The 287,286-nt window shown below is 40.9% G+C and overlaps 3 protein-coding genes and 2 pseudogenes across 22 annotated transcripts; 2 read left to right on the top strand and 3 right to left on the bottom strand.

The window, feature by feature from the left end:
- The first annotated feature begins 169,243 nt into the window (after window positions 1-169,243).
- Window positions 169,244-177,851, top strand: SFRP2 (secreted frizzled related protein 2). The gene is made up of 3 exons (XM_036078638.2): window positions 169,244-170,138; window positions 172,560-172,640; window positions 176,689-177,851. Exons 1-3 carry the CDS (start codon window positions 169,640-169,642, stop codon window positions 176,991-176,993), a joined length of 885 nt encoding a protein of 294 aa, XP_035934531.1. The 5' UTR covers window positions 169,244-169,639; the 3' UTR covers window positions 176,994-177,851.
- Window positions 172,681-262,581, bottom strand: LOC118527051 (toll-like receptor 2). 9 transcript variants are annotated; one of them, XR_013446522.1, is made up of 5 exons: window positions 261,895-262,124; window positions 210,378-210,553; window positions 196,520-196,656; window positions 191,144-191,274; window positions 172,681-176,362 (listed from the first exon to the last, which is right to left on the bottom strand). XR_013446522.1 is itself a non-coding variant. In XM_078069329.1 (2 exons), exon 2 carries the CDS (start codon window positions 252,572-252,574, stop codon window positions 250,217-250,219), a length of 2,358 nt encoding a protein of 785 aa, XP_077925455.1. In that variant the 5' UTR covers window positions 252,575-252,590; window positions 262,489-262,581; the 3' UTR covers window positions 245,384-250,216. The 9 variants fall into 9 exon arrangements, 3 of the variants coding, with proteins under 3 accessions (XP_077925455.1, XP_035934521.1, XP_035934520.1); XR_013446523.1 differs by lacking the exons at window positions 172,681-176,362; window positions 261,895-262,124 and adding exons at window positions 189,478-190,956; window positions 262,137-262,344 and having other exon boundaries at window positions 191,066-191,274; XR_013446521.1 differs by lacking the exon at window positions 172,681-176,362 and adding an exon at window positions 189,478-190,956 and having other exon boundaries at window positions 191,066-191,274.
- Window positions 197,501-284,290, top strand: RNF175 (ring finger protein 175). Of its 12 annotated transcripts, none has more exons than XM_078069334.1 (10): window positions 197,501-197,667; window positions 206,964-207,001; window positions 209,756-209,897; window positions 227,419-227,573; window positions 231,984-232,091; window positions 235,377-235,500; window positions 239,304-239,437; window positions 242,698-242,799; window positions 268,417-268,542; window positions 284,083-284,219. In XM_078069334.1, exons 1-9 carry the CDS (start codon window positions 197,602-197,604, stop codon window positions 268,526-268,528), a joined length of 981 nt encoding a protein of 326 aa, XP_077925460.1. In that variant the 5' UTR covers window positions 197,501-197,601; the 3' UTR covers window positions 268,529-268,542; window positions 284,083-284,219. The 12 variants fall into 12 exon arrangements, with proteins under 12 accessions (XP_077925460.1, XP_077925461.1, XP_077925459.1 ...); XM_078069335.1 differs by lacking the exon at window positions 284,083-284,219 and adding an exon at window positions 269,590-270,142; XM_078069333.1 differs by lacking the exon at window positions 284,083-284,219 and adding an exon at window positions 269,578-270,142.
- On the bottom strand, window positions 221,829-222,346 carry LOC118527050 (large ribosomal subunit protein uL15 pseudogene; annotated as a pseudogene).
- Window positions 258,816-267,596, bottom strand: LOC118527046 (toll-like receptor 2; annotated as a pseudogene).
- Window positions 284,291-287,286: the final 2,996 nt, after the last annotated feature.

The raw sequence follows: 287,286 nt of genomic DNA, 5'->3' as shown, positions 1-287,286 counted from the left end.
CATTCGCTCTTAGCATGGGCATCTCTCGTTTTAACATCAGAAGGGAAACTATTGGATATGAGGGCCAACATATCCCAGGGAAAGGCATGTTGCGAGACTGAATTGCATATCCTTACCTTCAGGAATATCGTCCAATCATCTTTGCTCCAGGAATCCTTGAAACCCTGCAGTATTTCCTAAGGAGCTCCATTTCCTCCTGACCCAAATGCACATTGGTGTAGCCATCCCATGTTAGGGCAGAAACGCAGGCTTTCCAACATGATGGGTCTTACCATCTTTTTTTTTTTTTAAACATTTTATTTATTTATTTGACAGAGACACAGTGAGAGAGGGAACACAAGCAGGGGGAGTGGGAGAGGGAGAAGCAAGCTTCCCGCCGAGCAGGGAGCCCGATGTGGGGCTCGATCCCAGGACCCTGGGATCATGACCTGAGCCGAAGGCAGACGCTCAACGACTGCGCCACCCAGGTGCCCCGAATCTTACCATCTTTTTGCCCAGTGGTTGGAAGAGGCATTGTTGCTCTGCTGCTTGGCTTCTGGCTCTGCCACTGCTCTGCAAATCAGTAATCCCGAAGTGCACTCATGCTTCAAATCAAAATGGTCTCCATCACATTCTCACCACCACCCAAACATTTTATGTGCTGCTGAGTATATGTCACTTTTCTTGGGTGCTCTTCAGTTTCAGTAAATGAAATCCTGCTCTCTGCCTCCAGAGTCTTTCTATATATAAAACACAAGCCTTACAATAAATGTTGCCTCGACTTTGATAGTGGGATCAAAATCAGTACAACTACTCTGCTGCTGTGTATTATAATAAAACCCCCAACATGCACACAAAGTCATACTTCATTTCCAACAATTTATCTGTGGTTATACTTAAGGGTGTTCCTAAAGATGTTTGTGCCAGTCATTTTTATGATTCAAAAAAGGTTGAAATTAGTCTGAAAGTCCATTAATAAAGCATTGTTTCGATTAATTATTGTGCATCCATTCACCATACAAAGATCTATTGTGTGCCACCAATAAGAATAAGGTCATGAGGTCTATGTACTGATAGAAAAAAATCACACAAAATAAATAGAATGCTAAAGTGGCCCACAAAACAATGTACAGCGTGATAAAGTTTATAACATATATATGGATGCAGAGGATGTCCATTCATTCACCCATTCACCAAACACACATAGAGCACTTGTATGTTCTTACTGTTCCAGGCACTATTCCAAGCACTGGGGAGACACCAGTGAACAAAACATCCCACTCTTACACAATTTACAATCTAGAAGGGTGGAGAAAGAGTCAATAAATAAACAAATACAAATATAATGTCAGAAAGGGTAAGTGCTATGAATAAAAATAAGGTAGGGTAAAGAATTAAAGTGTAGAGGAGGGGACTATTTTTTTTTTCATTTAAATTCAATTAGCCAACATATAGTTCATGATTTGTTTCAGATGTAGAGTTCAATAATTCATCAGTTGCATATAACACCCAGCGCTCATCACATCACAGGAGAGGACTATTTTAAATAGGGTGATCAGAGAAAAATTCTCTGAGAGATGACATTTGCATAGAATTCTGTAATAAGAGAGAGAGCAAAGCTCTTCCTGGGTGATACCAAGTTCAAGTGCTGGGAATAAAGCATGGTAGACACATCTAAGGCATAGCAAGATGACCCATGGCTGGCTGCTAGTGGGAGGCAAGGTGAGCTTAGCAAGGGTCAGTGTCTTTTGGAAACCATTGGAGGGTTTTGAGCAGGAAAGTGACAGAGGATTTTGGCTGCTGTGGGGAAAGTCTGTAAGGAGACAAGAGTGGAAGCAGAAAGACCAGTGCAAAGGTCACTGAAGCAGTTTAGGCAGAAGATGCCAATGACTTGAATAAGGGTAGTAGTCATGGAGTTGGTGAGAAGTAGTTAAATTCTAAAGGTATAATCACCAGGTTTATCTGTTATATTGGATTTGGCACAAGGTAGAAGGAAGAGTGAGAGAGACAGCACTGAAGTTTTTGGCCTGAATACATTTTTAAAAAACGAGACTGCTATTATGCTGAGTTAGGAAATACTAAAGGAGAAACAGTTGGGAGGGGAAATCAAAAGGATATCTACCAAAGTCTACGATACTGATCACAGCTAATACTCACATTCAGGCTTACTCTGGGCCAGGCTTTGTCACTGCTTTATATTTACAGCCACTCATTTAATTATCACAATAACTCTTCGAGATAGGTTACAATTACTGCATTTGGGAGTACAGTTTACTTCTATATTTATCTAAATATGCTCATCTTATTTGTAACAACATGTGAATGTTACATAATAAAGGAAATTGTGTGAGTGCATGTGTGTGTGTGCAATAATCCCAGTGAGAAAAAAATTATATATTTATAAATTTTCATTCTTGGCAAATCCCCGGTGATTGCTTAATGTAGGTTGATGTGAGAATGTGTCACACACAGTCTTTTAGCTCGACAGATTTTCAACTTTTTTTCCTGCCAGGTCAGATAAGTTCATATGCAAGACCCAGTCTCATCGACACTCCCAGAATAACACACAGATCCCTGTACCCTAATTTTAATCCAATCCCTTTCACCCTTGACTTTTAAAAACACTGGAATGCAGTGAGAGAGAAATAAATATTAAAGGAATAACCTTGAATCTGTTTTCATTTTTTATGTGAAATTTTGTAAATGGATTACTTTAAACTATTACACTTAATACAACCTCACATACAAATCCCAAATGGATAGAGACTCACCAGTGGGTCCCCACACCAAGGCTGAGAGCCTCTGGTTTAGAGGATCATATGAATCAGATTGCTGGAGGGCATTGATTTTTTTTTTATTTCAACATTTCATAAATGAGAGCTCTCATTTAGTTTTGTCTTTCTTTTTAATCCCTAGTATTTAACCACAAATTTTGTTTTCTCCAACAATTTCCATTGATGTGAATGTATTCACTGAAGTATAGAGAGTGGGGTGATTGTAGCTCTGTCCACTGGATGAACAGGGGGACATTTGGGGCAGGGGTCCCTGTGGTTACCATAGTGACACTCTCTGGAGAATTGTGCAACACTACCTGCTGTGGGAATAACTGATTTCCATGGAATTCTGACAGTACTTTGTTGTTATCTGATCCGTTCAGGGAACATAAGTACCTCAAAGATGAACCAATCATCTCCAATTTAAAATGAAAAGTCAGATTAGGCCCTGAGCTCATTCTGCTCCTCCATTAATGCTTAGTAAACTCCCTGATGCTGGAATTACACCAAGAGCAGTCACATTTAATACTGTAACTCCAAAATAAATATCTATTTTTATTTTCTTTTGAGAATGTAGAGACGAATCCCATCACAACATGAGTCTTATTAAATGAAGCTGGATATGCCTTGGATCAAATTTAGTCTCCTGAATCATGAACATTGGAACTGGAAAGGAATTAGAGATTGCATGGTCCAACCTTGTCACTTAATAGATAAGGAAAAAGATGCTCAGAGAACTTAAATGATCTTCCCAGGACCACACAGAAAGGAGGACCAGAACCTGGTTGACCTTGTCCTGAGCACAGTGTTCTTTCCACCCACTAGACCATGCGGTCTTTCTTGTACACAAGCACCTGCCAAAGCCACTGCTGGTGGTCTCAGTAGGACTCCCGCCCCCCACCCCCCACCCCCGCCTCCATGGTTCCAGGATAGGATTCAGGAACTGCTTCCCACAACCGCACCACACGCCTCATGTCTCCTAGAGCAGCAGAGATGGGCCATCCAGGAAAGTGGGAAACCCACTCGGGCAGCAGAACTGATACTATAGCGCCTCAGGGTTGGAAGCCCTGGGAGCATTTGGCCCTACCCTGAATTCCAACCTAGAGACTGTAAAAGGAAATTTGGAAGGACTAAAGAAAAGAGAAAAGGAGATAAGGATGGAAAGAAATCAAAGAATACTCATGGATATGTAGAAAAATAAGGAAACATAGTTTAGAAGCATTTAAGAATCAAGCCTTTACCTTTTAAAAGCCAGTTCCAATAATAACTATTATCAGAGCACTTCTACTTTCCTCATGAATATTTACTCAAGTTCTGAACAAGATAAGATTCAGATCACAATTATTTTCTTGCACCTTCTCTTTCACCTCAGCTGCATTTCCTTTAGCATACCAGCCGGTAACAAGATCCCAGCTTGCGCTGTGGTCAAGAGCCAAAAGCTTATGATAGGAATAGTTTTAAAGATTAAAAGTTGGCAGCTCTATAAGTTCTGCAGCAATCATGAGCAACATACTGTTAGCTTTGAGAATACATTTAGGTGTTGAAATATGATCTAGACTTGATGCCAACTGTATAAATAGCATTTTCCTGCCTATAACTATTTGTCACAAGTGAGTAACCAACCACTGACTTTTATGTACACTGCAGGGTACTAGAAAAAGGCTGGGTTTACCTAATGAAATAATTTACCCTCTGTTCTGATGACAAGCGTGACAATTCCCAGTTAGCCATTCTTTGCAAAGATTTCCTCACAGTAGTGACAAGGCAGACTGCCATGTCAGTTATGTAGCTGGCATTGTAGGGTCAGGTCCAAAGGAGCAGGTCTGTCCTGGAGTTGTACTGTTGAATTGTCCCTGCTGGCTCAAATTCCTGGTTAGCTGTCCCTTCCATTTACTGATTTAGTGGAACCTGCAAATAATGCTATCATATCACATGCAAATCAATTCACAGAGAAAAACTGTCTCTCTGCTTTAATATTAATAATGATTGGGAGGAAAAACAATGATTGGCAATCTTTCAGGACACAGTCTAGATCCTCAACCTGATCCTGCTGTTGGCCGCACCACCTTGGACAGGTTCTTGCCTTCTGGGCCTCTGTTCTCTGATCTATAAAATAAAGCCGAGGTGACGAGGATCCCTGCAGTCACCTCAGGCTCGAGCATTCTGTGATTTGGCTTTGGAAGAAAGCATCTATCTATATAGGGTCAGAACCAGAGAAACGTCTCTTGTAGCTGAAAACGACCCACCTTGGAAAGTTGCAAGAGAGCCAAGATGTCCATTGACAGATGAATGGATAAAGATGTGGTATATATACACAATGGAATATTATGCAGCCATCAAAAGGAATGAACTCTTGCCATTTGCAACAACGTGGATGGAACTGGAGGGTATTATGCTGAGTGAAATAAGTCAATCAGAGAAAGACATGTATCATATGATCTCACTGATATGAGGAATTCTTTTTTTTTTTTTTTTAAAGATTTTATTTATTTATTTGAGAGAGACACAGCGAGAGAGGGAACACAAGCAGGGGGAGTGGGAGGAGAAGCAGGCTTCCCACGGAGCAGGGAGCCCCATGCGGGGCTCGATCCCAGGACCCTGGGATCACAACCCGAGCCAGAGGCAGACGCCCAACGACTGAGCCACCCAGGCGCCCCGATATGAGGAATTCTTAATCTCAGGAAACAAACTGAGGGTTGCTGGAGTGGTGGGGGGTGGGAGGGATGGGGTACCTGGGTGATAGACATTGGGGAGGGTATGTGCTATGGTGAGCACTGTGAATTGTGTAAGACTGTTGAATCACAGACCTGTACCTCTGAAACAAATAATACATTATATGTTAAAAAAAAAAAGAAGAAGATAGCAGGAAGGGAAAAATGAAGGGGGGGAAATTGGAGGGGACATGAACCATGAGAGACTATGGACTCTGAGAAACAAACTGAGGGTTCTAGAGGGGAAGGGGGTGGGGGGATGGGTTAGCCTGGTGATGGGTATTAAAGAGGGCATGTACTGAATGGAGCACTGGGTGTTATACACAAACAATGAATCATGGAACACTACATCAAAAACTAATGATGTATGGTGATTAACATAACATAATAAAAAAAAAAGTCTTGTGGGCCAAGGCAATCCTTTCTTCATGATAAGGCAGGTACCAGCCTGGCCTAGAGGCGAGACACTGCTCATTTGGATGTTTAGGTGAAGGTCTGCAAAAGCATTAACATCTAAATATGCATTTCTGTTCTACCTTTCCCTTGGAGAGTACCAAGAACTTTACACATATGTAACCAAGAGCTGGTGTTCCTTCACAAAACTTTTCCAGATCATGATTAATTCTAGGACATAGCCACAGTCAACATCATCCTCCAAGGAATTCAGAAAGTGTCCGTTGTTCAGATACAGATTTCATTAATGTCACCTAATTCTTAATACCTGCTCACTAGGGTCTAGCTCTTTCACTCATTTGGAATCCTGATACTTCATGATTTCTGAAGCTCTGCTGACTGTCCCCAGAGTCAGCTGTCTTCGTGAATCTAAGGCAACAGGCCTGCCCTGGTTAAGGTACCACGTATGGTACATAATTAACACTTCTGAGCCCCAACTTTTCCAATAATAGTCTCCAGAAAATATTACTGAGAGACAAGGTAATAGCAGTGATAGAGTAGGCAGTCGGCAAAAGCTACATCCCATGCTAGTACTGGATTTATGTGGAGAATTCTATAGCAAATAACTATCAGAGAAACTGCCATATTTTAATTCTGTGTAGATTTACCTCGTTTGAAGCAATCTTAGTCTACAACTGTGTGGTGAACTATAGAGTAGTTGCTTTACAAAATGTTTATTAACTTTTCCATGAACAGAGGAGTCAAATTAATTCAAACATCTGTACCTGAAACACGAAAAGAAAAAAATCTTAGTGATTTATAAAAGGATCCAGAATAGCACTACATACACCTAGGAAGTACCTGCTATGGGCTAAGCATTGTTTTAGGTGCTTTACCAATATTAACTCTTTTACTGAACCTCAGAATACTTCTGTGAGGTAAGTTTATTAGTATCTCTCTGAGACTGACAGATTAAGTTTGCAAAAATCATATGCTAAGTGAAGGACCCAGATTTGGGCACTCCAAATCCATACTCCATGCTTCCAACCTCTGTTATGCTGACATTATAAAATGCTAATTTTTTTAGTACATATACAATGATTTAATTTTATATCTTTTTTAATCTTAGTTTTAAAACCAAAGTACTTTGACAGCTCAGAATCACAGCCAGGTCTATGAACACTGCTTCTCATGGATTTTGAAGGAGAGACATATATTTGTCACACATCTCTCAGTTGCAATGACAGAAACCCACCTCAAGTTTAAGCAGAAGAAAGACTTATTTTAGATCTAAAACTGACATAGTCAGGGTAGAGTTGGCCTCAAGGACCCCAAAGGACTCAAGATATGGCATCAAAGCTCATTCTCTCACTCTATTTCTCAATTCAGACTTCTTCTGTTTATTGGCCATATTCTCTTCTGTTCTTTTATTGAAGATGGGCCTTTTCGCAATCTCTCAATCTCCAGAGTATTAGAAACTGACTTTGTAAGCTGGACATACCCCAACCTTTCTTGTAGCTAGGAGTGATCATGTGCCTAAGTTCTGGACAATGAGTAGTAAGATGAAAGTCTTTTTATGTTTTGTGAAAAGAGAGTAGGGAAAGGTCTTTGCCCATTTTTTCCTTTATTCCTCCTTCATTTCTGTTAGCCAGAATGGAGACATGATAGCTGGAGCTAAAGCAGCCATCATGGATCATGAAGTAACTTGGAAAGAAAGACACATGATGGAGGAACAAAAGGAAGTTTCCCTCAGTCCCTGAGGAGTCATGAACAGAACAGCCATCTGCACTGTTTATCTTCAGATGTCTACAACGGAGAAATAAATTCCAACCTTGTTTAAGGTGCCACTATTTTGGGCCTCTATTACTTACAGCCAAACCAAATCTTAACTGAACCTAGAAATAAAGGAATATTTAAGCATGCCATGACATAGGAACCTAGACAGACAAATGGGACTACTGAAAGGTTAGGGGATGCTCACTTGGTTAGCATATGGAGAGAGAAGAGTTAGCTGTTGGTCTCCATGAAGAAGACCTCCCTGGATCCAGGAACCACACCAGGCTTCTGACCCATGTTACCTCATTTAATCAACCAGCATCAACCCTCTGAATTCTCTGTAGTTATCTTCATTTACCAGCTGAGGAAATAGACAGTCAGCTAAGTTCAATCTTTTCCCTAGGTTCACAGTGCTAGTAAGTGAGGAAGGACCAATTTGTGCCCACATGGAACTGTCTCCATAGCATCTGGTGTCTCGACTATTTGGACCCCTGTCTCTTTGCTCCCTGGTCTGGGGGCTTCACTGTGGTAAACCCAACGTATGGAAACATAACACAAAAGTTAGTCAAGTTTGCCAATATATTCAAAACCTAGTTCAGTTTTGCAGTGGAATATTATTCAGCCATAAATAGAAGGAAATCCTGCCATTGTCAACAACATGGATGACCTTGAGGGCATGATGCTGAGTGAAATGGGCCAGACAGAGAAAACAAATACCACCTGATTTCATTTGTATATGGAATCTAAAAAAACCCAAGCTTAGAAATAGAGAATAGAATGATGGTTGCCAGGGATTGGGGTGTGGGGTAAATGGGGGAGATGTTGATCAGAGTTATAAGATGAATAAGTTCTGGGGATGTGATGTACAGCATGTTCATGGTAGTTAACAATACTCTAATATATATATACTTGAAAGTTGCTAAAAGAGCAGATCTTAAATGTTCTCACCACACACACACACCCACGCGTGTGCGCACACACACATACACACACACACACAAAAGGTAACTGTGTGAGGTGATGGGTGTATTAACAAACCTTCTTGTGGTAATCACTTCACAATATACATATATTAAATCATCACATTATACACCTTGAACTTACACAATGTCATATGTCAATCATATCTCAATAAAGCGAGGAGGAAAAAGGCTTCCTTCAATTTTTAAAGTTAACTTACACCCAACTTTCAGGAACACCCATCATTCAAACTACTCCACTGAGGGCATTCTCATGGTGAGATAAGCCCCATCTCCCCTGAGAGGGGGAGACAGCAGTTTTGCTTTGTAAAATATCCTAACCAAGAAATGAAGTGCAGAGATGAACCATTTCTTCCCTGACTGCAGAGCACATTAGCAGCACTAGTCAGACTTAGATCTTTTTGCACCAGAGTTGCTTCCTTATAAGACCCTCCTCCTCTCTGAAAGTCCTCTGACTCTGTAGAAATCGTGCCAGAGTTCAAAGCCAGAGCTTGGTCCACCACTTTTATGGAGCTGATAGATTCTTGGCTCTTCCATATTTTCTCTTCTTCTTTTTCTTCTTTTATTTTATTTATTTATTTTTTTGAGTGCATAAGTAGATCTAGTTAGGTTTATTACAGGAACAAAAGTTCTTCTGGAAAGCTAATTCTTTTGAAAGGTTGAAATGAAAAATAATACTCCCTCCCCACCCTTCAGAGCCCACTCTGATTTAAGCAGATGAAAACGCTAGCATTTCTAAACCCAAGGCTTTATTTGGGATGTAGAATATAAAGTGTCTTTTCTAGCCATTGTGACAGAAAAGGAATGCACAGGTTTCTCAAGAGCAGAGCCCATGCTGATCTAATTTATGTATCTTCCTGCCAGGAATAAAACCTCATGGTTGTGGCACTTATTCAATGATTATTTGATATTTTAGGTATTCGATGAATATATGGAAATATTTTTAAATTGGGTTTTTAAACTATTAAAAAAAAGTAGTTTTCCTCTTAAACTTCTGGACAGCCACATTGAAAAGTATTCCTTACATGAAGAAGGAGATTAATGGTTATAGGTCAACACATGAAAATGTGACAATGATTAAGCCCAGACAGATTAAAACATTAGTCAATGAGAGACTTGAGGTACTGAGCCTGGTATTGGTTTTTGACGTTGGCAACAATCATTTGGAGTATCTTTCTTAGCAAGCCAGTCTCCTCTTATTTTTGCCCTTTCTTTATCTTAGGTGGGAGAGGAACAATGAAAAGTCAAACTGGAGTGTATGCACACATACAAGCAGATGTGTGTTCACTACGAAAGAGGGAAGACTATATGACAATAACCAAGGCACTAGTAAAGAAAAAAAGCCCTAAATGCCAAAACAATCTGTTTTTTAGATAGTTTTTAAAAGTCAGCTGAGGGACGCCTGGGTGGCTCAGTCGATTAAGCATCTGCCTTCAGCTCAGGTCATGATCTCAGGGTCCTGGGATGGGGTGCCACAGAGCCGGGCTTCTCCCTCTCCCTCTGCCCCTCCCCTCCACTCATGCACACTCTCTCTTGCTCATAAATACATTTTTAAAAAAATCTAAAAAAAAAAGTCTTTCAGTTGAGTTGCTCATTTTCTCAAATGGTAGCCCATTTAAAAGACACATTATTAGCAGGACTTTAGGGGGAAAAAACTATAAGAAAAAATATTTAAAATATTTTTTAAATGTTTCATCAGTTCTAAAGATGTGTTTTCTTTATCTTGACATCACATTGTTGTGTCAGTTTCCTAGGGCTCCTGTAAAAAAACTACCACAAACTGGGTGGCTTAAAACAACAGGTATTTATTCTCCCACAGTTCTGGAAGCCAGGAGTCTGAAATTAAAGTGTCAGCAGGGTTGTTCCTTCTGGAGGCTCTGAGCAAGAATCTGTTCCATGCCTCTCTCTTCACTCCTGGTGGCTGCCCACAACCCCTGGTGTTTCTTGGCTGGTACAAGCGTCACTAGAATTCCTGCCTCCTGCACGTGGCCTTCCTCTGTGCGTCTTCATCTCTGCATCTCTTATAAGGACACCCTCACTGGACTTATAGCCCACTCTGATCCGGAATGATCTCATCTCAAGAGTCTTACCATAATTACATTAGTAAAGGTCACATTCACAGGTTCTGGGTGCACATGTTTTTTTGGGGGGCCATTATTCAACACATTGCAGCAGTAATGGTTCCTCTCCTGGTAATCCTCGAGATTCATAATCTTACTTTCATCTCTAATCTCTTTCCTTTTCTCTTCATTTTGTTCCACTTTCTACTTCCCTTCTCCTGTAATACACGAAACAAAGTTTGTAACTTGATGACTCCTACTCCATCACAGTGTTGGACGAACTGGAGGAAGGTATAGAAACCTATAAAATAAAAGACTCCCAGTGTTGAAGTTAACTATTTTTAATCTTATTTAAACGTGCAAAACACAGAACTAGGTTCTAAGTTCCTTGGCATAAGGTTCTCAGTCAATCATGAAACAAGAACAAATTTACAAATTAATACAACAAAAGTACAAAACCAATAACATTTAAATGTAATCATTCCAAAAGGTTTTTATTGAGTGTCCGTCATGTGTCAGGCACTGTAAGAGGGGCTGGAGACACAGCAATAAACCAAACTGGCAACAATATCTGCCCTGGTGGATTACATTTCAGTTATATTAGCAACTGAATGAAGAACCAGATATTAGTCATATGCCAAAACCAAACTCTATTCACAACTGACTATATGTGACTAATTGTTACAGGGTGACATCATTTGAGTCCAGCATCTCTGCTACTGTTTACCATGTGATGACCCAATTCTGCAATCTCTTTCCTCTATTTTAACAATTATGAACATTTCCTCCATATAGTGAACTCCAACATCATTTGGCAGAATTGCATCATCTACATATTAAACCTACCTTTTTCTTTTCTCATTAGCCACAACAATTAAACAGTACATTATTCTGCCGCACCATTCCTCTTTCTTGTGTACCAAATCAACATGTCAATATATTAAACAATTTAAGAAACCAAAATCTTGCCCTATGGAAGCTCCTTTCAAGTGCAAATTTCACTGCAAACAAGTAATTTTGTCTTTGGAATGGATTAAAATAATTTGAGATTCATAGTCTGGGATGGTTTTTTGTTTTTTTGTTTTGTTTTGTTTTTTGTTTTGGGGAAGGGGGTTTGGTATGTCCAAACATATAGCTTGATTAAGATTCCCTATATTTCTAGAGCCTTAAATCCAAAAGCATGGAGAAACACTTGCTCCACCCCAGTGTTTCATGAATGCATCCTCTTGTTCTTTCTTTCCAGTATTTAGATTAAGAAATGGGATACATAAAACATATTTGTCCAAGTTCAACTTAATACTTTAAATTTAACACTTTAGCACAGTTGTTTCCTGCCAAAACATGAGCAACCCAGAACCACCACAACTCCATCTTATTAGCAAGGGGGAGAGAGAGAAAGAAGGAAGGAGGGAAGGAGGAAGAACACAATGATCCCACAGTGACCATTTATGGCCATTCACATATCCTTTTTGCCCCATGCTACCTGGGCCTCTGAATTCTCAAGGCCATTCACTAGAGCAAACACACTAGAGCTAATCATTCTTTATTGCCATAGAGATTTTTTTTTTTTTTACCATTATTTTAAAATCATTTAGGACAATTTTGTTCTTTGGGCACTTCCAGTGTTTAGAATCCTGGATAAACAAAACTTCTACTGAATAGCAGTAAGTGAGGAATGGTTATTATGATTTTCACATTAGAAGTTGCCAACCTAAGAGCAGCCAGACATGCTTACCAGCATATTTAAAAGTTAAATGCTATCATTTTGGTAATTATGTGGTGCCAACATTCAACCACAAATGCAAAGAAAACACAACACCTAAATCACACGGCAAGGTTCAGTTATAATGTGGTCATCCAGATGATCAAAAAGGCAGAATTTTTAAATTTTTAGTGAGAGCTTGCTGACCCTAAGAATATGTCTATAGACCCTGATTGCAAAACAGAGATCTGCAACATGGCTGAGACTTTTCTTTGTCCATTCCCATTGCCCCTGTCATGCCCACTCTACTCATGGCCACATCTTCCCTCCTGTTTTTGTTCTCATCCATTCCAACCTACCCCCTACATGGCAGCCTGACTGGTTGCCCTCAGTTCAACCAATATTTTTGAGACCTACTATGTGCCAGGTGCTATGCAAAGTCTTAGGGTTACAAAAGTGAAAGACACATGATTTCTATATGCAAGAAACTCACAAAATCACAACTTATATCCTCCCAAAGGATTCCTCTTTTCCAACAAGTATGTTAGGAACAAGGTAAACAGAATGTTTACTTTGCTCATTTCTTCCCAGACTCATCCCTCCAGATCCCACTTCCAATAACATGTTCAATAGCTCTTCTAGCCATGAGATAGACTTCTAACCCTCAGAGTTCACATGTAAGTTTATAGTTATATCTATATCTGTATCTACATATACTTGTATACACACACACACACACACACACACACACACATATTAGAGTTTGTGCTCTCTTTTCTTTAGACTGCGAGCTCCTCAGAAGTCAAGACTTTGGGCCCTAGAGTCATTTTTTAAATAAATATTCCTGGTGCCCATCACTATTTCCCAGGAGGCAAACATTTTCTCCTCTGCTCTTAAAATGAGCTCTTTGCTACCCAATTCAATCTGAAAATCAACCCAAGACTATCTCAAAGGACAAAGGTCTTTGCTTCTGGAACATATAACATTTGAGACAAGCCCAGGGGGACTGAGACCAGAGTCTGGAATTTTAGAAGCCAGCAGTCTAAGAGAGCTAGGCTGGGCCTTCAGTGCACCTGAAACCCCATGCTGCTAGATCAAGGTCACCCCACAGAAGGCTTTGTTCTTCCCAGAGTCTGAATCTAGGACTCCAGGCACAGTGGTCTGTGTGCTCTCTTTTACATTTGGTCAACCTTGGGGCTCCAACCTGAATCTCATCCTCCATTAGCTCTGCTTGGCTCCTTCTGTTCTGTTTATATTTTATCATCTAATAGTAAAACAGACCAAGTTTTACACCATGGCTGCCTGGGGTGATTCGAAGGCTTTGTAACTCCCATAATGTCCAGAACACAACAAAGTCAAAACCATCTGGACTGTCTAACAAAGCAATGCATAAAATAACCCATGACTCCAAGCAAGGCAATTTGTAATGATAGAGAACAAATGAGCTGTAGAAGCACTCACTTTAGTTCATTACATTCCAGAAATCATTCCCAAGATTCTAGCCATGGCAGAGGAGCATTGCACTCACGTTCATGTACCCACAAACACAATAATAGCAGCAAAAGCTCTCCTAAGACCCCTCCATATAATAACTCACTTAATCCTCATAACATCCTTATGAGGTAGGTACTATTATTACTCACATCTTCATGGACATGGAGATGTATTGCCAAGATCCTTCAACCACGGGGAAGAGTGGTCTGCAGTATCCATCAGCTGCAGAGCTGCCCTGTCTATGGTCCTGCTCTTCTCCCAGGCAGCCTATGTCAGGGGTGAGTCGGAGAAAAAAGGCCAGCCACATCACTCTGCCGTGGGATAACTCTGGAGGACACTATTCCCTCCATGGCTCCCCACTGGGTCAGCCTCCACATTGTCAGGCTTGCATCACTGTTTGAGCTCTCCCTTTGCCCAGTACACTTCTTCCCTCTTCTTTTTATAGGTGCTGCCCTCTAACCAATGCCCTGCACTTCAAACTATTCTTCCTCTGCTTCTGCAGATCCCAACCCAGGACAGGCCCCCCGGGGATTCCCTTCTCTCCACTTCTCTAAGTTAAACCTTCAACACTCAGCCCACATCTTCCCTCCTCCAAGAAGCTTTTTCCAATTCTACTGACCTTGAGCAACCTGTCCTCTGAAGTCCCACCAACCTTACATGCCACAGTCCTAAATTACACCCTGTCTTATTGGTCTCCTCTTTATCTGTATGTCCTGACTCCTAGCTAAAATGAAGGCACCTTTAGCATAGGAATCAGTGTCTTCCATAAATATCCTTTTTTATCATATTTTTAGAAATTTTAAAAATGCAAAAAATACAAAATGTTATGGTCATATCACTCAGAATGAACAGATGTCCCCATTTCAAGAAATTGCTTCCAGACTCTTACCACCACCCCATCCCATCACCCTCACCATGGACCAGGAAGCTTCATTCGCATGAGGCTAATATGTCTCTTACATACATGCAACATCGTATAAATGTTATATGGCATTTTATGTCTGAATAATTACATTTCACATAGGGAGTGTCATATTCTCTTATTGTTCTGGATCTTGCTTTTTCTACTCACCATTTGGATTTTTCCACTGCTAATTAACTGCGTTCCTAATACACATATAGAACACCCGAAAATGTTATTGATAATAGTGATGACGGTGAAAGACACACTGCATCAGGAAAGTAACTAGAAATTCATGACCTTAAATTTTTCATGACCTTAAGAACTGAGAGCTAAATGGATACTGTATCTATCCCATGTTCTTAACTTACTGGCTGTGTAATCTAAGGCAAGTTACTCAACTGATCTATGGCTCAGTTTTCTCATCTTTGAAATGAAAATGCCAATATCTACTTCACATAGTGATAAGTAATTTAGTTAATGCATTTCAGGTTCTTAGAAAAGTGTGTGGCACATAGTAGGCATTCAAAACATTGTATTTTAGAGTAATCTTAACTAATGATATTATCATAGCAGACCAAGGGTTTTGGCTCAAGAAATTTGAATGATCCAGATTTTGAACCTTAGGAAAATAGAGAAGAGAAAAAGTCATTAAGAAGTTTATTATATTATAAATTGTCATTAATTCTATCATTAATATTTGCCCAAAAAGCCCAACTCTTAAAAGTCTAGGCATTTTGCTTCTTTTACCCAGTTAGCTTCAGGCTTACGGCCAGTTGGTTGTCAATTATTTTAACCTCTTAACCTAACTCCACAGAACAGAATATTCTCAGAGAAATCTGAAAAGTGAATTTGTTGGCTGCATCTTTGCCCTCGGTTTTTCAGCTTGCACTTTAAAGAAATCTTAGTTGGTAAGGAGAAATCCCCTCTAAAGCCACTGTGACTAAGTTATTCTAGAGCTTCAGTAGTTTTTCTTTCTTTTAACCAGGTTTTTTAAAAAAATACTGTTACCCTTACACTCTCTCTATTTATTTATTTTGGCCTTGGTGGACTAGACCACAGCTAAAACTTTATGGACCTCATAAAATTCCCAACATTCTCAGACACGGGTCGTGATGTTTGTGCACTGCGCAGAAAACAAAGGTGCATTTATGAGGAGAATGGACACGCTCAGAGATTAATGAACTGAGGTCAGGCATATAGGCTTAGGCTGCAGCTACACTGCTTCACAGGCAACATATGGCTTGAGTGTGTCCCTCTCTTTCCCCACTCCCTCGGCTGTCCTCTGTTCCCTACGAGTGACACGGGGCCCTGGTGCTGGTGCTATTCCTCGATTACCAAGACCTCCCACCATGATGCTGCCCGTGACACTAACGAGGGCTTGTCCTGCCCGAAAAGAACTATGTCTGGAACTTTCCATCCTGCCCTCACATATTCACCTTCAAAAATTATTTGTCCTGTGTCTGCTTTCCTCACAGCTTGGCTTTCTTGTAGGTGAAAGTTGGTTAATCTGATAAAATAAATTAGTTACCCTATCATGTAGGGAAGGTCTTTCAGCCGAAGTTTTCTAGAGCCAGTATCTCAGTCCAAAGCAGTGGGTTCCATTGTTGAGGAAGCAGATAGAGCTTGCAGCACTTTTGAAATTACACCACACCAGTTGTTGCCTCATTACCCACTACTATGGCTGAATGTATATTTCCCTTAAAAATTTATATGTTGAAATTCCATCCCCAAGGTGATGGTATTTGGAGGTGGGGAGGTAATGAAGGTTAGGTGAGGTCATGAGGGTGGGGACTTCATGATGGGATTGGTGTCCTTATAAAAAGAGGAGGAGAGGGCGCCTAGGTGGCTCAGATGGTTAAGCGTCTGCCTTCCGCTCAGGTCATGATCCCGAGATCCTGGGATTGAGTCCTGCATTGGGCTCCCTGCTCCTTGGGGAGCCTGCTTCTCCCTCTGTCTCTGCCTCTCTCTCTCTCTGTCTCTCATGAATAAATGAATAAAATCTTTAAAAAAAAATAGAGGAGGATCTCTCGCTCTCTGAAATGAAGCTTCTCATACAGAGAGAGATCCCGTGGAAGGCCATGTGAGGATATATCCAGGATGAGGGTCCTCACCAGAAACTGACCATGCCAGCACCCTGATCCCACTTCCGGCCTCCAGAACTGTGAGATATAAATGTTTGCTGTTTAAGCCACCCAGTCTATGGTACCTTGTTTTGGTAACCAGAACAAACTAAGACACCCACCCACAGCCCTGGCCCCCAAAACTTGCAGGAGTGGGCAATACTGTATCTCACTGAACTTTTGCACAGTTAATCAGACATAATTTCACCTTGTACTTTATATGCTTTATAATTTTCAATACACTTTTATATTGCTTGATCTTCAGAACACCTCTCCCTTGCTAGGTAAAATAACTTTTTTTTTTAAAGATTTTTATTTATTTATTTGACAGAGAGAGACACAGAGAGTGAGGGAACACAAGCAGGGGGACTGGGAGAGGGAGAAGCAGGCTTCCCGTGGAGCAGGGAGCCCGATGCGGGGCTCCATCCCAGGACCCTGGGATCATGACGTGAGCCGAAGGCAGAAGCTTAACGACTGAGCCACCCAGGCGCCCCACTAGGTAACATAACTCTTGACCAATTAGTTTTCTCTTACCCATACCAAACAGAATTTCTCTTACCAAAAGGATTGCATGATACTGATTACTTAGGAGATTATATCAGCTCAAAAACACAAAACTTCCCTTAAGTGATTCATATTGAAAAGAAATAAGAAGTAGTTCTTAGTCCCTTGTAAGGATTAATGATTTATTATTTAGGTAAGAGTTTCTGTTCCTGAAAGAAAGTATAAATCCTCAGATAGTCAGTGCATATGGCCTTTCCATCTTTTAAGACCTGAAACCTCAGTGGGAATATATTACAAGATTCATTATGCCCAGAGCAAATAAGCATTGCTGTCAATCTTCAGATAAGATTAGGGTTTTTGTTTGGTTTTGGTTTTTGCTCAAAATAATTTCATCTATGCACTTTCTATCATGCGTGATGTTTTTAAAAACTGCTTTTAGCATTAACATCTTGCCATACTTCCTGTCCCTATATTTTCTCCCTTGTTCCTTATGTCTGCACAAGTTTTCAATTTAGATTATATTTCCAGCAGATGTTGTATCTTCTAGAGTGTTTGCTTTCTCTTCATTAAAAAGGACGTGTAATACATTTTATTATTTTGAAAGAAAATAGCCTGAATAAAGATGTTCAGAAATCCTGAATTATTGCTTCTTAATTGTGTGTGTGTGTGTGTGCGCGCACGTGCGCGCATGCATGTGGATGCATGCACACTGTTTCTGGGACTAGGAAAGCTACAGAGAAGAACGCTTGTGTTCACAAACACCGAAGGAGAAGAAGACTATCTTCCAATAGTTCCTAAAATTGTAATATAGACAAGCACTTAAAAACACAATAAAAACTTCTACTGAAGAGTATTTTCAATATTCAAAACCATGTATGTGTAAGATAAGATGTTTGTATTTTCTAAAGCACTCCCTTGATATAAATATTATGAATATTAGTTCACGATGTTAATAAACAATGCTCTGGGGATTTTAAACGTGTAAAAATCTGCATGTAGCTATATTAACACAAGTTTAACTACAATTCATTTTAATAGGCTGCTGCTCTTGAATGAAACTGGCTGCATTGAAAATTTTCTTTTTCCCTTCTGAGTAGAAACTTTCACCCAAATATTAGTGCCCTCCAGCCCCTCTCTTCCCTCTCTTTTCTAAAAAGGGAAATATTTCAGTTATTAACACCTTTTTTAGATTTGACTCTATGCTATCTCTCTGGAGTAATTTGGATTTTCAAACATCCCTAAAATACGTAATGACCTCGATTTCTATTAGCAAGATTCTAGACATCAGTAAGCAAGGATGGGGTGAATTTGGAGAGGCAGGAAAAGGGCACTTTCCCTCAGCTCCTGAGATCACCTGGGTTGCTTATTCTTTTCCCAGCAAGATTGACCTTGTTAACTGTAACACAAATAGCAAAAAGCACTAAACGACAACAGAATCTCATGGCGCTTGGAGACTATAAAAGTCTCTTAGTCTGTGAAGTTGGCACACAGAGTTATTCTTGGTTTCTCACCTCTCTTGAGCAGGGAAACCATTTTCCATACATTATGGGGTATGTTATCCTGATTATCTTGCTTTTGACTAGGTGACCACTAAGGTTGCCAACAATTATGAAATTCTGGGATTTCACTCAGCTTAGTAAAGCTGACACCAAATAAATATTGAATACTTGACTGAATGAATGAATGGGTGAAAGAATGTCCATATCTAAGATTAAGCTAGGACTGAAGTTCCAGGAGACAAGAGCAGGATTAACAGATCACTGCAAATACCTGAAAGAACATTTTGAAGACTGATATAATTTGATAGCCTATTATCAAATTAGCACTCTTTGGAATGGTGAGTCAGCCTTAATCAATAAACATTCTTTGAAAATGGCATTAAGGGATTGAATTTCCTTAGCAAACTATTGATGCAGCTTCTGAGCAAGGAGTATCTAGTCTATTATAGGAATAAGACAAACTGTTAATTAGGAAATGCTGTAATGAGATTTTCTGTTCTGCATAGGAAAATTCCAATTAATCACCAACTCAGCTCATCCAGCACTTCAGTTGGAATTCCAGCACCTCAGAAAACCATATTTTAGGGATTTACAACTTACACTAAACTTTTTAGATTACAGACACAGTCTAAAGTCTGCCAAAATAGACAAAAGAAGCCTCCTCTTCCCCCCAAATACCTCTTACTTGGTTTGGTTAGTAACAAACATTTTTATTTCACAATGAGATCTAAGTCTTAAAATAGATCTACCACCTCCCCCTCTAACAAAAATAAATAAATAAATATTTGATATTAGGTTCCTTCCTGGGATTCCATAGATAGAGCAAGAAGGAGAGGACCTGAGGACTAGGAGCTGAGAAAGAAGTGTTAAAAGGAGGCTGGAACAGATAAAAAAGTGAGAGACCTGGAGTGCAAAGAAAGGGGCCTGCTTACCCCTGAGTAGCCAGGGCAGTTAAATAGGACACCTCGACATCTGAGCACTCTTCCTTTCCTGAAGTTTTAGCAAACAACAGTCACAAGTTACAGCCAGGGGACTGGTGAGAACCACTGACTGGAGACTCACAAGGATATCCACCATCAAGGATATCAGCATCAAGACGCCAGCCCTAGTGTTGCCCACAACAACACATATCTCCTGCTCCCTACTTCAGGCCTATAAGAAGTCAGAAGAGCTAAAGCTGTGAGAGATCTCAAGAAAGCCAAAACACTCTCCATAAAATCCCAGGGGACCTAAATTCTTCTCTTGTTGGCCCCACTTCACCACACCCAGCTTCAGAGGCCAGCACTCCAAGGAATGGGAAAGAGATCTACTACCCAGGGCTGAGCACCATCTCAAGAGTTCCACGACCCTTCTTGCAGGTTTTAATGTCAATGAGATGGCCATGTTCCATGGGCTTCCCTGCCCCTCATATGCTTTCATTTGCCCACAAGTAAAGCAACAAATGAAAGATCAATAATTATTCTCAAAGCAGAGAGGAAAATGTATTTTTCAAAGGAGTTTGATGGTTGGCTTGATTTGAGAAAAACTGTTCCTGATTAGTTTATTTAGAAATTCTTAAGTTTAAATTAAGCATTCACGAATTAGGGGTTGAGGACAGATTTATTTGTTTATATGCTATAACCAATTTATTCTACTAAATTAAAAATTAATATTTTTACCAAAAAAAATCAAAAATTTATATGAGACATTTTCCCCTGAGATACATGCCTTTGTGTATGTGAGTGCTTCTTGCTAACCCTATGTGGAATGTATGCTTATATGTGAGTACTGTTAGAGAGTTATTCAAATATTGTCTTCAAATATTTTAAAGCCCTGATACACTGCCTTCAACCAAACACACATTAATAGACCCATAATGACAAAATATGATTTATAAATTTTTAACATAAGAGAAAAACTATGAGGATTACTTAAAAATAATGAAATAAAGAAATACCAACTACATATCTTCTAATTATGCAGTTACATTTAAATAAAACCCTGAGACAACAAAATCTTTGACTTCCATAAAAAAATCTGATAATCTTTCAATATTATTTTTATTTTTCTGTTCTAAGTAACAAAACTAGAATCCCCTACTTTATCTACTTTATCTTCCCCATGAAAAAGTATATCTCAATGTAAACAAGTAGGAGGAGGAGGAGGAAAGAACTCACAAATAAATGTTGTACTAGTAGGTATCTCCATAAGATGGAAACCAGAATTTCTTCCCCTAATTTCTCTGGTAGTCAAAAAAATCATTTACACTCTCACAGAGCACACAGAATTGTGGCTTACATATCATATTTTATAAAATTGATGCTATTAGTTGCATGTTAGTTCATGTTTTTTTTTCAGTTACAATAAATATCATCTCTGGGAAACTAGAACATTCAACAAATATGCTGAGAAATCCCCTCTTCATATGTCTACATGCCATTTTCCTTGTTGCTATACTTACATGTCTATTCATCCTCCAGCATACATCTTGTTTCCCATTTGTAATTGAAAGTGTACTTTCCTCAAGTATTTCCTGGATTCCTAACCCAACTCACACAGAGAAGAGGACGAAAAATTAAGGACAAAAAAAAAAAAAAAGAGAGAGAGAGAGAGAGTCTCAAGAACTGGTTACATAATATCAAGTGGTAGAGCATGCATGTAATTAGAATCCAATATGGAGAAAGAATAGGAAAAAGTGGAGAGAAAACTATTTGAAGTAATGACCACACTTTTTCTCATTTTTTTTTTAAAGATTTTATTTATTTATTTGACAGAGAGAGGGAGAGAGAGAGAACACAAGCAGGGGGAGTTGGAGATGGGGAAGCAGGCTTCCCGCCAAGCAGGGAGTCTGATGTGAGGCTCGACCCCAGGACCCTGGGATCATGACCTGAGCCGAGGGCAGATGCTTAATGAATGAGCCACCCAGGCGCCCCCACTTTTTCTAATTTGATGAAAGATACAAATTTACAGATTCAAGCTGCTCTATGAACATCAACAAGGATAACTACACTTCAAAGTCAGACTCAGAAGTCAGAAATCAGAAGCCAAATATAAAAAATAAATCTGGAAATCAGTAAGAGAAACATGGCACATTGTACACAGGGAACAGCAATTCAATAATTGACTGACTGTGGCTTCTCATCAGAAACTATGGATGTCAGAAGAGTGGCACATTTCTAAAGTGATGAAAGGAAAACTTGTCAATCCAGAATTCGATATCCAGCAAAAATATCCATCAATAATGAAGACAAAATAAAGATATTTGTCGTGAAAAGAAAACTAGGAGAATTTGTCACTGTAAGACTCATACTACCATGAATTCTAAAGAAAGTTTCTACTCAAACTTGAAATCTCCAAAACACAAAATTTTATATTCAGTATGATCTCTGCTAATACAAATATTATGTAGAGAAAAAAAGATAAAAAGGGATATGACAGAATGCTAAGAAATAATGATCCAAAGGTGGTGCAATTGCAGCTGATTTTATTTCTATTCTCTGTATTTTTAATCTTTCCTATCTTCTGTAATATATGTAAGTTATTTTATAGTCATAAAAATAAAGTAGTATTGATATTAAACATTATTTATAAACAAAAGTAAAGTTTAAAAAATAATGTATTGGGGCAGCTGGGTGACTCAGTTGGTTAAGCGTCTGACTCTTGATTTCGGCTCAGGTCATGATCTCAGGGTCATGATCTCAGTGTCATGAGATCAAGCACCACCTTCCTCTCCTTCTACCTGCCCCCCTAGCTCATGTGCTGTCTCTCTCTCAAAAAAAATAACAAAAATTTTTAAGTTTATTAATAGGGAGATACTGGTGCTTAACATTTTAGAGGACACAAAGATGTAGAAAAGAGAGTCCTTGTCATGAAGGATTCTGGGCTCTGGTAAAGCAAATTAAGACAAGTAAACAACATTTTTAATATAAGGAAAGTGTGGGAATGCACTAAACCTCAAACCTTGTGCTATGAGATTATAGAGCAGGACCTGCACATTCATTTAGGAGGATGAGGAAGAGTTTATACTGAGAGGATCATCATAGGTTTTGACTTAAAAATATGATGAGAGGGAGGAAGGAGGGATCAGTGGGAGAAACAGTCTAGTGATTGTTCTAGATTAGCACAAGGCATGGAGACAGAAAGGCCCAGAATATGTTTAGTGAGTAGTGATTGTCCAGTTCTACTTGAGGGTGAGTCCAATATAGGGAGGTGAGGCTAGAAAGAGGGATGTTGTCGCAGTCCTGAGTGCCAGACTGAGTAATCTCAGTTATTAGTAATGGGAAGTCCTTGGTGCATTTCTGAGCAGAAATAAACTTTAAAAGTGTTGCACTTTGGGAAGATTAATCTAGAGGGTAAGCAACAAGACTATTAAAGACTCTGTAGCAATGATTCAGATAAGAGGTAAGAATAGTGTCAGTGAAAATAAAAGAAGATATCCATTCATTAAATACATATTTATTAAGCATCTATTATCTATTTTGTTTCAGGTCTTGTGCTAAGTGCTGGGTCTATAGTGGTGAATTGAAAAAGCACAATCTCTGCTTGTTACATTGTGGAAAATAGACAAGTAAACAATTACCCCAAAAAATGGCACTCGAAATAAAAATAACTAGGTGATGTATGAGAAAATATGAAGCTGTGCTGGAGCAGGGAATATGATCTAGGAAAGGTATCGCTAAAGGGGTGACATTTAAGCTGAGCTGTAAAGATGAGGACTTAGCTATACAAAGAATGGGAGAGGAAGCAGAAGAGCCGACACAGGAAAACCCTACAAGAGGAAAAGCCTAGTTTATTTGAGAAGCTAAAAGGAGGCCTACAGTGCTGACACATTGATTGGTGGTGGTGTGAGATGGGGTTGGACACATAGGGAGAAGTTCGGTCATATAGGGCCTTGTAAGCCAAATTCAGTATTATGAGATGATACTCTAAGGAACCGCCTAGGCTGAACAGGAGTACAAGAAGCTCAAATGAACAAAGGAATGGTTAGGAAATGCTGGTATAATTTTGGATTCTCCAGGAAGCAGATGCCATGATGCAATCAGAAATGCAAGAGCTTTGTTTCAGGGAACTCCCTGGGCTAAGTAAAGGGGAGAGGAAGAGGGAGGAGTCGGGGAAATCCTTCAATCTCACACCTGGGACAGGAGAGGGGAAGTGAAAAAGGATTGGGAAGGAGGAGTCTGAGACGGCTGTGCATCTCTGAGAAATTCTCTGGTCAGCAGGGAACTCAGAGCCAAGGCAGCCCATGTCAGGCAGAAATACCTGGCTCTAGTGCTCCTCCTGAGTTTAACCACTGGCTGGGGAGCAGGGTTCAGTGTGCCATGGTGGATACTGAAGGCGCAGCAAACGGAGGCTCTCAGCTGACGACCCTCCGTGCAGTAAGTTCTCACTGAAGGGACATCTGAGCGGGGCAACTCCATGGCTCCCACACTTGGTAACTTGAAATAATCTATTATTTTAGGGAGTTATAAACCTATACTTTGCCAAAATATCAAAAAACAATCACATCGAAGATGGGAAGATGGAGTTTGGGTTAAAGTGTTTTATGATTCTACCTTCTTTAGAAGAGGATAGAGACATTGATTAATGCTAGGTGGCTGGCAGTATGCATATTAACATTTTAAGGGTCACCACTGAAAAGAATATAAAGTCTAGGTAATTACTCTTCAAATCAGTAGAGGGACCTGAGGAAGAGAGAAAATTTGATCATTCTAAAGAAGGCAGGAAGAAAAGAGGGAAAGAATGAAAGGGAAAGCAAGAAGAGTAGAAAGCAATGCAGAGCTCAGAGAAGTGAACTGGAGGGGATAAAATGGAGAGAGTATGGGCGTGATCACCTCCATGTCTGTCGTATCATCTACAGTTGCTGACCTATCTCTGAGGGTGAGGGTTAAGGATTTTATAAAGGCAAGCACTAGAAAAACTACAAATAATATAACAAGAAAATTTGGAGGGAGGTATAAATAAGCTAATTCCTCTTCTTTCATAGTGAGGAAAAACAGATGTTATCTAAAGGTAAGAAATCAATTCATAGAGGTATAAATAGAGTACTGAGGTAAAACAAAAGAGTTAAAAAATAAAAATGGTTAAAAATAATTGAGTCTAAGGAACTCCTGAGGATGTGGGAGTAAGGTAAACTTTCACATCTCAGTCAAGTGAATGCATTACCTTCTTAATAAAATAATAACTACCTGAGAATGGATGAGAGCACCTAGAAAAGGTAGACAAGGGAGCCGAGTTCTGCCCATTAGAGGGTTGGGCAGAGGTGGCAAATCAGCAAAGGAGACCAAGAGGTGTGGTCTGTGGGGAAGGGATGAGTCAAGAGAAGGTGGAACCATGGTAACCGAGGGATGAGGGTGTCTCAGAGACAGGGACCTTCAACACCAGTGTTAAATCAGGCTGAGAGAGGGCTAAGGTTGAAACCAAACTATGGATTTCAGCAGCATGAGGCCATCAGTCACCTTGACAAAAGCAATTGCAGAAGAGTGAAATATTGGTATGAATGATGGGGACATTAGGAAGTGGAAATAAAGTAAGTAGAGCAGGAAAAAAGATATCTTGGCAGTAGAATATAAAAAAAATTGGAAACCATGGATGTTAAAAGCCAACAGAGGAGAATTCACAGATGACTCCATGCCAAGGGACCAAAGAATGAGAAGTACTTTCAACAAAAACAGAAAAGCCAGGAGGAGTGGGTGTGGATTGTGGAAGGAGATAGTTCTGTCCTACCTGTTCAATCGCTTAGTCCAGTTTCTGTTTACAAATGCGTTCAGCGAAGAGTTCTTAAACTCACAGAAAGCAGAAGCACAAGTTCAAAGGCAGGCTAAGAGAGATGGAAGCTACAGAAAGTTCGTTTGATTTCTATTCCATTTGCTTTGACAAAATATTTGTTAAAAGGTACTGGACTCCCAGCCCTCGCTGGCAGGATCACTCACACTTAGTTATGCCTTTAGTTCTGAGACCCAAGAAATTTCCAGAAGGAAGATTTAGAAATCTGCTTTGAATTACAGTGCAGCTATGCAATATTCTTCTTAGTCAGTGGGATTTTTCTCTTTATTGTGCTTCAGAACACATTGGAAGAGAAAGACATTGGAACACTGGAAGGGCAGGAGGTCTCAAATTCTCTTTTCCAAGTTTAATAACTTGAATATATTCTGGTTAAGTCATCTTTAATAACCTGTATCCATTTAACTGTGATTTTTATTTTCTGTAAAGCCATTTTCCAAATTTTAAACTCCTCATAATAGTGTGATCCTCAGAACAACAAATTTAGAGTTTGTTATTGTCAGTGAGCCTTCATCATCTCCAGGTTCCAACATCCCTAAATTGGAAACACAGATTGAAAAGTGTATTCCATGGAGCGCAGAAACCTTAGGAAGGTTACTTTGACCTTTGTCTTCAGTGATGATGGAAGATGTTTACTCAGAAGTACTGAGTCCTACACTGTAAATAAATAAATGGATGGAAAGGTTTAAAAAAATGAATGAACATAGGAAACCATCAATCATATAGGAGTGAACAGTGATGTGAAAGAGGCCAGTGATCCAATGAAAAATATATGTGACAGAAAACACACACTGTCCGCTTAGACCGAGTCTTAGAATGTGAGCTGCATGAGAACAGATATCTCTTCTGTCTTCTTACCTCTCTGTCCCCCAAACCTAAAACATTACCTAGAGTTGGGACTCAAAAAACTAAAAAGCAAAATGGAAATGACCATCATTTGACACTTTAGGAGGGAAATGTGAAGGAACAAACAAAAACAAAAATCTGCCCTAACTCACAAAATGCTATTTTCCCATAAATCCAGAATCTGGAACTTTTTAAAAAATGGTTTTTTTTAAACTGTAAGAGTAAGTTCTGTGAATAGAGAGCAATAATTCATCTCTTTAGCACTTTTCCTGCTCTGGGATTTACAGTCACTATTTTATACCCAGTTCACACCACACTTCACTGAGAAAGCCCCTTTGACTATCACATCTGTCAAGGGCACACTATGAAGGTGCACACACGAGTTGTGTCTTTCCACAATGGCAGCTTTATTCAATCATAAAGCAAAGTTAAATCACAATTATAAAGCAGGTTCAAGATTCCAGACTCAATGACATTTCCCCATGTGATTAAACTTGGCTTCTTACACGGCACACAGGGCAGGACAGAAGACAAGCCACACAACAAACAAGCTAACAGAAGGGTGTAGGAAGTTAACGAACCAAACGCAAAGTCAGTCTGTGGGCATGCAGTTGAGATAAGGCCTCCATCTGGTCCAGGTCAGTTCTCAGCACTTAATTCTTCTGATGTTCAAGCAGCGAAGGATCTGGGTTCTGTACGTAGATGAATCGGGCAAAGCCTTCGGCGGCAGTCGCCTTTTTTAAGTGGTCAGAAGAGGCTGACAGTTTGCTGCTAAAATCCTCCCCTTTTTAAAGGCACTGAATTGGTTTCAGGTCCCCACAGACCTCCTCTGGTCCTGCTTGTTATTGTTCTGGGGTGTCAGCTGATGTTGGTCCCGGTGATCTCTCCTAGCTGCAGTACCTTAACTGCTTGTGTCATTGCTTGACACGGGCCCCTGCTTGACATGACAGACTCCATTTTGCTCTACAACATCCCTGACTCCTCCAGTCAGAAGGGTTACAAGACCCTGGAACACATTACCCGGGGCTTTTGAGATCTGCTTTTGCCAAGTTCTATGAAAAGTCATTCTGAGAGATGTTGAATTTCAAGTTGTATGCATTTCTCACTTTATAACACAACAAACCAGGGTGACCACACTCCTCCAAAGGGGAAAGGATAAAATTAAAACTCCTTTGCAACAGGAATTCGCATTAATCTTAAGCCTTGGACTCTGAAAATGTTCAAAGCAGGGAAATCTGAAAGTGTTTGTATCTCTCTGGTGGATTCCACATGTCAATATACATATTTTCCATACAACTATGAAGATATCTGCCAAAGTATGCTTCAAATCTAGCACTATTTCTGTTGCCCGAGAAAACCAGAAGATATTTACCCTCAAGTGATAATGACTTTAGGATATGGGAGGAGCTGGTTATGACCTGCAAATCAAACACACAAAAAACTCCACTGACACCCCTCGCCAAGCCAGCACTGATATTTCCCAGGGAGCCCTCCAATACACCAATTGACAACAGCCTCAGGCTTTCATATGGAAAGTTCATCGTAGCTGCCATTAGTTTTTATCATCCCATTGTTTCTTCCTGCGTAATAATAAAACAGGGGGCTATGCCGAGACAAATAGTACCAGATGGCCCATCAAACCTACACTTATCAAGTCCAAGAAATACAGATCAGCCCGAATTCGTCCATCTAACTTCGCAAATCCAGCCAGTGGCTATATATATCTCTGAATTTCTGCACATTGCTCTTCATTGCTGAAACCCGGGCACTTTTCCCCATTGTTTAAATATTAGTATTAGTATTTTTTTTAAAGATTTGATAAAATTTCTTTGCATTGAGTCTGATTTGCATTTCATCCTATATATCTAAAATATCTTGCTTCATGAACTTGCTTTTTAAGGGACACGAAAAGAAAAGCATTTATTGAGTATCTACTATTTCTAGGCACTTTATAAATGTTATCATATTTATATTTTTAAGAAGTCTACATAATAGATATCATTGTCTCTGTTATATGGATGAAGAGAATGGAAGTAATAGAAGTTAAATGACTTGCTCAAAATATTACATAATTGGTAAGTGGTGATTCAGGGATATGAACAGAGATCTATCTGGCACCAAAGCCAAAGGTTTTTCCACTCCTGCCATACTGCCTCATCACAGATCTGGTTACGTGGAGAGTAAAAGAAACATAACAAGCCTGCAAAGTGATCCATATGCTAAATATCATCATTAAAGTGGGATTCCAGGGCACCTGGGTGGCTCAGTTGGTTAAGCGTCCAACTCTTAATCTCGGCTCAGGTCACGATCTCAGGGTTGAGAGATCCAGCCCCATGTCAGGCTCAGTGCTGGGCGTGGAGCCTGCTTAAGATTTTCTCTCTCTCCCTCTGCCCCTCCCCTCCCCTCAAAAAAAATTAAATAAAGTGGGATTCCACATAATATTTATAACAAGAAGAATCAGGGTCTTCCCTTATATTTTTTCCCCCAAATTGTGCAAATACCATTGTCTCAATGTCTTAAGGATTAAATGAGAGATTATTTAAATTAACAAACTAGCTACATTTTTAAATTATGTAGACAGATACCATTGTGTAAATTCATGGGAATTGGGGTCAAATGACCTGAGTAAAAATCCAGCTTCTCCATTTAATAACTGTGTGGATTTGTACAAGTTACTAATTACTAAGATCTTCATATTTATGAAATTGTGTATGGCAGAGAATCGTAGAGCTCTCTGGAAACACTTCCCAACCTCCCTGCTATTAGGTTGAGGCCATGTGACTAATTCAAGCCAATGAAACATGAAAGCACGTGACCTGGGTCACCCTAGTTCAAGGCGGGTATAAACCAATGTACCTCCTCCATCTCTTTCTCTTTTAGCTGAAGCAACGTCTGAGACCATATGTTCCAGATGTTCAATCTGGTGTAGCGGCAAGACTGAGAGACAGGGGTGGCCCTGTTGCCATCAGACTTTTCTTAAGTGAGAAAGAAATTTGTGTTACGTTAAGCCACTGAGATTTTAGAGTTTACTTGCTATGGCAACTAAAGTTCATTAACCTCAATGAGCACAGGCAGATACAGGCCTACCTCATCTTGTTGCCCTTCACTTTATTGTGCTTCACGGATACTGCGTTTTGTTTTTTTTTTTACAAACTGAAGGTCTGTGGCTAGCATGCACCAAGCAAGTCTACTGCCACCCTTTTTCCTACAGCATTTGCTCACTTTGTGGCTCTGTGTCACAGTTTGGTAATTCAGGCAATATTTCAGACCTTTTCATTATTATTATATTTGAATTGCTACAATCTCATAATAAAACTTTAACAGATGAGGAGTGCCTCTTATGTGTGAGCAAAGAAAGTGGTTTCTTGAGATGGCATCTCGTCCTGGTGAGGATGCTGTGAAGATTTGTTAAAATGAAAACAAAGAAGTTAGAATATTCCATAAACTTAGTCGATAAGGCAGCAGCAGGGTTTGAGAGGAATGACTCCTATTTTGAAAGAAGTTCTACTGTGGGTAAAATGCCATCAAACAGCATCAGAGGCTACAGAGAAGTCATTCATGAAAGGAAGAGTCAATCGATGCGGCTAACTTCATTGTTGTCTTGTTTTAACAAACTGCCACAGTCACCCCAACCTTCAGCAACCACCACCCTGGCATCAAATATCAAGCATCAGCATCAAGACCACACCATCCACCGGAAAAAAAAAAAAAAATTACAACTCACTGAAAGCTCAGGTGATAGTTAGCATTTTTTAGCAATAAAGTATTTTTTAATCAAGGTATATACATTGTGGTTTAGACATAATGCCATTGCACACTTAGTAGACTATATTATAGTGTAAGCATAACTTTATATGCACTAGGAAGCCAATAAATTCATTTGACTTGCTTCACTTTATCGCGATGGTCTGAAACTGAACCAAAATACGAGATATGTCTAATAACTTCTGCCATACCACTTGAGAGTATTGTGAGGCTCAAATAAGAATATTGAAATAAATATTTGTTAGCCCTATGCTTACAAAGATGTAAGGCTTATTATCCTTATTATTCATATTTTTTAAGAAATCTGATTTTACTACTCCAAAGTTTTTATAGTGTCACAATTTTGTAAAAATTGTAGTTATCATGACAATTACTTACAAGAGAAAGGATGCTTCGGATATGCTTAAAATGTTGTTTTAAGTAAAAATGAATGTTTCACCTTGGATACACTATTTATTTTGTTCAACAAGTTTCCATAGATAGTAAAAAGATAACCTTAACTGAATTCTAATTTAACTAATGCAAATCTCTAACTACTCCTTTCCTAAAGAGGCTTTACTGGCTTTTACTTTCTAGGAAATGTCTCTTTTTTCTGATCATGTACACAGTAGAAGAGAGAAAAACTGGTATGAACATTGGCTTTCATCCCCATCCACACTAACATGGTAGCATGCCTGGCTTTCAACACCCGCTAACTATTGGCCTTGCTTGAACAAACCCAACTCATTTACTAGGTACCAGAAAAATCAGCATTCCAGGAAGGGCAAATGAACATTGTCATGGCCCCTTTCTCTCCATCCCCAGATGCTTGTAAACATGAATTCAGAAGACAGAGTAGAACTAGAGTCAGAGACCAAAGTATGACAATGATCTAAATTCACACACAAAAAGATGCTACTTAGAGCTATAAAATGGGTTGGTCTGGAGGCATGGTGGGGAGGGAGAGAGAGAGAGAGAATGTGTGTTTTGAGAGTGAAGATAGGATACACAAAAATGTGTTTAAAAGTGTCCATCGATGGATGAATGGATAAAGAAAATGTGGTAAATATATACAATGGAATATTAGCCATTTAAAAAAAAGAAAAAGAAAATCCTGCCATTTGGAACAACACAGATGGACCTTGAGGGTATCATGCTAAGTGAAATAAATCAGACAAATACTGTATGATCTCACTTATATGTGGAATTAAAAAGAAAAAAAAACTAAACTCCTAGATACAAAGAACAGATTGGCTGTCACCAGAGGCAGGGTGTTGGGGGGTAAAATGGGTAAAGGTGGTCAAAATGTATAAACTTCCAGTTATAGAATGAATAAGTTCTGGTGATGTAAAAAAATATATATATATATGTGTGTATCAAATATCCCTTATGAAACTTCTCTTAAAGGCTGCCTTGTTTCATTCTGTGGAGGAGGATTCCAATCTCAAGCAATGAAACCACCTATCAGAGATGAAATTTGTTTCTTTCTCATATTTCAGTTATTAGTTCATAGAAATGGTCAAGTGAAAGAGGGAACACACTTAGGAGACTATGAAGTTATTCACACACACACAGACACACACACACACAGAATACAAATTAAAAGCTTGTTTTCAGTCAAACTGTAAGTTTGGTTAATGTTTAGTATTATTGGGGCACCTGGGTGGCTCAGAAGTTTAAGCATCTGCCTTCCCACTCAGGTCGTGATCCCAGTGTCCTGGGATGGAGTCCCACATGGGGCTCCCTTCTCAGTGAGGAGCCTGCTTCTCCTTCTCCCTCTGCCTGCAGCTCCCCCTGCTTGCGCTCTCTCTCTCTGTCTGTCAAATAAATAAATATTTTTTTAAAAAGCTTTAGTATTATCAAGAACCATGCTAAGTCACAACGAAAAGCGGCAGAACTTTTGAGAACTGAATCAGAGAAAGGGCAGTGGGGATGGGAGGAGGAGGGCAAAAGGAAGGAGGAAGGGAAGGGGAGCAGGGGAGGGAAAGGGAAATTGCACCAAACACAGGCTAGGCTTCTGCCCTCACCGGGGGCTTCAGACCTCTGCAGTCAAACCACAGCCTCACTGCGTATACAGTTAATGGGAAGGTAAGAAGGTAAAAGGTTATCTGGGAAACCATGTATTCCCTTAAAAAGAATATATGAATTAGGAACAAAAACATTCTCCACTTCCCAGCATATTTTACAATTAAGAAAAGGCTTTTATAAGTCTGCCGGTAATCTAGCTGAAGAAGATCCAAAACATCAAGGTTTGGGGGTTTTTTTCCCTGAATTATTATGTGCACATAGTTTTTTTTTTAGAAAAATAAGGCAATCGTTAAAAGGATTTTTAAATGTTGGCAGGAGAAACGTTTCATCGTTACAAGAAAACTCTGTTGAGAAATGCTTTACAAAGTGGGAGCTAAGGCAGCCTAAAATTGATTTTCAAAGTGGTTTGGTTTTGTTCTAACTCACAAGCCGACTCTCACATCCCCAGGCCTTCCTGCTTTCCAGTGTCCAAGCCTGGCCAAAGAAGCTGTCCCGGGGAGACAGGGTCCCTGGGGTCCCACAGGGTCACTCTCGGCAGTGACAGAGAGAGACTGGTGCAAGACAGAGGTTAAAAATTCTGCTTCTCCCGGCGATTAGTGAGTGAACGACCAGCAGAGAAGCAAGCAGCCAGCAGATACCAATAAGGACTTACGTCTGAATCAATCACCTTTCCTGCTGGCCCAGTGCTGATCACTCACATCTATAAGCAGCTAATGTCCCCCAGCAGCAACTAAATAAGACCTCTGGAAAAATTGTCACAGAAAATTCAGACACAGGAAAAGATAGAGCATCTTCACTTGGATTGTAAAACTCACTGCTGTCTTCAGTTAGCTAACAGAGTGGGGAGCTTCCCTGATGGAGCCCTCTTTGGCTACCTAATTCTTGAAGAATCCGTCTGGTTTTCCCTCTGCCACCCACAGATCCTTAGGTTGTATCCAAACCTTGAATCTGCAAGGAAGACTATAAGCAGTACTCGGAGACCTTTTCCTTACTAGTAGGTCTGATTTCTCAGGATACACGCAACCACTAAAGCTGGCCTTCTGCTCCAGCCCTCTATATTGCCAAGTGGAGTGTGCTTGACTGGTCTCTGACCAGTCCTATTTTGGACATAAAGTAGTGACGGCAAATAGGTTTCCTCATGTGGGGCCATTCTGATCAGTTTTTGTGCCTAAAAATCTGTGTTAAGAAGGATTCTGAGGATATGTCTGCATTCAGGGAGAGCATGAAAAATAGGGAGAAATATATCACTTCACTTAAAAGCCTGCAGCTGCAATTTTGTAAAGAAGTATCAAGTCAAAAGGGAAAAGCAGGTGAACGAGCTGGAGATCAAATAAAGGAAAGGCCAGGGTTATGTGGCTGGTGGAGATGTGACTTTGTGTAGTTTTTTCTGGAAGTCAATTTGAAAATATACAGAAAAAATCTTAGCAGTGTTCATATTCTCTGGCTCAACATTTTTACTTCTAGAAACTTACACTAAGGAAATCAATATGGATGTACTCAAAGACTTGTCTGTAAATGTTCATAGAAGCATTGTTTTTAATAGCTGAAACTAGAATCTATATAAATGTCTAAAAAGTATTTTCTGAATTATGTAACTTACATAAATAAAATATGCAGTCTTTAAAATTATATGGAAGATATGGAAAAATGTCCACGATATGCTATCATATGAAAAATCTTCCAAAATAGTATGCATAGTACCATCCAAATTCATTTTAAAATACAGAATACAGGGGTACCTGGGTGGCTCAGTTGGTTGAATGCATTCAGCTCTTGATTCCGGCTCAAGTCACGACCTCAGGATCATGGATCAAGCCCCGTGTCAGGCTCCACGCTCAATGCAGAGTCTGCTTGAGATTCTCTCTCTCCCTTTCCCTCTGCCCCTCCCCCCACTCATGCTTGCTCTCTCTTTCAAATAAATAATCTTTTAAAAAATAAAATAAAATATAGACTATAAAGATATATATATGTATGTATATGTGCTTTAACATATTAACTCTGAATATTCTAAATCCTCTACAATGACTAGGTGTCACTTTTGTGATAATAATTTTAAAAACTTACTTGTTTTTAAAGACAATAATGGACTATCTAAAGAAGTCCTGCATGTGACCATCCAATTTCATTGCCCAAAAATTGTAACTTGGGTGAAAATGTAACTTAGGATAGAAAGTGAAAAATGTTATACAAAATAGCTAAACTTGTGGTGAGCACAGCATAATGTACAGAACTGTTGAGTCACTATGCTGCATACCTGAAACTAATGTAACATTGTGTGTCGACTATACTCAAAAACAAACAAAGAAACAAACAAAAGCACTTCAGTAGTCGCTCCCCATAAAAAAATAAATAAGGAAAAAAAGGTAAGTTATTTAACATATAAATAGAAAAGTATTGAAGTCTCCCAGAGGTATATTCACCGTCCAAATGGTTATGTCAGGATTTGTGAGCAATTGAGTAGACCGAGACTAGCCTCACCCTGCATTAGCAGTATGAGTCTTTTTTTTCTGTTTGGTGCTGAAATGTCTGATACAACCACCATAACGCACTTAGAATTATGGCTTTATCAGGACCACCACTAAGTGACTTAATAAAAAATAAATTGGCCATAATGCCAAGGGACTCTGAGCACATGTTGCTTGGAAATGGTCACACAATCACCCAAATGTGAACCACAAGGTTTTTTGAGAAGAATGTGTCCTGCTTTTTTTTGAAGCAAGTGAAAGGACAACTCACAGGTCAACAGACGTGCAGCATGGCTCACCATATAAGCCCAAGATGGGGAATTTGCATCCTATTTTGAGCACCACTGCACCCCAAGATGTTTGGTTGCATGCTGTCTCTCCCTCAGCTCTAGTCTTTCTATCCTGAAAGTAGGGTGAATAATCCTTGGTCATCAACTCATTTTGCCCCCAGAGAATGAATATCGTTGAGAGCATGTCTAGAAAGACGCTCTTTGGAAGTCTGTAAACAGTGGCTGTCTCTTTGTGAGTCAGAAAATTCTCTTTTCCTCCTGTTGTCATTTGTACAAAAGTCCAATGAAGGAAATTCTTGTTCTAATTTACTCATTTCCAGAAAAACCTAATCCTTAAATAACTGATGTAAGTACATTGGTACACACTGATTCAAAGTTGTATTCAGTCTGTTTAATCCTTACTTTCCCAAGTGGAGAGAAAAAAAGCAGCCACCTTGTTAGTTTGTGATCAGATTCCCCCTAGACTGTTTCCAAATGAAAGATCCAGTACAAGCATTTGCACTTGTGGTTAAAACAAACAATCATTAAAAAGAAAAGAAAAGAAAAGATCCAGATATCCAAAATGAAGAAAGGTAAATTAAAGAGGAAGAAGGCTTCTGTTTCCCAGAATCCCAATTAGCAGAAGAAAAATTAAATTTCCAATTTTAAAGAAATACAAAGACCTAAATCCTGAGAATGGAGAACTTGAAGATTAAATAAATGAAGTTAGATTTGCTGGCTTGCAAATCATTCTCTATAAAGTAAAATGTCTTGAGTGACCCATCCATAATAGACTTTTTAAAGGTAACATTTTATTTGAAAAGAATTTTCTAGAGAAGAGGAGGGAACTGAAGCCCCAAAGCTAAAATTGGGGTCTAAAATTAGATATCATGCACCCTGACAGGAAAGAACCTTCAATGACCAACGAGTGCTTATTTCTCCTTCCAGTGACCCTGAACCCACTTCGCTAAGTGTCTCTAAGATGAGGCTCCCACAGCCCTGCCCATATATTCACTTCCACAGTCTTTACTGGAGGAGGTTCTTCTGGCCCCAAGTTTGTTGGATACATGGAATGAGGTTGTTTGTGCTTGATACCAAACTGCTTGGAATCAACAGCTTAATGCTACAAGAGGGAATAGTCCATAATATTTGGCAACAGAGGTGCTATCTAGGATTCAAGCTACACATAACATTTTACTTCTGTATCTGGCACCAGCTTATACCATTCAAATATTTAAAAGCTTCTTTTCTCTAATAATACGTAGTATGGGATTTTCATGCTTATACCCACATACACATATATTGTGATTTTATAGATTCACGGCATTGGTCACCTTGCTATCATGCTTTTGTTTTGTTTTAAAACAGCACTGATCATTTTTAAATACCTGACATTTGCTTCTTCCAAAACTATTTCCCCTAACCTTCCTTTAAAAATATGAAATACAAGTGTAACAGGCAAAAGTTAACAGAATGTATGTGCAACAAAGAACCACATATGTGTGTATTTTTGTAAGTTGATGGGTGGGGGGATGTGAATGAGAGAGACCTACAGTACAGAGAATTACACTTCAGATAGGTATCTAAGCACAGGGCTTGCTCTGAAGGAGCTCCATTGGGAAACTTAGACAATAGTTTGTTATTTGTCTCCACATGTTGACAGTGGAATTCTATTGCTGTTATGGAAAAACAGCTAAGTCCATGTTGCTTGGTCTTCGTGCAAAATAATAAGAATGGCCACTACTCAGAAGAATTCGAAGAGAACATTAAGAGACATTCAATTCTCCTTTTGAGAGACAAATCTCATGAAAGCCATATTGTCGTTTGCCGATGCCGCTGCTTACCCTGATGGAGAAACTGCCATTACCTCCGAGGAGAGCCAGCCATCCCTAAAAGTGAATAAATCAGAAGGCACAGGTCTTTTCTCTTCTGGCAGCCTGACCCTTGACCCCCTTTCCTTCTCCCAGGCAGAAGCCTTTTAAAATTTCTTTTCATTTTTGTTCTGGATCACTGCTTCCATTTCTTCTGACTCCGGAGTGGCTGAGCTTGTCGCCAAATCCAACAGCTCCAGGAAAAAGCCCGAAGCTTCTCTAGACTCAGAGGGTTTCACCACAGCCTTCTCTTTGTGAGGCAACAGGCTCTTCAAAATCTTTTCTCATAGAGGTGTTTTATAACCTATTGTTTTATTTGGAAACAATAAAAATTCTTCTAAGAATCCCAAAGAAACAGCTCATAAGAGTGGCAAATACAGTCCAATCATAGAAGAAAACACAAATTTTTCCTAAACTGAAAAAAATCCCCGCACACACACACACTCACACATGTATCATAACAGATGTATCTGTTTTCATCAAAATGCTAGCAGAAGCTTCTTAATCTGATAGAATTTGGGAGATCAATGCATTTTAATTTAATTTGAAATTATCGTTATTTTCACTATTTTCTCCCTGAAACTTAGTATTTCCTTTCATTATTTACAGTTCCTTTGGCTTGGTCACACACACACACAAAAAAAAATCCCACAGGTATTTTCATATTTCCCAAAATTTACCTTCTGCTCATCTCTACTTCAAAATTATGCTAATTGTTAGACCGATTGCTGAATACTGCTATCTGATGCCTTTAACAAAGAAGTAAAAATGTTAGCATAACCCAAATTTGTTTTTCTTAATACTTTGATAATTTCCTTTCAGTACAATTTGTTTCTTCTTAAATTTATGTATTTTATAGTATGCATTTTTAAATGTCATTCTGAGAAGCCATAGGCTTCACCAGACTGCCAAAAGCGTCCATGGTTCTTTTTTTAAAAAGCAAGGAACCCTGGCAGTAAAGGCTTTAGACTAGAGTTTGTTCACCATTTAAATGGAAGCTGATATGGTTGGGACAGCCCATTACTTTCACTTTACCTCTTTTTCTTTAAGTGGTGTTCAGTATTGTCAAATTAATGTTGCATTTTCTATTCAAACCTGCATTTTCTATCTTTTTCTGGTGAGCTACAGAAACAAAAGTAAAACCGTGTTTCTTGGGTTTGGAGTGAGAAATAGTTTCCTTAAAGCAAATGCTTCTCAAAGATTCACCTGAAAAACTTTGCCCCAGCCCTCACTGTCCCTTTAAACAATGCCTCTTTCCCTGTGCCTCTCTGTTAAGGACAAAACTCATGGGTCTTCATGGTCGGTTTGAGCTCTCCTGGCCCAGGGTCATGTTAAGAGGCTTTCTTCTGCACAGTGTCACACAAAGATGGCTAGATTAGCCCTCAAAGAGGGAAACAGATCTTGTCTTTATTTACATGGTCAGGCTTCACAGTGAGCACCTCGCCTGACCTGTGCTCCTATACCTCAGGGTAACTTCCGGGTTACACTCACCGTTACCACTTTCCTTTACAGGCTCATCTATGTGATAGGCATGGATTTCCTTCCACAATACTTGGAGACAGGAAATGTCAGATTCATTTACTTCTCTAAATCATTAATTCTCTCCCCCAGTGAAGCCAGTGGCAAACTGTGGTCAGTACCGAGAATCCCTCCCTACCCTCAAAGGAATCCCACTCAAATCCAGGGCTCTCCCAGGGCCAGGAAACTAAGTGAGGTATCAGTTTTGGAACTGTTACCGTTTCTCCTAATTGATGCCTCTTGGTTCCCAGGAAACGCAGAGATGTCCTCTCAGTGGGCAGTGGTCCTCGGAGAGCCTCACTGCAGTTTTTAAGGCTGAAGAGCACAGTCCACCCTTTACAGGTCTCCCAATTCCCTGCGGGGGGGCTCCTGCCCCGAACTCAAACAGCCTCCAGCCCAACCCTATCCTTGCTCAGCTCAGCGAGTCTAACCTCCCCCTGGTTTGCCTGCAATGGCTTCCTCCTCTTGAAATACTCTCCTCTGTCTTCTCCTCACTGAGGATCCAACATCATTTCTTTCAATAAGCCCAGGCTTTCAGAAGCCAAAGAGGAGACAGGCAGTTTCCTTGTGGATGCCTGGCAATTTCTCCTCTTGACGTGTAACCCCAAAGTCCCTGAGCTAAGGGAACATAAATGCCTGACTACATTATGATGATAAAAGCAAAACCCTACAGCAACAGAAATAAAACACAAATTAGTATTTTTTAAGATTTATTTATTTATTTGAGAGAGAGAGCCTACAAAGCACAAGTGGGGGAAGGGGCAAAGGGAAAGAATCCTCAAGCAGACTCCCTGCTGAGCACGGAGCCCATCACGGGGCTGGGTCTTGTGACTCACGAGATCATGACCTGAGCTGAAACCAAGAGTCAGACCATCAAGCGACTGAGCCACCCAGGTGCCCCAACACAAATTAATATTCCAATCAAATATCCTGCATATAAAAGTAAGCATATCTGCTAGAGATACATTTCTAAAGAAAATAGATTAGTTTAGGTATTAATGTATATTTATAGAAATGGAGTTGTTTTATGTGGCAACTATAAATGACATTTTTGGAGTTACTTGATTCATCATGAGTTAACTGCCCCTCTCTCCCCCTGCCATAATGCACTTTAGCCTTCACCAATCTCAGAGTAGAAAACAAATGAGAGCCACTTATCAGGCAAAGGTTACCACCATTTTCAGCGAAGCATGCTGGAGGTTCTACATAACTTGTGACACCCCACCTGCTTTAAAGATAATAGCAATGACAAGCATCATCGAGCCACATGACCTGTTCCACGGGTCTCTGCTATTCTGGCAAGGCCACGCTGAACGTCTAACTGCATTCCCACTCACAGAGGAAAAATATCCCAATTCTTATGGTCATTACTCACTCTTAAAAGATTAATTTAACAAAAATGAATACCCACCACAGTAATGAATGTAATTCACTGGGAGAGTGGTTTGAGAAAGCTAGCCACACTGGAAAACATTACTTCTTAAATTAATGACAGAACTGAAGATTATTTTCAGGTTTGGTCAGCATTTTTAAAAAGTAATGATTAACCAGGGTGGGAAAAATCCCGATTAGTATTAAGTGTTTGCATGTTATGAGGCAGAATAAGCTAAATCCAAGGCTGGGACTTGTTATTCAGCCTCTCACCAACCACTTTACTAGCCAAGAGGGACAAAGGAGGTCAGACTGTGCTGTAAAATTTGGGGAACTAATAGAGCTGGTACATGAAGGCGTCAGTTCTATGGAACCATCATAACAAGAGCTAATAATAATAACTAACATTCATTAAGTGCTTACTATGCCAAGCCACTGGGAAAAGCACTTTATATGGACTATTGCATTTATGCCACAAAACTACACAACAGGGGAAGCATTACTATTATTATTATTATCCTCCCTTTACAAATAAGTGAGGATATTTAGGAACAGAGAGGTTGAGTAATTTGCCAGTGGTCACACAGATGGTACATATGGATCCAGAATTTGATGCCAGACAAGATAGCTACAGAGCCCATACCTTCAACCACTGTTCAGTGCTGTGGCAAGGACAAAAAATGCACACACCACACATACACACTTAAAACTTCCCCTACATTTGTGCAATGTGATAAATCACTTTCACAGGCGTTATCATGGTTAATCCTGATTTAATAATAATAATAGCCAAACTTTACAGAGCCCTGGTGATGTTTCAGCCTCTGTTCTTGCACTTTACATCTATTCACTTACTCAATTCTTAACTCTACAGGCTAATTATTATCACCCCATTTTTCATACGAGGAAACTGAGGCACAGAGAGGCTGCTATTTGTCCAAAGTCCCATAGCTAGAAAGTAGCAGAGCCAGAATTTGAACCCACTAGGCCAGACTGACTCTTCTACCAACCTGATGAAGAAGGTATTATTATGCTTATTTTATAGATGAGGAAAATTTCAGTAAAACTGGATGTGATTTGTCCTGGAAAGGTGTTGTTAATCTATTGTTAGTTTTCTTTAATTCCAGGATAGTTAACATACAGTGTTATATTAGTTTCAGGTGTACACTATTGTGATTCAACAATCCTATACATTAACCAGTGCTGATCATGATAAATGTACTCTTAATCCCCTTCACCTATTTAACCCATTCCCCACCCCCCCCTCTGGTAACCATCAGTTTGTTCTCTATAGCTAAGAGTCTGTTTTCTGGTTTGTCTTTTTTTTTCTTTGTTCATTTGTTTTGTTTCTTAAATTCCACATATGAGTGAAAACATATGGTATTTGTCTTTCTCTGACTGACTTATTTCACTAGCATTCATAATACCCTCTAGATCCATCCATATTGTTGCAAATGGCAAGATTTCATTCTTTTTTATGACTGAGTAATATTCCATTATTTATAAATTTCATGAAATAGATATGTTTATAAAAATATATTTATAAAAATAAACAAATATAAATATATATTTATATATAAATAAATATAAATTTATTTTATATATTTAAAGTTATTTATAAATTTATATATTATAAATAAATATTTGTTTATATTCATGTTATTTACATTATAAATATTTATATTTATTTATAAATATTTATATTTATATATTTACTATATATAAATTTATTTATACATTATATATTTACATTTATTTATAAATTTATATATTTATAAATATTTATAAAAATATATAAATATATATGAAATATCATATATATTTTATGTATTCATATATATGTGTATATACATATATACACACAAACACACACACACACACACACACACACATTATCTCTTCTTTATTCATTCATCTATCAGTGAGCACTTGGGCTGCTTCCATAGTTTGCCTATTGTAAATAATGCTGCTATAAACATCAGGGTGCATTTATCCCTTTGAATTAGTATTTTTCTATTCTTTGGGTAAGTACCCAGTAGTGGAATTACTGGATCATATGGTAGTTCTCCTTTTAATTTTTTGAGAACCTCCATACTGTTTTCCGCAGTGGCCACACCAGTTTGCTTTCCCACAAACAGTGCACTAAGTCTCCTTTTTCTCCACATCCTCGCAGACACTTATTGTTTCTTATGTTTTTTATTTTAGCCATTCTGACAGGTGTGAGGTGATATCTCATTGTGGTTTTGATCTGCCTTTCCCCCATGATTAGTGATGCTGAGCATCTTTTCATGTGTCTGTTGGCCATCTATATGTCTTTTTTAGAGAAATGTCTGTTCATGTCTTCTGCCCATTTTTAATTGGATTATTTGTTTTTCTGTATGTTGAGTTGTGTAAGTTCTTTATGTATTTTAGATACTAACCCTTTATCAGATATGTCATTTGCAAATATCTTCTCCTATTCCACAGGTTGTCTTTTAGTTTTGTTGATTAATTCCTTTGCTGTGCAGAAGCTTTTTATTTTAATGTAGTCCCAATAGTTTATTTTTGTTTTTGTTTCCCTTGCCTCAGGAGACATATCTAGAAAAATGTCACTACTGGCCAATGTCAGAGAAATTACTGCCTATGCTCTCTTCTAGGATTTTGATGGTTTCAGGTCTCACATTTAGGTCCTTAATCCATTTTGAGTTTATTTTTGTGTATGGTGTAAGAAAATGGTTCAGTTTCATTCTTTTGCATACAGCTGTCCAGTTTTCCCACCACCATTTGTTGAAGAGACTGTATTTTTCCCATTGTATATTCTTGCCTCCTCTGTTGAAGATTAATTGACCATATAATCATGGGTTTATTTCTAGGCTTTCTATTCTGTTCCATTGGTCTATGTACCTATTTTTGCACCAGTACCATACTGTGTGGGTTAGTAAAGCTTTGTAGCATATCTTGAAATTTGGGTTTGTAACACCTCCTGCTTTGTTCTTCTTTTTCAAGACTGCTTTGTTTAATCGGGGTCTTTTGTGTTTCATAAAAATTTTAAATTTGTTCTAGTTCTGTGAAAAATGTTGTTGGTGTTTTTATAGGGATTGCATTAAATCTGTAGATTGTTTTGGGTAGTATGGACATTTTAACAATATTTGTTCTTCCAAACCATGAGCATGGGATATCTTTCCATTTGTTTGTGTTGTCTTCAATTTCTTTCATCAATGTTTTATAGTTTTCAAAGTGCAGCTTTCACCTCCTTGGTTAAGTTTATTCCTAGATATTTTATTCTTTTTGGTACAATTGTAAATGGGATTGTTTTCTTAATTTCTCTTTCTGCTGCTTCATTATTAGTGTACAGAAGTGCAACAGATTTCTGTATATTGATTTTGTATCCTGGAATCTTGCTGAATTCATTTATCAGTTCTAGTAGTTTTTTGGTAGAGTATACAGTTTTTTATATATAGTATCAGGTCATATGCAAATAGTGAAAATTTCACTTTATCCTTACCAATTTGGATGCCTTTTATTTCCTTTTCCTCTCTGATTGCTGTGGCTAAGACTTCCAATACTATGTTAAATAAAAGTGAAAGAATAGACATCCTTGTCTTGTTCCTGATCTTAGGGGAAAACCTCTCCATTTTTCACCATTGAGTATGATGTTTACTGTGTGTTTTTCATATATAGCCTTTATTATTTGAGGTATATTCCCTCTAAACCTACTTTGTTGAGGGTTTTTATCATGAATGGATGTTGTGCTTTGTCAATGCTTTTTGCATCTATTTAAATGATCTTTGGTTCTTATCCTTTCTCTTATTGATGTGATGTATCACATTGATTGGTTTGTGAATATTGAACCACTCTTGCATCCTAGGAATAAAGCCCACTTGACTGTGGTGAATGATTTTTTTAATGTGCCGTTGGATTCGATTTGCTAATATTTGGGGGATTTTTTGTTTGTTTGTTTGTTTGTTTGTTTTGCATCTATGTTCATCAGAGATATTGGCTTGTAGTTCTCTTCTTCTGTAGTATCTCTACCTGGATTTTGTATTGGGGTAATGCTGGCCTCATAGAATGAATTTGGAAGATTACCTTCCTCTTCTATTTTTGGTATAGTTTGAGAAGAATAGGTATTAACTCTTTTTTAAATGTGTGGTAGAATTCACCTGTGAAGCCACCAGGTACTGGACTTTTGTTTGTTGATAGTTGATTACTGATTCAATTTCACTGCTGGTAATCAGTCTGTTCAAATTTTATATTACTTCCTGATTCAGTTTTGAGATGTTATACATTTCTAGGAATTTATCCATTTTTTCTAAGTTGTCAAGTTTGTTGGCATATAATTTTTCATAATATTATCTTATAATCCTTTGTATTTCTGTGGTGTCAGTTGTTCTTTCTCCTCTTTTTTTCTGATTTTGCTTAATTGAGTTCTCTCTCTCTCTCTCTCTTTATGAATCTGGCTAAAGATTTATCAATTTGGGGAATCTTTCCAACAAACTATCTCCTGGTTTCATTGATATGTTCCTACTGGTTTTTTTTTTTTAAATATTTTTCCAGGTTTATTGAGCTATAATTGACAAATAACATTGTATTGAAGTGTAGAACATAATTATTTGACACATGTATGTATAGTGAAATGATGACCACAATAAGTTTAGTTGACATCCGTCACCTCACATATGTTTTGTCTTTAATATTTACTTTTCTATTCCCTTCAGACATGGAAATATCTCAATTAAATGTTTTTAATTTGTGAAAATTGCTTGTGTTTTCTAGAAATTTTGCCTAATGACTATTTTTTTGTACTACTGTGTGCTTTTTCAGGCACCTGCATATCATTTTGTATTGTATTTAATTGTCCTATTGGGTTTTTTTAGTTCCTATTTCATTTCTTTATGCTTTACTCTTTATTATTTCCTTCTTTCTACTGGTTTGGGTTTTTTTTAAAGATTTTATTTATTTATTTGAGAGAGAGAGAGCACAAGCAGGGGGAGGGGAAGAGGGGCAGGGAGAAGCAGACTCCCCACTGAGCAGGGAGCCTGACATGGGGTTCGATCCCAGAACCCTGGGATCATGACCTGAACTGAAGGCAGACGCTGAACCAACTGAGCCACCCAGGCACCCCTGGTTTGAGGTTTTGTTTGTTCTTCTTTTTCTAGCTCCTTTAGGTATAAGGATAGGTTGTTTATTTGAGATTTTTCATGTTTCTTGGGGTAGTCCTGTATTGTTATAAACTTTCCTCTTAGAACAGCTTGCTGCATCCCAAAGATTTTGGACCATTATGTTTTCATTTTCATTTATCTCCATATATTTTTTTATTTCCTCTTTGATTTTATGGTTTACCCATTTGTTGTTTAGTAGCATGTTATTTAACCTCCATGTATTTGTGCTCCTCCCAGATTTTTTCTTGTGATTGATTTCTAGTTTCATAGTGTTGTGGTTGGAAAAGATGCATGGTATGACTTCAATCTTTTTGAATTTCTTGAGACTTGTTTTGTGGCCTAATATCTGATCTGGGGAATGTTCCATGTGCACTTGAAAAGAATATGTATTCTGCTATTTTAGGATGGAATGTTTTGAATATATCTGTTAGATCTCTCTGGTCCAATATATCTATCAAAGCCTTTGTTTCCTTGTTGATTTTCTATTTGGATGATATAACCATAGATGAAAGAGGGATGTTAAAGTCCCCTACTATTTTTGTATTGCTATTAGTTATTTCCTTTATGTTTGTTATTAGCTGCTTTATGTATTTGAGTATTCCCAAATGTTGGGTGCATAAATATTTGCAATTGTTATAGTTTCTTGTTGGATTGTTCCCTTTATGATTATATAATGTCCCTTTCTGTCTCTTGTTACAGTCTTTGTTTTAAAGTCTATTTTGTCAGATATAAGTATTGCTACTCAGGCTTTCTTTTCACTGCCATTTACATGATAAATACTTTTCCATCCCTTCATTTTTAAAAAAAAAAAAAATTTTTTTTAAGATTTATTTATTTATTTGACAGAGAGACACAGCCAGAGAGGGAAGGAACACAGTGGGGTGGTGGGAGAGGGAGAAGCAGGCTTCCCACTGAGCAGGGAGCCCGATGTGGGGCTCGATCCCAGGACCCTGGGATCATGACCTGAGCCGAAGGCAGATGCTTAATGACTGAGCCACCCAGGCGCCCCTCCATCCCTTCATTTTCAATCTATATGTGTCTTTAGGTCTGAAATGAGTCTCTTATAGGCAGCATATAGTTGGGTCTTGCTTTTTTATCTATTCCATCACCCTATGTCTTTTGATTGGAGCCTTTAGTCTATTTAATTCAAAGTAATTATTCATAGATATGTACTTAATTGCCATTTTGTTACTGTTTTATGGTTGGTTTTGTAGCTCCTCTCTGTTCCTTTCTTCTCTCACAGTTTGTTGGCTTTCTTTAGTGATATACTTGGATTCCTTTCTCTTCATTTTTTGCATATATATCTATCACCAGTTTTTGATTGTGGTCATGATTACATTTATATATAATATCTTAGGCATATAGCAGTTCATATTAAGTGGATGGTCACTTAAGTTTGAACCCATTCTTTACTCCTCTCTTCCCTACATGTTAGGTATATGGTGTAATACTTTACAGCCTCTTATTTTGTGAATCCCTTGACTGATTTTTATAGATATACCTAATTTTACTGCTTTTGTCCTTCCTACTTTTCTTACTCCTACTTATGGTGTTTCCTTTCCACTCAAAGAGTCCCCTCTAACCTTTCTCCTAGGGCTGGTTTAGTAGTCATGAATTCCTTTAACGTTTGTTTGTCTGGGAAAACCCTTTATCTCTCTTTCTATTCTGAATGATAGCCTTGCTGGATGGGGTATTCCTGGTTGCAGGTTGTTTTTTTCTTTTAGTACTTTGAATATATCATGCCGCTTTATTCTGGCCTGCAAGGTTTCTGCTGAAAAATCAGCTTATAGCCTTATTGGGCTTCCCTTGTATGTAACTATTTTCTTTTCTCTTGCTTCTTTTAAAATTGCCTTTATCGTTACATTTTGACATTTTAATTACTATGTGTATTACTATGTGTCTTGGTGTGAACCTCCTTGGGTTGACTGGGGGGTCCTCTGCCTCCTGGATCTGGATTCCTGTTTCCTTCCCCAGATTTGGGAGGTTTTCAACTATTATTCAAATAATATTATTCAAATAAATTATCTGCCCCCTTTTCTCTTTCTTCTCTTTCTGGAATCCCTATAATGCAAATGTTATTATGCTTGATGGCATTGCTAAGTTACCTTAGTCTATTTTCATTTTTTATTATTTTCTCAGTTTGATTACTTTCCATTACTCTGTCCTCCAGTTCACTGTCCATTCTTCTACTTCTCCTAGTCTACTGTTTATTTCCTCTAGTGTATTTTTAATTTCAGTTATTGAGTTCTTCATCTCTGATTCATTCTTTTTTATGTTTTCTCTCTTTTCCTTGAGGGTCTCACTGAGGTCCTCCACTCTTCCCAAGTACAGTGAGTATCTTTATGACAATTACTTTAAATTCTCTATCAGATATATTACTTATCTCCATTTTGTTTCACTGTCTTGCTGTGATTTTGTGCTGTTCTTTCATATGGGACATATTCCTCTGTCTCTTCATTTTGTCTGTCTCTCTATTTCTATGTGTTAGGAAACTCATTATATCTCTTACACATGAAAGTAATGGTCTTATGAAGAAGAGGTCCTATTTTGCCCTGCAGTGCAATGTCTGGTGCTTCAGAGGTTCCTCCTATGTGTGTTGTGTGTACCCTAGTATTGTGGCTGGGCCACATTTGCCTTCAGTCCAGTCATCTACAATGGCTCTCTTTGCCTGTTGTGGGCAGGGTTCGGTCCCTGTGTTGTAAATGAGCCAGTCTGGGGCTGTTTGGGGCTAGTGTTGAGTCAGACCAGGCATTAGCCAGAGATGCAGTTGAACCAAACTGTAGGGTGCAGTTGTCCCCTGAGAAGCTTTTGTTGGTGGGTGGGACCTGTAGTCACACCAGATGTCTGTCTCCAGCCCACTGCTGGGGCCACAGTTGGACTGATGTGTGTGGTTACCTTCCCCTCTCTCTGAGGCAGAAGTCACTTGGAGTGGTGCTGGTCCCTGTCAGGGTTGCTTGCACACTGCCAGGCTTGTGACACCTCTTTGGATGAGTTCTGGCCAAGGGCATATTGGAGGGGGCAGGTCCAAAGGAGAAAGCAGGGACAAGGCACCTGGTGCCAGCAAAGTCTGAGCCAGTCCACTGTGGGAGGGGACCTGCAGCTACCTGGGAAAATGCCTTCCCAAGCCAGAATGGACAGGAAGAGTCCTCAGGAGAACATGGGAGCAGGGCACACTGTGAGCAAGGTCCCCACTGGTCTGCTGCAGGAAGGGAGCTACAGCTGCCTGGGAAAACTGCTGAGGAGAGGGCGTGTCTGCAGGAGAATGCAGGGGCAGGGTGCAAGGTGCCGGCAAGCTAGGTGGAGAGTGTTAATGCTATGCTGGTTCCCACAGGTGACTGTGTATCTAGGGTGGGGTGTAAGGGAGGGAAATGGTGCCCACCAGCTCTTTTGTTCTTGGAGAAGTCTCACAATGATCCCTGCCCCTCCAGTACATGCTCTGAGATTAGTAAATAAATCTCCTTCCCATACACCCCATGCCTTTCTCAAACTGCGGCTTCTCTGCTGTATTTCAGCAGGGCTGTTTGTTGTGCTGTCTCTTTAAGGGCAGGGACTCTGCCCTCCCAGAGCAGAGCCTGCTGATTTTTAAAGTTCCAGGTGTTAAGCCTCACCAATTATTAGGCCCCTCTGGTTTTCAAAGTCAAATGGTATGTGGATTCATTTTCCCAAGTAGGTTGCCCTGATATGGGGGTCCAGTCCTCTCCCCTCTCCATGTCCACCAGTCCTTCCTTCCCACAGACAGTCCCACAGGTTTGTTTGGCTCCTGACCACATCTCTGGCCTTCCTACCCTCTTCAATGTGGCCTCTTCTCTATATTTAGCTGTAGAGAATCTCTTCTGCCAGTCTTGGAGTTGTTTTCTGGGTTATTTGCCCTGATGTGAGTGTTATCTAGTTGTATCTGTGGGACAAGGTGAGCTTAGTATCCACCATCTTCCCTGGAAATCTATTGTTAGTTTTTAAAAGTTATAAAACATTGAATAAACTAATATGCTATTTTGTAAATATGCATATGTGTGTATTCTTTATCTTTGTGGTAAGGCCAAGCAGTGGTTAAATGTATATAGGAATACAACTCAAACATTTAAATAGGTATGTTCTTGAAACCTTGGCCTCCTTCCCACCACTATGCCACTGCTAACATTTTGCCTCTATCACATCCTTCAAGACCTGAATCAAAATGTTCTTCCTTGCAGAAGCTGTGCCTGATTGTGTGAGCTTTCCAGGATATAGCCTTAACTCCACCCACCAAAATCATTGTTACGTGTATTAGAATTGTTTTACCAGCCTAACAAAAAATTCTTTAAGAGGAGTGACTTAAATGTTTTTTGAAACCTCCTCCTATCTTCTCTATACTCCCAGAAGCTGGCAGGCACATCCAATGCTTGGTCCACAGAAGAGTCAGAAGCCCTTGGGTTACAGATTTCAAGGTGGTTTATAAGTAGCATCAAGTGTAAAATTCATCAATCAGTCAGTCTGTTATTCAACAAGCAGTGAGTGAACAGATAAAGTCCCTGACTGCATGAAATTTATAATAATCACGGTGAGGAAAAACATATAATAAGAAAACAAACAAGTAAATATATCTCATGACTGATAATAATAACAGCTATGGGTAAAAACATAGTTAAGAGGATAGGGAGATGGGGCACCTGGGTTGTGCAGTCGGTAAAGCGTCCAACTCTTGGTTTTGACTCAGTCATGATCTCAGGATCATGAGATGGAGTCTGTTGTTGGGCTGCATGCTCAGGGCAGAGCGCAGAGTCCACTTGAGAATTTCTCTACCTCTCCCTCTACCCCTCCTGCTTATTCTCTCTCTCTCTCTCCCTCAAATAAATAAATAAATAAATTTTAAAAAAGAAGTTAGGGAGATGTAGGAAGCAGATAAGGAGGGGACTGCTCTTTTGTATAAGGAGTCAGAAAGGACCTTTCTGGCAAGAAGAAGATTGAGCAGAGATCTGAAAGAAGAACATGCAGATAAAATGCATTCATATCTGCAAAGCACTTAGAATACACTTTGCCCACTGTGAGCACAGTATAAGTGCTATCTCTTTTTATGGGAAGAGCATTCCCAACACAGGAGTTAGCAGGTGCAAAGACCCCAAGGTAGGAATGTGCCCAGCATCGTTAAGAAACTACAAGGAAATCTGAATGGCTGGAGTTGAGTGACTGAAGACAAAGTAAGAAAAGTGATGTGTTCAGAGAAGTAATGGGTCAGGGAGTAGGGGAGCAGATTATAGAACCTAAAAGCCTATAGTAAGAACTCTGGCTTTTATTCTAAATGAGGGAGTTGTTGGAGAGATCAAAGACAAGCAGTTAAACGATTGACATATTTTCAATGGATCACTGTACTTGTTGTATTGAGGTTAAAATGAAGGGGGTGGGTAGTGGCAAATGCCACCAGATAGAAGCAGGAAAGTTAGGTGGCAACTGCAATAATCTGATGAGAGAAGATGGAGGATTTAGACCAGAGAGGAGATGGTGGAGGTGGTGGTAAGAAGTGGTCAGATTCTGAATATATTTGGAAGGTGAATTCAACAGGATTTGCTTATAGATTAGATGAGCACAATGAGAGGATTCAAGAATTACTCTAAAGTTTTTTGTTTCATTTTATTTGTTTGTCATTTGCATGGACAATTGGAAGGATGGAGTAGCTTTCTATGAGAGCAGAAGACAGTGGGAGAGCAAGATTTGGGTTTTTAGGGGGCGGAAGTTGGAAATCAGGAGTTCAATTTGGGTCATATTAAGTTCAAAGTGGCTACTAGACTTCTTTTTTTTTTTTTTTTTTAAAGATTTTTTTTTTAAAGATTTTTTTTATATATTTATTTATTCATGAGAGACAGAGAGAGAGAGAAGCAGAGGGAGAAGCAGGCTCCCAAGGAGCAGGGAGCCCGATGCGGGACTCGATCCCAGGACCCTGGGATCATGACCTGAGCCGAAGGCAGACGCTTAACCGTCTGAGCCACCCAGGCGCCCAAAGTGGCTACTAGACTTCTAAGTAGAGGTACTGAGTGTACAATGGGATACTCAGTTAAGGATGGACAAGCAGTTTCCCCCTTTTTATGATGTCATGATGTACAGGGAGAGATCCAAGCAGGAGAGATGAATTGAGTTATTGCTAGCTTGTGGATTGTGTTTAAAAGCCATGAGGCTAAATTAATTCACATAGGGAATTCACATAATTCCATAAGTATGGAGAGAAAAGCAAAGAAGTTAAAGGACTAAGTCCTGGGATACTCTAGTGCTTAGGGGTCAGAAAATGAGGTAAAAGAGAAACTAGGAGAACATGAAGTGGAGAGCCAGTAAAAAACTCAAAGTTTTTCTGTAAAGAAACAGGAAAGAAGAAGCAACTACTGGGAAATGAGGAATCAAGAAAGGGTCAGGTTGCTTAAGGTGAGAGAAATTACAGTATGTGTATGGGCTTGTATTGGTTTGCTAGGGCTACCATAATAAAGTACTATAGACTAGAAGGCTTAAACAACAGAAATGTATGTTCTCACAGTTCCGGGGGATAGAGTTCCAAGGTATCAGCAGGGTTGGTTTCCTCTAAGGCTTCTCTACTTGGTTTGTAGATGGCCATTTTCTCCTTGTGTCTTCACACAGTCTTTCCTCTGTGTGTGTCGGTGTCCTGATCTTCTCTTACTATAAGGACACCAGTCATATTGGATTAGGGCCCACCTAATCACCTTGTTTTAACTTGATTACCTCTTTATTGGTCCTATCTCTAAACACAGTCACATACTGAAATACTAGGGGTTAGGACTTCACATATGAATTTGGGGGAGACATAAACCAGCCTATAAAAAGGTTGTTGAGAAAGATTCCAGAGTGAATCACTGAAACAAAGTCCTTAAATAGGCGAGCAGGGACGGGATCAGGTCCACAAAAGGAGGGGCAGAATGAAGACAAAATAAAGACAGAACGTGGATGGTTCATTCCATCAGAATCAGAATACCTTAACACACTTATAGGAGGATGGGTACATGTGGTGGGAAGCATACAGTTCTCTTCTAATTTCTTTCATTTTCTTTGTGAGCTAGGCAGCACGGTCATCACCAGATCATATCATTGGAAGGGAAGTGTTAGAAGTTGAAAAGATAACAGAAGGTCTATAGTGGTCATTTCAGATAGTAGAAGCATGAATGGACTCTAGGAAGATGTGGTATGGTAGCTGGGCATCACCATAGGCCCACTTGAGGTTAGCCAACCTGGATTATAACTGAGACCAATAGGCATGGATGTATTTTGCTCTCATGGTGTTCTGCTGCAAAAGTTCAGGTCCAGAGTAGACAAAGAATTAGATTAAACCAGTATGGCAAGGAAGAGGTGGTCTGCCAGACAAGTATGAGAAACATAAACTGGAATAAGGGCTTTGTGGGGCAATAATGATGACAATGGCATCTCTGCTAGTAGGGAGATACATTAGTTTTCTGGGGCTGTTGTAACAAAGTACCACAAACTGGGTGGTTTAAACAACAGAAATTTATTGTGTCACAGTTCTGGAGGCCAGAAGTTCAAAATCAAGGTGGCAGAGTTGGTTCTTTCTGAGAGATATGAGAAAAGAGTCTGTTCCAGGCCTCTCTCCTTAGTTTTTAGATGGTTATCTTCATGTTAACATGGCATTCTCCCTGTGGGTGTCTGTCCCTAACATGTCCCTTTCTATAAGGATGTCAATCATATTGGATTAGAACCCATACTGATGACCTTACTTTAATTTGATTTTATCTATAAATGTCCAATTAAGGTATAATTCTGAGGTACTAGGAAGACTTCAACATATGAATTTGGATGGGACACAATTCAATTCATAACAGAAAGAAAACCAAGACATAGGTCAGTCATAGGAGAAAGACACCTTAAAAATGGTAGATCACCCACCTTAGGAACAGAAAAAGAAAGGGAAAATTACAGCCAAAGTAAGCAGAAGAAAAGAAATAATAAGAATTACCGAAATCAATGACATAAAAAACAGGAAATCAACAGAGATAATCAATAAAATGGAATGTGCTATTTGAAGAGATCAATAAAATTGATAAACCACTCACAAGGCTAATTAACAGAAAAAGAGAGAAGACACAAATTGCCAATATCAGAAATGAGAAAAATAGACATCATTACAGATTATGGATGTTAAACAGATAAATAAAGGAATACTGTGAACAATTCTATGCCCACAAATGTGATAACTTAGATGAAATTGTCCAATTCCTTCAAAGATACAATTTGCCAACTCACACAAGAAGAAACAGACCATCAGAATAGGTTTATGTCTGTTAAGAAACTGAATCAATAATTAATAACCTTCCAAAACAGAAAGTGCCAGCCCCAGATGGGTTCACTGGTGAATTCTACCAAATATTAATGGAATAAAGAGGGGATACTTTCTAGTTTATTCTATGAGGCCAGTATTACCCTTATACCAAAGCCAGACAGACATTATGAGAAAACGAAACTACAGAGTAATATCTCTCATGAACATAGATGCAAAAATCCTCCACAAAAAATGAGCAAATCAAATCCAACAAAAGAATTATACACAATGACCAAGTGGGATTGGTCCCAGGTATGCAAGACTGGTTCAACATTCAAAAATCAATTAACATAACATTACATCAACAGGCTAAGAGAGAAAAATCACATGGTCATATCAACAGATGCAGAAAAAGCATTTGACAAAATCAAACACCTATTTATGATAAAAATTCTCAGTCAACTAGAAATAGAAGGAAACTTCCTCAACTTGATAAAGATTATTTACCAAAAAACCTACAGCTAACATCATACTTAATCATGAGAAACTCAAAGCCTCACTAAGATTAGGTACAAGGCAAGAATATCCCCTCAACCTCTCTTTTTCAACATCATACTGTGAATTTTAGCTAACACAATCAGAGAAGAAAAAGTAAATATAATGAATGCAGATTGGGAAAGAAAAATAAAACTGTTTTTGTTCACAGGTGACATTATAATCTATGTAGAAATCTGAACAAATCAACAAAAAAACTCTGGGAACTAATAAGCAATTATAGCAAGGTTGCAAGATACAAAGTAAATATATAAAAATCAATTGCTTTCCTATACACCAGCAATGAACAAGTGGAATTTAAAATTAAAAACATAATACTATTTACATTAGCACCTCAAAAAATTATATACTTAGGTATAAATCACTACAAGGAAACTATAAAAATCTGATGAATGAAATCAAAGAACTAAATAAATGGAGAGATATTTCACGTTTGTGGATAAAAAGACTCAATATTGTCAAGATATCAATTTTTCCCAACTTGATCTATAGAGTCAATGCAATACCAACCAAAATACTAGCAAATTATTTTGTGAATATTGACAAATTGATTCTGAAGTTTATATGGAGAGTCAAGAGATCCAGAATAGAAAACACAATATTGAAGGAGAATGAAGTTGAGGGACTGACACTACCTGATTTTGAGACTTATTATAAGGCTACAGTAATTAAAACACTCTGATATTGGCAAAAGAACAGGCAAATAGATCAATAGAACAAAACAGAGAGCCCAGAAATAAACCCACATAAATATAATCAATTACTATTTGATGAAGGAGCAAAGGTAATACAATGCAAAGTCTTTACAGCAAATGGTGCTGGAATAATTGGACATCCACATGTAAAAAATGAATCTAGACACAGACCTTACACACTTCACAAAAATTAACTCAAAATTAACCAAAATTTTATAAAGAGGACTGAACTAACTCGAAGAAGATTATAAAAATTCCTATCCTAGAAGATAACAGAAGAAAACCTAGATGACCTTGGGTGTGGAAATGACTTTTAAGATACAACACTAAATGCACAATCCATGAAAAAATTATTGATAAGCTGGACTTCACTAAAATTTAAAACTTCTACTCTGCAAAAAACCAATGTCAAGAGAATGAGAAGATAACCCACAGAGTGGGAGAAAATGTTTACAAAAGACACATCTAGTAAAGGACTGTTATCCAACATTTACAAAGAACTCTTAAAACTCAACAATAAGAAAACAAACAACCTGATTAAAAAACAGGCCAAAGACTTTAACAGACACCTCACCAAAGAACATATACAGATGGCAAGCATATGAAAAGATGCTCCACATCATTTGTCATCAGGGAAATGCAAATTAAAACAACAAGATAACACTACATATCTATCAGAATGGTCAAAATCTAACACACTGACAACACCAAATGTTTGTGAAGATGTGGAGCAACAGGAACTCTCATTCATTGATGATGGGAATGATGACAGGATTGGAACATAGTTCAAAATTTTTTTATAAATTTAAACATATAATTCAGTAATCATGCTCATTGGTATTTACCAAAAGGAGTTTAAAACAAACCTGCCCACACAAAAACTTGCACACAGATGTTTACAGCAGCTTTATTTATAATTGCTAAAACTTGGAATCAACCAAGATACCTTTCAGAAGATGAATAAATTAGTAAACTGTGGTACATCTAAACAGTGGAATATTGTTCAGCACTAAAAAGAAATGAGCTATCAAGCCATGAAAAGATGTGGAGGAAACTTAAATGTGTATTATTAAGTAAAAGAAGCAAATCTCAAAAAACTGCATACTGCATGATTTCAACTATATATGCCATTCTGTAAAAGGCAAAACTAAGGAGACAGTAAAAGATTAGTGATTGCCAGGGGCTGGAAGTAGGGAGGTGAATAGGCAGAGAAGAGAGAAATTTTAGGGCAAGCTACTATGTATAATACCATAATGATGGATACATGTCATTATACATTTGTCCAAACACACAGAATGTACAACAACAAGATTGAACCCCAATGTATACTATGGACTTTGGGTAATCATGATATATTAGTGTAGATCCATCAATTGTAACAAACATTTCCAACCACTCTGGAAATGTTGATAACGGGGAAACATTGATAATGTGGAAGGCTATGTACATGTGGGGGCTGAGGGTATATGGGAAATGTACTTACCTTCCTCTTGATTTTACTATGAATCTAAAACTGCTCTTAAGAAAAATAAGTCTTTTTTAAAAAGAATCAATGGATTATTGGTCCTAGCAGGGGTTTGAAGAATTTTTGGAGTTAAGGACTAGAAGGAGGGAGATGAGAAGATATGAAGAGAAGAGGAAGAGTGAAATGCTTATAAAATTTTGCTTAATATTAGCACTATGCTGGGAACATTTGTATACAACTCAGTCAATAGCTCACATCAGTAGGTACCTCTCATCAACCCAGAATTTCCTGTTTTCTCTGCTCTGTTTTTCTCAAGTGGACCTCTGTGGTGTTTACTTTCCAATCAGCCTGATTTTTTACTAGATGAAGTCCCAGTAAAATCTCAACAGACAACTCTAAAGATTTCTTTGACCACTCAGCAGAAAAAAAAAGTCACTGTACAGAGACATGGAGAAATCTAAGATGTCAACTCTGTGCCAGGTGGTGCATGATACATTGAAGAAGCCCTTCCAGAAGCATCAGGAAATCAGACAACTCTCCTTTCCATACACAAATTTCCTTCTCTCTGTGTCAGACATCCCACTAGCACTGCTGTGGTTCAACAAATAGTCATTGAGTTCCTACCGTTTCAGGCACTGTCCCAGGTGCTGGGGAGGAGTAGGTACCAAGGTAAGTTAAACATAGTGCCTGCCTATGGAAGTTTTAATTTCACTAAAAGAAAGCAAAGAAACTAAGGTAAGTTAACAAAAATTATAACAACATAGAGTAGGAAAAGTGGCATAACATAGACACAAAATAGCATGAGGATGATGGAAAACTATTGGGACCAAGGGTGGGATTGGGAATTAAGAAAGGCTTTTGTGAATGAGTTAATATTTGAGGCATAACTTCAAGAATAAAGAGAATTTCAATGGCAGAAGTCTGTGTGTCTGCACGAGTCAAGACACAGAAGCTGAAATCTGTAGGAACATGTTTGAGGAATGACAAGTAGTTTAATTAGCTTGGTGTCAGAAGAGCTTAGATGCACATGCACATAACCCAGAGTATAATTAGAAACATCTGGTGGTTTTGAGAAGGTAGAAGACATGATCAGAAGATAATCACATGAAGAATATTCTGACAAAAGAACCTAAAATGGACTGGAATGGAAAGTTCAAGGGGCAGAAGGAAGAGTTGAAAGGTGTCCTTATGATTTAGGCAAGGGTGGGTGTAGGGGATGGACAAGAGAGTAATGACTGCAGAATATTGCAGAACTGGACTCCATGTGACCTGATAATTTACTGGATGTGGGGGACAGTAAATGAGGAATTGGAGAAGACACCAAGTTTCTGAACCTGAGGACTCAGGGAACATAGAGCTATTCACAGATATAGGAAGGCCAAAGGGAGAAGCTGGTTTCAGTTCATTGTTTTGAACTTGCTGAATTAAAGATGACTGAGGACAGCCAAGTGAAGTTAACTAGCAATCAGAGTTGGAAATATGAGATCAGAGATTGGAAAAGTAGATAGGGCTAAAGAGGCAGAAATTTGGGTCTTTTTCACAGAGGAGCTGGTTAATATGGATAAAGTATGATAACAGAACTTTAGTTAGAAAAGACTTATGGAGAAAGAGATGGAAGAATTGGTTATAAAAGTCAGAGAGAAGGTTAAAGAAGGGAAGCGAGTGAGGGAGGGGTGCTCAACAACGTCAAATGCTGAAAAGTTACAGATGCAAATGAGAACAGAAAACAAAGTGCTGGATTTGGCAGTTAGTGGAACAATGAGAAAACCTCAAGATGCCAAGGAAACAGACAATCCTGCACCATCAACTGGAGCCTGTCTTGCTATATTTCAATGAAAAGCTATCAAGAGCATGGTATCTGATTAAGAGCATGGAATCTGATTAAGAGCATGGTTGTGTGAGTTGAAATTCCTGCTTGGCCACTTAAAAGCTCTTGGCCAAGCAAGTCAAGCTTTCTTCTTTATAAAAGGAAGCCTTATATAAGACAAACTTCATCTTTGTCATCTGTAAGAAATGCGGGATTTCTTCAGTGATCTTAGGTATTATTATTGATAATGTTCATTGCTCTGAATGGGCTGGACACTTAGATATTCTATATAGTTCATTATACCATGATGATTATAATATAATCATAGAGAAGAACTATATAATACAAAGGGAACTCATATATATTTCTTCTAAGTTAGACATACATTCTAGTCAATGTGTGTGACATCCGCTCATTCCTCCACTTGCTTTCATTCCCAAACCAAAAATTACCAAACAAAACCGAGCAAAACCAAACAAAACCCCCCACAGAGTAGAAAGGCAAGAAATTCTTAGTCAATGGGAAAAAAATAGATCACCTTTTTAAAAAACTATAGGGTCGGGGTGCCTGGGTGGTTCAGTCAGTTAAGCATGTGCCTTCAGCTTAGGTCATGATCCCAGGGTCCTAGGATCAAGCCCCAGGTCCAGCTCCCTGCTCAGCGGGGAGCCTGCTTCTCCCTCTCCTCCCGGCTAGTGCTCTCTCTTATTATCTCTGTCTCTCTCTCAAATAAATTTTTTTAAAAATTTAAGTTATACAGACACATGGTTACTATGGAAACAAGTACAGTGCAGACCTATGAAGATGGTACTAACATAACTACAAATGAACATTTCAGAATATGGCAGGGAGACAAATATATCTGTTCCTTTTCTATTCAAATATGTGGGAAAGGGCAAAAAGGCTCCAATTATCAGCCAAACCTGGACAATGTATAACTTAATAAATCAGATAAAGATATTTGACATTCCTCTTCTATAGTAAACTAAAGTGGTCATAAAATGCAAAATACTTTATCCCAAATGTACTACAGTTTTATAGGCTTAAGACAAGGAGGAGAATGGAGTCTGTTTCCCTCTCATTCTTGCTTAATTGTGTTTAATGTCTAAAAGGCAAGTGATAGTCCAGGCTGAATCTAATATATTTATGGGGGGTAAGAGAAGGGATCAGACATTTTATTTTGCTTTTTAAGTAATTCTTATGTCACATTTTTTGCAGTTGCATAGTGTACACAATTTCAATGTTTGTAAAATGCTGGTAGGGATTCAAAATATCCTTGCAGGAGGATATTTTGAAGTCAGGAGGAGACAGAGGATTTGCCTAGCACTACCCTCTCTGATCTGTGAAACTGTACTTCAAAAAATGTTGAAAAGATGCGCTTAGCATGTGCTGGGCTTCGGCCACGTTGTGGTATATAAATAAGGGTTAGCTTGCCACCACGAATCACACAAACTGTTAAAATACTAAGAAAGAAGAAAGTATGATAACTAGTTTCTCAACCTCAGAAATGTTGACATTTGGGCTGATAAATGTTATCCTGTGGAAAGGGGAAAGAAGTTATACTGTGCATATTAAGTTGTTTAGCAGCATCCTTGGCTTCTATCCACTAGATGCCAGTAGCACACTTTTCCCCACCCCAAATCATGACAACCAAAAATGCCTCTTGACATTGCCAAATGTCCCCTGAGGGGAAAATTTGCTCCTGGTTAAGAACCACTATAATACAGAAATAAAATCACAAATGATCCCTTGAAATTTTCCTTTGTTCACAGTACTGTGCAAAAAATAATCACTTTTTTTTACAATGAAGTTTCATAAACTGAAAATCCAAATTTCTCAATATTTGCCATATTGGAGAAAAGCTTTCTATGTTTAGTCACCAAGTAGAAGCAATAATCCTGGAAGATTTCCCATTCCCAGTATCATCAAGAGATTCACACAGATCATTCCATAACAAAACCCAGACATTCTGTTAAGTTTTGAAATACCCTCCCTTAATGTCAGATGCCTACGATCAAAAGAACCCAAACAATACACACTTAAGGTCTAAACTGTGGGACAAGAGTTACGGGGCAAGGGTTATAAAGAGGAATCTTATTAAGTTTACCTAATTCTACAGAGTAATTGCTGAAGAAATAACCTTGCACAATTCTTTCCAAGGAACAGAACAAGTATATTAAGTAGATAATCATTCTGCATTATTAGCCTTGAGATGCTGTTAAATGTGTGTGTGGGATAATAGGGTTCCCAGAGATTATGAATTAAGTGTCAATTTTTTCTGTCTCAGAGTAATCAGCCTTTGGATTCATTCATAAAACAAAACAAAACAAAAAAGACAAATCAAAAAACCCTAATCAAACATAGAAACTAAAAGAATTTGTAAAAGAAGCCATGGGACTTCCTGGTTCTAGACTCCCTTTATCTGGACCTCAGTTTCTCATCATTAACTGTTGGAGGTTAGATTACCTTATCTCTACAGCCCCTTCCCAAATGAACATTGCATATATTTTGTGTTTAAAATCCAAGTCACCTAACAGAAAATACTGGGAATGGTAAGAATTGATGAGACCATATGTTCCACTTTGGTACTCATATTCATATTCAGATGTGTATAGGTTTGTTTCAGACAAGACAATGAAAATCTCTATCTGGAAGACTTAGGTTACATAGTGCTTGTCTTCTACCATAGTACAGAGAGAATACTTCTTCCATTATGACAAGGCCGAGTTTGTTACTCTGGGAAGAAAGAGCTTAGTGTAGAGAATGGGAAATCCCAAACCTCTGGCCTAAGGAACTGTGGAAAGAAGATGTGAGCTAGAGAAAGTTCAGTTTTTCCAAAGACCTTCTATTCCTCCAAGAAACTTCATTTGTGGTTTTTTATTGTTGTCATTACATATATAAGAATATAATACACAACTGAATTTTTGAAGGAGAGAGGAAAAAAAATACATACCTGATAATTCAACTTGGAACATGAGTTGGCACATAGAAAATTCTGACTCAGTAAGGAGGAAGTCTCCCAAACCAGAAAAACTAGAAGACTCCACCCAGATTCCTTCTCAAGATGGTAAGTCTTTAGCAGGTTGTGCCAGGACCATTAGAACTGCTCAGAATATGGCTATATTCAAACACAGGTCCACAATATCACTTTGGCCATAATATTGGCTAAAACCATTAGCTGCTGTCTTATTTTTTACAATGAAATGATTTTATAAAATTAAAAAAATTTATTATTCAGAATTTTTTCTCCTTGGAAACAGACCAGCTGAATTGCAGACAAATCTCTGCTGAAAAGAATGAAAATGCATCCCAAGCTTTAAAAAGGCAAAAACTATGCTCTTCACTACAAGGCATTGCCCAAACTTCATTTTGATTTCCCCGTACAGAATTTCATATACACTTTACAATTAGGTCTACCAGCCCTTTATCTGTTATGTCATTTGCAATTATCTTCTCCTGTTCCATAGGTTGCCTTTTAGTTTTGTTGACTGTACCTTTGCCATGCAGAAGGTTTTTATCTTGATGAAGTCCCAGTAGTTCATTTTTGCTTTTGTTTCCCTCGCCTTTAGAGACATGTCTTGCAAGAAGTTGCTGAGGCCAAGGTCAAAGAGATTACTGCCTGTGTTCTCCTCCAGGATTTTGATGGATTCCTGTCTCACATTTAGGTCTTTCATCCATTTTGAGTTTATCTTTGTGTATGGTGTTAGAGAATGGTCCAGTTTCATTCTTCTGCATGTGGCTTTCCAGTTTTCCCAGCACCATTTATTGAAGATGGTGATATTCACCATCTTCCATTGGATATTCTTTTTTCCATTGGATATTCTTTCCTGCTTTGTCAAAATTTAGTTGCCCACAGAGTTGAGGATCCATTTCTGGGCTCTCTATTCTGTTCCATTGATCTATGTACTGTTTTTTGTGCCAATATCATGCTGTCTTGATGATCACAGCTTTGTAATATAGCTTGAAGTCAGTCATTGTGATGCCCCCAGTTTTTGTTTTCTTTCTCAACATTCCTCTGGCTATTCAGGGTCTTTTCTGGTTCCATACAAATTTTAGGACTGTTTGTTCCAGCTCTGTGGAAAATGTCAATGGTATTTTGATAGGGATTGCATTGAATGTGTAGATTGCTCTGGGCAGCATAGACATTTTAACAATGTTTATTCTTCCAATCCATGAGCATGGAATATTTTTCCATTTCTTTGTGTATTTCTCAATTTCTTTCATAAGTGTTCTGTAGTTTCTAGAGTACAGATCCTTTTCCTCTTTGATTAGGTTTATTCCTAGGTATCTTATGGTTTTAGGTGCAGTTGTAAATGGGATCAACTCCTTAATTTCTCTTTCTTCTGTCTTATTGTTAGTGTATAGAAATGCAACTGATTTCTGTGCATTGATTTTGTATCCTGCCACATTGCTGAATTGCTATATGAGTTCTAGCAATTTGGGGGTGGAGTCTTTTGGGTTTTCCACATGAAGTATCATGTTATCTCTGAAGAGAGAGAGTTTGACTTCTTCTTTGCCAATTTGAATGCCTTTTATTTCTTCTTGTTGTCTGATTGCTGAGGCTAGGACTTCTAGTACTATGTTGAACAACAGTAATGAGAGTGGGCATCTCTGTTGTGTTCCTGACCTTAAGGGGAAAGCTCTCAGCTTTTCCCCATTAAGAATGATATTCACTGTGGGCTTTTCATAGATGGCTTTTATGATATTGAGGTATGTTCCCTCTATCCCTATACTTTGAAGAGTTTTAATCAAGAAAGGATGTTGTATTTTGTCAAATGCTTTTTCCCATCAATTAAGAAGATCATATGGTTCTTGTCTTTTCTTTTATTAATGTGCTCTAACACGTTGATTGATTTGTGAATGTTGAACCACCCTTGCATCCCAGGAATAAATCCCACCTGGTGGTGGTGAATAATCCTTTTTATGTACTGTTGGATCTTACTGGCTAGTATCTAGGTGAGTATTTTGGTATCCATGCCCATCAGGGATATTGGTCTGTCTTTGTCTGGTTTGGGGACGAGGTAATGCTGGCTTCATAGAATGAGATTGGAAGTTTTCCTTCCATTTCTATTTTTTGAAACAGCTTCAGTAGAATAGGTATAATTTCTTCTTTAAATGTTTGGTAGAGGGGCACCTGGGTGGCTCAGTCATTAAGTGTCTACCTTTGGCTCAGGTCATGGTCCCAGGATCCTGGGATCGAGCCCCGCATCAGGCTCCCTGCTCAGCGGGAAGCCTGCTTCTCCCTCTCCCACTCCTCCTGCTTGTGATCAATCTCTCACTGTGTCTCTCTCTGTCAAATAAATAAATAAAATTTTTAAAAATAAATAAATAAATAAATAAAAATAAATGTTCGATAGAATTCCCTTGGGCCCTGGATTCTTGTTTTTTGGGAAGTTTTTGATTACTGCTTTCATTTTCTTGCTGGTTATTGGTCTGTTCAGATTTTCTACCTCTTCCTGTTTTAGATTTGGTAGTTTATAAGTTTCCAAGAATGCATCCATTTCTTCCAGATTGCCTAATTTGTTGGCATATAGTTGCTCATAATATGTTCTTAAAATTGTCTCTCCCCTTTCATTCATGATTTTATTATTTTGGGTCCTTTTTCTTTTCTTTTGGATAAGTCTGGCCAGAGATCTTATTAATTCTTTCAAAGAATCACTTTCTGGTTTCGTTGATCTGTTCTACTATTCTTCTGGTTTCTATTTCATTGATTTCTGCTCTAATCTTTAATATTTCTCTTCTCCTGCTTGATTTAGGCTTTATTTGCTGTTCTTTCTCCAGGTCCTTTAGGTGTAAGGTTAGTGTGTGTATTCGGGATTTTTCTAATTTTTTTTGAGAAAGGCTTGTATTGTTACATACTTCCCTCTTAGAACTGCCTTTGCTGTATCCCAGAGGTTTTGAACGGATATGTTTTCATTCTCATTAGTTTCCATGAATTTTTTAAGCTCTTCTTTAATTTCCTGGTCGACCCATCCATTCTTTAGCAGGATGCTCTTTAACCTCCAAGTGTTTGAGTTCCTTCTGAACTTCCTCTTGTGAATGAGTTCCAGTTTCAAAGCATTGTGGTCTGAAAATATGCAGGGAATAATCTCAATCTTTTGATATTGGTTGAGACCTGATTTGTGACCCAGTGATCTATTCTGGAGAAAGTTCCATGTGTACTCAAGTAGAATGAGTATTCCATTGTTTTAGGATGGAATCTGGTCCAGTATGTCATTCAAAGCCCTTGTTTCTTTGTTGATCTTCTGCTTAGATGTTCTGTCCATTCCTAGTATCCAAGATCTATAAAGAACTTATCAAACTCAACACCAAAAAGACAAATAATCCAGTCAATAAATGGGCAGAAGGCATGAACAGACACTTCTCCAAAGAAGACATACAACAGACACATGGAAAAAATGCTCCACATCACTTGCCATCGGGGAAATACAAATCAAAACCACAGTGAGATACAACTTCACACCAGTTAGAATGGCTAAAATTAACAAGACAGGGAACAATAAATGTTGACAAGGATGTGGAGAAAGGGGAACCCTCTTACACTGTTGGTAGGAATGCAAGCTGGTACAGCCACTCTGGAAAACAGTATAGAGGTTCCTCAAGGTGTTAAAAATAGAGCTACCTTATGACCCAGCAATTGCACTACTGGGTATTTACCCCAAAGATACAGATGTAGTGAAAAGAAGGGGTACATGCACTCCAATGTTCATAGCAGCAATGTCCACAATAGCCAAACTGTGGAAGCAGCTGAGATGTCCTTCAACAGATGAATGGATAAAGAAGATGTGGCTCATATATACAATGGAATATTACTCAGCCATCAGAAAGGATGAATACCTCCCATTTACATCGACATGTATGGAATGAAGGGTATTATGCTAAGTGAAATAAGTCAATCAGAGAAAGACAATTATCATGTGGTTTCACTCATATATAGAATATAAGCACCATTTATTGAAGAGACTGTCTTTTTTCCATTGCATGTTTTTTCCTGCTTTGTCAAAGATTATTTGACCATAGAGTTGAAGGTCTATATCTGGGCTCTCCATTCTGTTCCACTGGCCTATATGTCTGTTTTTGTGCCAGTACCATGCTGTCTTTGTGACCACTGTTTTGTAATATAGCTTGAAATCAGGCAACGTGATGCCCCCAGCTTTGTTTTTCTTTTTCAACATTTCGTTGGCGATTCGGAGTCTTTTCTGATTCCATACAAATTTTAGGATTGTTTGTTCCAGCACTTTGAAAAGTGTCATTGGAATTTTGATCGGGATGGTGTTGAAGGTATAGATTGCTCTGAGTAGCATAGACATTTTAACAATGTTTATTCTTCTGATCCATGAGCATGGAATGTTTTCCCATCTTTTTGTGTCTTCTTCAATTTCTTTCATGAGTGTTCTGTAGTTCCTAGAGTATAGATCCTTTACCTCTTTGGTTAGTTTATTTTATTTTTAAATATTTTTATTTATACTTTATTTTAAGGTATCTTATGGTTTTTGGTGCTATTATAAATGGAATCATTTCTCTAATTTCTCTTTCTACAGTTGCACTGTTAGTGTATAAGAAAGCAACTGATTTCTGTGGATTGATTTTGTATCCTACCACATTACTGAATTGCTGTAGGAGTTCTAGCAATTTAGGGGTGGAGTGTTTTAGGTTTTCCACATAAAGTATCATGTCATCTGCAAAGAGAGAGAGTTTGACTTCTTTGCCAATTTGAGTGCCTTTTATTTCTTTTTGTTGTCTGACTGCTGTTGCTAGGACTTCTAGTATTATGTTGAACAATAGTGATGAGAATGGGCATCCTCGACATGTTCCTGATCTTAAGGGAAAGGCTCTCATCTTTTCCCCATTGAAGATGATATTTTCTGTGGGTTTTACATAGATGGATTTTATGAACTTGAGGAATGTTCCCTCTATCCCTATACTCTGAAGAGTTTTAATCAGGAAAGGATGCTGTATTTTGTCAAATGCTCTTTCTGCATCAATTGATAGGAGCATATGGTTCTTCTCTCGCCTCTTATTAATATGTTCTATCACACTGATTGATTTGCAAATGTTGAACCACCCCTGCATCCTGGGGATAAATCCCACTTGGTCATGGTGGATGATCCTTTTAATGTATTGTTGGATCCTATTAGCTAGGATTTTTTTTGAGAATTTTGGAATCCATATTCATCAGGGATGTCAGTCTGAAATTCTTTTTGATGGGGTCTTCACCTGGTTTGGGGATTAAGGTTATGCTGGCCTCATAGAATGAGTCTGGAAGCTTTCCTTCTGTTTCTATTTTTTGAAACAGCTTCAGGAGAATAGGTATTACTTCTTCTTTGAATGTTTGGTAGAATTCCCCAGGGAATCCATCAGGCCCTGGACTCTTGTTTTTTGGGAGGTTTTTGATCACTGCTTCAATCTCGTTACTGATTATTGGCCTATTCAGGTTGTCGATTTCTTCCTGTTTCAGTCTTGGCAGTTTATAGGTTTCCCCGGAAGGCATCTACTTCTTCTAGGTTGCTTAATTTATTGGCATATAGTTGTTGATAATAATTTTTAATAATTGTTTTTATTTCCTTGGTGTTAGCTGTGATCTCTCCCTTTTCATTCATAATTTTATTAATTTGGGTCCTTTCTCTTTTCTTTGGGATAAGTCTGGCCAGTGGTTTATCTTTCAAGGAACTAGCTTCTAGTTCATTGATCTGGTCTACTGTGTTTCTGGTTTCTAATTCATTGATCTCTGCTCTAATCTTAATTATTTCTCTTCTAATGCATGGCTTAAGCATCATTTGTTGCTTTTTCTCTAGTTCTTTAAGGTGTAAAGTTAGTTGGTGAATTCGGGATTTTTCTATTTTTTTGAGTGAGGCTTGGATGGCTATGTATTTCCCCCTTAGGACCGCCTTTGCAGTATCCCATAGGTTTTGGACCAATGTGTTTTCATTCTCATTGGTTTCCATGAATTGTTTAAGTTCTTCTTTGATTTCCTGGTTGACCCAAACATTCTTGAGCAGATTGGTCTTTAGCTTCCAAGTGTTTGAATTTCTTCCAAATTTTTTCTTGTGATTGAGTTCCAGTTTTAAAGCATTATGGTCTGAGAATATGCAGGGAATAATCTCAGTCTTTTGGTATCGGTTGAGATCTGATTTGTGACCCAGTGGTCTATTCTGGAGAAAGTTCCGTGTGCACTCGAGAAGAATGAGTATTCTGTTGTTTTAGGGTGGAATGTTCTATATATATCTATGAGGTCCATCTGGTCCAGTGTGTCATTCAAAACTCTTGTTTCTTTGTTGATTTTCTGCTTAGATGATCTGTCTATTGCTGAGAGTGGAGTATTGAGGTCTCCTACAATTAATATATTATTATCAATATGACTCTTTATTTTGGTTAACAGTTGGCTTATGTAGTTGGCTGCTCCCATGTTGGGGGCATAGATATTTACAATTGTTAGATCTTCTTGTTGGATAGACCCGTTAAGAATGATATAGTGTCCTTCTGTGTCTCTAACTACAGTCTTTAGCTTAAAATTGAATTTGTCTGATATAAGAATTGCCACCCCAGCTTTCTTTTGAGGTCAGTTGGCATGGAAGATGGATCTCCCTCCATCCCTTCACTTTCAGTCTGGATGTATCCTTGGGTTCAAAATGAGTCTCTTGTAGACAGCATATGGATGGGTCTTGTCTTTTTATCCAATCTGCAACCCTGTGCCGTTTTATGGGAGCATTTAGGCTGTTCACATTGAGAGTGATTATTGAAAGATATGAATTGATTGTCATCATGTTGCCTGTGAAGTCCTTGTTTCTATAGATTGTCTCTGTAAATTTCTGTTCTATATCACTCTTGGGGTCTTTCTCCTTTTATAGAACCCCCCTTAATATTTCTTGCAGGGCCGGCTTAGTGGTCACATATTCTTTCAGTTTCTGCCAATCTTGGAAGCTCTGCATCTTTCCATCCATTCTAAATGACAGTCTTGCAGGATAAAGTATTTTTGGCTGCATGCTCTTCTAGTTTAGTACCCTGAATATGTCTTGCCAGGCCTTTCTGGCTTGCCAGGTCTCTGTGGATAAGTCTGACATTATTCTGATGTTCTTCCCTCTGTACATACGGAATTTCTTCCCCCTAACTGCCCTTAAGATGGTTTCCTTGGTTCTAAGATTTGCGAGTTTTACTATTACATGCTGGGGCATTGGCCTGTTTTCCTTGATCTTGGGAGGGATCCTCTCTGCCTCTAAGACACGAATGTTTGTTTCATTCCCCAGATTAGGGAAGTTCAAATATATCTTCTAGCCCTCTCTCTCTCTGCACCCCCTCAGGGATCCCAATAATTCTGACATTGGAACGTTTCATGGTGTCACTTATTTCTCTGATTCTGTTTTCACGATTTTGAGTTGTTTCTCCCTGGCCTCTTCTTTTTCCTTCTTTTCTATCAATTGGTCTTCTAGATCACTAATTCATCCTTCTGCCTCACTTACCCCAGCTGTTAGATTATCTAGATTAGATTGGATCTCATTGATAGCATTTTTAAGTTCTGCCAGTTCAGCTTTCATTTCTGCCCTTAGAGACTCTATGTTGCCATTAGTCTATTTCTCCATTCTAGCTATTGTCTTCATAACTGTTGCCCTGAAGTCCATTTCCGACATCTTGGCTTTATCTGTATCCATCTGTAAATGTGTGGCAGAAGTCACAGTCTCTGAGTCTTTCTTATTTTGGGGGTTCTTCCTCCTAGTCATTCTGTTGAGGGGTGGTTGAGGGAATGTACAGAGTCCAAATTATTGACCCCAACCCAAGGAAGATGCACCTGTTTTATAGAGACCTTAGGGTTGTCAGCCTTTTGTTCTCCCAGCCTGTCTTCTGGGGGAGGGGCCTGCTGTGCTGTTACTCAGGCAACCTTGTTTGGGTAGAGTGCTTTGCCCCCTGTGGGGGGGGCATGAGTTCAGTGAAAATCAGCTTTTTGGGGCTTCTGTTCTCTGGCGGCTTTCCCTGGCAGGTTTCTACGTCTCTTCCGAGAGTCAGAGCAGAAGAGATCATTTCCAACCCTCTGCCTCAGAGCAGAGAGATTGCAGTCTGTTCTTCAGGGAGCTCTCCAGGCCACACTATGTCCGTTTCTGTCTGTGCTGCTATAAACTGCAGTCCTGGGTTGTGCACCCCTCTGCAGTGCTCCCAGTCCTTGCCTCCAGGTTGGGGTATGTCTCTGCCCTTTGTGCTTCTAAAACCGCCAGCTGCCCCCAGTTCACACGTGGGGGCCCACCGCTCCAGGTTTCAGTCTGGGGGACTGCCCTAAAGTCCTTTCCCCGCTGCTACCAGTCTGCTTGTCTGTGCCCTGTCCCCAGTTCCAGAGGCTATCGCTCACCGGCGGTGCAGGATCCCCATGGCTCCCTCCCCCGTGTTTATCTTCCAATATCTGCCTGCAGAATCATGGCTCCCCGCTTCATACCTCGAAACCAACTGATATTCTGTGATATTGTTTGCAGAGATCCAGATATATCTTCTTACAGCTCAGGCTAATTTCATGGGTGTTCAGAGTGGTCTGGTGGATATCCAGCTCAATTCAGGGGACTGGTTGGAATAAGGTCCCCTACTCCTCTGCCATATTTTCCTCCTCCTAAAATAGGCTAATCAAATTTAAATAAATAAAATAAATAAAACAAAATAAAATAAAATTAGGTCTTAGTGTGTAGCAGACTCAGATGAGCCTCAAAAGTAAAAAACCAAAATTGGCAAAAATATTTTACTATATGGAGTAGAACTCAGAGGCCCTGCCCTGAAGGTTTTTTCCAGAGGCTTTGAAAACTCCCTATTATTACCACAGAACCTTACTTTTTCTACCTTTTTATACCCTACTCCCACCCCTTGCCAGATGTCCCACAGCTTTCAAAACATCCTGACAATTTTTTTATATAGTACTACATATTTTTATTGGGATCTTTCAGTGTACTAGGTTTTGTTTAGAGCTCTTGGGTTTTCATTGTTTGGGTTGGGATTTTACTTTTATGAGGTGTTAGGGCAGAAAAGGGGGTGTGTTTTGTTTTTATTTTGATTGCTGCACACTCTTCTAACCCTTCCCCTGGTGTTGACCCTTCTGAAAAGATGATAATCTCATTTCCTGTATCTTGGAGAGAAATTCTTAACAGGTCAAGAATGTTATCAGGTTTAGACAGTTATTTTAGCCTTCCTTTTCCTTCCCACTGACATTAAACACAAGATGAGTCAAAATGTGATTTGTTCCATGATTTCTTTTCAAATATGCTTGAAATAGGCACATGGTTTCAGTTCTGTTCTGAAATAGTCTGTTCCAAAGAAGTGCAGCTTTCTGCTCCTCCTTACTTGTCAGCATTGTATTTCTAGAAAGTATACTAAAGAAAGCTTTTTACTGGACATAAACTCAAAAAACTAAACTTAAACTGAAAGTAGATGACCTGAATTATGTATAAGAAACCGTAAAATCTTCCTCCCAAGACCCATGGGGAAAGAAAGGGACAAAGAAAAATATAATAAAAAGTATTGTCAAAGGCATTTGCTTCCATACCCAAAATAGGAATCTACTTCTTTTCTGACTCTGAAGCTGGAAAAAAAGGATGGATTTAACTGTGTAATCTTCTACCCTACCCTTCTGGTTGGACCTGAACCAGTGTGACATGTAAGAAGTCTCACAGGAGAGTAGAACAGTAGTTTTCTGTATTCTTGGAACACCTGTTAAGAGGTTATAGGGGGTTTTATATACAGCAAGTAGAACTCCAGTCTTCTCTCACTCTCGGTGTAAAAAAAAAAAAGCTTCATTAAAACATATCCTTTGCCAAAGTTTCATTGCTCAAAAGAGTCAATGTAACTTTCAAACCTTAGGCATTCTGCAAATTGTGCTTTAAACCCTTCAAAGAGCTTTCTTGTAAATTCTGAGCTTAAATATATTTCTCATCATTTTCTAGGCTACAGCGATTTCTGAATTAATATCTATTTAACTAAAACAGTGATTAAATACATTATTTTTTAATGAGCCAGCATATTATACACATACTTTGCTATCACCATATATAAAATAGCCATCTCATAAGTGCAACTGAGAGGTTAGCATAACAAAGTGTTCAGGAAAGACAACGGATAGCTAGAACATTTAAAATAAAATAAAGATATTACATATTCAGTATGTAATAGTAGACTGAGTTGACACCCAGGATATTTCCATTCTACTATAAACACATAGAAATGTTGAATTAAAAAATTATATTAAGAACGAAAGAAAATTAAGCTGAGAGTGAAAACAGGAAAGAGAAAGTTCCATATGTTGGGAAAAAAAGAGAGAACTCAAAACCATAGTGATGAGCTGAAGACAAATGACCCACACAGTCTTAGTCTCAGATACAGGTCAGGGCTTATGGTATTCAGGGAGGCACATTATAAGAACTGAGGCCCAGGAAAAATGGGGGGATTGAACTGTGTTTTCTGAATAAAGCTGGGAGCATGAAGGGCTGCCCCACATGTGAGATAAAGGAATGAGGGTATAAAATACCTCAGTGCACTAACTTCAGCTAGCTTCAAGAATCCTATCTTCTTCCTAAGGCAGCAGATAAAAGAAGAGTTATTTGTGAGTCATCAAAGCCTTAATCCCAACTCATGCTCAAGTACAGAGTCTAAATTCCACTCCCAAGTGGCACAGAAACCCAAGAGTAACACATCAACATAAATAATGGTCTGAAACATTGAAATCTGTAAAGTCCTGACTGATACCAATCCCAAAACACTCTATTAGGATACAAAGGCCCAGGGCACATAGGGCTCCAGAAGCAACCTCTGCTGCATATGAGCTAACAATAAATACGACAAATCATGAAAGGAACAAACCACCAAACAATGGGATAATTGGCACCTCAAGAATTAGAGAAAATAGACCCATGTGAAAAAGTATTTAAAATAAATGCTTACAATATTCAAAAATACAAAGAGAAGAAAAGAAACCATAGGCAGCACCAATGTCTTCAGATTTTGAGCATGATTTTGTCCATCAAAGGACAGAGGAGAGCACAGAGTCCAGCTTCGAGCAAAGTGAATTACATGGTACTTGAGAAGAGCTCATTTGTCTGGCCTGAATAAGTAGTTTGCTTTCAAAGGTGAGAATACCCACTTCAGGAAATGCTGTTAGTTCATACAAGTGACATCACGACTTATGTGGTTCAATAGTCTTTTTCCTTGCGCTAGAGAAATTGCACTGACAAGAGCAAAAAGACAATGCAATCCTTTTTTGACTTTTTGGCAAACTTCATGCTGGTCGTTTCATTTGCTACGTACCAGCTTTCATCCTCTTCCAAAGGTGGGTTGAGGGGCCTTGGGAAGAGTTTTGATTCTCTGCTCTTCTTGTCCAGTAAAATTACTCATTTGTTGTAATTTTTTCCAGTACTAATAAACTCTATAAAAAAATTTTGTTTTCACAGCATCATGACCAAGAAGTTTCCTCATTCCCTTGTTTCTATATCTTCAAAGTAGAAAGAAATTCCCCAAGTACAGCCAGGATTGCTATGCTTGTATAAGTCATCCCATAAACCCAAATTACAATCTTAGTCTTGTTCCTAACTAGTTGCCTGATCTTGGGCAAATTATCATCTGTTTATTCAATGGTGACATAGAAAAAAATAGCCTTTTACCTAAAAAGATTGTTGGAAGATTAAATGATACAATACAGTAGGAGATACATTCTAAGATCCCCGGTGGATGAAACCATGGATAGTATCGAACCCTGTATATACTATCTTTTTTTTCCTGTACATACATACTTATGATAAAGTTTAATTTACAAATTAGGCACAGTAAGAGATTAACAACAATAACTAATAATTATAACATTATACTGTAATAAAAGTTATGTTTATATGGTTTCTCGCTGTGTGTCTGTCTCTCAAAATATCTTGTACCATACTCACCCTTCTTCCAATGATGATGTGAGATGATAAAAAGCCTGTGTGATGAGATGAAGTGAGGGGAATGACATAGGCATTGTGACTTAGGGTTAGGCTACTAATGAGCTTCGAACAATACATCAGAAGGAGGATTGTCTGCTTCCAGCCTCAGTTGACAGCAAGTAACTGAAACTACGGATAGCAAAACTACAGATAAGGTGGGACTACTGTAATCTCTGCAAATGTTGTTTTCCTGGCTGCCTGCCAGCTTTCAATCAATAATCTTGAATTACATTAGCTTGGTTCATCTATGAATAATAAACACTTTTCATCTAAAAAATCATCAAAAATATATGATAGAGCACTTGAGTTTGCACAATCTCTTTGGACTACCTCAATCCTCAATTAATTTATTTTATTGACTGTTATTAAAATCTGGGTAATTTGTGGGGCACCTGGGTGGCTCATCATTAAGTGTCTGCCTTCAGCTCAGGTCACGATCCCAAGGTCCTGGGATCAAGCCCCACATCGGGGTCTCTGCTCAGTGGGAAACCTGCTTTCCCTCTCCCACTCTCACTGCTTGTGTTCCTGCTCTCGCTATCTCTCGGTCAAATAAATAAAAACTTAAAAAAAAAATCTGGGTAATTTGTAGTTCAGCTATTGTTTAACCAGATATGCAGGGAGAATGGGTTTCCAGAAAAATCTTAGGGACCACAATATTAACTACTTCTGGAATAAAAGTGGAATATTTCCAGATGGTGGTTGATTTTCCTTTCTCACAGATAAAATACAAATACATAACTGAGAATTAAATTGTACTGACTACCTAAGAGAGTATCCATCCAACAAAAGTTTCTGTCCCTGTCATTATGAATCTAATCATTTTCTGGAATACAGAAGAGAATCTGACCCAGAATACAGAGCCAAATATGAAACCTAGGTGGTAGTGATTAATATAAAGTCAGTATTTAGTGTAACAGGTAATGTTGATAGAGAACAGTAAATTAAGTAACTATGATGATATTAGGTTATAAAGACAAATTTCCATTTAGGAAAAAACTTTGAGACAAGACGAAGCCTAATCATCATTATGAACTTATAAATAGGAATAATTAGAAGTTAAGAACCATGCATATTCGGTTGAAACTCAAAAAACTTGAGAAATAACAGTGCTTCAGATTTCAACCTAAAAAAACTTCAGAAAATCACAGAGGAATCCTGGAATTAACAATCAAAACAGAACAAGGAAACAATGGCATTATCATTGAAAGAAACTGTCCCTACTCACCTCTTTCAGGATTTAATACAAATTTCACCTCTGCATAAAAAAATAATTTTATATATGTAAAATAAACATTTCTGTATTATTTCACTGGGAGATACATTGTATCATGTCATATATTTACCATGTCATATATCATGCCAAATCACTCCTAACACCAGAGGTCTAAAGTAATGACATATCTACAGAAATTATTGAAGAAAATTCAGCCAAATTTCTATTACTGTACTTGCTTGAATAGTCATGCTATCTTGACAGACCCTCAAATCTTTCTTTGAAACTTTACTGAGAAAATAACAAAGAAATTCCATGCTCTTCTATGACACTAAGTAAGATTGATCAAAAGATTTATTGACTATATAAAGATCCCAGGAAAACTAGGCCTAAAATTTCTTCTGCTCAAAACTCTGAGAAGGCAGTGGAGACAACACCAACAACAAGAAACCAAAAGAAGAAGAAGAAACTCATCAAAACTACTCACAAAAATGTCTACACCAATAGTTCTTAAATGATCAAGCTTTACCATCTGGAATCAATTGCCCTGTGATGGAGAAACAGATCTTCTATCAAGGTTGCTTTGTGATCATGTGGGCCAAGAAAAAAATGTAGGGTCAACTCCCGAAACATGTAGAGCTCGGTACAGAGATGAGAAAAGGTAAGGCAGATAAAGTAGATTATCTTTGACCAAAAATAAAATGAGCAAGATTAGAAATTATATTTTGACCCACTCATAAACCATCAATCCTGTGGCAGGCCTAGAAATTAGTCCTTAGATGTCTGATATATAAAAGAAAGATAAGCATATTATTACTGTATATAATCCCAATAGAATATATGTTCCATGAGGGCAGTGGCTTTCATCTGTTTTGTACCTTGCATGAAGTAGTTACTTAGCTATCTATTGCATATATGCATGGATAAAGTTGCTTCCATTGAACTGCTCCCCTAATTTGGATGCCTCTCCCATCCCCTTTTAGGTTGACGCCAGCCACATCCAAAACCTCTCAGATTTCAGAATCTTGATTTGGACAGGTGAGGTGGAGGCTCACCTCCTGCGGGCTGAGGATCTATGACACATGGAAAGCACAACTCTGTGGGCACACACAATATAGATATGAAATTTATTGCTGACCCAAGCTGAGGTCTAATTTACCCCTAAAATGTGAGTTATTAGGACTTTTATAAATTTTATTGTTAAGAAAATCAAGTCTGTTCTTCATGGGCAAAGAACCTTAAACAGAGTTTTTAAGTTATGGAGCTTGCCTTTATTTTCTGTTCTCTTCCTTTTTTTTTTTTTTTTAATAAAGAAACATAAATTCAAATGTATATAAAGAAAAGCAAAAGACTGATTTTGCATCTATTGATCATTTTTCTTTTTTATTTTGATAAAAAGCTGAAACATTGGTTTTAAAGAATTAAAGTAACCTTGCATTTCTGGGATAACTACCACTTTGTTTTTATGTAATATCTTCTTATATGTGATTGGATTTAATATGCTGAAATTTTATTAAGGATTTGGTATTTATGTTCATGAGGGATATTGGTCTGCAATTTTCTTTGTTTTGCTTTTTTTGGTAATATTTTTGACAAGTTTTAGTATTAGGGTAGTGTTGGCCTCATAAAACAGGTTGGGAAGTATTCCTATCCTCTCCATTTTCTGAAAGAGCTTGTGAAAGATTGGCATTTCTTCTTTAAATATTTGCTAGAATTCCCCACTGAAACCATCTGAACCTGGAGTTTTCTCAGCGACAAAGACCAGTTTTAGTAACACATTTTATTCTGCTCCAATCCACCTGAAAGAATGTACAATAAATACCTTCTCCTGGCATCTCATTTAAGATGTTTGAGCCACTGTTATTCAATAGACAATGATAGTGACCATGAATAATAACTGATGAATTATCAAGATCAAAAATTGACATGATGTTCATAGAAAAAAAATGCTCAATTTCCTATTTTGGATGAAAGATGACCTGACTATACCAGAGAATTAGAAGTCTGGTTAGGTAATCCATACCCAAATCCAGCAAGTCAAAGCTTGGGGACCAATACTTCCAATGCTTTCCAGAGCATACTCAGTATAATTTGTCTTTTCTGTTCTTGGCACTCATGATTACCGCCCATGTTCCTAATTTCCAGCAAAAATAAAACATCAATGAGCCTGCCAAGGCATTAAAATTTTACTTCAATGAAGTAAAAACTGCCAATAGAAGCCATATCTAGATTATTATAAACATATGTAATTTTTGTTTTTAATCCCCCATTCCCAAATCCCAATCCCTGTTAAATTTTCAGGACTTTATTTCACCCGTGTACATAACCAATATATGCAGGTAACTCCATTAAGAAAAGATATATATCTCTTCATTTGTCATTTTGTATTTTTCCATTCTCTATTATAAGTCTCAATAAAGAATACATATATTCTACCTTAAGGACTATAAAAAGTTTTAGACTGAATGTATCAAAAAACATTCAAATGTGTTTCTGTCAAAAGACAAGACATGTCCATGAAAAAATAAGTCTGAATTGTAATGAATGAACTAAAACACTATTCATTTCCTCTGTTGGCTGCATACTTATTCTAGTGAGTTTACATACTCCATTTATGTAAGGGATGCTTCTCTTAGAATTGCCTTCAGAAGCTACCCCATCCTCCTGACAGTCCTCAGTGGAGTGATTTGGATTACTGTTAACAGATGAAAGTCATTAATGGCTGTGCTGGATATTCTCCATTAGCTCCTCCAGAACTATTCTCCATGCCTCTCCACTCTGCTCTGTGTCCTGGGAGATTGATCTGTATGGGTCTATTAAGGTTCCCTGGCTCTCTGGCTTTCTCTCAAGTTTGGCCAAAGGGAAGCACCGTCAGAAATTTGAAAGCAAAGAGGAGAATGAGCTCAGAAATGTGGCCGTCTTCCTCCTCTAAGGTCCCCAGGTCTAGTGCGAGAGCTCTCACCTACATCTCTTTCTGCATTCTAATAGCAAACCCCTCCTTTTATCCCTTTCAGGCCCAGGAAGCAAAAGGAGTCCCCCATTCCTTGTTGGTTTCCCATTTCCTATTCACACCTTCTGTAAATAGATCCTTTATTAAAGACTCCTCAATCTCTCTCTCTCTCTCTCTCTCTCTCTCTCTCTCTCTCTCTCTCACACACACACACACACACACATTATGTGAACCAGCAATAAGCTTCTTGCCTAACCCTGACTAATAAAGGGGTCCAGTCTGCCAAACAAGATGGATGATCAAGCTGGGTAACATGTATTTTTAGTACAAAAGAAAGACTGTATAATCATGATAGTAATTTTTTGGCATTTCTCATTCATTGGTTCTGCAGTACTTTCCAAAAGAAAAGTTCCAAAATTATTTAGAGCAGGGACATCATATTCTAAACATCTAATCTCCAAAGGTGACTACTTCGATGAAAGCACTATTCATTTTGCTGTTCAAGTTCTGGGTGCTTGTTGTTTTTAAACATCTGATGACATTATCATCACATTTTATATCTTTTCATCCCTTCACACACACACACACACATGCACGCACCTTGGCATTGCTGAGTGTGTAATCAAATTTGGGGGCTATACAGGTCCAGATAGTAAAAACAGGAAATAGCTTATTATTAGAAAGAGAAAGAGAGAGAGATTGAGATAGAGAGATCTTGACGCTAGACTGGACATCATGAGGTACTGAGAAAGAAATAAGATTGTTTCCAAAAAAACATATTTCATTAAGTAGACATATGCAAAATTATTTTCATGTTGTGAGGGGCAAGTTGTTTATGTAAAACAAGCATACGTTGGAAGAATCATTGGTTTCCTCGGACTCTTTCAGAATCGGTTTTCTTTTTTAGAATATTAATATTTAAGACAAAAACTTGAAACCTGACCAGGTGGCTAGTTCTCTATTTGGAACCAGTTAATTTCATAGAGCTGGTGTTAAGCTATTCTTTTTCTTTTCTCTGTACTTAATGTACTACATTGAGTTGTTACTGTGGCTTAAAAATACATGACAAACATATTGAATGTTCCCAATGTTTTTAATTTAGATTTGCACAATCATAGAAATTAGAGATGGAAAAACTAGGATTCTTCCTCTTAATATGAACCGTAGTCCTCGGTCCAGGCTTGATTCTCTTTTTCTGATTAACAAAGCTAAGGCCAGAGGAGGTGGGGGGATGAAAAAAGCCCTCTGGGCAATTGCTCCCATTATTTCAGGATTTCTGGTCTAGCTTATCTCTTTAATGGAGCACCGTTACTTTAGTGATTTACCCTGGGGGCCAAACAAATAATGACCCTTTCTCTTGGCATTACACTTTAAACTTATTGGTTGACAGAAGTAGTGTCTCTGTCCCCTGCAATATATTTGAACAAAGATGTCATCACGGCAATTTACTATAGGATCAAGATTGGCTTAGAAAATGTAGCAACGTGAAACTCTCTAGTCCCCTCTCTTTGGGGCCATGAAAACAACCAAATTCAGTCTGCCTTTTAGTCATATTTAATTCATATGATGGAATACTGGCACACATAGAATCCTATGTCAGTTATTCTGTTAACAGTGATCTATATATTTAACTCTAATATGCCCCATAACATGTTTTGTTTTTTTTTTTTCACTCAAGAGGCAAAATGGTCTTTTAAATCCTATATTACTTTGGAGATTCTCCTAGTTTTGCTTTTCTCTCTCAAGCACAACTCAATATTAGACTGATACAGCTAGCTAAAAGGAACTTCATAAATTATCTAGTTGCTTACCTCATTTCGCACATGAGGTAACTAAACCTAAGGAGTGACTCGCCATTATCCCATTCAAGTTTTCTCCTGATATTCACTAACAAGACATAATATACTGTACTTTTAAGAATAACATTTAAAGAAGAATATGACTTACTTTCCAAGAGTTTAAGCCAAATATTTTTTAAATCAATTTGAAATTCCACTAAAATGTCTTATTTGTTTTAAATCAATTATTTCAAAACCAAACTCATTTGATGAAACTGTCCCATTCCAGTGTAAGTAAACTGAGAGTAAATCAAGACTAATCTGGCCCTTATTGGATGCTATGTTAGCTAGCTATATTTTCATACATCTCTCTTATCCTCCTTATCAGATTTTAAGACTTTTACTCTTTCCTTCTCCCAATATGCCTTGCCCTGTCCTTTCTAAGTAATCAAGTAGACTGAGTGATAGAAGATACTGACAACCCCAAATCCACAGCTCTTTATTCCAATTCATATAGTGATAATGCCAACATCAGTCTTGGGGATAATAAATTCTAATTTATTTTGCTTTAAAAATACACAGAGCAATGAGTTTAGAATTCTTAGCAGGAAGAACACAACACGTATCTGATCAAAATGTAACAGAGCCTAAAAGTAAACACAGCTTTGAACACTGGCATGGGAAAAACTCTAGTGATTCCCAACCATCCTCTTTGATTGGTTAGAATTGTCCTGTTGAGTGTCCAGCCTGAGACTAGCACTTACGACCAATCAGTACAATAAAGCAGGTAAAATGCTTCCACTTCAACTTAACCTGTAAATTCACAAGGATGACCTATTTGCTCTCTTTGGGCTAGAAAAACTACAAAAGGCTCGTTCTAATGGAATAGAATTTTTGTTCATTATAAATGTATCCTATATTCTATAGAGTTCATTTGGTACTTACTTTTCTGCTTCTTTGTTTAAATAAATAGTGATCTCCATCCTAAAAACTTCGATTTGTCTAAAATATTAATTAGTTAAACCTAAAAAATGTCTCCTTTTTATTATTTGTCTGACATCCTTTGGAAAGAATTTTTAACCAATAGGAAAAAATTAAAGTTTATACTGGAGAACATTTTCCTAAGTCCATTTGGCCAGGTCAGCAGCTTTGGAATTTGGCGGTGCCTGTAAATTTTATTTAATTTACTTTCACTTTGAAAGTTTGCTGAGTGAATAGAAGTAACTGAGGGAATCAGAGAATGATTGATTATAGGTATTTTTTTTAATATTGCCTAAAATATGGAGGAAAAGACATCAGAGAGTGAGAGGGAGTTGAAGACAAGGGAACCATTCAGTGGATTAAACAGAATTTTAGAAAGACAAGTTCTAGTTTACAGGATGAAAAGAGAGACTCAAGAAGAATTATTTAATTCTTCATGGATATAACTGATATTGTTTTTTCCTATAGAACACAGTCAATATTTAGATGAGTTTTACTAAAGGACTATCTTAGTAATAGAAGTATAAATTGGACTTCAAAGAGTGAAATGAGAAGTTTGAAGGATTTACAGGAAGTATTCCATGTTGTGACCACGAAAGAATACAGCTTTTTGTGTTGTCTGAGGAGGGAGACCAGTTCCTCTACCAAGCATCTTCATTTCCAAGGTCGGTTTCTCAGGGGAGTCATGAACCCCATAAGTTTTCATAAACTGAGAATGTCTAAGAACAATGTGGCACATTGGAGAAAGGAGATCAACCATAGGGGAGTGTCAAGGGTCACACAAATACAGACTATGTTCCCACATAGACCGTGGTTCCCATATATAGAATATTATAGTAAAAAGAGACTGACTTTAGGAGAATGATCAATTTTAATCTGAATTTTCCTTTAAGTGCCTGCTACAAATCAAGGAGGAGTGGACTTATTTTCTCCAAGTAAGTGTGGGAGACCTCCAACGTCAGACAACACAGCAGCAGACAAACTTGGAGCTTCTCTTCATTTCCTCTCAATCACAGGCAAATGAAGTATAAGTCAGACACAAAACTGAAGACAAATATCCTTTCCATGGACATTTTCTACCGGCATATTTATACAAGATAGGAGTCCTGTAGGTGGAGAGTGGACGCAAAGTAGGAATGTGCCATAGCCATAGCATAGTTTAAAATTCATCCCAATCTAGCTCAACAGACTTTTTTTTAGTCCCTACTATGTAGCAAGCTGTGTAACACAATTTGAGACTCAGAAGGGGTGAAACTAAAGAAAAAAATTAAAAATAAAAAAAAGCAGTAAGAAAGATAGTTTGCTCCCTGAAATGGAAATGAAACCAGAAAAATCACAGCCTGCACTGTTTCATTCTTCCAAGGAAAGAAAATTGCTGAAAGTACAATGCTTTTGGCTTGAATAACCAGCTCAGAACTGCTTATTCTGCCCTTTGGCCAGGCCTCCTCAGCCCAGACTTCAGCAATGGTCTCCTAGTGATCACAAAACATAGTAGTCTTCTTTAATGGGGTTAATGAGACCAAGAACAGCTTTTTCAAAGCTGTGCCTGGAAACCTCATGGAGAAAAAAAAAACAGGATAATTTAAATGTGTAATAAGCAAAAGCAGGCATGAAATCAGCAATATTCTCTCAGAAGTTATTGTAACTCTGGACTTGGGAAAGAGTATTTGACAATTTAACTCATGACATTTATTTGTCAAATTAATTCAGTGTAGCCCAAATATGAGTGTAGCCACAAAATAACCAATATGCAGGAAGAGGGGGAGAAAAGAGATGTCTCCTACAAAGATGAAATAATAGCTCTTAGGGTGCCATAAAATCCTAGATTTGTTGGATTTGCTTTCTGTCATAGGAGTTAGGTGTCCTGACTTTGCACAACGAACTACTGAGTATTTCTCCATGGATCTACTTCAGGCATCTAAAATGCAACATGTCCAAAACCAAATCCATTATTTTAAAATTCCAATACAGAGTGAGATCATTAAGGTTAGTTCAAGGGTCTCTAGTCAGTCAAAGGGACAACTAACTATATTGTGGATGTCAAGGAAAGCTTCACAGGAAAGACAAACCTTGAGCCACATGTTAATGAATGAGTAGGAGCTCACAAGGTGAATGAACGCATGAAGAATATTCCAGGCAAAGAGCAGAGCACACATAAAGGCAAGCAGGCAGGAAGAGCATGGGATGTTTTAAGAACTTCATGGAATGTAGTTGGTTACAATCTCTTTCTACTCACAACACTACTGATATCAAATGTGTGGGGGGTTTTCCTCACATCAACCAATTCCCTGACTCTCTGGACACCACCATTCAATTCTGACACTAACTACCCGGAGTTAGCACAGACCCCACAGATTAAGAGCTCTGTCCCACAAGACTGCCCCCACTTCAGATGCCAATAGAAAGTCCTGGGCCTCCAGGACTTCTAAGTGCTTCTAAGTGAGGATGAGGTGAAAAGAGGCTGAAGACAGAACTCTGAGGGCAAAAACTGACTGGCTATAAATCAGAGTTCCCACAAACCCATCCTCTTTGATCATTTGTTAGAATGGCTCACAGAACCCAAGAAAACCATTTCTTTATTCTTACCAGTTTATTATAAAGAACATTATGAAGGATATGAATGAATAGCCATTTGAAAAGATACAAAGGGTGAGATCTGGAAGGGTACTGAGCACAGGAGCTTCCGTCCCCATAAAATTGGGGTATGCTACCCTTCCCTCCTGGCACATGGAGTGTTCACCAATCTAGAAGCTCTCTGTCATTTAGGGGGTTTTATGGCATTTTCATTATGTAGACATGATTGATTAAACCATTGGGCATTGGTAATTAACTTCCCAGAGGTTGAGGGGTTGGAGTGAAATTTCCAAACCTCTAACCACATGGATGGTTCCCCTGGCAAACAGCCCCCATCCTGAAGCTAGCTAGGGACCCAGTAAGAGTCACCTCATTAGCATAAACTAGGTATGGTTGAAAGGGGCTTATGGTGAATAACAAAAGATGTTCCCTTCACCTCTATTACCCTGGAAATTCCAAGGGTTTTAGAAGCTCCTGTGTTAGGAACCAGGGACAAAAACCAAATTTATTTCTTATTATATCACAATATCACACAGTTAAAAGAGGGGTGATGGAGATGAAACAGGAGTGAAAGCAGCGGTCCAATTATAAAAGGACTTTATTAAATTTAAATTTTATCCAGTAGTCAATGGAAAGTTCCTGAAAAATTCAAAGAAGGAAAGTGATATATGGTCATAAAGGTGTGTTTTCAAGAGATCCTTCTAGGAGCAGTGTGGAGAGTGAATTGGAGACATTCAATTCACGACATTGAGCCAAACTCAATGAGGATTGGTAAAGAGCTATGGCAATGACATTAGAGAGACATGGTCAGATGGGGGAGACAGTACAGAAGTAGACTGTATGGGACTTCATAGGCTATCTGACAAGGGGAGTAAAGGAGAGGAAGGAATTAAGGATAACTCCAATTTCAAGTTTGAGTGACTATTTGGACAATGGCCCAAGTAGCTAAGCTAAGAGGAAAAAGGAGAGGCTTTGGGATGGGGCAGGATGCAGTGAGAACTCTTTTGGACATGCAGAGATTCCAGTGTGTCATTCTGGTGGAAATGTCAAGAAGGAAACTAGAGTATAGAACTGCTCAGAAGAAAGGTGTTATAAGAGCTAAGGATCTGGAAGTTGGAGGCCTGGCTGTGATTAACCATGGGAATAATAAGTGCTTCTAAGAGAGGATGAAGTGAAAAGAAGCTGAAGACAGAACTCTGAGGGCAAAAACAGACATGAGGCAGGATCCTCGGGACAAGCCTTGATAGAGACCCATCTCTTCAGTTGTACGAAGCTAGCCTAATTAAAGGGAGAAAAAGGTACATGCTTGGGGTGAGACCCCATTCTTGATGAAGTTCTGTGATTAAGGGAACAGGGGCCTGGATCTGACTTCAGGAGTCTTTCAGCAGGTCAATTCTTAAGAAGTGGGGGCACTGAAACAAATGGCATCTATGGGAGCCTGTTGAAGGGCTATCAGTATAACTATACCAACCAATGCAGAGTTAAAAGTGCTCCAAGTAGAACCAAAATTAAAGGTTAAAAGTTCATGTTTGAGATTATAGTGTGTGGTGACATGTGCGAGCTTGTGGATACAATTGATCCTCATTATTCACAAATTCTCTATTTGCAAATTCACCTACTAAAATTTATCTGTAACCTCAAATCAATGGAGGACTTTGGTGGTCATTTTTGGACATGCATGAAATGGTGAAAAATTGGGAGTCCCCAACATACACATTCCCAGTTGAGGTCAAACAAGTCGACATTCTGCCTTTCTATATCACCTGTTTACTATCAGCAAGTTTCCTTTTTACAGTCTATTTAGTGTCACGTATTTTGCACTTTTTGTGATTTTTGTTGGTTTAAAATGGCCCCCAACCATAGTGCTGATGTGCTGTCTGGTGTTCCCACACACAAGAAGGCTGATGTGATGTGCCTTACAGAGAAAGTATGTTTTAGGTAAGCTTCGTTCAGGCATGAGTTATAGTTCTGTTGGCCATGAGTTCAATGTTAATGAGTCAAAAATATATATTAAATAAGTTGTCTTAAACAGAAACACACATAAAACAGTTATGTATTGACTGGGCGATGAATGTGTGACCAGTCTTGTAGGAACCCAAGCCTGTATTTCCCCAGAAATATGTTTCAGTGTTCGCTAATTCAATGCTCACAGTGACTTTATAGGACATAATTACTGCAAATAACAGGAATTGACTACTTATGTAAAAGGCTAGAATGAGCCTAGAGTCGCATCAGTCCTAAGTGAAACTCCTAATTTACTCAGAACGGTTCATTATACAAGCACATAAGGTTCAGGATAAGTATTGTTTTGAGTTTTATTTAGGTTTCTGAGGCCAGAAAAAAAAATTTCTTTGAACCACATGAACATTCATTGCACTCATAGGAACTAAAGAGGTTAAGCATGTCCTGAAGTCCAGGCCTCCAGCCTGTCATGTACCTGCTCCGGGACCTTGGACAAGCATTTGCCCTCTCTGAATCCTCATGCCTCACCTAAAAAATGACGCAATGACACCACATGACCCCTCAGAGCCCTGTCAGGTCTGACAGTCCCTGTTTCTGCAGCCGGTCCCCAAGCAAGAGAAACTGCCATCACTTGTGACTTTAGGACTACATAAAGCTTTCAAAGAAAGATTTACTGGAGTGCACTTCCTGTATTTCCCAGAGCAACATGAGGACAAACTCATTAGGTTATTGATTTAAGGATCGGCAACTCTTGTCTAGTTTCAACTTCAATGACAAGAATATATCCAAAGAAAAACTGGGAAAATGACTGAGAAAATATCTTCAATTATTTCAAACTTAATGGCATTAAAAATAGAAAGACACAGCACAAAGAGAAGAGTGTCTAATGGTAATTATTTAAAGCAAATGGCTTTAGTGATCAAGGCTGGATCCAAACGATGTGCATGCCAGGCTACCCCAAGCACCCCACTCTCTTTTAGGTCTCTGCAGAGAACCCCAGCATATCTTACCAACAATAGCATGCTCCATTAAGCACTTGGCAAAGGGCTAGATGGACATGTGTAATCCAGACTTTTCCATGGAAGGTTAGGCCTCCCAGATGGAGTTCTCATTTTAAGAATGTATGCAGGATTAAGATGTAATCCATTGTTTTAAAGAATACAATGATGCACAAAATAAATGTTCTAGTTTATTTTTCCTCCAAAGAATTCTTTAACTCTATAGGATGCACTAGTAAACAGAATCCATTACTTTACAAAAGGTATCTCTCTTCCATTGTCAGAGAGTAACCCTAAGTAGTAAAGGGAAAAGTTTTAAAGATTAAACATACACACACACACACACACACACACACACACACACACACTACCTCACCTTACCTTTTTCTTTAGCCAATGAGAAAATTGCCATAGCTATATGCAGGTTCATACCTGACATCTGCGGGTGTCCAACCACCGTCTTCCTCCTCTCCATCCTACACTTGGGATCTTGTAAGCATGGGTGTAGACACCAGCACACAGTGACAGCACAGTCAACACTCAAAAAAACAGACCTATGGAAGAAGCCCTTGCAGGCTCTGGCAAGGAGTTCAAGGCCCCTAAACTAGGGAATTTTGAGATTCTGGGGACTCAGGATGTGGTCTAGAAGTGGAGCATGGCCTCCAGGTGAGCAACTCTCTTTAATTCTTCAGGTTCTTTACCCCCATGGGGGAGGGACATGGCTGAACTGGCATACGTGCACTCTCTCATGATGCAATTTTACTCTTCTCCATATTGATAACGCACAAGACTTTGCATGGTTTTTCTAAAGACCCTTCCAACTGTAAATGTCTCAGCACATTAAAAGTTGTCCCTCTTGGAGGATTTAAAGCATAATAGTACATTGCAATGTGTGTAATACACATGCAAATGTGTGATCACACACTGGACTGAACTTCTGGGGAAAGAATAAAGAATCTCTTCCATATGGAAGCAGCGCAAGACCTAAAATAAGTAAAATTAAAATTAATGTTTCACTGAGAAACAACTGTACACTCCTGTTCACATTTATGAAACGTAAAAATGCATAATCACTGCTCTATCTCCATTTAATAAACTCCCTGAGCAGTACCATGAAAGCTCTATGACTATAGGAACCTTGTCCATCTTTGGCACTTGGCCCGGTGCCTGGCATCTAATGAATGACCAATCAGTGTTTGTTGAATAAATAAATTTAATTCACTCTTTTAATCTGCAGACCTTCAGCGCCTCTGTTCTAAACAGTTGGTTTAATTTCAAACCCACATAATAAATTAGACCTGTGTCTCCTCTCCCATGACTCTTTTTGTGGCTGGGGATGTTTTTCATCCTAGGAAATGCATGTAGCCACATGGTGTGGCATTGTTTGCTCAACTAGTCCTTATTACAAGGACTCAATTTACTTATACAGGGCTCTTCAAAAGGTTACATGAGCTTTCAGCTTTTGGCTTTAGGCAGCAGACTGGGCCCTGGCAGCAGCAGCTGTGAGGAGACAATCATGAGACAGAAGGACAGCCGAGGGAGCCGAGAGTCAGGCATCACCGCTCCAGAACACCGTCGTGACGCACCACAGTGTCCCCGCAACCGCGGTGAGGAAGGAACCACGATCCACAGCCTTTCAAGTTCGTTTACTTTGCTCTTGTCATCTTTTCCTTCCCAAATGTCCTGGTTCTCAGAAGTCTACACAGCAAGCCAAGCAACTGCTGAAACAGAGGCAAGAATGCCATCAAACCTGCTAGGAGCTGAGGATGAGGAAAAGCAGGATCTTTGTGGCTCCTTTTCCCAAGATAAGGAGGACTAAACACATTTAGGTATTTTTAAATTATGCTTATAGTGCCATTACAAACTTGGCTCAGTCGGTGAAGCATATGCCTTTAGCTCAGGTCATGATCCTAGGGTCCTGGGATCGAGCCCCGCGTCGGGCTCCCTGCTCAGAGGGAAGCCTGCTCCTCCCTCTCCCTCTGCCTGCCGCTCTGCCTACTTGTGCTCGCTCTCTGACAAATAAATAAATAAAATCTTTGAAAAAAAAAAAAGAAATTACAAACTTAATTAAAAGACCCGTGATAATGTTGTCATTGTGTTATGTTAGGTAAAAAGAAGTGAGGTACAAAACTACATGCAGTGGGTTCAGGGCGGGCGGTCAGTCAAGACATACTGGTGCTGCCCACGTGGAGCTGCCACCCCCAGTGCCCCCCTGTTGCACCCCCCCCACTTTGGGGTCCCTTAAGCCCGCCCTGCCCTGCAACACAAAGGGGTTACAATGGGCTAGTGCCCCTGATATATATAGGTCATTCCATTTTTTTTAATATCATCGCTAAATAGAAGCCTAATTTTTTAACTTTTATCTATTTGCATGTGTGAGAGAAAATACACCAAAATGTTTAGTAGTGATTATACTGACAGTCAGAATTGTGAACGATTTTTATTTTCTTCTTTATGTCTTTAGGATTCTCATAGTTTTCTACATTAAGCAAAAATGACTTTATGGCCAGAGAAGAGAATGAGTGAGAATATGATTTGTTGAAAGGGAGACTCCTGAAGGAAAATAAAATCACCTCACTACTCACTCATACCTAACTCATTCCTGGTAGCAATTCACTATGCGCTAAATTCAATAACTGTGTCTTGAGTGCCTACCATGAGCCTAGCAGAGGAGATACCAAGTAATATAAAACATGACCTCTGTCAAGGAACTTACAGTCCAGTTGGGAGGTAAGATATACTACACACACACACGCGTGCACACACATTCACGCACACGCACACACGCACGCACATGCACGCACCCTGCTGACCTTTGCCCAAATATCATCATTCCAAGGAGGCCAACCCTGACCAACCCGTTTAACACTGTGGCCCACCTCCGCCTCAGCACACTGGATTCTCTTTCCCCAGCTCCAACCTTTCTTTTGCTACAGTTAGCACCGTCAAGGGCCCTGGGACAGCAGTACGCGGCAGTGTGTCCGCAGTGCCCGTGGAAGCTTCAGGATGTCAGAAGAGGAGCAAAGAGCACGGGCCTGACGGTTCCAAGGAAGCGCTCTGGTGAGGTGGGAGAGAGGGACAAGGAGGAAAGGGCATGCCAGCTTGGAAGGAGTTAATTTTCCTAACCCTCAAGCACCTCTCCTTGGGAGAAATGAAAGACTGCAAATAGCAAATGGATTTTTTTTAGTTGAAGGGCACTTCAGTCATCAGAGTAACTCACTTGTCATCACAATTTCAGGTGCGAGGAAATTTAATTCCTTACTTTCAGGGCTTACAAGCTAAGGTTTTCTAACCAGAAATAGACTTGAATTCAGGCTCCATGTGTGTTACCTCTGTGACCCTGGGCAAGTTATTCAACACCTCCAAGCCTCAGTTTCCCCATCTATAAAGTAGGGAGAAAAGCAGAGCCCACTGCAAGGAACTGAATGAGAGCATGAACGCAGAGCACTTCACCCCACGTCTGGAAGGGACGAAGCACCCGGCTCGGTCAGTGGTGGCTCTGATGAGAGGAGAGATGGCATCATTCAAGTGCAGCTGGCCCGCTATGTCATCTTCTTCCTTCTGATGTCTCAAAGCACACCTGCCTTTTATCAGGTCCTCTGTGTGTGTGCAAAGCTGTAACTGCACACCAGGCAGAGACGTTCCCAACATCTGCTGCTCGGTAAGACACTCATCTCCACTAACACCCACCACTTCCCTCCCGGGAGAGCCGGCCTTTGTTTGGCCAGTGCCTATAATCTCGCTGTGAGTGTTTGACTGATGCTAGCAGATACAAGCGATGAAACCAGAGTGGGCTCATGAGTTCAGCAAGAGAAGATGTCCTCAGTAGCCCGGGGACATGGAGAAATCCAACTGCAAACAGCTCTGCTCTCGTCCTACCCCATATTTTCAGCATTCCCCTGGAACAGCTTCACTTGTAGGGGGAACAGCCAGAGGCACAGTGCTCCCCTACAGCCATCAGGACACCTTCAGAACAGCCATTTTTCTCAGAAAGGGGAAAGTAAGACTGCTTAGTCATGTCAAGGTCTGAGGGGTGTGTCTGGGATTGAGGGAGTTTCAAGTGCTCTTATGAAACCCCTTTAAGAAGGTCATGGAAGAATGTAATCATCTTTTCAAGAAATCAGTTGGACCCTAACATCCAGGCCTCAGCGTTCTCCTGAGCAAGGCACCACTCTTCTTGGTAACCCTCAGAGACATGAGAAGAACATATGTTCTACAGATTTCTTGAATTCAGCTTCCCCTGTGTAGGACAACAAAGGTCAACAGTCTTCCTTGTCCCAAAGGAGAAGAGTTGTTTATGGTGTCAGACCACATGTGTTAGCAGCATCCCTGCCCTCCCTGTGCTTTGGATATGGGACTGTCAGTTTGTGAAACATCTCTACCTCACAGCATCCCAGCCAAGCACTAGAAATTCCATTTTACTTTCACTCTTGTCCAGCTCCTCAGGTGAAACCTCTCTTTGTCCCTACAGTTAGCACATCCATCTTGTCGATTTTCTCTCCCATCCAAGCAAAAACTCTAATCATATCATGAATTTCAAACTAGAGGAAACCATCCTAATTTTGGCCTCAGAACTGAACATATTTTTTAACTCATTTTTGAACTCTTGGTTTTGTTTTTGTTTTTCAGAACTCTCCTGCACCTACCTAAATCAAAACCAAATATAGTTTTCTAATTATTAATCTGGAACTAAAACAGAATAAAAAAATATTCTCTGAACCAACTGTGCCAAACCCAACTCTTCATGCCATTTGAAGGCAATGTTTGTGACATATCCTGGAGGAAGATACTTCTTTTGGAGTTGGGTGGGGCCGGAGGCCTGAAACAATCTGATATTACCCAAGTGAAAATTGCAACAATGGCGGAAGATGGAACTTGAAGCCAAGGCCAAAGTTGAGTCAGTGGTCTGAAATAAATGAGACCAGAGTTCCACAGTATTAACATATCTTTGTGAGGTAACATCAGAAATAGGTCATGAGTCAGCACCACATAAGCCCATCAGAGGCCAGACACAGGGCAAGAGTAAGGATCAGCAAAAGTAATGGGCTGGGTAGGCAAGAAACAACCAGACAGATCATGCAGATGGCCAGCAGATGCAGGGTTCAAGAGTCTGGGTCAGATACAGGAGATTAGTAGGAAATGGGAGAAGAAAGCATAAAATGTAAGAAAGCAGATAAAAAGGGCTAATGTCCAAAAAGATGTTGCTAACAGTGGAAAGTTCTCTGAAAATATGAGAGCCAACCAGCCTAGGCAGATTAGGCTTAAGCTAAGATGGCCAGGAAATGGCTACCACAGTTTCCTGAAGGCTAGCCTGACTGACAGTCTGGTCTTCAAAAGCCCATATCCTACATATGGCCCATGTGCTTGAAGCATGCTTTTTGAATGAATGGATGAATGAATGAATAGAGTTCCCGCAGATGCTGGCTATTTTTTCTTATATGTACAGTGTGCAGCCCACTCATAAAAGAATAAGTCTAGTGAAGTTAATAGTTTTTCCCCTGCAGGCACTGGACTCTTGAATCAAATAATTAGGTAAATACTACCTCGTATGTCTCTTTAAAACTATCTAGAAGGGTTCTTCGATTCCAAACAATACAGGTGACCAAAGGATGTTTGAAGAACAATACGCAAGCTGCTCTTCATGCTTCTATAAATCCAAGCATAATGCCTGTGCAGAGGGTTCTGATACCAAGGCTCAGCTCCTCCTCACTGAGAAGCAATTAAAGAAGCAATTCTGGTGTCACTGGGATCTTTTTCTGGCGGTCTCATGTACTCCTGTCCCCAAAGCCTGGTTTGTCCTCCATGATTATTCTTCTGGAGACACAGTTTAGATCAAATCTCTCACCAGCTCAAAAATAAATCAATGTTACTCCACCATCAATTAAATACAATCCACATTCTGACATAACCTTTGAGTCTTATGTTCCACTATCTCCCTCCACATGCCGTTCTTACCAGCCCCACAGAGCTGCCTGCTATTTCCACCTGTGTCTCACACTTTCTCACCTGTGTGCTTTGCTCAGGCACTTCCTCAGCCTGCAATGTCCTTTCCCCAGTTCTGTTCCCTGGGTGTAAATCCCACCTGTCTCGCATCACAGGCTCCTCCTTGGGCTATTGCTACTTCCCAGAAGCTCGATCCCTGTAATTTGAAGTACTATTCCAGCAAATGTTCTGCATAGCCTACCTCTGGATCAGATGATCATACACAACCCAATCCCATCTGGTTCTAGAGAAATCTGTCAATAGCATAGCACTCTCAGGAAGAAGTACTGAACATATGAGCAAACTACCAAGATGAGAGAAAAAGAGAGAATATACTTCTACAATGAGCCAGAAGTAAGTAAGGTTCGTCGACACACAACTCTGCACAAAAACTTTAAAAATATTCTACTAGATGGAGTAAGGGTGTGACTACAAAGGGAGAGCATGAGGGAGTTTTTAGGGGTATGAAATTGTTCTGTAACCTGATTGTACTGGTGGTAACACAGACATACAAATATGTTAAAATTCATAAACCTGAACACCAAAAGAAAGAAAAAGTCAAGTTTACTATATGATCTTTTTTTTTTTCAATTTTTAAGGTTTCTTCCAAAGAAGTGAACCATGCGTTAATAATCAGTCATTACTTTTCTGAACCAGGGTCAAATTAATGACTTGCCTTTTACATTCACTCAGCTCCAAGGAGATAAACAGTATTGGTTTTGTGTTTAGGAGGGAGCAGAGGGGGCCAGGAAAAGAGAATGTTTTCTGCCAAACGATACTGTAGTTTGAAAACTTTGGCCTTTGGTATATGTAGCATCAGACCTAATTTGCAATTCCCTTTCTCAGGTACCTTTAAAAAAGACCTTAATACAAATATAGCATACAGATTTATATACAGCTTTTCTTCACCTGCCTTAGATGTTTATATTTATTTTCATTCACTATTTCTTATCTAATTAGTTTAGTCATTTCAACTAAATCTGGCTCCAGGTGATGTAGGCAATTTGTTTCAGAGCCATAAAACTATACGTGTTTTTATTGTTACTACAGTTTTCCAAAGTATGCACCTATTTTATCATTTGTGACACGTTTTATCGGGTTAACCATTCATTTCTATATTATTAGCAATTTGAAGACTACCATAAAATTAGATACATGCATTAGAAATTACCTAATATGGTATTTTTTCCATTGTTCCTTTACATTAATCTAATTTCCATCCTCATCTAATTCCACAGCAATCTTCATTGAAATCCATGAGGGGTAGTTAAAATTCAGGTTCAAGTGAGAAAGGATTTAAATGAGTCCTTAATGGGGGCCAGAAAGCTGCCAAATTTAAAAGCTGCCTAATTCCTAGCCAGGTTATAAAAGACTTTCAACAGTGAAAAGGTACAGCCAAATTCTCAGCAGACCTTACTGAGGGGCAATGGTGACCAAGCCAAGTTTTAGTTTTTTGGTTTTGGGGTTTTTTCCACAGAGAATGCAAAGACCAAACAAAATATAAAAAACTCTCCACTTATTAAAGTTCTAAAAAGCACTTTCACTTGGCCAGGTTATATACACTGTATGTTTTATGGTGTGTCTTTATTTTGCATAACAGCAACTGGGGTATATAATCAACAACAAAAATGATGAAAATGTGGGGTATGGAAAATCCTTAGTGAAGTATTCATGCTGAATTAACTTCCATGATGAATCAATGTACGCCATGCACATGAAGTCACTGGGTAGGTGACTTAAAGGTAAAATTTCAAGTATCCAAAAAAAAAAAAAAAGTTTCTGTTGAGGACAAAACTGTTATCTCAGTTTTCTGACTGAGTGCTCAGTTAAAATTGCTCTAATGGAGGGAAAATAAATAGTGGCTGGGCTAAAACAAAAAGTCAATATACAAACAAGAAAAGGGAAGCAGTCTTTTCTAATATACCTCTAAACTTTCACACCTTTAAAAATACTCAAATATTTTCTCCAATTTTGTCTTGCTACTTTTCTTCCTCTGGGAAAAAATTTTAATGGTGAAGTATAAGAACGCTCTCCCTCATGACAAACAATGGTATCTTTCCCATATTCTTCTACCAATTTCTCACTGAAAAATTCTAGATCAAAATTCTGAGGAATTCCCGCCCAGGAAGGAATAATGCTCTGGAAACTTTAAAACTCACATTTTCACAGTATAACAAATAATCACCACATACAAATAAGGGAGAACTTTCTGCAGTCGAGAAACTGCAGTAGGATGAAGCATAAAATAAATCATAGTCGTAAAATAGAGGTCACATTTTGGGCCTTTTTCTGGTGCTGCTACGCTGGAGAGCTAGCATATTGCTCTGTAATGGCATATGGGACTTGGTAATCGTCAGTTCAGTAAACCAGCCATAAAACATAGTCCCATGTCCACTGCCTAGAAGAAATCAAGATGGGTCTAAAGGAGAGTAGGCAGGAGAATGAAGAGAAGCTGTCTCATTCTGCTTCCCCCGCCAGCCATCTGCAAGTGACTGTTATTGGCAGGGAAGCCAAAGTGATTTCTCCCAGCAAACCCTCATATTTTCTTAGCCTGGCAACAATGACCTCATCATTACTGATCCATCATAAGAAGGAGAAAGCCCACTTCAACTGTTGTTTCCAACAGTGGCAAAAGATTTGTACAGAGCCATCCATAGTCTCCTGGGCTCACTGGTGACAAGCTGGTGGAGAAGGGGCATAAGCTCTGGCCAAAGAACAGGGCAAAACAGTGGGCCTGTATGGAAGTGAAACCCATAGTCTCATTGGCACGGACTGCAACTAAGCTCTCCTCAAGGTCTCAGGGAGCCGAGTACAAGACAACAGTAACAACAATAGGTTGTCAAGAGAAACAAGGAATTGGAGACATGACCATAAGTGACTACGTGCTTAATATGAAGAACGATAAAGGGTGGCTTTAGAGAATAACACAGATGTTAAATAAATAGACCATAAAACATTATAAAATGTATACTAGTTCTAGAAATGGTATGGTCTTTGTTTTCAAAAATAAGTCAAGAATTAAACTAATTGTACAGCAATTTCAAATAAAACACATACAAATTCCCAAAATGCCTTTGCCTCAACCAACAGCTGATAGGAAACTTTTCTAATTACTTAACCAAGACGGAACCTAAAACTTAAATTTTTAAGCTAAACTAGTAGAGATTTATGTATGTGTTCTTTAATGTTTGTATTTGAAACAAGTGAGACTGCGGTCACTAATTTCCTTTTGGAATGGCCTCAGTCCTCCACTTTATTATCTCAGCATAGTACTGGGGAAAGGGAATGTGGAGGTTGTCAACTTCAATCTCTTCAATTTGTAGAATGGAAAGACCTAGATGGCTATGCACTTTGATGAGGGAGAACCAAGTGCTGAACAGACCTAACTTCTGAGCTAATGCTCATTGCACTATTGCAAAACAACTGTGCCGATTTACAGCTTATCTAACAAAAGACTAAAAAGAGGGAAAAAGTATCCATCCTTTTGACTTGACTACCATGAGAATGTCACTGTTTTCTCTTACAGTTTTTGTGCCTAAGACCCCAGATAAATCCATCTGTATCCATCCACACAGCTGGAAGTAAAGAATATGTGGCACTTTATTTGAGTTTATTTGAGTTTAATATAAGCAGCCTCAAAATAAACACTGGAAGTGTTTACTTTATAAATCATGTCTTGTTAAGTTAAAATTTGAATAATGGCTGGGGACCCACAATCCTTCAACTCAGCCACCTCCTTCAATGTTTCTGAGAACAATGCATGAATCAGAGAGAAAGATCAGGCAAAGACACTCTGTTATTACCCAGAGGCCTTTGCCCCAAACCCCATGATAGTTTTTCTATTTATGTCAAGACCAGAGGGAGGTCAAGTGGCCTCTGATCCCTAGCTCACACCAAAGTCTCACGTTCATCCTATCACTCTGATGACAAGCAAAAGTTAGTTGAAGGAAATGTGCCAAGGGAAATGAAGGGAAAACAAGAATTTCCTTACAGGGCCTTGAGCCAGTCTGACTTCCTACCACTAGGCCTCTCTAGGGCAGAACAAACTTCCTAGAAGAACAGTCCAAAATGAGACCACTACAAGTATAGACCTTAAACTCAATTTCTAATTACACCAAGGATCCACAGCCTTGTACTGTGGGCCAATAAAAATGCTTGACCTTGATCCACTCTTATCAGAATTCCTCCCCTTAGTCAGCTGCAGGAAAAGGAAAAGCAAACACAAAACCTTGCACTCCCACTGAAATCAAACCCCCTATTTAACTTTTCACAGTGGAGACACACCCCAACTAAGACCAGACTTAAATAGAAGCCTACATGGCAGACATCCAGCCAGCATCATCTCTCCTCTGGTCTTGATTGATAGGAATGATTCCTCTATCACCTTCAAATAGCCATAACCATTTGCCTATGCTCAGGCACAGATGATGAAGAACATCCACCAACTCTCCAAACATATAATAAAATCCTATACCTGGCCTGGAAATCTTAAACACTGCTCTAGCTCCCTGAGCCCCAGCATATTCATCTGGAAGTGGGGGAAAGAAATATAGTACAAACCATTGGGGAAAGGAAATGTAGTCTAAACCACTAAGGGAAAAACAAACAAACCCCCTCCCAAAAAAAAGCTCTTATTCCTTCTCTTGGATTGCAATCCCTTACTTTCAAGTGTCTTTTGTTAGCTTTAGTGCATCTTGGCCTGCCTCCCTCCCAGTGGGGTTCAAACTGTCTTGATACCATGATAAACCAAACATTGAACAATAACCTACAGGGTCAAAGCATGCCACCCAGTCCAGAAGGGCATTTGGCCAAGTTCTGTCTTCCCCTCTTACATAAGCCTACTCTTACTTTCTCAATGCTTTTTCCATTCATGCTAAGATCCATTTGATGGAAATTTTCTGAGTAAAAACTGGATAGCATCTTGTTAGGTCAGGTGGCTCTTTGCTTGGCAGGAAGGAAAGCCAACATGTAAATAGTCTCATGTTGCCAATTTTCTGTATAGAAAGTGATTTCTCCCTTGAAAATTCCAACACTTTAGAGTAAAAGCCCATATGGTCTAGGTTCTGAGTGTATGGGGGTCATGTTAGGTCTCTGGCCCACCAACGGATGCTGCCATCTGAGAGAAAGGAGAATTTCATTGAAATATGTTGTTGCAAGTTGAACAGATTTTGCCTCTTACAGACTTACAAAAGCAAGACAATTTTAACTATTTAGGTTTCACACCAATAGTAGATAGCCATTGAGCTAAGTATCAGATCATAACATATCATATAATCTGGATATTCTTTGGAAGAGTTGAATCCAGTCTATCAACATAAGGAATTGTCTACATTCCTCTTTAATGCATTGGCTGTTGTTAATCCAACTATTAGGTCTCAGAAGACTTTTGGTTTAACAAACTTTTTCAGTCCTTGAGACATAGGTATGTTAAAATCACCAGGATGCCACCCTTCTTGAGAGCTAAGACAGCTCTCTTCACCTCATTGGTAGACTATTTTAACCCTCCTCAATTTTGAGAAAAATTTCTCCCTGGGTGCTCTTTTCTGAGTGGTAGAGCTAAGAACAGGACCCCAATTTCCTCTTGTGGTTTTATCCACAGTTCCTCTTGGTTTTAGAATTACATATACACTTTTGGTGTGCCTCTTTGGCTCCAGCTACGTTATTAAACTATTATTACCTAACAATACTCTCATTAATCACCATGACAGATGGAAACCAGCCCTGGTCATGTTCTCTGAACTCAACGTCAAACGGTCCCAATGCTAATGGAGATGACGCCAGCCATGAATTAGCTCTAAAAGCTTCTGTTTATCCCACACACACACCCCTCCCTATTACTCTTCATTGCAATGCTTTTTTCTTGTCACAAGGCTCCATGCTTCTATATGGAGCAACTCCTTATGGAATTCTGGGAAATGGTTTTCATTGACAGACACCATATAATGATGATAAACAATGGACAAGTCAGCAGTCTTAAAACTGTTATTCCCCTAGCAGCACACTTCCAAATACATGGAGTATTTCTACAGGCTTAAGCGGCAGAAAGCTGCAAACCTGGAAAAAGTTCCCCATTCAACCTCCTTTCACAGACTGAGGAAAAGAAGTGATACTAAACAGAAAATGTAAATCACCAGTGAGGTAATACAGCCTGAATGATGCCTTGAAAGTGTTGAGGGTACATAAACAGTTTCTTTACAAAAGAGCTTTGTTCTGACTTAACTATGAATGGGGGTGTTGGTTCTCTTTGCTTTCCCTGAATAAGTACAGCTTGGAGTAAGAGTTCCATGTAATAGTGAAAGTCTTCCTCTGAAAAGATGCATACATGTTTTAAATTCAGTCTTGCAGTCAGGCTCTTTTAACTGAAAGCCATTTGATATCCTATCTCTTAAGAAGCTATTAGATGTATAACTCCACACAACTAACAGGTTATTAACAGAAGGAAAACATATAATAAAAAGGCCAGCCCTCAGGGGCGCCTGGGTGGCTCAGTCATTAAGCGTCTGCCTTCGGCTCAGGTCATGATCCCAGGGTTCTGGGATCGAGCCCCGCATCTGGCTCCCTGCTCTGTGGGAAGTCTGCTTCTCCCCCTTCTACTCCCCCTGCTTGTGTTCCCTCTCTTGCTGTGTCTCTCTCTGTCAAATAAATAAATAAAATCTTTAAAAAAAAAAAAAAAGGCCAGCCCTCAAAAGTATAGGGCAGCTAATAAAACTTTCTTTGCAGCTCCCACTGATGGATGTTAAAAATTGCATCCAAAAGATGGTTTTGCATTGGCTTGTTCGATGAGGGTGTTCTCTCCACTGATTCCATTAAGAGGTAAAAAGAAAGTAACATAAAAAAAAAAAAAAAAACACTCCAAACAGTGCTACTGCTTTTGCTATTGACATCAGTATTAGTTTCTTGCTACTAATTCAATCACTGAGTACCAAAGGCAGAAAAGAGCTGTACTGTCCAATATGGTAGACACTAGCTATATGTGATGACTTAAAGTTTTAATCAATTAAAATTAAGCAAAACTTAAAATTCAGTTTCTCTCTTACAACAGTCACATTTCAAGTATAAAATAAGAACATGTGACTTATTGGCCACCATATTGGATAGTGCAAATTATAGAACATTTTCATCATTGTAGAAAGTTCTGTTGGACAGCATTGGCATAGAGTATTCATTTATTTATCCATTGAATAAATATTTGTTGAATACAACTGTGACCAAAACTAAGTTTGTGCTCTCAAGGAAATAACATTCTACAAGGGGGGAGACAGACACAATAAGCAGTTAAACAAATAAATGAACAAGATCATTTTATCTAGAATTAATTGCTGTGAAGAAAATGAAACCAGGTCCTAGGAGAGGCCATGACTGGACTGGGGATGAAGTGGGGATGGGAACTAGTTTTAATCAGATGACCACTGAAGCCCTCTCTGAGAAGGTGACATCTAAGCAGAGCTTCACTGACCAGAAAGAGGCAGCCACAGAAATCTGGGGACAAAGCATTCCAGTTAGAGGCAAGAGAAAATACTCAGGCCCTAACACAGAAACCACTGGGAGCATCTGAAGGACAAGAAGAAGGCAAAGTGACTGGCATGAAGAGACATAAGTGGTGGGAGATGATGTCAGCTCTATCAGCACAGGCCAGGTTCAGTAGGGCATTGTCTTTCATGAAGGAGAGTTCAGAATTTATTCTTTAAGGAACCAAAATAGCACTCCATTGAAGTTCTCAATTTGGGAAAAAAAAATGCACTCTGAGAAATAACTCATTCTCTTATTCCCTATCCAAAAGCAATTGCCATGAAGAGCATGACCTGATTTGCAAAGAGCTGCTGATATCTATATTTATTCAGCATTTGGTCTGGAAGTCAATGAAGAATTTTATGAACATCTCATGACTTCCTCAACACTTCTTAGGATCTAGTAAGCATTGTTTATAGAGGGATGAGTTACTACAAAAATACATACATACGTACATACACATATAAAAATAAAAATTCACCCAATCAAAGACAGTGGGTGGCTTAGAAGTAAACTCCACACCAACAGCTCAATGCGTAAGAGGGAACAACTTTCAAGGACACTCAGATAAGTAGCAGAATCACCCTGCCCAATTACCAGAGAAAATATAATCATTTGTTTGGATTAGTAACAGACTAAAAGTAGACTCATATTCTAGTGATGGAAAGAAATTTGTCAAATCCTCCTTTTACAAGAAACTGAGGCCCAGAGAAGGTAAGTTACTTTTCAGTGCCACATGGCAAATGATTTTCTATTATCTAGATGAATTAATCATTTTTAAAATAAGGAAAAATAGGTTTTATTCATGAACTGAGCAAGGACATTTATGCATCAGAGATAAAAATCGTTGTTCAAAAGCCCCATGAAGGGGAGCCTGGATGGCTTAGTTGGTTGAGCATCTGACTTTTGGTTTCAGCTCAAGTCATGATCTCAGGGTCCTAGGATTGAGCCCTGCATCTGACTCCATGCTCAGCACCAAGTCTGTTTCAGATTCTCTCTCCCTCCTGCTCATGCTCACTCTCTCACGCATGAGTGAAAAAATAAATCTTTAAAAAAAAAAAAAAAAGCCCCATGAAAAAGCATACTGTTTACCTCACCTTTCTTCTGAATCTGCTAACACTGTCATGGTCTAGTGGACAGAGGTTGCAAGGCAAGGTGCTCTTAGTAAGCAGGGAAATGTGAGAGGATGGAGTAGAAGCCAAGGAAACCCTTTGACTTCACATGAAATCTCAAGGGACAGAAGATTTACCACTGACAATTGGAAGGTGTGCACAAGCAAAGGTGACCCATGTGAAAATTTTCTTCCTAAGATCTACAGGCCCTATGTACAAGGAATCTTGTCTTCTGCCAAGATTGAGGGAAAAAACAAAATATGAAAATATGAGTTTCCACCTTATTTTTCTTTTCTCCTTCTCCTTTGACTCGGTGTGTTTCTCAATCAGTCCTCAGTACTTTCTTCATTTCCCTTTTCATCAGAGGGACTAACTAGTCATTTACTGTTCAATGTTTCACACTGGCTATTTCTCTTTCAAACATTTTACATAACACTCTCAAGTTTGAAATTTCAGGCACCTAAAGTAAATAAAAAATACTTTTCCTACTTTTAAGAAACCTTGTTCTAATTAGGAAGTTCATTCTTATGTCCAGATGCTATTGGAAAATATTTTTCCCCCTGTAAGAATTAGATGTGCCAAAAAGTACAAGTTCTGATTTTTTGGAAAATTTTCAATGTCAAATTTTCTCTTTGTTACCTGGCTAATGCTTATGGAAAATGAACTGAAAGGAATCCTGGAGGACACATAATTAGTGACTAAAGGAACAAGACCTAAAGGTCAGGAGTTCCAATCCCTCACCAGGCTAAGTGGCCAGGCCTGGCTATGAAGTAAGATGCATATGTCTCCAGGCATCTGGTCTCCCTTGCTAAGGTGAAGATAACACTGACCACTGGCCTGATGCTGAAGTGGAGTTGATGCTCAAAACATGAATTAAGATCATTAGAAAGGTTGTCAAATAGACAAACACATCAACATGAATGAGCTTTTCCTTCCCACTTCTTTTTACAATATAGTCAGTGTCTTGTAGACGTATTTTGGGAACCCAAAACATGATCCAAGTGAAAAATCATACTAGATGATGGGTGAAAATATATGAAGTATTATTGCCAAACCTCTCTAGGGAAGGATGTAGGGCTGTGGGGAACCTTACAGTCTTACTTAAGGTTTCCAGTCAGGGCTGGGTCTTGCAACTGAAGATTACGACCTGCTAGTTAGGAACAGACCTAAAGTTGAGTTGGTATCTCAGTTCAAGCCAATGAACATGTGTATGATATCTGACTTGCCAGGGACAGCTGACCCCCAAAATGAAATCTAAGTGGATTATATCACAGACTCTAGATGTATCCGAACTGGATAATCAAACCCTTAACACTGAGTGCAACACTGTTGAGATTCCTGAAATGGTGAAAGGAATACAAACTGTCTGGCTATAAGTAAACTTTATTCATGATTATTTGTTATAAGAAAATAAGAATGACCACAGAATGTACCTTACAATAATTACAGTAAAAATTGCCCCTTTTTTACAAAGATCATCTAGTGCTAATAATCCTAAATTAAAATGTATTAGCCCTTCCACATGATGAGCAGCCAGAAGAATAATAATACGTCTTCTAGCACTAAACATTTCACCACAATCATTCTGGTTGCAAGCTCTAAAATCCCAATGCCTGGACAAAGAAATGAAATCTCTTCCACTCCCAAGTTCAATATTTTCTGTGGAGGATGTGGTTTATTCATTGTTAATCCCAACTCCTGCTGGAACACACTTTTCCAATTTGTCCAGAGAGTTGTCAACAGGTTGCCCATGTTGCCCTTTCCTTCCTGGGCTGCTGTTCTTTGTGGTATTTTGCAATAACTCATAAATAACTTTCCTCGCCACTATCTCTGCTCTACAAAGCAAACTGCATTTTTCTTCTGTTTTGGAAAAAATTGAAGTTTTTCAAAATAACAGAGTCACCAGATCAAAGAGGCCTGATCATGTGTACAAGCCCAGGAAAGCCACGCCTCACTGAGTCACTGAGTCATGAATGAACCCTTTTGTGAGTCCCCTTTTCAGTGGACGCAGCAGGAACACAATATAGGCCAACGTCCGTTGGCTTAAGTCTTTCATGTGTGTGATTGTGTGTGTGTATGTGTGTGTGTGTGTAGAGAGAGAGAGGGAAAGAAGGATAATATTTAACCAAATGCATAATCCTTACAAGGAGATTCTTGACTTCTACTTGGAAGATATACTTATTGATGGAAAAAACACAAGAGATTCTAGAGACAGAGAAAGTCAGGCATCACATAATAAGCCCTTCCAACTTTTATAATCCCTCCATTAGACAGCTCCCTTTTTCATTTACACTCTAAAGTCTCTAGCATCAAAGAGAAATGAAGAAAGATGGAAAGTAGACCTGGCTGATGCCTAAACTAGTCAAGACTAGAATCTTTCAAAAAGTGAGAGGCATTTTCAATAGTTTCAGAATGAGAATGACCACTGGGGTCAAAAGTGTTTCAAACCTTCCATAGCTGAACTCCCTTCCCTTCCTCATACAAACTCCCCAACATCCCTGCACTCACCTGGCCAGCCCTTGTAAAATTTTGTCTCTCACACTCCCAGGCTCTAAGTACTATGTTGGTCCTACTTGACAGAGACTCTTCCTACCTTACTTTTGTATGCATCCTCCTCCCTAAGTAAAGTGCTTCTCTTCTTGCCCAAGAATAGTTATTTAAATAAACACGTATAGAGCACTTACCATCATCAGTTCCTGCATTAAATGCCATTGTCAGAGAACCAAAGATAAATAAAATATTTTAAGGAGCTGACAGTCTGCTAGGGGCAGAAAACAAGTAAAGAATTACTATATTACAAGACAGGAAGAGCTCAAGTAAAGAATATCAGAAAAATTAATGATTTATTCCTTCTGAGTTAATTTGTGCATTCCTTGGGTGATGATTAGCCAAAACTTGACTGATCAAGAGGCTTTCAATTGGAGAAAGTGAAAGACATTCCAGACTGAGGAAGTAGCATCAGCCCTTAGCAAATAAAGTACCAAGAAATGGCCACAAGTCCAGGAAGGGTGAAAAATAAAAAAATAAATGGATAAATGTAGATCAAGACAGTTAGGAACAGAAGATATAGAGCCTCAGATGTTATGCTCAAAAGACATGGAGCCATTGAAAACTCTTCCGGCAGATTATCCCTGCAGCAGTGGGAAGGAGGGCATGAAAAGCCTTCCAAGCGAACAGAGTTGGATCGCTGATAGTAGAACTGACAAGGGGTAAACTAGGTCAGCAGCAATGAATGGGATGGGTATGAGAAAGAAGCAACAAAAGTGAACAGTTGGCAGGCTGTGAAAGATAAAGGGTGAACAGAAGGATAATGGTGCCTATAAGTAAGAATATTTTGGTGAATGACAGCAAATTCTGTTATGGACATATTAAATTTGAGCTGAAGCATCTATAAAAAAAGTTCCAAGTAGTTTGAATATTTGAAGTCTTCTTCATAAAGATGGTATTTGAAATCAACTGGATGAAATCAGAGAAGAAGCAGACTTGACTAGCTCACAGTTGAGCCAAAAGTAGCATAATTTCTGATGTATATTAAGTACCCATTAAGTATTTGTTTAATAAATAAATATAATCTAGAGGGAGGAGGTAAGCATAGAATTGAGGATATTGAGGAAGGCTTATATTTACAGAGGAGAGAGCAATGAAAAAGGGCAGAGGAGGATTAGTAGAAGAAATACAGAGATGACAATATCTCAGAGACTAATGAAAGAGCAAATCCTTAAAAGGAGCAAATATATTCAATCATTTATTCAACAAATATTTATTAACACCTCTTCATGCCACATACTTTTTTGTGTGTTGGGGATACAGCAGAAAACAAGACAAACAAGAACCCTGCTCCTATAGCGCTCACTTTCCAGGAAATAATTAGCAATGTCCAATCCCCATAGTTTCTGGAGATAAGTGGGCTGAGGTTAAGCAAAGAGCAACTGGATTTGACAATTAGAGTGTCTTCAGTGGTCAATCTTCAAAGGCCTTTAAAGAGCAGTGTAGTGGAGCTGTGGTACTAAAAATCAAACTTAACATTTACATGTCTTTTTTTTCATAAGCTCTTGAGGTCAGGAACCAACCTTATCTGTTGCTACATTAACACAATGTCTGGCAAACACTAGTTGGATGCATGTATGAGTGATAAGGGATTAGGAAACAAGTGTTTAGGGATGCCTGGGTGGCTCAGACGGTTAAGGAAACAAGTGTTTGGTGATAAAGAAAGAACACAGAATGAACTTTTAAGTAAAGTGAGTTCATTCATTTAACATCTGCCTGCTAAAGTAGAAAGATGGACCATTATCTTGCAAGTTATATTGGTCAGTGTTTAGCTAAAAACAAAAACAAAAACAAAAATAACCCAGAAGCCATTTGTATAATTGGGGTTTAACAGAGAAGCAATACCACTATAAGCAATGTGGAATAAAGGATATTATTAAAAGGACTGACCTTATGCAACTATAGAACTGGTAAAGAATCCAATGGAAGGCTATTGCCTCTGTGCGTCTGGTGCAGGCCTAAAGTTGCTGTAGGTCTGAGGACTAGCAGGCAAACAAAAGATGGGTATGAAGTAGGGAAACCCAAGAAGACAAACTGGAACCTATATCTGCCTCTTACCACCTCCAACCTCAATGACACTTGTGATGTACAGAAGGAATTGGTGCCCTTCACGATGAAGCTATGCATACATCTGACTTATGATTCTAAGAAACTAAAGAGGAGATCTGACAGGAGCTGGGGGAATATGGGCCCAGTGTCTGCCCTGTGTCAACAAGGTGAACCAGCAGATCAGTCTCTCTGCAGGAGCAGCAGGTGCCTTGTACCCCTCCGACCAATCTCAGAGTACAAGGCCTACTGCTTCACTTCCGCCCTCCAAAGTTCATGCATATTTCTTTTGTAGTCAACCCTAACTTCATCCTAACCCAAAACCACAGAGGAAATGAATTCTGGGAAATTGTTTTAGCCTAATTGACACATGGCAAAGCTACCACAGTCATCCCCTTGTCCATATACCCCTTTTAACTATACTTAACTTCCAAATAAAAATAATTTCAAAGTCATGCCTCTACCTAACTCTTGTCCAATATAATACACTAACCTTCTCTTCCCTAAAAAGATACAAAGTCCCTTTACTGCAACTAGCCATATGGTCTTAGCTGATATTTGTAACTTCCTTCTTCCATTACCCATTCCATATTCCCTTTGCCCTCAGCAGGTTCTCTAGCTGGTTATACTTCTTTGCCTGATGAAGTGACCCAAAGCTTCATTTCTGAAGTGTCTGGGCTATTAGAGTACTGCCTGAATTGAATAGTCATACCTGTCCACCGACTTTAATCACTGAACCTAGGAGTACAAAGGGGCTCCTGCGGGGACCACCTGAAATCCAGACATTTTCCTCCTGACTCCCATTGTTTAGTAGCAACCCTCAGTAGTGAGAACTAATTCTCCCAGCCAACACAGTAATCCCCCTACCATTGCTTATTGATTCACTGGTATGAGGAGCCCCAGTGACCAGGTGGCTCCTTTAACTTCCAGTTTAATGGAACCATTGCTATATCCCCTGGATAACATGGAAAACATCCTTCTTTGGGAACTAAGTCTCCTACATAACTCAAAGTCACAGGAATGGGGGAAAAATCTTTGCCAAGAGAATTCTAGGATTAATAGAGAAAGAAGCTACTCCCATTTCCACTCCTTGATTACCTGGGCACATGAATCCTGCCAATGAGCAAGAAAACACCATGTACTAGTTGCTGAATTAGAGCATATTTACCATTCTGAGGACGTTTCCTCAGCCATTGAAGGTGTTCCCACCTAGCTGACACCCTGAGTCTTCTCAAGGCCATTCCACCATTCTATCAGGCCAGCTGGGTTTTAGAGTGTTAGGGAACTTGGTAAGATCAGCGAATTGAATGCTATGAGTCCATTGCTCAGAAGTAATGCTTCATGGAATGCCATGATGATGAATAAAGCATTTTTGTTTTTTTGGAATTGCCTTTCTCCCTTTATTTATTTATTTATTTTTTAATTTTATTATGTTATGTTAATCACCATACATTACATCATTAGTTTTTGTTGTAGTGTTCCATGATTCATTGTTTGCGTATAATAAAGCATTTTTAAAGTTCCCAGGTGGCGATTTTGGCAGAAACAAGAAAGCCAAATCTGTATCCAGAGAAGGGTATGTTCTAGTGAGAACAAGTGCTGCTCCTTCTCAATAGAGGTGGTCCAGTGTAATCAATCTGCCAACAGTGGTGGCTGATCACCTGGGGAATGATACCATATTGAAGGCTAGGTGTTGGTCTCTACCATTGCAGGTTATTGCATAGCCGATTCCCCATTTCTTCTGTTGCATGAAATTCCATGTTGCTGAGAATACATAACCTCTAGCCTTGTTGCTTTAGCCACTTTACCCATGAGCTCATTGAATAAGGACAAAGGTAGCTAGGGAAAGAAACAGATTGAATTCTACAGAGCTATCCATATTGTCCACCTAATTATTTTGGTCATCCTTACTGAGATCACTCTCTGGTGAATATTCATATAGGACGTAAATATATTCATGCTCTGCCTTTGGAGAGGTCTATCTGCATATCTCTGCCTCAAATGTCCTTGTCACTAGCTTATAGTCATGTTCCTTTCAAGTGCTTGATAATCTAGCCAAACCATTAGCCTTTGTCAATGAATCAGGACATCTCTTCTACCAGGCCAAGTGCAACCATGCACAGTAGTCAATGTTCAGCCCATAGGAGGTTCTCCCTTTACTACTGTTCAATGCCACCCAGGAGTGGGCTATATAGTGCCATGACTATCCACCTTCAGGGGATGCTAGCCTATCATACAGAAGCCTCTGAAAACTGGGCCCAAATCTTCTAGCCATTTTAAGTAGAAAGGACATTTTTATGACAAATTATAAAATGGCCTGCCAAAAAAATGAGAACTTTGAAACGACAGATTCAAGGCTAAGCTTCCAGGAATGACTCCCAAAGCCATGTCGTAAAACCAGGCCCACCAAGAAAGCTGCTGTGCCTGCCATGACCAAGATGCTGTAAAATCAGGAAGCCTCTAGATGAAACTGGGCCATTACTGTAGCTATTGGATGCAGAAGGATGCCACCTCTGACACAATCCACTCCAACAGAAACTTTCATCCTCTGCTTCTTGACACCTGTAAAACTAGACACAAGACACTGAAGTCCCCCCTACAGAAAAATTAAACTCTTTCATGACTATTGCTTGTCGTGAAAGAAACAGAAATGTGAATCTGGCCTCATGATGTTTCATTTTATTTCCATTTTCCAAATCTCATGAAGGTACCTCTAACTGACTGACTGAGCCAAAATTATACCTAGAATCCTGTCTTCAAGGTTCTCTGGGAAATGTAGGTTTTATACATTTATACATACAAACTCTATAGAACAAGAAGGAGCTTTGAGTAGATGTTAAGTAAGCCAGTTAGTGTTATTACCGCACAGAAGAAGTAGTTCCAAAGTGAGGTTTTCTTATGTTAGGGGGAGATTTTACATAGAAAAGAGAAAGAATAACTGACAAAGCAAAATCATAAGAAGGAGATGAAGTCAACACATAGGTGTAATAGGCTTACCTTATAAAGGAGGAGAGACACTTGTGCCTCCAAAATAAAGGAAGGATGCACAGAAATGTTGAGGTGAAAAAGGGTTGTGCTGGATGACCTTAACATTTCAATAATGTAGGAGGCAAAGTCAGTCAACTGTCACTGAGTAGTGAGGTTTTAAAAGATTTGGGAGTGGAATGGGAAGGAAATATGGGAAATGAATGGAGAGTTGGTAACAGATAAGTGAAAGGAAAGAGCCTCAGGATCCTAGGTAATAGAAGATATGTGCATTTCTGTGTGTGAATTCATGTATTTGATAAAAGCCAAAATATTGGGCTTTTTGCCAATCTCCCATCCTAACTAGTAAGACATAATGGGTGCCTACACCATAGATGGCTGTATCCCAGCCTTGCTGGATTCCTGGTCTCCTCTCAACATCTATCTCCCCTCCCAGTGTAGCTGCGTATATATTTTTTAACAGAAAGCAAGAACCTTCAATTTAAGCTCTAAAGCGCTAATTATTAACCTTGGTTATCAAGGGTAACCATTTTACTTATTTTTTTAAATTTTTTTATTATGTTATATTAGTCACCATACAGTATATCAGTAGTTTTTTTTGTTTTGTTTTGTTTTGTTTTTCACTAGATTACTGGTTTATTGTAAAAGGAAAAGATGCACAAGACAAGGTACAGGGAAGGGCAGGGAGCCCCCACACCCCCTCCCTGGGCTCCGCTCTTCCCGCACCTACATGTGTCCACCCACCTGGAAGCTCGCAGAACCCCTTCCTTTGGGGATCTTTTTTTTTTTATGTTATGTTAATCACCATACATTACATCATTAGTTTTTGATGTGGTGTTCCATGATTCATTGTTTGCGTATAACACCCAGTGCTCTATGCAATACGTGCCCTCCTTAATACCCATCACTGGGCTAGCCCATCCCCCCACCCCCTCCCCTCTAAAACCCTCAGTTTGTTTCCTGGAGTCCATAGTCTCTCGTGGTTCATCTCCCCCTCTGAATTCCTCCTCTTCATTTTTCCCTTCCTTCTCCTAATGTCCTCCATGCTACTCCTTATGTTCCACAAATAGGTGAAACCCTATGATAATTGTCTTTCTCTGATTGACTTATTTCACTTAGCATAATCTCCTCCAGTCCCATCCACGTTGATGTAAAAGTTGGGTATTCATCCTTTCTGATGGCTGAGTAATATTCCTTTGTATACATGGACCATATCTTCTTTATCCATTCATCCATTGAAGGGCATCTCAGCTCCTTCCACAGTTTGGCTATTGTGGAGATTGCTGCTATGAACATTGGGGTGCATGTGGCCCTTCTTTTCACTACATCTGTGTCTTTGGGGTAAATACCCAGTAGTGCAAATCCTGGGTCATAGGGTAGCTCTATTTTTAACTTTTTGAGGAAACTCCACACTGTTTTCCAAAGTGGCTGCACCAACTTGCATGCCCACCAACAGTGTCAGAGGATTCCCCTTTCTCCACAACCTCTTCAACATTTGTTGTTTCTTGCCTTGTCAGTTTTTGCGATTCTAACTGGTGTAAGGTGGTATCTCAATGTGGTTTTGATTTGAATTTCCCTGATGGCTAATGATGTTGAACATTTGTTCATGTGTCTATTAAGGGGAAACCATTTTAAAAGTACTCTGAAGCTTACAATACTTTCTGGGATCGATCACACTTAAAATGAGAGAACATAATGTAAGTAATTCCCAAAAATCCTCAATTGAGATAGCAATTTAGAAATAGAATATTTTTTAATTCAATGAACCAACAGACATCTCTTGAATGCATACTGTTCTACATTATGGGAGGGTCTAAGATAGGGTCCTATTTTTGGCAAAACTGGCTCATTCTATAGACAAAAATAAAATAGAAATGTCTACAAAGTTGATAGAAGAAAATATAGAATATCTTTGTGACCTAAAAGTGGGGGAGAAGTGTTAAATAAAACCTTAAAAGTACAAAGCAAAATAAGTATTATAATAATAAATAATTTGATTATGACAAAATTTTAAAAGTATACCATTGACAAAGTGAGCAAACAGATGATAAATTGAAGGAAAAACATGTGTGTATAAAACCAATTAAGGACTAATAGAATATATTAAGAACCCCTAAAATTCAACAGTAATAAACTAAGGAAGAACGCCAGTAGAAAAAAATGGACAAGAAATATGAACAATTTACAAAAAAGGAAACCCAAAAGGCCACAAGTTTTTGAAGAGATGTACAAACTCATCAGTTATTAGAGAAATGGAAATTAAAACAATGAGCAACCACTTCACACCCACTAGACTGTCAAAACTTAGAAAGCTGGATAATAGGACACTTTGTAGATAATGTGGGGACAAATGGAGGAAACTTTCATGAACTCCCAGGGAGAACAGCCCTTCTGGGGAGCAACTTGGCAGTACTCAGTGTGTTAAGCCATTGAGGTTTGTTAAGAAATCACAGTTTTGTCCATCTTGACTAAACACAAATATTGATACCCAGTGTGAGAGAGTGATGTCCAAAAAAAAAAAAAAACCCACATTAAATGTGTGGCACTGGCAGTCAAGCAGCAAGCACTGAGAAAACTTGCGAGAGGCTAAAAAGTTAGTGATGCTTATTACATTGGTGAAGGAAGGAAGGAAGGAAGGAAGGAAGGAAGGAAGGAAGGAAGGAAGGAAACTCAGGGCAAAGTTTAGTGCATTAAGGGCTTGGCTTTCCCGTCTATTTTCCAGTTGGAAAAAATTACTAACCTAACATTTTCACGGATTCTATGTCCAGGGCACAGTTCTCTATTTCACCCGATTTGAGTATCTAAGAAGTGACTGAAGTTTCTTCTAAATGAATTGTATACCTATAATATATATACCTCTATACCTATAATATAGGTATATTGTATAATATATAATGTGTGTATATATATGTAATATATATATAATGTATATATATATCCATAATATAGGTATATTATGAGTAACATAGCACTAATCAGCTGACCGAGGACCTCAACCACTATTGTGGCTTGTCGTGAAATTGTATAATGAAAACCAAATACTGACTTGCAACAAAGTTTTGCAAATTAAATCTTTTGGAATCCATGCCTGTTTTAGCTATGAGAAGCGGGCATACAGAAGAGGTGAAGCATAGGTACCACCTGATGGAGAGTAGGGAAAAGGAGGCCCTTCCAGTGAGAGGACCAATTTGACATGAGACAGGATGAAAATGCAGAAATTGCTAGTGAAACTGATGCATTTCTGAAGCAACTTTCTGAAGCATTTCTGAAGATATGGCAAAGGTATAGCAAGGCAAGCAAGTCTCCATCTCCCCCGAATCTAGGAACGTTTTGGCCTTGTGCCCGAGAGCTTAGAGCAGGATTCTGCCCACTGGGAAAACCATAAAGGCTGATGATGCCAGCAAAAGGATGTTAGAATCTTTAATATTTAAATCACTAAGCCCCTCTGAGCCCTGCTAACACTTCAAATTAATGCTACCCATAGAAATATAATGCAAGTCTCATATGTAACTTTAAAGTTCCTAGTTGCCATATTTATAAAAGAGGTAGATAAAATTATTTTTAATAATATATTTTACTTAACCCAATATATCTAAAATATGTTCATTTTAACATGTAAGCAATATAAAAATTATTAATGGATATTTTATATTCTATTTTTCATATCTCTCAGCTCTTACTGGCTGTGATACTCTAGAGTTTAGAGAAAAGCCCCCCAAAAAATTCAGAGCTTTTGAGAAGAAGAAATTGGAACGTGTGCACTAAAGCCTTCTCAAAAAACATGCTTTTCAACATTTAAAAAGGCCTTCTTGTCATTTTATTCAAATGTTGGCCAATATGAGTCAATGTATATATCCAAATAAAAACAATTAAATAAAATATAAGCAAAATTGTGATAATGTATCCTTTTATTTATATAAAGTATAAAAATAGGCAAAACTAAGCTATGCTATTAGAAGCAGGATAGTGATTACCCCTGTGGGAGGGTTAAGGCTTGAAGGGGGTATGATGAGATTTCTGGGGTGTTGGTGATATTCTATGTCTCCATCCAGATGTTGGTTACATGGGTGAGCTCCACTGGTAAAAATTCATCAAGTTGTTCATTTATGATATGTGAATACTGTCCGTGTGTGTGATGAGTATCTGTACATGTGTGTATGTACAACTTCAATAAAGTTAAAATATAAAGTGATAAGAACTTGGACTTCTTTCTTTAATAATATGAAATAATTTAAGGATCAAACATTTGGATACAAATAGAATGCCTTTGCTGGCATCATCTTCACAAAGGATGAGTAACTCAAATATTGTGGCATAAAAAATTTATGATGCATAAATTCTCCTGTTTTCACTGGTGAATAAATCAAACATTAACTTTACTTTCACCTCAGTTAATTTGAACATGGCCATGTGATTTCCAAAAATTATCTTCAGAGGTGTATTTTGAAGTAGGATCCACAGCAAGTTAAAGTTGTGTTTGAATGTGAATGAATTGTCTTTATTTCAGGATATATGTATTCTTTAGATATTAATCTACTTCAGTTCTTCCTTATCTACACATGAAATATGCAGCACATTCCTTTGGGATCTCTTGGAAAATCTGTTCCTTATGAGAAACTTGGAACCTAGCACTTACTAAATACAACATTCAAAGAAAAATGCCATATTATCAATAAGAATATTATTACCTTTATTTTATTACATATGGTGATTAAGACTTATTCTCAAATGTCCAGAGCATTGCAAAGAAAAAGCCAAAAGGAAACCAACGAAATAATGAAAGATTAAAAAAAAAAATGTGGGATCAAGACTCAGTGTTATCTCCACACACGCACACAACAACAGTGAGTCTGGCACCAATTAAAGAGAAGCCAACAGAAACTAAATTCCAGATCTACAGTGCAGGGTGGAATGATGGGGTACCCTGGCAGCTTGATTCTGCAGTCCTTATACAAAACAACACAACTCCAACCATTCAAGGAAAGACTTACTTCAGGGCATGCCCATAAAGAAGAGGTTGCTTCCTACAGCCAGCTTCAGGATGGAGTCCTCCATGTCCTGCCAGGATACCACATTCATGCTTTAGAACAACTCTGCTGTATTTTAATGGCTAGCTTATTTTCCTCACTAAACTATGAGCCCCTAAAGGGGAGAGTATTTAATGTAATGCCTGACACAAAGTAAGTACTTCTTGAATTGAGTTTAAAATATTTTTTACCAAAATAAGAGAAATGCTTTAGTGTAAAAGTAGGGGAAAAAGAAAGCTGAAGACCTTTAAAATATATACTAGGCTTATTTTTTTAATTGCTCAGGAAGATTCATCTTAAGAGTCCTTTGGAGTAAGAACCTAGTACCTTGGAAAAGAGTCGCTTAGATTTGTCTTGCCTGCTGCAATATGCCAATGCTTGAAATAGTTCCTAGGTCCACGGTTGTTCCCTGAGTAATAGCTAATGAATGAATGTACAAATGAACTAACTTTCCAAAGCACTTCCAAAGACCATTACCACAGTGTTCTCCACTCTCTAGGACTCTCACCAGAAACTTTACAGCCCAACTCATCATAATCACCAGATGGGCTACTTCAAATGCAGATTCCTGAGCCCCACCTGTATTGTATTAGTCAGGGTTCTCCAGAGAAACAGACCAATAGGACGGATGGATGGATAGATAGATAGATACATAGATACATAGATACATAGATACCTAGATACATAAATACATAGATAGATAAATAGGAAATTGGCTCACAAGATTATGGTGGCTAGCCCAGTAGGTTGGGAGATCAGGTAAGTGTTGAATCCACAGAGTAGGCCAACAGGCTAGAAACTGAGGCAGAGTTTCTATGTCACAGTCTTGAGGCCCAATTCCTCCTCTTTCTGGAGCCTTAGTCTTTGGTCTTAAAACCTTCAACTGATTGAATGAGGCCTACTCACATTATAGGGAATAATCTGTTTTACTCAAAGTCTATTGATTTAAATATTAATCACATCTAAAAATACCTTCACAACAACATCTAGACTGGTGTTTGATAAAAAACTGGGCATCATGGGCTAGCTAAGTTGACACATAAAATTAATCATTACACCTACCATGAAAACTCACCTAGAAAGTTTGTTTAAAATGCAGAAGGTCTCGGGGTAGGGCCCAAGGAAGTGCATTTTTTTAAAGTTTATTTATTTAAGTAATCTCTACACCCATTGTGGGGCTTGAACTTACAACCCAGACACCGAGAGTCACATGTTCTTCCAACTGAGCCAGCCAGGTCCCCCAGGGAGTGCATTTTTAACAAGCATCCCATATGATTCTGATTCTGATTCAAGTGTTCCCTGGAACCACAGCTGGAGAGACACAGCAGTTTATATGCTTGCTGGGTAGCTTTTAAAGCACATGATACTACCCACATTCTGGAATTTGAAGGCAATAGCATGGTGTGCAGTCCAGCATCATGGTGAGATGGACACAGCTGGTTATCAGGGTTCAGTCAGAAAAGCAAAAACCCACCAGTTGCTTTTTGAACAGAGAGAATTTAATACAGGAATTATTTAAATAAATATTGAAGGACTGAAAAACAAAAGGGAACTCTGAGGTAACACAGAGATGGTTCTGCAGGAGGCAGCTGCCCCTTCTCAGGCTGGGGGAACTAAGAGAAGCAAATGCAATCATTAGAAACAGGAAGCCTGGAAGACCGACCCTGAAGAGTAAGGACCCAGACTTCCAAGGAAATGTGCTGTGTGACTAGCATTGGTGTCTCTAGAACTCAGAGGAAGAATACTGTGGAGCTAAAACCCAGGTCTCAAGGGAAAAGGCACTAGCTGTCTGGAGCTATATCTGTGAGGGGGTGCAATGAGCCTTATTCTGAGAATGGGGGGAGAACTGGAAACTGGAACCCAACTGTCACTGCCCAACTGAATAATTATTTCTGGGGCAACATTGACAAAAACAAGAAGCAGACCAGAAGTATCCAGTCCTTCCTCTCCCATCTTTGCAGCACCCCTGTAGTGCCCCCTATTGGCATAACCTAGCAGGGAGCCTGCTGGTCCAAGAGAAAGGCAATCTACAGAGTTCTGACCCCTGCATCACAAAGCACAGTAAGGGCGGGTGGGGGGACGGGGGTGGGGGGGGTTGGACTGATAGTCAATACCACGGATAATCAAGATATCGGTGTCACCAAAACCACCCCAGATGAAACAACAGCATCCGAAGGAGATTAGACAACCTGGGCCATATATGATAAAGAATCTCTCCTGCTTGGACCAGCACATCTTCTGTTCTCACACAACTAATGGCAGATCTTCAGTCCAGCAGTTCAAAAGCATACATGAGCTTTAGCAATTTATTGCAATTTAGCAAACCAAGAGACTTGATGAATTTAAGTAAATGTAAACATAATATGGTTCAGTTATAATACCTATAAATAATAAAGCCTGGAGATGTTCAGCTTCTGGTGCTGTGAACTTATTAGAAATGCAAATCTTGGACTGCCTTGCAAAAACAAACAAACAAAAAAAAAACCCTACTAAATCAGAAATCCTGGGACCGGGCCCAGCAGCCTGTGTTTTAACATGCCCTCCAAGTGATTCTGATGCACACTGAAGTTTGCAAACCACTGTGCTAGTGCACGCCCATAGCTTACTTCATCAAATTTCTGAATTGAGGGATCTTTCTTTAGTTCCTCCCTGATGCAAGGTTTCCATGTATCTTCTCTGGTTTTCATGTATCATCAATCATCATCCTGCCACAAGTATATGATTAATAGTCAAAACCACGCAGAACATAAATTACAGAAGTTCCCAATTTCCTTTGGCACATGCAGATAACTTGCCTGTTTGTATCTATAATTTTTCTCAGACTTGCCCTGTAGTCCAAGGGCCCAATTTAAGAAAAAAAAAAAAGTACTGTTTTTCATTTTATTTTTAGTAATAAGCTAAGTAATTAAGTCTTTTCTGGTTCCTGAAGCAATCCAACTTTTCAGAGAACTTTAAAGTGAACAAAGAAAATTTAGTTAATAGGCATGGACATTAGGGAATCAACTTACTAAAATTAAAGTCCTGGAGAGGTCACAGCATATAACCAGATTTAGGAGGATTAAACACATTATTGTGCTTCTTTTCTCCAAATATCCATGTTATTTTCCATATTAATGTTTTTCTCCATAGTTATTCAGGGAGGATGGATTTGTCACATGAAAATGCCAGAATAAGCTTAACCCCTCAAAGAGGTCTTCCAAATCAGAGGTTGCAAACTGGTGCCCAGGAACAGATTGAGCCAGCAGACAGATCTCGTTTGACCCACATACTGTTTTGTTTGTTTGTTTAATATTTGCCAATATTTTTAAGTTGGGAGCTTTCACATAAAAATCCAGACTTCTGGCTTCTCTTGGCCCCCTATCCTCCCATGACAAATATGGCTGGAGCCCTGAAGCATCTGCTCTCCCAGGAGGACACAGACCCTCCAGGTTACCCTAGTCCCCACCTACATCATTCGACTCACACTAGAGTTTATGATTTCTGCCTTATATCCTACCCAAGGGGCTTCTCGGTCAGGAGGAGGGTGTCTTCTGTCCTTTTAAACTAAAGGGACACCAAAAAGTAAGTTTCACTCTACAGATCAGGCCTATCCCAACTGCTTTTCTGGAATGACTTCCAGATTGCCTTCTGGAGTAAGCCCCACTCGTTCTCCAGACTGTTCTCCCAGATAGGTTCACGTCACCTATCCTCTCCATCAGGATGCCCTCCCTCACATCCCTCCTGGCCCTTCATCCTTTGGTCTGCTATTGAATCATTGCACAGATTTTTCAGGCCCTGAAATAAAACACCTCTTTGATCCCAAGACTCTTTCAAAGCCAATGTCCAGCCTGTTCTCACCCTTTCTCTTTCATCTCCACTTCTTCATTCCCTGGTCACTCACTACCCACCCCCCAATCTGCTTCACTCCAGCTTCTTCTCCCACCATCCTAACTGAAATGGATCGGTTGATATCACTAATGGTCCCCTACTTACCAAGTCAAATGGGTTGCTTCAGTCTGCATCCTTCTCCCCCTGCCTCTCTGTGTCCTTTCTTAATCCTCATCCTGCAAGTGTCTGTTTAGGCCTCACTCCCTCCTCTGAGCCCTCCCGGGGCCCTCAGCTGGGTCCAACACCCCACTGAGCCAGTCTCTCATGACATCCTATTCTTGTCACTATCATCCCACTCCAAACATATCATAACTCTCACTTAGGAATCTGTCTTCCCCCCTGAAAATTAGAGACTGTGCTTCATCCACCTTTGTACATACAGTGCCCAGTCCAGTGATTGGCATGCAATAAGCACTTGATAAATATCTATCGGTAAAGAAATAAATGGATGAATGATTAAATGAACCAAGAATTAAAGCATCTTTTAAGTTAATTAGGAGTAGGAAGGCCTAAAATCCTCCCAGGAGAAGCAATTTGTCCCAAAACAGCTTTATCCAGGAGGCCACCTTACATAAAGCAAATTAAATCAGGTGAAGAAAAAAGTATATGCTTTTCTCCTTTTCTTGGTAGACATTTAAAAGAGTTTGGATTAGTAATGTTCTTCCGTATCTACCAGGGATTTTAAGAAGTCACCACCCCAGAATATTTTACAGCTCCAGTTACACAGTGATGGAGGTACCCAGAAAGACTCTGCCCTTGAAAGAGAAAGAAAACCAGAGATCCAGAGCAATAAAAATAACAAAAAGGAATAATAAGGTAGGGATGAAATAAACATGCCCCCAAAGCCCTTTAGGAAGTCATTCATTGACATCATCACAGAGAAATAGCTTTATAAAATGGCTAGAAACAAGGCTGGTAAGCTACTCTCCCTATTTTTCTCCCTTTCCAGACTTCTGCTATCACTAGCTCCACTCTGGACCAGCAGAGAGGTGAAATGGAAAACAAAGAGAGAGAGGTTGGAAGTCCAGGCATTGACTCTCCGTGTTGGCAAGAAGTAAGGAGGAGGGACAAACTAGTCTGTGGTAGCAGGAAAAGAAGGTAAGGTCCTGCATCTATCTCACACTGGACAAGGGCTGCTCTGCCATGTGGTCATTCACACATCATGGTAATTTTTCTAGCCCAAATTCATTACATACAGATAGACAGATGATTCCAGACACAGATACAGATATAGATATAAATATACACATACATAGATTTCTCTGGGCTCAAAGAATAGGCTCTGGGAAGTTCCTGTGCTGCTGTCCCCTACTTTCTCATGTAGCTCCTGGCTTCCAGGCCACCATGGTAGAATTTCAACCCTTTGCAATAGCTGAAGGGACTTGGTGCTGGGACTAGCTGCCCATCACAAAATATCAAAGCATTTTTCATTCCCATTAAGCAACTGGAATCCTCAGGCAGGTTTATCCCTACATCCCTCCTTGTGTATCTAGAAACATCTGCATTGGCTGAAAGTATTCCACTTAGGCCCATGAGAATCACTAAGTCTCTTTCCAATATACAAAGAGCAGATGTATGGCAGGCATGGAGAAGCCCCATTCCATTTCCTTTGGTGAAGAGGGAGCTCACTTATGCCCTCTTCCACTCTCTCTTTTCCCTTTCCTCCACCTTCTTTCTTTTTCTGCCAGTTGACTGAAAGTAGTAAGGGAGGGGAACTCTCTGTAGAACAAGATGAAAAGGAAAAATACTAATTCCACGCATGCCTTTCTCCCAACTCGAGTGCCTTGCCTCATCCATCCCATAGCATCCCCCCAAAAAGATCATAGTGGAAAATAAAACTATTTCATTGATCAACTGATACACACATCATGTAACTTCCAGGCAATTGTTATCAGATATATTCAAAAACATAATTTGGAATTATCTCAAATTACTGCCTCATTGGCTCTGGGAATAATCAGTCATTTCTTAAATTAACAACAGCTTTTAAAAGGGATGACTCATATGACAAAAATAAACAAAAGTGGAAACTATGATAGCTAAGACTGCCATTTTATGTGAAAAATATTTGAAAGCTGTTAATGATTTTTCTACTAGAGATACGAGTTTTTTAAGTTTCTGGATAATTTCATCATTAACAACAACATTTTCTGAGCATCCCTATGGAAAGCATTATGCCCTCTGTTTTTTATTTGATAGTTACCGTAGTAAAAAAAAAACTAAGCCCAGTCTTAATATAAGAAAATCATAAAGAATTTGAATTATAAAATTCAAAGATATGGAGTTTGATCTCCAACATCCCATAGCTCCTAAATGCCTGTGCTTAAAACAATTATATTACTCGTTAAGAGCTCTGTATTCATATTGCTTAGATGGGGAAAGGCATGGCATTCGATGCCCCTGCTGGATTCAGTGGGCTGTCTTGAAAGGGCAAGGGCATATTATCACGATCACTTTGCCAATGGTGCCTGCACCAGGGCTGGCCTAAATTCAGCTCTACCAAAACCAGCTGCCTGAGCATCTAGTCCCAAGAATGCCACTGTCTGCCTGGTGTTTTCCAAAGCTATTCCCCTCCCTCACGACACTTAGGGGCAGAGAGTTGAGAGATAAAAAGGTTTGAGAGTCTAGGGAGGATTCAGACATCCTGACTTCTGGCAGCTCCCCTTGCCCTGTTTTCCTACAGCCCACATGGCAGTTAATCAGTGGTGAGTGCTAGAAAATCACTTAGCATTATTGAAACTTCTCTACCACATTGTTTTCTCAGAGCAACATATACATTATCTCTGTAGCATACATTTATATTGGGAATTTTCTGGATGCAATTATCCTTTGCAACTAATAAAATAAGAAGTAATTATAGATGGACTGTTAGCAATGCCACTTTAAATTTAGGTTGATATGTTTGTGGCCGTCTGGAATTCCAGATCCAAGTGCTGTTTATTACTTTCACCCACCGTTATTGGTGAGGACAGTGCCACTCATGGTGGGACCTCTCTGGGGTAGCACAACCACACTCCTTTGGGGGCCTCTCTGCTTCCTTGGGCTCTCTGTCTCTTAGCTCGCAGCTGCACTTTTGACCCTCTCCTGAACAGCTTACAGGGCACAATTCAACTCAAGCAGAGTCCCTATTTGCCACCCTGAACCCACAGGGTACTGGCCTGACTTTAAATGTCAGTCTAGTGTCTACTGATTTAAGTGAGGAGCACATATTGACATACAGAGACCTCAATCAAAAATTTCAGAAAGAGCCCACTTAGACTTGGACACAATGACTTCTCTGCATCTTCTACAATGAGCATGCATTGTTTAAAAAAACAACAACAAAAGAACCATATAATAAATGTTAAATAAACATAAAAATTCAGCAAGAAGATAGGCCCTTCCTCTGAGGCCCTGTCTACAGGAACTCTGGAGGTACTCGAGGACTTCCTATGGGGTAAATCAACTCATGGAAATTGTAAGGGAATTCACTTCTAGAAACAACTTCTTATACTGGGTCTTACTGAAAACAGTACCTGAAGATGTATACACTTACTGTATACAAGTTATATTTCCATACCAAAAAAATTTTTTTAAAGAATACATTGATGAAGAGTGTTCAGAACCTAACAAATGGAAGACCTGTTGCCTCAAGCTTCTCTTGACTCTAACATCTTAGAGGCATCACAAAGTATCCTCAGCACCCAGTATACATATGTCTGTTGAGAAGCTGAGCAAGTCTTATGAACATTCAGAGCATGCCCCATGAAGTCCTCTAGCCTATGAGGACAATATCACTTTAGAGACAAGCCAAGAACTTTGATTTTGTGACTGCCTATTGAATCAACAAGGTGGACCCAAGAGCTCAGTGCAGACAGGTGAGAAGGAAGTCAGGAAGTGTGCCTCAGAATAACGTCCTCCTGGATGGCTAATGCCAGGAAATGGTTGATACATCCTTCCCAGCCAGGGTAGGGAGCGGTCTCAGGTGGGACTGCTAAGCTTAAAGGGTCCTGAGGACGGAGCAACTGACAAGGCAGCTAGCACAGTGTCTGGAAAGAACTGTATGAAAGAATCACTTTAGCAAAGGAATCTGAGGATATGGCACTGTGAGCCATGGCCACTGTGGTAACTGAGGGCCAGGTTGCTGGAGGCATGGAGTCCAGAGACTGGGTCTTGCATCAGGGAAGCTCTGGAAAAGGTTACAAATAGGACAATGAGGTTGGAGAATGGCTTAAAGGCTAGCAGCATCAGTCCTGACCTCAGATAGCTAGACAGGGATTCCAGTTCTCCTATACTACTCACACTTGCAGTAAAACCCAAAGCAAGTCAAGCTCACGGTGCCTCAATTTCCTCCCTGTAAAACAAGGTTAATACTAGTAGTTACTGACTGTTATGAGAATTAAATGGAGTCATTCAGGTCAAGTGCTTGCTGTAACACATAGCATAGGAAAAGAGACCAGATGTCAAAATTATAATTATCTGTTCCCTTTCTCAGGCAGAAGAAATGTCAAGTCAGAGCTGGAATTTTGTCTTAAACACAATTCAGAGGCAGAAGTATAAAAATGAAGACAGCTGAGGGTAAGAGAAGATGGGCTGAGCAGGGGTAGTGACCAAATAAAATGTCAAAGGTTTTCTACCTTTTTCTTTCCCAGAATGCCAAGTGGGTCAGTCAGCACCCTGGACCCATACAGATGAGAACATGTCTAAGGAGAGGGGTTGGAGATAAGGGGGTAATGAAGGACTCAGAGGACAATCAACACCTCGGAAATCGACAAGACAACTCATGTTGTATTCAATGTGAATACCTAATGTGGCCAAATATGAATTCATTCAGATACTTTTTTCCATGAATTTATCCCTTCAACAAGCATACACTAAGTATCTACTACATGCCAAGCCCTGTGTGAGGTGCCCAGGATGCAAATATTTTTAAAGTGTTCAGTTCCTGCCTTAAAGAAGAGTACAGTCTGATAGTGTGTAAGTCAAGGTAGGCATTAACAAATTGACCCTGAGACTTCAGAAGTTTGACATACTAAAGGTTTATTTCTCCCTCATGTTTGCATGGTTAGAGGGGGCATATGGAGAAGAGGAAAGACCTACTCCCCACAGCGACTCAGGGACCTAGACTGACAGATACCCTTTACAACCCCGACACTTTCCACATTACTAGAGCAGAGCTAAAGAAAGCTGGAGGGGTTCACATGGACCCTTAAATGCTTGAGTCTGGAATGTCATACATAACTTCTGCAACAGCCACATTGGCCAGAAGTCATCACATAGCCCTGCCTTCCTACAAAAGGATAGGAAATGTGAGGAAACACATGGACATTCCATGAATCATAAGTGCCTCTGCCATAAGTAGGGAAGCAAACATGTGACAGTCCTTAAATACGACTTAGACATTGTCTGCTATCTCAGAGGAGAGGAAGGAAATAGGTGATGTTTCTGAAAGAACTGGAAAGGAGGACCAGAGATCATGGATGGAAATAGAAGCATCACCTCAGGGAACAATGATCAAAACAAATCTTTCTTTGAGTAAAACATCATAAAAGATGCTCTGCCCAGTCAACTTTAGACATCTGGAGTGCTGAGTAATCAAGTGTTCTCTTCACTACCAAGTTGAAATCCTTACTCCAGAACACTATAGAACTTCCCCTTCATTCACAGATCTTCATATTACCTATTCTGGTAAGGTTCATTTTGTAAAAGTGTGGGCGTTCTTGAAAAACTATAGGAAAATATACCGTTTGCATGCCAAATGGTGCTTTTAACTTGCAATTTAAACAAGCCCTATACTTTGGGAACAATTAATACCTGCCCTGCCCTGCCTATTCCTCAGAAGGAAGTGTGTCTAAAATGAGGCTCATATAGAAAATATAAAATATTATGAAAAAATACGCTGTGACTCTTGATAAGTTATTTTGGGTTGCTTACATTAGCTGCAACTCAATTATCTCACTGGCTCATCTCAGGAAATAACGAAGTCTTAGTGAGCCAGGCAATGTCATTCCAAAGAGACACATCCATCTTCCTACCCTTTATTCAACCAGTATCTATTGAGCACTCACTGTGCCAGGCCCTGGCACATCTATGAGCTCAACAGAAATGACCTTCGCCCTTACAGAGCTTACAATCTGAGCTATACATACATTGCCTTTGCAGGCTAGGAACATACACAAAAGCTTCAGTAAGGTGGCTGTTAGAGCATTTTGCAGAAATAAATACATGCCAAAAGTCACATCTTTTTAATCAATGAAGGAAAAGAGTGTACTGGTTAGTGCACCTCTTCCTACCTCTAAGATGATGTAATTAGTAAAATCAGGATTAGGATGACACCTGCTTGACCTGAAAACCTGAGCTTCCTCCCCTATTCAGTTCTGGGTCTCCATGAAAGTGTGTGATTCCTAGGCAGGTGGTTTTTACCCCCCTATAAGGTGATAGTGGTACATGTGCAGACTCATGGGATAAATAATTTTAGGTGAACTAGTCCTGCCCATGTCCTCCAAATCGTGCCATCTACTACTTCCCCCACCAGCAGCCTAGCTTTGTAATAACTGACCACAGGTGTATTCTACATTCTGACCTTTTCTCATCAGTTCCTTCCCCCTCCCTACTTAGGTAAACATATATAGCAGATCAAGTGTTTCAAAGGATCACAGTTCAAAATAAGATAGCACATCCCCAACCCAGCAAATCTGACTGGGGAATATATTTCTCAGAGCTTTCTCTTCATAGTACTGAGAAGCTCTCTTGAATTGGACAGGATTTCTCATGCCCTACCTCAACAACAGTGATGGGCACTGGGCTTCTTGGTTTTTGTTAAACATCAACCCATTCTTCAACAAAAAGAAACCAATATGTACAATCTTGATAATGTTTAGTGCCCTGAGGCAACAATTAATTTCTGAATAATGTTCTTCTGAGTCTGAAATGTCCCAGACTGGTTCCTTAAATATAATCCCTAAGCTAGGAGACTCTGGATCTTGAGCTGCTGGCATTTATCAGGCTTTGAAGAAAAAATAATAATAATAAATAACTATGACCACAAGTAAATGTTTTCTAACAAGCACAGAGCATATTAAAAAAAAAAAAAAAGACTTTCCTGACTGTAAGGTTGTCCAGCACCAAACAGATGCCCTCCCACGGTGGAACTAGAAACAAATAGCCAGAGGTTTCTTGGGAAATTTGCTGCCATTGGGAAGCTAGAACGCTTTCACTGTACTTATAGGATAAAAAGACCAAGTGTTGAGGACAAAAACGAAATAATACTACTCAGAAATCGTAAATCATAGGGGCGCCCGGGTGGCTCAGTTGGTTACGCAACTGCCTTCAGCTCAGGTCATGATCCTGGAGTCCCGGGATCAAGTCCCAGGTTGGGCTCCCCGCTTAGCGGGGAGTCTGCTTCTCCCTCTGACCCTCCCCCCTCTCATGCTCTCTCTCGCTCTCATTCTCTCTCTCAAATAAATAAATAAATAAAAGAAAAAGAAAAAAAAAAGAAATCATAAATCATGTATCATAACATTTCTCCATACTTCCTCTTGAGTTCCACACCAACATTTTTTATAAGCCATTCCTTAAGAAGTGAACAGTGCCCCCCACACACACCAAGTGGTGGGATTTAGAGGAATATTTGCTTTTTTCTTTTACCTTTTCCCTGTCAGATTTTTAAATATTTTTTGTACAATGAGCATGTATCATGTTTTTAAACAAAAGAAATAAAATAATTATTTCTCTCATGAGAGTAGGAATATAAAAAATGAAGAATTTTACTCAAAAATGAAAAGTGATCAAGTAAGTTAACCTGCTTTTTTCAGTTTCTCATCTGATATAAAAGCATATGTAGTAACTGCTGAAACTTATGAAACTCTTTTTTATGACTTATGGGAATCTCTGGAATGCTAACTGGCACAACACAAAATTGTCATAAATATTTCTTGGTCAAGTCACAGGAATAGCTGACAGACTTTAGCTGAAACTCCATTGATTATTAGTAAGTTGAAAAGGTATAGCAGTAATTTTTCTAAAAATAAAGAAAATTCAAATCAAAATGTGACTTTAATAATCCAGTACTCAAGGCCAAGTATTTCTTACCTTTTAAAAAATTTTTGTTACTGTCAATCAAAAGGTGACAAACAATGCCACTGCATAGCTCTTTGACCTCATGGAATTGCCACTAATTTCACACAGAAAATCCCAAAGAAGAAAGTGAAATCCATTTGGAGGTGCTCCCAGCCTTTTCCCCTCCTCAATGTTCTATGCTATTACTGCTGCTGCCTCATTAACCAGCTTCCCATGATACCTTCAAAACTCTTGTCTTGGGACCACACCTGCCCTCCATCCTCAACCACCAGAACAGCCTCTCAACTTCCTTGCCTTGAGAGAAGCTGGTTATCCTTGAGGACATGGCTTCCTCTGTCTCCCTCTCTCAAGTAGACATTGACATTATTCCAGACCCTTCATGATCAAGGTTGGAAGATGGGGTGAATCATCTTTCTTATTCCCCAGTGCTCCTTTCAGATCATTCCTCCTCCTGTTTTCCGGGAAAATCCCACTCCTCTTCAACATTGTCATCTTTATCTGCCATATTTGCCCGTCACTCCCTCATTCATTTACCACTTTAGTACCTAGCTCACTGTCTTCATCCCAACCTGCAAACACTCCCATCCAAGTGTGTCAGTTCCTTGATCTGCCTACGCCTTATGGTTTAAGAGGTAATGAGAGACTTTACTGGACAAATGACCAAGTCTAATCAACTTGCATAGGCAGGCATATTAATATAGAATAACTATGTTTGTTTTTTTATCACACCACCTCTAAAATACTAAACTCAAACTTCCTACTCTCTCATCATAATCTTCTGTCCTATTCTCACCACTGAGTTACTTCCCATACACCTACCTATCAGCCCCATTTGTATGTTGTTTCATACAAACAGCTTTGATTCTATTAACTGACCACTCTCTTGCCAGTATCATCAATTCATTTGCCCAACTGGCCTTCCATCATGTCTCCCTGGGAAAACCTAGCTCGGTGTACATCCAACTTCCCACCTTCTGCATGCCACATCTATGTTGCTTAGCATGGCTAAGGACCAAACTGGTAAATCACTAGCATAATAATCACAATAACAGCAACATCAATAACAGAAAATATTCATTAAGTGCTTACCACCTACCAGACACTGTGCTAAGTGCTTTACATGTGTTATCTCATTTAATCCTCCCAACAACCCCATGAACAACCCAGTATACTAATATTATCTCTATTACATGGAGAAACTGAGCATCAGAGATGTTACATACCTGCCCAAGGTCATACACATTGTGTCAGAGTAGGGATTCATGGCAACTTGACGGCAGGCGTGCCTCATTTCAGAACCTGCACACTTCACCACCACACCGAAGGTTCACAGTTTTCCACCTCCATTGGTGCTACACTGCCCTACAGTGCTGTTTCTCTCATAACACAGCAGCTTTCCCAAATCTTCCTTCTCCAAACTTCCCACTTTTAATCCTCACCCACACCTGAAGCTGAGCTCCTCAACTCCTGCTTTACAGGGAAAAAAAAAAAAGAGCCATCAAAAAAGAGAGCAGCTGCTTCTGTGAGAACCCTATGAAATTGGTATCCCATCCTTCCACCCTTTCCTCCCCCTTTCTAAGACTAATTTCTCCACTTCATCCTGAATCCCATTCCACCCACTCCTTCCACTCTGTCTTTTCACTCCCTTTAGCGGGTCAGTGGGCTCTTTCTCACCTCTGATCTCTACTACATGACTTCTTCTACCTGGAACAATGTTATTCCTCTCCTTCACTGACTGGGATTCACATGCTGCCACTTCCTCCAAGAAGGCTTTCACTACTTCCCAAGTGAGAGTGCAAAACCATCCCCTAAGCTCCCTTCCACAATGCTCTAAGCTTCCCTCTATCATTGTCTATTCTGTGGCTTACTTTCCAGGTTTCTGCTAGACAGCATACTCCCTAAGGCTAGGGGCCTTGTTCACTGTATTCTTCTCAGCCCTGGCATAATGCTTGGTCCACAATAGGCACCCAGAAATATATATTGAATGAACTAATGAATGGATTAATGGAGGCAAAGAGAGGCAACATGGTAGAGAACTTTAAATTTGGCATAGCATATAGACTTAATGAAATAAGAAAAAGAGTCATCGAAGGTTTTGAGAAACTGGATGAAATGATAAAAACAGAGGGTGTTATTCTTTTGTTTTAACAAAATTCATCTTGTCATGTTCTTTGGAATAAAAGGAATTACAAAGACTAGAGTTCTTAGGCCAACTAAAGCAATAATACAACCATAAAGTTACAAATGCCTTATCTAGGATTACAGTGCTTGAAATGAATAATATTTTGAAAAAAATCAGTAAGATTTCCTGATGAACCCATTACGTGGGCTGACTACAAATGGATGAGTCAAAATGACTCCATCTATTCAGGTTGCCATATTCTTATGTAGGTGAAGAGAATAGAAGGTGACATGGATGCTATAAGGCATTTTTGGTTACCTGCCTAATGGTTATTTAATGTTTTACTCATTTAATATATCCTTTGAACTGAACATGATGCCTTGACTATAGCAGGCACATACTGAACAAATAAACGAGTTTATATACCTCTTTTATTGCCTCAATCACTTTCTGTCACTAGGAAATACAGAACGTATAAATGCACATATACAGTGTGTGTGTTAGATATGTGTATACAAATACGCATATATGATTATACACACATTCCTATTTCCTCAAATGTCTTTCTTTTCAATACATGGAAGTCATAACAGCCACTTAGGATGAAATCTTTTATTTGGATTTCTCCAGTCAAATGTTAATCTCCTATTAACAATCTGTTCCAGATCTTTTTCTATATGATTTACCAATGTATGCATTTCTTTTTCCTAAAGATACTATTATTATCTGAATAGATTTCATCAAAGAAATGGAAATGGACAATAAGCACAGGAAACGATGTTCAGCATTTTTAGTAATTATAGAAATGCAAATCAAAACCACAATGAGATACCATTTCACATCCACCAGTATGGCTTTAATCAGAAAGACAGATAACAGTGTTGGCAAAAATGTGGAGAAATCAAAACCCTCATATACTGCTTCTGGGGATATAAAATGGTGCAGCCACTTTAGAAAACAATATGGCAGTTCCTCAAAAAGTTAAACACAAAGTTACTATTTGACTCAGCAATTCCATTCCTAGATATATACCCAAGAAAAACAAAAACATACAACCACCAAAAGAAAAAAATTGTACACAGTTGTTTGTAGCAGCATTATATATAATAGCCAAAATGTGGGAATAACTAAAATGTCCATCAACTGATGAACGGATAAACAAAATGTGGTATAGCCACGCAATGAAAAAGTATGTGGCCATAAAAAAAATGAAGTACTGATACATGTTACAACATGGATAAAATCGAAAACCTTATGCTAAGTGAAAAAAGCCAGTCACAAAAGACCTCCTATTATATTATTCTTTTTATATGACATGTCCAGAATAGGAACATTTATAAAAACAGAAAGTAGATTAGTGACTGGGGGAGGAAAGATCAAGGAGCGGTGACAGCTAAAGTGTATAAGGTTTTTTTTTTTTTAGGGGTAATGAAATGTTCCAGAATTGATTATGGTAATGATTATACAACTTTGTGAAGATATTAAAAAAACACTGAATTGTACAATGTGAGTATGATTGTATGGTATATGACTTGCATCTCAATAAAAGTGTTATAAAAATATTATTATTGACACACATTCTTTGATAGGCTTGTTTATATGAAGAAAAGGAGCAAAGAAAGTGTAGGGGTATTATTTTCAGCAGTGGATGGTTGGGCATATTCATACCAATTAATTGCTTTTCAGGAAACAGCTCAGGAAAGCAACATATTCAGCATTAATCAAGGACGGTTTGAATGCTACCAGTTTTATCTTCTCTTTGCCTTTACTTAGGATAAATCCTGTGCCAAATTTTGAATTAAATGAAAATATCTTTGTCTATCATTTTACTAAATTTGGTTCACCTGTTCTGTCAAAGAGGAAAGTGTCAAGGATGGGGGGAATTAGATGATCCAATTTTAAAAATATAAGATAAAAGATTCTTTCCTTGGGAGACAAGTTAAACTAAAAGATACCTCAAATTCATCTTGCTCTGAGACCTCATCCCAACTCCATTTTCTCATCTGTAGAATGTGGAGGAGAATAATTCACCAGATACCATTAAAGTTCCTCCTAATTCCAAAATTCTATCACTAATGCAAAGAATCCAACCCTAAAATATGTATGAGAACCATAGTCAAACCTATCTGGATGAAAGAGCAAACTTTGAGATTTCCCAGATGCTCAGATGAAAATCACATCTGGGTTAGTGGCTGGAAAACCTTATCTAAGAACTCATCCTCTACCCTGGTTCTTTTGTCTGAAGTAAGTAAATATCAGGAAATTCAATTCAGCATGATTGCTAGTCCTACTTTCTGTAGTACGAAGTAATAATCAAGATGTGTGATTAAGCCTGAATTGTTTCAGTCACTATGTGAACAGAAAGAATCACAAAAAGATTCCCTTTGAAATAAACTGGTCTTTTTAGACCTAAGAATTGAGATTGACCAATTTCTTCCAAATATTATGGGGTTTTTTTAATGGAATAGGAACTCAGCAAGGAATTTTTCAGGCCAAAGTGATACATTCCTTTTCCCCCTTGATAAATATAGACAAGTTGGGGTATTCAAAACAGGAGAAGACTTTGGGACAAGGAAGGAATGCAAATTGGCTCCTTTGCTCTGGAACTGGGAAGCAAAATTCCGAGGACTAGAAACCCAAAGATGCGGTGGTCCATTGGGGAAGTGAGTTCTGTAATGGAGAAAGCTAGAAAAGAAATGATACTAATAAAACCTAATGAATTTTCCAGGAATTGGAAACGCTGAGCAGTGAGCAGAAATTCAGAGGATTAAAGCTGGAACGAATAGAAAATGTATTTTATCTCTGTCTTTAAAAAATAATGTTTTTAGGGGCGCCTGGGTGGCCCAGTCAGTTAAGTGTCTGCCTTCGGCTCAAGTCATGGTCCTGGGGTCCTGGGATCGAGCCCCGAGTCAGGGCCCCTGCTCAGCACTGAGTCTGCTTCCCCCTCTCCTTCTCCCTATATGTGTGTGTGTTCTCTCTCTCCCTCTCTCTCTTTCTCTCTGAAATAAATAAATAAAATCTTTAAAAAAAATTTTTTTTTAAATAATGTTTTTAAAGATCCAGGCTAGCTAAGCAAGGTACTAAAAAAATGCTAACATAATTATACCCTAACGTTAGAGTCATTCTTAATCTCAAATGAACTAGTCTCTGCCTTCACTCCATAAGTAATGAACTAAACCAGTTTTAGACAATGAAATGGGTTGGGTTCACTCACACTGGCTCAGATAGTTTTCCCTCTTCCTAGATTTTAGTTGGTATTTAGGGAGCAGGCACATAAAAATTAGGCTTCCCTTTCCAATCCATAAATTTAATTTGACTTCAATGTAAGTAGGCCTTGACATCAACTTTGTGTGCACTTCAGCTCTGTTCCAGCTGGACCCGTAAAGTCTTTCTGTTATGGGGCAGCGAAGTGCCCGGTTTCATACCTAAAAATTTAATTTCAGGTTGCATAAAAGGTACGTATGTAAGGAAATATAAGGAAGACTCAAAATAGCACTATTCAAATTGTACTGTTATGGATGAGGAAAGGAATGTGGAAGGGAGACAGGAAAAATCTATTTTCCAGTTGTTTTAACAAAATGTCAGACTTTTTTCAAGATTTCTAAAATGGCCTTTAATTAGATTTGACGGGTGGTGTAGGGCTTGTAACTGGAATGAGGGTGAGCTCTTCGTGATTTATAAGAGACTACAGTGACCAGTTCAAGCAATCTATGTATAAGGCAAAAAATTAAATAGAAGCCCACCAAAGACTTATTTCTTACAAAAGTATGGAGACTCCTCAATCTGAGTTTCCAGAAATTTCTGCAAATGGGACTCAGTTTATAAATTTTTGTAGGTGGGGGGCACCTGGGTGGTGCAGTCGGTTGAGCATCAGACTCAGTGTTAGCTCAGGTCAAGATCTCAGGGTCTTGAGATCCAGCCCCGCCTCTGGCTCTGCACTCCGTGGGGAGTCTGCTTGAGAGTTTCTCTCCCTCTCCCTCTACCCTTCCCACTCATGCTCACCCGCTCCCTCTCTCTCTCTCTCTCAAATAAATAAATATTTTTTAAAAAAAGAAATTTTTTCAAGAGGAAATAAGAATTCCTTGGAAGCGAAGTTAGAATAGTGTCCTTCATTCTCCATATAAGGGTAACTACAAAATACCATTACATTTCTCCTACTTAAATTATATGTAGTGAGCAGAATTTATGGCAAAGACACTACAAAAGAATTCAAACATTTAATGAAATTACAGAAGAAACAAAGAAATCATTATCAGCTTCTAAGAATGAAAAACTCTTAGATCCAAAATGAAACTGCACATTTCCATCTACAAAGCTACCAATAAAGTGCAGGCTGTGCAAAACACTAAGAGGAAGTCTACTGAGGTCATGGGGTAAAAGAAATAAATCTGTGATATCTATGGGACTTCAAGGCAATAGGAATCTGTGAGGTCCTACTGCCAGCTACCATACTTATATTATGTAGCTCAACCCTCCCCAGGACACTGAGACATAAGTGTTACTCCCTGTCTCAGAGCTGAAGACACCAAAACTCAGAGAGGCCAAGCACTTCGTCCAAAGTCAACTCTGCTAGTAAATGAAGCCAGAATTTGAACACAAATCTGTCTGGCTCCAGAGTCCAGGCCATTAGATCACACTCCATGAAACATCCTGTGCCTTTATAATCTAAAAAAAAAAAAAAAATAGAAATAAAAGAATTAGGGTGGCTCAGTTGGTTAAGCGTCTGCCTTCAGCTCAGGTCATGATCTCAGGGTCCTGGGATTGAGCCCCAAGTCGGGCTCCCTGCTCAGGGGGGAATCTGCTTCTCCCTCTACCCTTGTCCTTCCCCTGCTCATGCTCTCTCGTGTACTCGCTCTCTTGCTCTCTCTCACTCTCTCAAAAAAATAAATAAAATCTTTAAAAAAAAAAAAAGAATTAGTTCAGCAGTCTTCCTTCTTCCTATTTCTTTTTTCTGTAAGGGACTACCTCATCCTGCATATAGCAATAATCCATGTACAAATATATTTAAATTCACTTCCATCCCCACAGACTAAAGTAAGTTCTGCAACATCCGCACATTGGTACCAGGAATATACATAGTGTATGGAAAGAAGCAGATATGCCCAAGATAATGCTAGCTTTCCATTGGACTTAAAATACTTAATGGCATTCAAGAAGGGGAGAATGCATCAAATGTGAGCTGTTTATGCTTCAGTTCTTTCAAAAATGTAGCTTCATTAAAAATAAGATTTTAACCATGATTTTTAAGCTTTCCCCCCCTCCCCCAGGAGTTTTACTCGTTTAATCTTGATAACAATCCATGAGGTAGAACGTGTACTCATTCAAAGTATTTGAAGCATATATAGCATTTTACTAATTGCCAATATGGGCAAGGTATAGTCTCACTAGACAAATATTAATAAATACTTAATTGGCATATTAACTGCTTGGATACAAATGGATTATACAACCAGGTTATTTAAATGTAAGAGAGGCTCAATTCACCATTTTCAGTGTGGGATAATATTCCTCCCTTAAAAATTGTTCTTTTTATTTGTTTCCTGTTCTTAAATTCATCTAAAACGTTTTTTCTTTGAAGGCCCACTGAGTATAAGAAACTGTAGTAGACACGAAGGAGGCTACAAAAACAAAGAATCGCTCAAGGACCAACAGTTTGACAGAGAACAAAATGCAGTACCACTAAAATGAATCTACAAAACTGTCACATATTAGGAGACATAAATTCTTGGCTGCGTATAGGAATCATTTGGTGAGCTTTAAAAAAAATACTAATAGCTGGGTCAAAGCCACAGAGATTATGATTTAATTGGTCTGGGATGCAGCCGGGCATTGGTGCTTTTAAAGCTCCCAGATGATGCTATGTGCCACTGAGGTTGAGAAGCAGAGCTAAGGGACCACAGTGAAGGGAGCAAAGAGGTATGTGAATGATTCTATTCAATAGCTCTTTGGTACATTGCTGGGATCCCGTCCCTCCCTTCTTTCCATCTGTCCTTCCTTCCTGAACTGACCCCTTGAAGTAGAGGTAGCATATAAACCGGGCCATGAAGAACGGGGCATCTTGAAGCATTGAAGATGGAGGATAGAGAAAAGGTGTCAGAGGAGAAAGAAATGCTATAAACCAAGGCAAGTATGCGAAAAGGAACAAGGAACATTTCAGAGATTTTATATTTGAATGGAGCAGAGTCTTGTGGGAATTATGGGAGGGAGTAGGCTAGAAATGTGGGTCAGGGCCCAGAAGCAGGGGGACCCAAGGTAGTTAAGTTTGGAGCTGATTTCAGAAACAATTAAGAAACCACTGATAATTTCTGAGCCAGGAAGTGATGTGATTAAGTAACTGTAACTGCAAATGGAAATTTAGGAAAAATCATCTAGAGAAAAGTGCTACATGGATTGTAGAAGAGAGCCCCGAGAGAGGGAGGCCAGTTAGGCCATTTAGGAAGTGATGGGGATGAAGGAAGCAAAGGTCAGAGGCACTGAACCGGGACCATGGCAATAGAAGGGCAAAGGACAGATTCCTGGCACACATGCTGGAGAAAGTGACAGGACTTAATTGGATGGTAAGAGACAAGGAGAGAAAGGGATCAAAGATGGCTGTAAGATATAGCAGTGGCATAATTAACAAAAATGGGAAGTCAGAAGGAAGAAGCAGGTTTTAAAAGGCAGATGATGAATTCCACTTGATATACATTTTGCTTCAGCTGCCTTCATATCAGCAATTTGGAAATACCCAGTGATAAGTCTGAAATTAGGAATTAGAGCACAACAGATGATTTCAAGGTAGGCATAGAGATTTGGGTGTCATATTGTCATAATTACGGGTCACTAGAGAAGGCAATAAGTGAGTTCTCTGAGGGACATAAAGGAAATAAGAGAGCACCTTTGGATAAACTTAAAGGAGCTTGTGAAGGAACCAGGGAGCAGGCAAACACAGAAAGGGACCAGGACAGTCTGAGTCATGAGACTCAATGAGAAAAAGAGATTCCAAGAGCCTGGGATCATCTATAAGGGCAAAGGCAAGAAAAGAAAAATCACAAATGAAGCCAGGAAAAAATGCTCAGTATGGCCAATAACAGATCACTGGTTACCAAAAAAAAAAAATACTAGAGTGAACACAGCATCCATAGTATGTGAGCTAAGACTGAGTCCACAGGGAGTTGAAGGTGGAAAGCAAGAAAGTAGACACAATAAGCAGTATCCACTGCTCAAAGGGTTTGCAAGCAGAGGAAAGAGGGAAACGGCCGGCAAGAGTATTCAGACAGACTGAAATCAGTAAAGGAGCACTGAATGTATACATGTGTAGGGGCTCAAGTCAATGGAGGAGACTCTACATGCCAGAGAGCAGTCAGAAATGTACTGGGGAGAGGGAGGCGAGTCATTAAGAAGGTAGGTCAAATGCAGTCAAGGGAAAGGATGGTGAGAAAAGAAGGCCAGATCAACTTTTTATTGGAAATAGAAAGAAAGAAGGAGGAAATTCATGAAAGGACAGCTCAGCAGAGGTAGAAAGAAGCCTGATGACCTGTGTTGCCTTAGTGAAGCAGGAAAAGGGCACCTTCAAAAGGTGCGGCTAAGAAGGCAGCAGAGAGGAGAGGAGGAAATGTTTGCAGGAGATGGGGGCAGGGCTGGAGTTCAAGCTACGTGCATCTGAACAGAGGCTCTCTTGTGGGCTCTTTATTGACTAGACAGACCACCTGAAGCAATCAAGGAAGCCAGATGGCACCAGCCACAAAACCAGCTCTACACACGCTGCCACCCAGAAATCACCTGAGTTTACCAACTCCTCTATGGGACACACGTTCCCCTCAACCTTGGGGTCCAACCCAATACATCTTTCCAGGTAGGGTATCGGGGTTCCTCCAAAAGGCTGCAAACCTCAGTCTGCCCCAGTGTAGCCCACTCTACCCAGTTCAGCCTCACTGCCATTATCTTCATGGGCAAGTCTCCTGTGCCCAAGCAGGCAGATTCTCAGCTCAAATTGCGTCCTCGAACAAGTCACATATCGTCCGCCTTCTCGGCTGGAAAATGAAGGGCGATGATAATGGGGCACTGCCTCCAGCACAAAGGGCTTATGAGGATTAAAGGACAAATGGCTGAGCAATTTGCAGTTATGAAGCTATAGAAAAGCTCAGTGATCATCTCTGCCTGGCTGGGCACAGTGCAGTTCAACAAACACAAAGGCCACATTCAGAACTTCCCAGGTGCCAAAACCCGCAGAGAGCTGGCCAAATGAAGCAGAATCAGAAGACAAAAGAAAATCCCTCAACAAAACAAGGCAAGAGGAAAGAGGATACATAGAGAAAAGGGACTGGGAGGTTAGAGGGTCATGGAGTATTCTGCCGCTGAAATTCCCCTGGACAAAGAAATCATTTCATGTTTCTCTTGGGGTTACAATATATGTGTGCATATATCGAAGACGGCACATTGACCCCGGAGCCATCTAGGAAATCTATCTCATGGAAAAGGAGAGGTCTCTGGTATGCACGGGTGCCACTTCTTTCCAATAAAATTGGCTGCACTACCATTTCAAGTCTTCTACAAAGAATTTCACTTGTGGAGCCCTTTCCTCCAGAAAAGCAGCAACACCTCAAAGCATTTGGGGTAGACTTTGTTTGCTTTTGCTCCTCAACCAGGGATTTGCTCCATATTAACTTCATGAATTGTACAGATTTTAGCTTTAGGTAACAGTCTGCGCCAAACTTTTTTAAAGCCTACTAAATGCTGAAAGTCACCAATCTTGCCCATTCTTACCAATATTCTAAAGTGCTAGCTAAGGAGTATCACAGCGGCATTCTAAAGAAATACACTTCTTGGGGGGGGGGTGTCAAACTTGAATTTGTTGCATAATGCAGGGGTTCCCAAGACCCCATCTAGTTTGCAGGCCCTGGAAAAACACTTTAAGACCCTCATGCACTAGAAAGTAATTACTTCCGAGCTCCCTGTTCCTATGTATCTGAGACGCTCCAGAGGGGCAGAGAGGGTGGTGGTTTACATATATTCAGAGCTGAGCCATTGTCTTCAGCCAGCCTGGCCCTGTGCTCCAACTGCTTTCTCCATCACACAGATCTGGGCTTCTGGGTTCCAAAGCCATTGCCACTTGCTTACTGAGGCCCCTACATCTTATGCTGACCTGCTCTTAACCACAACTGCTCCCAGGCTTCAGCCCCTTCTGAACTGCCAGCCTAGGGCATTCCTCATGGTGTCCAGCTTACAACTGCCATGACCTCTCTCCAGCTGATACAGGAAACATCTCTTTTAATGTTCTTCTTGTTCAGAAGAGTGAAGAACACTCACAACTGTGGTATTGGAGGTTCTTGTGGCATGATTATTTCACTTCTGCCTCACATGCAATCCTCCCTCATGGAACTTAAAAGTATGGGAGGGACGGCACAGTGATGCTTGGTCCCTGAGCCCTTCTGACACCAGGTCTTAGGCTTGGTCTGACCCACCTTTTCAAATTTCTTGTTCACTCCTATGACCTTCTTTCAGAGACCCTGTTCCCAATCTTCCCTGAACCTGGTTTCCATGGAGTAGGGATGGGGGTGCTGCTCCAGAGACAGTTAGATAGTTGGCAGAGTTAGTCAGTCATATCAGGATAGGTCTGAACATCAGCTGTGAATGAGTTTCAAGCTCTTTATTAAGGGGCTTCTGGGCCTCAGGTCTGAAGCTCATCCTCTTAGAAGGTCCAGTCCAGCACACTGAGGTGGGCCCATGATTCTCTGTCACTGTGCAAACAGCCAGGTAGGAAGTAAAATGATAGACTCTCCTTTTTTCTAAAGTATGCCCACTCTCTATGAGCACTTCTCTTAAAGTGTTACTGCCCACCTCCTCCCCCAAAATACGTACGCATATGCACATGTACACACCCCCCCACAGCCACGACCTCCTCACCTGACACAACTCTTTGCTTTAACTCCTTACTCTTTACCTTGATGGCTCTCTTCGACCCATCTTTCAAAGGTCTACCCTTATCTTGGGCAGACTGAAGTGGGGTGATGGGGCTGATAGTTCCATGACTAGCTCTGCTATCTTCGTACTAAGTCTGGCAGGAATGTCTCTAGCTCTGTCTTTGAAAATAGGAGGTACTTATCACTTTGTTTCCAGCTGGGGCAGCAGCTGAAAGGAGAACAATAGGATGTCATCCATTTATGTGTGTATTTAGGTGACAGAATACAAATTATTGAGCTGGGCAGAATAGTAGAAAAGCAATGATTCCAAACAATTTTAATAAAAATTAGCCCAGGATTATATTTGCTTCATGATGAGTTACTTTCCAGAGTAGACCCACAATTTAGTGCATAATAAAGAAATTATAGAGATTTACCAGATTTTCAAAAGAATAAGGAAGACATCCAACACAGCAGTATTTAATATTGATTATTTCACTAATTTGAAATCTAGTGACTCACTTTTACTTGTCAAGCCTGTTCTAGGCAGTAACTGTTCTGATTGCTCTAAGAGATCAAGAGAAATTGAAAATCAGAAAATTAATTTTAAAAGTGACTCTTTCATATTCCTATATTAAAGTAAAAACAAATACCCTGCATAGGATATAGTTATTAAATTGAATGATCAATCTTTAATGGAATCCTCAATACCAGAGTTTGCTCCTCAAGTAAAAAGTTCCAAATAAATTCATATACTTCCAAACCAAAGACATTGTGCTGTTTTGCATCATCCAGAAATGGTCACACATGATACATCTGGCTTGACATTTAATCCCTGCTGTCATACTTTGGGCTCTCTCTTTATCATTGACCAATATATTGTATAAACTTCTATTCCGAACCTAGGCACAGTAAATCACAGTACATTTTGTTTGGGATATTTTTGCAGAGTCGTCAAGTTTCGACACATAAAGAATTAGGAGCCGAGGTGTCCTTGACAATCCCACTGTTGATATATCCCTGCAGCTTTTGCCTCTAACATGCAGTACATCCACAGATGTTGCTAAAATACTGTTGGCCAAAGCAACTCAGGCAGCCTGTTCTGTCTGCCATGGTTTGCATATACACCTGCATCCCACCTGCACCAGAAAACAAGAGTTCTCTCAGAGCCTTGGCTTATTCACCAACACTTCCTCAGGTAACCGCCTCCACATATAACCTGTCCTTTACGTTCTCCATTTTCCTGGAATCTCCAATCCATTGTCCTGAGTGCATCACATCCTAACCAAACAGGGAAAACCCGTATGTGAATCTTCCACCTCCCCTTTCTCTGCCTTTTTTCAGTGTCATCTCGGGTCATCAGACCACAGGAGATTTCAGTTTTTCTCCTCCTATTGAAGTGACTTCTCAGAACAGATCAGGACAAGTCATAAGCACATTCAGACTGAAATCTAAAACTGACAAGGTTTGAACTTTTCCTTCATGATTTTAAAAATGATTAAGTCCCTTGTTTGGCTATAGCTGAAGCTCTGATTGTGCAGACATCTGCCACCCTCTCTCTGCAATAAACTCTCATTGTCATTTGTTTTTAACTATCTTCCCAGTCTCAAGATCTGGCCCCAACACAGCCTCGCCTGCCCCTCGCCATTTCACTTCTGAATATCGAGCAAGAGTCACCCTTTACTCTCTGCCAGCTACTTTACTCCCCACCCCCATCAGTGCCTCTCATCCCTAAAACTTAGCCTAATCTCTCCCAATAAACCATACTCTGCACTCACTCCTCTAACTTTAAGCAAAATCGTTAGACAGACTTCCTGAGAAATCTCATGTCCATACTTCCTGAAAGAGAAAAGAAAAACTAAATCCCCTAAAGTGAGTTCATAGCTCATTCCTATGTTATTGTAAAAATCAGGAGAAAAGAAGATTCTTTATCTTCTTTTCTCCTGGTTTATATATATATAGCAGCAAAAAGATGAAGGAAAATATACCAAAATGTTAGCACTGTTTTTGCTAAGAGATAAAGCTGATAGTAATTATTTCTTTTTATTTGATATTTTCACATTTCTCATGATGAATATATATTACATTTATAGTTTTTAAAGCATATTTTAAAAGAAATCATTTATAAGCTACACTTATTTGCAGCATAATAAATGTAGAAATCCAGAGAAGTCTGCTTACCAAGCTACCTTAGGCTGTTTCTTGATGATATCCCTCTGATTTCCACTGGGGGAAAATCAATTAAAGGATAAGAAGTAATTCTGGTTCAAGATGATAAACTGAACACATACACACACATGCACGCATGCACACACACACACACACACACGCACACACACACACACCCCTCTGCCTTCCCTGCTGATGAAACGTAGCAGAAACTGTTCTGGACCATCCTTTTCCTGTTCTCCTCTGCTTCCTGGGTACACAACTAAAACTTAATTTCTCAGTTTCTCTTGATGGGTCCAGCCAGTTAATGTTGGCAGACATGATATACTACACTTCAAAGCCTCTTTGTAAAATCTCTTTCTTTCTTTCTTTCTTTCTTTCTTTCTTTCTTTCTTTCTTTCTTTCTTTTTCTTTTTCTTTCTTTCTTTCTCTTTCTTTCTTTCTCTAGCTCTTTAGCTCTCTCCTGCCTGGAAGTGAAGGACTCACAGCTTGAAGGAGAATAAATCAGAAGACATGGCCAAACAGTTGGAACATCAGATTGGACTCTCTGAGGCAGAAATACATTATTACTATATTAAGCCGCTGAGATTTGGGGTTGGTTTGTTACGACAGCACACTCTAACCTACTCTAATACCAAAGCTCTAGTGAAAGTATAGGAATCCATGTAGAAATAAACACATTTTGAATGAGAGAAGGTTAAGGAAGGCAATTTGACGGAAGCAGCAGAACAGAGACAGCTGCAGCCCCAAATATGTGCAGGATAAGGCTGGATGGAGATGGGAAAGGGTCTCTCCATAAGAAAGCCAAAGATGATGGCACGGAGAATGAAAAGGTCTGAGAAATGGAGCAGAGAACAAGGAAGTGGGTGGATACCTGTCAATGGAACGGTTGTGCCAGTTACCCTGCTCACTAATAGGTCAGCCAGAGTTTACCTTCAAGGAAGAAAAAAAAAAATCTTCTCTAGGCAGCAGAAAAAGAAAAAAAACAGGGTACTAGGAGGAATGATTCAATAGGATTTCCTAAAATAGAAAAAATGGAGAGTTGGAAATTATTAGAGAACTAATCATCAAATATTGCCCAACCTGAAGAAAGTGCATTTTCTGATAAGGGCACATGGAGTATGCTTCACAGAAAATGTAAAGGGACCTCCCTGGACACAGAAGCATAAAATTTCAAAAGAGCAAAGAGCAAAAGAAGACCAAGGCAAAGATAATGGAATAGTCAAGGTGGCCACCTACAGAATTGAAAACGGAAGCACTTCAAAAGGCATTGTTGAAAGGGATGGGGTGGGGGACTTGCTTTTCATTATAATTTCTTCTATCTACTTTTTGCTTCTCGTTTTTGTGCATTACCTTGATGTATTTTTATTTGAATTTGAAAACAAAAGAAGTAAAAGTGCTGTCTACCATATCCCTAATCAAACACATACCTGTGAATTATGAGTAAAAAAAAAAAAATCACCCTACTTTTACAGAACTATTGTTTGCATCAGCAAATCATGCTAATTAACTTCAGAATAGGCACCTTCCCAAATACTTATAATCAACCTAGGCCTCTTTGGTTCTCTCCCTCGTTGGTTCTAATCCACATTAGTCATTGTCAGGAACAAGGATAAAATGTATATTTGTGTGGTACAGCTACAACTGGATTCAAAGTCCAAATAAAAGTGATTTAAATTAGTCACCACTGAAATCATCATCTTATTTTCCCTCCATTAACAACTATTAATTAAGAGTTCATTTTATGTATTCATACTCTGCCATTTTTCTGGGAAAAAATGAGATTAGAAGTCACTTATAAAACAAATATCATAAAATTCATCAAAATAGGGATTTTTTTTTTAAAGGTAACACAATGGTAGAAAGAGGAACTCTGACATGCCAACTATAATAGTAGATGAAGCAACACTGATTGAGCATAAAACTGGCACCATGTTTCCAGGCAACCGAGGCAAAAAGGGTTCTGTAAGTGGAAATATTCTCATCTCATACAAGAAAACAGACCAGTTTCTGAGGAACGACAAAGGTCTTTCTTGAACAAACCTTGAGAGAAATATATGGGGTGGAGCCTTACAGAGGGAGCATTGTGAAACATGAGGGCAATGTCCTTCCAGCAACTTCTCAGCAAACATAGACATGGGATTGTCCCTTTGACTGTGTTATTTATCACCCACAGCTCCCTACCACCAACACACCCACTCACAAAACCCACGAGGTGGGTGATTCCCAGACTTGCCTGATCATAACAATCAGCCGGCCTGCTAGTTAGAAATTCCATTTCCCCCGCCCTTCCACCGGACACTCTAATTTGATCAGTCTTCGAAAATCTCCAGCGTTAACACACTCGCCAGGTGAGCAGGCAAGTCTGGGAGACAAGGTGATAGGTGATAGTCTACAGCTGCAAATGAGCTTACTCCTCTTGTTGATTATGCCCCAGCTGTTTAACCTCCCTCCGCCTGACTCCTCGAAGCATCCTAAAGCTGGACTCTCTCCAGATGACAGCCTGCTCTGACATGCATTTGCAGAGAAGCATTTGAGAAAGATAAGGAGTGTAACATTAGTTCCTTGATGGTAATAACTCAAAACTCCTTGCTCCCTTCCTCCACAACACCAATTTCATCAGTATTACCACGAGAATTCACTAGAGGCTCCACATGATATATATCATGCACACGAACTGATACAAACACATCTGTGCTGATGTGCACATCTTTTTGTCATTACAGATATGTCGGCTGCTGCATAACTTTTTAAAGTCTTAAGATTACATCTATTATTTCTGAAACGAGGGGGGAAGAAAATCTCCCTGGGAAAAGAGCTACATACAATGGGGCATGCATTAGTTTTGCTAGACTCCCATGCTGAATTAATTGCACTTCCAAAACATTCTTGCCTGAACCACATTTCAAGAAGGCTCTAAGCTACAGAGAGAGAAAACTACCTTCCACACACATGGAAACCAGGAAATCAGAAGAGGCACCAGATTTCCCCCCCACAGTGTCTTATTTCTCTCCTGCCATTCATGAGAAACCTGGTCCAAGAAGTTGCATTGCAGGGAAATTGGAGATGAAATGGTCACAAAAGTCGAAAGATGTTTAGCCTAAGGACAGTTATATGTGTTCCAGAACAAAGTAAAAAAAGGTCAAACCTAAGTCAAAGGAATGGCTCAGCTTTCTCTAAAACAGAGACAGAGAATGTTTCTCAGCTGAAAACATAATAAGAGCAGGAGAGTAAAGAAACCTGAGATATAGCTTGATAGCATTCTCTTGTCCTGGCCAAATGTTCATTTGGATTGTCAAAAAGTCATGGAGAATCAAACTGTGCATGAAACTTAAAGGTGAAGTATGATCTATAAATAAATGAAAAGATCCCTAATCATGGGTTAGGAGTGTGGGGGCCCCCAAAATGCATTGCTCATGTACCCTGAAGTTTTAGGATGCATTGGAAGTCATGGTTCCAAAAAAAAAAAAAAAAAAAAAGCCACCTGTAGAGGTCAGACCTGCTACACGCATTCCAAATCAGCCTAACCAGTCAAACCCTGGCCATCTAAAAAGGATTAAAGATTAGTTATCATCTCAATCCTATGAAAGAAGATCTATATTTCTCTTTTAGACACAAAATTCTCTAGAGAGTGGTGCTTGCCAAACACTCTGAAAAAATAATCTCTCAAAATTCTTGCAACCCACTGTGTTATGATTTCATCTCATGAAATACAACACCTTTGCATTAAACCTCATAAAACTAAATCCCACTGGATCTCTTCCAAACTCAGAGAATAAGCAGCTCTGTTGGGGATGCTTAGAAAAGTGCAACACAGCCCCTTCTCATCTGGCCAGTTCCCACCACTGGGTCCATTTTGCAGGGAATAATTTTGCTTTACTTCTACCAAATATTTACATGTGATTAATCTCACATATAATAGATCTTGCAAATGCTTTGTGAATGAAATAACACCTTCCAACATCACAGTGTTAATTCCCCTAAAAGGATCTTTTAAGTTGAAACGTACACAAATTCATTTTGATTTTCCAATCTATGAAAGTTGTCTCTGGTTCTCCTGGATTTGTCTGTGGGCGGTGCAAAGTATGAATATAAGGGTCAGGAAGGACGACATAAAAGGCTCTCTGGCCAAAGAGAAATTCTCTTGCGTTTCCATTATATTCTTGACTCAAGAACAAGAGAACAGTTGCCTTGCTAAATAGTGTGACAATATCTCTATGTAACATACACATACATTCACACAAAGCAAATCTTCACATGGTCACATCAGTAGCTATATATTTTCCCAATACTGTCATTTTCAGCAAGAAGGTCATCCTTCCATAAAAATCTCACCAAGAAATCAATTGATGACCAGTAATTCAAAGCTTAATACTTTATGCATTCCTAGTATTATTATTACTTCTCTTCACTCACATTTATCTTCAGTCTTGCCATTTGTCTCAAAGGTGGATCAAACATCACTAAGGAGTTGTCTCCATCAACCCCATCAAGACTCTTCTGCTGGAGTTCCACATGTCTTTTCACATGCCCTCTAATACCATCCTCTTTCTGTCACCTGTAAAATGATGGGGTACCGACTATCCTTTGGTATCATCATAGGTAATTTTTCATACACCCCAGGAAGTATTACTTGAAATACAGCCTACTTTCTTGTCCTGGGAAACTTTTCTCTAGTGAGACACTCATAGGGTAGAATGGAGTTCCCATTTTATTCAACAATTAACTGTTGGATGCCTTCACTGAACTGGCATAGTGATATGAAGAGTATTACTAGGTAGTAGTAATTGCCTGCCCCAAGAAGACTCTATTCTCATTTTTTTTTTTTTTTAATTTGAGAGAGAGAGAATGAGAAACAGAGAGCATGAGAGGGAGGAGGGTCAGAGGGAGAAGCAGACTCCCTGCCGAGCAGGGAGCCCGATGCGGGACTCGATCCCGGGACTCCAGGATCATGACCTGAGCCGAAGGCAGTTGCTTAACCAACTGAGCCACCCAGGCGCCCTCTATTCTCATTTCTAATGCAGCTTCTAAAAGATATTAGTACAGATTTCACATCCCTTTTCACCTTTCCTATGTGCACGTATTTTTAGGATTCAATCCATCATCGTTCTTGAGTAAAAAGTCTGGGGTGATTAGCTAGTGATATTTGGCTGTGGCCTGGGAATTCCAATGTTCTGCAAAAGAGTTTCAGGTGGTCCCCAATAGCATTCAAGTTTATAATGCACTCATGTCTCTAATCAATTTTAGGAATATATTAATAATTTATCCAAAATAGGCTCCCAGGTATGTAAATTCATTCTTTCCACTACTTCCAGATTAGTGGGGGTAAATGTCACTATTCTCATGTGTCTAGTGTAAGAAAAGATGGGATCAATAGGTCTATATTAGTCTTTGTCCCATCAAAGCACAAAGCTTACGAACCACTGTCCTAGGCCTCCTTTATCTCACTCAGGTTGTCAATCATTTATATTGTAAATTAATACAGAGAAAGTATTTTATTTTTCAAAATACCAAAATTCTTCTCCCACTTTATATTTGCATCTACTGGATCTATGCAACTCCCTGTGTTAACCCTCTCTGGCTAGCCCCTGGAATACAAATTAAACATAATGTTTGTGTTATTACAGGGCTGATAAGGAGCCATAAGCAGTTATTATAAATTCCAGTGACTTTTTCTAATATAGATGTAAAAATTCCTGTTCTCTGAACTAATACACAAAAAAATACAGAATAATCAGATGGTTATTAATTTGTTTAATATGCCATTAAAAGATTTACTGATCTCCCCAAATCTGGCTGTATGGACAAGAAATAACCCAGCCCTCAAACTGTGTAATACAATTATGACAAGACATGAGACCTTAGGATGTTCCATTTCTCTGAGCTTCCTCAGTCTTCTCATCTATGAGACAGAAACAAGGGGCGCCTGGGTGGCACAGTCAGTTGAACATCCAACTCTTGGTTTTGGCTCAGGTTATGATCATAGCCCCCATGGAGCTCCGCACTCAGCAGGGAGTCTGCTTGTTCCTCTCCCTCTGCTCCTCCTCTCTCTCCCTCTCTCTCTCTCAAACAAATAAATAAAATCTTTTTTAAAGAAAGACAGAAACAATACCTTTTTACCAAGGTTTTTAGTAACCTTAAATGAGAATAATTACCTTTAAAAACTCTTTTTAAACTATCAGTTGTTGTTATTGTTGTTATTAATAAGCCCAGGTTGAACCTCCCAAGCCCATTCATTCCCAAGATCATTTATTCACTCTATAAATATGTTCTGAGCACCTATTAAGTGCCAAGCACTGCATGATTCAGAGATGACCAAAAACAACTATAGCTTCTGCCTTCATGGAGCTTATTATGGTCTGCCTAGTGATGGGGAAAGACATTAATTTAATAATCACACTAAAAAATGGAAAATTGTAACTGTAATAAGTGCTTTGAAGGAGCTGTACATAGTGCTGTGAGAATTTATCACAGAGGATTTGACCAGCAGGGGTCATTATGGTTCACTTATTTAACAATATTAATTGGGCACGTTAATTACCACATACTGTGAAGGTGCTGGGGATTCAAAGACTAAAGCATGATGCCAACCCTCAATCAGCAGAGAAGAGAAGCACATGTATAAATAAGCAAACAGAGTAACATCACAAGAGGACAGTGAGGCACAAAGGAAGAGGTAATCCTGTAGAGAAAGGAAGGGGTAAAGATATGAGAAAAGATTTTGTAAGGGAGGTGAGCCAAGTCTTAAAGGATAAGTAGAAGCTTCTTGGTTTCACTCCTAGAAAAGGCACTTCAAGAAGAAGCAATGTGAGCAAAGACAGAGTAATGGAAAGTGTATTCTATTAGAGCCATAGTTCTCATGGAGGGCAGTTCCCCTTCTCCCCCACCACCAGGGGATACTTGGCAATGTCAGGAGATATTTTTTGGTTTTTACAACCTAGAAGGAAGGGGGTGGTATTATTGGCATCTAATGGGTAAAGACCAGAGATAATGCTAAACATCCTTCAAAGCACAGACAGTCCCCTACAACAAAAAAGTTATCTGGCCAAAATGTCAATAATGCTGAGGTTGAGAAGCCCTGAATTAGAGGAAATACAGTAGAAAAGCCTCATCACTCATATATATGTCAAAGATACAGAAACACTTTTACTTTCATATGAGAAACAGTCCCCAGAATTGGATGTCCTTCCCCTCTGGCGTGTTGCCCACATCTCCATTTAAGAGACATCCAAGAAGTGAAGCACATACATGGGTCTGGGTTTTAAGGAAAAGGTCTGCAATGGAAATACAGGTTAGGGCACACCAGTGAGATGACTTCTGAAGTCCTGGGAGCAGATGAGATCCCAGAAGAATATGTGAGATACTGAAGATATTAAAAAGCCTCCCACAGAACCCTGGGGGAAAAAACTCCATTTAAGAGGCTGGTGAAAGAAGAAGCATCAGCAAAGGGAAATGGGAAGGGATAATCAAAGACTGGGAGGGAAACCAAAGGAGAGGGGTACCATGAAAGTCAAGGAAGCATAGGCTTTCAAAATTAAGTGACAATTATTCAAATGAGTTGAAAACATATGTCTACACAAAAACCTGCACACAGATGTTTACAGTTTTATTCATGATGCCAAAACTTGGAAGCAACCACCATGTCCTTCAATAGGTGAATGAATAAACTGTGGCACCTCCATACAATGGCATATTACTCAATGATAAAAATAAACAAGCTAGCAAGCCACAAAACGACATGAAGGAAACTTAAATGTATATTACTGAGTGAAAGAAACCAGTCTGAAAAGGCTACATACTGTAAGATACCAAGTATATGCAAAACGATGGAGATAGTAAAAAGATTAGTGGTTGCTAGGGGCTCCAGGAAAAGGAAAAGAGGGATCAACAGAGCACAGGAGATTTTTAGGGCAGTGAAGCTATTCTGTATAATACTGTAATAGGGGATACATGACATCAAAAATCTATATAACTGTACAACCCAAGGAGTGAGCCCTAATGTAAACTATGGATGTTAGTTAACAATGATGTACCAATACTAGCTCATCAGTTTTAGTAAATATACCACACTAACTCAAGATGTTAAACCTGTGACAGGGGAAAGAGGAGGTATATGAGAACTGTCTGTACCTTCCACTTAATTTTTCTGTAAGCCCAATAATGCTCTAATTGTTTTTAATATTAAATATTTAATTAATGTCTGTGCTAATGAATGAAGACTAATGTAGAAAAAGAAGCTAAATTTTAACTTAATGGTAAATTTTAATATTTTAGGTAAAATTTAATACAAAGGTAATATATAGTTTATCTTCAAGAACTGCCGCCCCCCAAAAAAATTTAGTGACAAACTGTTAAATGCCACAGAGAAGTCAAATAGGAAGGACCAAACTGAATCTACTCAACTTGACAATTAGGGTATCACAGTGACCTTTGACAGAACAGTGAAATGGTCAAGGCAAGGATTACAGTGCGCTCAGCATAAATTAGGGTAAAGAAGTAGAAAAATTAAGTGTAGAAGCTAATGCTACAATGGCAATCATATTGTAATATACAAATGTATCAAATCAACACCTTAAACTTACATGATATTATATGTCAAATATATTTTAATTTTTATAAATGCAGAAATAATAGTGTAGACGACTCCTTCAAGAAGCTAGGATGTGAAAAATAAAAGGAGAGTGAGGGAAGCAGAATAGAGATATTTTTCTTAATATAGGAGGGACTTGAATATGTTTGTAAACTGCAGGGAAGACTCAGCAGGGAAGGAGATGTGATAAATACAGCAAAGAAGTGAGATGACTGAAAAACAAGGTCAATGAAGAAGCCATGGTAGACAACTGACTCAATTCTTGGAGGAAAAAATAGGGACATTTTCCTTTGATATTTTAATGAAGAGATTTTGAAAGACAAGGGGTAGTGACCAACTGCCCAACAGAGAAGAGAGTAGCAAGACCAGCTTTGACTCCCTCACCATCATCCAACCTGGTCTTCAGTCTCAGATTCCTGTAGATCATAATCAGGAGTATTCAACAAGCTTACACAGGCCAGCAACACAATATAGATTTGTGTGATCAGGAATCCTAGGACCTGCTCTCATTCCCCTACCCTACAGCTATCACATCTGCACACCACAATTAGCCTCATTTCCTGGTGATCTGACCAAGTTGCTTGGCCCTCCTGGGACCATAGGTACATCATCTATAAAACAGAAGAAGCACCATCTTTCTAGCCTAGAGCTGGGTGCTGGATCAAGTGATCTTGGGACTGTTTCCTCTGTACAAACAGTGATATGGTAGAAGGACCACTGCTTTGACTGAGGAGTGAGCCCTCTGGTCAGGGAGATTTTCTTTCTAACATCATGGACAAGAAAAACAAGTCAACCAAGCAGTATTCTCTATGGAAAGTTCCAATATCTATCCTCCCCAAAGTCTAAACAACATCAAAAGATAAACTTGTGCTCTGAGGTCAATATGAACTTCAGCATGAGCCAATTCTAATGTTAACCAACACTGGGATTCATTGAATTTTTCAAAACCTTTCTGTGTATATCAAGGAAAGCTGCACTGAGATAATCACAGACGGACTAAGCAATCTCTGAAACAAACAGTTTAAATGACTTTATATAAAAATAAAATCTTTATCACAAACTTTTGATCTTATAAGCATGGCATTTTTTAATCAAGAGGGGGAATGTTCAAAAAAGGTGGGAAAAGACAAATAGGTTAAAACCATATCATTCCACAGTGTGTTTCCATGAGCTAGAGATCAAAGCCTGAGGACCCAAGGCATCCTATTCCCATAGTTCAACCACCCTGGTCTAAGAAGTTTAGCAGAGTAGAGCATGCAAGTCTTAATTGGAGGGTTTTCCAAAGGAAGATATTTCAATACCATAGTAATGAGTTGATAAACTTCCCCTAACCTCAACCTTGCACCCTGACACTTTCACTTTCAATTGCTTTTTCTACAGCCTCAGCCCACATCTGATCAGATTGAAAGTGCCAGGGATAGGCCATGGGGCAGCCTGAGTCACAAACCATACCTTCAGGGCCAAGACCAGGATCACCAGCAAAATGCTTGATAATAGCCTCACAGGAACATTAATGAAGTTCAAGGAGAACTGACAATCCTAAATGACTCCCAACTCATCCTCCTAGAGGTTCTTTAGACCAAGGATGAGCTAGGGCTGGGCCCTTCCATGGTCATGCCTTATTCTTATTCCTCCATTCCCACTACCACCATGTCTTCATCCTTTGACCAGAACCCAAGTACATTCTATGGAAAGAAGGTAGGTGCATGACCTAGCCTTGTTATGGAATTCATTCATCTAGGTCAGGAAACTAGAAACTGAATAGACTGTTCACTGCCAAATTTAGATCTAGAACTCGTCAGTAATGTAAGAAGTCAGATTATATCTCTGTATACTCTATATTAAATTATGAGCAGGAAATAAAACAAACTACATTGCCCCTGAAATGTGCAAACAAGAAATTAGTCATGGTGAGGAATACCAAGATGAAACAAAAAAGATCCCAGGAATTTATGTCCTAACTTTGATCCTTGGCTATAAGTATATATTGTTTTATAGTACAACATACACCATTGAACATCTCATACTACGAAATGATCTTCATGTGACTTTAGGAACACATGACATGTGTTAGGACCAAGTGTTTGCTGCATAAAGATGCCCATGTGGTGCCCAAGCTGCCATAATGAATCCCAAATGCTTGTAGATCATCTGAATACTTGGAGGCAAATATTGGTACATGGGGCACTTCTCATAAACTGCTGCTTAATCTTTGGTAATGTCTGATTTCTCCAGTTTAGAAATTAAACTCCAGATACACAAGGAACATGTACCATCTTCTCCTTTCCCTTCCTCTGTTCAATCCTCCCTCACTTCACTAACACACGCCCATTACTATAAATGTTTCCAGTGATAACCGATATTGAATTAATTAATTAATTAATTAATTAATGAGGTATCAAAGCCCTATCAGGTAGGTATGTGTTTGACTATAAATGAATTTTAAAAATAAAAGGCTTCACTACAAGGAATTATACAGCTTTGAGTTTATTTGTCTCTGGCGACAAGACCTCTAAGGGTAGAAACACCAGGCTGGCAAGAGCAGCTCAGAATGCTACAAGTCTGCCCTTGAGATCACAAGATGGCTGCTGAACTTCCAGATCCTACATCGTTTCCAGGAACAACAAGGTGAGAGGACTAAAGGCCTTATCCCCAACAGTTTTGTCTTTCTGCATGGGAAGGAATGCTATACCCTTGCATCACTGGCCATCCCAGGTAGAAATATCTAAGAAAAGTTGGTGTTTAGCAATTCAACCCATTTTAAAGGGAAAGGTGAGGGAAAAGCCTGCTGGGAATGAGACTGAGTGAACCAAGTCCTGGTGCTATCAGCAGAGAGTTATTTTCCCAAGAATAGTTTACACATACCTTGCTCCTCACTGATACTGTTTTGTTCAACTGATAGTCAAAGCTCTTGGGGTTGGTATTATCAAGACTCCTCTTCATTTCATTCTAATATTTCCAGAGTCCAGTGGAGAGCCTTACATTCTAGCCTTACATTCTAGCCTTTCCATTTGAAATTGATGTGGACAGCTCCTATTTCCATCCCAAACTTCTGTCCAATTTTATTCATTTCAATACCGACTTTTTGAAATTGATTCACTTTGTGAGCATTCTTTTTACCCTGCTTTGTTTATAAATGAGAGTTGGAATTCAAACTCAATCAGATCTGTACTCACCATCCTTTAGCAGCTTCTGGAATACCTCTGACTACAGAGATACATGCACACACTTTACCACTGAAAGGGTTCCCACAGTTCTTGCTCACTGAATTCTTTATAAACTTGCCTGGCATATGATCAATACATAAAATAGAAAAAGAATTATTTATGGGCTTGGGAAGTTGGACATCCTTATGGAAAAAAGTATCACACAAAAATCAATTCCAGGCCAATTAAGGACTTAAATATGAAAAGCAAAATCTCCAGAAAGAATGTTAGGATACTCTCTTTATGACATATGGTAAAGAAAGGATTTCTTAAACGAGTTGTAGAAAGCATAAACCATAACCAAAAAGACTGATAATTTTGCCCAAATTAAAATTACTTTGGAATGAAGTAAGACCATAATAACAGTTTAAAAAACAAGACCCAGAGGAAGTGAAAATATATGCAATTCATTTCATTAATTTTTTTAAAACATGACATCCAGAATATATAAAGAAGATCTATAAGTCAACAAAGATTTAAAAAAAAAAATAGGAAATGAAGGGAAACAGGCAATTTGCTCAAGAAGAAATCTGAATGGCCTATTAATATACAAAAATTTTTTGAACATCACTTATGATCACGGAACAGAAAAAAATTAATATGATACACACTCATACCCATTAAACTGATAAAATGTATGTCTGTGAAGGCTAAGTGTAAGGATGTGGGATAGTAAGAGCCCTCCAACATTGCCAGTGGGCACCTCAATTGGCACATACACTTCAAGAGCAATTTGGACTATCTAGTGCCTACTCCATGACTCAGCAATCCTGTTCCCCAGGATATATCGTGGAAAAGGTCTCTCAAGTATGCACAAGAACACACATGCAAAGATGTTCACGGTGGCATTGTCTGTGACAGCAAAAATTTGGAGACAGTCTAATTGTCTATCAGGAGAGTGAATTACATTCATCCAATGGAATACTGTAAAAACATTAAAAATGACTGAGCTAGAGCTTATGTGCCAAGATGGATAAATCTCCAAAACATGGCACCACCCTTAATCCAAATCAAAACATGGTATCACCACCAAAAAGGTACCACATTTAATCATGCAGAGTGCCCTGCCTTCCATTGCCACCCTCTGAATTCTATCCCTCCCCCAAGTCCTCACTCAACTGCTAGCCTTTCCAGACACTTTCCCTGCGGTTTCTAACCTTGATCCTTCCCTTTTGGTTTGCTTTGGTTTGCATCTCTCTTATGATACCCACACAGCAATACAACAAGAGCCCTCTCATCATAACCTCACCAACACTCTTTTTTTTCTTTTTTATTAATCTTGGATAATTTCACCAGGGGTAAAATCTCATTTGAATGTGTATTTATTGTTACTCTCGAGACTGAAATTTTTTCATATGCTAATTTTTTGTTTGTATTGCTTCTGTCTTACTCACTTATAGCATCCTTTGCAGCCTTTTGAACACAGTTCCTAGCATATATTGAAAACAGAAAACCAATTTCGTACTAAAATGAATTAAAAGCTAGAAATTCAATGTGAATCAACAAAACACTCAGACAAAAAAAAATAATAACTCCAACATAAGAAGTGTACTAAAATATAAAAGCATATTACTAATACTACAAACTTGCACGCTGAGGCCCTTTCTTAATTAGGTGAATGGAACACATACCTTTACTGCTTACGTGCTGCTGAGTATAAGGGGCATCCATTCCTTAAGGCTTAAATAGCTTCTGCTGGTTTGAGGAACAAGCCGTGTTTGACACAGACAGAAAGAACACATAAGCCAAGAAAGTCTGCCAGGAGCCAGTGTTCCCTACAAAGACTCTAACTTGAGACAGATCCCCCCTCCCAATAAACTTTGAATTCTGTGAATGTATGACCTTATTCCTTAAATTTAACGTATGTATTTTTGGAAAGGTTCCTACTAACCTTATGACTTCTGGGTTTTACAGCTAATAAGCAGAATCATAACTGAAATGATTACCTAAATACAGAGTCACCTTTCCTCCAGAAAATGCAAGCTATTTTTTTCCCAGCAGTTTACATGGCTTTTAGTGGTCCCTGGGTTTTCTATTATTTCTTTGTAGGATTCTAGAGATCCCAAGAACCATTTCCAGACAGCATAGTTTTTGCTAACAGCTTCCAGCGACTTATTCTGCCATTCAAATTCAGAGGTTCAAATTGGGAATCACATGCTCAATAGAAAAAAGCGCTGCAGCAAAGAAGAGCTATAGAACTGGAATGACCAAGATCGTAGCCAGTGACCATCACTGAAAAACTTTCCTCTCTTTTCATTTATGAGTAATTTATCACTCTGTCTGGACTTGGACATGTAGCATCAGCCAACCCAGATTTTAAAGGAGTGCTTGGCTCCTAGAGTGCTGACCAGACAGAATCTCCTCCTTTTGGGATAGCCAGGACACCAGGGTAGAATTCCTTAGGATATTAACTCCAGAATACTACTTACTTGGGATTTAACCTGTACAAAGCCCAACTGAATTGGGATCAGGTTTCATGGTTGTCACAGGACTCGAGAACAACCAGAAAGGACAAGTCTGTCCTTTTCATTACTTTATCCCCTTGAGTAAATACTATTCTGCCAAAAAGCAAAACCAAACAAAATAATGATGGCAGCATTGCCCAGAAATATGCTTCCTCTATATTCTACCAGCTTCTAAACTAATTTTCAAAGATAAATTTATGTGAAATTGATCTATACGTTGTAAGGTATTCAAGAGATGTTTCTGCTTTTTGTTCATTTGGCTTTTGTTTTGTTTTTGTTTTTAGTGTAATGCAAATAAACAAGACTTTGTACTAAATCTGCAACTGTCATGAGTAAATACATTTCACAAAGGTAAAGAAAAATCAGCCTAAACCAGACTTTGGTTTATATTAAACAGTTCCCTAGGGAACTGGGTTTTACATTTGAGCCCTGATTTAGCTAAAAGATTTATAAGGGCACATGTAGAAATACAGGTCCCTACTGGGTGATGAACCCTGGCTGAGACATAATTATAATTCTCTCTGCTCTCCATTCCACGGGAAACTGCTCCCAGGAGCCCAGAGGGGAGATGGTCGCCAAAGAAGAACATAAATGTTCTAGTAATATGACCACCTGGGTCACCTTCCCAATCTCCAATGCCAATCTAAAGGATATTAGAAAATGATACACAAGTCTTTTTCAGATACTCTTTTTCAGATACTAAATTAACAAAACCACTTACTTCCCTTGGAAAACTAATGTCAGTGTTATGTTTTGTAGGCCTTGAAGCCAAATTTGGTTGGATCTATTTGTGCTTGATCATTCCAGGTTGTCACTCAGCTAAGCCTGTCCTAAGTGCAGTGGCAGCCCTCGTGAGCCTGAGCTAAACATGATGTCGCCCAGTGAGATGTGTAAAACAAGCCAGGAATGGAAAACTGGAATTTTCCTTGTAAAAAAAGAAAATTGCTTAGTAACTTGCCGAAATTTCTCAGGAGTGAATTAACTCAGTGGGAGGCCTGATCTTGGTGGCCTATCCGCTTTGAAAATGTCCCCATCTCATCACCTCATGGGACAGAGGGGGAAAACCTGTTCATCAGTCCACTGGGAAGGGCCACAAGTTTCTTACAAGCTTCACGTGGTTGCAGTGTTGTTGCAGGAGTTCCCATTGTTGCTGTGGTCTCTTAACTATCACAGCAAAGAACACCCAGAAAACTCACAGGAGCCTGGCAATCAACAGCCAGGGTCTCAAGAATACAAGGGTCGAATGTCGGTATTCAGTTTTATAACGAAAACAAGATTTAACGAAGAGATTATAGGAAGAAAGTAACTATTCTTTCTCTTGATGGCTCCCTCCACACCACCCATCACATACCCTTACCTGCATTCTCCTAACAGCTAAATGCAACAGGATCCTAATCTGCAAAACTTTGGTAATATGAAATTTTGATAATATGAAAGTTTATAAAAATTACCATGTTACCAGTTCTCACTAAGAAAAATATACACATTTTGGGGAGCGTGGGTGGCTCAGTTGGTTAAGCGTCTGTCTTGGGCTCAGGTCATGATCCCAGGGTCCTGAGATGGAGCCCCAAGTCGGGCTCCCTGCTCCACGGGAAGCCTGCTTCTCCCTCTCCACTCCCCCTGCTTGTGTTCCCTCTCTTGTTCTCTCTCTCTCTGTCAATAAATAAATAATATCTGCCTGCCGCTCCCCCTGCTTGTGCCCTCTCTTTCTGTCAAATGAATAAGTAAAATCTTTTTTAAAAAAGAAAAGAAAAATATACACATTTTATACACTTGGAGTAGGTAAAGGTGTAAAAAGTTAGGTATGTACAAATCAGTACAAGAACATTAACAAAGTATTATTCTGAGTATTTTCCGGAAGACTAACTGTCAAGTGAGTTCCATATGGAGAAACTATTTTAAATTATTATTTTAATTCTATGCAGTTCTTTTGAATAAAACATTGGTCATCATTACTTGTTTATTCCCTAAAGTAAGATTACTTACATGCTTTTCTAATATTTCTGTTGAGGATTTCCTATTCCTTTGGCAAAAGTAATTTCACTGTTGTAGGTTTACTAGCTTGTCACTATTTTTATTTTTCATAATTATGTATTTTCACATCCCATGTAAGGTTTGCCTCATTTTTTAATCTTATAAAGTGTTTATGGAAATGGATGTCATTTTGGGTACCCCAAAATCAATCTTGCTCTATATCCAAATGAGTTTCATCTGCTAATTTGTGTAAGGATCTGTGCATAATAAATGGTCTCTTTGCCTGTGTGCCTTTAGTTTAGGAACTGGACAGTGGATTCACAGATGTCCCTTGTGGCTCAGGGATTAGGCAGTCTGATCCATGAACCACAAGCCACGCAGGATATAATACTAAAACGATCACATAACTACTGCATAAATAACAAGTGAAATGTTCCCATGACTGCCAGCCATTCTCTTGATCACTAACCTAATTTCCTATGGCAGAAAGCAAGAACGCAGGATGTGAATGTATTTAGGCCTTACACTCAGTCACAGAGGACTACTTCCTTATCCTTAGATGTGTGATATTCGAAGGTCAAGGACAAGAATCACCACTATATTTTGCTTAATAAGGACAAGCTTTATCCTCCATATTCACCTAATTAGGTCCAAATGGAAAAAAAAAAAAACAACTGGTGGTGAACATGAAAATAATATATGCCTTGAAATATTTATTTTATGGAGGTAGACATATTCTTAACAACTGACCTTTCGAAATTAATAATGATATAAAAAGTAAGAAGGAACATCAGAACAGAAGCTGAAGCAAATAGAGAAAATGAAAGTGTCCCCACATAAGGGGGCATCTGTGACATTAGGGAAAAAAATATACATAATGAGAAACAGGGAAGCCAGATGCAAGCTCCACCAACTGAGCAGTCAATGATGGGTGAAACTGAGTGATGCATCGTTAGTCAAAGCCGGATAAATATTCTGCTGCTAAATAAGAACCTATTACACCTAAGAGTTTGTAAATATCATTAAATGAGAAGGGCAAAGAAATAATAATGATGAAAGAGTATGCCTCATTGAATATAAGTAATCTAAAATATAATAACCTGCCCAGAGATCAAAAATAAATAATGGTAACATTTGTCTACACAGAATAGAAAGAGCAGTTCATTGAACCATGTAGAGTGAACTTGTTGGCTTTATCAAATATCTGCAATTATCTGCCCCTAGCTGTTTGGAAATGAGAAACCATCACAGTCCAGTTGGCACCTGTTTCCAATATGAATGCCCTTCAACTGCCGTGAAAACTCATCACATTAGTGGTGGGCATAAAATCTCAAAAGACAGTCATACATTTAAGACCTATCTGATGGGATCAGGTACTCAACCACATAGAAAATTATCTCAGTTTCAAAGCAGCAAAAGTACTGATGTGTCCAAGTACCATCATGAGGATGTTCTCTCACGTTTCTCCAAACTTTTTGATCCAATCCTGTTTTGGCTTTCAACAGGAGAGCCCAATGAATAAAGAGATGCATTTCAGTTCATTTGGCTGTGATTCATTTGAATACTGAGTGGTAGGTACTGTGCTAGATTCTGGCAGCCCAAGATAGAGAAGGCAGGATTCCTGTCCTTCAAGATCTCCTAGTCAAATATGGTCTTTAAAGAGGTGATTAAATAAAATGTGGGTGTCAGGGTGGGGCCCTAACCCAATATGATTAGTGTTATAAGATGAGGAAGAGAAATCACAGGTGCACATGCACAGGGACAACCACGTGAAGAGGCAGCAAATGGGCAGCCATCTACATGCCAAAGAGAGAAGCCTTGAGAAACCAAACCTGCTGCCTCCTTGATCTTGGACTTCTAGCCTCCAGAAGATAAATTCCTATTGTTTAAGCCACCAAGTCTGTAGTATTTTGCTACGGCAGCCCTAGCAAGCTAATACAGTACCCTTCCCTATATCAGAGTTGTTTGATGAATGCAAGAAATGGTAAGGGGAGTTGATGATCTTGAAAAAGAGCTTAGGAGGGAGTTTCCCATCACTCTTTTCATTCAAGGAGAATTTGAGTTGAAGCCCTATCAAGGATATCGCACTGGGTGGGAGAAGAGACTAGCTGAACTCAAACGTCTTTTCCAACACTTCAATTCTATCATTTTTCTCTACAAACATCAGTTTCTCCATGGAAGAGAACTATCACTCCCATGATCAAATATACTTTGGGGTCTCTTATCTAGAAATTAAAACTAAAACAAATGTTTTTAAATGCTTTTACTTGACTCCCTCTGACCCCTGCTTCATTTGGCTCCTCTAGTTCTCTTTAATGGTCTCTTACTGCTGCCATCATCTTGTCCCTACTTTTTGGAGATGAGTATTTGAAATGGAATTTGGAGGACTGATAGGATCTTACCGAATGGGAGAAAATGGACTGGGAGTTGTCTTTCCGGGTGAGAAGAAGGAGGGTGATGTTCCCCTGTCTTTACTGTCAGGGTCACAGAGATATGAGATGGTCTTTGAACAGCTGCAGCAACCACAAGAAAGCAGCATTCTAGAATCTCCTGACAGGCTCTAGAGTCAGCAGATCCGTGTCTACTCTTGCTGGTTGTGAAGAGTCAACTCAGCTTGGGGAACTGTAATCTGCCTTAAGTTCTTAGCCAGTCTAACCAGTTCTGTTGAGAGAAAAGAATAGCAAACACAATGGCTGTTGTTAATACAACATTTTCATTTTGGTCAATAAACTTCATTTCCCATGCCACCAAATCATTTCACAAAGCTGCTGCTAAGAGAACCCATTAAGGGATCAGGGTGCCCTTGTTATTCTGTACCCCTCTTTGGTAAAAGTGTTAATGAGCAGTACACGCCCCAAAACATGAATAGCACTCTGATTAAAAGACTAACAAATGTACTTAATGCCACTGAACTGTACACTTAAATATGGTTAAAATGGTAAATTTTATTATATTTTACCACAATTTTTAAAAAGTAACACAAAGTTTTAATCACGTAATAAAATAACACCTCTAAGCATGTTAGCCTTCTAAGAGACTAGGAAACTGTTTAATAGAACCATGTTGATCAGCACATGCAGTAGAGACAGGGATGGAAAAGCTGATAATTATACCATCTGTATCCAAAGAGATTTAAATGTCTTTATTCTGAGAATAACACTCAGAATGAACTCATCTGCAAAACGCTAGTCACTTTGCCCTAGTTGAATTTACAAGGTGACACTCTTAGGCTGTTTAAAACATCTTTCTATCTGTCTACTGTTTTTGAAGGAGATGGTCAAGGCCCAGGGTGGAGGGCCAGACTCCAGATGTTGTGGCTCACCCTGTCAGAACCAAATTCACTCTTTCCACTTGGATTGTCTCTCAACAACTCCATGTGATTGGAAAGGAGAATGGCTTCATTCCAGGAACTCCTTCTGTTCTGTGTTTGCTTTAAATGTATAATTTTATGTTTAGCTCTCACTCAGAGTAGTAACAAACTACACCGATTATACACTTGCTGCATGCAAAACATACCACTTAGTCTTGGGGCTGTGGCGGTACAAAAAAATATACTCCTGCCATCATCAGGCTTAGAATCTGGATGGCTTGACAAAGCATGTTTCTAATTAGTAATGGTTACTCTGAGGAGATTACCAGTGAAGATTAATTACAAGGGTTTTTCTTGGAGTGCCAAAACTGTTTCCCTCAGTTAATATTTCAACTACTTGTCATCTATGTTGTAATATAATTTCGACTTAAAATTCAAATTCCAATGACAGTAACACATTTTTTAAATAATTGAATCTTTTTCCAATTTAGTGAGACCAGTTTTCTTTTTAATGTGCGTGAAGTGTAAGATTTGTTTTCCCCTTTCTGGGATGACAGTGGCGAGTTCATTTCTGGCCCAGTCCTTCACAGCTGAGTGGCACTCCAACTCTCCTGGTGATTTGGGGCTTTATTTGTGACCTGGGCAAGTCTCTTAACACTTCGTTACATCTACATGATAAGTGATAAATTTCCAGAGGAAGCTTCTGTGGGTGGAGTTGGGCTGACATGATGAACTAATGACTACCTAGTAGAATAAAAATAAGACATAGCACTTACATAAAGTACTTACTCTGTATTTCTAAGTACTTTACTCCTTTCACCCTTACTCAGTGCATTAGTATTCCAATTGGTGACAAAACTGAGGCACAGAGAGTTTAGGTAACTTGTCCAGAATCTCACAGCTAGAAAGCCATGAAGTCAGATTCAAACCCCATGTGGTGTGAGTTTTTACCATCAGCCTGGAAGAAGCTGATATCACCTAGAAGATAGAAATACCTATCTCAAGTTAAACCTCAGGATTTGCTTTCTTGGCTTGTGACAATGCTGAAGAAGAGAATCTAAGAAAACATCTGCAATCTTCATTTGCCCCTCTGTGACAAAAAAGACTCTGGCTCCCCTCCCCGGGGAGTCTTGAAGCATGTTCTTCCTCTTTTTGGCATTCCTTCTTCCATGGAAAACAAGAGCATCAAAATAGCTTAAAGGGTTCCTTTATCTTTCTTCCCTCAATCTACCGTCTTTATCTAATTTCTTGGCAATTTACATTTCATTGAACATATTTTCGTAGCTGGATCACCTTAAAATTAAAAAAAAAAAAACCTAACCCATGAAGAACAGTAATGCATGTTATACAAAATATACCATCAGTGTGGATTTCTGGCTATAGCCCCAACACATTTCAGTTTGCTCAAAGATTTTATTTTATTAAAAGAAATTAATTCAGAAAATCACTTTCTTTCTTAAAAAAGAAAAGCTTTACTCTCCCAGGCTACATGCTTGTAAGTACTTTCTTCCTCAGCTACATAATGTAAACACATTCTTAAGCATATTTCCTTCAGTATGGCCTTCAGGTAGTGCTCTTATTTCCTATAGGTGGTTCTAAGGGAAATACCTATAAAAGTTCATTAATATTGCCAATTAGAAATGTAGAAGAACTGGTATAGGACCCATCAGCTCAGGTTTCTCAGTTCCAGGGAACAGCTTTATATTTCTCTAGCTCTCCTAGGAGTGGACTATTTTTATTTCCTAATGTTTGTTGATAAAGCCAGTGGCAATTGCAGTGGAATCAGCTCATTACCTAACTAAGTGTCACACAGAGTCTGCTCTGATACAAATCAAAATATAACCATACAAGAGGCTCAGGTGATAATTTGCCAGTTATCAGTTTTTTTCACTAACCCCAACTTACAGCGTATCAATCCATAAACCTTAACCGTATTTACTCATTACTTGACAATTATGAATCAGCAATAGTAGCTTAAGCACTATACAAAGCGTGGAATTAGACATGAAACGTGTATTATATATGTGGTAGGCATTACTACTGTTCCCTAATGTCCAATTCTTCTCCTTTCCAGCCACAGGGCATGATGGCACATTCTACCCCTCTGAAGTTCGGGGTGGACTTCTTACTGATTTTGGCCAACAAAATGTGAGTGAAAGTAACATGCATCACTTCCCAATGGAAGTATTTAACTTCTAGTAACGGATTCACCAGCCCTCTCTCCGCTTGCTAAGTGATTATGGGAGCACATCTTGATATGAAAGTACCATAAAATAAAGGAGCTGGGAATGCTAAGCTGGGAAAACAGCTGCCTTGGAAGGCCCCCCAACCCACAGCAAACTTTGCATTAGTATGAGACAAACTTCTATTGTTTGGTAATGATTGTTACCTAGCCCATTCTGACTGATACAGTATTATATGTTATCCATGATTTGCATCATACTGAACGCCAGGGGTGTATGTGTAATTTCTGAGTAAACTAGTCAACTTACTCTGCCAGTGGCCAAACATCATTTTAACTTGACCATCTTAAAAAATGATTACTAGTGTGTGGTTACAAGGAGCACTGGAAAAATAAATTGCATAAATCTGTGTACATGCTCTCTACCTCTATAAAAGCAAGGGATGGTACACATCTTAATGATCGATATTCAATCAGATCATCCTTGCACATAAAAAACAGCCCATTATATCTTGTAAGTCAAAAATCTATTTTAGCTAAATTAATTCTGGAAGTAGAACATAGATAGACACAATATACAAAAGAGTTTTCAGCTGTTTCATGCCAGCATGAAGATCCTTAGCAGAGGTCTCATGGGCACAAGTATATGAACAAAAGGACCACTACTCGTGTGAGTCTGTCAGGTCTATTCTGAGACTCCCCTTCTGAGTGTGAACACATTCCTCTCCCAAACAACATAAAATCATGGAGCAATAACCTTCAGCTATGGACTCAACATTTCCCCACCTGCCCTGTCAATCACCCTCACTGTAGGCAGAAATGAGCCTTCCAAGTATGTTCTCCAAGAACCAGAAAATTCTGCTTCCCAAAGTACTTTCTCCTCTGCACAAAGAGATACTTGAAATACGTGAATGGGAAAAAATGGTTCAGAAAAATAAGAGCTAACCCTTCTCAAATTCTAACCACGCCATTTTTGAGGTTAAGAGGAAAGGAGAAAAGCTCAATTGTTTTTTTTTTTTTTTCATTGCAAATCTAAAATTCCTCTTTTCAACCAAGTTGATATGGGAAATATCACATTGAGAAATACAAGAAATACAGCCTCTGAGTTGTAGCCAACCTGTCCAAATGCCAGAAGAAATTATGATCAAACTTCTATGTTAGGAGAAATCTGGACAATGAGGTGCTTGCCCAAACCCATCTTAATCATGATATGCATAACTCAACCACTACAAAAGCAGTACCACTTATGAACCGGTAAGAACCTGGAGAGGAAACATCAATACAGAAAATCCACTCATGAAATTAGATATGGTTCAAATACTACATTCAGAGGTAATTTATTAAGACATAATCCCCATTTCTTGACATGAAAAGTTGTTACAAATAGTATGTGTCATTTGATTGCCTTTTTACAAAGCTTTATATATTCATTTTCTCTTAAGTTAAAAGAATACAATTTTTCACTTTTTTCTGTAGATACAAGCAGTAAAATTAAAGAGATTTCCACTTTCCCCTTTATAATTTTGTGTTGCCTGAATATTTTACATGGGTTACTTTTGTAAACAACAAAGAAACATTTTGGGGAGGAAACCAATTCATGAGTGAAAATGAAAGTTTCATTTAACTTGATTTAATTTTCAATCCATTGCCTTCAGTCTTCTAATCAGTTGTCTGCTGTTGATTTGGGAAATGCAACCATAAAAAATACATCATTTATCTGGTGGTTAATGAGAACTTCCCCTGTATCTATTACAGTTTAGGGTTTTTAAGACACTGAATATTGTTCTCTGAAAGTAAATTTATAAACTAGACAGAATTTAATCCCTTTGTTAGTTTAAGCTGGTCTTAAATGAGGGCAAAGAACAGATCTCTCAAGATTTTTACAGAAGGATTTTCTGATTGCTTTCTAATAAGTCTTATGAATATAAAAAGACTATATTCTATCACAATTCAAAAAGCAACTAAGTTTCTCAGACATGATCTGCAAATGCCTAGGCCTTGTTATTCCTTTCCCCAGCAACACATATTTTGCTCTATGAGAAAAATCCCTTTATCCAAATGTAGTGGGGAAAAGTCTTTACCCTCAGACATATGTGCCATCTTCACCTTTAAACTAGAGCAGAGAAGTGGGAATTTTATTTTTACCTACAAATACTAAACCATAAACCCCTTACATGCAAGGACCTTTTGATAACCCCCACAGTGTATGGTAGAGGCCCAATAATCTTTTGATTGGATGGATGGAATTAAACCCCAAGGAACTTGAGAAATTCCTTCTTTAAGGTATTAGGCTGCTAATTACATCATCTATGGTTAAAGAGAAGAGCAGGGCAGAATATTTGTCCTTCCTGTGGTGACATGATAACGTTCCACAGAAATCAGTCCCGTGACTACCTGTCCAAGTCTTTCAGATACCACTAGAATATCCTAGGAAACAGTACACCTTGTCAGGGGGGGAAAAAATTATTTCCAAATGAAAGAAATCTGGTTTTGAGGCTGTGTACAAACAAGCTTGATCTCCCACTCCCCACCCCACCAGTCTTCCCTCTATCCCCACTACACTCAACTCCTCTGAATGGACCCATAACTAGCATAACAAGTAAACGTTTTCAACTTAATACTACGAAGCAAAAGGCAATTAAAGACATGTTTTCAGTATTTATTCCAGGGAAAAACTGATAATAGAAAACCTTAGATAATCTTGTTCATTTTGAAGCTCTAATCCAGACAAACTTGGACATGGAAAAATGTTTCTGAACTAGTACCAATAATAATAAGTTAAATGTACTCATAAAAGCACTCTTTTCTTCCTTATTTTCTTCTATGGCAGAACTTGTTATGAATTTCTTTAATTAATTAAGATTTCAAGGAAACTAACGGAAAACAGCAAAGCTCTGGACAACATGGCCAAGATGATCACTAGACACTTCACAGACTGGCCACCTACCAGAAACCCAATTTAACATTTGGAAATGTCATTTCTCTGCAATATTTCCCTCCCCACTGTACCACTGGAGATTTACAAACTATTAAGAAATATTAGGCTTACTAGTGAAACTTTGTTAACGTTTAGTGTCAATGAACTCAGTCAGAGGGCTGAGTCTGTGTATGCTGAATACTGTAGTTTGAAATTACAGGTTAAACTAAATCAACCAAAAGCAAATGTTCTTTCTAATTTACAGATTTATTTGTTGCTGCGAATACCTGTGGTTTACTGAAACTGAGTCTGTCATAAAAGGATGAATCACTTTAATGAATCTGACCAATTTCTTAGTTTGGGCGGCATAAAAATCTACCATTATAAGGACCCAAACGAATACTCAGAGTATGGAAAGGTGTCCCTAAAGTCAGTTCAGGAAGAATGACAAAGGGCTTTTTATTCTGGGATTTGTCTCTGGAAAGAGTGTACATGTGTGCAGGAACACAGATTCCATCTGTTGCTTTAGAGCCAACAGGCTGTATTGTATTGACTTTGTGTTCTTATCTGATGGCAATAAATTCCCACCAGAGTGAAACACCAGCTTAGCCAGTGACCCCTGCTGTTCAAATCAGACAATGGAGCAGGACTTTCTTCCCAGAGAAACTCTGTGGCTTCTGGACCGCCCTCTATGAATGGCCTTGGGATTTTGCTATTTCCATTCAGGATTTCCTAATGTGAGCAATTAGGAGATGCTTCATTTCAAGAGTCTCATCAGCAGTTGCAACACATCAGTGAGCAATAAACTGCTGGGACCCCAGAAAGAGACAGGAAAATTGGAAAGAAAGGGACGGGGAAGAGGAAAGGAAAAGTATCCAGCAGAGCTCCTTGCACCTCCTCATATGAGGTGCTCAATAAATATTTCTTTAATTAAGAGTGCCAAACGAACTAAGTGTACACAGTTGACACGAATTTCAAAGCTTTGAACCCCAAAGACCAAGAAATTACTATTGATTCAGCAAATCTGAGACCTTATGCTGTGAACAAAAGGCTGCTGGAAAGGACGTGTACCCTCAACAAATGGAATTTCCTTCTGAGAGATCTGTGTCACCGAGCTGCCCCCAGGTGTTTTGCTGGGTTGAGTTTTGTTTTTGGTTTTTGGGTTTGGGTTTTGGTTTTGAAGCAGAAGCAGTCCAGGGATGCAAGTAGGACATGCCCTGCCCTAGCCCCATTCTTTCTCCCCAAATGTCTAGGGCCATTTTCTCATTGAGGTAACAATAAAAGAAACAGAACTGAGTCTCTCCCAAAGCACCAACCACAGACAGCCTCCATGATGTGCCCAAGGAAAGTATACTATAAAACATCTTTCTCAATCCATCCCAAACCGGTGTTTGACTAAAACACTCATGTGGCTGGGGAAGAGCAAGAAAATGATCTTTTCCAGTAGATTATCACTGGGAGTGAAACTGGTTTTTGTTTGGTTGGTTGGTTTTTGTTTTGTTTTTTGTTTTGTTTTTATCATTTTGGAGCGCTTGTTTTTAATCATTCTAGTGAGCTCTAAAAGTATCCATCCACTGCCTTCAGGCCTTTCTCAAAGAGCAAACTCCCCGTACTTGGTTCAAAAGAGGTCTCTGGAACTTGGCTGGGGGGGAGGTGTTCACACTGGCTTTGGACCCACCAACCAGAGAGCTCACACTGAGTCGCGCAGTTACAGCTCTTCCGGGGCCGCCTCCTCCGCCAGGTGGCCGGCGGGGAAGGCCCGGGGACAGCTGCCGCTTCACCCCCAGGGAACCGTCGCCCCGCGCCCTGCGCCAGGGCTCGGACACAGCGCGCACCAAAGGCGTGGTCTCCGCCGCCCCTCCCGCGCGCCCTTCCTCGGCCAGTTCGCCCCTCCTGGCAAGAAGAGGGCACCGCGTCCGAACCTCCCTAGGCCCTTCGTTTGCTTTCTCAGCTCCAAACGGGGGCCCGCGGGCCCCTTGAAACCTGAAAGAAGCAAGAGAGGCGCCAGAATTCGGGTTAGCAATCGGTAAACTGTTGGTCCTCCGCATCGACTCTTGTTTTCTTAAAATACGAGGCAAGGGCTCTCGCTTCGCAGGCCCGGACCTCGGTATCGGAAATCCGCGTCGCCTCCCTTGCGGTGCGCAGCGGGGAAGCGGCTGGCACCTGCCCCGCGTGCGCGTGCGGCGACAAGCTTCGCGTCCAGCCGCAGTCCGCGCCCTCGCTCTTGAGCGCGAGCGGAGAGAAGGCCAAAGGCGAAAGAACAAGCTAGTCTCCCCCACCCCCAAAAAAAGCCAGCCTCACGGCCAACTTTTAAAAACGCAAAAGATCTCAGAACCTCAACTGCGTGCAGGAAGCCGAATTGCAACCCTACAGGGACCCTCTGTTTTGGGAAATGGCGCCCCCAGATGGCTGCCGCGAATCCCACGGAAAGATGCTGGGGCTAGAGCGCCTCTCGGTCCTGCCAGGAGCCGGGAAGGCCCGAGTCCCCAGCCCCAGGACGAGGGGTGACGTCACCCATCCGGCCGGCCTGTGCGCGGATGACAGCCAAGCGACGACGCTGTTGGAGACACCCAACAGGTCTAGACGCGTCCCCAAAGGCCGTGCGGGCCGAATGCACCCAGCGGCGGCACGCGTAATACCAGCAGCTGTACCTCACTGTGTGATCCGCTTCCAGTTACTTAACCCCTCGTGTCTCAGTGTCCCCGTGACTACTTACTTGCAAAATGATAATACCCACACCCACCTGTCGGGTGGCAGTGAGGATTTCAAGAGACGGGGTGCCCTCAGCCAGTGTGTTAGTGCAGCCTCTTAGCGTCGGCGCGGGTCGTCCTTCCCGCGGCTTCCCCAGCCTGCACCCGCCATGTCTTTGTACCTGTGTCCTCCCGACTCAGGACTTGCCGGCCATCAAGGCTCAAAGCCTCCCGGGAGGCGGTGCGTTTTAGTAAGGGGCGTCGAAAGGCAAGCATTCTAGTCGAAAGGAAAGGCGGTCAGTGGTACCGTCATCTGGGGGCTCAGAAGCTTGTTTCCAATTGAAGACTGGCCCTCCGTAGACGGTGCTGGGTTTTGAGAGTCAAGAAACCGGCATATTGTACCCGTGGTTCTCCCCCCTCTCGCTCGCACTCCTCGGAAGAGTCAGTGTTCGCGGGCCGGACTGGGAGACGCCATTTCCCCGGCTCTCCGCTCCTACCCCGCAGATGCAGGGCCCGCCAGCCCCCAGCTTAGAGGCCCCAGCCACAGGACTGAACCTCTGAGCACGACAGTGAGGGCCCTGCCTGCCCAGAAACTTGTAGCTAGCACAGCCCAGTCGTTCTGGCGACACTGGCGGGAAGGTTGTGCCTGGGGATTCTTCAGTGCCTTGACTACAGGCAACACTCAAGCAGGGAAGCGGGGCCAAATCCAGAACACGGATGGCTGAGGCTCTTCTTCAGGCCTGCAGCATTTGGGTGGGATTTCGTTCACTGAGGGGGGGGGGCGTATGGAGTGGGGGGAAGATGGCCAACCCCATCACCAAGGACTCACGGGCAGCCCCTTTAAGCAGATTGCCCGGCTCAATACTTCAGCCTTTAGAGAAGCGAGCACCCACCACCGCTTATCCCGGGTTTGGGTGATTACAGTTTCCGTTCCTAAAACGGGCCAGTACTGAATGGACTAGGGGCGGAGGGGTAGGCACTGGCTCTCGGTTTGTAAAAGAAAAAGCCTTTGTTGACTTTTGCTAGGTGGCAAGGCTCTGAGGAGGCCCGTAGGCCCGAGGGCCAGCCAGGAGAGCCGAAGAGTGCTGAGCGAAGGCGCCGCCGCGGAGCTGCACCACGTGCGCGCGTCTCTCGCGGTGGCACAGCGACCCCGGCTGGGGAGGCGCGCCGAGACTGTCACCCAGCACCCAGCATCGGCGTTCGTGCGGCTCTCACACAGACAGAGGTCCTTGCTCGCGTCCCGGCCTCTGTGGGAGGTTATTTTCTTGTTCCCCCTCAATCATCTGGTCTCGTGAACGCGCCTCTCTCGCGGACACGCGCTTGGCCGGATGCAGGGAGCGGGGGGGGGGGGTGGCTGAATGGAAAGGGAGTGGGGCGCGGCTCCAGGTGGGGAAGGAAGACGCAGCCTGCGCAGGATGAGATCGAGGTTGGGTGGCGCAGGTGCGATGGGGGCTCCGCGGGCCTCGGAACCTGACAGGTCAAAGCGGGACGCCGCGCGTGGCGGCGATGGAGACTCCAGCGCAGCTCCCGGCGCCCCCTGGCGGCGAGTGGGGCTGAGCGGGCTGCGAAAACAATGCCTGGGGCCGCGCCCGCCGGCGGAGCGCCTCGGCTCTGGGTGGCTCCTGGGTGTGCGGCCGCGCCCGGCCTAACCCGAGCCCGACCGGCTTCGGGCTCCTTGGTCCCGCGCTAGGGGGTCTGAAGGGCCGAGACGACCCCAGGGGAGGGCGTTGGGGCTGGGGGCGGTGGAGGCGGGAGAGCCCCCTTCCCGCCCCAAGGCCCAAGTCCTAAGTGCTAGCATCTCCCAGAGCTCAGGTTCTGATTAATTACTTGATTCGGTGTGCTTCCGTTTAGTTGGGGTTTATCTTCAAAACAGTTTGTGTTGGGGAGCGGGGGTATTAGGCCTCTTGGTGCTTTAGTTAGAAACGAAAAGACCCAGGGCTCGTTCCGCGGAAGAGCGGCCTTTTGCTGCCGCCCCAGGCCCTTCCCCAGAAGATCACCAGGGTCAAAGAAAACATGGAAGCTGGACTTCTAGGGACATAGATTCTTGGAGCCCAGAAGATGCTCTCCCTCCAGATGGCGATTTTCCTGATGTGTTTACGGCCAGGAAGGGGTCGGAAATAACACTGAGTGGGCTTTCCCCATCCACACATTTAACCCCCTCCCCAAAGCACTCGGACCCCAATGCAGGCCGGACGACTTGAACCTGGGAGGCCGCCTAGGCCACTGCATCTTTCCGGAAGGAGGGAAATAGGGAAGCTGCGGACAGAGCCTGTGGATAGCTCCCAGAGGCCGGGAAGTAATAACAATGCACTACCTTACATATGAAAGAACCTTGGCGGGGTCGCTCTCGGGGGGATTATCTGTTTGGATCAGCACCGCCACTGCGCGAGGGAGGCTGAGGGGGCGGAGACGACCTGACCCTCAGGGAGACTTGGGTGATTAGGGAGAAGGAGCCCCCCTACACACACACACACACACACACACGCACACACCCCTTCCCTCTCCTGTCACCCAAGCCCCGGCTTCCAGCTGTAAACTTACTGTTTGCAGTCATCAAGGGCAGTAGAAGAGCCCTGGCTCCCCGAGAGCAAGGGCCGGCCTGTCCACCTCTGCACACTCGGTGCCCGCTGGCGTGTGTAGGATGAAGGGACCAACGCTGCCAAGGCCACGACTAGCACTCGTGGATCTCTAGGCAGGGCTCCTTCCTCTGGCCCCTACCCCTTCCCAGGCTGCCCACCTGACGCTTTTTCTGCCAGTCGTATGGGCCCGGCACTAGTCTTTCCAAACCCGGCCCACACTCCAGCTTTCCTGAGCGCCGCGCCGCAAGGGCCTGTGTGTGTTAGGGCCCGCACTGCCTTCGAGCATTGAGTCATTCCTTTCATTTATGGAAGGGGGGTGGGGGCAGGTCTCTTTTCCAAAACCGGGAAATGGTGGGCAGTTGTGTGTGATTCTGACGAGATTCTGCAAAGGCATTTCCACAACGGCAATATCTAGACTTACTCCAACAACGTAACAACCCCAACGTTTTATTTCCTTTTCCGCGTAAAAGTTTTGCTCGCACGACTTTATTTATAATTCTGATTTTTAAAAGGGCACGGGGAATCACACCGTATGGAGGTGGGCCAGGCTGGGAACTGTGGCTGGAGATGGGAGAGGAAACCGAGCTCGCGGAGGCGACCTCGAGCGAGCAGGTCCCGGGCGCGAGACGAAGGCACAAAGAGCCCCAGGGCTGCGGCTCTCGGCTCCGAGAGAGGCAGCTCCACCGCGCAGCGCGGGGGTCGAAGCAGAAACTTCAGGCCGGGGTCAAACAAACCCCGACCTGGGCCTCGCAGGGGGCGGAGCGCGTTCCCGCCGGGACCTGGTGGCGAGGCCGCCCATCGCGTCCGCCGCCGTTACCCCATCTCCTGCAGCCCGCGCTCCGCACGCCCACCGTGGCGCGCAGCTGCCAGGCTTGTCTGTTTGTTTGTTGTTTGAAGCAATCCTGGAGCACACGATCAGCAGCATCTGAAGGGGGTGGGGGCAGAATTTCCTTCCAGGGAGCGCGTGAGGGGCATTCTCAACGGAAAACCAAACCAAAAGAGTAGTGACCAACCCTCCTCGGATTACTCTCCACTGGCTCCTCCCTTTCTCCCCCCACCTCCAGATTTGCATAAAAAAGGCCAAGAAAACTCTGGCTGGGCCCCAGCAGCGGCTCACTCTGCTCCCCCGGGTCGGAGCCCCCCGGAGCTGAGCTCGGGCTTGCCGCGCGAAGCGGAGCGGACAGCGTCTCTCCCGCGCAGTCCTCCCCGCGCCCGGCGTCTCGGCGCTCCCGTCGCCTGGTCGCCGGCTTTCCAGGCCCCCGAGCCGCGCCGAGCAGAGCGAGCCGGCCGGGACGAGCTCAGCCCCGTCTGCCTCCCGCTTCCCCGACTCCGCTCTCCGCCCCGCGGGGGTCGCGCGCCCACGATGCCGCAGGGCCCTGGCTCGCTGTTGCTGCTCGTCCTCGCCTCGCACTGCTGCTTGGGCTCGGCGCGCGGGCTCTTCTTCGGCCAGCCCGACTTCTCGTACAAGCGCAGCAACTGCAAGCCCATCCCGGCCAACCTGCAGCTGTGCCACGGCATAGAGTACCAGAACATGCGGCTGCCCAACCTGCTGGGCCACGAGACCATGAAGGAGGTGCTGGAGCAGGCGGGCGCCTGGATCCCGCTGGTCATGAAGCAGTGCCACCCGGACACCAAGAAGTTCCTGTGCTCGCTCTTCGCCCCTGTCTGCCTCGATGACCTGGACGAAACCATCCAGCCGTGCCACTCTCTCTGCGTGCAGGTGAAGGACCGCTGCGCTCCAGTCATGTCCGCCTTCGGCTTCCCCTGGCCGGACATGCTCGAGTGCGACCGTTTCCCCCAGGACAACGACCTCTGCATACCTCTCGCTAGCAGCGACCACCTTCTGCCGGCCACCGAGGAAGGTAAGCCTTTCCCCGTATCGCCACCCCCCACCTCCGGCCCCACTTCCCCGCCCACACCCAGTTCCGCTGAAGGCTTTCTGGGGAGAATCTCGCGGCCCACACCCCACATCCCGATGTGTCCCCGCCAGGGGTGCCAGTTTCAGGTGGGGCAGACGCTCTTCTTGCCCTCGTGTGTCATCGTGACAAATTTGAGACACCACACACACACACACACACACATGCCTCTCATTCCCTTCCGAGTTACACCAATTGCTTTCTTAGAGACAGTTAAAAGAAAAAAGAAAAAACGAAGAACTGAAAGGCGTTTTTTCCGTAGAGATATGCAGTTATTTTTAAAGATGTTAAGCCCTGGGGCCACAATTCTGAGAGCGTTGGAAGTGGTCCTGTGTGGAGTTGGTAGTGAGCACCCTGGCCAAGGACTCCTCGCCCAGCCTCATGCAACACGTTCTTACCACCGGGCAGAATTCTAGGCACAGAAACATTCCCATACAGGCAGGATAGCCAAAACGCACAGATAGTCTTTTAAGGTATTTTTGTTGTTGTTCCTTGCCGACTTAGGTTTTGGAAATAAGAGCCGGACTGGCTCGGAGCAAGTTGAAGATTGAGCACTGGTTGTACTGCTTGGGTATCTAAGGAAGGGGTCATAAAGGGAATCTCCAGGAATCATTTTTCTATCACTAATCTGCCTGTATCTTAGGAATGGTTTTAATTAACTGGAGAAAATCGTGCAAAAGAGAGTTTCCCAGGTTTTTAGAAAACAGAGGGGGAGGTCCTGTGCAAAAACCTTAAAAGCAATGAAAACCTCATGGGTTCTTGATATTCTTCTTGAAAGAAAAACATACACAATGTGTCTGAGCTGATTCAGGTCCCCCTGACATGGAAAGAGAGCTTCCTAATCCCTTGCAGGGCTCCAGCAGCCTCTCTCTTTCAATCTTTAATTGTTTTCCTATAGCCATCCTTGGTTAAAGAAAATGCACAGTTGTTTAGCAATCTTTCCTGGCAGGCACCTCGAGTTTGCAATCATCTTATTGGTTAGATTTCTAATTTATTGCAAATGTTTGGCATATTTCAAACATTTGTCCAACATATACCACAGACCAACCAATACAGGTTAGTAACATTTTATATACATTCCTAGAGCTCCTAATTGGAAATGTTTCATTTTGTTTGAGTGAGAGGAATTAAGGACAGTTTTATGTGTGTTACTTTTGTTTTTATTTCTTTCCACCATCAGCACCAATATTATAAACTACATTTCTCCAAATCGCCATTTTCCCCCTTCAAAATAAAAGTTTATGGTCTTCAAAATATGCCCTGCAATTTTTCTAATTTGATACATATCTCTTACATCATGAGTCACAAAGTTTTTTTCTGTAAAAATTCAATTTCTTGTTAATGAAAATCAAATTTTACCTAAATTTTAGACCTAGCATTAGCACATTTATAAATGCAAGAAAGGGAATAGTATGTTTTCTTTTTTCCCCCCAAACCAGATTCTTTTAGAAGAGCTTTTAGTAGGCTCTCCGATCCTTATGCTAGCGCGTATTCCCGCATTTGGTCAGACCCCCATAGACAGTTTGCTTCAATTATGATTCACTTCAGAAAAAGCTTTGGGTTTTTTGTTTGGCTGATTGTTTTTTTGATTTGGGATTTTTGGGGGGTGGAGGGTTGTTTGTTTTTGAGAGTTTGAAATGGACAAAGAGGAGCAAGAAGAACCTGACCAGGGAGGAAGATAACAATAAATAAAATAAATAAAAGCAGCTTGACTCAGCCACACACTTGACAGAAAGCACACGGGTGATGCAGAACCAGTGAGAGCAGGCTGCTGTAGTTGCTGAGGTGTGTTTCCAAAGAGAGAAGAGCCCCTAGGTAACCCCTATAAGCACTAGCCACCTATCCCTGTCCAGACTTGAAAATATCGTGAAGGGACCTCCCTGAGACACAACTCTCCTGAAGAGTCCAGCAGAGACTGAGCTGCACTGGTGTCCTGCAGCCGAAAAAGACAATCTTGTGGCATATTTTGTGGTAACCGATTTTCCAAAACCCCTTGAGATTCTTCTGGGGCGTTCTCTTCAGAGAGGCTTTGGGAGCAACTTTTTCAGGGACAGAATTTGTTTGGGGGTGGGGAGGAAGAGGTAAAAAACCAAATCCCTCTGTACACTTTGCCCACAACATTCTTTGGGGGGGGGGCGGTGATTTGTCATTTATTAAACACAACTATAGGCATTCTTGTTTTACCCATCAAAAAACAGGAGTCATGGAAGACTTTCTTAGGAATGAGTAGTCCTTTTCAAAGGAGGCAGAGGCTGGGGTCTTACCATACAATTGCTACTCTTGTCTGGATAAGCCCCTTTGAGTTGTTTACAAATGCCACCTGCTGTTTCCCTTGTAAGCAAATTTACTAATTTTTCACATTTCTAGCTCCAAAGGTATGTGAAGCCTGCAAAAATAAAAATGAGGATGACAACGACATAATGGAAACTCTTTGTAAAAATGATTTCGGTAAGTAATATACCTCCACCAACAAAAGATTTCACATCCAGAAGTTTTATTTACTAGTAAAACTTAAAGGAATAAAGATGTTACTGGATAAGACTTGGGTAAAATACCATCATAGCTCATCTTTCCCAAAGTCCTCTAACTTATTCTATCACAGTTGCCTCCCCATTTAACTATCTTGCCCTGAGTTGTATCTTTTTAGGTGAGATTCGTTGTTCTGCTAAGCAATAATCAAATAATGAGAATTACTCAAATTAGGAATTTTCGATGGCACATTTTTCATTTCACTTTGGCTTTTCTTGCCAGTAAGCATAATTTTGGGCCATGTTCTCTTTCAGTCACTTGATATGAGTACCAAGAATAGAAACATGTAAATATTAGCCTCAGCAAAACAGATTCAAGGCATTCAGTTAGCCAAAAGTAAAAATTTACTCCACCATCAAATATTTTTACCTTATTCACAGCCCATAACACTTTGCTCCTTTGCATTCCATCACTAGTGACTATGTGACTAGTGACTACATCCAAGGTACTGGTTAATAATTTGGGGGGAGGAGTTCTTTAAATTTAAAAAGAAGAAGAAATAACAGTTTAGGAATTTACACTGGCAAAATACATGAAAGGTGCCATATGACATAGTGCTTGGGGACAATAATGTGTGTGATTTGTTACCCAGGTTCATAGTGTGTAGGTCACTACCCTTAAGAGAGTATTTAAAAAGAAAGAGGAATGGAGACTGTCCACACAGAGCTTCATCAGCACCTCTCCACTGTCTTGAGGGCCCCAAGGTGAGGGCAGCTAGACACAGAATCAGTGTTAACTTTGGAGTCAGGAGTGGCCATGAACTTCACCCAGACATTCACTGGGACATTCTTGTCTTCATCCCATTCCAAGAGTAGGCACCTTTTGATGTTTTTGAGAGGCTGGTATCCTTTAAAAGTATTCAGGCAGAAGGTTGAACTTACTGGTAAGCAGATACGGTTCCTGTTCTAGCCAACAATAATGGGGTCTAACATCTGTATTAACATTTCTGTGTACTCAACAAAGTCCTTGAAACTGAGAGAAATCACTTGAGCACTACTGCTGGGGGCTGCCTTCCCACTGTCTCCTTACAACTTACCATCCCAGCAATCTCAGACCTGATCAGGTCCCTGGAACTCTGGAAACAATCCAATCACTGTTCCTTACAACCCTGGGTCTCTTCCAGAAGTGTCCTGGGTTTAACTTTAGCTGATCCTAGAACAGCCATAGCTTTAGAAAAAACTTCACACTGCCAAGGAAGGGAAAAAGAAAGGAGGCAATCCTAAGTCCTAACCGATCTATCCCCTCAGGAAGAACCACAAATGGGATGATAGGGTTTCGAATGTCTGTATTTAAATATATACAACTGTAAGGAGTAGAGAAGGCCAGGCATGCTGGTAGCAGCAATCTCAGATCTCCAGAGCCTTACCAAAACACATTTCTGAGCTTCCATGCTACAAGATTTGATTAAGGGGAAAATAGAAAAATACAATTTTAATAAAATGTACATTAAAATGTATATAAAATATCATTTTCTTCTGGTAGCTTATGTCCTTTGCGCTAGATTTAACCCAGATCTCTCTCCTGACTTTCCATGAAAAAGTTGGTCATATCATGGGGCTCTAAAATGATTGAAATTAGGGCACATGCATGTGCACACACACACACACACACACACACACACATTAATACTTGCTTTATGGCTTCCCTTACAAAAGCCCCACTTCCTAAGGATGTTCTATCAAGACCCAGGCCCCCAAAAAAGTGTGTGTGTGTGTGTGTGTGTGTGTGTGTGTGTATCCTAGTGTTCTCTCTCTTTAGAGGAGAAAGCCTTTCAAAACAACATGGATATCATCACATTTAAGGTATCACACACACAGATTACCTCGCAGCTATGTTTTCTATTTCCCCACACTAATTTTTGTCCCAAAAGGGATAATGAACCTGAATTGTAGGAAGTGCATCATATACTCCTGGTTTATAAGCAGCATTCTATATTGCCTCTATACTTTGGAAAGTAATGGAAGGGTAGAAGCAACAAGGGTAGAAATCTAATTTACTTAAGTCATCCACGAAAGCATCACCCTCTTTCCCCACTACACTCCTGAAGTACAGGGAAAATGTAGGCCTCCTTACTGCAATGGTAAAAGTACCGGTGCAGAAAGAATAGCCCAGAGCTGCCTGCCTATGCATCCAACCTGCTGTTGGATCAGGTTACCATTACCCCTGCCTCCTACCACTTCCTGCATCCCCACTCACATCTTCCAGGGCAGGAAAAGTTATTTTAGAGCTTTGATTCCCTACATTTGGCCCCAGCTGAAAATCCAGGGAGGAAATGCCTGCTGTTTTCGCATGGTGAGCTTTTGCAAAGTTGATTATTTTATAGCAAGAAAAAGATAAGTAATAAATCTTCCTCCTGGTGAAAAGTAATGGTTTTCTGATGTGTGGAGCTCACGAATGTTTAATTTGACCAGGTGCTCCATCACGAATGTTCTATCTGTGTAACATATAATCACTTCTCCCACCATGTAACCTTCCCACCCCAGGCCTGATGCAGAGACGTCAGGAACATGTGACATTTCCATGTGACTTATTCCATGACTTAAGTCCCATAAACCCTGAGAACTCAGTACTACGGTTTAGATGCACATCAGACAAAACAATGGTTGGCCAAATCACAGCATCCTTGATTTATCTGGTTGAGCTTCATTCATTTCCTGGTTGGCTGGAACAGCCATGGTTAGTCAAATTCCCTTTCTGAGATAGAGAGAGAGATCCGCAAAGCAGTTATACACACACACACACAAACCCTCTTCCTCTATGACTAATTTAAATAATGCATTAAACTCCATCAAAGTCAGGAAGTGCCATTCACACATCATCTATACAGAGCACTTGTCATTGTCATTAAGAGTCTTAGGTTACATTACAATTGGGCATGTTCATGTCCCAAACAGGACCAGAAACTTAAGAGACCACAATAGTGTTAGAGGAGGAGGTTTGGGGACCAGCGTTCTGACAACCTGACTTAGCCAGGACACAACCTAACTGGGTGACCTCATGTAAGTCACTGACTTCTCTGGATTTCAAATTCTTTGTGTATCAACAAGAGATTTCAACCGAATGATCCTTTCCAGCCTTAAAATTCTACCCTTTCCTTGCCTTCATGGAGTCTTGAAATTTAATTCCAGCACGTATGTTTGTAGGGTTTTCTTTCCCAAAGCCGACTGTTCATGACTGTAAAATGTGTCTTTTATAGTGAACCACTTACTTTTGGTCTTAGCATTCTAGTGAGTCTACATATACATTTTGGAAACGGTACATATATGATCTATAAACGCCTTGGCCTTGGACAGGCAAATGATAGCAGATGAGAATGAGATCTTCAGAAAAACACTTTTACAGCTAAACACGTTGTGCTCTTAGAGTCTTGGATATTTTTTCTCCTAGTTGCTTTACCAAATCAAATGCAGCTGCTGTAAGATCAATTCTCCTTCCCTGTAGTCTGTTCTTTAGAAAACAATGATTGGGTGATATAATTTCCTTACAGGTTTGTCCAAAAACCTCTCCAACGTAATAAATTGAGTTTAAAGTTTATGGCCACAGAAGGATCATGTTTCACCTAAGAGTCAGGCATTTCTTTTCATGCTGAAGTTTCCAATAGGGGAAGTCATTTGTTGAGGAGAGCGCAAACCACATGCAACCTACGTACAAACACAAGAAGAACACAAGGGCGGTGAGAAAGAAAAGTTAATTGAGTCCCGCAAAGAGATTTTTTGAAAGGATGGCTGATTTGAAATAAAGTGCCTGGCAAGCCCTTTGAGGCTTTAGAAATGAAGCCACCTGCTGCCCCCAGCTCCCAACCACCCCCCCCAACCTGCAGCCCCTGACAGTCTCATTAGCTGCAGGAAGCTCTTCTTCCCTCCCCCCAGGCCAATCACACAAATGAAATGGGGTGAGGAAAGCTCCCACTCTAGACCGTATTCCCTTCTTACAACTGGTGTGATTCTGTCCCCTCTTGTCTTCGTAGCACTGAAAATAAAAGTGAAGGAGATAACCTACATCAACAGAGATACCAAAATCATCCTGGAGACCAAGAGCAAGACCATTTACAAGCTGAATGGTGTGTCTGAAAGGGACCTGAAGAAATCAGTGCTGTGGCTCAAAGACAGCTTGCAGTGCACCTGCGAAGAGATGAATGACATCAATGCGCCCTATCTGGTCATGGGACAGAAACTGGGTGGGGAGCTGGTGATCACCTCTGTGAAGCGGTGGCAGAAGGGGCAGAGAGAGTTCAAGCGCATCTCCCGCAGCATCCGCAAGCTGCAGTGCTAATCAGCCCCCCAGGCCAGCTCCAGGGCCAGGCGGACCATTTCCGCTCTGGGTCCTCAGCTCTCATTTCCCAAGCACAGGCCTTGCGGCTCCAGCCGCCAGCCTGGAGCAGCTTCCCTTGCCTTTTGCACGTCTGCACCCGCAGCATCTCCTGACTTATAGGGCCTTAGGAGGCCTCAGGCACGAATAGCTGTTTTCATATACAGGAAAAACCCACCCAGATCTTGTAGAAATGTTCAAACTAATAAAATCATCAATATTTTTATGAAGTTTTTAAAATAGCTCACTTTAGTTTTGAATAGGTACAACTGTGACTTGGGTCTGATTGTTTTGTTTGTTTTTCTGTTTGGTTTGGGTCAACTGACTTTCACTTTCAGCTGAGGTTGCTGTAACGTGCAAATGGCTTCATTTTCCTACCTGGCCCAAACTTTTGTGGGTCACAAACCTCGTTGAGATAAAGCTGGCTGTTATCTCGACATCTCTCCACTCCAGCCTGAGACTCAGAGCCTAAGTCTTATAATAATTCACCTGTTATTTTACACCCTCCTTGGGGACTTACCACAGTAGCATGTACTGCATTTCTGGGTAGAGTACTTCCATTTATCAAAAGCACATTAACCATCATAGCATGAGTTCTTCGAATAAAGGGCAAAAGAGATTCTATAATTGACCTGAGTACTTTAAGCTTTGTTTAAAACATTTTTTTACTTAATTTTGCAAATTAAACCATTGTAGCTTACCTGTAATATACATAGTAGTTGACCTTTAAAAGTTGTAAAAATATTGCTTTAACCAACACTGTAAATATTTCAGATAAACATTATATTCTTGTATATAAACTTTACATCCTGTTTTACCTACTGCCTGTCTTCTGTCTTTTCTTCTTAGTGGAAGGAAGTGGGAAGGCCATGTACAAGAGTGGTCGCCTGCCCTGTCCTGAGCTCCAGCCCTCCCACGGTTTGAAGGGTCTGTTTCTTAAGTGACTCAGGAAAGTGTCCCCCGCACCCCCGCCCCCACTGCATACCACCTGGCTGCTGCCTTGTGCCTCGCATCTCCTACACATTTTACCACTGCAGACCCTGCGGGGAGGCAGAGATTGGCAGGCTTTGCGAAGGACTTCCCTGCTTTTGTCTCCTCTCAGCAGTTCAGCCGCAGCTACTCGGCGGCACTGCTCTAAACCTAAGGTTCATGAGTCTTACAGTTGTGCTTTTCGTCTCCTGAGATTTTTGTAATGAAAAGAACCCATTGCAAGAATGTTAGTTCCTTCTCCACTTAAACTCTAACCCTTAGATACAGAGCCCTGATTTGAAAGATATTCGCTGGAAGGCAGGGGGGAGCGAAGGGATGGTGAAAAACTGGCATCAGGGTGAGAAGGGGACAGACAGACCTCCAACCATATAATGTCCATTCAAATGCTTCATTGTTTTATGTGAGAACCTCCATAGAAATTCTACGAAGTGCATGCAGACACTAAGGCTCAGAGGGGCTAGAAAGACAGCTCCTAAGAGGCAGAGCCAGGGCTGAAACTCAGGCCTTTCGGACAACAAATTCTGTCTTCTAGTCCACCTAGGACTAGAGTACAGAAACATGGTGGCACTTATCTATTTAGCAAATATTTATTAGGAATCTGCTATGTGCCTTGTCCTGTTCTAAGTGCCGGGGATACATACATGAATCCTTGTTCTTATGGAGCTTATATGAGGGATTATTTTATAATAATAATCACAATTACAATTATATATTTATAACTTATCAGTTATATGTATATATATATATACTCACAGGTAATATGTGAGAGCAACAGAGTGTCCCCATCAAATCTGAAAATTTTCCTGGCATTCATGTGAAGCCTTTATCTGATAGCATTTTATTGATTTACTTTAAAAGTTTCCTGAACATACATCCATGACCTCTCTACAGTACTTCAAAGTCTTCTGGCACCAAAAGTCAATATTGCCCACTACCTGGGCTATAGGATTCCGACAATCCTTTCCATTTTCCTCTAAGTTGCTACTTGACTGTTTCTCATCTGATTCCACAAACTCAAGATAGACCCCCTTCCGACAAGGCACCTCTAGACTAGACTAGAAGAGAGATGCTCATGGATCAAGGCTAACACTCATTTTAAGCATTTCGAACAAGAGACCAGGGACCCTGTAAAAGGCAAAAAAGAGAAAAAGAAGATAAAAAAAAGAAAGGAGATAGTAAACCAAGGAATTAAGAATGAGAAGGGGGAAATATGTACAATGCATCAAAAACTAATGGAAAGCAGCAATCTGGAAGACACTGATGTATCTGAATGCTCCCCCTCCAGTCAAGTCAAAAGTCCCTTCCCATCTACTGGGAAGGAAAAGCCTCAGCTCTGAAGAGCAAGCGAATGCCAGACATGGCCTCTTCAGTCATATTTTGAGGAGCCAGCAGCACAGGCATCATTCCAATGTCTGCCTCCTGCCGTCATGCCTCTCTATGGATTTTCCAATACTGTTCCCATCTTGGATGCAGCTATGAGCCAATGAGACATGCCTGGGCAGGGCAGGTAGGTTTTTGTGTGATTTTTCATTCTGTTTGGCATGATGGTTCAAATATATATGAAATATATATTTATTATTATTGAAATAATCATGTTGTATTCTTAATTACTTTTCCAACTATCAGATTTCTTTTACAGGCAGATGAAAACATGAATGTCCATCCATTACTGGAAGAAGAGAGCAGGTAATCAGAAGACACTGGATTTCTGCATTTCCTAAGATGATCCATGATCTGTTAATAAACTGATAAAAGGCTGCAAGTAGGGGATCAGCTGAAACAGAAAAGTCAAAAAATCTGAAAACTACGTATCTACTATGCATGTAATTCCTCTTCCCTTTCCTAAATAACTTGAGAAATGATTTGTTGTACAAGAGCAAATCTATAAAACTTTTTTGAGCAGCATTTCCTAAGTGCATGAAGGACAAAGGTTCTATCCATGTGCACACATCGGTGTATTGAAATTCATAGGGTTAAAAAGAATCTAATGTTATCTAATAGCACCCTCCATTCCTCATTGTCTGTTCTCTCATCCAATGACAATTTGACAGGATTTTTTACTTTCAACTCTTGTTTACTATCAGGTGTTCAATGTTCTTGATGACGGAAGAGGATCACCTTGAAAAACAAATGCAGGCATATGTATCCCTCATGCAGTTACTACCTCTGGATTATGATTGTGATTTTTGCCAATGAAGCACACTGCAAACTAATTCATTAACTCATCAAAGATTTACTGAGCACCAATTATTGCCATGAATTTATTCATTCAATAATATATTGAATGCTTTCCTGCATGTAGGCACTGTTCGATGTAGTGGATACAAAGTGATTCCCCTCCTTCAGCTTATATTTTGAATTAGGAATCATATTAGGCACTGGAGATAAGATAGATCCTGCCCAAAGGGAACTAACAATTCAATAAGGGGGAAAGGCATGTAAACAAATAATTCTAATACTCTGTGTTAAGAGGGAGATGTATACACGCCCAGGGATGGCACAGAGGAGAGAGTAGTTAACTCAATACAAAATAGAACGTTTGGTTCAGGTTGAGCTTAGGATCAGGGCAAAGATGCTTTCAAGTGAGCTGTACCAGAGTATCTTCTATTAGAACACAGTCTAAAAAATTCAGTATTTATAATCAGTTTTACATATTGACCAATCAAGTATGGTATTGTGCAATTATCATGCTGAAGGTATTATTCTAGATACTACCAATAAACCTAGCATAAGATCCATTGCTTTTATAATCCATAAAATTCCCAAATTCTCAATTACAAAACAATGGATCAACATTTAGCTCAGAAACAAATAGCAATTCAACATAATAAAATATTTTTAAAAGCAGCCCATGACTGTCCAGAGAGTGATGCAGATAGGTGGGTGCTAAAAAAAATTTCAATTACTAAAGATAGCAGTTAATACAAATGGTGCTAGAAGAACAAATCAAAGGACTCAAATGCCACAAGATGTCCCAGTACAGAGTAATAATAATCATTTATTGGGGTGCCTGGGTGGCTCAGTCGGTTAAAGTGACTGACTCTTGGTTTTGGCTCAGGTCATGATCTCAGGGTCCTGGGATCCAGTCCTGCATTAGCTCCAGGCTCAGTGGGGAATCTTTTTCCCCTCTCTCTCCCTCTGCGCCCCCAACTCATGTGTGTTTTCTGTCTCTCTCTCTCAAATAGATAAATAAATCTTCTTTAAAAAATAATCACTTATTTAAAAATCCAGGCATTCTGCTATGCTATGAAATAAGCAAAACACTAGAACTCAGTAACTGGGTCCTCAGTAGAAACACACCTAAAAACCTATGCATTTACTCATGCATAGTATGTGCTCTCATGTACACCTACACACAAATGTAGCTCTGGCAGAAAATCTTCTAAAACTGCATAATTTAAGGGATATCAAACAAACCACTTACCCAACTAGTAACTACACTACAAGTGGAAAACACCTTGGGGTAGCTTTTGAAATTCAGAGAGACCTAGGCAATTTGATTCCTTCTGCAAACCTGAGACTATTCAACTCTAAATAAAGAATTACTACTCTATAAACTATGCCTAAGCTCAATACACTATCATCTCCTGTCCATCCTCAATTCTGAAATATAATTCTCAGAGCTTGTTTCTGTGTAAGGAAACACCCACAGCAGGAAAGAGCACCAGTCTACAGCCAGTCCTAGTCCTATCCCCTACATAACCCTCTACTGCACCAGCTCCCCATGCTCTTCAGGTTCTTGAGTACAATGGGTTGCTCTAGCTGGTATGGGTGATCAGAGCCTGGGTGGTAGCAGCTCAGACAGATAGGAGGACGAGATAGAGCCATAAATACTATCTACTCCTTTCTTTTTTTTTTCCACCTCCAAGGAAGGACTCAAGCACCTCCGAGCTGCCCTCTCCTCACTAGGCTTCTCTAACAGCATCAGGCTTCCAATCTGCACAATCCTAGGGCTGAGAATTCGTTCAATTATTCAACAATCTTACACTGAGCAACCTACTGTGTGCCAGGTGCTATCTTAGGTGCTGAGGTTCCACTGATGACGAACACACTATGAGCACTCTGAAGAAGCTCACAGTCTAATGTGACACATATACATGTGACAGACAACACTAAGTGAGACCCAAATTTCTCCAGACCTTCCTGAACATAGTCTTTCTGAGCCCTGTGTGTTCTTCAGGGTACAAATAAGTTCACATTAAAATAATAGTAAAAATCAAAATGTCCAAGCCCAGAAAGTTTAACTGGAAAATTCTACCAAACATTTAAAGAATTGACACCAGTTTTACACAACTCCTTCCAGAAAACAGAAGAGGGGATGCTTCTCAACTCATTTTATGAGGCTAGTCTGGTCCTACACCAAAACTAGACCAAAAAAAGCATGAAAAAAGAAAACTATAGACCAATATTTCTCTTGAACTTAGATACAAAAATTCTCAACAAAATACAAATCAAATCCAACAATGTATTAAAAGAATAATACACTACAACCATGTTGGATTTCTTCAAGGTATGCAAGCTCGGAAAGACATACCATGTTCATAGATTAGAAGACTCAACATTGTAAAGATGTTAATTCTCCTCAAATTGATCTACAGGTTTAATGGAATTCTTATTTCAAAATCTAAGCAAGCCTCTTCGTAAACACTGACAACATTATTCTAAAATCTATATTGAATGGTAAAGGCTCTAAGAGAGCCAGAATAATTTTGAAAAAGAATAAAGTGGGAGAAATCATCCTCCCAATGTTAAGGCTTACTGTTATACTATAGTAATCAAGACTGTGTGGTGGTGGTGAAGGAATAGACATATAGATCAATGAAACAGAGTAGAGAACTCAGAAATGAACCCATACAAATCTGCCCAATTAATTTTTTACAAAGATGTAAATGTAATACAATGTAGTAGAGATAGCATTTTCAACAAATGGTGTTAGAGCAAGTGGATATCCCACTGGCAAAAAAATAATAATCTAAACCCCACATTGTATACAAAAATTAACTCAAAATAGATCATGAACTTAAATATAAAGCATAAAACCATAAAATTTTTAGAAAATCAGAAGATAAACTTTATTTTTTCAAGACTAGTACTTGGCAAAGAGTTCTTAAATTTGGTACCAAAAGCATAATCCATAAAGGGGAAAACTGATAAAATAAGCCTCTTCAAAATTAAAAACTTTAACTGTCCAAAAGATCTTGTTAAAAGTACATCAAATCATGACATCGTACATTTCAATATCTTACAATTTGTCAATTCTACCTCAGTAAAGCTGAGGGGAAAAAAGAACCTGTTAATGGAATGAAATGACAAATTACAGATTAGAGAAAACACTTGCAAACCACATATTTAACAAAGGATTTGTATCTAGAATATATAAAGAACTGTCAAAACTGAACAGTAAAAAATCACCACGTACTTAGAAAATGAGTAAAAGACATGAACAGACATTTGGTAGAAGAGGATATACATAAGGTTTTGATGAAGTCCACATGGGCATGGGAGGAGGGAGTGGTAGTCATGGCCCAGATGCTTGGCACCCAGGTCCTATGCAGCAAAGGAGACTTCCTTGTAGTATCTAATTCCATGGTGGGCAAAACATTGTGCTCAGGATGCCAATAAAGCAGGGGTTCCAAAAACAGGGAAAAGGGAGAAAAGCATTTGATTTTGATATATTTTTTTAAATCATTAAAATAGTTAACATAGGGGAAAACCAGATCATTGTATACTTACTTACACCTTTTAAAATAAGAAGGAAAATTAGGAGGTGGTATGGGGAGGTCATAATACTCTTTTTTAGTCTTTTGTACTTTTCACAAGCTTAACTCTCACTAGCTACTGAAATTGAAAGGGGAGAGGTTCTGAGTGTAGCATGGTCCCTATCATATTTCCTGGCCTAATGCCATTAAACTCTTGTCCAATAAAGGATTAGAATGTGCAATAATAATAATAATAATAATCTAATGTGATGCAAGGCTAGAAAAGAAAAATTAAACTGAAAACCACCCCTAAACCAATAAAGTTACCCCCTGCCCAGAAGAGCTAGACCACCACCATAAACCCTGAACTTTTTATGTTATGAGAAAGAGTTATCTTGGCAAAGGAGAAGGTGGGAGAGATGTGCAGAGAGGGGGCAAAGTGGAGAAACCGAAAATCCAACAGTAATAGAGACCCCAATGCCCCACTTTCAATTATAGATTGAACAAATACTGAGAAGGTCAAGAAGGAACTAGATTTGAACAACACTAAAGTCAACTATACTTAACAGACATCTATAGAACATCCCACCAAACAACAGCAGAATACACATTTTTCTCAAGTTGTTATACAAATGGCCCAAAGATGGCCCCTGTATATTGGCCCTTATGTCATTTACTTTTTCACAGCAAATTGGTACCATTAGCTCAAAGCCAAACTCAAATTCTTACATATCCAAAATCATCATATTTTTAGCCATTTAGAACTCGCGTGCTTTGCATACCCTGCAAAACTGCACCAAATATCCACTAGCCATAGATAAGACAAACCTTGTAGTCATAAAAGACCCCAGACCCCTGTTGCCCTTTGGTGCTCTCTGACTCCGATCCTCCCCATCCTGCCACTGAATGACACCATCTAGACACATAAGCCCCCTCTCCATTCCCCTTTTCCCTGGCAGTTCCCTTTCCCTCTTCCCCTGTTAGCCTCCTGCTGGGAAGGACTTTCCCCTCTCCTGCAACCCCAGCAAAACATGGCCCTATAATATTACTGTGCAGTACTGCCATCTCACGTTCCTGTCTTTCCTTGATCAGCCCTAAAATCCTTAACCTCACCACACGAGTGCACAGGGAACATTCTCCAGGACAGGCCATATGTTAGGCCATATAACAAGCCTCAATACATTTAAAAGGACCCAAATCATGCAAAGTATGTTCTCCAACAATAATGGAATAGAACTAGAAATAAATCACAGAAGGAAACCTGGGAAATTCACAAATATGCGGAAATTAAGCAACACCTTCCTAAATGTGTTTGAAATTTAGGTGAATGAAAACGAAAACTCAATGTACCAAAAAGGAATAGACGCGGCTAAAGGAACGCTCAGAGGGAAACAGCTGTAAATGCTCCAATAAAAAAGGAGAAAGATTTCAAATCAATAACTTAACTTTCTGTCTTAAAAAACAAGAAGAACAAACTCAGCCCAAATACAGATTAGAGCAGAAATAAATAAAACTGAGCATAGTCAAACAATAGAGAAAATAAAAGTTGATTGTTTAAAAAGATCACCAAAATTGGGGCGCCTGCATGGCTCAGTCAGTTAAGCATCTGATTTTGGCTCAGGTCATGATCTCAGGGTCCTGGTATTGAGCCCTGCATCAGGTTCCATGCTCAGCTCAGTGGGGAGTCTCCTTCTCCCTCTGCCCCTCCCCCTGCTCATGCTCTTACATACTCTCTCTCTCTCTTTCTCAAATAAATAAAATCTTTTTTAAAAAATCGCCAAAACTGACAAAAATTTAGCTAGACTGACCAAAATAAAAAAAGATCTAAATTACTAAAACCAGGAATGAAAGAAGGATATTACTACCAAACTCACAGAAGTAAAAAGGATCATAAGGGAATACTATGAACAGTTTTATGCCAACAAGTTAGGCAACCTAAACAAAATTGGCAAATTCTTAGAAAGACACCAAATTCCAAAGCTGATTCAAGAGCAAATAGATAATCTAAATAGACCTGTAACAAGTAAAGTGATTGAATTATTAATCAAAAAATATCCCACAAAGAAAAGCTCCAGCCCAGAGGGTTTCACTGGTGAATTCTAACAAATATTTAAAAAATTAATATCAGTCATTCACAAACTCATCCAAAAAAAATAGAAGAGAAGGACACATTTCCCAAATCATTCTATGAGGCCAGTATTACCCTAATTACTACAACCAGACAACACAAGAAATCACAAGAGAAGACTACAGACCAATATACTTTATGAATACAGATGCAAAAATGCTCAACAATCCAGCAGCATATTAAAAGAATTATACACCATGACCAAGTGGGACTCATCCCAGGAATGCTGGCACGGTTTAACATATGAAAATCAGTCTATGTAAAACACTATATTAATAGAACAAAGCGCAAAAACCACATGATCATATCAACAGATACAGAAAAGTATTTGAGAAAGCCTAAGGAAAAAAGTGGTTGGGGGGGGGAGAGAGTGAAGAAAGGAGGGAAGTGAAGGAGGGAGGAGGGGAGAATGGAGGAAAGGGGAAAAGGGAGGGAAGGAAACAGGAAAGGAGGGAATGGGAAGGTGGGGAAGGGAGAGGAGGGGAGAGACAGAAAGGGAGAGAGAGCATAAGAATCCAGATTGGAGGGGCGCCTGGGTGGCTCAGTTGGTTAAGCGACTGCCTTCGGCTCAGGTCATGATCCTGGAGTCCCTGGATCGAGTCCCGCATCAGGCTCCCTGCTCGGCAGGGAGTCTGCTTCTCCCTCTGACCCTCCTCCCTCTCATGCTCTCTCTCTATCATTCTCTCTCTCTCTCAAAAAATAAATAAAAATCTTAAAAACAAAACAAAACAAAAAAAAGAATCCAGATTGGAAAGGAAGAAGTAAGCAACTACCTCTATTTATAGATGACATGATCCTACACATAGAAAATCCTAAGGAATCCACTAAAAAACTATTAGAACTAAAAAATGAGTTCAGCATGACTACAGGATCCAAGATCAACATACAAAATAAACTATTTCTATACTCTAGCATGGAACAAATTAAAAAATAAAATTAAGACAATGATTCCATTTAGAATTAAAAAAATAAAATACTTAGGAATAAATTTAACAGATGCAGTGTAAGATATGTACACTGAAAGTTACAAAACATCACTGAAAGAAGATAAGAACCAACTAAATTTAAAAAATCCCATGTTCATGAATTGGAAGACTTAATATTATTAATATGGCAATACTGGGGCACCTGGGTGGCTCAGTTGTTAAGCGTCTGCCTTCGGCTCAGGTCATGATCCCAGAGTCCTGGGATCGAGCCCTGCGTCAGGCTCCCTTCTCAGTGGGAAGCCTGCTTCTCCCTCTCTGCTCCCCCTGCTTGTGTTCCCTCTCTCGCTGTCTCTCTCTCTCTGTCAAATAAATAAATAAATAAATAAATAAATAAATAAATAAATAAATAAATAATCTAACCAAAAAAAAAGGCAATATTACCCCCAAATTGGTTTATAGATTCAATACAATCCCTATCAATATTCCAGCTGTCTTTTTTGCAGAAATTGACAAGCTAACTCTAAAATTCTTATGAAAATACAAGGCACTAAAAATAGCTAAGATAATCTTGAGAAACAAAAACAAAGTTGGAAGATTTTCACTTCCCATTTTCAAAACTTAATACAAAGCTACAGTAATCAAGAACAGTGTAGTACTAACACAAGGATAGACAGACACACCAATCAAAGGAATAAAATTGAGAGTCCAGAAATAAACCATTATATTTATGCAATTGATTTATGACATGGTGGCCAAGATAACAATTCAATGGCGAAAGAACAGTCTTTTCAACAAATGATGCCGGGGCAACCAGATATCGATATACGAAAGAATGAAGTTGGACCTCTACCTCACACCACATACAAAAATTAACTCAAAATAGATTAAAGACCTCAATGTAAGAACTAAAACTATAAAACTCTTAGAAAAAAAAAAACATAGCAACAAATCTCTACTGCCTAAGATTAGGTGATGGTTTTTTTAGATATGATACCAAAAGCACACATACAAAAGAAAAAATAGATACATTTAGGACTTTTGTGCTTCAAAAGATACCATCAAGAAATAAATAAAAAGAAAATCCACAGAATGGGAGGAAATCTTTGCAAATCATATAGCTGATAAAGAACTGGTATCCAGAATATACAAAGAACTCTTAAAACTCAACAATAAGAAGACTAGTGACCCAATTTTAAAATGGGCAAAGGATCTAGACATTTCTTCAAAGAAGATATACAAATGGCCAATAATCACGTGAAAAGATGTTCAACATTATTAGTCATTAGGGAATATAAATCAAAATCACAATGAGATACCGCTTCACACCAACTAGAATGGCTACAATCAACTAGTCAGATAATGACAACTGTCAGTAAAGATGTGGAAAAACCAGAACCCTCATACATTGCTGGTGGGGTTGTAAAATGGTATAGCTAATTTGGAAAACAGTTTGGCAGTGCCTCAAAATCTTCAACATAGGGTTACCATATGACCCAGCAGCTGTACTCCTAAATATATACTCAAAGAGAATTGAGAACATATATCCACAAAAATATTTTTATATGAACTTCCATAGCAGCATTATTCATAATAGGCAAAAAAGTAGAAACAACCCAAAAGTCCATCAATTGACGAGGAGATGGACAAAATGTGGTATAACCATCTCAAAGAGTATTATTCAGTCATAATAAGGAATGAAGTACCGATACATAGCACAACATAGATCAACCCCGAAAACGTTACACTAAGGGAAAGAAGCCAGACACAAAGGCCACGTATTGTATGATTCCATTTATATGAAACATCCACAACAAGCAAACCTACACAAAGAAATTAGTGGTTGCTAGGGGATGAAGGAAGCAGGAAATGGGGAGTGACTACTAATGAATACGAGTTTCTTTTTGGGGGGATGAAAATGTTCTGGAATTAGATAGCAGTGGTAGTTGCATTGTTTTGTGAATATACTAAAAACCACTGAATCATACGCTTTGATTCATGCTGAATTGTATGGTATGTGAATTATATCTCAAGTCCCAAGGCTTAAGGTGACACATGAATGGGTTATAATTAAGACTTGAAGCCAAATTTGTTTGATTATAAATCCTGTTGTCTTAATTGCCAACTATATTCCTGGACCTCCTTCCTTTCTCACATTACAGGCTTTCTGGAAACGGTTACTCACTCCTCTGGAGTTCACCATTGTCAGACACCAAATCTCTCTTTCACCTTTTCTTCTCGAGTCAGTTTGTCTCTGACTGTGGACAGCTCTGCCTGCGTGGCCTAGAGATGCCTCAAAAACAACCCATGTTAAACCAAATTTAACTTCACCTTCCACGACGTCATCTCCCTTTGATGAATCCTCTTACCCAGTGGTATTCTTCATGGGCTGGTGTCCCTTCCAGTCCTCAGGCCATAGAAAGCAAAGAGGATTAACCTACCCCAAGCCCAGTAAATGATCAGGTTTTTCATGCTTAAGTTACCAGCTCTGACTATTCTCTTTGATGATTCTTCACTTGAATGACATACTACCAAGAGATTTTTCATTTGCATTTCACTATTAATAAAGCCTTAAATGTATACTTCAAATATGAACATAACAGCAACTAAGGGGAAAAAATTAAGGCCCTCTCTCCCAAAAACTCTAGAGAGCCCGTAGTACAGAGAGTACCCCAACTCAAGTCTCACAGTGAACTGAAACCACACAGTGTACTTCTCCATGTTTCTAACAGGATAAAACTTCGAGTTGTTCACTTAAAGTCATCCCAAAAACTGGCCACTTTGATGGATAGTTCTAAGATTCAGGAAAATCTTAAACTAGTAAAGTCTAGTTATTCCCTAAATTACCCTCTACCTACTGTATCCAGGATGACTTCTAAAATGTTCATTCTTTTGAGACCCAGCAAAATGTGTTTAGTGTACAAATTAAACATACATAACTTTATGCCAAAATATTAAATTTTATTATTTTTTTTAAGATTTATTTATTTTGAGAGAGAAAGAGAGCACAAGCAGGCGGGGCAGAGGGAGAGGGAGAAAGAATCTTAAGCAGACCCTGCCTTGAGCATGGAGCCTGACACAGGGCTCTATCTTATAAACCTGAGATCACGACCTGAGCCAAAGCCAAGAGTCGGATGCTTAGCCAACCACACCCCCAGGTGCCCCAAAATATTAAATTTTAAAAAGTCATTAGACAACATGCCCAGCACAAAATTTTTGTTTATAACCATTTGGTAACTTGGAATAATTGCAAAGAAAAAGTGAAATCAACAACAAACAACCCAAAACACGGATATTCCATTTTGCTGATATTCTAAAAAAGTAAATATGTGTTTTATTTCCATGCATGCACTATTTCAACTATTTATATAAAGTGTCAGGATTACTGCATTTATAGAATAAATTGGAAAAAGCAACTCATCTCCAACACTCTTGTGTGGTACATATTCTTAACAGTTATGTGGCTAGACACGAAAATTTATGTTCATTCAGTACAAGAATAAGGTAACAGGTAGAAGGGAGCAGACTCAGGCCTTACCCTTTACACTGCTTTCCTTCTCCCAACCACATCTCAGCATCTCTAAGTATTGGCAAAAGTGGATCCCTGTTCTGATTAACAATGACACATTATAAAATAAATAGTAGTAGATGCACATCTGGACTGCATGGAATTATATTAAGGGCACAATTTAGGCCTCTTTTTGTATTTTAAGTTTATATCCATATTAATGTGCAGAGATCTCAGTGATCCTGTTATGGGTAGACAGCAAAAGGCTGTGGCCACAGTGACAACAGCCCCTCCTTCCCGGAAGGACATCTGTAGGCAATAGGCTAAGGGAATCCACCTGCCCTCACTCTCCTTCCATAAGCCAGGAAGAGGCCTGGGGCACAAGCAGCATCACCTGGAAATGTGACTGCACCACCAATTCAATCTGGCCCCAGGCCAGGCATTGTGCTAGATACAGTGGTAGGGTAAAAGATGACTAGAACAGAGTCTCTGCTCTCCCCATAATTGCAACTGGTGGTTCATACCAGCACGTAGAACACAAGGCAGTGTGGAATAGAGGCAAATGCAAAAGCTGTGGAGCATAGGGTTGAAAGAAATGTATTCCCACGGGGGATCTGGGAGAGTCTGGTGGGAGAACAGAGCCGGTCAGGCTCTTAGATGGGGTGGGGTGGGACGACTTCTGCAGATTAAAATGAGAAAAGAAAAGGGCATTAAAAGCAGAGATCATGGCTCAGAAGTGACCTTATTTGTCCTTAATTATAGAATGAAGATAATAATAGTACACCTACCTTGGAGGGTGGTTTGAGGATTAAATACAAAAAAAGTAGCTGGCCTTAGCAGGCACTTGAAAAAGCTGTAGCTCTTACCATGGGCAGGGAGGGTAGTAAAACCAGGAGTGCTCACTGGAAGGCTTTATACTCCAGCAAAAAATAACTGTGTCCTCTCGTCATTGCTTCTATGACTGATCTTGTTTCAAGCCCCCAAGTAGGACAAATATCTAAAGTTAAGAGAAACAAAGGAACATTAGTATTTTTCTTCCACGAGAAGGTGACTTTCGCAGAACACAGTTGTGTTGCGGTCTTGGCAATTAACCTGAGGTGTGGGAAGTGGGATGGCAGGTCCTTGGTCTCAACTAGAAATGACAAATACAACTTCCACACCAGGACAGAGTTTCCTGGGGTCAGCCCCGGTAAAGCCTCCCACCCAACCCAGCGATTGGGGGGCCAATAGAGCAGCGCTTGCTGCTATACATTCTTAGATAAAGCAATTCACTTCTCCTAACTTAATGTCTTCATCTGTAAAACACGGACAGTGATACCTGTCACTGGGGCTTATTCAGAGGCTGAGATGACACCAGATACATAGCGTGCTAGGCCAGCGCCTGGCACACTGTGGGTGTTTCATAAATGTTAACCCTTTTTATAGTTAGCGCAGTAGAGACTGGCTTGCCTGGCACAAGCTGTCCGGCTTCTAACTTACTAAAGATGAGACTTCTTCAAAGAGACGCCAGGAAAGGAAAACAAGGAGAGGGGAGGGCAAGGAGCCCCATCAAGGACTTTAAATGCGGTTTTCCCTCCCACTGAGAGGGCCCCTGAACTCAATAAACGAGAATGACCCTAGCTGAACTTCCAAGCTGGGAAGTATAGTTGGTTTTTAAAAGCAGTTCTTTTTCAGGATCAATTGTTCAACAGAACTTTAAAGCTTGCCCTCAGAAGAGGCTCAGTCCTGAAACCTAAAGGGAAAATCATGAAAAGCAGGAATGTGCCATCTCTCTACAGCGAGCGGGGCGCCCCACACATGCTGTTTGAACAGTCATTCTGCTGCCTCCCCTATTCCAATTTAACCAGAAACCTGAGAACCTGGACTGAGCTCCAGCTAACATTATTTAAATGAACCGGCTGTTACATGAACCTTAAACCACATGTCATTTGGTTGTGGGGCTGCCCTGGGCCAACAGACATTAATACAGAGGGTTCCCAGCTCACAGATGGATTGTGTTCCAAATATGCATTTGGAAGGCTGTGGTTTGAAAGGCAAAATGCACTTTCCCAAAGAAGCAACGTTGTAAATGGTGATTAGGGCCATACGCCAGCTCACAAAACTCCATGTAATCATAATATAGCTACTCTCTGTACATTTTAGCCCGAAAAAGAGTAGAGGTCAATAATATTACTATACTAATAACTGAAGAATGAGATCAACAGGGATGCTGGGTGGTTCAGTCGGTTAGGCGTCCAGCTCGTGATTTCAGCTCAGGTCATGATCTCATGGGTGGTGAGATCAAGCCCCACCTCGGGCTCCCCACTCAATGGGGAGTTTGTTTGGGATTCTCCCTCTCTCTCCCTCTTCCCCTCCCCTGACTCATGTGTGCATGTGCTTGCTCTCTCTCTCTCTCTCTCTCTTTCTCAAATAAATAAATAAGTCTTAAAAAAAAAGAATGGAATAAACAATAAAGTTGAGTATCTTTCATTTGTCTTGAGTGGTAGTCTTTAAGCACAGGTAGATTTAATGAATGGAGGATGAAAAGGTCTATTCAGTGAGGCTGAGAGGCCAGGGAACAATGGGACGGTAGTCAGGACCACCGGCAGTTGGGAATCAGACCAGCTTGCACGATTTCTACCAATTCTAAGAGGCTAGCATCTGCACCTGAAGACCAACCTAGCACCCAGTGTGTGGGGGGGGCAGGGCGGGGCGGGGTAGCGGGACTGAAAAAGTTAGCCGGAGTATTTCTTTCTTTTTATTTTTTAATTGTATTTTATTTTATTATTTTTTTTAATTTCATTATGTTATGTTAGTCACCATACAATACATCATTGGTTTTTGATGTGGTGATCCATGATCCACTGTTTTCGTATAACACCCAGTGCTCCATGCAGTATGTGCCCTCCTTAATACCCATCACCGGGCTGACCCATCCCCCCTCCCCCCTCCCCTCTAAAACCCTGTTTGTTTCTCAGAGTCCATAGTCTCTCATGGTTCATTTCTTTTTTTTTTTTTTTTTTTTTTTAAAGATTTTATTTATTTATTTGAGAGAGAGAGAATGAGAGACAGAGAGCATGAGAGGGAGTAGGGTCAGAGGGAGAAGCAGACTCCCTGCCGAGCAGGGAGCCCGATGCGGGACTCGATCCCGGGACTCCAGGATCATGACCTGAGCCGAAGGCAGTCGCTTAACCAACTGAGCCACCCAGGCGCCCCTCTCATGGTTCATTTCTCCCTCCAATTCCCCCCCCCCATTTTTCCCTTCCTTCTCCTAATGTCCTCCATGCTATTCCTTATGTTCCACAAATAAGGGAAACCATATGATAATTGACTTTCTCTGCTTGACTTATTTCACTTAGCATAATCTCCTCCAGTCCCATCCATGTTGATGTAAAAGTTGAATATTCATCCTTTCTGATGGCTGAGTAATATTCCATTGTATATATGGACCATATCTTTTTTATCCATTCATCTGTTGAAGGGCATCTCGGCTCTTTCCACAGTTTGTTAGCTGGAGTATTTCTATGCAGCCATTTCATCAGCCACGGTAGGACCTAGCTTCCGTGTCCCTCTCCTTTTAGACATGATTACTCCCATTTACAACCCAGTCTGCCCCTGACCCCAAGGATCACAGAAGTGCAGAACATTTGGTGCCTCTTTCACACTGATTTCTGAGATCAGACAAGCTCTCTCGGATACTAACATCACCTGGATGGTTTTAATTTGACACCCCCACCCCCGTTTAGAAGGCCTCTACTACTGCCATCCCCTTCAAGGAGGGGAGGCCCCACAGTTGTTTGGACTCTCTTCCTCTACCACCCTGCTCCATGTGATCAATACCGCACCTGGTTAGAGACGTTCAAAATCACCCATTCTAGCGGTGAGGCTAAGGATCAAATATAAATATTTCATCTGTAAATATGAAAAAGACATGAGAAAAGAGAAAAGGAGTAACTTGAAAAAGAAAGTTATTTGAAAAAGACCATTTGTAAGGCAATAGAGAGGACTTCTGTAAGATCTACCATTAGGTGGCACCCTCAGCCCAGGGCAGTTGGGTTGTCCTGCAAAGGACAGCAGAAAAGGGAAACATTAATGAGTGCTGGTCAGGAAATGGGTAGGAAGGCTGAAAGCAGCCACTTTGCAGTAAGTAATTTAACATACACAAGGCATTCCTGTGAAGTGCATTCTAGATTAACTCACATATACATAAACACAATAACTAATTCCCTTAAAATTACAAAATGTCTCATAATTTTATTTCTTAAAATTGGTTTATATCCCTTGCCTACATTCTATTGATTTACACTTTTTAAAAATTAATTTTTATGTAGAGAGTTATGTAGAAAGAACAGTTATGTTCTTTCCCAGCACTAATTCTTTGACAGCTAGATATATGCAAATACATTCTCTTGGTGCATGGCTTGCTTCTTTTTTTTTAAGATTTTATTTATTTATTTATTTATTTATTTATTTATTTATTTATTTATCAGAGAGAGAGAGAGACAGAGAGAACGAGCACAAGCAAGGGGAGCAGCAGAGGCAGAGGGAGAATCGGGTTCCCTGCTGAGCAAGGAGCGCGGATGCAGGACTCCATCCCAGGACTCTGGGATCATGACCTGAGCCGAAAGCAGACACTTAACCGACTGAGCCACCCAGGTGTCCTGGCTTGCTTCTTTTTAATGACAACTTTTTATTGTACAGAAGTTTAAAATTTTAACATAGACTAATTTACCAATCTTTTCCATTATGATTTGTTCCTTTTGAGTTTTAATATATTTTTCGCCATCTTGAGGTGATAATGATATTCGTTTAAATTGTCTTCTTCAAGTTTTGCTTTTTAAACCACCTGTTTTGTTTTGGCATGGCAAGCTAATTACTAAATAGTCCATGTATCCCTGATGATTTGTCACTCCTGTCCTAAAACTAGCTTCCTGTAAATCCATGTGTCTATTTGGGGAGCTTTCTATTCTGTTCCATGGGTCTATTTCTCTATTCCTGCACCAAATAGCATACTTAATTTTCTAACTATTCTTGAATCCACCTTGTTTTTCAAACACCTTTATGACATTAGCTCATTTCTTTCATTACATCATTACAATCATCTCAGGGCTCTAGATCAAGACACGACAGGAGGATGCATGAGCTATGGCTAATATGCTAAAGAGATTAGCGCTAAACGACAGGAAGGCTGTTGATCTATTCCAGGATTTATGACACTCAGTTGCCAAGCATTTGATTTGGGAAACAAATTTGCAAAGTAATTAACTTTGGTTGGGTAAACCACTCCAGAAAGCAATGGTTACCTTTCTGGGAAACAAGGTATTAGTTCTATATCTGGAAATGAGTCACGAAAGGAACCAGGTATGATACAGTAGAGTAGAGCAAGTCCATCACTAACAGTGGGGAAGAAATGGACTTTTTGAGTTTTATTCCCTGCTGACTGTTGAGCTGAAATCAGAAGGAAGATGACTCCCTTTGTGCTCACAGGTGTCTCCAGTGAAATATGTAGACATTTCTGGTGTCAATCAACCAGGGAAGAGAATCTCATATCAGGGAGTCAGAACTTATATAATAATAATAGGCCAGAAATTTATAGGATAGGGAAATTCTATTTCTACCCAGACATTTGTATGTGTGTGTTGGGGGGGTGGGTACCTGACTTAGAGGAATCCAGATGAATTTGAGGACATCCTAGACTGGAGAAAAAAAAAATGGCCTTTGCCACATGAAGACAGGCCAAGAGCTAGGTAGGAAGGCAACATGTCCAAATGAATTCATTATCTTTGTTCCCAGAAATCTGCTGCTCTTTCAATATTCCCACTCTCAGCACCCTCTGCCCAAATACCAAGCTGCTCAAGCCACATGACTGAGAGCCATCCTTGAGGATCAGTAAGTCTTACAGATTCTATCACCTAGATCTCTTGGCTCCATCCACGTCTCTCCATCTCTCCTCCACCCCATCCCTGCACATACTCACATACACCACCAAGGCCATTGCTGTCTTTAACTGGAACTACAGCAATAGCTTTCTGACTGGTCCCCCTGACTTGAACCACAGTTGAGTCTCCTGCCCACCCTTGAAGCCAAAAGGCACATTCCCACTGCACCACCTACCAGCTTTGAAACTTGGACAAACTTCTGCATCTCTCTGTGATTCAATGTCCTCCTGTAAAATGGAGATAATAACACCACCTACCTGCTAGCCTTGTGAAAACTGAATGAGTTAACACAGAGTAAAGTACTTGGAAGAGGAAGGCACTTACCACAGTTAATTGTCCTGAAAGTTTGTCTCGACACCCTGCTGGACCATAAGTTCTACAATGGCGGGGATGTGTCCATCTCTTGGTCAGTCTCCACTGGTAGCTCCTTGTAGGTTTTGAAAACTATGAGCCACCACAAACTGGAAGGGAGTGAGCCATATTTTGTAAGTCAGCCTATCTACTTACATGTTCCATTTTTGTCTATTTCCCTACCAGTGCATTTCTAGAGGCTTCCCCAAATGCTCCAGCCTGTTCCCTGCCATAAATCCATACTGGGTCTACAGCTGAGGGGAAGGAGAATGCCCCCTGAAGGTGGAGGGACAAAAGCAAGTTGTGGGTGATTTCCCAGGGGAAGTGCAGGCACAGAGCAGCACAGAGGCCTAGAGGGTCTGCCTTCTCTCCCCACAGGGTTTCTCCCCTTTGTCATCTTTGAAGGGGCCAAGTGTGACTTCATCAGGGACCTGTCCAGATTATTAAAACTGCAGACAACAGGGAAGGAGGGGCGCTGGGCCCAGGAACAGGAACGCAACTGGAGATGAAACCAAAGTTCAGTGTCCCAGTTTTGGACAGCCACCTGAACTTCCGTCTTCGGATAAAGGCTTCTGAAGGAAAGAGCCAAGAGAAAACGACCCCTCGCTCCCTCTCTCCTCTCCATTTCTCACTCTCGGTACTCCCCACATGTCTTCCCACCTTACTTCTGAGCGGCTCTCCGGCCCTGCCGCCTGGGACAAAACCGCCGGCAGGAGCCAGGCGCAGGACGCGCACGGTGGCCGACAAGTGCGTGACTGCAGAGGGAAAGATCCCCAAAGGCTCTCCTGGGCAGTGACAGGGAGGAGGATCCGGAGCCCCCGCCTCTGCGGGCGGCGGGGGCGCGGGCGCGCGGGCGCGGGGCGGAGGGGCGGTGCTCCCGGAGGCGGTCTGCGCGCGCTACCGCAGGACCCGGGGAGGGGCCGCCGCAGGCACAGCTCGCCCCCGGCGCTCGCGGGGCAGGGCGCCCCCCCCCCCACCGCGTGCTCCCGGAGACCCTCCCCCGCCCGCGCGGCGCCAGGGACCGCGCGGCTGAGAGCGGGCGCCGCGGCGGAGGCATGGCCGCGGGGGCCGCGGTGCGCAAGGCGGCGCCGGTGCTGGAGGCGCCTCCCCAGCACGAGCAGGTACCGGGCGCGGGACGCGAGGCGCAGGCCGGGGAACACGGGGCTAGAGTCCCGAGGCTCACGTGGGGGCTGGGTGGCCGCACGGACGGGTCTCCGAATCCCCCGCCCCGGCGCGGGATGGAGGGGCGATGACCTTTCTGGAAGGTGCTCGTTGCTTCGCCTCACCCTACCCTACCCCAGGGGAGATGAACCCCTCTCCATTTCCCTCTTTCCCTCTCCCTCTTCTGCTCCTTCTCCTCTTTCTCCTCCCCTACCCCTCCTTCTTCCAGCTTCCCCTCCCCCCCCCCCCCCCCCCCCCCCGTCTCCTCCTGAAGGACCCTTATCCGACTCATCCCTAACTATTCCCTGTCGTCCGTACTGGCTGCCCCTCTCTCCTCCTCGCTCCCTGGCAGAAGCCCCAGGGCCCAGGTGAAGGCCGTGGGCATTAGAAGAGGACAGCTGAAGGGTGCTGGGTGTACCTCACGCTTGACTTTACGGTTCTCAAACTGCAGCGTGCATCACAATCACTGAAGGCTAGTTAAAAAGCAGATAGACAGTTGGGCTCTGCCCCCAGCCAGGGTTTCTAATTCCTGACATCAGGGATAGTGCCTGACTACCTATTTGCAAGTCTGACTAGTTACCAGGAGGTGCTGATGCTCAAGCTTTGAGAACCTCTGGGCTAGCACTTTCCTCCCCCAGACTCTCCCCCCATTGCCCTTTGGTGATTTCAAATCCAAGTCATTAATATTTTTCATTTATAGATGATTCGTAGGCCATGATCACATACTAGGAACTGTACTACTCATGGGTAAAGAGGCGGTTAGAGGTATACTCTGGGAGTTCACATCCTGGGAAGAAAGTATAACAAGGATAAAATAACTCATAGAGGATGGGAAGAGATTACTGTCCCCAAAGAGGTTCGAGTGAAGTTTTGTAGGATTTCTAGGAGCAAGGAATTGCTTCTGACAGGGAGGGTGGGCAAAGCTGATTGGAGGTGGGGGTGTGGCATGGCTATTGTGAGCTGGACCTCAGAGGATGGATGAGATTCAACGTGGCCATGAGGGGAAATGAGAATTCTCCATGGAGGAAACAGGAATACCAAATTACTTGAGGTGAAAAAAATTGTTGGGGAGTGGTCGTGGATATTCACTATGATCCTGGCAGAAATCCAGGGTTCATGAAGGCTTATAGGAAGGCAGAGCTGAGTTATGACAAATCTTGTAACACACTATGCATTGGGGATCTATTCTCTAAAATGGGGAAGCTATAAGGGAACTCCATGACTTACTTGCTTTTCAGACCCAGATCAGATCATTCACAGTGGGTTATGGATGAAGAAGTCTGCAAGCTGGGAAGGGCAGAAGACTGGCAGAGTTACTTCGGCAGCTGATGTTTGCTGTCCCTTAAGGCTGTCATCACTGCCTTGCCCACTGCCCTCAGGAGACATGGTCCCCTGTTAACTCTTCCCCAGGAGGAACTCACAGCTTTTCCCTCAATCCCCCATAGCAGAGCCATGTGGTCCAGGGACCAACAGCCAAGGTGTCACCTGGGAGCCAATTAGAAATGCAGAGTCTCAGTCCCCCACCCCAAACCTACTGGCCTAAAATCTGCATTTTAACCAAACCCCTGGGTGACTGCACATCAAAGTTTGAGAAGTGCTAGTTTAAAACAGACTTTATAAGAGCTGCGGATAAGACAGGAAAAATAGATATGGTTACTGACCACCCCAACCCCGTAAGTATTTACTGACCACCCGGGGCGCCTGGGTGGCTCAGTCAGTTAAGCGGCTGCCTTCGGCTCAGGTCATGATCCCACGGTCCTGGGATCAAGCCCCGCATTGGGCTCCCTGCTCAGCGGAGAGCCTGCTTCTCCCTTTCCCTCTGCCTGCCGCTCTGACTACTTGTGCTCTCTATCTCTCTGTCAAATAAATAAATTTAAAAAAAAAAAAAGAATTTACTGACCACCCTGTATATTACAGCACCCTCTGACTCTAAACCTTACTTAGTTTCATTCATCATCCTTATTACCCCCTGAAACATGTCTAGTTGTATATTTGTTTTTCTGAGAACCTCCATCACCTTGGAAGCTCCAGCAAAGGAAGCACTTGATCTGCTTTGCTGGCTACTGTATTTCCAGAACCCAGCACAGAGTCTGGCAAATGGCAGGGCCTCAGGAAATGTCTATTGGACAAATAAGTGAGTGAATAATAAACATACAACCTCATGATCTGGGACTCTAGTCTGCCCAGCTCCCTGCGTTACCTCTTTATGACAAACACCATCTCCCTATTCCCCACCCTCCTCCCCAGCTATATCCCCTGTGGTCTTGAGAGCCAGCTACACCCTATCTGCTCCTGAGACTCCTCAAAGTTGGGGTGCAAGAGAGCAGATAGCGGGGATTCAGCAGTTTGCTCTTCTGCTTGTCTGAGGCCTGCTTTGCAGCCTCTGATTTCCCCCAGAGGACCTACCTCTGCCCCAACATTGTTCTCTGCCTTGGAGTAGGCCTGACATAACCCCTCCCTCCGCCTCCAGCCATGGAAGCTTTGTCCTCACCTGGTGACGTGGATTCCTTATCACTAAACACAGCCCTCCAAGCCTGACACATCCTTACCTCCCTCACATACGTCCCAGGGACACCAGTAGTTTGAGTTGACTGTTCTGGTTTTGTCAGGCATTTTAGCAAGATTTTTCTTCTTCTTTTTCTTTTTTTTTAAGATTTTATTTATTGAGAGAGAGAATGAGATAGAGAGAGCATGAGGCGGGGAGGGTCAGAGGGAGAAGCAGACTCCCCGCCGAGCAGGGAGCCTGATGTGGGACTTGATCCCGGGACTCCAGGATCATGACCTGAGCCGAAGGCAGTTGCTTAACCAACTGAGCCACCCAGGCGCCCCATAGCAAGATTTTTCTAACAGGTGGATTTTTGTGAGGAAAAAGTTGAAAGTGGGGAAACCCATTTGGAGGCAGCAGCTGAGGTGAGAAATGGTGAGGGCTGGTGCTGGGGGGGAGGCAGTTTTCAGATACAGTTGACCCTTGAACAACACGGGTTCGAACCGCACAGGTCCATGTATACATGGATTATTGACAGTGCAGTACTGTAAATGCATTTGCCTTATGGTTTTCTTAATAACATTTTCTTTCCTGTAGCTGACTTTATTGTAAGAACACAGTAATAATACATATAACTTACACAGATGTGTTGATCAGCTGTTTATGTTATTGGGCAGGCTTCTAGTCCACAGCAGGCTATTAGTAGTTAAGCCTTGGGGAATCAAGTTATACCCCAATTTCTGACTGTATGGGGGCCTGGCACCCCTAGTCCTTGCATCATTCAGAGGTCAACTGTGTATTGACTGAGTGTGTGGTGTGCCAGACAGGGGGTACTCAGGGTGGGGTGAGACCAGTAATAAATCACCAGTGACTATGCTGTGTGGTAACAGTGTTCAGTGGACAACAGATCTACTGGAAAGGCCTAACCCCAGAGGCTTCCTGGAGGAAGTGGAATCCAGGGCATCCCCAAATGGTGCCTGGGGGTGGAGGAAGAGCATTCAGGGAAGGAAGGTTCTGCTTGGCTGGAGCAGAGGGTGTGTAGAGAGAAATGAAGCTGAAAAAGGCCACGGGAGCCATGTTAGTGACAAGCGTAGCCACTTGGGTTTCGAGCGGGGGATCCGGTGTGATCAGTTTGCTTGTACTTGGATCACCCTCACTGTCTGAAGGGAGAAAAGGAGTGAAGGCAAGAGTCCCTCCGGGAAGAAGGGAACACTCTACACGCCGGCTTGGATCTCTCCTCAGGCTGAGGGAGGCCTTCCCTTGCCAAGCCGTCTAAAGGGTAACAGCCCCTCCCTGTGCTGGCCCTTCTTTACCACACACTCGGTTTCGTTTCTTCATAGAATTTACCACCTTCGGTCATCGTTTTCCTTACTTGTGTATTGTCCGTACTTTCTCTAGAACACAAGGCTCCATTCATGAGAACAGGAGTCTTGTGTGTCTTACCTTTATCATATGCCGGCTCTTAGCCCAGGGCCTGGCGCCCAGGAGGTACTCAATAGGTATTTGTTCAATGAATGAAGAGAATGGTTGGCATAGAGGCCGTTGAGGTGGAAGGAAGTGGGTTGCCGGGTATTTTCGTAAGGTCAGCAGGAGGGTACTGGGTTGGAGGTGGAAGGCTAGGGTCAAGAGTGGTGCCCCATATTTCTGTTTTGAATGATTGGATAGATGGGATGTGGAGCTGCTGAGTGAGAAGGGGGAACTGAAATGGAAGCAGGTTGGGGGGAAATTAATATGTTCAGGTGGGGGCAGGTTGAGTTTGTGTGTCTGAGGGACATCCAAGTGGAGATCTGTAGAAGGCACTTGGGTAGAAGAATCTGAAGCTCAAAAGTGAGCTAAAAGGGGAAGAGAGATAAATAGGAATGTGCTGCAGGGAAAAAGGACTTGGCGACTCAGAGACAAGGAAAAAGGAGAAGCAGAATCAAAATGACTTCTTCAACTGAGGGTTGTTGGAGTGGAGGGGGCTGGGAGGGATGGGGTGGCTGGGTGATAGACACTGGGGAGGGTATGTGCTATGGTGAGCGCTGTGAATTGTGTGATGAATCACAGACCTGTACCCCTGAAACAAATAATACGTTATATGTTAATAAAACATTTTATAAAAAGTAAAACATGTTATTCCTAAAAAAAAAAAAAAAAATGACTTCTTCATTTAAGTGACATATGTTCATGCAGAATAGTCAGTATAGACAGGTATAAAAAAAGGAGTAAATATTCCAATAGACATCAGCATTCATGGATCATTCCTGTTAGCACTTTGGTGACCATTCTGGACATCTTTCTTCCGGATGGTTCTTGATTCTATGTGACTCTATATTTACATTAATAGGTTTACATTATATAAAACTGTTTTTGAAGCATGCTTTTTCTCTTAACAATATGTCATGGAGATACTTCTATGTCAATAAATATAGATCTGCACAATCATTTTAAAGAGCCAACAGATTTCCTTTGTTATAGATATATCATAACTCATTAACTGATCCCGCATGGGTTGACATACAGATTGTTGCCAATTTCTCAATATTATAAATAAAACTATGCAAACACCCGTGTCATCTTTCCCTGTGTATTTTTCTCTTCATTTTGTGAGAGAATATTCCTAGACTATTCTACATAGGATAAACGAACACTTAAAATTTTGACATGCCTCGCCAAATTTCTGTCCAGAGAAACTTGTCTTAATGTACACAACACATCTGAAGGGCATGAGAAGACCATTTTTCCTCATCAGCTCTGGCTACTAAACGTTTTTCCCCTTGTCATACTTTTAAGTGAAAATCATATCTTACTGTTATGGACTTTTTTTTTCTTTTAATGTTAATTTTTATTAAAATTATGTACGTCCACATTTTAAGGAGTCAAATAGTTCTACAAGACTTAAAACAAAAAAAAACAATGGGACCCCATGACCACTGCACCCTTTCCCATTCCTGAGTTCCCACTCTCCAGAGGCAACAACCTTCAGCTGTTCTCAGGAACCAGTGGTGGACCCTCCCCGGCAGGCGGCAGGCGGGGGTCCGCACAGGGCAGCAGCGTTCTCATCCGCACAGAAGATTCCAGGGCTCAGAGAGCTTTATCCTTCCCAATCCCACGGATGTCCCTTCTCCCCTTCAGCCCTGCAGTGGGGGGGGGGGGTTCCAGAAGCAGGAGAGTGCAGGGGCCACTTCCCAGCCAACCCCATGTATCCCACCTCCCCACCCCCAGCCCACAGGCACCCTGGGTTCTCTGCCCACAGTAATCAAGTGATTGTGCCTCATCCAGGGCTGGAGTGAATGGACAGCCACTGTACCTTTTCCCCTACCGTCTCTGCCTGCCTGCCCCTGGCCCAGCCAGCCACCTCACTGTCCCTAAGAGAAGGTGGGGCTGGGGGACCCTGGGGTCTAAAGATTCAACTAGCCCTCTCAATGGACCCCATGAGGCTCTCCATGTGACCCCAACCTGGTTTTTGGTCCAACCAAATTCCCCAAAGTCCCACAAGTTTTCCACCATCCCTCTGGGCAAGCCTCGGACTCTGAGCTCCTCCTGGCTAACCACCCTCACCCTCAAAATAAAGTTCCAACTTTTATTCTGCCTAGGAAAAAAAAAAAAGTCTGTTGTTTTTTTTTTTACTTAATAATTTCTGATCTCTACCTCGTACTTAAAAATACTTTGTCCACTACATGATTATTAAAACATTTACCCATATTGTCTTCTAGTGCTTTTAAGACTTTCTTTTTTACATTTAAATATTTGATCCATCTGGAATTTATTTTGAGATGGGGTATGGATACAGCTCTATATTTTTTTCCAAATGCCCAACCAGTTGTCTCAGCAATATTTGTTGAACAATCCATTTTTTTTTTCTCACTGACTTGAAGTGACTCATTTATCATATGTACTTGGATCTGTTCCTGGACCCTGTCTGTGTTCTGTCCACTCATCTGTCTTCCTATTCCTGGACCAGTAATACTCTCAATGAATTTCTGTGGCTTTATTGTGTATTTCAGCATCTGGTAGGCCACTTGTCCAGTATTTACTCTTCTGAGTTTTCCTGGCTATCCTTATATGCTTATTTTTCCAGATGAATTTTAGTGTCATTTTAATTCCAAAATAAATCCTCATAAAATATTAAATGGGCTTGCATAATAACATACTAGAAAAAATTGTCAAAAAGTAGACTCCACCCTAGGAAAAAAATATTGTACTATAGGGAACCATTACTAGAAAAGAGATATCTGTGAAAATATCATCATCATCATCATAATCATTATATTCACTTTTTCCCTAGGAAATGAGAGTATTTTTCAGTACACTTGATCTAACGAAGTTCTTAACTTGTGTTTAGCAGAAAACTTTTCAACTCTAATTTCCACTCCCTAAGCTTTTCTGGTCTTCAGTAGAATAATTTATCATACTTCACTAAAAATGACTTAGAATCTGGTGGATAGTTACACATTTAGGCCCAGGGCTATATGACTAGTAAAAGGCAAAGGTAATTTTTCTTCTCAACTAAAAACTCAGTTCCCTTTTTTTTTTAAGATTTTATTTATTTATTTATTTATTTGAGAGAGAGCATGAGAGAGAGAGAGAGCACCAGAGGAAAGAGAGGCAGAGGGAAAGGGAGAAGCAGGCTTCCTGCTGAGCAGGGAGCCCGATGCGGGGCTCGATCCTAGGACTCTGGGATCATGACCTGAGCTGAAGGCAGACGCTTAACGACTGAGCCACCCAGGCGCCCCCTCAGTTCCCTTTTTTAAGTTGACTTTAATAAGAAGCACTGTGAACCCCATGATCCTGAATAGCAAAAAGAGAAGCAGCCAGGGAGTCCTATAGGTTATAACTCTTTTTTTTTTTTTTAAAGATTTTATTTATTTATTTGACAGAGAGAGAGACAGTGAGAGCAGGAACACAAGCAGGGGGAGTGGGAGAGGGAGAAGCAGGCTTCCCGCTGAGCAGGGAGCCCGATGTGGGACTCGATCCCAGGACCCTGGGATCATGACCTGAGCTGAAGGCAGACGCTTAACGACTGAGCCACCCAGGCGCCCATAACTCTTTTTTTTTTTAAGATTTTATTTGTCAGGAAGAGAGAGCGAGAGAGCACAAGCTGGGGGAATGGCAGGCAGAGGGAGAAGCAAGCTCCCCGCGGAGCAGGGACTCCCATGTGGGGCTCGATCCCAGGACCCTGGGTCCACGACCTGAGCCGAAGGCATCCGCTTAACCAACTGAGCCACCCAGGCGCCCTAGATTATAACTCTTAATTGAGTTAATTGGCCCTTGGATTAAGCACCAACAAAACTCTTATGTAGCATCTTATTTATACTCACAACATTCCCAGCAAAGTTAACAAGAGCAGCTATTCTATCAATCTCCAGTTTCTAATACGGGAACTGAGACAATCACAGGATAGTGCTGTGCCCAAGGTCACCCAAGGAACCAGTTAGCTCAATGTTCAGTGCCTGGTGGTGCTAAATGGATGCATGGTTCAGGGCTCTAAACCCATGCAATGTTTTTTAACCCTGAAACAGCAGTCCGCAGAGAGGGAGGGACCTATCAGACAGGTGGGGACTCCGGTACTACTACTCCCTAAGGGTGGCCCCTAAGGCTTTGCTCCTAGAAGGCAGCACTGGAGCCCAGCTGTTTGAATGTCGGGGACCACCTGATGGAATCATCCAGAAGCAGGGGAGCCATAGAGAAGCTGCTGGCATCACCGGCTGCTTCACCCACTTCCCCTTTCCTGGCATTCTCTGGCAAGTCCTGGTACTGTGCAAATTTTGCCTAAGCCTCTCCCTAGCGGTGTCATCTGAAGCCTTGTCCTCTCTTCTAAGGGAACCGCTCAAGCCTCTGGCAGAAGCACAGGTTTTATTATGGAATCTGTTTACCCTGAGTCAGAGAAACCTAGACTGAACTATGGATGGCACTGTTTTTTCCCATCGGTCAAACTTGCTGGTGCCATTTGAAGAATACAGAAAGAACACCTAGTTAGGATCATATTTGTGTAACAGATGCTTTATTTGCCTTCCCTTCTTTGCCATCATTGGGGATTTTTGCTCTAAACATATAGGACGAGGGATTAAGCTCTCTGTGCTCTCCATGAAAATTATAAGATTATGTCTTTTCAAGGACTGCCTTAAAGGTCTCAAATGACCAAATGTAGTGGATTAGCTGTGCTCAAGGGAAGGCAGCACGTGTTACAATCTGTAGGTCATCCAAAAGCACTTCCTGGGGTGGGGTCTGTGCTCTCCAGCTCAGTCTGCAAGGGCAAGGCTGTAGATTAAATTAGCAGGAGGACACAAAAAAATGCTCCAAACAAGTAAAGCCTCTGGTCATCTCTGTCTCTAAAACCTTGAACTTGGAGATATTTACTCACCGGCATCATTTAATACACCAGCAAGAGATGTTTTTTAGGATTCCCATATCCTATCCCAAAAGCCAGGGTGACACCGCCTACTGGGAGGCCACTCTCTACAGTCTTCACTGAATTGCCAAATAAACTATGGGACTGGCGCCTCATCTGGTTCTCTGACTTAGGAGCAGAATCAAATATTTATTAATACTAACCTGAATACTCTTGTTTTCTGTGTGTGTGTGTGTGTGTGTGTGTGTGTGTGTGTGTGTGTGTGTGTGTTAGTTCCGGAAGCAAATATTCAACTAGGGCTTTCATCCTAAGTTACTCTAGTACTAGGAAACATCACTATTTTTCATGGTTTGGGTTTCCCCTGTAATGCTATAAAATACAAGCTGAAAAAACAGAAATTTTGAGAAGGGCTCTTTTTGTTTTTTCTGTTTTTTTTTCAGATCTCTCACACAAAGCTTTCTGCGGATGATGAGTGGAAGTAAGTGATGAGTCTTTTTTTTTTTTTACAGCTGTTATACTAAATATTACATTTCCACCTTAACAGTTTGAGAAATTAAATGAAGCTATGATTTATTTGTAAATGTCTCAGGCTACAGAAGGCGGGCTAGCACAGCATGCATGCGCACTGATAGCATGAACCAAAACCACGGGGATTTCACCTGTTTCCTACAGTGTGCTTCACGCAGTCCCACAAAGCTAGATTTGTATGTCCCTTCAAAATAGGGCAGTGTCAAGTTAGTTTTTATTTTAGGCACAAGATACATCTGGTTTTCTTTATATGCTGTTTCCCCTGTGCTCTGGTAGTTACTAGGGGGCCATTAGGGCTCTGTGGGCACCAAAAGAAATGAAACAAAAATGAAAAGTTCCTCCTTTTTTGCATTATGGTAATCAATTATGAATGTATTCCTAATCAAAATAGGAAATACTTATTATATTTACACACTACTTTATACTTTCCAAAGTACTTCCACATAGGCTAACCATTTGAGATATGTTTTCATTATATGTATATATACACAAAATAGATGAATGTCATAAAGCATATTTTGTTTTATATCTATGCAAGCCCTATTTTAGACCAGTGATAAATTCACTTTTCTGTCTACATGGCCTAAGTTGAAAGTCTATTCATTAAATAGAATATTAAATAGTTATTTTGGATTTGGGGCTGTAAAGACTATAAGTGCTTGTACCCTTTTATTTTTCTTCACTTCCCATTTCTTCAAAGGAACGAGTGTATTTTTTAACGAACTTCTGAAAATCATTCTTGTCTCTTAAGCTCAGCTTCCAACGCAGAGACTATTAACAATGTAATTTTATTCAGGTTGCTTACCTGATATGGACTTCAGCCTCTTCATCTGATAAATGTAGGGGTTTCAGTACATCTAATGTACCTCCCAGCGTGAAGGTTCTAAGATTCCATCTCAAAGGTGAACTCAGTATTTACTAGGCTCTGCAGGCTCATTTCTACACATTCTCCAGCAGGGGGCACCCTCAGTGCCCTTTTCAGAGGCACTTGGCACTTCACTCTTTAGTGTAGCTGTAGAAATTACCGGTAAAGGGGGAGAACCCAACCTGCGTACCCAATGAGTGCCTTTAAAAGGTCACAATCTTATGGCACAGAATATTACCCTGCAGTGTTTTCTGATGGGTACATCAAATGCACACTATAACCAGGCATAAGTGGAAACTTCAAGAGATTTCTTGACTGATGATGCCCCATTGAGGGTGAAATGCTAACCACTATTAATAAAGTATTTGATTGGCGACATTCATAATTTTCCCATTTCCCCTAATCTTGACCCTGGACTGCTCTCTCTTCCTCTAACCCTGTGGTTCTCAATCTTGGCTGCACCTTAAAATCACATGTGGAACTTGAACTGCCATGACAAGTACCACAGCCCTGGTGGCTTAAACAACAAAAATTTACTTTCTCATGGTTCTGGGGGCAAGAAGTCAGTCAAGGTGTCAGCAGGTCTGGTTTCTCCTGACACTTCTTGGCTTGCAGATGCCTGCCTTCTCACGGCACCTTCACATGGTCTTCCCTCTGTGTGAGTTTATATCCAAATAGCCTCTTCTTAGATGGACACCAGTCAGATTGGATTGGGGCCCAATTCAGGGATGGTATTGAACCTTATTTACCTCTCTAAAGTTCCTATCTCCAAATACAGTCACCTTCTGAGGAACCAGGGAGCGGGGGGGGGGTAGGACTTCAATATATGAATGGGGGTGGGTACGGGTCAGCCCGTAACACGCAGAAAGGGTCATTTAATTGACCTGGGCACAGCTTGGACACTGGGACTTTTAAAAGCTCCCCAGTGATTTCCAATTTATAGCCAACATCAAGAACCACTGCTCTAGGCTTTCTTTGAAGTCACTTTGGCTATAGGAAGTTAAACCAGATTACATACTGTTATAGTGTTTTCTCTACCATTACGCAAACCCAAGAGTCCAGCTAAAAACTGAGACATTCAGTCATCATCTGAACGTTTGTGCCGGCCTAAAATAATACGTGGGCTTCTCCTTTCTCCTTATAATGAAAAAAACATGTATACGGCTCACTCAGGAGTGTTCTGGATCCCTTTGGATAATATTCTCTCCATTGACACCATGTGCAGGATATCCTTTTACTTCAGAATATTAAAAGTTACTTGAAATTACCACTATTTTACTGTTTTGACTTTCAAAAACGGCAATTGCATATGATTTAACCTAATAATCATTATTATTCCTCATTTAAGAACAAATAAAATAAAATGGGCTTTGCAGTTTTAGAACAATCCTGTGAAGTACAGAGGGATCATGATTTTAAGTTTGCAAAGGAGGATACTGAGGTGCAGAGAGGATGAGTGACTTTCGAGAGTCTGTATGGTGACGACGTGGCAGATTGGGGACTGGCACCCAAGTCTTTCCAGAGCCCATTGGTGACTTTTTTGGCCCCATCACTTCACTTGAAAGGACAAGGCTGAGGCTAAAACCACACAGGCTAGCTAAGGGCTGAGAGGAATTGGTTTCTCTGATGAACTCAGGCTCCTCCTCTCTGCAGCCCCCTCCTCAAGCCTGGGAGAAAAGGAAAAACCAAGAAAAACTTAGGAAAACTGTAATCAAACTTAAAACCCCCTACATTCAAAATCTCTAATTGCTTTCCATGAGCCCAGACATTTTTTTTTCCCCTAAATGTGCTGTGCAAGGGTTGAAGGCTTTTTCAGATGACCTCATTTGCTGGTTCCAGCTTGCAGCAGGAGAGGATGTACAAGATGCACCAGGGCCATGAGTCCATGCACGTGGAGATGATCTTGATCTTCCTCTGCACCCTGGTCATCGCCCAGATAGTGCTGGTACAGTGGAAACGGAGGCATGGCCAGTCCTACAACGTGAGTTGCCCCAGGGGCTCTGGAAGCCTGCTCCTATTCCTGCCACATCCCTCGTTTCTTACCGCTTTGAAGGAAATGTTTTGGTCTAAGTCAGTGGTTCTCAACTGGGTGCAGTCTTGCCCCCAGGAGATATTTGGCAACATCTGGAAACATTTTTGATTGTCATGCCTTAGTGGGAGGGGAGAGGGGGATGGGAATTGCTTCTGGCATCTAGTGGGTAGAGGCCACAGATGCCGCTAAACATGCACAGGACAGCTCCTCACGGTAAAACGTCAATAGTGACAAGATGAAGAAACCCTGGTTTAAGTAAATCAGTTTTCCTTTAGCATGAACAACTTCTGCCAATGGCCTAGGAGAAGGAGGATTAGGAATAGTAGCAACAAAAGATTGAGGCTAACTTTGTTTAATTAGCAATAAATTCTCTTGGCATCGATAGCTAGCATATCTATGGAAATGTGTTAATGCAAACGTTGCACTGACCTCAGCAACACAGAGCATGATCCCATTTGCACAGACCAATCCCACTTGAGCATGTCCACTGGAACTTTGCCATCTTGGGGCCTCAGGATCATAGCCGGGGGCCATCTTGGACCTGAGATCTTGCCATCGTAATGTTTCAGCCGTGGTTCTCACATCTTAAGGGGCATCAGAATCACCTGAGACATGAATCACATTGTTAATCAGATTCCCAGGTCCCACCCCCAGAGTCTCTGATTCAATAGCAGCCCAAGAATTTGCATGTCTAACAAGTTCCCAGGTGGTGCTGATGCTCCTGGTCCGAGACCACATTTGAGAACCAATCACTTAGACTAGAGTATGTTGCAAAGAAAGAAGGTCCTCAATTAACGCTCCACATGGTGCTGGCTCTTGGACTGGTCATTGTATAAGAAGACTTGTCTGTGACATACGAAGTGCTGGCTTAGACCAGTATTTTATTGTATTTTATTTTTACCCATCATAAAAACTATTCCTGGTGTAGCACATGATCTAAAGGAATTCTTTTGAATTCTGTATAATGTTTAAGTTTAGACAATTTGTAAATTTTATTTAGAAAGGGAAATCTTGTCTTTTTGTTGTTTAAGCAAACACATTTATTTTCTGTCGTGCCACCATTGTCTTGTCAATTAAAATAAACATCCTCTATATTGTACTTGAACAAACTGTTTTTAAAAGAAAAAGGCTAGGGGCGCCTGGGTGGCTCAGTTGGTTAAGCGACTGCCTTCGGCTCAGGTCATGATCCTGGAGTCCCTGGATCGAGTCCCGCATCGGGCTCCCTGCTCAGCGGGGAGTCTGCTTCTCCCTCTGACCCTCCCCCCTCTCATGCTCTCTCTCTATCTCATTCTCTCTCTCAAATAAATAAATAAAATCTTTAAAAAAAAAAAAAAGAAAAAGAAAAAGGCTAGAATAAAACTTCATTAGTTATTCACTCATATCAAAGAAAAGCTCCTTAAATATATCTTAACCATGGTTTTCTTATCTGCAAAATGGAAATAACCTAATATACAGAATTTCTGGAGTCCTTAAGTAAGAAGAAAACTGGATTCCTAAGGAAACCACTCGTAGCCCTGTTCCATCAGTCCTTTATAACTGATAATGATCTCTGGATTAGACAGTTTCCATGGCAACACAGGTGTAGATGTTACACAGAAAGCCCCCTGACCTGGAAAGTAAATGCCTCGTGAGCCAACTGACCTACACTATGTCCCACTAGAATCTGTCCCTGTCTTGTATTTGGAGAAATCGCCCCTTTGTCAACTCCCTGAAGATGTATATCACGGCACCAGTCGACGTGGAGCTCACACACTGGCTCTGCCTAGCCACAGATAGATCTGCCCGTGAGTCAGAGGCCACTTGAAGGACTTGTTGCCTTTGGAGTTTTGAACCCTTGATGACTCAGGCTACACTGTCACCAGGTAGACATCCCTGAGCTTAACAACTGTTGGTGATCTGGAGTGGTCTTCCCAAATTGTTTCCTGTTGCTCACCGTCACAAGCTGTGCTGCCTGAAATAACTCTCTGGGCTTGTTACTTTGGCTGGCACCCCATCCCTCACCAATAACTAGACTCCCTTAGTCACCCCACTTCCGCTCTCCAAGGTTGCTGTTTCTGTGTTCTTCTGTCACACAGCTCCTCTATTTTATGGTTACCAACAGGGGCTCTGTGGTCCTAAGGATCCCCTTGGAGGTGACCAGATGCCTGTGATAGGAGCCTCCCTTAGAGTGATCCTGCCTGGCACTTTAACAGAACCAGGAGCCTAGGTGAAGATACCCCACAGTGGTCAAGGACAGATTTGGGGTCACGGTGGCCCTGTTGGGATTCTCCTAGATTAGCTCATAGACATGATTGGCCTCTAGAATATTTTCCACTTCTTTGCCCATCAGTCCATCTCTATCCCAAAGGAATGCGTGGAGTAGCCCCTTTCCCGGGCATGTCTCTGTTGATAATATTTGGCTCAAGGTGAGAGCCAGCACATGAGGCTGGTATTTCTCATACTGCTGCCTCAAATTTGCCCCATACTTTGCAATTCTTCTTAAGGGTTCACCCAGGCATCAGAACACGGCCATTTCAGGAACTCTTGGTGGTAGCTGCAACCACTGAATCTGGAAATGGTTTCCAGAGCAACAGTAGCTGATTCCAGCCCTGGTTTCCAGCATTCTTATTGTACTCTGCGTGAACCGTATCAAACCTGCGTCTGACATCCTACTCAATTTAACATCTTTGGGATGGAATTTGATATGGTCATGTTTCCACAAATGCTGACCTGAACAGCCTTATCATCCAGGGAGAACCTAACTTTTAAATTGTTTCTCTTGGCATCTAAGATTATGTGACACCTCGCAGAGCTACAGAGAGCTTTGAACACATTTATAAGATTCATGGCTCTTTTTTACAAGGGGCCATATAAGAGAATTTATTTCTATTATTCAATTTTGTAATCTCCATCAGTATATTAGTAATATATTAATATTTATATATAAGTTACTATATATAAAGATTTATATACAAATTACTGTTACTATTATAGTTGTGGTAGTGTGCTTTTTATACATTAAGTTACCTTGGGAGATAATTATTTTTTATTCCCTTTGTGAAATATAGTTCAGAGAGATAAAATAACTTGGTCAAGGTTATATAACTAATTAGTTGCAGAGTAGAGACTAGAATCCAACCTCCCTAGTTTTTTTTTTTTCATATCAAGGATAAGCTCCTTAAATATCTCTGAGCCATGGTTTCCTAATCTGCAAAATGGAAATACTGAAGAAAGGAACCTGTTTCCAATGTTACTGCAATTCAAAAACATTTCCCTGTGAGAACTTCTAGCATAGTGACTGATATATAGTGAGTGTTCAGTACCGTTAGTTGACTCTGAATACATTCAAGGGCTATTGATATATATAACAGTTTTACAAATTTAGTCATACATTGTAAAAGCAGTTTACTAATGAAAGAATCCTTTTCTGAACCCTTTTGTAAAGCTAAAGTGAATACTCAGCTATTAAGGTGTTAGGAGATTTCAATGTATTGTTTTTTTCAAAGCAGTGCACCTGTCTCTCCTGCCTTGCCACACCCTCTGCTCTGCCATATGGTTTACCTGTAGAGTGTTCCCCAGGCTGATTTTGTGAGATATATTAATAGCAACCAGAGGCAGGATGGTGAATGGCAGAACACCAGCTTAGGAATTAGAAGACTTCAGCCACTCATTTAACCACAGTGAGCCTCAGGTTCCTAATCTTACAAATGATGAAATTTTTTAAAATAGGAAGGACTTTTGGTTATAGCTCTAACATGTAGAAAGCTTGAAAATCATCATCCCCATCTTATAACAAGAAAAAACTAGACAAACTGAATGTCAGTAAGTTTTCTTGGATCGATCAGAGAATTGAGGTCAGTGGAAAAACCACCACCATAAATCTGGAAAGACAGGAGAATGGAGGGAATCATATCTGAGATCTGGCGACTGGGAGCAGAAGTTGTAAGAGCCACACAATGGTAGAAACCCTTAGGGGTAACTTCGAAGAATTGCTGCAAGTGGAGTTTAGAATAGTGTATGAGTGAGAAACTCTTGGGAGCCACAGTGTTAGGGGCTTCCCCCTTTTTTTTTTTTTTTTTTTTTTAGGTTTTAGCTCTAGGAACCCCACCAGATTCCCATGGTATAAAGCCAAGAAAAACCCTTGTGCATCTGACAGGGGGAGGGAAAAGTAATTATTCTGAACTAGACCCAGAGTGTTCTCCATAACAAAGACCTACACAGCAATGTAAATCAGAGCCTTCTCCACTGTGGGGGAAGAGAAATTACCCAACTTCAGCCCCCTCTAGCCTTCCTGTCTCACCTAAAGGGAAAACAAAATATTTAAAGCACTTGTGAAGGTCATGGTGCAGAGAGAAAGGCCCATGAAAAGATCAAGACTTAATCACAGAATAATAGAACACTTGCACTGTCCCCATGCCTTACCACCACATCAACAGGTGTCCAGTATAACAGAGCATTATAGCTGAAAGAGCTGCAAGATTCAGATGCTATACAAGAAGGAGTTTTTATGGAAACCCAAAGACAAAGAGGGAGACACAAACAAGTATACTAGTGGAAATTGAAGCCTCTGATATCTACAGCAGACATTAATCACAGCACAACTCCTAGCTAAATTAATACAAAAGATTTATGTCAGTTCTTATTACTCCACACATTATGTCTGCCTTTCAACCAAAATATAAAAGTCATGCTAAAAGGAAAATAAGACACAATCTGAAGAGACAAAGCAAGCATCAGAACCAGACCCAGATATTGCAGATTTGGGAATCATCACACTAGGAATTTAAAATAACTATGGTTAATATGCTAAGAGCTCTAATGGAAAAAGTAAATAACATGCAAAAAGAGATGAGTGATGTAAGCAAAGAGGTGGAAATTCTATGAAAAAATAAATGCTGGGGTGCCCAGGTGGCTCAGTTGGTTAAGCGACTGCCTTCAGCTCAGGTCATGATCCCAGGGTCCTGGAATTGAGCCCCACATCTGGCTTCTTGCTCAGCGGGGACCCTGCTTCTCCCTCTCCATCTCCCTGCTACTCCACCTGCTTGTGCTCTCTCTCTCTCTCTCTCTGTCAAATAAATGAATAAAAACTCTTTAAAAAAAAATAAATGCTAAAATTAAAAAAGAAAACTGTAACTGAAATGAAGAATGCCTTCAGTGGGCTTATTAATAGAGTAGACATGGTTGATGAAAGAATCAGGGAGCTTGAAGATAATATTAGTAGAAACTCCCCAAACTGAGATGCAAAGAGGAAAGAAAAGAATTTTAAAAAACAAGAATATTCAAGAACTGCGGAACAGTTCCAAAAAACATAATATACACACATTGGAATACCAAAGGAGAAGAAAGAAATAATGGAGCTGAAGAAATATTTGAAGTAATAATGGCCAAGAATTGTTGTTTAATTAATGACAGACACCAAACCATAGACCTAAGAAGCAGAACAAATACTAATAAATCTATACCTGGACATATCAAATTCCTTCTGCAGAAAGACAAAGAGAAAATTTTAAAACAGCCAGAGGGAAAAACAGCTTACCTACTGAGGAATGAGGATAAGAATTGCATCAGACTTTTCTTCACCAACCGTATATGCAAGAAGAGAATAGAGTGAAATATTTAAAGTATTGAAAGAAAAACCCCACCAACCTAGAATTCTATATCCAGAGAAATTATCCTTCAAAAGTGGAAGTGAAATACTTTCTCTCTTAGATAAACAAAAGAATGAGGGAATTCATTAATAGTAGACTTGATGGCAAGAAATGTTAAAAGAAGTTCTTCAGAAAGAAGGAAAATTATATAGGTCAGGAACTCAAGTCTACATAAAGAAATGAAGAGTGTCAGAAAAGGAATAAACAAAGATAAAATAAAATCTTTATTTATTCTTAATTGACCAAATAGATAACTGTTTGTTCAAAGTAGTAATAGTAACAATGTACATTTGACCCTTGAACACCAGAAGGGTTCGGAATGCTGACCCCCCACATAGCTGAAAATCTGCATATAGCTTTTGACTTCCCAAGAGCTTAACTAAACTATTTATAGCCTACTGTTGATCAGAAGCCTTACCAGTAACATAAACAGTCCGTTGACACATATTTGGTATGTTATATGCTATATACTGTATTCTTACAATGAAGTAAACTAAAGAAAACGTTATTAAGAAAATCATAAAGAGGAACAAATACATTTATGGTACAGTACTCTAAAAAATCCACATGTAAGTGGACCCATGCAGTTCAAATCGATGTTCTACTGTATTGGGTGATTGTAGTATATGGATAAATGACATGAGTGACAGCAGTGTTATAAGAACGATGAGGGAGGAATTGGAATTACTGTGTTATAAGGTACTTGCACTACCAGTTAAACAGAATAGTATAATTTGAGAATGGACTTGGGTTAGTTGTAAATGTATATTGCAAACTCTAAGGTAACCACTAAAACACTTCTTTAAAAATATGTAATTGGAGCTCCTGGGTAGCTCAGTCAGTTAAGCATCCAACTCTTGATTTTGGCTCAGGTCATGATCTCAGGGTCATGAGATTGATCCCCGTGTCTGGCTCCGTGGCATGGAGTCTGCTTAAGATTCTCTCTCTCCATCTCCCTCTGCCCCTCTCCCCCACTTGCATTTTTTTTCTCTCTCTCTCTCTTAAAAAATACATATACTAAGAGAGGAGAGAAAATGGAATCATAAAATTCTCAAAGCCAGAGAGGCTAAAAACAGGAGGGGGGCAGAGAGGAAAAGAAAGAAACAAAAAACTATGCAACAAACAGAAAACAGTTACAAATATGATAGATATTAATCCAACTATATCAATAATCACTTCAAATGTGAATGGTCTAAATACACCAATTAAAAGACAGAGATTGTCACTGTGAATAAAAAACAAAACAAAAGGAAACAAAAAAACAAAACCTAATTATATGTTGTTGACAAGAAACTCTTACAAGAATACAGATATAGCTATCAGGGAGAAAAAGGGGTGTTACATAATGATAAAAGAGTCAGTTATTTAAAAGGACATAACAATTCTTAATGTGTATATACCTAACAAGAGAACATTAAAATACACAAGGCAAAGATTGATTGAACTGCAAGAAGAAATTGACAAATCCACTGTTTAGTTGGAAATTTCAACACCCTCCTTCAGTAATTGATAGATCAAGAAGGCAGAAAATTAGTAAGGATAGAGTTGACTGAAAAGCACCATTCATCAATCTGCATTAATTGATATTTTTAGAATACTTCATCCAACAACAGAAGAGTACACATTCTTCTCAAGCTCACATAGAACATTCACTAAGATGGACCACATTCAGGGCATAAAACACACCAAAAATTTTTTTAAAGAATTTTAAATCATACAAATTATGCTCTCAGACCACAAAAATTAAATTAGAAATCAGTAACAGAAAGATAGCTGGAAAAATCCTGAAATATTTAGAGAGTAAACAACGCATGAGTCAAAGAGAAGGACTCAAGAGAAATTAAAAAATAATTTTAACTAAATGAAAACAAAAATACAACATATCAGAATTTGTGGGATGAAGTAAAAGCAGTGCTTAGAGGGAAATTTATAGCATTGAATGCATATCTTAGAAAAGAAGAAAGATCTAAAATCAGTAAATTAAGCATCTACTTTAGGAAACTAAAGAAAGGAGTAATTTAAACTTATAGCAATCAGAGGAAAACATAATAAAAATTAGGGCAGAAATCAGTTAAATTAAAAACAGGAAATCAATAGAGAAACATAATCACCTCTAGTTATGCTCCTTACAGCTGGCTCATCCCTTTCCTGGGATCCAATCTCCTTTTCCCCAATATTATGAACAGCTCTATACCCACAAATCTGATCAACTAAATGAAACAGACTAAGTCTTTGAAAAATACAAACTATACCAAAACTCACACAAGGAGAAATGAATAATTGAATAGGCCTATATCTATTTTTTATCCAGATATAATTGATATATAACACTGCATTAATTTTAGGTGTGCAACTTAATGATTTGATATGATGTGAAATTATTACCACAATAAGTTTAGTTAACATCCATCACCACACATAGTTATAATTTTTTGTGTGTGATGAGAACTTTCAAGATTTTCCCTCTTAACAACTTTCAAATATACAATACATTATTGTTAAGTATAGTCACCATGATGTACATTACATCGCCAAGACTCATTTATCTTATAACTGGAAGTTTGAAGATTTGTACCCTTTGACCACCATCACCCGTTTAATACACCCACACATCCTGCCTCTGGCCTGTATCTATTTTTAAAAATTGAGTCGAGGCACCTAGATGGCTCAGTCTGTTAAGCATCTGACTCTTGATTTCAGCTCAGGTCATGATCTCAGGGTTGTGAGATCGAGCCCCTCATCAGGCTCTGCACTGGGCATGGAATCTGCTTAAGATTCTCTCTCTCCCTCTCCCCCACCAAACCGTGCTCACACTCTGTCTCACTCTGTCTCTCTAAAAAACAAAAAACAAAAAACAAAAAAACTGAGTCAATAATTAATAACTTTCTAAAAAAGAAAGCACCAAGCCCAGATGATTTCGATGGTGAATTCTGCCAATCATTTAAGGAAGAATTGATACCAATTCTTTACAATCTTTCAGAAAGTAGAAGTAGAAGGCACATGTCAGAACTCATTCTTTGAGGCCAGCATTACCCTAATACCAAAATCTGACGAAGACATTACAAGAAGGAGAAATTATACCAATATCTCTCATGAACATAAATGTAAAAATCCTCCACAAAATATTAGCAAATCACATTAAACAATGTATGAAAAGAATTATGCATTATGACCAAGTGGGATTTATTCCAGATATGAAAGGTTGGTTCAACAACTAAAAATGAATTTATGTAATCAATCACATTAAGAAGCTAAAGAAGAAAAATTGTATGATCATATTAATAATGTAGAAAAAAGCATATGACAGGGTCCAACACCCATTCATATAAAAACTATCAGCAAACTAGAAATAGAGAAGAACTTCCTCAAATTGATAAAGAATATCTATAAAAAATCTACAGCTAACATTACACTTAATGGTGAGGAACTGGATGCTTTCCCCTTAAGATAAGGAAGAATACAACTTTGAAAGTCTCCTCTCACCACTCCTATTTGAATTGCACTGTAAGTATTAGCTACTGCAATAAGACAGAAAAAGGGGGGCAGATAAAAAGTATACAGCTTGCAGACGACATGACTATGTGGAAAACTCCAAGGAATCAACAACAACAAAAAAACAACCCTGGAACTAACTGATTTCAGCAAATTTGCGGGATACAAGGTCAATATACAAAGGTCTATTGCTTTCTTACATACTAGCAATGAACAACTGGAATTTCAAATTAAAACATAATATTGTTTACAATAGCACTCAAAAAAATAAACAGGTATAAATCTGACAAAATATGTACAAGATACATATGTAAAAACTGAGAAGACCTAAAATAAATGGAAAGATAATCCATATTTATGGATTGGAAGATTCAATATTGTTAAGATGTCAGCTCTTCCAAGCTTGATCTATGGGTTCAATACAATCCCAATCAAAATCATGGCAAGCTATTTTGTGAATATCAACAAACTAAATCTGCAGTTTATATGGAAAGGTAAAAGACCCAGAATAGACAACACAACACTGAAGAAAAACAATGTAGGATTGACACTATCCAACTTCAAGACTTACTGTAAAGCTATAAGTAATCAATACAGTGTGATATTGGTGAAAGAATAGACACATAGATCAATGGAATAGAATAGGGAGCCCATAAATAGACCCACACAAATATAGTCAACTGATCCATGACAAAGGAGCAAAGATAAATCAATGGAGAAAGGATAATCTTTCCAACAAATGGTGCTGGAATAACTGGACACCCATATGAAAAAAAAAATCTAGAACATGTATTTTACTAAAATTAACTCAAAATAGATCACAGATCTAAATGTAAAATGCAAAACTATAAACTTCTAGAAGATAACATAGGAGAAACAAAATCTAAGTGAACTTGTGTTTGGTGATGGTTTTAGATAGAACACCAAAAGCATGATCTATGAAAGAAAATATTGATAAGTTGGATTTTATTGTAATTAAAAACTGCTCTGTGAGAGATACTATGAAGAGAATGAAAAGACAAGCAACAGACTGGGAGAAAATAACTGCAAAACAAATATCCATCCCAGGACAGTTACCCCAAATATGCTTAAAACTCAATCCTAAGAAAATAAGTTAAATGGCAAAAGATCTGAAAAGAGAGCTCATCAAGGAAATATACAGATGGCAAATGAGCATATGAAAAGCAGTTCATCATCATATGTTATTAGGAAATTGCAAATAATTAAAACAATAATAAGATACTAATACATACCTATTAGAATGATTAGAATCCAAAAATATTGACAATGCCAAATGTTGATGAGGATGCAGAAAGCAGGAAATCTTGGTGGGAATGCAAAATGGTAAAGCCACTTTGGAAGTCAGTTTGGCAGTTTCCCACAAAGCTAAGCATAGTCTTCCTACATGATCCAGCAATCACACTACTAGGTATTTACCCAGCTGAACTGAAAATCTAGATTGACACAAAAACCTGCCTGCAAATATTTAATAGTGCCTTTATTCATAATTACCCCAAACCAGAAACAACCAAGAGGTCCTTCAAAATAGGAATAGATAAGCAAATTGTGATATATCCATACAATGGAATATTAGTCTGCAGTAAAAGGATATAAGCTATCAAGCCATGAAAAGACATGAAAGAATCTTGGTTAAACCAGGTAATATGAAAAGGCTGCACGCTGTAGGATTCCAATTATATAACATTCTGAAAAATGCAAAGCCATAGATCACTGGCATGATCATAATAAATCGTTGACTATCAACGGTTCAAGGAAGGAAAAGGGAAGAACAAACAAGTGAAATGGGGACTTTGGGGCTGTAAAATCGACCTGCATGATATGGTAATGGTGGATACAAAACTGTATGCGTTTGTCAAATCCCATTGAACAGTACAGCACACAGAGTGGAGGTTAAGACCTGCCAATTTTTAAAAAATTCATTTAGGAGATTAGAGAATCCTCCGTAAATGAGGATGGTGACAAGAGACTCTAACTGCATTACAAATGTATGAAACAACCTCACTGAAGGGAATTAGTGGGGAAAGGTGTTGCTCTAAGTCCCTCTGGAAATCAGAAGAGTCTGTAAGATTAAGGCAATAGGAATTGCACATGAGCAGGGTACCTCATTGATAAAAGGGTCCTTTGAGAGTGTGGATTAACAATTCCGATACTGCTCTGTATGTATCCTGGAGGGAAACAATTAAGTAAATAGATGGCAGATGGTGGGAGCCAGGTTACTTATTATTTATTTACACCTTGAAGGTATTATTTACTATATATAAAATAGTATTAGTTTCACATTATTTCATGAATAATTTGGATCATGTATTTCAGAGGTGAGGGGACTAATCCAAAATGCTGAAAACATTTTCAGATTACAGCTTTTAAGAAATATGTCTATCTTCTGAAGTGACCGTCTAATTTGTCTTGGATTCTGTTCCATGGTCTGTAGGAGCTGTGTATGTCAGAGCAGCTTATTATAAATACCTAAAACAAAGGAAACATGTTATTTAGAAAACAGTTTAAAAATACAACATTAACTGCTCCTATGTGATGTCAAAAAGTGAAGAGAGAAAGTAGATCGGAAGTGGAAAATTCTTATTTTGTTTGGAATACTACTAAATATCTGGATGTTACCAAATAGTCACAGTTTTAGTACAATATACACAGAGCATCTGGATATTTGAATTTTTCTCTTTTCTGATCATAGTGTTGATATGGTGTGGACATGGCAGAACTTCAGAGTTAAATTATTTCTAAATTTTTTTTTTTTAAAGCACTTGTTAGCATTTAATGAACCCCCCCCCAATGTGGCTTCAAGCTACTAGAACGCAGGCTCCCCGACACCCTCAATCTTCTCCTCTGCTCTTCCACTGAAGAATTTGGCCTTCACAATGACAGGCTGTTTTGGGAGTTTTCCCTTTCCCAAAACTTTGTAGTAGCCCGATCGCACCACACCAATGATAGGAGCAGCTCCAGTCTTGTTTTTGGCGGCATTTACCCGTGTCTGCTCACTGACCAAGGTCCACAGTTTATCAAGGTTGACAGTTGGGCAGAAGCTCTGATTCCTCTTTAAGTGGTAATGCCTCATACCAACTTTTCCGAAGTAACCTGGGTGATATTTGTCAAAGTTGATCCTGTGGTGATGCATGCCACCAGCATTACCCCAGCCTCCTGGGTGCTTCCGGTGCTTGCCCACGCGGCAGTGGCCGTGGCTCATGTGGCCCCGAAGTTTCCGGGTCTTCCTCAGTCTGGACGGCATGTCAGCAGCCCAGACGGAAAAGCTTTCTAAATGCTTTTAACAGCATTTTTTTTTTAACACATTCAATTAAAAAATAAAATGTCATTCAACACCACCCTCTCTACCTTCTTTTTTATATCCTACTTTCCGTATCTGCAGGAAATAGGGGGAAGGTGCCAAAAAAGAATCCTTGTACTTCCCTTCAAATCAAGAGAAGGCCTGATGACTCCATACACAGGATTTGTGCTTCAGACACACTTGCCTCAACATATAGGCAAATAATTTGCCACAGATTGAAATATTGCTCTATTTAAATCAACTTCCTGCCTATTAATAGCTGTGAAACACTAGAACATATTACTGTACCAGTAAAGCCTTATGCCTGCCTCTTTTTAAAATGAGGCAACACACAAATACATACAGAGTTTCATACATACATAACATTGCAGAATCTCCTTTAAGAATTTAAAGAGCAAAATCAACAGTCTGAATTGATTTGAAGGTAGAAGTAAGGACCAAGTGAATTTCTAATGGCCCTTCGTGTGCAAAGATTCCGTCCTTTTACGTGTTTGATTTATGTCCACACTCCTTCATTGCCTTTGTACTAATAATAGCGGCAGTATTTCCTGGAGTCATTTATTTACTTGATAATTTTCTGCTTACCTCTGGCATCTCCTTGCTCTTTTATGTTGTGTGATCCATTCATCATTCTGTATAATTAGGCAAATAAAAAGCTATCTTTGTTTTGAATTGATTTGCTATTCTTTTCAGATTCATCATGTGCCTAGCTTCAAGAAAAAGCATGGTACCTTTGGGCAGCATCTGATTCATCAGGAAATTCCTCTGCCACAACGTGTGGGTGGGGAGAACATTTGGTGATGTGATCCAGATGCACAGGCTGCCCTTCCCAGGAATGCAGCTGTGTTTTATATGCACATGCCCAGATGGTGACCCCTCTGGCATTATTAATGTGTCCCAGCTGCCAGGCCTCCTCCTTTGCATGCATGCACCTCGATTTCACATATTTTGTGTATTTATTTATGAGGCACCAAATTCCTACATTTCATATGTGGCAGTTGATATTAAAAAGGAAAAGTTTTAACTGCTCTGGAAATTGATAAAGAATCTTTTAAACTGATATGAAATGTGGCCCTCATTTCAAAATGACCTCTACAATTATTGAATTCCTAATGCACGTTTCTGATCTTTCCTCTTAACGTGTTGAGAAAATACGGCACTTTAAAGATAGTTAAGAAATTACATATTTGCATTCCTGATATAATGGTTTTTTGCTTTTCTATTAGTTCTGATCTCTCGGGCCTATTTTTAAAAAGTACTGTTTGTATACATTTGAACATTGTTATTCACTGCTAATTAAACCCAGGCATCAAGAGAAATTTGGGATCTTCTAGAAATGGGTTGTACTTATAGATTCACAAGGAGAACTAGTATTATAAAAATATAATCCAGTCATTGCTCCAAAATATTATAGATTATAATAACTCCATGGATTTGAGGAAATGTATTAGTCTTGTCTATTTTGCCTTATGATCTAAAGTATAAAATATAGAGGCATGGGAGTTTGCTGAATTAAAACGAACTGACTCTTATTATTTTTTAAAAATTCAGGATTTTAATGGGGGAAATGTAAAGATGAATCAAATTGGGGTTTGTTTGTTTTTTTTTCAAATTTCTACTTAAATTCTAGTTAGTTAACATACAGTGCAATGTTGGTTTCAGGTGTAGAATTCAATGATTCATCACCTACATACAGTACCCTGAGCTCAAGATCAATCGAACTGTTAAGACAGAAAGATGAAAAATGCTAAAGACAGATGACCAGATTTTGAAAGATGGAGTTCATGTCCATTTTCTTTTTTAATATCAGAAGTAATGAACTAAAAAAGCCAGAAAACATATCATTTATCATAGATAACTATCTCCAAAATCAGCTATAGGAAATAAATGACCCAAATACTGGTGTGATCTTCTTTTAAGGCGCCGCACACCTTTACTATCAAGAGCAGAGGGTCACAGTTACTAGTGCTGAGTGCTAAAGTAGGTCTGTGTTGAGTCTTACTTAGTATGTGGTTTCTGGCCCTCAGGAACAGTCTTCTACTTCCTTCCGTAAAGCCTGTCTGTCCTATTTAGATATATATTCATCTTGACTTCATAAATAAAGGTGCTACCCCGATGTTTATAGCAGCAATGTCCACAATAGCCAAACTGTGGAAAGAGCCAAGATGTCCATCAACAGATGAATGGATAAAGAAGATGTGGTATATATATACAATGGAATATTATGCAGCCATCAAAAGGAATAAGATCTTGCCATTTGCAACGACGTGGATGGAACTGGAGGGTATTATGCTGAGCGAAATAAGTCAAACAGAGAAAGACATGTATCATATGACCTCACTGATATGAGGAATTCTTAATCTCAGGAAACAAACTGAGGGTTGCTGGAGTGGGGGGTGGGGTGGGAGGGATGGGGTGACTGGGTGATGGACACTGGGGAGGGTATGTGTTCTGGTAAGCGCTGTGAATTGTGCAAGACTGTTGAATCTCAGATCTGTACCTCTGAAACAAATAATGCAATATATGTTAAGAAAGAAAAAAAGAAGAAGAAGAATGTAGCAGGAGGGGAAGAATGAAGGGGGGGAAATCGGAGGGGGAGAAGAACCATGAGAGACGATGGACTCTGAAAAACAAACTGAGGGTTCTAGAGGGGAGGGGGTTGGGAGGATGGGTTAGCCTGGTGATGGGTATTGAGGAGGGCACGTTCTGCATGGAGCACTGGGTGTTATGCACAAACAATGAATCATGGAACACTATATCTAAAACTAATGATGTAATGTATGGGGATTAACATAACAATAAAAAATTAAAAAAATAAATAAATAAAGGTGCTAACTCATGTATTCACTATAACCACACTCACGAGGTAGGGTAGAAAATTAAAGCGATTATAAGCATACCCCAGAGATATGGTGGGTTCGGTTGCAGACCACCACAATAAAGCAGGTATCGCAAGAGAGTGAGTCCAATGAATTTTTTGGTTTTCCAGTGCATATCATAGCTATGTTCACACTATCCAGTAGTCTATTAAGTGTGTAATAGCCTTACATCTAAAAAAACAATGTACATACCTTAATTAGAAAATATTGCTAAAACAATGCTGTCACCTGAGCTTTCAGTGAGTTGTAATCACTGATCACAGATCACCGTAACAAATATAATAATGAAAAGGCCTGAAATGTTGCCAGATTTACCAAAATGTGACACAGAACCACAAAGCGAGCAAATGCTGCTGGAAACATGTTGGAAGCAGGATTGCCACAAACCTTCCATTTGTAGGAACACAGTATCTGCGAAGCTTGATGAAAGGAGGCATGTCTGCATCTGACTAATTCAGGCCAGAGTAAAGAATACTCTTCCCTGAAAGTCCTGCCTGGAATTTGAAAACATAAAAAGGAGGTTATAGGGATATTTTCTCCCGCAAACTCTCCAGATAGTCCCCTCAGATTGGTTCCATGTGTAATTTTGTTCAAGTGCATGTGTTCAGTAACAACCCTAGTGCTCTCCCAAAGATTTAGGGCAACTCTCAAAAGACTTCAGATCAGGTCGTTTATGGGGACGAAGCAATAAAAAAAATGAAAAACCTCAGAAGTGTCTTCTTATTTGATGTGGAAAGAGGAATGGCTGTGGCCTTCCTTTCACGGACATCTTGAAGTCTTATCACATAATTTTGTTTCTTGACCTTAAGGCTATTACAACCGAGACCTTATTAAAGGACCCAAAAAATATATCCAGAGGCTTTTTTTTTCTAAGCTGCCTCCTTTTATCACAAAGATGAAGAAAGTAATAAAAATAATAAAAAAATTTAAAAAATGACATCAGTCTTTGTTCTACTCAGATGACAAATGTATGAAATGCATGCTCTAACAACTCCTTCCACATTCACAGGCAGACATAATTAACCAATTATGGTACTCTTTACACCAGGCCCCGGGGTTCAGAATCCCCCTCAGCAGAGCATTGCCCGGTGCCACCACCAATGAACGTCCGCACCTGAGACAAACCCTCTTTGCCATCTCCCTCTTACGTTGGTGCTGAGCAAATCAGAGGTGGTTAGTCTGCATGTGATCAAACATAAAAGATCTTAGGTTTTGGCTATTGTTTAAACCTATCTGCTTTTCACAAGAGAAGTGATAGCTGGTATTCAGCCTGACCTAAGGAATGGGCATGTCACTGTGGTAACCATATCAAGTTGACGCACGAGCCAGCAGCTCAGTCTCTCCTGTTTCTGCCACATGGGATTGGGGCCAGCCAACTTAACCCTCTGAAGGCCGCTCGCACTCAGGTCAGTGGTACAGGCCGCAAGGAGTTACACACAGATGAACAGGAAAGAGTCTGCTCCACATCTTGGCTTGCCTGGAAGAGGCACCAGTACCTAAAAAGGAAAGGCCAGAAACAAAAAGATGGGCTGCATATCGAATAGTCCAGGGGGTGAGGGGGTCCCACAGTTGGGACTCCAGGGTTAACCCTGCAGGATGCACTGGGGTAGCAGGCAAAAGAGGTCCCAGAAGCTGCTGTGACGTCACTTCCTCCTTTGACATCACTGTGCATTTGTACATGTGCTCGTGATAGAAGAAACAGCCGCTTGGCTCCCTGTATTACATACTGTTTCCAGAGCACTTTCCCATCTGTGATGGTTTGATCCCCACCTCAGTCAGCACAGGCAAGCAGGGCAGGCATTGTTATCCCCTATGTTACAACAAAAGTGAGGCTCATTTGTCCAAAGTCACTTAGCTTTTGAAGCCCAAAGTTGCTTTCATCTGAAATATCTAGGCGAAAAGAGGTTAAAAAAAAAAAAAAAAAAAGAATATTTTGGGTTCTTTCCCATTTGAATTTTCAGAGGATCATACCAAGTCCCTCCAAAACTTTGCATGTATAGAAGAGCTTACAGCTGGATGGTGAGCTAGTTGCATGTTATAGACGGGATGGCAGAGGTGGTTTCCCCAGAGTAGCTTCAGAATCATTTACTAGGGGACTTGACATTCTGGGCCCTCAGTCATTGAAAGAGACTTTCTGTTCATTTTTCTGACAGCTGGTGACACTGTTGCAGATGTGGGTTGTCCCTCTCTATTTCACGATAAGGCTTTACTGGTGGCGGTTTCTGTCTATGTGGGGAATGTTCTCCATTATTACCAGTTACATCCTCTTCAAAGCTACCCGAAAACCGCTCTCAGGGAGAACACCAAGGTATGTATTCCATTCGTTCCTTCCCTGACATCCTCTTTATTGTAAGCACTAAGAAGTATACTTTAATTCCATTTTCCCCGGGTGGGGAAGGAGGGCATTACACTTCTTTTGCCTTCAGTAGCAAAACTATTTAGAGATTAGCTATACTGCTGTTAGTTCACGTTCATTATTTAATGGAGACTCAGACACACCTATAACATTTATTACTTCAGATGAAAGCCAGAAGAAAGAGAAGTGAAAGTATCGTTTAAACTTTCTAGAGCACTATTTGCATATTTATTTTCAGCTCAGCATTTTGTTTGACTACATATAAGTTGGGTTACACACATTTTATAATAGAGCAAGAATTAGATGTTTGTATTTCTAACAACTATGTATTTTACATCGGATAAATCATAAGCAATGGACAACTTATTCCTCTCATAACAAATGAGGCTTTAATATTCCAATGATCATCTTAATTACCATTGCCAACCTCTTGACATTTCTATAATTCCATCATATTGTCTACAAATCTTTCCAAAGTGCTTATAATCTCATAATGTGCCCCTACGTTTGCTTTCGCTCTCTTTGTTCTCTAGATAAAATCTGAATCTGAATCTAGATAAAATTGAAATAGGATAAAGAGAAAATGTGTAAAGTGTTACATGGTAATAGGACAATGTCAAATTTTGATCTTTGTTGAAGAATAAATCATAAGCTCCTGTGAAATGTTTTTATGAGTATTTAGCCATTCAGATGTTTGTTCTTAATCCTCTAAAAATGTGGGAGAGACAAATACCAACTTTTCCTTCTACTTTGGAGAAGATAAAGTATGTGGTGAGAAATCAGATAAATAAATGTAATGATAAAGATTAATCTTCAAAGGCCTCTTGGCTGGCTCAACTGGAAGAGCATGTGACTCTTGATCTCAGGGTCATGAGTTCAAGCCCCATGCTGGATGTAGAGATGGCTTAAAAAAGTAATTTTTTAAAAAGATTGATATTCAAATAAATTCAGGTTGATATTTTAATTTAATCCCACTTTGGGAAGAGCTTTGGGGTGGTGTTAGGAGACCTCCCAAACTGGCCAGTTTGGGGTTTTAGACAGCCTTTGTATGGCCTGGCTTGCCCATCAGCACATGGACATATGGCACACTTTCTCCTTCTTAAAAAATGTCGGTTATTTAAGACTTGTGAAAGTGATCCAAATTTTGGATGAACCAAAATGTACTTGTTTCCATTCCGTGGATATAATCTATATTGTATTTCAGTGAGACTAGTTCACTTCTCCACTTAGAATGAATCACCCAGGTAAACACAGTATTTCTGTGCATCTCAGCTCATTCAGTGCAGAGGAACGTCATGACAAGGAATACGCAAATGATGCCTCGTTACACTCCACGCCTCATTTATCCCAGATGGCCAGGGGCCCTTGCCCATCATGCACCCACTTCAGCTTCTTCTGCCTGCAAGCTCTGAGCCCTGGCAGAGCCTGAGAGCCAACACGCCCCACTAACGTTTAAGGAAAGACCTAGCCACCATTTGAAGAGATGACAATGGGAAAGGCTAATTAGGATCCCATTTCTTCTAGAAAAGCAGTCTGGATAAAGTTCTTGTTTATGAGAGGTAGCAGGTCCTAAAGATCTTTATGGATCTTTGTTTAATCATCATATTATAGGTAAGTCACTTCTTAGGTATTTTCCATTTGGAAACAGGATTTCATTACAGGCTAGGAAAACTGGTCAGAGCAAATCAGCCTGGTGCAAAGGCAAACCCAAGGGGAGGGGTCCCCTGCACCGGGGCGGTTTAAAACCCAGCTGTTCCTCCCCCAGAGTATATCAAGCCCTCCCTGTGGGTCAGAATAACAGAGAAGGGGAAGTGAGGTTCCTCTCTACCGCATAGGGTTCATGCTCAAAAACAGGCCACAAACCGGCCACAAAGAGCCTGGCTTGCCCACATCAATTGCAGGCCAAGCTGTCCTTTGTGGAGGCTGAAGCACTAATCTGGTTTCTCTGCCTTCCAGTTGTAATCTAAGTAGCAAGGGGGTTCTGGGCTCTAGTGTTCTAGAAACGTGTGCCCCCAATAAGCAGGAAGATCTGGGGGTGGCGGGGATTTGGAAAATCTAACACATCTGTAATAATTACATGACATACTGAGCATTGACTGTGCCGAGGCTTTTGCACATGAACACAACCTTCGGAACTACCCTAGGAGCTAGTGTCGTCATCCGCACCTTATAAATGGGGCAATCGTAGGAAGAAGTGGCCAGTGTCCCACAGGCAGTCACGGGGAGGGGGAGTCCAGAATCATACCAAAGACTACCAGAATGCATGGGGCGCCTGGGTGGCTCAGTCGGTTAAGCGGCTGCCTTCGGCTCAGGTCATGATCCCAGGGTCCTGGGATCGAGTCCCGCATCGGGCTCCCTGCTCTGCGGGGAGCCTGCTTCTCCCTCTCCCTCTGCCTACTTCTCTGCCTACTTGTGTTCTCTCTCTATCTCTCTGTCAAATAAATAAATAAAATCTTTAAAAAAAAAAGACTACCAGAATGCAGAACCCCTGCTCCCAACATCATGCTGTGCCTTCACGACGTCAACAAATCGCTTGGCACAGAGAAACCCGGCAGTTTAAAAAGTCAGGAACGCCTGAGGTGCTGGCACAACCTTGAGAGGGGCCCCTCAAGGTGCAGAGAGGGTACGTTGAGTTGGAGTACGCGTGGAGTTCTAGGACCCCCACTCTGGTGCTGGCGGATGCTGTGGGGGCGGAGGGGGAGGCCCTCTCAGAGCTGGCGGCTCTCCGCACTGTCACCCTTTTAGCAACATAAACTTCCTCCTCCACCAGGCTGCACTAAGCAGTGATCCAGACTGCTAGGCCCTGGCAAATCAAAAGGATCGGCAGCCCAAGGAGTCACTGTGGCAGAAACACAGAACCCTCTCTGGCCCCTTTTAGAGATGACAAAGGGCTAAGAGCGACTTGACCCACCTTGTGCAGTGTCTGCGAGTTTCCGAGTTTCCGGCTCCACGGAACTCCCCTGGGTGGACCCCTCCCGCGGGGCGGGATTACACCTGCAGGAGGAGAGGAGGGGGCGTGGCCCACATGGCCCTGCTAGCCACTTGCCTGAAGTGGGGAAACCTTTCACCCATAGAAATGATGTGAATGACAACTCCTGTCTCAAGCCAGCCCACCAACTCCCATGTAAAGCATCATGTTTCAGAAGGTCCCTTCGGACTGGAATTCGGTGAAGCAGGGCATCTTTTAAAATAACCTCGAAAAACATTGCATCAGTAATATCATAGAACGTAAGCATTTGGAGCAATGGCTCCAACAGGGAGGAAGCTGGCAGAGGTGAGAGAGTTGGAGGCAGGGCTCCAGAGGTGGGAGGTGAGACGGTGTGGTAAAGTCTCTGGAGTGCGATTCTGAGTGAAGAGCGCTGTGAAAGGCAGGAACAGGGGCTTCTGAGAACCAGAGGGAAAGAGCTGAGAGACAAACAGGGCCTCCTGCTTGGGAGTAACAGTCCAGCCACCCCCTTCTTTTCTCTGGGCGCCAAGGACAGCACCCAGCTGCTCCTTCTCCTTCTACCACCTCTTCTAGTTCCAGTGGGCAGAACCTTGCTCTGTGACACATGCCCAGTGGGTCTGGGCTCCCCACCTCTTCCCACATCCTCCCAGGCATGAAGCAGCCACGCGGGCCCTTCTGTAGTTTTTCTAAGGGCTTTTACTGACAGGGATAAGGGAAACAAACAGGGTACGGGGCTCCATTCTAGATCATCTATACCCTTCCCCGCTATCCCCAATCTCCCACTTCTCCATTTCAACCCCATGGGAAGAAGGAAAGGCATTAACAGTGGTCATGGTACATGCTGGGATACACAGAAGACCGATCCACATAGCAGGAGGCTCACTCGTGATTCCATCCCAGGGCTAGGGGAGGAGCTCTGTGAGTGGAGAGGACTTAGGATGAGGCTGAGCTCACTACTAATGACATCTGCCCTGGGGCTGCGGGGTGGAGGGGCAGCAGGAGCAGGAGGGGGGAGAAACTCCTGGGGGAGGAGGTCCCCTCCTCCTGACTTCTCTGCTCATCTTTTGCTTACCTCCAAGCTACTCCTGCCAAAGCCACTCTAAGCTAACCCTAGGGCCAAAAAAGAGATGGGGAGGCAGGATCCCAGATAGAGAAACCATCCCTGAAGATCACTCTTACGTGAGGAACATAGATAAGTTACAATGAATTTGTATATGCGTGTGCATACTATTTAGTTTGTTGATGTATTAAAACTGTAGATTATTATTGAGTTTAGCTGATATAAACTACTTGTGTATATTACATGAAAAATAGAATTCTAGAAATTAAAAACTGACTTACAAAAATGTTTGAGGAAGATAAAATACTTTATAATATATCATGTTCTGTATTTCTCCCCATTTTACACTCCACAGATTGGTCTACAAATGGTTTCTTCTAATCTACAAACTCAGCTATGCATTTGGTGTTGTGGGTTATTTGGCTATCATGTTTACAATGTGTGGATTCAATTTATTTTTCAGGTAAGTATCTCCAATTAAGACCTTCATATCTCCAAGCACTGTGCCACATTTGCCTGGCCGCATTCTCTGTATCTGGAAGTATTTGGCCCTATGATGTTCCATGCCCACATTGTTTATAGTAGATATCATTGGTAGAGTAAATGTCATTGGTGGAAACAACCAGAAAAGTATAAGAGGAAACCCTAGAGAATAAAAAATTTTCACAATTTATAAGCTTTAAAGAAAATCTGTACTATCTGATAGGCAAATTTTAAAGATCGCCATTAAAATTAGGCTTACATTTGTGGTAGAGTAATTCTTACTGAACTACAAATTTCCCCTCCATAAAATTCCGAAGTGTCATTTCCTTGTATATATCTTCTTTCTTAAAACCTCTAGAACTATGCTGTCCAGTGCAATATATGATAGATAATGTGACTATTGAGCACCTGGAATATGAAATAAAGTGTTTTGCAACTATAAAATACACACTAGATTTCAAAGTATGAAAAAATAATTTTTATATTGACTACATGTTGAACTACAGTGGGGTGTATTGGTGAAATTATTTCCTGTTTCTTTTTAATGTGGCTACTAGGAGACTTTTTTATTTTATTTATTTATTTGACAGAGAAAGAGAGCACAAGTAGGCAGAGCGGTAGGCAGAGGGCGAGGGAGAAGCAGGCTACCCAAGCAGGGAGCCCGATGCGGGGCTCAATCCCAGGACCCTGGGATCATGACCCGAGCCGAAGGCAGATGCTTAACCAACTGAGCCACCCAGGCGCCCCTAGGAAATTTTTAATCTATATTTCTGTATTGCCATGGACAGCACTGCTCTAGAATTTTGTTTCTGGTACCCATGAAATCCCTTTTCCTGAGGACAGTCAGAAAAGGACAAAACTAAGTGCTTAGAACTTGAGTGAGAGGTAAGGAGATAACAGCAAGAAAGCCTTGGGAGCAGTCAAGGAAATCAGGATAATCGTAACTCAGAACAGAGCTCCCACCAGAAGGATGGTTGCTGAGATGTGCTGTGGATGAAGGTTCTCATGGGCAGAGCCATGGCCGTGTAATCAACCTGTGGTCTGGAAAGGGAATTTACGACCTACCACACAGCTGTGGGAAACAGCTCAAATAAAAAATTCCCCAGAATATCTCTCACATCGAATTTCCTCTAAGTCTCTGGGACCTTAACAGAAATTGAAAGGCAGAGATTGATGACCCTTAACTCATAAAATAGGGAAGGAAATTGGATGGAGTGTCAGCCCTGAGGGGAAGGACTCTTCCTATGGCAACATCACTGATTTTATAAGCATTTCATGTCACTTTCAGAGCAGGAGCTCCCACCATTTTCTAGCAGGAAAGGGATAGAAAGTAATTGTACAGATCTATGATTTCTATATAATTTTGTGTACAGAAAGACACTGATTTCCTTTTTCAGCATACCATCTATATAACTTTGTTTTAGTGACTGTAAAAATATTCATAAGGATTTTATGAAATCACTGAGCCTATAGTTGTCCCAAGACTATTTTCCATAAGATTGTAAGATCCTTAGCCATGACTTCTCCTACAATGAGGCACACCAAGAACTTAACCCTTCAGGCTGGGAAGGAACTATTTTTTCACTCCTTAGTGTTATTGACTATCACTGTTTTAAGATTCTTTTCTGTGGAACCACAAATCTGTCACTATACTTTTTATCAGTTAGATTATAATACATCCTCCCCTGAACATGGAGAGAAGATAATCTTCATTCCTCCCCATTGCCCCAATTCTCAAATATACTCAGGCAAATCTTGAGAGAATAAAGCCATCATTTGTGTTGGAATTCCCAATTCACATCACCAGAAGATCTGTACCTCGAAGTCTACAAAGCTCTCTGCCTGTACCGTTTCCTCCTCAAACTAACAGAGCACAGAACAACCAGAAAAGGTTTCCAGAGACAGACTACCCAGCGCCCCTCCACTTCTCACTTGCTGCCTGACTCAATCAGATCCTACCCAGGTGCAGAGCTAATATTTGAAACTGTTGACAGATATAACAAACCATATGTACAATGATTAAGATTCATTAAATTAGGAGCTAATTACGTTAGGGGCTGATTGTTTTTTTGTTTTTGTTTTTTTTTTTTTGACACAGAGAGGGAGAGAGCACAAGCAGGGGGAGTGGGAGATGGAGAAGCAGATTCCCCGCTGAGCAGGGAGCCCGATGCGGGGCTCGATCCCAGGACCCTGGGATCATGACCTGAGCCAGAGGCAGACGTTTAACGACTGAGCCACCCAGGCGCCCCTGATTGTTCACTTCTTAAAGAAATATTTCCCTTAAAAATGGGGTGGGGATGGGGCGCCTGGGTGGCTCAGTGGATTAAGCGTCTGCCTTAGTGCAGGTCATGATCCCAGGCTCCCTGCTCAGCAGGGAGCCTGCTTCTCCCTCTCCCTCTGCCCCTCCCCTGCTTGTGCTCTCTTTCTCTAATAAATAAATAAAATCTTTTTAAAAATTGGGGTGGGGGTTATCATAGAGAATCCTATTATATTTGAAATATGATCCAACTTGCAAAATTTTTTTCCTGATTAATACACAGCAACTACGGCACAGTAGCCAAGGGCCTCAAAATTGGAGCTTGAGCCCTAGTACCAATTGTCATGTTAAGCAAATCATTTCTTCTAAATCTCCACGTTTTCAAATGCAAAGTGGGGATAATCCTATCTACCTCCAGCATTTGTTAGGGAAGTAAACTTTTGAAAGCCTTCTGTAAAATCTAAGTTTGATAGCAGGGATTCCCAACCTGAGGAACTTCTAAAAAGCAATGCTCTGCAGACCCCACCCCAGGCCACTTACAGTTCAACAGTCTTAAATCTCCCCCAGGTGATTCTAATCTATATTGAAGGCTGAGAACCACTGCTCTATTAAGGAGGTTCTTAAGGTTAGCTGCCCACTGGAATCACCTGGCTCTGGAGAGGTTCCAAAAATATTGCTGCCCAGACTTCACCCCCAAGAGAGTCTGATGTCATTAGTCTGGGGTTCAGGGGGCACAGTTTTATAAGCTGCCCAGGCCTTTCTTTGCACAGCCCAGCTTGAGAACTGCTAGTTAGAAGACCCTCTCAAGAATTACTTTGTCCACTTGTCACTGAGTAGTAAAATCTGAGGGGAATTTAGAGAATTTAAAATACTTTAAAAAAAAATTTTTTTAAATCAAGTAATCAAATTTCTGTTAGATATCCTGGCAGGAAATGTCCTCTAAGCTGCAGCCCTTCCCGAGCCCCACAAATGCCACGTTCTTATTTTACCTTACACTGTTGTTTTCAATAGAATCAAGGCTAGAGATTCCATGGATTTTGGCATCGTATCCTTGTTCTACGGCCTCTACTATGGTGTAATGGGGAGAGACTTTGCAGAAATCTGTTCGGATTACATGGCCTCTACGATAGGGGTGAGTGTTGCTTTCATTCTCTGAAACCACTACAGCACACAGAGAAATGGTCTCATCTTACACGTTTGCATCCGTTTTCAGAAATACATCGATCTTTTTTGGTTCTCCCAGGCCAGCTGCTCCCTGATTCTCCTTGCATCAAAAATTATCTTTGCTAATTGCTTTAAAAATATACTCCTTATTTATATAAAGTGGTTGGGAAATAAGGCATCTCATCTTTTTATTTATTTATTTATGTTTAAGTCATCTCTACACCACCATGGGGCTCAAACTCACAACCCTGAGGTCAAGAGTCACATGCTCTACCGACTAGGCCAGCCAGGCACCCCCAAAGGCCTCTTTTTAAATAAAATAATTATTTGGAAGCAACCATATCTAGCATACTCCAATTGCCAACATTGAAAGGATTAGTAGGGGTGCCTGGGTGGCTCAGTCGGTTAAGCGTCCAACTCTTGATTTCAGCTCAGGTCGTGATCTCAGGATTGTGAGATCGGGTCCCACGTTGGACTCCGTGCTGGCCATGGAGCCTGCTTCAGATTCTCTCTCTCCCTCTCCCTCTGCCCCGCCCCCATCTCTCTAAAAAAAACAAAGGAAAGGATTAGGAAAAATTTAATAATAATAAAAACCTTTCTATCTGCCTAACACAGAAAGTCATATTTGATGCACATAAAGTACTCTGGACTCCATCAGTGCCTCAGGGTTACTCCTCATAAAGATCAGTTATCATTATACAGCATTAGAAGTAGAAGATACAAAAACTGTGCCAAATGTATCCTGACTGTATAAAATTTTAAAAATACCCCTAATAGCTTTTTAAAAACCTCTCTTAAGAGTAAACTCCAAATAGACATACTTTCTGGTTAGATGGATTCCAGATTCAGATATTAGAAGCATTCATCTACGCCTGACACATGCGCATCTCTCAAACTCACAGGGGCTCCAGGGATGACCCAGTGGTGTCAAGAATTCCATGTCTCTGCCCTCTACTGGTCTCTTGGTACACAGCAGATATGAAATGGAAAAGCTAGTGCGAGTGGCAAGGGAAGAGTATAATTCAGGACTGTTCTTCTCTCTCTCCATTTATGGGGCAAGACTAAGTAGACATGACTCTAACTTCATCCCCATCCCATCCGCCCTTCTCCATTTATGTAGGCTCTATCTTGCTCTTTTCCTGTAGCCTGGAATCCACTTCTGTGGTGAAATGCTGGAACAAGCTACTTTTTGGAATTCCTCTGCCATGCATCATCTATGGGACAACTGCCTTTTTTATAATGTTTATGGTGAGCACAGGAGGGAACATTTCCACTCCTACTTCCCCCAGCAAAAGCCAGAAGCCACACTCCTTAAAAAATACGTAACCCCTGTGGCAAGGAGCACACCTTGTGCCCGGATCTTTTCTAATACCATTCTACAATAAAAGGAACCAGGGCTCCTTGGAGAAACGGTTGATTCTAGGTCTTGGCAAGGAACATACAAATGCGCCTGGAGTATCTTGTATTGCCAGAAGTTAAGGAAGTGCTTGAAAAACCAACCAGACAAAAAAAAATACCACAATGATGAGGGTTATTCAAAAAGATACAGAAGCCAACTGAAAAAGCTGCCAATGGCCAAAGCTGGAACGATATGTGCAACAAAACAGTAGTAGTAATAGCAGTAGAAGCTGCAGCAGCATTGGCTTATAACCCCACGTCTAAAATAAATTATCATGAGTCCATATTGATATGAACGAAGGAATGCATGAATGACTGGAGGAGAACAGACAAATCTCCTATGCAGAAGAATTCCACGTAACTTATGTAGGTACTCCAACCTTAAGATGGCTGTATGCTTAAGGTTTTTGTGTCAACTGGGTAGGCTAAGGTGTTCAATTGTTTGACCAAACACCCAAACACTAGTCTAGATACACACACACACACACACACACACACACACACACGCTATCAGGTCCTTTTCTCTGGAGAAACCTCACTGACAGTGAGAGCATAACGCCCCTCTCCTTATGAATGGGCTGCTCATGGTGATTTCCTTCCAAAGAGTACAGAATAGGAAGGAATAAAAGAAAGAGTAGCTTTGGGGCACCTGGGTGGCTCAGTCTGTTGAGCGTCTGCCTTCGGCTCAGGTCATGATCCCAGGGTCCTAGGATTGAGCCCCCTGTCGATCGAGCCCTGTGTCGGGCTCCCTGCTCAGCGGGGATTCTGCTTCTCCCTCCCCCTCTCCGTCTTTGTGTGTGCACTCTCTCTCTCTCTCTCAAATAAAGAAATAAATCTTAAAAAAAAAAGAAAGAAAGAAAGAAAAAGTAGCTCTATTATAGTGGAGAAACCTGACAGACACTGCCACAAGCCTGGTGATCAAGGCTAATAGCAACAGTGGTAAGTCATATTGATAGCATGTACCTTCGCTATGGTGTGATAAGAATGTCACCTCTGTTATCTTCCTCCCTAAAACCCATAACCTCAGTGTCATCAAGAGAAAGACACCAGCTAAATTCCAATTGAGGGACATTCCACAGGATACTCCCCCAAACTGTCAAAGTCATTGAAAAAAAGCAAAGTCTGAGAAGCCACCATAGCCAAGAGGAGCCTAAGTGGTATCCTAGATGAGATTCTGGAACAGAATAAGGACATTAGACTTAAAAAAAAAAAAAAAAACCTAAGTAATCTGAATAAAGTATGTATAAAGTATGTACTTTATTTCATAGTAAGTGTCATTGTTGGTTCACTGATTGTGACGAAGTTACCATACTAATGTAAGATGTTCATAATAGGGCACATGGGGTATATGGTATATGGGGGCTTGCACTATCTTCATATCTTTTAAGTCTAAAACAATTATTCAATGAATATTTATTTTTTAAAAAAAAGCTTCTTAGGGATTCTAGGGCCGCCTGGGTGGCTCAGTGGGTTAAGCGTCTGCCTTTGGCTCAGGTCATGGTCTCCGGGTCCTGGGATCCAGCCCCACGTCGGGCTCCCTGCTCGGCAGGGACTCTGCTTCTCCCTCTCCCTCTACTCTTCCTGTTTGTGCTCTCCTTCTCTCAAATAAATAAATAATCTTTTTTTTTTTTTTAAAGATTTTATTTATTTGAGAGAGAGAGAAAGTGAGAGCGAGTGAGCACGAGCGGGGTGAGGGGCAGAGGGAGAAGCAGACTCCATGCTGAGCAGGGAGCCCGACGTGGGACTCGATCCCAGGATACTGGGATCATGACCTGAGCCGAAGGCAGCCGCTTAACCGACTGAGCCACCCAGGCGCCCAATAAATAAATAATCTTAAAAAACAAGCTTCTTAGGGACTCTAATGTGCTGCCAATATTGGAATCATTCTTCATCCTCAGTACTAGAAAGATGCAGGTATCCCAAGTTAGAATTCTAAAAGCATTGCACCCAATGGGGTTAGTCTGTGTGCTCCTTCTCATCACATGGGAATTAAAAAATATAGCGATGCCTCAGCTTACTCCAGACCTGTGCACTAGTCTCTAGAATAAGAGAAAGGGTCAGGCTATAGGTAAGCTTAAAAAGCTTCCTTAAAAAGCTCTGAACTACAGCCCTGGATAAAAGACTTTTCCCCTTGAAGGATTCCTCATTGGGGAGGTTGAATTGGAGGTCATAGTTAGCCATGTGCTTTGGGTCCATGTGGGGTTCAGTGGGTTCTTGCCTGGAGACCCTGACCCTACTGAAGCATTCCTATGGGGAAGAGTGTTTCAAGTTCTAAACCGAGGAAGAAGCAGTACAGACTCAGTGGCTTCCCTGTGTTCCGAGAAGGAATGGCATGTGCCTTCTTTTCCAACAGTGCTCTGTGTGTTTCCCCAGCAGTTCTCTAGCATCAGTGGGATGCCCACGAGGAGCTTGTCAGAAAAGGTCTGTGCCGTCTGTGGGCAGATCATCGTGGAGCTCGATGAAGAAGGGCTCACTGAGAACACCTACCGGCTCGCATGCAATCATGTGTATCCTTTTCACAGGAAGCCATACGGGCTTCATCAAGCCGTGATGGGAGGCAATTTCATATACTCTGTGTTGGTCACGGGAGTTGGTAACTCACCCCTTCCCCCTCCTCCTTCTCCTCCTCCACCTCTCAGCATCTCCTCTGCCTTGCTGAGCTAGCTCCCATCCCCCAAACCCCAGGCCTTGAGCCTCCACCATCTCTCTTGTTGAGACTTTCTGATAATCCCTGCTGAAAAATGAACTGCTGCTCTTCTGCTAGTAATTGCCTTTTTAAAACTGAATCTTACTGCCATACGGACTAGAAAAGCTGCAGCGTGTGCCCAAGACTCTGGCTGGGAAAGTTAGCAAAGTCGTAAGTGAACAGATAGCCAAGAAGGACCAGGGAGAGAAGGGTTTGGGGGTGAGAAAAGGTGGAGTTTCGGGTGCAGGGAGGAACTCAGGACTCTCCAGGTGGAGCCTGGGTCTGAATCTCACAGGACTGAACACAGCAGACTGTGCCTGGAAATAATCCCGGGAACTGCTTGTGTCCACACTGGTAGTGGGGGCAGCCAAGTATCAGCTTTCGTCTTGGAAAGAGGACAAGGCCATAGGCAGCAGGATACCTCTGATTACAGAAGGAGGGACCAAGCCTTGAGCGCCCAGTTCTTGGACCATTTGACTCCTCTGCCTGTGAGTTCTGCCCCAAATGGCTGATGGATCTTTAGGTGTTAGGAACCAGACAAGCCTGGGCCTGGAAACTAGCATTCTTTGGGAATTCCAGTAACTGTGGAGGAAGACCTCAGTATGTGGAAAGATACTGGGATCATGAGCCCTAAGCCAAGCAGCCCATGCTGCCCCAGCATATAACTCTGGAGACCAAAGTCATGTTTGGGTTGGCGGACAATCAGTATTTTAATTCTTTTGTAAATACAGGGGAAAGAAGGTGTCATTTATCTTTATTTTATAGTCAATATCAATTTGATAATGTTGCTCTACACTCAGTTCAAAGTTCTGGCATTATGAGGTGGTTAAGCCACCTGTCTTTCGCCTCTGAAGCCCACCTAACTCAGTAATACTCTAGACGTGCAGTGCCTATGATTTGGTTTAATTTGGACAGATTGCATTTATTCAATCCTGAGAGGTAAAAAATGGACTAAATGCATCTGAAATGTAATAGGACCCCTCACTCCAACATTTAAGCCTTACTATTTTAAGATAAGAAACACAAAGGTATTCCACATGGAATTCTATGGTGGCTTTTCAGTGTGATACCTTTCCCAAAAAACTATCCTTCTTTGGAAGAAATTTTCCAAATCTGGCCCTAGTTTTAAACGTGATTTACTTTTCAAATGTTGGACCAGAGCCCTTTCTGCCATTTGCAAGTGGAAATAATTTCTCTCTCCACCTTTAAAAGTGCTTAGGAATTGTTGTACATGTGTGCATATGTAATCTAAAATGTAGTCACCCTTAAATTTGCTTTGCAGGGAGGATTATTAATGGCCCACTTTAGCATGAGTCATATGAGCAAGGAGTGGGAAAACATGACTTATATTAACAAGGTGGGGCAGGGGAAGGAATCTGAATATTGCTCTGCAGCAATTCTGCCACCTTGGAGACTTTTCAGCATCGAGATTTTGAAGATGAGACAGAGAATATTAAAGAGGAGGTGGACATTTCAATGCTGTCTCCATGACCCCTGACCTCTATACCTATCTAGAAGATGGGGCTGTACTCCAGCCTTTTGAATAAAGGGCTGTAAGGGCTTTGGGTTTAAAATCTTTGCTATAGGGGCGCCTGGGTGGCTCAGTTGGTTAAGCGACTGCCTTTGGCTCAGGTCATGATCCTGGAGTCCCAGGATCGAGTCCCACATCAGGCTCCCTGCTTGGCGGGGAGTCTGCTTCTCCCTCTGACCCTCCCCCCCCCATGCTATCTCTCTCATTCTCTCTCTCTCTCTCTCAAATAAATAAATAAAATCTTTAAAAAAATAAAAATAAAAATAAAATCTTTGCTATAATACACCGCTTTATGTTAATTCAAGCCTATTGCAAAAATGACCCAATTCCAAGAACATAAAACAGTGGAAACTCTTAGTTGCAGAAAGATCTATATTGAGGACCTATATACATGGCCTTGACTTGTCTACACTTCACAGTCCTCCATTTGTTAGGGAGGAAATTTCCACATCATTGCTGTTCACATGGGTGACAGCAGGCTAGTCAGAAAAATCGTGTGATCTGGATCCAGAAAGCCACACTGGGATCAAGAACTGTAGAAATAAATAAACTAGTAGGATGGATCAATAGGATGGATCTCATTACTGTTAATCACTTTGCTCAAATCTACAATGTTGTGGAACCCGAGAAAATATATTTGCAAAAGTAATTGGTTTTGAGTGATTCATTCAAATATTTATTTAATAAATAGGCCTTTAGGCACTGCTTAAGGTGCTGAGGACAGAAAAGAATGAGACGTCATCCCACAGGTAGCCGGTGGTCCAGAAGAGACGTGTATGCTCATGGAATGTCATGATACAATGTGATATGAGCTCTAATAGGAGCATTCCCCTGCTGCTGTGGGAAAACATGGGATGCGCTCTCAACTTTAGGGGCAAAGGGTCAAACTCTGCAGACAAGGCGAGATATACAAATGAATCTATAAATGCCTAGAGTTTCAGAATTTTATTAGGTTTATAGTCTATTAAAAGTAAGTGACTCCTTATCAGTAATAAAAAAAAAAAACTTGAGGTAGGACTTATGAAGCTAACAGAAATATGCATTAAGTTTGCGGTTTATGACTACAAATAACTGAAGCTTGTCTAAGTGCCTAGGACAAGTCTGATTACATAGTAGGTAAGGAATAATGCACAGAAAGTAGAACAGGGAAGTGCTATGGTGAATGCCTAAGAAGAGCACAGTCAGCGAGGCAGAGAAATGCCATGATACATTTACATAAAATATTACTGTAAAAAAGCACTTTCATATTCTTTATCTACTTTAAATCTTGGGAGGATCAAGTGAAGCAAGAAGAACAAGTAAAGCCAAGGAGCTGTATGGACTCCTCAGGGTCCTAAAGCTATGGCAGCTCTGACTGCAAGCTCCCAGTCCTTGGGGGTTCCATCGTCCTGCAGAATCTTCCTTAGATAGTGATGTACACAATCAGGTCACGACTGACAGCCACTCTCACCCTCGACTTCCTCCCCGCAGATGGGGTCATTTCCATTATGCCATCATGAAGCAGACCTTGCCATTTAATATCTAGAAAATTCCCTAACAAGATGCCTAAGCTTTCACGAATTCTGCATCCGAGGTTGGTGTATAGTTGGTAAAAAGCAGACTTGCCCTTACTGCAAAGAGAAGGTTGATTTGAAGAGGATGATCAGTAACCCGTATCCTTTTTTTAAAAAAAAGTTTGAAGTATTATCTTAAATGTTCCTGGTAATGCATTCTTCAATCTGTATTTTCATTTTCTTCATTACAGTTTTAGCAGAAATATTTGTTTTCCCTAGCCATTTATTTCAAAACGACTTCCTAGTCTCTTTTCTCCCCTGGGCCCATGTTACTACTCTGGCTAGGAACTTGAATGCCAAAAAAGATACATTCTACTCTTCATATTCCATATATTCCACTATAAGCACTTTAGTGGAAATGTAATGGGATGTTGCAAGAGATAGGTAAATATATGGCAGGATTAGATAGATGGATGATAGACCTATAAATAGATGATGGATGGATGGATGGATAGGTACGCAGGCAAATAGATGGATGACAGTGGATGGGATGAGTGGATGGGTAGACAAACATATAGACTAGAAATGAAATTTTTAAAAAGATTTTATTTATTTATTTATTTATTTATTTATTTGCGAGAGAGCGAGCATAGCGGAGGTTTGAAGGGGGAGCAGCAGAGGGAGAGGGAGAAGCAAACTCCCTGCTGAGCAGGGAGCTCAAGGTGGGGCTCGATCCCAGGAGCCCCGGGTCATGACCTGAGCCAAAGACAGATGCTTAATCGACTGAGCCACCCAGGTGCCCCTGGAATTGAAATTTTAAAAGCCCCAAATGTGAACTAGGGTAGAGAAAAAAATTTTTAAGGTGTACTAAATTTTATTATTTCCAGAGAGAGGATTTTTTTACCCCCTGTATTTTGGCCTTTTAAATTCCTTGGCACGCCTCATCTCGTCTTGGGCTAAACCCTAGGGATAATAATAGTGAAAGAAAATGAGGACCTACAGACAGCTTATGGCAACAATCAGGATTTTTATAGACACCAGTGTTCTCCAACTGAGGCCACAGGAAGCCTCAATGGTCCCATCCAGAGCTGATTAACAAAGACTTAGTCCTCAACCCCACTGGCCCAAGACCATAATATATCTCTTGGGGGGCGGGTAGGAAATGGGATTAAAACATATCCCGACCTTATGCAGAAAACATTGAGAGGTTGGCGTCAACCTACCAAGTACTCTCTCTTCTCCTAAGAGACAGCCAGCCTTTCTATACATTCTGTGTCCCGGTCAGCTACATTTTACAGTGCTGAAGGAGACACCGCCCTTGTTCCCTGCTCCCCCTACTCTTCACCAACCCTAAATATACAGGTGTAACCATGGCTGTTGGCAGCAGTGCTCCCATCCCTGAGAACTGCAGATCAAGGAAAGATTTGCCCTTAGGGCAGCGAGGAAGCAGCACCGTGGGTCTCTGTGTCTTAGGGGGCGGCAACAGAGAACACCTCTGCGGCCCCCAGCTCCATGTACAGGCCTGAGCTTTCTCAGGGAGTCAGTGCAACTCAAGCACAGCCACCGCTAACGGCTAACGATGGGTGTGTGATGCTTCTCCCTCCCTCCTTTTCATGCACTCTCCCTGAAGTTCCCTTCTAATACGAGGAGACCGAGTCCAGAACCACTTTTGGTTAATACCTTATGAAACGAAAATATATGCATCTTTGTTATAAAATTGATGATAATATAATCCTGAACGTCACCTTAAACGATCATGTAAATAACAAAGGACAATAGGTTACTCTATATAGTCTTGAGAGAGTAAACTTTTGAGTATTACATGTGCTCTTTTTATTGAGACTCAGTAAAAAAAAAAAAGCTACTTGGGGAATATTTGCCTTTATGTATATAACATTGCTATCACAGATATTATGTATTAATTATGTCCCCTTAGCACAATTTATCAGCGAAATCAGGAAAAAGTGTATCTTATCTGTGATGTTTTTCTTTGAAATACACAATGCGCTCCCTCTGATGAGCCAGTCACAGGAAAGCCCAAGGCTGCCTTGGCTCACTTACAAAAGCTTCCATGATCCTTGGTTTTCCAGTGTAGCCATTTCCCCTTTCCCACTCTTAGTAGTGACCCTCACCTTTAGTTCTTGCTTCATAGTCTGGGACTTTATTGTAAACTGTTTTGATTTACTTTTGGAAATTCGGTGTAGTGTAAATAACAATGATAACCAAATGCTATAAAAATCACAGAAGGGGATTTTAAATGAGCACATAGAATTAATAAGAAAGGAAATAACCACTCATTGCATTGCTTATTATATTTGCAAATGAGATTGAATATTTCTGCTACTTGACTGCATAGAGAGCAACCTCCTTAACTGAGAGTTAGCTGGGAGCGCACACACTTTCTGTATGGACAAATCCTTGATTGGCTTCGTTATTTGGTGGCCTGGCAACCCGTGGTGATTGGAATAGTTCAAGGCATTAATTACTCACTACGGCTGGAATAGTACAGCAGACCTACTCTGGAAGCAACGTGTTGCATGTTGAAATATTTTTAAATCCTTGGTCCTACATTTATTATTGATAATCTTTTTTTAACTTCAGAGGTGAGCCCCAGAGTTTAGAGAACTGAATAAAACTCAGGGCCCTACAAAAGGCAATCTGTCTGTGTGGAAAGAATTTAAAAGAGAAGCTGAATGTCAAAAGTTCAGGAAAAAACAGAAGTAAAACCAATGAATCAGTAAAGTCGTAATCAGTAAAAGTTTATTGTGCACACATCAGAAAGATCGTTTGCAAATCAAGAGCACTCAGACAAAAACACAGAATGAAGCTCAGAGGTGTATGTTAAGGCAACAGCTTATATAGTGCAGACGCAGGGACTGTGTATTCTTCACAGTGATTGGTTACAATACTGGAATTCTCTTAAATGAAAGGGAATTGGTTAGTGATCACCTCATATCAATTTTGGGAAAACAAATTAAGTCTTGCTTATGATTTTCAGAGGCCTAAGCAAGAAGTACCCGGATCAAGTTAGCCTTATTTGTCTTGCAAACTAAGCTAAATCAAGCTTTGCTTGTAAGACTAAACTGGTTTGGGGGCACCTAGGTGGCTCAGTTGGTTAAGCATCTGCCTTTGGGTCATAGTCCTGGGGTTCTGGGATCGAGCCCCGTGTTGGACTCCCCACTCCGGGAGTCTGCTTCTCCTCTGCCTCTCCCCACTGGCTTATGCTCTCTCTATCTCTCTCAAATGAATAAGTAAAATCTTTAAAAAAAAAAGAAAGACTAAACTGGTTTTGTCCACTCAGGGAGTTTTCAAATCTGGTCTCTGTGTTTGATTTTAATATGAACAACAATATAAACAAATACAGCATACTTTGCATCTTTCCCATTGTGATCATTTTCTAATCCATGCAACACATTTGTTACAACCCACCATGGACACCCAACCTCTAATTTGGCTGATAATGTACTTTACATACAACCTTTAGTGATAGCTAATATCTTCTGGTGAGTTCAACATCTTCAAGGAAGTAGGCAGAGTTGTTATGTAATCTACAGCTTCAGGATATGGTCTTCTCTGCTCTATGTGCTTGTCACCACATGGCGGCTTTGACCAGAAAGCCCTTCGGCATAGACGGTGTTATTCTGGAAAAGTCTAGCATTAGGTGCCACAGCCCATTTAACAGGCCGGGCTGGAGGTGCGCTGCGTTCCCTGGGCCTGCCAAGTGCACCTGCCCCACATAGGGCTGCACTAAAGGGGAGGAGAACCACTCTCTTCCGTTGTGCTCTGGTTTTATTCTCTTCATAGCGCTTATCGATACCTGAACTCATTATGATACATTTATTTTTTTATTGTGTGTTTCCCCTCCATGAAGGCAGAAGAATTTGAGAATTTTTATTGTGTGTTTCCCCTCCATAGTTCCCTGCTGTACCCCCAGCACATGGAGCAGGCTGGCATCTAGTAGGCACTCAATAATTATTTGCTGAAAGAATGAATTAATCCAGCAGGAAGGGATAAAAGTAATGGAATAGGAAAGAACGGTCAGAAAGAATTAACTCAAGAGCAATACACTGGCCTCCCAAAATGTATTCGTTTTCAACTGGTGGTGAGCAGTTAAAACAGCCACCACTGTATACCTAATATCAGACATCTGTTCTGCACACCTGGAGACATCACACTTACATGAAGTAGAAAGGAAACACGCCTATTGTCAAAAACCTAGGCAATGTACCTAACTTAATGCTCTTCAAAGTCCTATCACGGTTGTAATGAAGATAACTCATGCTAAGATTTTTACCTGTTGGTAATATTCCTTCTTGAAACTGCTCAGTACTTCAGTATTGTGATTGGTTCACCATCCAGATTATTAGATTTAACTCTGGTTTATTTCTCTACTCAACAAATACTTCAATAGTTCGATACATATTATATACCAGGCATGTGCAAGGATTAAGGAGATAAAACAAGATTCCTGAGCTCATAGTCTACTGACAAAAGTCTTCACTGTTGGATAAAGCATTAACTAAAAGTTTTTTCTTCTATAAAAGAAGGAGCCCTTAAATTGACCTCTGATGTATTTCCCATTTATCTTTTTTTTTTTTAAGAGAGAGAGCGAGCGGGGGCGAGGGGCAGAGGGAGGGGAAGAGAGAGAATCTCAGGCAGACTTCGACCTGAGCGAGGAGCTCAACGTGGAGCTCAGTCTCACGACCCTGAGACCATGACCTGAGCCAAAATCGAGAGTTTGATGCTTAACCGACTGAGCCACCTGGGCCGCCCCTCCCATTTATCTTTTATGGACAGCTGCATGAGGGTAGCCTGGTTAGTACTTGGATGGGAAGGTAGCCTTTAGAACCCTTTAGAACTCTGGGCAATTAGACCAGTATGTATCTATGTGGAATTCTGAATGACCCTCAGAGTTCAGAAATTTTGGATAATCACTAAACAACCTCACACACAAAACAAAGATGCCATCTTCTTTATAGTTTAGGTATTTAAAATCTAATCCCAATTTTGTAAGGTAATATGTTCATATACATTGAAAAAATTATGCAGAGCTATATACACTACACAGTTACCAGTGGTTCGCCCAAGGTGAAGGGATAAGAGTGGATTCTTACTTTCTTTATATGCTCCTATCTCTTTTCCAAAATTTCTATGGTGAACATGTTTAACATCTGCGATGAGAAAAATAAAGATTATTTTTATAACATTACTTTCAATCTACCAACTAACTATGGAGCTCTTTCTCTTGCTATTTAAATTATTGGAAATAAATCTACAGACCAAGTCTATGTTAAATTTGTCTGGTTCTCATGATAGTTAACATCGTGCTTAAATATAAGACATAAAGAAATAAAGCAAGAGGTCCATTATTGTCTTTGGTTTTTGTAACACCCTTCCTTCTCCTGAACTTGTCCTTTTATTGCTTAGGCTGGCTACTATCTCCTCCATAACACTTTCCCAAGAGTTGGTATGAGAGAGAAGAAAGACTCTGTGAGTTTCCCCAGGACTAAAACTGCTCTGCCCTTAATGAACTTATTTCTCTGGAGTATTTTTCTGCAAAAAACAGGGTCCCTTGTATCACTGCTAGTACCCATAACAGAAAAATATACATTTACAAACTAATCTATAAGAAGACAAACCACTTCTTGGAAAAAAAATAATAGCTAACATCTACTATAGTCACTGCTGTCACCCCACGCTAGCACCCATGGTTCCCATTCTCAAAGACTTGGTCCTCTTGCCCTCCTCGACCCTCCAGAGGGGATGGTAACCAAGGGGCATGCGCTCAATAGTCTACCTAAACTACTGTACATTCAGACCTACATGATGTAGATACTAGTGTTCCTATTCTAAGGGCAGAAAAATATTTGGGGTCAGTTAAGTGACTTGCCCAAAGATACACATCTACTGACCCAGGTTTTTCTGACTCCAGAGCCCAATCAACCACACAAACCCAGTTCTGGCTAAGAACAGAGCAGGTCAGAGGAAGTTCGCTTCCTTTCACAAGTGGTTCCCAGTTTAAGAAGAAATTTCCATTGTATCAGTAAATAGCCCTTAGCTTAATTAATTGCATTAAACGTAATGTAGAATTAATTCTAGATTATAAAAATTAACATGTGGAGGGCTCCTGGGTGGTTCAGACGGTTAAGCGTCTGCCTTCGGCTCAGGTCATGATCCCATGGTCCTGGGATGGAGTCCTACATCGGGCTCCCTGCTCAGCGGAGAGTCTCCTTCTCCCTCTGCTACTCCCCCACCCCCCTGCTCATGCTCATTCTCTCGCAAAAATACAAATAAAATCTTAAAAAAAATTAACATGTGGACGTAATATCTATCTTTAAATTATTGTGTATCAACTATTTTGGGGGTCATTTTGAGGAATCACTAGGTATATACTTGTTTAAAACTCTATTTAGCTCACATGTGCTTTTGTAAATGTTCAGAGGGGAGAAAAGAGCCTTTTTGAGAATGAGAAATAATACTTTCAGAAGAAAAAAAAAAGCAAGATGCTGCAGGGAAATGGATTAGAAGATGGAGTAACTAGAAACTCATCAGAACTTCACACAGAATTAAAGGCTGAAGGAAGATCAGAGTTAGGGATGTGGGAGCTTCTTTGGAAGTCCTCTAAATTGAGTTATTTTATTTATACTTGACCCTTGAACAGCACTGGTTTGAACTGCATGGGTCCATTTATGCGCAGATTTATGATTTTCTTAATAACATTTTCTTTTTTCTAGCTGACTTTATTGTAAGAATACCATATATAAAACATACGCAAAATGTGTGTTAATCGGCTGTTTATGTTATCGGCAGGGGTTCTGGTCGACCGTAAACTACTAGTAGTTACGGTTTTGGGAAGTCAAAAGTTATATACACAGATTTCCGAGTGCACAGCGGGGAGAGGGTATGTCACGGCCCCTAAGTCCTGCGTTGTTTAAGGGTCAGCTGTACTTCATTAGTTTCATTTTCATGGAAAGATATAATTTACTGTTTAGTGTGTTCTATATCCTCTCTCAAGTGACTGGGACTGGAGAAACCTATCCAACACTCAGACCCAGGTCACGTGAAAACACCATCTAGGTATTTTGCATCCTGTAAAGTTTAATGGGGATTCAAGGCACTTTTTTTCTAGGGATAGCAACAAGTTTGGCTGAGTTCCCCAACCTTTTCCCTTGTTGTTCTTGAGAGCAGTCACAGAGAGGAGACAGCTAAGTGGGGTAGAGAATGCCATCTCCGGGGATAAGAGTCCTTGCAGAAAACTGACCAAGAATTCATAGGAGATCTGTTCATTTGTGCTATCTCCTAATGAACTAAGCCAATTGCTACAGATAATTCTGATGTCAATAATGGACTTAGATCATGATTATCTCACAGGATAAAGAAAAACCAAGAACCTTTTATTTTCAATCTGGTAGTTTTTATAAAACAAAATATGAACAATTTTAGTGGCTTTAGTAAGCAAGTCTGCAAAGGACAGTGCATTTGTGTAGTTTGCATAGAACTGTGTCAGAATGGACTTAGCTACCACTAGTGACATAAAGACCTCCACCAGACCCAGACTGGCCTTTCATGAAGGAATCTAGGACTTTATTGCTGTTCTCAAATTTAACCAAAACCCTTCCTGCTGAGTTTCATCTGTGGGCCACTCCAGGTAGGTCTTGGTGTTCATTATCTTCCGCAGCTTACAGAAACGCTGGGGGATGGCCTTTTTCTCAATGGGCTCCAGAAGAATGAGAATGGCAGCATCGTTGTTCTCATCAAAGAGGCGAAAATGGGAGAAGTCCAGCTCATACTTGCACCACTCGCTCTTCACGAAGTTCTCAGACAGCACGAAGATGGTCTTGTGGCTCTTCTCGATGGAGTCGATGATATTGTCAATGATCCATTTGCCGGGGATGAAGTCCCGCTTATGAAGACACAGCCTGAAGGGAGGGTCGAAGTGCTCCAGCTCCTGGACCATCACGTTCTCCACCCAGTAGGCATCGCGCTCACTGTAAGACACAAAGGCATCATAGCAGAGGTCCCCGGGGGGCGCTCTCCTGGGCTTCCTTTTGGCCTGGAGCCAGGCCCACATCATCTTCAGGTACCACAGCCCGTGGCAGCGGTGGCACAGGACCCCCGTGAGCAGAAGCAGCAGGAGGAGGACAGAGCCCACGGCAGACACCAGAGCTGCCCGGTGGCATTCAGAGGCCGGGAGACGCGCGTCCCGAACCCGCCGGCCGCGCACGGAGAACGGAGAGTCACACCGGTAGTTCTCTGGCCAGTCGATCAGGATCTGGACCAGCGCTCGCTGCTCCTGAGTGAACGACAGGAATTCACAGGAGCAAAGGAAATTGTTACCGCCGGCGTCCAGGGCCTCCAGTGTGTGGAAAGATTCAAGCTGCTCCTTCGAGAAACTACTTATTATATTTCTGCTGATTCTCATGACACGTAACATGGGTAAGAAGGAGGCATCCGGTAGAGTCTTCAACTTATTTTCGGAAATATAAAGTTCTTTGAGTTGTGGCAAAATCAGGGAAAATGAATCGAGATTGTTATTGCTAATATCTAAAATTTCCAGTGTCCAGGGGATGCAATGGGTGACACTGTGTATTCTCGTGTTGGATAAGTTCAGGTATTTCAACTTCTCTGGCCACTGACAAGTTTCAGGCATAGAAACATAATTATTCTTACTAATATCAAGGTTAGTCAGGTTTTTCAGAGTAAGCAAAGTTTCTCCGGTTTTTTCTAACGATTTCAAACGATTTTGCCTTAAAATTAAGGTTTGCAGGAGAGGCCAGGCATGCTCACAGGCTGAGTTTCTCAAGTATTCCTCAACCATTAAATTGTCACTGAGATCCAGATATTCTAGTGATTTTAGATGTTGTGAAAGTGAACAAGGAACCAGAAAAACCTTACTGCTTTCTACTGTGATTCTTTTAACTTCTACTGTAAGTGAATAGATAGTACTCATATCGTAAAATGAGTAAAAATATGGAATATACAACCTCCGTACTGTTAATATCTCTATCCCACCTATACTTTTCATTTTGTCCTTACCGGGTATGTCAAAATCACCAAGTCCATCCAGGGTACAGTCCTCAAACTCAACTTCTGACACTCCAGAAACATAATTCAACAGTTTCACAACTTCGCTAAAACTTCCATCAGTGACTTTCACATTTCTAAATGTCCACTTTTTAATCAGTGTTTTTGTTTCACTGATGGATGCTTCTGAAAACCGGAAAGTGTTCAAATAAGTGTCTCTCAGTTCTAAATGTTTCAAGGAACTTGAAAGATCTACAAAAATCTCCAGCAGTAAAACAGGCTGCTTCATACGAAGAGCCAAGTGGCTGATGTTCTGAATTGACTTCAAACTCTTTGGCTCGTACCTCTGGAGATTTGAAGCATCAATCTCCAGTTCCTCAAGAAAAGTGAGTCCAGCAAAATCCTTTTCCTGAAGCTCAGTGAAGTTGTAAATATTTCCTACTTTCAGAATTCGCAGATTTGTGAGCTGAGAAAAAAGAGGAGTTTCCCCGAGTGATTTGTAAAGATTTCCCAGTAAGTTTAAGAACTTCAGGGAAGAAAGGGGCCTGAACCAGAAAGATGATAAGTTAGATAAGAGATTATAGGATAAGTCCAAGTGTTCGAGACTCTGCAGGGAAACAAAAGATTCTTCCTCTATCGTGGTAATTCCATTAGACGCCAGCTTCAGAGCCTTGAGGTTCACACAGCCCCGCAGGTCAGTGTTGCTGATGGAGGCGATCTCGTTGTTGGAGAGGTCGAGGCTTCTCACAGCTGCCGTGAGCCCTGCCGGGATGGAGCTTAAAGATTTGGAGCGGCCATCGCAGATACCGGTGGGGTCACAGGACAGAGAAGAAGCCTGATCAGGGGCCTCTTCCTTGGAGAGGTTGGTTACAGCCCCCAACACCCATACTGTCCACAAAACACGTGACATGGTCCGGTGGTCCAACCTACAAATAAAGGAGGTTCAAATGAGCGATTGTGTTTGACGGCTTATCAAGATTCCAGTTCCTGAGAAATGTTCTGTAAGGCATAACACACACACACACACACACACACACACACACACACTGAGCTACCAGGAAATAACAGAGAGGCAAATGGACACACACACACACACACACACACACTGAGCTACCAGGAAATAACAGAGAGGCAAACGGACACACACACACACACACACACACACACACACACACACACTGAGCTACCAGGAAATAACAGAGAGGCAAATGGACACACACACTGAGCTACCAGGAAATAACAGAGAGGCAAATGGAATCTATGAACGGGGATAACAAATGAATTCCCTGACACATTGAGCAATACCAACACAGAGATTCTTTCCCTGTGCCATGACTTAAAAGCCCAATACCATCTGGGAGTACAGAGCAGGACTCACTAAGCATGAGCCGAAAGAATGATTAAATGAAAGAATGGAAGAATGAATAAGCAAGCAGGTTAAGAAATGAGCTAGGCTTGGGTGGCTCAGTTAAGCGTCCCACTCTTGACTTCAGCTCAGGTCATGATCTCAGGGTTTTGAGATCAAGCCCTGCATCGGACTCCCCACTGAGCTTCTCTCCCTCTGCCCTTCCTCACCCCCTGCTCATGCTCACGTTCTCTCTCTCTCTAAAATAAGTAAATAAATCTTTAAAACAAAACAAAAAAAAGAAATGAGCTAGGCTTAACCATATGGATTTGCAATCACTGACTCCTGCACTTCAAACACTCTTGTATTTAAGCATGCCTCCTCCCTGCCTCGATGTCCCCTGTGAGTTAGAGATCTCACAGAGCCCAGCCACACCTCTCACTGGACAAGGATTCACTGAGCGCAGCTCCGGTGGTAGCATGCTTTCACCGAAAGATAAAGGTCCCGTGCTCCTCAAGCTTGTCTGGCACTTACTACTAGCAGGCAGGAGGGATGCTGGGCACGCCCAGCAGAGCATGGTGGTTTGCTGGGCTGAGGGACAATCAGACCATCAGAACCTTCCCTTCCTGCAGAGAAGTGCAGAAGCAGTGCTCAGTCTCCATGCGCTGTTCAGATGAATGTGGGGGAAATAAAGCGGTCTGCACACTCTCCACCACCGCAAGATTCCTTGCAACCGTGAATCCAGCACTTTCTCTCTCTCTCTGCCCGCTTTCTGGGCCCTGTATCCCTCTTTGGCTCCATTCAGCTCTCTCGGTCCTTTTTTTTTTTTAAGATTTTATTTATTTATTTGACACCGAGAGACACAGCGAGAGCAGGAACACAAGCAGGGGGAGTGGGAGAGGGAGAAGCAGGCTTCCCGCCGAGCAGGGAGCCCGACGCAGGGCTCGATCTCAGGACCCTGGGACCACGACCTGAGCCGAAGGCAGACGGACGCTTAACAACTGAGTCACCCAGGCTCCCCTCAGCTCTCTCATTCCTTGTGCCTGCACTCCTTTGTCTGTATTTGCTCACTACACAAACTGTACAAAACACTTTTAAAAATGTAACCCCAAGAACACCACTTTTCATGGGTAAAACTAATTTCCCACATTCACAGAATGAGAGATTATCAAGGCCTAGGCTATATAATTTATAGGCACAGAGAATTAAAACATACATAATGTTAATACATACTTGATTTAGAAATTTAATAGCTGTTGCCGCCAGATTTTTTATGGCCGCCCCAGTGCAATTGCTTTGCATCACCTCCTGTCTTAGATACGTGGGGCCATCCCGTGCATAGTTATTTGAGACCTAACAATGTAGCCTGACATCTTCCTATGTCCACATGGAGAGACATTTCTGGCTCTTTCCCGGTGGGTCGCAGTGCTTCACAGTACGGATACCCCCGGTTGGCACGCCCATCAGCACTGTGTGAGAGCCCAACTGCTCCGTATCGTGCCGCCATTGCGCACGGCCAGTCTTTTTCATTTCAGCGATTCTAGTAGGGAGGTAGTGCCATGTCCTTGTAGTCTAAATTTCATTTCCGGGACTAATAATGAGTCTGAACATCTTTGCAAATGATCATTTGGAATCCTCATTTGTAATGTGCACTGTTTCAGTGTTTGGTCTACTGTTTTCTACTGGGTTGTCACCCTTATAATAAGTATTATAAATATTAAATTCTATATATTTAATAATTAATTTAATAATTTATACATTATACATATATATAAAGCTATAGCCTCTCAACATAGATGATACATGTGTTACAAGTACAGGCATTCGTTAGAGATACTGCGGGCCCAGTTCCACAACAATAGAACAACTATCCCAATACAGCAAGTCAAATGAATTTTCTAGTTTCCCATGCACACACAAGCTATGTTTATACCACACAGTAGTCTGTTAAATGTGCAATGTCTTAAAAACAATAGTACATACCTTCATTTAAAAATGATTTATTGCTAACGGAGGCTAACCATCATCTGAGCTTTCAGTGAGTCATTATCACTGATCACGGATCATCAGAATGAATATAATAATCATGGAAAAGTTTGAAATCCATACGGTTAACTTTCTGTTAACACCAAACACCAAAATGTAACACAGAGACACAAAATGAGCATGGAAACCTGACAGCAACAGACTTGCTCGATGCAGGGTTTCCACATGCCTTCAACTTGTAAAAAACGCAGTACCTGCCACGCGCAATGAAACAAGGTCTGGCTCTCTCCTCTCCCATTCTGCGCCTTTCCTTGTCACTTTCTACACGGACTCTTCTGATGAACAGATGTTCTTACGGTTTTCTATTTTGTTTCTTAGTAGTGATTTTTGTGGCCTGTTTAAAAAATCTTTCTTATCATGAAAATATTCTCTTTATTCTTTTTGCTTTCTTTCTTTCTCTTTCTTTCTTTTTTCTTTCTCTTATTTATTTGAGAGAGAGCAAGAGCAGGGGGCAGGGAAGCAGCAGAGGCAGAGGAAGAAGCAGACTCTCCTCTGAGCAGGGAGCCCGATGTGGGGCTCAGTCTCATGACTCTGGGATCATGACCTGAGCTGAAGGCAGACTGAGCCACCTAGGCGCCCCTCTTTATTATTCTCCAAAATCTTTATGGCTTTGCCTTTCATTCTTAGGGATTCATATTTGACGTAGTGGACAGGATTCATTTTATTTCCAATATGGATATTCAACTGACTCAACACCATTTTTAAAAAGATCATTTTGGGGAAACAATCAATAATATTTACCTTTGCCGATAGCCACATGTCCTCATAGGGGTAAGTGTGTTTCAGGGCTCTCAATTCTTTTTTTTTTTTAATTTTTTATTAACATATAATGTATTATTTGTTTCAGGGGTACAGGTCTGTGATTCATCAGTCTTACACAATTCACAGCGCTCACCATAGCACACACCCTCCCCAATGTCCATCACCCAGCCACCCCATCCCTCCCACCCCCCACCACTCCAGCAACCCTCAGTTTGTTTCCTGAGATTAAGAGTCTCTTACGGTTTGTCTCCCTCTCTGGTTTCGTCTTGTTTCATTTTTCTCTCCCTTCCCCTATGACCCTCTCTTGTTTCTCAAAATCCTCATATCAGTGAGATCATATGATACATGTCTTTCTCTGAATGACTTATTTCGCTTAGCATAATACCCTCTAGTTCCATCCATGTCGTTGCAAATGGCAAGATTTCAATTTTTTGATGGCTGCATAATATTCCATTGTATATATACACCACATCTTCTTTATCCATTCGCCTGTTGATGGACATCTAGGCTCTTTCCATAGTTTGGCTATTGTGGACATTGCTGCTATAAACATTGGGGTGCACGAACCCCTTCGGATCACTACATTTGTATCTTTGGGGTAAATACCCAGTAGTGCAATTGCTGGGTCGTACGGTAGCTCTATTTTCAACTTTTTGAGGAACCTCCATACTGTTTTCCAGAGTGGCTGCACCAGCTTGCATTCCTACCAACAGTGTAGGAGGGTTCCCCTTTCTCTGCATCCCCGCCAACATCTGTCATTTCCTGACTTGTTAATTTTAGCCATTCTGACCGGTGTGAGGTGGTATCTCACTGACGTTTTGATTTGTATTTCCCTGATGCTGAGCACTTTTTCATGTGTCTGTTGGCCATTTGGATGTCTTCTTTGGAAAAATGTCTGTTCATGTCTTCTGCCCATTTCTTGATTGGATTCTTTGTTCTTTGGGTGTTGAGTTTGATAAGTTCTTTATAGATTTTGGATACTAGCCCTTTATCTGATACGTCATTTGCAAATATCTTCTCCCATTCTGTCGGTTGTCTTTTGGTTTTGTTAACTGTTTCTTTTGCTGTGCAAAAGCTTTTTATCTTGATGGAGTCCCAATAGTTCATTTTTGTCAGGGCTCTCAATTCTGATCCAATGTCTATTTGTCTTATCTTTGTACTGGTAAAACTATATTAAATATATAATATATCTTAATATCCCGGAGGGCAAGTCCTTCCTGCTTGTTCTTCTTCTTCAAGTGAGGCCTGGTTAGTTTTGGCCCTTTGCATATTCTTATAAATTGCAGAATCAGCTCCTTTTTCTTTTTTCTTAAGATTTTATTTATTTATTTTGAGAGAGAGACAGAGAGAAAGTGTGAGTGGGAGAAGGGGCAGAGGCAGAGGGAGACTTTCAAGCAGACTCAAGCTGAGTGTGGAGACCAACCCGGGGCACTCGATCTCAGGAGTGTGAGATCACAACCTGAGCCAAAATCAAGAGTCGGACACTTAACCAACTGAGCCACCCAGGTGCCCCAGCTTATCAGTTTCAAAAACAAAACTTGTTCATTTTAACTGGCAATACCATGAATCTGTAGATCAATTTGGGAATTACTGACATCATTACAATACTAAATCTTCCAATCCGTGAGCAAGATACATTTTTCCATTTATTTAGGTTTTCTTTAATTTATCACAAGAATATATTATGGTTTTCTGCATAGATATCTTGAGTGTATTTTTTGAGATTTATTCCTAGGCATTTGATATTTTCAAAGCTTTGAAAATAGTAATATGTACTTATGTGTCATGTGTATGTGTGTGTGTATATATATGTGTGTGTGTATATGTATATATATATGTATATATATATTCAATTAAATTTTATGGGTTTACCATGCACTTAAGCAAAATTGCTAAATTGATTTAGAAATTCCACAGTTTATAGATTATTTTTATTTTCTACGTACACAATCATATCACTCAAATATAATTTTTTTCTTTTTTCCAATCTGTATACCTTTATTTTGTTTTCTTGATTACTGAATATTGAATTTTATCAAACTCTCTTTTGTTTTCCTGTATCTATTGCAATAATAACATGAATTCCCTCCTTCACCTGGTAATACTAGTGATTACATTAATCAATTTAGTGTTGAGACAATGTTGCATTTTTAGAATAAACCTGCTAGTCTGGATATATTATCCTTTTTATATTTTACTGGATATATTTATTTACTAATATTTTCTTTAGAACTTTTGCATCCATATTCAGAGTAAAATTGCCCTATACATTTCCTTTCCTTGGGTAGAATTCACCAATGCCACCTTCTGAGCCTGCAGTTTTTGTTATTATCTATACATTTATCTTGATTTTGTAAAATACATTAAATATACTTAACAGCTACGGAACTATTCAGATGTTCTTTTTCTTCATCTGTCAGCTTTTGGTAAATTGTGTTTTTCAAGGGATTTATCATTTTCTTTTAAATTTTCAAATTTATTGACACAGTTACTCAGAACATCCTCTTACTATTTTAATGTCCTGTCTTATTCCTTAGATGAGTTCTTTGTGCCTTTTTTGATTGTCTTGACTGTCAGTGGTTTATCATTTTTTACTAGCATTTTCAAAAACCAGCTTCTCATTTCATAGATCCTCTATTTCTTTTCTATTTCACTAATTTCTATTCTTATATTACAATTTCCTTCCTTCTGCTTCCTCTAGATTTATTTTACCGTTCTTATTCTAATTTCTTAAGGTAGATGTTTGCTCATTAATCTTCAGCCATTCTTCATTTCTAATATATTCATTTAAGGTCAGACATTTTCATCTAAGCACTAGTTTAGCTCTGTTTTCCAGGCCCCCTTCTCTTCCGTTTTTTCCATATTTTGCCTTTCAAGTTTCAGGCTCGCTATTTTCTTCTGATCCACTTTCTAGTTTATTCTTCTCTCTCCAGCTGTGCTTAATCTACTGGTAGATCCATCCATGGCTTTTAAATTTTGCGGTTATTGCCATTTTCATCTATTTAACTTCTCTTTGGTTCTTTTCCCCATCCACTATGTCATTTTTTATAGTTTCCAGTTCTCTGCCAAAATTTTCAGTCTCGTCCTTCATCACCTTGAACACAGTAAGCCTCGTCTGATAGGCTGCATGACACTGATAGCCTTGAAGGACAGGGAGTTTAAGGTTAAGGTCTGGGGCAATCATGGACGGAAAGGTAAAGCTGAACCAGGGAAACCGAGCCCTCAGGGAGACTGTAGCACAGCTCTGATTTATCTGGGTGGCTCAGACAGTCTCGGTCTCTGAAGATGGATGAAAACGATTTCTGGAATGCTAGTGCTCACAGGTACCTGCAGAAGCAAAGGGAAATTCTAGAAGAGGCTAAGATTATCCGAGGCCTCAAATTTATTCCTACAAACAGTTTTTTGAAGTGAATGTCCAGTACACCATAAAAAAAACAACCAGGTACTACAGGGAGCCAGCTAATGAGTATGAGAAGAGCTGCAACAGCGGCCAACGGAAACGAACCATTAAGACTATTGATCCAGTATTGTCCCCACCTCTAAAATTGACAGGCAGAAGACGAAATGAGATTACTATTTGGTACTATAGTTATCCCACTGTCTTTCTCCTGAATCAGTTATTGAAAAAAATCATCTTAGTATTGATTATTTTAGTACTGGGCAACCAAAATTTACTTGATCATTTCCATTTTGTAATAAACAGCACCAATCTTAAGAAATCTATACCAGTTTTCAGCTGAGATTTAAAGGTCAAATACATCTATTTTTTTATTTTTCCTAGCCTTTTGTCTTTAAACTGTAAAATTCATAAGAGCAGGGATCTTGGGCTATTTCATACAAATATTCTAATATTTGTATGAAATTTACATGGTGACTTTTCAACAAATAATAATTACTGGTGATCCCAAAACTACCACTAACAACCTGACACTGAAGATGAGAGTCACATCCCTCTCCTCCCACTTCCCCTCTACATTACAGCCTGGGACAGAGAGCTCCGCGGAGTAAGACACTGAGAAAGGGAAGAGCATGGCTACAGTTAGACTGAGTGGGATCCTATCTAACAAGAGTTGTGGGTCTGGATAAAGTATAAAATCATCTGCTTGAAGAATTCAGAAAATCGACAGAGCGGTGAGGCATTACTGGCCCAAGACCCAGGAAAAGATGGCAGTCTGACAAGTAAGCCTGGCAGGACAGGCAACTTATGCTATGTACATCTGCTGCTCCAGAATTGGGAGGAAGTTGAAGGCCCGTGGCCCCCCGGCCCAACCACGACCAGATACCCACATCAGGGCTAGGGTTGTAATGGTCGGGTGAAGCAGGAGGGGTGAAGGGACGCAGGGCCCAGTGCATGGTTGGGAACTGAAAGTGCACTCTCCATAAAGCCACAGGCTGGGAAAAGGCTACTCCTTATGTGAACAGGGATCTAAAAAATCTCTACCCTCTGGCCCTAGCTGAAAGCCAGCCTACCAGAAATCTCCTGTAAGAAATCAGAACTCCAGGCCTGCCGTGTATGGTGTGGATCCAAATATTAAAAGACAGAATAACTAAACATTTTTTTCGAATTGGAAAAAAAAAATAAGTTGCCAAATTATAAATAAATTATAAATGCCAGAATATATTGAATCCCCAGCAAAAAAAAAAAAAAAAAAAAAAAAAAAGAATAAAAATTCCTCACCTAGCCTGAAAACAATGTAATGATATCCTCAAAGGGCAGGGGAGACACACCCGCCAATCTAGACGTCAAGACCCATTTAAATTATCATTCAAGAGTAAAGGTGAGATAGACATTTTCAGACACTCAAAAGCAAAAAAATAATTTTTATCCATAGTCCATCATTGAAAGAAGTACCCCAAAACATATGTTCTTCCGCAATTTGGAAAATAAACCTGGTAAGAGTAGACAGCAAGGAGCAACAACTGCATTTTTTTTAATTTAATAATTGATAAGAAAGAAGACAGCATTCAAAGACTCAGGCATGGCTTTTTGGTATGAGGAAAAAGTAATATAAATTTTAAATGCCATTGTGGGGGAAAACATATTTTTGAAATGCAAGCCTCTTATTTATAAGAAGTAAATACAACTTACATTTATTAGATCTTTATAAGAATGTCACACTCACAATGCCGTTTAACCATAAATCATGCTCAATCACGAAAATCAAAATAAGATATTTAATCAACCAAGCCAAATTCTTAAAGAAATGCAAAAAATTAACTGATAGCTTAGAAACTTACAAAACATGCTGTAAACTTCTGGCAATTTTCATAAAATGAGTGCATTATAAAAAGTTTAAAGATGCAAAAGTTCTCTGCTTAGAACAGGAAGAAACTTAAAATACCTGTGAATAAGCCATTTTCAAATAGGATGTTTGCCATTTCCTTTTTTTAGTCTCTGCTTTCAAGTCAGGCCACCCTATCTACCAGTTGCTTTTCTGGTAAAAATCTGAGTAACAGTGCAGACAAGACCTTCTGCAAGATTAGCATCATCTCAGCCAGCTGAGCTGTTTACCCCTAATCAAGCAATCAATTCCCGCCCCCCCCCCCAAAAAAACAGTAAAAAACACAATCCTGGCTTGCATCTAAGTTCTAAACACAAGTTCTCATTTACGGAAGTTGGAGAAGTTAGAAGGGGAACTTCAGGGCATTTTTTAAAATTTTTTTATTGTTATCTTAATCACTATACATCATTAGTTTTTGATGTAGTGTTCCATGATTCATTGTTTGTGCATAACACCCAGTGCTCCATGCAGAATGTGCCCTCTTTAATACCCATCACCAGGCATTCTTATTTAAAGAACTCACCTAAACTTAAATGCTCTAAGTTATTTTCTCATTAGAGACATAACTCAGATATTTTAAGGATGGAGGAACACGCAGGGGGCGTGAAGCTCACCCCCGCGCAGAGGCCGGGCTCGGGGTTAGGGTGCGAGAGTCCCGGGCGGATCCCGAGTCCCGACCCTTTCCCACTTCTCACAGCGAAGGATATCCAACGCGCGGAGTTTGGTCCCTGCAGTAACCAAGGCGCGCAGACACGTCCCCAGCCGGACGCACGCGTATCACCTGCAAGCCCTTACCTGACCGTCGTCGCCCCCGCTCGGAAAGAAGGGTGGCGTGCAGACCGGGGCTTCGGGTCGGGTCCTCGTTCCCCGGGTGCTCTCCCCCAACCCCAGCTTGCCCGCCGGCCAACCAGCCTCGGGCCCCGCGCGCAGGCGAGAGGGAAGCGGGGATTCCCCGCGCCCGCGTCGGCGCCCAGCGCACCCCGGCGCACGGCTGCGGGGGAGCTTTGGGGCGCGGCGGCGAGAACGGCCCGACGTACCTGGGAAAGGACGGAGCCGCCGTCGGGCCGCGCCTCCTCGCCGCCTCCGGACGCGACGCGCCGGGGCCGAGGCGGGCAGCGAAGGGAAAAGTGCGCGGGCCGGATGTCCCTCCTCGCCGGCTGCGGGGACCGCCCGTCCGCTAAGCGCGCCGTCGCGCAAGGGGAGGCGAGGCCCGAGCTCGGTGCGCACGCCGGGCGCTGTGGCCCCGCGCCGCCCGCCTTGGCCCCGGGCTGCGTCAGGTGACCTTGACGGAGGTGGCGGCCGGCGGCGCCCGGGTCCGAGGAGGGCGCTGGGGCTGTTGGAGGTCAGGGGCGGAGAAAAGAGAATCGAGATTGCCAGCGGCCGCCGTACCTGAATTCCCGAAGCACAGAGGAGGATTTCAAAATCAGAGGCTAGTTACCCAACCAGTGTTTTCTTGAAGCTCTGGTATTCAAAGCCTCCCGTACCCGGAAACGCAGTCTTTAAATTCCCCTTCTCCGTTTCTCTCCATCCTCGGGAGCTCAGATTCATGCTGCTCACCCCGCCCTGCTTCAGCATGTATTCACGGGCCAGTATATCCCCAGGGTCCGCTCCCACCAGCATGGCTATGCTCTCCTATATTAAAATAGCTTACCAGTCACTGTCCAGACTAACTGAGCAACATTTTGCCTGAGGAGCAGATAAGGACATTTTTTTTTTCAATCCTGGGGCAGTCCCTGGTGGTTCACTGACTGTAGGTCCTATGTCACATCCCTACTCTGGCCATGAAAGATGGGGGCTCCCACTTACCTCTAAGATTTTGAATCCAAATCCCAACCTTGCGCCTTCCATCCCTGCCTCTGAAAGTAATTCCAAAAACAGTCTTAGATTGGCTTTTTCCATTGCTGCAGAACCTAGTGAAGAATATTTATAAGGGAAACAAACTACCTTCTAAAAATTAAACTGCCTTAATAATATTCATGCAGTACATTTTATATTCATAATTACATTTGATCTTCACAAATTAAGGCGAAGAAAACATTCTTCTCTTTACACAGGAAGAAATGCCATGCAAATTGTGGCAGGACTGAGATTTGAAATGAGAATTTTACCCTAAATCCAGGGTTTTTTGTCTTGCCCTATTCCACATCCCTAATCCTCATGAAAGTTTCCAATATCAGGCAAACTTAATAGGCATGAATGTGAACTTGAGAGGGTGGAGTCTGATTTTCTATACAGGTTACTGACTATGTGGATATTTCTCCCTATCCCTAATGATCGGGGCTCTGCTGTTGCCTGAAAGACTTTCTTCTTCCTATAAAATTCCCACCTCTCTTTTTCATGAGTTCTCAATTGTGTACCTCAGAAAACTTCTTTCCGGGGCGCCTGGGTGGCTCAGTCGTTAAGCATCTGCCTTCGGCTCAGGTCATGATCCCAGGGTCCTGGGATCGAGCCCCGCATCGGGCTCCCTGCTCTGCAGGAAGCCTGCTTCTCCCTCTCCCGCTCCCCCTGCTTGTGTTCCTGCTCTCACTGTGTCTCTCTCTGTCAAATAAATAAATAAAATCTTTAAAAAAAAAAAAAAGAAAGAAAACTTCTTTCCAATATTTCCCTCCGAATCTAAAAACAAACAAACAAACAAGACTCTTTTCTGTCTCTATATATCTTCAGTTGAAATGCCTAGATTGATGTTATTGCTTTCTATCCCAAAGCCAATTAGAATGTTCTGGCAAAGTCAGGGAGAAATCATTTACCCACAAGTTATTACCAGTGTCATCTATGTACAGTAAAGATTCGTAAACGTTTTTAAAGCACTTTCAAATATATCTTTTCATCTGAATCTCATAAGAACACATGAAATAAATAGTTCTGATATTATTGCACCTTCAGCTCAAGTGATTGGAGAACTTCTCCTAAGTCACATGGCTCACAGCTAGGTGACAAACCCAGATCACACTCCAAGACTCCTTAGTCAGTCTGCTTTTTTTTGGCATAAGACCTACAACTCACTATAAAGCTTATTTTTTAAGGTTAGAAAATGAGCACAGAATATGAAAAGGAGTTTGGGAAGGGATAACTCATGGCAGATATTTGTATTTTTGAGCATCTGACTGAAATTCTAAAATGAAGTTATCAAAATTCAGAGTCTGTCTTTTTCATATAAAGCGCCTTGTAATAGTTACATAAAATACTAGAAATACATCTGTCAAAAATCACTTAATGAAAAACTAATATAATCCCTACACTATTTTATTTTATTTTATTTTTAAGATTTTATTTATTTGACAGAGAGAACACAAGCAGGGGGAGTGTGAGAGGGAGAAGCAGGCTTGCAAGGAGCAGGGAGCCGGATGCAGGGCTCGATCTCAGGACCCTGGGATCATGACCTGAGCCAAAGGCAGACGCTTAAGGACTGAGCCACCCAGGCGCCCCTCCCTGCACTATTTTATACACGTTTTAAACACAAATGCCCATTCCTCAAAATTTTTCTATTCTGAAAAGATTTCACTAACATCTGCAATTTTTGAAGAATGTTCTTAATACTGCCTGTGGGAAATAAGAGTAAAATTCTAACTCAACCTAGAATGAAGTTTTGAAAACTGAGAATATTTCACTGTATGAATATTTCCATTTTAAAAACTAGAATTATTCCTCAACTCAAACACTTCCTGTTGGGGGATGGCCTTTTTCCCAACGGGCTCCAGAAGAATAAGAATGGCAGCATCCTACTTCTCATCAAAGAGGTGAAAATGGAGGGGGGGTGCGCCTGGGTGGCTCTAGTCGTTAAGCGTCTGCCCCCAGCTCGGGTCATGATCCCAGGGTCCTGGGATCGAGCCCGGCATCAGGCTCCCTGCTCAGCAGGAAGCCTGCTTCTCCCTCTCCCACTCCCCCTGCTTGTGTTCCCTCTCTCGCTGTGTCTCCCTCTGTCAAATAAATAAATAAAATCTTAAAAAAAAAAAAAAGGGCGAAAATGGGAGAAGTCCAGCTCATACTTGCACCACTCGCTCTTCGCGAAGTTCTCAGACAGCACGAAGATGGTCTTGTGGCTCTTCTCGATGGAGTCGATGATATTGTCGATGATCCATTTGCCGGGGATGAAGTCCCGCTTATGAAGACACAGCCTGAAGGGAGGGTCGAAGTGCTCCAGCTCCTGGACCATCACGTTCTCCACCCAGTAGGCATCGCGCTCACTGTAAGACACAAAGGCATCATAGCAGAGGTCCCCGGGGGGCGCTCTCCTGGGCTTCCTTTTGGCCTGGAGCCAGGCCCACATCATCTTCAGGTACCACAGCCCGTGGCAGCGGTGGCACAGGACCCCCGTGAGCAGAAGCAGCAGGAGGAGGACAGAGCCCACGGCAGACACCAGAGCTGCCCGGTGGCATTCAGAGGCCGGGAGACGCGCGTCCCGAACCCGCCGGCCGCGCACGGAGAACGGAGAGTCACACCGGTAGTTCTCTGGCCAGTCGATCAGGATCTGGACCAGCGCTCGCTGCTCCTGAGTGAACGACAGGAATTCACAGGAGCAAAGGAAATTGTTACCGCCGGCGTCCAGGGCCTCCAGTGTGTGGAAAGAAGCAGGGTGCTCTGAAGAGAAAGTATTATTTTCCAGAAGGAATTATCTGGTGGTGTCTTCAGCACATACCTGAAAAGGTCAAGTTCTTTAAATTGTGGCAAAATAAAAGATATTGCTAACGGCTACTATGCCTTGTGCCTGGGAAACACTGTGGGTTAAACTGTATACTTTTGTGTTGGATAAATTTGAGTATTGGACCTTTTCTGGCCACTGATAAGTGTTAGGTACAGAACCAAGTGTACATTTACCAAGATTAAGATTAGTCAGGTTTTTCTAGGGTGAGGAACATTTTCCGCAGTAGCCCGATGAGGGGCTCGATCCCAGGACCCCGGGATCATGACCTGAGCCGAAGGCAGACGCTTAACGACTGAGCCACCCAGGAACCCCCTTATTTTATTTTTTTAAAGATTATTTATTTATTTGACAGAGAGAGAACACACAAGCAGGGGGAATGGCAGGCAGAGGGAGACGGAGAAGCAGGCCTCCCGCCGAGCAAGGAGCCCAACGTGGGACTCGATCCGAGGACCACGGGATCATGACCTGAGCCAAAGGCAGCTGCTTAACCAACTGAGCCACCCAGGCACCCCGATTTTGTCTTAAATTCAAGGTATGCAGGGAGTGACAGGTATCCTTATAAAGTGAATGCTTCAGTTATTCTTCAACTATCAAATTTTCACTGAGATCTAAATAACTTGGGGATTTAAAATACTGTGACAGAAGTTACGGTATCAAGCCAACTTGGGCAGTTTCGACTGTAAATATCTTTAGTTAATATAAAAGCATGTCTTTAAAGTTCCATCATCTCAGAAAAATTCTCGCAATTTTCTTGAAGTACACGGTCTTTCAGTTCTACCTCTAATAACTAATTTTCAAATTTTCTTGTTTTACTACTTTAACTCATTTTAATATTAGTTTTTTCGCTATGGCCTTGACCGTAGGGTACTCTTCTGTTACCTCTCATCTTCTATGAAAAGCAACATCTCTTACTTCTAAACATTTTGAAACCTTGAAAGATCAACCAAAACCTCTCAGAGTAAAATTGACTGCTTTCTATGGGTCAACAGGTACAAACTCCCAGTTATAAGATAAATAAGTTCTAGGGATGTAATGTACAACATGAGAACTATAGTTAATAAATACTGTACCGTATATTTGAAAGTTACTAAGAGAGTAGATCTTGAAAGTTCTCATCATAAGAAAAAAATTATAACTAGGTGAGGTGATGGGTGGTAACTAAACTTAGTATGGTAACCATTTCATAATATATACTTTTCTCAAATCACTATGTTATAAACATTTAATACAATAATATAAGTGAGTTATAACTCAATAAAACTGCGGGAAACACTGTACTGAGATACCCCTACATGCTCACAAGAATGACTAAAAGACTGACGATACCGAGTGTTGGTAAGAATGTGCAACAACTGAAATTCTCATACATTGCTGGTGGAAATGCAAAACGGTACACCCACTTTGGGAAAGTTTGAGAACTTCTTATAAAATTAAACATGCACTTAATTTGTGACCCAGCAATCCTCTTTCTAAGTACTTACTCTCTAAACATGAAAACATAAGGCCACACAAAGTCATGTACTATATTCAAAGCTAGAAACAACTCAAATATCTATCCACTGATGAATAGATTTTAAAAATTGCTACTTAACTATACAAGAGAATACTACTCAGCAATGAAAAGGAAGAACTGATACATGCAAGAACATGGATGGATCGTAAAAGCATAATGCTAAGTGAAAGAAGTCAGACACAGCAAATAGATACTGTAGGGTGCATTTAGATGAAATGCTGCACAAAGCAAAACTATGACAAAAGGTCATCCAGGAGAAGCCAGGGAGCCAGGTGGCAGGAGGGGACTGACTGCAAAGAGGCACCTGAGAACTTTGGGAATGCTGGAAAGGTTCTGCATCATGATCGTGGTGGTGGTTACACACTGCATGTCTTTGCCAATGCTCATCAAATTGTATCTTTAGATTGACAAGTTTTATTGTACATAAATTATCTCAATAACTGACTTCTAAGGATCCTTTTTTTTTCTCCTTGAGCAAAGGATAGACAGACACATCAGTCCTCCAAAAGAGAGGAGCTGGCTTTTTGCTAGCCCTTTGAGAGAAGGAAGGAGAAAACATCTAATTTCTCTAGCAAGTCATAAAATAAATATACTCACTTATAAAATATCTCCCTTTTCCTTAATAAGTTGACATTGATTTCTCTCACAACCAAAAGAGCTCTAAATAAGATATTTATCGATGGAAAGAAAATTAAACTTCTTAAATACCTCAGAAATTCCAAATGACCTAGAAACATAACACTATAAAATCTTTTTATATTGTATTCAGATAGTTTTATCCTTTATGTAATGTTCATCTTCAGCTTGCCATCTTCCTAATATCACTCCATGCCTATTCAGAACAATTCACCCAACTTCCACAAAGTCTATTCAAGGACTAAACTCATGATCCTGTAATGATTCCAGAAAATAAGATATTCTTGGCAGAATAATTTCAATGTTCATTCTGGAGGGAAGGAGGGATGGGAAGGAGGTAGGGAGCGAGGGAGGGAAGATAGATTAAAGAAAATCTCTCCAAATAAAATTGACTGTTTCATATGTTGGCCCAAGTGACTGATCTACATTGATTTCAGGCTTCTTGGTATATATTTCAGGATTAGAAGCATCAATGTTAACTCAGAACAGAAAGTCCATCAAGTCCTGTTTTTTCTTTAATGTAGAGAATTTGTAAATATTTCAGAAACTATTTGGGAAATGGAAGAAGAAAGAGAGAAAGAGACTTTCCCTCCAAGTTCTTTGGTGGACTGTCCCAGAAGCAAATGACCAAACCATGAGGATAATATACGAGGTAAGTTGTTATAGGATACACACAAGACTATCAAAGACAAGGCCAATAATTTTCATCTATTGCAAGAATTCCATTAGGCGATAGAAAAGGAGACTCCAAAATTTACACACGTGCGCTGAATGTAGCTGGATGTGCATTTCCTGAGGGCGTGGATGTTATTCTCCCTTTGCAGTGAAGTATTTCCAGCCCCTACAACAAAGTAGGCACTAATCGACGACTAGTTGTCAAGTGGTGAATTGACATGCCTTTTCAGAACATCAGTTAGGTCTGGAGAAATGGGAGTAGAAACACCTCAAGTGGCCATTGCAGACACACAGTGGGACTTCAACAAGGGAGAGAAGTCTGACCAATGGCTCCTTGCCCTGATTTCCTAACCATGCCACACAACAGCTGACCTCTTTTAAAGATGCGAATGAAGAAATATAGAGCTTGATTTCCAAACCTATAGTTAAAGAAAACCATGAGTGAACAACTGGTATTACTTTGCTCTCGGTAAGGGTTGTATGGTCTCATTGGGCAGGAAGGGTATGAAAAGAAGGCAGGATTTTTTATCAAGTTCCAACTTCTTTGGAACTCCTTGGAAAATATACTGAAATCAAATAATTGCTAAATCTGACCGTGTTGTGTGGCAGCCTGGGTGGAGGGCGCTGACTTCTATGTGGATGGAAAAAGGAAAGTCATGATATGACTCAATCCTACGGATGTAAGCTATGTGACCATGCCTTCTTAGGTTCTGTTCTAAGGCATAACAGATTCAAAACTACAATGAGATATCACCGCACACCTGTCAGAATGACTATTATCTAAGAGACAAGAAATAACAAATGTTGGCGAGGATGTGGAGAAAGGGAGCCCTCATGTATTGTCAGTGGGATTATAAGTTAGTGGGGCCACTGTGGAAAACAGTATGGAGGTTCCTCAAAAAACTAAAAATAGAAATACCACAGGTTCTAGCAATTCCACTACTGGGTATCTGTCCAAAGAAAATGAAAACACTAATTCAAAAAAATATTTACATCCCTATGTTCATTGCAGTATCATTTACAGTAGCCAAGTCATGGAAACCATCTAAGTGTCCTTCAATGGGTGAATGGATAAAGAAGATGTGGCATCTATATATAAAATGGCATACTACTCAGCCATAAAAAGGAATGAAATCTTGCCATTTGTGACAACATGGACCTTAATGATATTATGCTAAGTGAAATAAGTCGGGCAGACAAAGACAAATACCCCATGATTTCACTTATATGTGGAATCCAAAAAGCAAAACAAACAAACAAACAAAACAAAACAAAATCCAGACTCATAGAAAACAGATTGGTGGTTGCCAGAGGGGAGGGAGGTTTGGAGGCAGGATTGAAATGGATTAAAAAGTACAAACTTCCAGCTATGAAAGAAATAAGCCATGAGGATGTAATGTACAGCATGGGGAATATAGTCAATAATATATTAACTTTGTAAGGTGATTTTCCATGGTAACTGGACGTATTGTGTGACCATTTTGCAATGCATACAAATGTGGAATTGCTATGTTGTATACATGAAACTAATATCATGTTAATGCCAATTACACCTCAATAAAACAAAATAAAATGTATACTTCATTTATACTTGTGATTTTTAAGTTGAAATTTTTGTTTGTGGAAACATGGATTGAATACTTGTTATATATGGAAACAAGAAAGGTTAAAGTTCACCATATTTATAAGCATATTAGTTTTATAAGAATTATTTGAGAACTCAGGGAAGTTTTGTTAAGTCAAACAATGGAAACATTTAAAGAGGACATGAAGTATATTACATTTATAAGTCTAGCTTGAACTATTTTATTTATTTATTTATTTTCATTAGTTTGAACTATTTTAAAGATTAGCTATGTTTGTAAATAGGACAAACATAAGCCAAAGTCTCTTTTAAAGTGATCTATAAATTTTGGTAGATTTATAAATAGCTGGTCAAACCTAAAACCTTAAGGAAAGACAAGGTTTTTAACTTTGTGAATTTAGTAATTTAGATATTAATCATAAAGCCAAAGCAAACTTCTGAAATATCTCTGCAGACAAAAATTTTCAAGGACATTTTAAAAAGCCAATGTTAACAAAATTAAATTTGAGTCACTAAAAAAAAAATTTGCCAAGCCCTTCCGTCCTCCCCACGTCAAGTGCCACTCTTCCTCATCGGCTGCCTGTCGCCATCACTTCCTGTCACCTGAGATAGTCCTGGCCACGTCATCAGTCTGCTCAGATAGGTCCTGTCTGTGCCTATCTGCCCTTCCTTTGGCTATGGTTCCTTTGAGCTTTCAGTCACTGGTAAAGATCCAACCGTGTATCCATTATTTACCATGTAACAGTTCCAGCCCACATAGATCACTAAAATGATTTGTGCTAAATCCCAGTTCACATGATGGGATTAAATCTATCGTTCCATGGTGTCTCATGGTTTTCCACAAAGGGCAACGTCAGACCCAGGAACCCTATTCCCTGAGAATCTGTTACTTCCCCAATCCTTTGTAAGAACACCAGTTTCTCTGGGGCCATGGCCTCCTGGCATGCCATTTGACCTCTGGCCTCCTATGTCTGTCCCCATCTGCTGACTCCTTAGTCCCTTCCTTCCATTTGCTGAAGGCTTTGACACCAGCCCATAGAATTCTTCTTCCCAAGATCTTCCAGCAGCCCAGGGGGCTTCACTGTTCCCAAAGCCTCTCTGTCCCTTTATCTCCTCCGCCCAGAAGATTCCCTCTGCGCTACCTCAGCCACTCCCTGGACTTGGTCATTACTTACAGTCGACCAAGCTCTCAATGACTAATTCGGGCCTCTTGCATCTTGCTCAGAGTCCACTGATTTCCTTCCTCTTTCCCCAATCCATTCGTCATCTCCTTCCTTCTCTTCCTTGCTCATTCAGTGCAGCTTGAGGCAAACGTTTGGGGCAAGCTGGCGTTCACAGGCGGAGGGGTCAGCAGTCCCTGGGGCTCCCATTCTCTCAGCACCATATGGAGAGTTGTACTTGGCCCCAAAACTTCTGGTTCACCAGGAAAGAGCTCCTTCCCTCTCTTTATAGGGAAAATACCCAGCTGACTGTGGCCACCAGATAGTCGGAACATTCACGCCAGCTGCTGGGTTTGGGGGGGGGGGTGGTGGTGGTTGGGGCGCCAGCAGGAGGCCTCGGGGATCTGAGAGAGTGCACAGCCCCTCTTGTTTACAATCGTCGTAACACCTTCATTTGGTGTTGCCAAACACGGGCCTGAAGATCAGGGCTTTACCTCCTAAGACCTACCCAGTCTCCATAAGGCTTCCCTGTTCTTCAGTATGAACAATTTGTGTTTCCTCACTATAATAGCATGTAAAATCCTACACAAAACGCTTCACACCCTCCTAGCCCTGAATCAGATTGCTCTACCAAATAGAAATTCTAGAGCCAGCACTGTCTCTTCTCCTGTTTCTGTTTCTCCTGTATAACACTCAATCCCAAACCTAAAAGTGCCCTCCTGCCTGTTTTCTTAGAGGACAACAGGCATTTTTATTCCATTTCTCTTGCTAAGGCCCCTGCACTCCCCACCATATGTGACACTTGCAGCACGCTCCTCCCGCCATTGACCATCCATCTTCACCCCCTCATATCCTCTCAGGGATGACTTTACTTCTTACTTCACAGAGCACACTAAAGCCATCTGAAGAAATCCCCTCAACTTCCCACTTCTGAACCTCCATCCACACCCATCCTCCTCCCTCCTGCCACAGTAGAAGGGGGATCCCTCGTCCCAGTGTGGTCGGTCCACCCCCCACCTCTACCCTACCCCCAGCCCGGTGCAGTAGGGAACATTATCCCTCCCTGTGTTCTCTCCCTCTTGTACTTTCTGCCACTCCACCCCAACCAGACCACTCCTACCAATATTTACACCTGCTCAAGTCTCTTCTGGTTATTTAAAAAACAAACAAAAAACTCATCTCCCTCAAGCTTCTCTCTGTCTCTCTCCCTCTCTCCCCCTTCATAGTCCAAATTCTGAAAAGAGCTCTTTATATTCACTGTCCCCATTTCTTCACGTCTTGCCCAGTCTGCGCTCCTCTGCAGCCTGGCTTCCGCCCCTATCATTTCAAACAGCACTTGCAAAGATCATCGATGGCCGCCATGTTGCTAACTCCTGATATTTTTTATTCTTCACGTTGCCTAACCTGTCCTAGCAGATAGCATTGCTGATCGCTCCTTCCTTCTTAAGACATTCTCTCCCTTTGTTTCCAGGACCGCACACACCTAGTTTTCCCCTTCAACTCTCCTTTTCAAACTTATCCTTCCCTACCCTCTATCCCAAATCTAGGTCCCAGGTCACTCCTCACTGGCTGCTTGCTTCCTAAGGAACCTCAGTCATGCCCATCCACATGCCAGTTCCTCTCAAATTTAAGTCTCCTGCCCAGACATCTCATCCAAGCCTAGGTGAGACATCTGTCTACTTGGCTGTCTCAGAACATATCCACTCAACATATCCACAGCTCAGCTCATAATTATTTCTTGTCGAGGCTGGTCCTTTTCCGGCGGTCTTTATGTTAACATGTGGTGCCCACCATTCATCCAGATGCACCTGCTACAGGACTTAGTCCTACCGATTTTACCTCGAATCCACCCAACTCCTGTTATTCCCACGACCATGACCCAGCTGCCTTACTCTAAAACAACCTCCAGATCTACTTCACCTTCTCTGTATCCCTTCGTTCACACTGCATCTAGCAGCTCTGTTTAATGAAAATAGAATGGGAGCCGCATATGCAAGCTACACGTGTCATTTCAAATTTTCAAGTAGCTCCATTTTCAAAAGGTAACAAGAAACAGGTAAAATTGATTTTAATTACATTTTATTTCACCCCAAATATTATCATTCCAACATGGAATCAATCTGTTAAAATGAATGAGACATTTTACATTCTTGTTTTCATACTAAGTCTATGAAACCCAGTGCATATTTTACATTTGCTGTAAATCCCAACTAATACCAACAACATTTCAAGTGTTCAAGAGCCATGAGTAGCCAGTAGCTACCGTTATTGGACAGTACAGATCTAGAATGATCTTTCTGCAGCGCAAAATCTGATCATTTCACACTACCCCTGTATTGAAAATTCTTCTGTGACTTCTGGATTGTCCTTGGGATGAGGATCCTAATCCAGGTGGACCACACGGCCCTGCGGGGTCTGTGGAATGACTTCTGCTTAAACTCCTGGTCTCTGTCTCTTCTCCCCCTCACCATCGGTGTGCCAGCCACATTGGTCTTTCAGGTTTTCAGACACACAGAGTTTCCACCCTGCACACATCCCTTGCATAGCCCTTTTGTGAAAGCTGTCCTTTACCACACGCCCTTCACCATCACTGTCCACTCCCCCAGCACCAACCCCACCTGCCGTAGACACTCTCACTTCTGGTCTCGACTCACCCTCGTGTCCCTACTCTAAAGCCTAGATATGTGTCCCTATCCTTCGTAGCATTTATCTCCCTTTCTAACTACCCACCCACTTGTATGATTAATGTCTAACTCTCTCACCAGGATGTGAAAAGGAATTCGTTTTTATTTAGTTCTTCATTGCATCCTCGATGGTTACCCAGTAACTTGCATATAATAGGCATTTGATAAAAACTTTTGAATAAGTAAATGAGCAAATCAAGATAATCAGGAAATAAGGAACTATAAATTGGGGTACAGAAGTCAGGGAACACTATCAAGTTTGGCAAGTCGAATCCAAAGTGGGGATGGAGGAGGCGAAGGAAATTACTCCTGCTGAGACTCTGTCTTGTGCCAAGACCTCTGCTCATTGTTCTGTGTGTGTTCGTTTAAACCTATAGCGAGTCTATGAGGCGGGTATCCCCTCATTTTAAATTCAAGGAGGCTCAGAAGGGCTCAGGAACCTGCTAAGTAACACAATTGGGATTAGAACCACCATCTGTCTGATTTCAGAGCCCACATGATTTCACTAGATCTCCATAGACAGCTTCCCCTGCTTCATCATCTCGCTACACGTATTCAATGAGAATGTTAGTAAACACTCAAATACTAGAAAACTGAATTTTTGATGGGATGTGTGTCTGTGTGCCCATTTTGTTGCAAGATTTCTTTACACAAACGTGGCCCAAATGCACTGCACAGTTCAAGGATGATTGCCACACGGGAGAATCATGAGCGGGACAAACGCTGCCTACAAGGATGTCATTACTCTTGTAAGTCCCGGAAGAAAGTTAAACGATAATTGAATGTTGGCTTGAGTACGGGACACTGAAATCCCCGTTGATTTTCTGTCCTGTTTAAGTGAGGTCATGTATCCAATGCGCTAACAGAATGCTTGGCCTACAGAAAGAGATCAATAATTACCAGCTATTATTACCATCATTATCATGGCAGCTTTTCACTTCCTTTCCTACCGAAATATACAGGTTCTTAAAAATATGCGACGCCGGGTCCAAAAGACTCCCTCCGAGTCGCTGCCATAAATCAGCTTCTGGAGTGACTCGGGGCAGCCACCAACTATGGCCCATGCAGCGCACATCCAAAGCTGACTGGACTGATTTGCAGGGCTCCGCACATCCCGTTGTGCCCCCACCTCCACAGCATGATGGGATTATGGAGACGGGGCCTGTTGAGGGCCCGTGCTGTGTCTCTTCCACGTGTTAGCTTTAAGATCCAGCAGTTTTCACATGTGTTAACTGGGGGGATGATGCTTACCCAGAATCCAGCACCCAGGACCTGGTAAACACTCAGTGTTAGCTGTCCTTTTTAGGAAAGGCCGTAGGATTTAAACTACGGGAACTTCATCCTCTCTAGTTTGCTCTAGGTTCGGCCAGTCAAATCAAATTGTTGACAGAGCAGGATGTAAATAATGAGGACATCTGTCCTGGGGGAAAAGCATATCCTATAGTCACTTCTGGCTCCCGTCACCTTTGATTTCCTGATTCAAGGGGCTCCTACCCCTACACCCCCAGAACCTGTTGGGCTTTGTGACGGCATCACCAGGTCAGGAGGAAACAGCAGGAATGTGAGCCTGCTATGGGTACAGTGGGGTCGAGTCCTACCTTAACTGTTCATCTGTCAAACGGTCCAGAGAGCCTAGTGGAAAGTTAGGATGCCATAGCTCTTGTCTGTTGTGAGAAAAAATATTTCAGAGTGATTTTAAAATATTTCTGACAACATGAAGATAGAACAGGAAGGCAGTGTGGTGCAGTGGTTACCAACAGAGACGGTGAGCCCTGTTGCTGACTGCACCATCTCACCCGAGTCCTGTCCCTGCTAAGTGAATGTCATAGAGTCATGGAAATCAGGCAAGGCCCCAGGCAGGACGCACGCAGGGCCGGCATCCGTAAATGTGAGACATGGGTTGTTTGGTAAGTAGAGCCAAATGAATAAATGTGTTTGTTTTATGGAAAATCAATGGGAGAAACACCGCTGTCTGTCAATATCAGGGCACAAACATTAGGCAAAAGTAGGTAACGATGGGGGAATGAGAAGAGAAAGGGGGATTGTAGGTCGGTTGACTGATGAACTTTTAGACATGAAATCACACAGCTTCAAAGCTGTGTTGACAAAGAATAAAAATTTGGAGAGAAAATTAAACGACGTGAATGGGTGTGGACTTCTGGGTAGATTTTTCCCCCCACTCTTTCCTAAAAAGCATTTGTTTTTGATCTTAAGAGAATTGCGAGGGAAATTATCAGATAAACAACTACTGTTCAAATGATCGGGCCCCAAAACTGTCTAGTCTCTGGCCCACCGAGGCATAAAGCCCAGCAGGTGAGAACACACCTTATCCAGTGTAGACTGAGTGTAAAATCACTAACGCTCCCCATCACTTTACTCTCAAAAAGGCAGACATTATCAAGCAAGAATTGTTCCTGAGGGACCCGGAAGGGACAAACTGGCCAACAATTCTCTGTGGAAATTGTGCTGTGAACAGCATTCATTTGGATTAATAAGCCCCTTTGATAAAAGGCACATACACCAAGAAATGTAATTACTACTGGGCTTTCCGACTTTGATGTGACTATTGTCTCCTTCTTGTCAACGGGATGAGCTCAGTTTCCCTCAGAAGGTAAGGGTGTTGCTGGACTGAGTAGAGGTGCTGTTCTGAGGCAGACCGCATTGCCTCAGGCAGGCTCAGCTGGGACAGAAAAAGGAAAGTATTTGGGAAGAAGGGGAATCCCTCCGAAGTAGAGACTCGAGTCCAGGAAACACGAGGGGACAGAAAAAGGAGGTGGGGAGGAACCCACTTCATGAAACCTACACTGTGGAGGCATTTTGCCTCTTCGTCCAGAGAGGGCTACAGGCCTAGTCTGCGGGCCCAGCGGTGACTTATCGTTACTCCCTCTCACAGGAGAGAGTCATGGGACTTGGCTTTGGGAAGGAAAGGGGCATTGCTCTCTTTTCCAAGAATGAGGGACAGCTCTGCCAGGACAGTTCTCCCTGGTGCTCGCAGAAACACTAGAAGAGTTGTTCTGTTTCCAACCCCAGAAACTTGCACAACTGGGTCCCCACCAGCTATGCCAGGAACCGGGCCGGGTGACTCTGTTCGGCTCCCCGCTGTCCAATGAGCGGTTGCCTTATTTGCTCTTGCATAATATGTGCCACAGAAATTTCAGTTTTAGGAAATGAAAGTGACTGTGGAGAACCCAGACTTCCTTTAGGATGGAAACTGTCCCTTGCCTGGCGAAAGGCAGGGTTTGCAGAGGGAGGGTAGGAAGAGGCAACTATCAAGCACCTACTGGGTGCCCGGGGGACTCTTTCAGTCACCACATGTTTATTCAGCATGTCTTCTTGTCAGGCACGGTGCTAGCTGTAGGGGGACCAGCACAGAAGACGTGGTCCCTGCCCTCAAGAAGCTCACAGTCGTGGGGAAGAGACAAATCGAGCAAGTAGTTCCAAGAGGGACAACCTGAACCTGAGCGACAGGACCCAGGAGGCACAAGTCTCTTAACATCCCTATGAAGGAATTATGACCCCATTTTGCAGATGGGCAGCCTGAGGCTCATAGACATTACAGAAGCATCGTCAGGATTTGAACCACCGACATTTAATTCCACAGCCCATGTTCTTTCTATGGCTGAATTTAGGATCCGCCATTTGCAGGTCACCAGGGTGACAGCCTGAAAACAATTTACTCTTTTACAAGACGTTCATACCCTCAAAGGGTGAAGAGCTGCACAAATGGATCTATTTACTGAGAGTATTAGAAGGGGAAGCCACAGGAAATGGGGGTGGGTGGGTGGCCCCGAGTGTGTCATTCAGTGTTTCAGGGCCTCGGGTTCTTGGGAATGTCACCTCTTTAAGGGGCTGTTAAAAGTTTAAATTAGGGGAGGGCCACCTGGGTGGCTCAGTCGGTTAAGCGTCTGCCTTCGGCTCAGGTCATGATCCCGGGGTCCTGGGATCGAGCCCCGCATCGGGCTTCCTGCTCAGCGTGGAGTCTGCTTCTCCCTCTCTTTGCCCCCCACCCACTACTCATGTGCTCTCTCTCTCTCTCTCAAATAAGTAAATAAAATCTTTAAAAAGAAAAGGTTAAATTAGATGGTAGATGTGAAAAGTAGTCTGTAAACTCAAACCACTGTTCTCATGCTTATTACTATTACTACTTTTCAGCTTGGAAGACAGAGCCCCTCCCTTGGGAGCAAAGGGCAGGGGTGCTTGCTGCCCAGTTTGAACGATTTGAGTTCCCTAGTGGCAAGCTTCCTCGCCCATCTCACAAGCCACTGTGTGCAGAGGTCACCTGGCCGCCTTCACGTTGCCCTGTGGGAATCTGGGCTCGGTGAACTGTGCAGAAAGCTGCCCCCCAGCAGCTGTCCTGCCGTCAGTCAGGGAGAAGCGGCCCTTTGCCTCTGGCCCGGTGGCCACGTGTGTTCTGCCAGCATCCATGGAAATGAGACCGGCTAGTTTGCACTGAGGGGAAAATCTCCAGTACTTCGTTGTTCTTCACAGTGCTATCTTCATCTCCTGTTGCTGAGTTCACGGATGGCCACGAACTCAGGGGCTTAAAACAACACAGGTTTTCTTTAAAAAAAAAAAAAAAAAGATTTTATTTATTTATTTGACAGAGAGAGACACAGCGAGAGCAGGAACACAAGCAGGGGCAGTGTGAGAGGGAGAAGCAGGCTTCCCGCGGAGCAGGGAGCCCGATGCGGGGCTCCATCCCAGGACCCTGGGGTCATGACCTGAGCCGAAGGCAGATGCTTAACCAACTGAGCCACCCAGACTCTCCTATAGGTTTTCTATCTTACAGAGTGCTGGAGGGCAGACACTCCAAATGGGTTTCCTTGTGCTAAAAACAAGGAGTCTGCAGGGCTGCAACCCTTGAGGCTCTAGGGGAAAATCTGTTCCCTTGCCTTCTCTGCCTTCTAGAGGCCACCAGCATTCCGTGGCTTGTGCCTCTCTCCTCCATCTTCTTGTCGCTCCAGCTCTCCTCTTACTTATAAGGACACTGGTGTCTACATTGGGCCTCCCCAGATAATCCAGAATAATCTCCCCATCTCAAAACCAGCTGATTAGCACCCTTAATTCTACCAGCAACCTTAATTCCTCTTGCCCCAGTAGCATACCATGTTCACAGGTTCCAGGGATGAGGATGAGGACATCTTTGGGGGACCATTATTCTACCACAAGCTGTACTGAAAGGACACACAGAAGTTTGAAAGTTGACAGAGGGAAACCACTTCACAATAGAACATATACCACAAAACATCCACCTATTTGATTTCTGGCTGCCTCTTCATCACTCAGAAGAATTTTAACTATCACTATATAATAAATATAGTATGTTTATGAAGTTGCCTATGTGAGAAATGGCGCTTTGCCAAATTGAGGCCCGTCCTCATGACTTTCATTTTGAGGTTCATCTTTAAAACCACCAGATTCCACTAAGTGACTTCACATACATTATATAGCCCAAATTGTAAGTCAGACCGTTCCAGACATGTTCAGCGAAAATACTGATAGCCAGTTTCTCATGACACAATTAAGACCAATGGAAATTTTGTTTTATTGATATGGATTAAGAAACACTTATTTTACATGATCCTATTTTTTGCTTTAGCATAAAGTTAATTCTACCATGGATCAAATCCTATCAGCTTGGTGCCTAATGAGACTTGGAATTCAACAATAATCCTATGACAAAGTTTAACTGCTATAGCCATTCCAATACATGTGATATGTATACGTAATGCATTTACTATGTGTGCATCTTTTATGTAATGCATTTATTATGGGCAACTATCTCTCTTTTAAGTTAAGCAAAACAAAGTTCTTTCTCATTTTTTCATTCATCCAGTAAATATTTATTGAGTGCCCACTATGTGCTAAGCAATGATGCTGAAGAAATACAAGTGAACAAAACAAAACTCTGCCCTCGTGAAGCTTAATTCTTTCAGGTAGAGGGGGAGACCACCATGGCAGGAATGGCTTCACTGGGTCCTCTGCTCGGGCTCTCACCCAGATGAAATCCGGGTGCTGACTGGGCCTCTCATCACAGGCTAAGCTGGGAAGAAATTCACTTCCAAGCTCCCCTCATGGTTTTGGCCAAATTCATTTCCTCAAGTTTGGGGGTTAAGGTTTCAGTTTCTTGCTTGGGGTCATTGTTGGCTCCTAGACGAGGCCACCTGCAGTTTCTTGCCACTTGGGCTTCTCCAACATGACCCCTTACTTTATGACAGCTTTCCTTTTCAAAGACAGCAAAAGAGAGAGAGTTTGCTAGAAAGACGGAATCTTATACAAAGTAACATAATTATGGGAGTCACATCCCATCACCTTCACCATATTCTATTGGTTACAAGTAAGTCACGGGTCCCCCTACACTTGACAGGAGGATATTATATAAAGGCATAAGCACCAGGATTTAGGGATCATGGGGACCACTTTAGGGTCTACCTGCCACATTCTAGGACCCAGGATGAGTCCAAGGGACCAGCTGTTGTGCATAAGGGAAACTCTAGAACGTGGCCTCACCCAACCACAGTCTGACCACACGTCCAGAAGGCAGAGAGGTGGAAATACTTGGTGAGTAGCACTGATGACCTCTACAAACAAATAAGTAAATATACAATATGTTGAGTAATATTAAATGCTTAAGTACTTTATTTTATGTATTTGTTTATATTTATATTTTATTTATTTATAAATATATTTACCTATAAATAAATAAAATAGTGTAAAGGGGAAAGGGCTGATGGCATATGTGAATGTATATCGGTCCACACAGGTTATGCTGCTCTAACAAACATACGGACTCCACTGTGGGTCCCGGTAAGTCTCCAGGGAAATTTGCTCTAGGCAGTTACTCGATAATTCAGGCTACATCCTCCTGTGATCAAACCATCTGGAACATGTGGTCTGCTCTCTTGAAACAGCAGAGGATAAACATTGGTATTATACATTGGCTCTTAAATGCTTTAACCCAGGAGTGACACGCGTGATTGTTGCGAAAATTCACTGTCCAAAGTAATAATGGGCAAGGAAGTAGAATCTCTGTGTGGGCATGATCAGGAAAGACCTCTCTAATAAGGTGATACTTGGATAGACACCTAAAGGGAGGGAAGGAGTGTCACGTGCCTATCCAGGGAATGAGTGTTTCAGGTGGAGAAGAGTCAGTGCAAAGTTGTGGAGGCTGGTGCATTCTCGGTGTATCTGAGAAATGGCTGGAATAAAGTAAGAAAGACAGGGTAGGAGAGAGATGAGGTGATGGGCAGTCAGATCATGTAGAGTCTTGGGTGCTATGGCACTTAAGCATCATGGGAAGCCATGAGTAGGTACTGAGTGGAAGTGTGACATCGTCTGGCATACTGACAGGACCATTCCTGGTTGCTCTGTTCAGAAAACACTATCTCGATAGTTTATCTTTCAAACAAAAAGCCCCTGTACCTATAATCCAGCATTGGTGAGCTGGAGCATACCGTGCTCTCTTAAACCTTGGCTCTCCCAGAAGTACCTCTGAGATTGGATCTTTGCACTATTTTATTTTTTCTTTCAGAATGTATTAATTCTATATTTCACTTTGAATAATTATTGGACAGAAGTCGCCTTTCCAGTCATTCTTAGAGATCTGATCCCACTTGCAAATGGATACTTTTCAATGATGTGCTTTTTATGATCCCATCAACTTCTGATATTCTGCAGAAAACAGAGAGAGTAGGTATTTGGTTTTCTCCTTCTGAATCCCAGACTGAAAGGGAAGCCTCTATTTGAGCATGCTATTATGCAGCAGAAGGAAAGAGTAAAAGACGAGGGACCATGCAGGGCCTATTAGAGCTTCTCTTGGAAATTGGCACATTGTCACCTTTGCCCACCTTCCAGGGCCGAAACAAGACATTAGGCCAAGCCTGATGATGGGGCAAGGAATCACAGAGAGGTGCTGTGCACCACAGGGGAGATAGTGGGTGGGATCTACCCTGTGTCCAACTGAAATCAGTCTGATCTGAGACGTCCTTAGGGGTCATCAGCATAGAGTGAAGGTTGCAGCTGAGTGTGGAGTTCTCTAGGGAGGGAGAGAAGGCCCAGGGCCCAGTCTTGTCATTCACTCACAGGGGAATAGCGAGGCCAGGAGAGGAGTTAGGAAACGAGGAGTAATGGGGAGCAGAAGAGAACTTCCAGTGGGAGAATTCATAGTAGGAGAGGTTCAAAAAGGAGGGCTGGTCTGGAGGGTCAGATCTCATGGAGAAGTGGAGGATCCACTGCCTTGATGAGAGATGCCAGATCCCACTGGGGATATCTTAGAGTCGCTGACTTCCTGGTTCAGGTCACCAGGATATGGCAATGTGAACAGCAAAGACATAGCTACAACTCAGGGGCGCCTGGGTGACTCGGTTGAGCGTCCGACTGTTGATTTTGGCTCAGGTCATGATCTCAGGGTTGTGGGGTTGAGCCCCTCATCGGGCTCCCCACTCAGTTGAGAGTCTGCTTCTCTCTCTCTCCCTCTCCCTTTGCCCCTCCCCCCACTCTCACACACACACACACACACTCTCTCTCTCTCTCTCTCAAATAAATAAATATGGGTCATCTGTGTGGCTCAGTCGGTTAAGCATCCAACTCTTGGTTTGGCTCAGGTCATGACCTCAGGGTGGTGGAATCAAGCCCAGCGTCGGGTTTCCCACTCAGTGGGGAATCTGCTTCCCTCTCTCACCCTCTGTCCCTCCCCCGGACCACATGCACACGCTCTCTTGCTCGCGTGCGCATGCTCTCTCTCTCTAAAATAAATAAAATCTTAAAAAAATAAATAAATAAATCTTAAAAAAAAGATAGCTACAGCTCAGCTTCCATCTTCTGCTGCTATGGCCTTTCTCAGACACTTTCCACTCTGCTGTGTACAGGTAGATGTCCTGTCATTCAGGCATTGAACTTTCATGAAGTGCCTTCCGTGGGCCGAGTACTGGACTGAGCATTTTGGTGGGGGAGGGAGAGAGGTGTAGTTCAGGAAGGGACACAAGTTATCAGTAGCTATGCCCAAAGCAGAGGCCCAGTGGGAAAGATGTCTAAGGGAGCAAGGAGCCTTGCCCTGCGCCCAAGGTCCTGCTCAGCGGCTGAAGACTGGCATGAACCAGCCTAGGCCTCTCCCAGCTCGAAGATTCCCTGATTGCCCCTGTGTGTTAGGCCAGCTTCTCTCACAGGAATGACTGGAGAAGAACAAAAGGAAACAGAGCAGCAGTATATAAACATCTGATTTTAGCAACAAGGTGGGGTTATGACTCAGTTTATTCTCTTAGCTACAAAAGACACAGCAGAGTCTTACCCAGCTGACTCAAGGCTGTTGGCTCACTTGGGTTTCATGCCACATTAAAGAGCCTGCTGGCCATGTTTTCCCTTTATAATGCCCAACTATCCCAGTTGCCACAGGACTATTTTAGCTTTATGTCCTGGGCCACTGGGTTGGCTGATCACCTGCCATCATCCCTTCTAGTGAATTCTGCAATGAACTGCAAGGAACTGGTGTGGCAAAAACATGGATTTCAGTTAGCACCATGTGTGTGCTATATGACTTCCAAGCTATGTGATCTTAGAGGAGTTACTCATTATTTTAAAATGCAGATAATATTTGCCTCATGGGTTTGTTATAAAGTTCTCACCTCCCTTTGCTCCATGTCACTGGTCTCCGCTTTCGCACTTCCTGTTCCCTCTGTCCGGAAGGCATATTCTCAGATGGGCTCTTTCTTGTCATTCAGGTCTCTGCCTACCTGTTACCTCTTCCCAAGGTCTTCCCTGACCCCTCACTCAGGAGGACCTCTCCCAATGCTCCAGGGGGCTCTTTGTCTTGTCCCCATCTGATTTCCTTCCTAGTGCTGAACACGATCTGGAATTGCCTTGTTTATTTATGACCAAGGGTGGCAGCCTTCTAAAATGGCTTTCCCAGATCCCCATTTGCTGATATTCATCCCTCCCCCTGAGTGTGGGCAGGACCTAGGGACTTACTTCTACCAAATGGAATATGGCAAAGTGACGGGATGTCACTTCTGAGCTTATGTTCTAAAAGAGCGTAATTTCTCTCCCTCTCCCGCTCTCTCTCTCTCTCTCTCTCCTTGCTTGCTCTGATGAAGCTGCCCGAATGGACAGGTGGATGTGGCCAAACACTGAGGCAGCCTGTAGCCAACAACCAGCAAGAAAGCACACCAATGAGCCTGGAAGCAAGTTCTCCCTCAGTGGAGCCTTAACATGACTGCAATCCCAGCCAACACCCTGATGGCGGCCTCGTGAGAAACCCCGAGGCAGAAGTCCCAAGCTAAGCCACAGAAACTGTGTGGTAATAAATGTTGTCATTTGAAATCACTGAATTCTGGGGTGATTTGTTATGCACCGATAAATAAATAATTAATATGCAGATATATTGTTTATTTCCTCCTCTGGAGTGTTCGCACCATGGCAGAAGGGACCATGCCTATCTTGTTCACTTTGGTATGCCAGAGCAAAACACATAATCTGGCACATGAGAGATGCTCGATTTTATTGAGTGAGCAGAGCATGAGGTCACAGGCTACCTACAGAGCATGCCAGGACCAATGAAATAAAAATTTGTTGAATAAATGAGTGATGCTGCGACTAATTGTGAGGGGCTAGGAAAAGAGAGAGACGCTGGGCTGACTTATCTTGAACTATCGAGTGCGTAGGCCCCTACTGTGGGCTCAGATGTTGAATGAATAAGTTCCTCAATGAACAAACGGAGGGAGGGGTTTGGTTTAGCGACAGACTGGAAGTGGTAGGCCTGGTGTTGACACGAGGAGCGTAAAATGCCAGCACGATGTCTAATAGGCACTCAGAAATAAGTCTAGCTTTTCACAGAATATGAAGAGAGAAAAACAGAATAGTGTATATATCCCATTTTTTAAAACACACAGACACACACGCGCATACACACACGCGCGCGTGCATACACATACACGTGCATACACACACGTGCACATACACACACGCGCGCGTGCATACACATACACGCGCATACACACACGTGCACATACACACACGCGTGCATACACATACACGCGCATACACACACGTGCGCATACACACACACACGTGCACACACACAGTTTGGAAGGAAACATACCAAAATGTTAAGTGCTTCTTGATGGGTGGTAGGATTATAATGATTTTCTTTTTTTTCCTTTTGGTTATTCATATTTTCTACAGAAAGAACAAACAATAACGGTATTTCTGCTTAAAAAGCAGGGAAATGATGAATTTAAAAGTCAGTCTTATGTAAGCCACTGAAGATACAGGGGTGAAGGTGATAAGCCAGTGAGGAGAGGAGAGAGGTCAGTGGGTGCGGAGGGCATCATCCCTCGTCATTGCCAAAGCAAAATTTCTGGTTGGGTCGGAGCGCAGACATCTGGTCTTGGCTGTCATGTACGGCCACCTTCCACGCTGCCAGGCTCACTCTGGCCCATCCTGACAGCCAGTTTTCTCGGGAACATTTCTCCACCTGCCCTCAAGTCCCTTTCCTGCCCCCACAGCGGCCTAGCCGTAGTTCTTCCCACCCCCGCCCGTGGCCTGCCTCCTGCTGGCGGCCAGCTTCCGCAGCCCCTGGAGGCGGCCTCCACTCAACAGCTCCAGCGACGCCCCAGCGCCGTTCCCAGCGTCCCCCTGGGCGCAGCCGGCGTGAGAAACCGTGGCCTTCGCCACCGCTCCCGCCTTCCTCTCAGCCCCCCGCAGAACTTGATTAGACTTTCACTTCCCATCAGGAAGCCAGCATTTTACCGCAGTGTAACTACAACCTGTTTTTCAAGATTCTGCTTCGAATTAATCCAGCAATGATCCCTTTCATGGCTGCCAAGGTTTGGGGCATTCGAGTTACTATGGCAAACGGTTTGTTTGTTTGAGTAGCTATTCAGTAGTTGACATGCGTTTGCGCCCATTACTAACATTTATGTTTTTCTGAAATAAAAGCAAGGTAGGGAGCACACACCGTGTTTTGGAGCCAGCTTAGGCTCCTGGGCAGGCCCATGATCCCCATTAGCTAAGGGGGGCCTGAGCTCCCCGGTATATGGAAGCCTGGAGGGGTGAGTGCTGGGTACCACAGGGACTCAGCGCTGGATTTTGAGCAACTCCCAAGGATTAGCCCAAACGGCAGGGCCCCAAGTCAGACCACGACTGGCACCGCAGGTCTTTTCCCCAGAAGGAGACCCAGGCCCTGTTGCCCACCCTGGGGTTTTGACACCAACATTTCTCCAGTTAGGAGAGAACTAAAGAAACCATCCCCAAGTCTGTATCCTGTTGGTTCAACATCAACGGTGTTTAGCAATATCCGGCGCCCCGCTTTCGGACACACGGAAGTCCTTATGCGCCGCCCCCACCCGAGTGCGACCACGTGACCAGCTCTCACCAACGGGCTGTGAGAAGCGGCGTTCGGTGAGTCGGGGCTGCGTCGTCCCAGCGCTTCCTTCCGGGGTGGAGACGGCGGAGCGGCCGGAGTGGCTGAGGCGCACGAGAGGGCCTCGGAACCTGTTTGGGGATCAGTTGGTTACTGCCGCTTATAACTCAGCCTATCCTAACGAATCCCAACGAATACCAACTCAATTCTGAATTTTTACCTGTTATTTTGATGTAATGAAATTTCCTAAATGAAAGCAGGAAGGCAAACCAGTGGCTGGTTTGGCTTCCGCAGCACTGTGGATCGGGAACACACGATGGACTGGGGAGCCTGGCCTGACCCAGGACTGCTTGCTCCTTTTCTTTTCATACTGAATGTAGCCCGAGGGCTCACGTCCCACTCGAGCGGAGGCCACAGTGCTCCGGCCGGTCCTTCCATCGTTTCCAAGATTTTAAGTAAGTTCTACGTCTACAGTGAAGGCGTACGCATGCGATGGGCCAGATGAGGGGACACTGGGCAAAGTTTTCAATTATTTTTAATTTCCAAATTAATTTTCCTTTAAGTAATACATACATTCTACATCCATAAATAATACATTGTATTTTACTGACCTCTGTACTCTAGTGGGAGGATTAAATGGCTCTAATATCTAGGTCACACAGAAATTACTATTTTGAAATGTTAATTTGAGTTGGCCTAAGTATTACATGTATTTTAACAAAGTTGTATTTTAAAGATGACTTTTATAAACTTGTCTAGTATTTCGATTCATCATAATTAGACTGCTTTGCATTTTGTATGCTGGCTGTACCGGTATTTAAAGACATTCTTATGTGCCTTTAATCCTAACCCACGTCATTACCACATACCTCATTTTATAGGATTTTTATTGGGGAATGCTTAGTGAAAGTTTCACTTTGCCTTTTCCTTAAAATTA

This window comes from Halichoerus grypus, chromosome 3, assembly GCF_964656455.1.
Source record: "Halichoerus grypus chromosome 3, mHalGry1.hap1.1, whole genome shotgun sequence".
Classification (NCBI taxonomy): Eukaryota; Metazoa; Chordata; class Mammalia; order Carnivora; family Phocidae; genus Halichoerus; species Halichoerus grypus.
The sequence above is the reverse complement of the archived record's forward strand: the minus strand, read 5'-3'. Positions and strand labels throughout refer to the sequence as shown.

Coding starts and splice junctions, on each gene's coding strand:
- SFRP2 (XM_036078638.2), top strand. CDS start 169,640: ATGCCGCAGGGCCCTGGCTCGCTGTTGCTGCTCGTCCTCGCCTCGCAC. Junction 170,139..172,559: donor TCTGCCGGCCACCGAGGAAG/GTAAGCCTTTCC, acceptor TCACATTTCTAG/CTCCAAAGGTATGTGAAGCC. Junction 172,641..176,688: donor TCTTTGTAAAAATGATTTCG/GTAAGTAATATA, acceptor TTGTCTTCGTAG/CACTGAAAATAAAAGTGAAG.
- RNF175 (XM_078069330.1), top strand. CDS start 197,602: ATGGCCGCGGGGGCCGCGGTGCGCAAGGCGGCGCCGGTGCTGGAGGCG. Junction 209,898..227,418: donor GGCATGGCCAGTCCTACAAC/GTGAGTTGCCCC, acceptor TTTTTCTGACAG/CTGGTGACACTGTTGCAGAT. Junction 232,092..235,376: donor GGATTCAATTTATTTTTCAG/GTAAGTATCTCC, acceptor TGTTGTTTTCAA/TAGAATCAAGGCTAGAGATT.
- LOC118527051 (XM_078069329.1), bottom strand. CDS start 252,574: ATGTCACGTGTTTTGTGGACAGTATGGGTGTTGGGGGCTGTAACCAAC.